This window comes from Musa acuminata, chromosome BXJ3-8 (genome assembly GCF_036884655.1).
Source record: "Musa acuminata AAA Group cultivar baxijiao chromosome BXJ3-8, Cavendish_Baxijiao_AAA, whole genome shotgun sequence".
NCBI classification, from domain to species: Eukaryota; Viridiplantae; Streptophyta; class Magnoliopsida; order Zingiberales; family Musaceae; genus Musa; species Musa acuminata.
This window is the reverse complement of record NC_088356.1, coordinates 12,942,446-13,230,803: the sequence shown is the minus strand read 5'-3', so window position 1 is coordinate 13,230,803 and position 288,358 is coordinate 12,942,446. Positions and strand designations below refer to the sequence as shown.

The 288,358-nt window shown below is 39.3% G+C and overlaps 8 protein-coding genes and 2 pseudogenes across 17 annotated transcripts; 4 read left to right on the top strand and 6 right to left on the bottom strand.

Annotated features, from left to right (window-relative positions):
- Positions 1–10,343: 10,343 nt before the first annotated feature.
- On the bottom strand, positions 10,344–12,244 carry LOC135644358 (benzyl alcohol O-benzoyltransferase-like). The gene is made up of 2 exons (XM_065161862.1): positions 11,693–12,244; positions 10,344–11,509 (listed from the first exon to the last, which is right to left on the bottom strand). Exons 1-2 carry the CDS (start codon positions 12,128–12,130, stop codon positions 10,574–10,576), a joined length of 1,374 nt encoding a protein of 457 aa, XP_065017934.1. The 5' UTR covers positions 12,131–12,244; the 3' UTR covers positions 10,344–10,573.
- Positions 12,245–14,721: 2,477 nt separating this feature from the next.
- LOC135644148 (uncharacterized) lies at positions 14,722–23,986 on the top strand (annotated as a pseudogene).
- Positions 23,987–35,353: 11,367 nt separating this feature from the next.
- Positions 35,354–86,178, top strand: LOC135644147 (rop guanine nucleotide exchange factor 14-like; annotated as a pseudogene).
- A 23,275-nt stretch (positions 86,179–109,453) lies between these two features.
- Positions 109,454–130,577, top strand: LOC135583627 (dual specificity protein kinase YAK1 homolog). 7 transcript variants are annotated; one of them, XM_065162200.1, is made up of 19 exons: positions 109,454–110,053; positions 113,924–114,123; positions 115,057–115,210; positions 115,303–115,412; positions 115,532–115,601; positions 115,706–115,788; positions 115,874–115,952; positions 116,035–116,075; positions 116,382–116,504; positions 116,931–117,081; positions 117,170–117,284; positions 117,399–117,481; positions 117,587–117,661; positions 117,992–118,066; positions 118,156–118,973; positions 122,990–123,169; positions 125,089–125,360; positions 129,807–129,899; positions 130,171–130,577. In XM_065162200.1, exons 1-18 carry the CDS (start codon positions 109,886–109,888, stop codon positions 129,878–129,880), a joined length of 2,871 nt encoding a protein of 956 aa, XP_065018272.1. In that variant the 5' UTR covers positions 109,454–109,885; the 3' UTR covers positions 129,881–129,899; positions 130,171–130,577. The 7 variants fall into 7 exon arrangements, 6 of the variants coding, with proteins under 6 accessions (XP_065018272.1, XP_065018275.1, XP_065018273.1 ...); XM_065162198.1 differs by having other exon boundaries at positions 109,455–110,071; XM_065162199.1 differs by having other exon boundaries at positions 109,455–110,071; positions 130,150–130,577.
- Positions 130,578–135,531: 4,954 nt separating this feature from the next.
- Positions 135,532–138,479, bottom strand: LOC103994564 (pentatricopeptide repeat-containing protein At3g22150, chloroplastic). Its single transcript, XM_009414932.3, has one exon. The coding sequence runs from the start codon at positions 138,413–138,415 to the stop codon at positions 135,752–135,754; it is 2,664 nt and encodes an 887-aa protein (XP_009413207.1). The 5' UTR covers positions 138,416–138,479; the 3' UTR covers positions 135,532–135,751.
- Positions 138,480–138,922: 443 nt separating this feature from the next.
- Positions 138,923–162,440, bottom strand: LOC135644543 (uncharacterized). The gene is made up of 6 exons (XM_065162206.1): positions 162,090–162,440; positions 159,737–160,669; positions 159,466–159,660; positions 158,462–158,616; positions 156,794–156,904; positions 138,923–139,310 (listed from the first exon to the last, which is right to left on the bottom strand). Exons 1-6 carry the CDS (start codon positions 162,225–162,227, stop codon positions 139,244–139,246), a joined length of 1,599 nt encoding a protein of 532 aa, XP_065018278.1. The 5' UTR covers positions 162,228–162,440; the 3' UTR covers positions 138,923–139,243.
- A 10,721-nt stretch (positions 162,441–173,161) lies between these two features.
- Positions 173,162–180,168, bottom strand: LOC103994567 (pectin acetylesterase 8). 2 transcript variants are annotated; one of them, XM_009414936.3, is made up of 13 exons: positions 179,928–180,168; positions 179,121–179,251; positions 178,930–179,012; positions 178,302–178,428; positions 175,773–175,852; positions 175,513–175,599; positions 175,317–175,441; positions 175,142–175,202; positions 174,883–174,936; positions 174,688–174,765; positions 174,141–174,246; positions 173,820–173,965; positions 173,162–173,415 (listed from the first exon to the last, which is right to left on the bottom strand). In XM_009414936.3, the coding sequence occupies exons 1-13, from the start codon at positions 179,933–179,935 to the stop codon at positions 173,308–173,310; spliced, it is 1,194 nt and encodes a 397-aa protein (XP_009413211.1). In that variant the 5' UTR covers positions 179,936–180,168; the 3' UTR covers positions 173,162–173,307. The 2 variants fall into 2 exon arrangements, with proteins under 2 accessions (XP_009413211.1, XP_065018280.1); XM_065162208.1 differs by having other exon boundaries at positions 175,142–175,441; positions 179,928–180,141.
- Positions 180,169–203,754: 23,586 nt separating this feature from the next.
- Positions 203,755–226,586, top strand: LOC135644544 (carbon catabolite repressor protein 4 homolog 4-like). 3 transcript variants are annotated; one of them, XM_065162209.1, is made up of 10 exons: positions 203,755–204,236; positions 205,438–205,532; positions 208,346–208,386; positions 215,130–215,179; positions 216,607–216,676; positions 219,595–219,716; positions 221,515–221,636; positions 222,987–223,119; positions 223,399–223,546; positions 226,189–226,586. In XM_065162209.1, exons 1-10 carry the CDS (start codon positions 204,178–204,180, stop codon positions 226,465–226,467), a joined length of 1,119 nt encoding a protein of 372 aa, XP_065018281.1. In that variant the 5' UTR covers positions 203,755–204,177; the 3' UTR covers positions 226,468–226,586. The 3 variants fall into 3 exon arrangements, with proteins under 3 accessions (XP_065018281.1, XP_065018282.1, XP_065018283.1); XM_065162210.1 differs by lacking the exon at positions 203,755–204,236 and adding an exon at positions 205,176–205,257; XM_065162211.1 differs by lacking the exons at positions 203,755–204,236; positions 208,346–208,386 and having other exon boundaries at positions 205,497–205,532.
- A 4,246-nt stretch (positions 226,587–230,832) lies between these two features.
- LOC135644542 (pentatricopeptide repeat-containing protein OTP51, chloroplastic-like) lies at positions 230,833–233,941 on the bottom strand. Its single transcript, XM_065162205.1, has 2 exons — positions 233,119–233,941; positions 230,833–232,956 (listed from the first exon to the last, which is right to left on the bottom strand). Exons 1-2 carry the CDS (start codon positions 233,620–233,622, stop codon positions 231,094–231,096), a joined length of 2,367 nt encoding a protein of 788 aa, XP_065018277.1. The 5' UTR covers positions 233,623–233,941; the 3' UTR covers positions 230,833–231,093.
- A 686-nt stretch (positions 233,942–234,627) lies between these two features.
- Positions 234,628–237,036, bottom strand: LOC103974513 (3-dehydrosphinganine reductase TSC10A). Its single transcript, XM_009389364.3, has 3 exons — positions 236,420–237,036; positions 235,892–236,039; positions 234,628–235,114 (listed from the first exon to the last, which is right to left on the bottom strand). Exons 1-3 carry the CDS (start codon positions 236,966–236,968, stop codon positions 234,816–234,818), a joined length of 996 nt encoding a protein of 331 aa, XP_009387639.1. The 5' UTR covers positions 236,969–237,036; the 3' UTR covers positions 234,628–234,815.
- Positions 237,037–288,358: the final 51,322 nt, after the last annotated feature.

Below are 288,358 nucleotides of genomic sequence, written 5' to 3'. Positions count from 1 at the left end.
CTCAGTCTTCGAGCAAGACTGGGCGGTGCAACCTCCCTGGCAGAGAGGTGGCACCGCCTGAGCTCAGTCTTCGAGCAAGACTGGGCGGTGCAACCTCCCTGGCAGAGAGGTGGCACCGCCTGAGCTCGGTCTTCGAGCTCTGCCAGGCGATGCAACCTCTCCAGTCAAGAGGTGCAACCGCCTGATCCCAGAATTCCGGGATTTGATTGTTTTGAGCTCCAAATTTGAATTGGGTTGGGGCCTATAAATTCCCAACCCATTCAACACTGAAAAGATACAGACCTACACCGAAATCTTGATCTTTTCTGTGATTCTAAGAGCTCAAAAGTGTTGTAAAGCCTTTAAGTCTCCTCCTTCTGTTCTTCAAGTTTTCAGTTGTAAAGTGAGGAGAGAAAGGTCTGTAAAGGTTGTCTCCTAAGCCTGTCAAAAGGAGAGAAACTGTAAAAGGGAAGTTTGGCCTTCGCCTATTGAAGGAAGGCCCCTAGTTGACGTCGGCGACCTCGTCGGTGGAGGAAGCCAAAAGTGGAGTAGGTCAAGGCTGACCGAACCACTCTAAATCTCTGGTTTGCGTTTAGTTTTGAGCACTTTATCATTACTGCAAACCTCCTTCATTACTACTGCTCTCTGCGCTTTCACGAACAAGTTCTAAGTGCTGTTCTTCCGAATCTGCATTCAGACGTAAATTCGTATTTTCGTACATTACAGTTTACGTTTACGTTTGATTCTGCAGAACTGTCTTCCGTGCTTTTACGAACGAGTTTCTTTGCAGTTTACACTTACATTTTGATCCTAGTGATAACTACAAACTGTCCTCTGTAATTTTACGAACGAGTTTCAACATTTAGACGTAAAACTGCATTTAGATGTAAATCGGCTTTCCTCGCACAATCATCAGATCTCAGTTCTCGTTTACGTCTTGATTTCAACTGCATACTGCCTTCTGCGAGTATACAAACAAGTTTCAAAGTTCAGACGCAAATCTGCGTTTAAGACGTAAATCTGCGTTTAGACGTAAATCTGCGTCTAGACGTAAATCTGCGTTTAGACGTAAATCTGTTTTTTGCAGATTACTTTTTGAGCTATACAACAGCAGCACATTGTCTTTATACTTCTGCTTAAACTGCTCCTAGACGCAAACTGTGTTCAGACGCAATCTGCGGTTAGACGCAATCTGCGTTTAGACGCAATCTGCGCTTAGACGCAATCTGCGCTAAGACGCAAACTGCGCTAAGACGCAAACTGTGCTTAGACGCAATCTGAGTTTAGACGCAATCTGCATTTAGACGCAAACTGCGTTTAGACGCTAACTGTGTTTGAACGTAAACTGCACTTAATCATAAGTAATCTTAGAATCGGCTTTTGCATCAAAATAGTCTTTATCGAACGAACGCAGCTTTTGGTTTTAATCGCTGAAAAATATCCGCTGCACTAATTCACCCCCCCCCTCTTAGTGCTCTCGATCCTAACAATTGGTATCAGAGCCCGGTTAACTCTCAAAAGGATTAAAACCCAAGAGAGATGGCTTACGCCGGAAACCAAGAGGGCCATTCCATTACACGTCCACCCATGTTTAATGGGACGGACTACACCTATTGGAAGACCCGAATGAGAATCTTTCTTATTTCTATGGACATTGATCTTTGGAATCTTGTCGAGAATGGTTTTTCAAAGTCTTCTCTTCCAATGATCGATTGGAATGATTTGGAGAAGAAGGCTTTCGCTCTTAATGCAAAGGCTATGAATTCCTTATTTTGTGCACTTGATAAAAACGAGTTTAACCGTGTTTCAACTTGTGAAACTGCATTTGATATTTGGCACACGCTCGAAGTGACCCATGAGGGCACAAGTAGAGTAAAAGAGTCAAAAATCAATTTGCTGTTACATTTTTTCGAACTTTTTCGGATGAAACCGAGTGAAACCATTGGCGACATGTTTACCCGTTTCACGGATGTCGTCAACGGTCTAAAAGGACTCGGAAAGAGCTTTTCGGATTTTGAGCTTGTTAATAAGATACTAAGATCCCTTCCTAAGAGTTGGGATCCTAAAGTCACCGCTATTCAAGAGGCAAAAGATCTGCGAAATTTCCCTCTTGAAGAACTAATCGGGTCATTAATGACCTACGAAATGACTTGTAAAGCTCATGAAGAGCAAGAAGACATCCTTCCAAAGAACAGGAAGGATATGGCACTCAAAACTTCAGAATGCCACTTGAGAGAAAACTCAAGTGATGAGGACTGTGATGATGACTTGGCACTTCTAACAAGAAAGTTTAAAAAGTTCTTTAAAAGAAACAAGTTTAAGAATGATGCAAAAAATAAACTTGAACCCAAAAAGGACCAAGTAATCTGCTATGAATGCAAAAAGCCGGGACACTACAAGAGTGATTGTCCCCAAGTCAAGAAAAGAACAACAAAGAAGAAGGCGCTCCAAGCAACATGGGATGATTCGAGCGCATCTGAGGAAGAGGAGTCCAACACCGAGCAAGTTGCTCATTACGCCTTAATGGCCATCGAAGATGAGGTAACAAATTCAATAGATGCTGATTTATCTTTCGATGAATTATTAAATGCTTTCAATGACTTATTTGACGAATGCAAAAGTATAAGTAGAAAATATAAATTACTGAAAAAGATGCATGATAGTCTTACGTGTGAGTTTGATAAGTTAAAAGTCGAACATCATGATAGTCTAAATTCATGTATCAAATGTCATGATTTAGAAACTTTGCAAAAAGAAAACCTGCTACTCAAGGACACCTTGAAGAAATTTGAGGTTGGTAGCAAGTCATTAAACATGATCCTTGCAAACAAGGGTCACATTCCAAAAAGGAGCGGAATTGGATTTGTGAGAAGTCCTCACCAAAATCCAACCACCTTCATAAAAGGCTCCATCTTACATGTTCAACACCAAACCAAGTGCAACTTTTGTTGCAAATCTGGACACAAGACACATTGTTGTCCATTCAAGAAAATAAGTCCAAACAAACTAATCTGGGTTCCTAAAGGAACCATGACAAATTCTATGCAACATGATAAGAAATGTAGATCTATTTATGAGGCACCCAAAAGCAAATGGGTTCCTAAAGATCATCCCTTCCTATAAAAACATTAAAATTTTAGGCCGGAGCAAGAAATAATATTCTGCTCCTTGACTCTCGATGGTCATAAATCAAGAATTAAAAAAGGAACTCGCAACGCTTAAGTAACAAATGGGAGTTATGAAATCACAAATACGATTTGGATACAACCTTATTAGAAACATATGATATCCAAATTCACATACCCCCTTGATCTTCAAAACCCGTTAACACTATCATCTACGAATTAATTCTTGTATCATGAAACTAAATATGTCATGATCGTAAAAGGGATACCAAACAAACTATCAACATACGTATGCACGTTAAAAGATCTATCTTGATCGTACAAGAGCTTCTTCCTTAGATAAAAACTCATACGAAATCATGTAACAAACATTATTTGCTCTGAAACTCTCCTCAAGGCAAAGGCTCCCTGATCAAATCATATTAGGTGCTCACTGGCTGCAGGCGGTGGCACCTCTCCAGCTGGCGGTTGCACCTCCAGCTATCACGGGTTGCCAGAGGTTGCACCGCTCCAGCCAGAGGTGCAACCGCCCGCAACTCTGCCTTTTTAAACCCACACTAGGGCCGGCTATGGAACCGACCCCAACTCACTCCCATTTCCTCCTCTACTCTTCCAAGTCTCCTCCATTCCCATTTCACTCCTCTAAGCCTTCCAAATACCTCCCATTTCGGAGCAAAACATCAAGAATCCTTCCTTTTCTTGAAGATCTCACAAAGGTACTCTCTAAGAAGCTCTTAAATTCTGTTTTGTTCTTCATTTACTCTAGCTCATCATCATCCCTCTAAACAGCAGTAGTTATGGGATCTAGAAGATCCTCAAGGGACAAGGGAAAGAGGAGATTAGTAGAAGAGTTTGATTTCACTCTTTTCGATTCGAAATACCATGCTGAAAAATTTCCCTCTTTCGAACTTAGATCTATCAGTAAGGGAAAATACGTAGATCTAAATGAACTAAGAGACTTAGAGACCATCCAATGGTTTGCAAACCTAGGTCTACTTCCAATCTTGCAGATTAACGAACCCATCTATCCTAGGCTTGTTAGATTATTTTACAATAACATACAAATAGATGATGAAGGAAGGATGTCCACCTATCTTTTGGGACAACACATCTCAATCACTGATAGGTTCATTTGTGATATGATAGGCATTCCCATAAAAAGCATAGGACTCTACTTTAGAGGATCATGGGATGATGAAAGTATTGGAACATCCTATGTTGAAGCCTTAGGAACAATCTTTGCCAATCCTAACATAGCATTGGTTCCCAAAAGTTGTGAACATCTATTGCCCTTGAACACTAAGATACTTCATTATATCATGACTAGTATAATTCTTCCTAAACAATACCATCATGATGAAATAAGTCAACTAGAATTAGGAACTATGTACTCAATCATGAAGGGACATGACATCTGTCTTGGCTATCTTATTCAACAAAATATGTTAGAATTATCTAAGAAAGATATGATGCTCCCATATGGTGGTATAATCACAAGAATAATAAAAGCTTACGACATTCTAATATCACCAGAAGAAGAAGTAATGAAAGTAGATCGATTCAGCATAATAAACAAAAATCTACTTCACCGACTAAGATGTTACTATAGAAACGGTAACTGGGTTAGACTCCCTAGAAGGACTGATCACCCTCAATCTGAACCAGAACCGGAAACACCAGTATTTAGGGGTACTCAATCTCCTCCGACCCTTCCCTTTGAGGAAACACATCCAGTTGAGCAAACTCATACATCCATCGAAGAAATTGGGATTCGTATGGATCGATTCGAACAGAGACAAGAACGGATTGAACAAAGACAAGATCAAATCCTATCTGAGCTGCAGCAAATTCATAGTCAATTTGACTCCTTGTTTAGGCACTTTAATTTTCCACCGCATCAATGAACTTATTGAACACCTGTTGTTGTTGTAAACTTCTTATGATACTCACTTCTGATGTACTGGCTGTAAACATCTATTGTGGTAAAAGTTATCTCAGATTTTTGTGGTATCATTACTGTTTGGTATGTGATGTGTCCAAATTAAGAATGTTGTGCTTTGAAACTAAAGTTTTTGAAAATCTTGTGTTTTGATTTCATTCGAAGAGAACTAGGAATGTTGATGTGTCCGAACAGATAAATTTGTTAAAATCATTTTTTTTTTCTCGGACTATATTATCACTTGATTATATGTGAAAATCTGCAACAAAATCTTGTCCGAATGCATCTTATTTATGGAACAGATTTTCTCGTACACCTTCATGAAAATTGAGTTTCTGAAATAGATTTGATGAAGTGATTCATGTGTATGTATTCCATCCTGCAAAATCTTTACAATGGATTATAACACAAAGGGGAAGAAGTATTTAAAGCAATCTATGTAAAATTCCTCTATAAGCTTGCTATTATTATTTTCTGGTATCATGATTACTATGCTTTTTGTTGATGACAAAGGGGGAGATATATATATGAATTGATAAACACTGCCATGATTAGAAATACTATGAATGATGCTATGAACACTGCTATGATTATGCCATCCTTGCATCACCAAGAGATATATGAACATGTGCTAAAGTTTGCATTATGCCCTGAGTTGATATCTTATCATGTGAAGAAAATGCAAAACTTGCTAGAATATTTCAAATGTGTGCATCATGTAATAAGTTTCACAGCTTTATATGATAATGTTCAAACTACATGATGAATAGTTACAAACACAATCATACAAACTTGATGATGTATGTCAAGCCCTGACATCATCTTTGAAGAGATACATCATGATGAGTATCATGATGGGAGTATTGATAAGTTTAACTGATCTAACTTATCAATACGTCACTTGAATTCTTAGGTCTTGAATTCAAGGTTGACTTATCTCAACTATGGCATATAGACAGGGGGAGTTAAGGATAACTCCATTATCAATTGATTGTCATCATCAAAAAGGGGGAGATTGTTGAATCTCGGATTTTGATGATGAAGTCAATTGTCATTTGTTGTCTAATCTATGTGTTGAGATAAGTGTGCAGGATTAACTACGATGAAAGATAGACAAGCAGCAGGAGTTGCGCCGGAGTCAAGTTCATGATCACGTTGGGAGTTCGAGAGTTCGACGGAAGTTCGGACGGTCGTCGGAGGTTCTGCGAGAACAGATCTGAGAAGTCCAGAAGCTTGCCAAGCGAAGCTCGTCAGAACTTGCCAAATGGATCGTCGCAAAGTCCAGGAGTTTGCCGGAAGTCCGCAGGAGCATCACCGAGGGTTCATCGGATGATCGACGGAAGTTCGCCGGAAACTCGCCGGAAGGAGCGATTGACGCACCGAAGCAAAGCTGCAGAAGTTGTCTTAGATTTAATCGTAGTTAGCACATTGATTAAGTTGGAAAATGGGAGGTGATCCCATTGGCTTAATCTTGGGGCAATTGGGCCCCTGAAAGATTGAAATTGGGCCGAATGGAATGAACCATTCGGACCCTGATTGCACCAGGAGGTGCAACCGCCCAGGCCAGGAGGTGGCACCGCCTGGGCTAGGCCTTCCAGCGAGACTGGGCGGTGCAACCTCTCCAGCCGGGAGGTGGTACCGCCTGAGCTCAGTCTTCGAGCAAGACTGGGCGGTGCAACCTCCCTGGCAGAGAGGTGGCACCGCCTGAGCTCAGTCTTCGAGCAAGACTGGGCGGTGCAACCTCCCTGGCAGAGAGGTGGCACCGCCTGAGCTCGGTCTTCGAGCTCTGCCAGGCGGTGCAACCTCTCCAGTCAAGAGGTGCAACCGCCTGATCCCAGAATTCCGGGATTTGATTGTTTTGAGCTCCAAATTTGAATTGGGTTGGGGCCTATAAATTCCCAACCCATTCAACACTGAAAATATACAGACCTACATCGAAGTCTTGATCTTTTCTGTGATTCTAAGAGCTCAAAAGTGTTGTAAAGCCTTTAAGTCTCCTCCTTCTGTTCTTCAAGTTTTCAGTTGTAAAGTAAGGAGAGAAAGGTCTGTAAAGGTTGTCTCCTGAGCCTGTCAAAAGGAGAGAAACTGTAAAAGGGAAGTTTGGCCTTCGCCTATTGAAGGAAGGCCCCTAGTTGACGTCGGCGACCTCGTCGGTGGAGGAAGCCAAAAGTGGAGTAGGTCAAGGCTGACCGAACCACTCTAAATCTCTGGTTTGCGTTTAGTTTTGAGCACTTTATCATTACTGCAAACCTCCTTCATTACTACTGCTCTCTGCGCTTTCACGAACAAGTTCTAAGTGCTGTTCTTCCGAATCTGCATTCAGACGTAAATTCGTATTTTCGTACATTACAGTTTACGTTTACGTTTGATTCTGCAGAACTGTCTTCCGTGCTTTTACGAACGAGTTTCTTTGCAGTTTACACTTACATTTTGATCCTAGTGATAACTGCAAACTGTCCTCTGTAATTTTACGAACGAGTTTCAACATTTAGACGTAAAACTGCATTTAGACGTAAATCGGCTTTCCTCGCACAATCATCAGATCTCAGTTCTCCTTTACGTCTTGATTTCAACTGCATACTGCCTTCTGCGAGTATACAAACAAGTTTCAAAGTTCAGACGCAAATCTGCGTTTAAGACGTAAATCTGCGTTTAGACGTAAATCTGCGTCTAGACGTAAATCTGCGTTTAGACGTAAATCTGTTTTTTGCAGATTACTTTTTGAGCTATACAACAGCAGCACATTGTCTTTATACTTCTGCTTAAACTGCTCCTAGACGCAAACTGTGTTTAGACGCAATCTGCGGTTAGACACAATCTGCGTTTAGACGCAATCTGCGCTTAGACGCAATCTGCGCTAAGACGCAAACTGCGCTAAGACGCAAACTGTGCTTAGACGCAATCTGAGTTTAGACGCAATCTGCATTTAGACGCAAACTGCGTTTAGACGCTAACTGTGTTTGAACGTAAACTGCACTTAATCATAAGTAATCTTAGAATCGGCTTTTGCATCAAAATAGTCTTTATCGAACGAACGCAGCTTTTGGTTTTAATCGCTGAAAAATATCCGCTGCACTAATTCACCCCCCCCTCTTAGTGCTCTCGATCCTAACAGGAGGAACTGCTCTGATACCATGTTAGAAAATAAATAGATAAACAAGTTGTAGAAGAAGTTGATTGTTATTGACATATCCCCCTTCTTTTTATACAGGTTAGAAGGAAGAATTTTCCTCAACAGAGGATTTCCCTCAAAGTAGAGAGATTTCCTCAAACAGTTAGGGAAATCTCATCTACTATCACATATGATAAATTGTTTTATATAAGCTATATTTTCCTAACTTTTTTTAGACAATACATACATATATACATATGTATATGTATATACATATGTATCGTACGGATTGTTGGTATGATAGTGGTCGTGCTTTGACCAGCACACTATCAGTATACAAAAATTTATGAATTTTGGAATATAATAAATAAAAAAGTTATAAAATTATGGCCACAGGAAACACTTTTAACTAACAGGAAAACACCATCATGCAAAGCGGCATGGTGACATGTATTGACTTCTTGGCTACAATATTTGCAGTGGAACATATCTAGTTTCCCATTATCTGTTTCCACTTTCACTAAATTCTTGCGACTTGCGAGGAACGAATTATGAAGACTGTTTTCATTATTATCGGTGAGACATCACTAGGGTAGCACTTGTGGACAAAATTGAAGGTGGCAAGGGTGGACTTCACTCCACACTATCCCTGTGGTTGGTTTCAATCTGGAACTTGGCAAAGCCACCAAAAAGTTGTAAGAGGGACGATGGGGTGTGGTAGGGGAAACAGTAAGAGACACGAGGCATGGAAACAAGTGGAGAAAGGTAGTGAAAGAAGTGTAGATATAAGATGAAGGGACATAGATGCGCCAAAGCAAAGAAGTGCTGGTAGGACGATGGGGGGCATAATGACAAGGGGATCTGAGTGGGATGAATGGGAGAATCGGTTCCATTTGTCGTCTTGAAGAGATTTTAGATTTGAATCCTCAAAGATTTGACCCATGTAACTAAGTGGGAGAAGGCCGTGTTTTCTCCCTGAACTCTCGTAGACAATTTTCTGGATAGAGTAAAATTTGGGTAACCAACAAAATATCTTCTAAACTTAGGTTACGAAAGCATAGGTTCTAGTTGGCTGGTAGTTTGTATATGGGAAGGAAACATTTGACAGAGTTGTACGATTACAGTATTTATGAAGGGAGTCCATGGAAATAAGATCAGAAATATGGGAGATCTGAGTGGAAATAATGCATGAACTTACTAAACGCGTGTGGAATAACAAATGGATCTCATCTATCGTGTGGGTAATGGCCACCAATTGTGTTTGCCACAACGATCTTGGCGATGCTAGTCAGCTAATCGGTGATGTTTGATAGGCTTGGTGTAGTTGGCAAGGTGATATGACTTTTCATGCTAATAGGCTCAATTTGGCATCTCGTACTAATAAGAGTATTTATTGTGGAGTAGGTTTCCATGGCATACTTTTAGGTGATAGGGTCAACTTTCTTTTTTCTTAGTTTTATGTTACCGTAGGATTGTATTTATTGAAGGTCAACCTTAAGCCCTCGCATGTTTATATGGTGATGGACTAACTTACTAGTTATGCTATTTGTTGATAATATTAGTAAGAGTTGCAAGTGATATTGAGGTAAAGGAGCATTTCGCACTGTTCATAAAAGAATTATTGGATATGCCCTATCTATTTGATGTGGATTTGTTTGTGTGTGTGTGAAGGAAACCACGGTGACTCGCGATGGCCTTTAAGTCGCTTGGTGTAGGTAGGGAATATGTCGATCCACCCTGGCCGAAGGTACCACTTGTATCGATCGAAGTCGATCGAGCGGGAAACCACATGCTTTCGTTTTTTATTTATTTTTCTTTTCCTTCCTTTATTGATCGTACCCATCCCATCCTTGTCCTTTTCTGGATTCCCCGTTTGTGTTGCTTGTTTGTTTCCAAGGATTTTGATTTGGTTCGTAAAAGAAAAAAAAGAGTGTTCGTTTCGTTTGGATTCGAGAAAGATGGCCACTTTACCCCTGGCAGAGATGAATGGAACGGATGATCTAAACTCGAGTAACACGCTCGACGACGAAGAAGAAGAAGAAGATGGTGATGATGATGGCTATATCCTGGAATTGGATCCACGGCGCACCTCGGATGATGACTACTGAATGACAATCACACGGTTTTGTATTATATGCAATGGCAGCAACGAGGTATATATGGCCACACAAATAAACACTAGTCCAAGTGAAACGTAGACTCGGCAACTTTTTTTTACTCTCTAAACGGCTAGCTACACAATCTGATAATGACATTGTCGTGGACCAAGCACTGGAAGACCATGACCGGGTGGGGGTATGCAACCAGAAGCGGCAGGGATAGAGTGTAGGGATTGGGTAAATAAATCATCGACTCGACAGATGACCGACACATGACTCCGAAGCCCAACCGAGATTTATCGACTTCACGGAAGACGTTTCAGACTCTGCTCATGATGAGGGTCAAGCTGTGGTGCTGCTCTGCTGCCACCGGCTCCTCGATCAGGCTCTCCATTTCCATTGTGAACTTCTCCATGGCCGGGCCGGGCAAGCAAACAGGAACCACGATCCCGTCCTCCCCCTTGCCGTTCCTGAAAGGAATGTAGAAGCTTGCCACTCCAGGGATGGCCCCTACGCCACCCTTCGCCGGACCACCATAGGCCGCCTTCCCCCACCCGAAGTCCACGTCCCCAAACCCAGCTTTCGTCACGTCGGACACGAGGTAAGACCGGACCACCGTGAAATGCGGACGCCCCCTCAGCACCATCAGATCTGCCACCGACCGTACGTACTCGTCCGTCACGTCCGATTTGGCCTTCCTTACCAAATCAAGTGCGTAGCCCAATGGGTTCGCGCACAATTTGCCGGCTTTCGAGACTGCCACCGGGAACACGAACGCGTTCCCGTAGTAGCCGACCGGCAGTCCCAGGTCGCTCTTACCGCGCGCGTTCACGATGCATATCATGCGGACCTCCTCGTCAGCGTCGGGGGAGATGGCGATGGTGCGGCACTTCCAGAGGCATGCGGTCAGGATTTCGAAGGTGGAGCTGTTGCGGAGGTGAGGGGGCACGCGCCTCCTGAGCGCCGCAACCTCCCTTTTGCCGAAGAAGAAGGAGCGATGAACCATGTCGTCGAGCGGGACGATGGTGCCCCTGGTGTCGGGCACGTCGTCGTACTCCCGGTGCTTACAGGTGGCACGTGGAGGGCTGCGCGCCTCTAGGATCTCGCGCGACCACAGAGGGGGCACGGAAGGGGCAGCCGCCCCGCGTGCGAGTTCGGCGACGGCGTTCATGAACTGGACCAGCCCGGGTGCGTCGGACATCGTATGATTGAGGCGGATGGCGAAGATGAAGCCACCGCATAGCAGTCGGGTCACCTGGATCAGAGTTCGCCGCGATCATGGACATCAGTAAGTGTGCATATGTATTTGGTGTGCTTCTTACTTACTTGCCGTAATATTTTCGATTATTATATAAATAAGACAAAAGGCCATGTCATCTCTCGCTCTCTCTAAAAATGGAAACTGACATGTTCCAAAACTATCCAAGCAAATCATTACCTGAATCAGCAGCAAGGGGCAGTCGAGAACGCCATCGGATCCTGGGACGTTGTAGACGAGCTCCTCCAAACAGGGGAAGGGTGGCTGCAGCTCATCGCCAAATTGCTCGAGACGGACATCTGCGTCGGCCTCGATGAACAAGATCCCCTCGCCGGTGCACTCCACCACCAGCTTTCTTCCGGCAGCTTCCCTGAGCCGACCCGCGAAGGGGTAGTAGAATACGAGGGCCCTCGCCAGGGCCTCGCGGATGACCTTAGCCTGGTCTCGTCCTCCCATCGAGGGGTCGTTCCGGTAGAATTGGATCACGGGGATGTGGAAGCGCAGCCCGTCTTGGTCGTCGATGTCGGAGAGGCGCTTGAACTCGTGGGGCGTGGACCCAGCGGGGGCCACCAGCACAGGCTTCTGCCTGCGGACGGTGAAGGTGAGGGACGGTGCCATGACGCAGAGGAAATGGAAGAATCGAAGGAGGACGGGACGTGCAGGCGCTTCTCTGTCACCGAACAAGTGTGTGTGTGTGGTGTGCGCCTGCCACAGAGCTGAAGGTATTATTATGATGCCTTCCAAGGGAAGCGGGAGCGGTATTTATGGACGGGATGCGGGAGGGAGACTTAGGTGGTTGAGTCAATCATTGTAAATGCGTGGGCCACAGCTGGTGGTAGCGTATTCATACCGGCCGGTGGTTGTGAATTTAAACATCCCTGTGAGAGTGTCTATTTGTCGGAAAGTTCCCGTGAGCTAGTTAGAAGGTGTGTCAGATTTCTCGGCTCCTAAGTTCAAAATGCATTCCGGTCAATATCCTTCTCGACTTACTGGCTTTGTTCTTCGTCCGAGCATTGTTGTTGCGATGCACATCGCTTGACTTGGAAGGAGAAACCCTCTCCTGTAATTCCCGACTTCTGATTGATTTATGTAAGAACCAAAAACTGTATGCTCGCGATAAGAAAGATGATAGTTTCTGGGTGATGACCAACAATATATATATATATATATATATATATATATATATGATGTCATGATCGATGGTACACGGATCTTTACATTACGTATCGTATATATGTATGACGAAATTTTGTTAATGTGACACCCAACAACTCCTTTTATTAAGGGAGAAAAAGCGCTGCACCTGCACATTAACTTCATCTTCTTCGGGTCACAGTCGTTTTTGTCTGCAGAACTGGGGATTTCCCGGGAAACTTGTTAGCCGACGGAGAACGCGGTTGACTTGGAACCCAGCGCGACCAAGCGTTGATGAATGGAAAGATCAAGGTCAGCTGGTTACAATCGTTTAGGAGCATGGAGAGGCATCGACGAAATTACGAGACTCTAAAATAAGACTTGTGAGTCTACAGGTGACCGCCATAATATTGGTAAGTTCAATAAGAAACTGTTATCTCTTGATACCGGTGATGTTACATCTCGATAAAGAATGACCAGCTTGATTTGGCACAAGCGTGACTTATGCGTAGTGAAATTGAGGTGCGGGTGCGCATTCTCAATATTCATGATAACCAACCACATTTAATCAGTCTTCGTTAAAAGATTCGGTCGTTGATAATATGATTGATAAAGGAACACCACAAGTTAGTTGTGTGATATGCGAATCTAAGAAACGTATGCCGTGGATATTCCAAGGTTTCATTGTAACCGGTCATTCATAATTCATTATCATAAATTTTTTTTATTTATTATGGTTTAAATATTTTAATTTTTTATTCATTATAAATAAAATTATTATTATTAAATATTTTATTTAATATCATCAAAATTCTTTATTATTCCAAACGTTACAAATTTGAATTAATTCTTGATGGGAGAACAACTATATAAACGAAGATTTTGGTCGTTTGGGCTCAACTTCTCTTTGAAGTATAAATGATTTCCTACACCATCTAAAGCGAAAGTTCTGAGTCGAAAAGTATTAAAGTTCAAGAAGAAATCGTTGCTTTCATTTCCGCATTAGTTTTCTTGTGTTTCTATTATAATGATTTAGAAATATATTTTGGTATAAAAAATTTCTAACATTTGGTATCAGAGCTCTATAACCTCTGTCTTTATATGAATAAGTTTTTATTTTTATACCATGAATATAGCTTTATTTTGGTTTCTTTTTGAAACTTCTTGATATATGTCATATTGAAAATTATGAGGATATAACATTTTCAATATTTTTAGTAGTAAAATACTCATGTATGAATATTTAGTTATATTAATTCATGCTTATTAGTCAATTTTATATGTTCAAAATGTCTAATGATTTAATAATATTAATTAATTAGGAATTAGTCACATCATTCTTAATTAATTAAAATTATATATAAAGTTAAAAGAAAGATCATATATAGATATCATATTGTGACTGATTATATTTAATATAATAATTATTATCCCATAGGATCTTTTATTATATTTAATATAATTAATCAGGATAAAATATCAAATATTTTCATAATTTACCTACAGGGATTATGAATTAGAATATAATTTGATAGTTTTATCATAAAGATCATTTGAATCTATTTGAATTAAAAATTTAGCCCACAAGTAATTTTTATGTCATGAGATTCATATTTTTAGCATATTTCATATTGGTAAAATATACAATTTAAACTATTAAGCTTCAAATTTTGACATAAACATATTTGATTTTATGTAGTTTCTCAAACTGCTAATTTCTCTGATATTCAATATGACATTCTCGAACTTAGGGGTGATAACTATAAAATATAGAAGGAGAGGGTTCTCCTCCATTTAGGGTGGATGGATATTGATTATGCTATTAGGAAAAACGAACCACCTATAATTACTAATACCAACACTCCAACTGAGATTGCATTATATGAGCGATGAGAGCGATCCAATCGGCTCTACATGATGTTTATCAAAACTAAGATAACTATTGGCATACGTGGTTCTGTTGACCAGCATAAAAAAGTCCGAGACTTACTACAAGCTATCGATGAGCAATTATCATAATAATGAAATTTTCATCCCTTAGACTCACCAACATAAAGGGTATGCATGAGCATATAATGCAAATGCGAGATATTGTAGCTCAACTTAAGAAACTCGAGGTTAATAAGTCAAAATCTTTCTTAGTGCACTATAGTCTGAACACCCTTCCACATCAATAAGGGCATTTTAAGATTTCATACATTACACATAAGGATAAATGGTCAATCAATGAATTAATGACCATGTGTGTTCAAGAAAAAAAGAGGCTAGTGATGGAACTGAGTGAGAGTGCATTGGTAGTAACCACTCGCAAGAAGAACAAAATGTTAGGATCGAGAGCACTAAGAGGGGGGGGTGAATTAGTGCAGCGGATATTTTTCAGCGATTAAAAAACGAAAGCAGCGTTCATTCGATAAAGACTATTTTGATGCAAAAGCCGATTCTAAGATTACTTATGATTAAGTGCAGTTTACGTTTAAACACAGTTAGCGTCTAAACGCAGTTTGCGTCTAAATGCAGATTGCGTCTAAACTCAGATTGCGTCTAAGCGCAGTTTGCGTCTTAGCGCAGATTGCGTCTAAGCGCAGATTGCGTCTAAACGCAGATTGCGTCTAAGCGCAGATTGCGTCTAAACACAGTTTGCGTCTAGGAGCAGTTTAAGCAGAAGTATAAAGACAATGTGCTGCTATTGTACAGCTCAAAAAGTAATCTGCAAAAAACAGATTTACGTCTAAACACAGATTTACGTCTAGACGCAGATTTACGTCTAAACGCAGATTTACGTCTTAAACGCAGATTTACGTTTGAACTTTGAAACTCGTTTGTATACTCGCAGAAGGTAGTATGCAGTTGAAATCAAGACGTAAACGTGAACTGAGATCTGATGATTGTGCGAGGAAAGCCGATTTACGTCTAAATGCAGTTTTACGTCTAAATGTTGAAACTCGTTCGTAAAATTGTAGAGGACAGTTTGCAGTTATCAATAGGATCAAAATGTAAGTGTAAACTGCAAAGAAACTCGTTCGTAAAAGCACGGAAGACAGTTCTGCGGAATCAAACATAAACGTAAACTGTAATGTACGAAAATACGAATTTACGTCTGAATGCAGATTCGGAAGAACAGCACTTAGAACTTGTTCGTGAAAGCGCAGAGAGCAGTAGTAATGAAGGAGGTTAGCAGTAATGATAAAGTGCTAAAAAATAAACGCAAACCAGAGATTTAGAGTGGTTCGGTCAGCCTTGACCTACTCCACTTTTGGCTTCCTCCACCGACGAGGTCGCCGACGTCAACTAGGGGCCTTCCTTTAATAGGCGAAGGCCAAACTGCCCTTTTACAGTTTCTCTCCTTTTGACAGGCTCAGGAGACAACCTTTATAGACCTTTCTCTCCTCACTTTACAACTGAAAACTTGAAGAACAGAAGGAGGAGACTTAAAGGCTTTACAACACTTTTGAGCTCTTAGAATCACAGAAAAGATCAAGATTTCGGTGTAGGTCTCTATCTTTTCAGTGCTGAATGGGTGGGGAATTTATAGGCCCCAACCCAATTCAAATTTGGAGCTCAAAACAATCAAATCCCAGAATTCTGGGATCAGGCGGTTGCACCTCTTGACTGGAGAGGTTGCACCGCCTGGCAGAGCTCGAAGACCGAGCTCAGGCGGTGCCACCTCTCTGCCAGGGAGGTTGCACCGCCCAGTCTTGCTCGAAGACTGAGCTCAGGCGGTGCCACCTCTCTGTCAGGGAGGTCGCACCGCCCAGTCTAGCTCGAAGACTGAGCTCAGGCGGTGCCACCTCTCTGCTGGGGAGGTTGCACCGCCCAGTCTCGCTGGAAGGCCTAGCCCAGGCGGTGCCACCTCCTGGCCTGGGCGGTTGCACCTCCCGGTGTAATCAGGGTCCGAATGGTTCATTCCATTCGGCCCAATTTCAGTCTTTCAGGGGCCCAATTGCCCCAAGATTAAGCCAATGGGATCACCTCCCATTTTCCAACTTAATCAACGTGCTAACTACGATTAAATCTAAGACAACTTCTGCAGCTTTGCTTCGGTGCGTCAATCGCTCCTTCCGGCGAGTTTCCGGCGAACTTCCGTCGATCATCCGATGAACCCTCGGTGATGCTCCTGCGGACTTCCGGCAAACTCCTGGACTTTGCGACGATCCACTTGGCAAGTTCCGACGAGCTTCGCTTGGCAAGCTTCTGGACTTCTCGGATCTGTTCTCGCAGAACCTCCGACGACCGTCCGAACTTCCGTCGAACTCTCGAACTCCTAACGTGATCATGAACTTGACTCCGGCGCAACTCCTGCTGCTTGTCTATCTTTCATCGTAGTTAATCCTGCACACTTATCTCAACACATAGATTAGACAACAAATGACAATTGACTTCATCATCAAAATCCGAGATTCAACAATCTCCCCCTTTTTGATGATGACAATCAATTGATAATGGAGTTATCCTTAACTCCCCCTGTCTATATGCCATAGTTGAGATAAGTCAACCTTGAATTCAAGACCTAAGAATTCAAGTGACGTATTGATAACTTAGATCAGTTAAACTTATCAATACTTCCATCATGATACTCATCATGATGTATCTCTTCAAGGATGATGTCAGGGTTTGACATACATCAATAAGTTTGTATGATTGTGTTTGTAACTATTCATCATGTAGTTTGAACATTATCATATAAAGCTGTGAAACTTATTACATGATGCACACATTTGAAATATTCTAGCAAGTTTTGCATTTTCTTCACATGATAAGATATCAACTCAGGGCATAATGCAAACTTTAGCACATGTTCATATATCTCTTGGTGATGCAAGGATGGCATAATCATAGCAGTGTTTATAGCATCATTCATAGTATTTCTAATCATGGCAGTGTTTATCAATTCATATATATCTCCCCCTTTGTCATCAACAAAAAGCATAGTAACTATGATACCAAAAAATAATAATAGCAAGCTTATAGAGGAATTTTACATAGATTGCTTTAAATACTTCTTCCCCTTTGTGTTATAATCCATTGTAAAGATTTTGCAGGATGGAATACATACACATGAATCACTTCATCAAATCTATTTCAGAAACTCAATTTTCATGAAGGTGTACGAGAAAATCTGTTTCATAAATAAGATGCATTCGGACAAGATTTTGTTACAGATTTTCACATATAATCATGGAAATCAAGTGATTTGATCATACAATATAGTCCGAAAGAAAATTATTTTAACAAATTTATCTGTTCGGACACATCAACATTCCTAGTTCTCTTCGAATGAAATCAAAACACAAGATTTTCAAAACTTTTAGTTTCAAAGCACAACATTCTTAATTTGGACACATCACATACCAAACAGTAATGATACCATAAAAATCTGAGATAACTTTTACCACAATAGATGTTTACAGCCAGTACATCAGAAGTGAGTATCATAAGAAGTTTACAACAACAACAGGTGTTCAATAAGTTCATTGATGCGGTGGAAAATTAAAGTGCCTAAACAAGGAGTCAAATTGACTATGAATTTGCTGCAGCTCAGATAGGATTTGATCTTGTCTTTGTTCAATCCGTTCTTGTCTCTGTTCGAATGGATCCATACGAATCCCAATTTCTTCGATGGATGTATGAGTTTGCTCAACTGGATGTGTTTCCTCAAAGGGAAGGGTCGGAGGAGATTGAGTACCCCTAAATACTGGTGTTTCCGGTTCTGGTTCAGATTGAGGGTGATCAGTCCTTCTAGGGAGTCTAACCCAGTTACCGTTTCTATAGTAACATCTTAGTCGGTGAAGTAGATTTTTGTTTATTATGCTGAATCGATCTACTTTCATTACTTCTTCTTCTGGTGATATTAGAATGTCGTAAGCTTTTATTATTCTAGTGATTATACCACCATATGGGAGCATCATATCTTTCTTAGATAATTCTAACATATTTTGTTGAATAAGATAGCCAAGACAGATGTCATGTCCCTTCATGATTGAGTACATAGTTCCTAATTCTAGTTGACTTATTTCATCATGATGGTATTGTTTAGGAAGAATTATACTAGTCATGATATAATGAAGTATCTTAGTGTTCAAAGGCAATAGATGTTCACAACTTTTGGGAACCAATGCTATGTTGGGATTGGCAAAGATTGTTCCTAAGGCTGCAACATAGGATGTTCCAATACTTTCATCATCCCATGATCCTCTAAAGTAGAGTCCTATGCTTTTTATGGGAATGCCTATCATATCACAAATGAACCTATCAGTGATTGAGATGTGTTGTCCCAAAAGATAGGTGGACATCCTTCCTTCATCATCTATTTGTATGTTATTGTAAAATAATCTAACAAGCCTAGGATAGATGGGTTCGTTAATCTGCAAGATTGGAAGTAGACCTAGGTTTGCAAACCATTGGATGGTCTCTAAGTCTCTTAGTTCATTTAGATCTACGTATTTTCCCTTACTGATACATCTAAGTTCGAAAGAGGGAAATTTTTCAGCATGGTATTTCGAATCGAAAAGAGTGAAATCAAACTCTTTTACTAATCTCCTCTTTCCCTTGTCCCTTGAGGATCTTCTAGATCCCATAACTACTGCTGTTTAGAGGGATGATGATGAGCTAGAGTAAATGAAGAACAAAACAGAATTTAAGAGCTTCTTAGAGAGTACCTTTGTGAGATCTTCAAGAGAAGGAAGGATTCTTGATGTTTTGCTCCGAAATGGGAGGTATTTGGAAGGCTTAGAGGAGTGAAATGGGAATGGAGGAGACTTGGAAGAGTAGAGGAGGAAATGGGAGTGAGTTGGGGTTGGTTCCATAGCCGGCCCTAGTGTGGGTTTAAAAAGGCAGAGTTGCGGGCGGTTGCACCTCTGGCTGGAGCGGTGCAACCTCTGGCAACCCGTGATAGCTGGAGGTGCCACCGCCAGCTGGAGAGGTGCCACCGCCTGCAGCCAGTGAGCACCTAATATGATTTGATCAGGGAGCCTTTGCCTTGAGGAGAGTTTCAGAGCAATTAATGTTTGTTACATGATTTCGTATGAGTTTTTATTTAAGGAAGAAGCTCTTGTACGATCAAGATAGATCTTTTAACGTGCATACGTATGTTGATAGTTTGTTTGGTATCCCTTTTAAGATCATGACATATTTAGTTTCTTCATGATACAAGAATTAATTCGTAGATGATAGTGTTAACGGGTTTTGAAGATCAAGGGGGTATGTGAATTTGGATATCATATGTTTCTAATAAGGTTGTATCCAAATCGTATTTGTGATTTCATAACTTCCACTTATTACTTAAGCGTTGCGAGTTCCTTTTTGATTCTTGGTTTCTGACCATCGAGAGTCAAGGAGCAGAATATTATTTCTTGCTCCGACCTAAAATTTTAATGTTTTTATAGGAAGGGATGATCTTTAGGAACCCATTTGCTTTTGGGTGCCTCATAAATAGATCTACATTTCTTATCATGTTGCATAGAATTTGTCATGGTTCCTTTAGGAACCCAGATTAGTTTGTTTGGACTTATTTTCTTGAATGGACAACAATGTGTCTTGTGTCCAGATTTGCAACAAAAGTTGCACTTGGTTTGGTGTTGAACATGTAAGATGGAGCCTTTTATGAAGGTGGTTGGATTTTGGTGAGGACTTCTCACAAATCCAATTCCGCTCCTTTTTGGAATGTGACCCTTGTTTGCAAGGATCATGTTTAATGACTTGCTACCAACCTCGAATTTCTTCAAGGTGTCCTTGAGTAGCAGGTTTTCTTTTTGCAAAGTTTCTAAATCATGACATTTGATACATGAATTTAAACTATCATGATGTTCGACTTTTAACTTATCAAACTCACACGTAAGACTATCATGCATCTTTTTCAGCAATTTATATTTTCTACTTATACTCTTGCATTCGTCAAATAAGTCATCGAAAGATAAATCAGCATCTATTGAATTTGTTACCTCATCTTCGATGGCCATTAAGGCGTAATGAGCAACTTGCTCGGTGTTGGACTCCTCTTCCTCAGATGCGCTCGAATCATCCCATGTTGCTTGGAGCGCCTTCTTCTTTGTTGTTCTTTTCTTGACTTGGGGACAATCACTCTTGTAGTGTCCCGGCTTTTTGCATTCATAGCAGATTACTTGGTCCTTTTTGGGTTCAAGTTTATTTTTTGCATCATTCGTAAACTTGTTTCTTTTAAAGAACTTTTTAAACTTTCTTGTTAGAAGTGCCAAGTCATCATCACAGTCCTCATCACTTGAGTTTTCTCTCAAGTGGCATTCTGAAGTTTTGAGTGCCATATCCTTCCTGTTCTTTGGAAGGATGTCTTCTTGCTCTTCATGAGCTTTACAAGTCATTTCGTAGGTCATTAATGACCCGATTAGTTCTTCAAGAGGGAAATTTCGCAGATCTTTTGCCTCTTGAATAGCGGTGACTTTAGGATCCCAACTCTTAGGAAGGGATCTTAGTATCTTATTAACAAGCTCAAAATCCGAAAAGCTCTTTCCGAGTCCTTTTAGACCGTTGACGACATCCGTGAAACGGGTAAACATGTCGCCAATGGTTTCACTCGGTTTCATCCGAAAAAGTTCGAAAGAATGTAACAGCAAATTGATTTTTGACTCTTTTACTCTACTTGTGCCCTCATGGGTCACTTCGAGCGTGTGCCAAATATCAAACGCAGTTTCACAAGTTGAAACACGGTTAAACTTGTTTTTATCAAGTGCACAAAATAAGGCATTCATAGCCTTTGCATTAAGAGCGAAAGCCTTCTTCTCCAAATCATTCCAATCGATCATTGGAAGAGAAGACTTTGAAAAACCATTCTCGACAAGATTCCAAAGATCAATGTCCATAGAAATAAGAAAGATTCTTATTCGGGTCTTCCAATAGGTGTAGTCCGTCCCATTAAACATGGGTGGACGTGTAATGGAATGGCCCTCTTGGTTTCCGGCGTAAGCCATCTCTCTTGGGTTTTAATCCTTTTGAGAGTTAACCGGGCTCTGATACCAATTGTTAGGATCGAGAGCACTAAGAGGGGGGGTGAATTAGTGCAGCGGATATTTTTCAGCGATTAAAAAACGAAAGCTGCGTTCGTTCGATAAAGACTATTTTGATGCAAAAGCCGATTCTAAGATTACTTATGATTAAGTGCAGTTTACGTTTAAACACAGTTAGCGTCTAAACGCAGTTTGCGTCTAAATGCAGATTGTGTCTAAACTCAGATTGCGTCTAAGCACAGATTGCGTCTAAACGCAGATTGCGTCTAAGCGCAGATTGCGTCTAAACACAGTTTGCATCTAGGAGCAGTTTAAGCAGAAGTATAAAGACAATGTGCTGCTGTTGTACAGCTCAAAAAGTAATCTGCAAAAAACAGATTTACGTCTAAACGCAGATTTACGTCTAGACGCAGATTTACGTCTAAACGCAGATTTACGTCTTAAACGCAGATTTACGTCTGAACTTTGAAACTCGTTTGTATACTCGCAGAAGGCAGTATGCAGTTGAAATAAAGACGTAAACGTGAACTGAGATCTGATGATTGTGCGAGGAAAGCCGATTTACGTCTAAATGCAGTTTTACGTCTAAATGTTGAAACTCGTTCGTAAAATTGTAGAGGACAGTTTGCAGTTATCAATAGGATCAAAATGTAAGTGTAAACTGCAAAGAAACTCGTTCGTAAAAGCACGGAAGACAGTTCTGCAGAATCAAACGTAAACGTAAACTGTAATGTACAAAAATACGAATTTACGTCTGAATGCAGATTCGGAAGAACAGCACTTAGAACTTGTTCGTGAAAGCGCAGAGAGCAGTAGTAATGAAGGAGGTTAGCAGTAATGATAAAGTGCTCAAAAATAAACGCAAACCAGAGATTTAGAGTGGTTCGGTCAGCCTTGACCTACTCCATTTTGGCTTCCTCCACCGACGAGGTCGCCGACGTCAACTAGGGGCCTTCCTTCAATAGGCGAAGGCCAAACTGCCCTTTTACAGTTTCTCTCCTTTTGACAGGCTCAGGAGACAACCTTTACAGACTTTTCTCTCCTCACTTTACAACTGAAAACTTGAAGAACAGAAGGAGGAGACTTAAAGGCTTTACAACACTTTTGAGCTCTTAGAATCACAGAAAAGATCAAGATTTCGGTGTAGGTCTCTATCTTTTCAGTGCTGAATGGGTGGGGAATTTATAGGCCCCAACCCAATTCAAATTTGGAGTTCAAAACAATCAAATCCCGGAATTCTGGGATCAGGCGGTTGCACCTCTTGACTGGAGAGGTTGCACCGCTTGGCAGAGCTCGAAGACCGAGCTCAAGCGGTGCCACCTCTCTGCCAGGGAGGTTGCACCGCCCAGTCTTGCTCGAAGACTGAGCTCAGGCGGTGCCACCTCTCTGTCAGGGAGGTTGCACCGCCCAGTCTAGCTCGAAGACTGAGCTCAGGCGGTGCCACCTCTCTGTTGGGGAGGTTGCACCGCCCAGTCTCGCTGGAAGGCCTAGCCCAGGCGGTGCCACCTCCTGGCTTGGGCGGTTGCACCTCCTGGTGCAATCAGGGTCCGAATGGTTCATTCCATTCGGCCCAATTTCAGTCTTTCAGGGGCCCAATTGCCCCAAGATTAAGCCAATGGGATCACCTCCCATTTTCCAACTTAATCAACGTGCTAACTACGATTAAATCTAAGACAACTTCTGCAGCTTTGCTTCGGTGCGTCAATCGCTCCTTCCGGCGAGTTTCCGGCGAACTTCCGTCGATCATCCGATGAACCCTCGGTGATGCTCCTGCGGACTTCCGGCAAACACCTGGACTTTGCGACGATCCACTTGGCAAGTTCCGACGAGCTTCGCTTGGCAAGCTTCTGGACTTCTCGGATCTGTTCTCGCAGAACCTCCGACGACCGTCCGAACTTCCGTCGAACTCTCGAACTCCCAACGTGATCATGAACTTGACTCCGGCGCAACTCCTACTGCTTGTCTATCTTTCATCGTAGTTAATCCTGCACACTTATCTCAACACATAGATTAGACAACAAATGACAATTGACTTCATCATCAAAATCCGAGATTCAACACAAAACTGATAAAAATCAAGCCAATCGGAATACTCATCAGTAAGGAAAAGATAAAATATCACCCCAAGCTGATATCAAGAGAAGAAACAAAGTGTTTTTTTTGTAAAAAGAAGAGACACATAAAGAAGGAATGTACGAAATTCCAATAATGGCTTGAAAAAAAAGGTAAACCAACCTCGTTTGTGAGTTATGAATCTAATATAGTTAATGTTAATATTAACACAGTGGATTGACTCTGAATCAATAATCCATATTGCAAACTCTTTGCAGGGAATGCAAAACCTAAGGAAGCTAGTAGGAAGTGAGCAAAGTATCTTATCAAGAAATAAGATGGGCTCACATGTGGAGGCAATTGGAACATGCATTTTAACTTTAAGTAGTGGTTTTATTTTAAAATTGGAAAGGACCTTTAATGTACCAAGTTTCCTACGAAACTTAATTTCTTTTTCCAAACTCATACTAGTTGGATATTCCTTTAATTTTTAAGACACATCATTTCATTTATTATATAAATTTGATTGTGTTGGGAAAGGTATTTTGTTTGATGCTTTTATCGTATTTTCTTAAAAAATGATGACTCTCAAAGTTCAATGCATATTCACGCTGGCACTAAAATATGTAATATTAATGAGGACTCCTCTATGTTATGGCATCAAAGATTAGGATATATCTCCATAGAGAGAATAAATAGATTAGTTAATGATGGGGTACTTAGTATTCTTGATTTTACTAATTTTAAGACTTGCATAGACTGTATTAAGGGAAAGCAAATCAATAAGTCCAAAAAGGGTGCTAATAGGAGTTCAGATATATTAGAGATCATTCATACTGATATATGTTGTCCAAATATGGACACACATGGTCAGAAATATTTCATCTCCTTTATAGATGATTACTCACGATATATGTATATCTATTTGTTTCATAACAAAAATGAAGCATTGGATGTCTTCAAATTCTTTAAGACTGAAGTTAAGAACCAATGTAGTAAGCAAATTAAAATTATGAGATTAGATAGAGGTGGAGAATATTATGGTAAATATACTAAAAATGGACAAGCACATTATCCTTTTGCTAAGTTTCTTCAAGATTATGGGATTGTTGCCCAATACACCATGCCTGGTTCTCCAAACCAGAATGGTGTTACAGAAAGAAGAAATCAAACATTATTAGACATGGTGCAAAGTATGCTTAGCAACTCCAATTTTCCTAAGTTCTTGTGGACTGAAGCACTAAAGACGGCTGTGTATATATTAAACTGAGTTCCAACCAAGACTGTCCAAAATACACCATTTGAATTTTGGAAAAGTTGGAAACCAAGTTTGCGACATATGTGCATTTGGGGATGTCTATATGAGGTTAGGATATATAATCCACAAGAGAAGAAAATAGACCCGAGGACTATTAGTGGGTATTTCATTGCATATGCCGAAAAGTCCAAGGGTTATAGGTTTTATTGTCCATCTCACGCAACTAGGATTATAGAATCAAGAAATGCTAAATTTCTTGAGGATAACATTATCAATGGGATCAATCAGTTCAGGAATATAGTTTCTGCACATGATCATATATAATCTCAATCTTCTATATCAAATGGTAGATTGGTTATAGTTCATAGCACTCATTAAATACAAACTGGTGCTGAACAACCAATTATTAAAATTTCACAAGTTGTTGACAGTATTCTAATAGATTAAGCAGTTTAGGAATTACAACAAGCTCTTGAACAACTAGTTGAATCACAAGTTCATTAGGGAAACATTAGTACAATATTAAGAAGATCTACTAGAAATAAAAGATTAGCAATTCCTAGTGATTATGTTGTATATCTATAAGAATCTAACTATAATATTAGAGCAAAAAATGATCCTAAAACTTTTTCAAAGCCATGAGTTACAAAAAATCAAATTTATGACACGATGTCATGAAAGAAGAGATGAATTCTATGAAGAGCAACAGAATTTGGTATCTTGTAGAGTTGCTTAATAAAGCAAAGGCTATTGGCTGCAAATGGTCTTTAAAACTAAGAAAGATTTTTTAGGCAACATTGAGAGATACAAGGCAAGACTTGTTACAAAGAGATTTACTTAAAAAGAGAATCGATTATACGGAGACGTTTTCTCCTATATCTAAAAAAGATTATCTTCGTATTATTTTGATATTGGTTGCTAATTTTGATCTTGAGTTACAACAAATGGATGTGAAAATGACATTTCTTAATGAAGATCCAGAGGAAAAAGTTTATATGAAACACCCTAAAGGTTTCTCCTCTAGTATTGGTGAACACTTGGTTTATAAGCTTAAGAAGTCTATACACGGTTTAAAATAAGCCTCCCGCCAATGGTATTTTAAATTCTATAAAGTGATTTCTTTATTCAGATTTGTTGAAAATCCCATGGATTAATGCATATACTAGACGGTCAGTCGGAGTAAAATATGTTTTCTTATTTTATATGTAGATGATATTTTGCTTGCAACTAATGATAAGGGTTTGCTGCATGAGGTGAAATAATTCCTTTCTAAAAATTTTGATATGAACGATATGGGTGAAGCATCTTATGTCATTGGTATTAAGATCCATAGAGATAGACCTCGAGGCATTTTATGTCTATCACATGAAACTTATATCGATAAAATTTTAGAAAGATTTCGGATGAAGGATTGTTCACCAAGTGTTGCTCCCATTGTGAAAGGTGATAGGTTCAATTTGAACCAATACCCAAAGAGCAACCTTGAGAGGGAATCAATGAAAAACATCCCATATGCTTCTGTCGTAAGAAGCATTATGTATGTTCAGGTTTGTACTAGACCTGATATTGCATTTATTGTGGGGATGCTAAGTCGATATTAGAGTAATCCAAGTATAGACCATTGGAGAGCTACAAAGAAAGTGATGAGGTATCTACAAGGAACCAAAGATTACATGCTTATGTATAAACATACATACAATCTAGATGTGATTGGTTACTCAGATTCAGACTTCGTCGGTTGTGTTGATTCTCATAAATCAACATCAGGATATATTTTTATGATGGTTGGTGGAGCTATTTCTTGGAGAAGCTCTAAGCAGACCTTGACTGCTACTTCTACCATAGAAACTGAGTTTGTCTCCTGTTTTGATGCAACTTCATATGGTGTATGGTTTAAGAGTTTCATTTTTGGGCTTAGAATCATGGATTCTATTTCTAGGCTATTAAGAAATTTCAGTGATAATTCAGATGTCATCTTTATGGCTAAAAATAATAAAAATGGAAGTCAAAATAAACATATCGATATTAAGTATTTAGCCATAAAAGAACATGTAAAAGAAAAGAAAGTGGTCATTAAGCATATTAGCACTAAATTCATAATTATTGATACTTTGACTAAAGGCATGCCACATCTGAAATTCAAAGATCATGTAGAGAAAATGAGACTTGGTTCCACTTTATAATGATATTGAAACTCTTATTTATATTATGATATTTTCTCATTAATGTGCATATTATTTTAAGAAAATATATTATTATTGGACCAAGAATAAACATAAGATTTATTCATTAAGTAATATTACCACATTAAGATTAAGAAATTAAATACATCGTGATACATGGATGATCATACTTGCTCTTAGAGGACTTATCGCTATGATTCATGTATTTGTTTCTTAAAAAAATTATTCAATAAAGGTTAATTCAAATTATTAAGCTAAACATATGGACCAAGTGGAAGAATATAACCGTTCTCATTAAGATTCATAATTCATTATCATGAATAACTTTATTTATTATGGTTTAAATATTTTAATTTTTTATTCATTATAAATGAAGCCGTTATTATTAAATATTTTATTTAATATCATTAAAAAATTTTATTATGGTCCAAACATTATAAATTTGAATTAATTCTTGAACGTTATTAGTTGGTAATAATAAATATTCTTGATAGGAGAACATCTATATAAATGAGGATTTTGATTTGTGGGCTCAACATCTCTTTGAAGTTTAAAGGATTTCCTACATCATTTAAAGCAAGAGTTCTGAGCCGAGAAGTGCCAAAGTTCAAGAATAAATCATTACTGAAATTATTGACAACAATGGTTGGAGGTACACTATTTCGTTTCCGCATTAGTTTTCTTATATTTCTATTATAATAATTTAGAAACACATTTTGGTATCAAAAATTTCTAACACTTATCTTTTAAAACACAAGAGGTAACATCTTAATCCTGTTAGAATAGTCTTTTGAATTGAAGTTGAGTTGGTTTTATGTGGAGAGTCTGAGTAGTAGATAGAATTTTTCCCAATTTTTTTTCTCTTCTAGTGAGGTCCTAAGTAGATGTTTGTGTTGAAAATAGAGATAAACATTCCAAAATGTATTAAGACAGATATGTAATAGATTGTTATTCAAGGCAAAATGGTGGGAGAGATTAAACATTAAGAGAATAACAAGGAGTTTAGGTTAGTCTCCTCTTTTGTTTTACATGTTTCATTAATGATATATATAATAATAATACTTACTGACTGATCAGGAAAATGCATACGCCAAAGGAAGCTGATCGTCGTCATATCGGGCAATGTACAGAACAGACACGCTATCTAGCAGTGATGCTTCCATTATGTTTCTCGTTGATTCCGTTAGGGTTTCGATCACGGTAGTAACCTCCAGAATCACTTCCAAACGTCAAGGCGCATGCAAAGAGGAGGATAGCGCAATATTACCTGTATAATTTCCTTAAGCAACATGCTAGGATGATTAAAAAAAAAAAATTGCCAGGACGATAGAGTGGAGCAATTGCCGCCGTTTTAGGTTCCAAAGTAACCCTTTTTATATACGACGATACTCTCTAAACATATGGGGGACAAAAGTTTCAAAATACTGAATAAATAAGGTCCAAAAAATACAGTCCGATTCATTAGAAAAATAAAAATCATCGACAAAGTTAAGAAGTAGTTTATGATGATGATAGATCTCTCATAAAAATTAGGTTCAATCCCCCCCATGTTTTCTTTTTTCATGAACGGTGGCTTTTGAAAAACGTTGCCAGCAAATTGAAAGAGAAAATTTAACCTAGAAATATAATTAGGGGTGGGTGTTTAAGAGGGACGTGTTAGACTGTGTCTTATGAAACAATGAATATTTCGTCAACACCTCCGCACATTTTAAACAATAATGAGGTGATCATTCAGTTGTCTTAACTAGAAAGCCTTTGACAGTTTATTACAAGGACCTGAGTTTAAATATCATCTTTATTATTATTTTTTTTTGAAAAAAATGACCGCTTACCTAAATATTATAAGCCGGAGTCGTCGTCAACGTCGTGGTGGTTCTCCTTCTGTGGATGGCACTGCTCCTAGACTGCAACAGCAATCGATCTCTCAAGTTAGTCAAACTGGATCGCATATAAAGCGTTACTATCTATGTATATCCTCAATCGTGCCTCACATGGGAAAGATGGACTCTCAACACAGAAAAGTAGTAGGTGGCTTGACTGACCGTTAAACGTTAATCAAACCTCTTTCTCCATCATATTTTCGTCACTTGGTTATGGGGGAGTGGGGTACTCTTTATTGCCTACCTTCTTTCGCTCCATCCTCCATTAATTACACTGGCGATTTAAGTTCGGTTGGTTCGTGGGAGCACATCGACACGATGAGAACTTCCCTCCTACCTTATCGGCCGACAAAATGGGTGGGTACCCACTAGGATGGTAGACGCACAACGAGCGAGTTGTGTTTTTGGGTTCGATTTAAAATTATGTGTGAAATGGCGAGTCGTGGTCAAAGTCGTAGTCAAAAGTCAATAGCGAGTAGATCGTCCATTCAAAAGGTGCGCATTCCTACTATGGAGTGGTTGGCCGTTGCGGTCAGGGTTGACCGCGAGAAGTCGTGCTGCTATCTCGTTTTCCAATTCTCCAAACACCCATGGCCGCGAATTCCTTCCACCGTTGGTTCCTTGATGGGTGGAATAATACACCATCACACCGTGTCGTCGTCCGCGCTCTCCCATCCATAACGGCCTTGCTTATCACGTTCGCACCGAACCACCTACTTCCCCATTTATTCGCCAACACCCTGACCAGTCATACCACTTAACTATTGGACCTAAAGCGCTCACACTTACTTTGACCGTATATTGAGCACTATCCATATATATTTTTTATTATTAAATAATGATGAGAGAATAAATTATTATTATCTTGATTATAGTTCAAACCCATATGCATAGAATTATTTGAAATATCTCCGAAATGAAAATACTGAGCTTTCGAGGTGTTATCTACACAAATACCAAGGTCGAGAAAGATTTTCCGACTCAATCCCTCTGATGCCCAAGTAATCCGAAGTCTATAAGTATCGACACGATTACTAAAAAAGGTAAGCCCTCTATTTTATTATATTGGAGATGAGCTTTTATATTTGATCACAAAGAGGTAGAATATTTCATGAAATATTCTATAGTGAGGTAGTATTTACCACCTCCAACAATCTCTCATTGGCCTCTTCTCATAGATCGTTTGCTATGGACCCTTGCCATGACCCCCTACCCACATAGCCAAACGGGTGGAGGGTGATCTTGTCTTCTCTTTCCATCTTGGACACCATGTGGTAGTTGCGTATCGAATGACGATTAGCTAACAATATACTCTCTATCATTTGTCCCCCCCTTAAGTGCTTCATGGCTCTTATTAAAGGGATCTGAAGTGCAACGTCTGATTCATCCAGCATGTTGAGCTCATACCTCTTTGATCCATTATCAACCTGGTAACATATTTAGTTTATTTGACACATCTAGTCCATTGTGCACCTCACATCATTTGGAACGAGTTTTTTCGACATATTTGTCTAGGATCCCCTCCAGCATTACTAGTGGTAATCCATTGCCAACCTGATCCTCGTATCATCAAGTGATGTATATTGGTATGATGGGGTCGAGTTTTTCGACCTCCATATCTTGAGCAGAGTTGGGGGTCGGGCTTCCTAACCTCCACGCCTCGAGTAGAGGTGAGGGTGGGACTTCCCAACCCTCATGCCTTAGGCAAAGGTAAGGGTTGCGCTTACCAACCCCCACACCTTGAGCGGAGATGGGCTTGGACTTCCCAAGCCTCGCGTCTCGAGCAAAGGTGGGGGGTCAGGCTTCCCGAGCTCTGTGCTTGGGCGAATATTGAGGTCGGGCTTCCCGGTCTTTGTGCCTCGGTGGAGGTGTGGGTTAGATTTCCTGACCTCCACACCTCGGACATATTTTGTCTTATACCTCCCACCGTGATGAGATTCTTTTAGCATAGATCGAGATTTTTTAACTCATGCATAGCAGATATATTTTGTCTTGTGCCTCCCGCTATGACGAATTTCTTTTGACACGGGTCAAGTTTTTTCGACTCGTGTCTTGAGCATATTTTATCTTATGTCTTATATTGTAGTGTGTTTCTTTTAATACAAGTCAAGTTTTTTTTGACTCGTACACCTCAAGCATATTTTATCTTGCATCTCCCACTATAGCAAGTTTTTTCTGACATAGGTCAGGTTTTTCAACTCATGCGTCTCGGGCATATTTTACCTTATGCCTTCCGTTGTGGTACGTTTCTTTTGATATAGGTCTGGTTTTTTGTACATCGATCACTTTTGTATTTTCCAAGATAGTCTTTGCACCTTAATCATTTTTGCACTTTTCGAGATGATATTCACATATTGTTCACTTTTGTGTTTTTTTGAGATGGTCTTCGGACATCAATTATTTTTATGATTTTTTAGATGCCCCTTTATCAATTAACCTCCTTTCGGAATTGACTCATGCTCTGATACCACCTTTGTCACACCCCCCAAATTAGTATATTCAAGAGGTGTGACCTTATCTTAACTCAAGAATATTATAATTCATCCATAATCCAAACCCAAGATCCAAAAAATTATTTGAGGATATTGAAAAATATTCAAGCATCATTCACATTCATAAAATCCATATAGTTTATAATCATACACCACATCACTCGAAAATTTATTATAAATTATTTAAATATTAAGAAAAAGGATAGTTTTTTTTGTAGTTATTAGATATTTGAAAAGGTAGTTTCTTTTGTAGTTATTTTGATAGTTATTTACAAAGGTTGTCTTTTATAAAAATATCTATAAATAGGTATTTGAGAGTAAATTATAATCAACTTTTTCTCTTTTTGATTCTTCTTCTTTCTTGACTTCAAAAATAACTCTCCAAGTGATTGAAAAAACATTCTCTCTTTCCTGTTTAAAGATTCTTTATTGTATGCTCAATATAGATCTTCTAAAGGCTTATCATTGTTAGGATCAAGAGCGCACTAAGAGGGGAGGTGAATTAGTGCAGTGGAAAACTTTCGCTATTTCAAAAACCTTATTTCGACTAAAGCTGATTCAACGAGAATGATTTCAACTCAATCCGTTTCGGAAGGAATTTGAACTTGAAACCTTAAGTGAAAATGTAAAAGAATACTAAGGTGATTTACAGCAATGTAAGTTGCACAAATGAACAACATCGGTTTCGTAAAGTCTTCGTATGATTAAAACCGATCTCGGAAGATGTTTACATCAAAGCGTATGTAGACGTAGTTAAAGCATAGTAAGGAGGAGAGGCAGTTTGCTATAAAAGAAAGTTGCTCAAAGTAAATGCAAATCGAGTTTTAGAGTGGTTCGGTCAAACATGACCTACATCCACTTTTGGCTTCCTCCTCCGACGAGGTCACCAGCGTCCACTAGAGGCCTTCCTTCAATAGGCGAAGGCCAACCACCCTTTTACAGCTTTTCTCCTTTTGCCGGGTTTAGGAGACAACCCTTACAATTTTCACTCCTTTCTTGAATGATCTCAACAGTTAGAAAGAAAGAGGAGAACTTTAGCTTTTACAACACTTTAAGGCCTCAAAGACTCAAGAGTATTTCAAGATTTCATTGCCTTTCATGCAAGAAAGGGTGGGGTTTTTATAGGCCCCAATGAGTTCAAAGATGGAGCTTAAAAGTGTCCAATCCCGGATTTCCAGGATCCTGGCGGTACCACTGCCATTACTAGGCGGTATTACCACTTGACAGAGCTCGGAGACCGAGCTCTGGCGGTACCACCGCTGGCAGCAATAACTGCCGATAGTACCACCGCCCAGAATTCCTGGGAGACCGAGTCTCCTATGCGGTGCCACCACTGACCAAGAATTCAGGGGCCGAATGGGCTGTTTCATTCGGTCCAATTTAGATATGTTAAGAGCCCAGTTGGCTCCTAATTAAGTTAGTGGGATTACCTCTCAATCCTAACTTAATCTACACTTTAACTATGATAATTAAGACATGATCACTATAATTTATGTTCCGGTGCGTCATTCACACTTCCGGCGAGCTTCCGGCATACTTCCGACGAACATCCGACGAACTCTCGGTAATGCTTCGGCGGACTACCAGCAAGCTCTTGGACTTTGTGACTATCTTCTTGGCGAGTTCTGACGAGCTTCTATGGCAAGCTCTTGGACTTCTCGGTTGGTTCCCGTAGAATTTTCGATGAACGTCCGGACTTCCGTCGAACTTTCGAACTCCCAATGAGATCTCAATCTTGACTCCGGCATAACACCAGCTTTATGTCTTACTCCCATTGTAGTTAATCCTGCAAACTTTTCTTAACATATAGATTAGATCAAACAACTTACAATTGACTTCATCATCGAAATCTAAGATTCAACAAGAACGACACTAAGAGGGGGGGTGAATTAGTGCAGCGATAAAAATCACGTCGAGTCGAAAATTTTCATACGATGAAAATCGATATTAGAAATGCTTAACTTTGAAAGCATACGAATGCATGTAATAAGAAAGTAAAGTAAGTAAGGCAGTTTACAGTAAAAATAAATTGCATAAAAGAAATACAAATTGAGTTTTATAGTGGTTCGGTCATCGTAACCTACATCTACTCCCGATTTCTCTTCCATCGAGGCCACCGGCATCCACTAACGATCTTCTTTTAACGGGTGAAGATCAACTTCCATTTTACACCCATCTTCTCTTTTTCACAGGTTTAGGAGACAACCTTTAACAATCACTCACTCCTCCCTAAACATAATTCTGAATTTAGAACTAGAGGAGGGGATCTCTCAAGTGATTGCTACAGCGTTTTTCCACTTTTAAGTTCTCTGTGCTTGTGTAATCTGAGTAGGGATGGGAGGGGTATTTATAGGCCTCAAGTGAATTCAAACATGGAGCCTAAAAGTATCTCATCCCCCATTTTTAGGGTACTAGCGGTCCCACTACCTGTGCTGGGCGGTACCACCGCCTGTAGCAGTGACATTGGGCGATACCACCGCCCAGTCTAGCAGTACTATCACCTAACACGGTCTTGGAGATTGTGTCTCGGAGACTGAGCCACTGGCTGTGCCATTGCTTGACGTGGCTTTGGGTCACTGAATGAGCCTTTCTTTTGGCCCAAAACAACCCAAACTTGGGCCCAATTGTCCCATAATTGGGTTGGCCCAATTCCAACCCAATTACACCTAAAACCTACTTTGATCGGGACAATTAATATAAAGCTAAATCAAATATTGTCTGGTATATCATTGGTTCATCGACGTCTCGTCCGATTCTTTAGCGCATCGTCTTCTCTTGCGGCCTATTACCCAATCGGTCAGTTGACCTCCGCAACTCCGATTTCCTAGGTGCAATTTTCGCTCTTCTTGGCCCGATGCCTGAACCCATGACCCGAAGCCTTCTATCGATATGTCGACCGATCCTCCGGCTCGACGTCCAATCTTCTAACATGTTTTACTCTGGCCCAAAATGATTCTTCCTGCTTTAATTGTCTCTCCCTAATCGAAGCTTCTTGTATCACTCAAAACGCAGATTAGATCATTAACACATTAATTGATTTCATCATCAAAATCTGAGATTCAACAGCTTGCACTTCTCAAAAGAGAAGAAAGAACTCACTAGCTTGTATGCTCTAAAGTAATAAAAAATTTGCTAAATCGCTTAGCTTGTATATCTCTAAATCTTAAAAGTTTCACTTCTCCTTTTTGTTGATGACAAAGGAGGAGAAATTATGATGTTGATCATGCATGGAATGATGTCTTGATATTTTGATTATGCATAATGATGACATGTCTCTTGGATTCATAATTTATTTCTGAATTTAGTTTCTCTCAATATGGCATATTGATAGGGGGAGTTTGGTTTAAAACTTCATTATCAATTGGTTGTCATCATCAAAAAGGGGAAGATTATTGAATTTTGGATTTTGATGATGAAACCAATTGATAGAGTTTATGATCTAATCTGTATTTTGAGTAACGCAGGACTAGCTTTGATCATGAAAAGACAATTAAAGTAGGAAGAATTAATGTTGGGCTAGAGTGGAACATGTCAAAAGTTTGGTTGTCGAGCTGAAGGATCGGTTGACGTGTCGACAGAAAGCTTCGTGTCATGAGTTCGGGCATCAAGCCTAGAAAAATGGACATTGCGCTAAGGAGATCGAAGTTATAGAGGTCAACGTACCGATTGGGCAAAAGGCCACAAACGAGGACGATGCACCAAAGGATTGGATGAAGCGCCGATGAACTAATGACATGCCGGACAATATATAATTAATGCTTTATAATAATTGTTTAGATCGAAGTAGTTTTAAATTGTAATTGGGTTGGAATTAGGCCAACTTAATTAGGGGCTCATTAGGCCTAAGTTAGGGCTGAGTTGGGCCAGATGGATGGCCCACTCGGCCACTTGGAGCCATGCCAAGCGGTGGCACCACCCACGGTGGAACCGCTTGAGGCTCATCCTCCCAAGAGGTTTGGGCGGTGGTACCGCCCTGTCAAGCAGTGGTATCACCAGAGCCCAGTCTCCGAGGCTCTGTCAAGCGGTAGTACCGCTAAACTGGATGGTGGTATCGCCCAGTATCAAAGTGTCAAGAGGTAGTATCGCCCAATACTAGCAGTAGTACCGCTAGTACCCTAAAGACTCGGGATAAGACTGATTTTGGCTCCAAGTTTGAATCCATTTGGGGCCTATAAATATCCCTCTTATCCCTAATCAGTAAACATAAGAACTGAGAACAAAAACAAGGGAAAACTCTATTGTAATCTTATAAAAATTATCCTCCTCTAGTCTAAATATTGATTTCTGTTTAAGAGAGGAGTGAGTGCGGGTGTAAAGGTTCTCTCCTAAGTCTATCAAAAGGAGAATAGAGTTGTAAGGGTAGTTGGTCCTTACCCATTGAAGGAAAATCGTTAGTAGATGTCGATGGCCTCGATGGAAGAGGAATCGGTAGTGGATGTAGGTCACGAAGACCGAACCACTATAAATTGGTATGCTTTCTTTTTTCACTACTATTTACTTACTTTGCAACTGCTTTATTTCCTTATTACTTTAGCTGCACACTCTTACAAACGTTTTTAAAGTTAAACATTTTTTAATATGGTTTTATCGTACGAAATTTTGAATTATCGATGAAATTTTATATACGTACTAATTCACCCCCCTTCTTAGTGCCGATTCGATCCTAACAAAATCCACTGATTAGGCCTTGGATTCAAGTAGGGTAGAGTGGTGGAGTGGTTTACTGAATTCCATGGTTGATGAGCTAAGTGCCCCCTCAGTCGACGGTTCGATGGGTCTCAGGTGTTCCTAAGATGTTGGTGTTAGGATCAAGAGCGGGACTAACTTTAGAGTAAATAAACTAGCAATTAACTTATAAAGTAATGGCAGTAGTGAAACGAAGAATGGAAATGAGCGCAGTAGAATTTATAGTAGTTCGATCGTTGTGACCTACATCCACTTCTGATTCCTCCTTTGTCGAGGTCACCGGCGCCCACTAATGGTCTTCCTTCAATAGGCGAAGACCAACCACCTCTTTACAGTGCTTTCTCTTTTTTATGGGTTTAGGAGATAACCTTTACAAGCCTCACACCTCTTGGTGGATGATTACAAAGCTAAAGAGAGGGAGGAGGAGGACTCTTATCACTTTTACAATACTTTCAACACCCCAACACTTAGAATTTTTTCACACTTTGATTGCACTTTTGTTGCCCTTTCATGCAGAAAAGGATGGGGTATTTATAGGCCCCAATGGTTTCAAAATTGGAGCCAAAAAGTGTCTTATCCCAGACACTAGGCAGTACCACCGTTTTATAGAGCTCTCGTAGACTGAGCTCTGGTGGTACCACTGCCTAACAGGTGGTACCATCTTCTGATAGTTAATAACTACCAATGGTACCACCGCCTAGAGCACCTGGAAGATTGAGTCCCAAGCGATGCCACCGTCGGTCCTGGCGGTGCCACTGTCGGTCCTGGCGGTGCCACCGTCGGTCGTGACTTCTGGATCTGAATGGGCTATTCAACTAGCCCAATTCAGCCTTATTAAGGGCCTAGTTGGCCCCTAACTGAGTTAGTGGGATTACCTCCCAATTATAACTCAACTTCATGGGATTATTACCTTCCGAGAAGTTCGCCTGAAGATCACTGAAAGAACAATCGACATACCAGACAAAGATTGCTTGTCGAAAGAACAATCGACATTGTTGAATCTCAGATTTTGATGATGAAACTGATTGATACTATTATGATTTGATCTGCATTTTGAGTGATGCAGGAAGCTTCAACCAGGAAGAGACAATTAAAAGTAGGAAGAATCATGTTGGGCTAGAGTGGAACATGTCAAAAGATTGGACGTCGAGCCGGAGGATCGGTCGATGTATCGACAGAAGACCTCCGATCATGGGATTGGGCATCAGGCCAAGAAGAGCGAAAATTATGCCAAGAAAATTAGAGTTTGAAGGTCAACTGGCCGATTGGGCAATAGGCCGCAAGAGAGGACGATGCGCCGAAGAATCAGATGAGACGTCGATGAACCAATGACATGCCGGAAAACATTTGATTAGCTTTGTAATAATTGTCTAGATCGAAGTACGTTTTAGGTGTAATTGGGTTGGAATTGGATCAACTCAATTAGGGGCCAGTTGGGCCCAAGGTTAGGCTGTGTTGGGCCAAGTGAAAGGCCTAAACAATGACCCAACAAGTGGAACCGTCATGGCATAGTCTCATAGACTGTGTTAGGCGGTGGTACCGTCGGTCTGGGCGATGGTACCACCCAGACATAATCTCCGAGAGACTATTAGGCGATGGTACTGCCATACTGGGTGGTGGTACTGCCCAGTGGCAAGGTGCTAGGTGGTGGTATCGTTAGACTGGGCGATGGTACTGCCCAACACAAGCGGTGGTACTGCTAGGACCTAGAAAACTCGGGATGAGACACTTTTAGGCTCCAAGTTTGAATCCACTTAAGGCCTATAAACACCCCTCTCATCCTTGGTTAATGCACACAAGAATTAAGAGCAAAAAGAAACAAAATCGCTGTTGTAATCTTGTGAGAACTCCTCTAAAAACTCTAAGTGTTTGTGCAATTTAAGAGAGGAGCAAGTGGGGGTGTAAAGGTTGTCTCCTAAACCTGTAAAAAAGAGAAAATAGGTGTGAAAAGGTAGTTGATCTTCGCCTATTGAAGGAAGATCATTAGTGGATGCCGGTGGCCTCGGAGAAAGAGGAATCGGTAGAGTGGATGTAGGTCACGATGATCGAACCACTATAAAACAGTTTGCATTTCTGTTTTGCTGTTTATCTTTATTATAAACGGCTTTACTTCCTCATTACTTTTGCTGCACATTCTTATGAATGTGTTTAAATTTAACATCTTTCCGAAATCGGTTTTAATCGAACGAAAGATTTTTGAACCAATATAATTTTATCCGCTGCACTAATTCACCCCCCACCCACACCGCGCCACACCCCCCACCGCCCCCTCCCCCCCCCCTCTCAGTGCCAACTCGATTCTAACAGTTAGTATCAAAGCAAGGTCACTCTCATTTGGTTTAAAACCCAAGATAGATGGCATTTGTCGGCAACCAAGAGGGTCATTCAATTACACGTCCACCCATGTACAATGGGACGGATTACACCTATTGGAGGACTAGAATGAGGATTTTTTTAATTTCTATGGATTTTGAAATATGAAACATTATGAAAAATGGCTTTCAAAAGTCTTTTCTTCCAATGAACGATTGGAATGAGTTGGAGAAGAAGACTTTCGCTTTAAATGCCAAGGCTATGAATGCCTTGTTTTATGCTTTAGATAAAAACGAGTTCAATCGAGTGTCTATTTGTGAAACGACTTTTGATATTTGGCACACACGCGAAATCACTCGCTAATACACTAGTATAGTAAAGGAGTCAAAGATAAATCTTTTAGTTCATACTTATGAATTGTTTCGGATGAAGCCAAGCGAAACTATTGTTGACATGTACACCCGTTTTACGGATGTCGTCAATACTTTAAAAGCTCTAGGCAAATATTTTTCAAACTTTGAACTTGTTAATAAAATCTTAAGATCCCTTCCAATGCATAATTGTCATTCAAGAGGCTAAGGATTTAAATAACTTCCCTCTCGAAGAACTTATCGGGTCACTAATGACCTATAGACTTGCAATGCTTATGAAGAGCTTGAGAACAACCTTCCAAAGAATATGAAGGATATGGCACTAAGAACACATAAAGACCACATTGAAAGAAAGTTCAAGTGATGAGGACTATGATGATGACTTGGCACTCTTGATAAGAAGGTTCAAAAAATTCATAAAAATAAATAAATTTAAAAATGACACTAAAAATAAAATTGAGCCCAAGAAAGAACAAGTTATATTCTACGAATGCAAAAAGCCGGGACATTTTAAAAGTGAATGTCTTTAAGTGCATCCGAAGAAGAGGAGCCAACCAACAAAGAGCAAGTTGCTCACTATGCATTGATGGCATATGGCAACGAGGTAAGTAACTCGATCGAAGCTCATTTATCTTTTGATGAATTATTAAGTGCTTTTCATTATTTATTTGATGAATGTAAATTAGTTAGTAAAAAGTATAAACTATTGAAAAAAGAGCATGCTTCTCTTGTTAGTGATTTTGATAGATTAAAAATTGAGCATGATGATAGTTTAGCTCCTTATACAAAATATGATGAATTAGAAACACTTAAAATGGAGAATTTGCAACTATATGCTATATGAAACCTTAGAAAAATTGAAATAAGTAACAAATCCTTAAACATGATTCTTGCAAGTAAGAATTATATTCATAGAAGAGATGAAATTGGCTTTGTGAGTAATACTGATAAAAATCCAACCATCTTTGTTAAAGGCTCAACTTTGCATGTTTCACCCCGAAACAAATGTGACTTTTGTTGTAAATTTGGACATGTTGCTTATCAATGTCCGTTTAAGAGATGTAGTTCGTACAAATTGATTTGGTTTCCTAGAGGAACCGTAAAAAACTCCATGCAAAATGATAAGTTAAGTCGGTCGATTTTTTAGGCACTCAAGGTCAAATGGGTATCTAAAAATCACCCTTTTTTATAGAAATATTTACCATCACAAGCTAGGAGCAAGAGATGGTATCTTAATAGTGGATGCTCAAGGCATATGACCAGAGATCCATCTCAATTATCTAAGCTCACTAGCCTAGACGAAGGGTATGTCACCGTCGGAGACAACAACAAGGGTAAAATCATTAGCAAAGGAACCATAGGAAACAAATTCAACTTTTAGATTGAAGATGTGTTATTGGTTGAAGGCTTAAAGTACAATCTTTTGAGCATTAGTTAATTGTGTGATAACAGATACATCATTAGATTTGAATCCAATGCTTGCATTATTGAAAAACCACACAAAAATATATCTAGAATTGCCCTAAAACAAAATAATGTATACACTATTGACATTGATGATCTTTGCAATGAAATATGTTTTTCAGTTTTGAATGATGATGCATGGCTTTGGCATAGGAGATTAGGTCATTCTAGCATGAAACCAATCTCTCAAATCTCATCCAAAGAACTTATAAGAGGTATTCCTAATATTAAGTTTGTTAAAGATAATGTGTGTGATGCATGTCAATTAGGAAAACAAATAAAAGGTAGTTTCAAACCAAAGAATCAAATAAACACCTCTAGACCATTGCAATTGATCCATATGGATTTCTTTGGACCAATTGATACATCAAGCTTAGGAGGTAGCAAATACGCTTTTGTAATTATGGACGATTATAGTAGATACACTTGGACATACTTCTTGGCACACAAAAGTGATTGGTTTAGGTATTTTTTTAAGTTTTGTAAACTTGTTCAAAATGAAAAAAACTTTATGATTTTATCAAGTCAGAGTGATCATGGTGGCGAATTTCAAAACCATGATTTATAAATTTTTTGTGAATCTAATGGATACAACCATAATTTCTCTACTCCGAGAAATCCTCAATAAAATGGAGTAGTAGAAAGAAAAAATAAAATTTTATAAGAAATGACAAGAACCATGTTGAACAAATATAGCCAACCCAAATATTTTTGGGCCGAAATCGTTAATATGGCATGCTATATTATGAATAGGATTTTAGTAAGACCAGTACTTTCCAAAACTCCTTATAAATTGTGGAATAACAAAAAACCTAACGTTTCATATTTTAAAGTTTTCAGTTATAAATGTTTTATCTTAAATGAAAAAGATGCTGTAGGAAAGTTTGATGCAAAATCCGATGAAGGGATTTTTCTTGGTTATTCTTTTATTTCTAAAGTCTTTCATATCTTTAAAAGAAGAACTTTGGTTATAGAAGAGTCTATTCATGTTATCTTTAATGAAGTTTTCGAATTTAATAAAAATAAGTTTGATGTTGATCTTAATTTTGATGCTTTGAATTTAAATGAACCCTCTCCTTCAACTAGTAAATTGGATACATCTTCTTCCGAAACATCCTTACCCAAGGAATGGAAGTATGTAGATGCTCATCCTAAGGAGCTAATCATAGGAGACACATCAAAAGTTGTTCAAACTCAATCTTCTCTTAAAAAAATTTGTGTCAATGCCGCTTTTATTTCTCAAATTGAACCTAAATGTATTGACGAGGCCTTAAAAGATGATTCATGGGTTATCGCAATGCAAGAAGAGTTGAACTAATATGAGAGAAACGAGGTGTGGAAGCTTGTTCCGAGACCAAATGACCATTTAGTTATTGGTACTAAATGAGTTTTTGGAAACAAGCAAGATAAATTTGGTATCGTGGTTAGAAATAAGGTTAGATTAGTGGACAAGGGTTTCAACCAAGAAGAAGGTATCAATTATGACAAAACATTCGCTCTTGTGGCACGATTAGAAACCATAAGTATGCTACTTGCCTATCCTAGTAGTAATAATTTTAAGTTATTTCAAATGGATGTTAAAAGTGCTTTTCTTAATGGCTTTATTTCTGAAAAAGTTTATGTTGAACAACCTCCTGGATTTGCGAATGATAATTTTCAGAATCTTATGTTTAAATTAACTAAAACTCTCTATGAATTAAAACAAGCCCCAAGGGCTTAGTATGAGAGACTTAACTCCTTTCTTATCCAAAATAATTTCTCTAAAGGCAAGGTTGATACTGTTAGGATCAAGAGCACTAAGAGGGGGGGGGGTGAATTAGTACAGTGGAAAACTTTTGACGATTAAAACTACGTTCGTACGTTAAAATCTGATTCCGACATAAAAGTCGTTTCATGCAGATAATAACTTTGAAAGCTTATGGAAACGTATTTGAAGTAAAGTAAGGAAGGCAGTTTGCAGTTAAGATAAATAGCACAAAGGAAATGCAAACCAGATTTTAGAGTGGTTCGGTCAAATGTGACCTACATCCACTTTCGGCTTCCTCCTCCGACGAGGTCACCGATGTCTACTAGAGGCCTTCCTTCAATAGGCGAAGGCCAATCACTCTTTTACAGTTTCACTCCTTCTGACGGGCTTAGGAGACAACCCTTACAGAATTTTCACTCGTCTCTTGAATAATCAAAACTTGGAAGAAAAGAGGGAGGAGAACTTTTAGCTTATACAATACTTTTGAGCTCTAAAAATCATAGAGTAAGATTGGATTTTCGGTGCCCTTTCATACAGGAAAGGGTGGGGCTTATATAGGCCCCAAACTAATTTGAATTTGGAGCTAAAAAAGGTCATCTCCCGAATTTTCGGGGTCCTGGCGGTACTACCGCCATAATTGGGCGGTACTACCTCTCGGAGACCGAGCTCAGGCGGTACCATCGCCTGACAGGGGCGGTTGCACCGCCCAGCTTTCTTGGGAGACTGAGCTCCTGGGCGGTGCCACCACCGACCCAGGCGATGCCACCGCCGACCCAAGCGGTGCCACCGCCTGCCAAAAAATTTGGGTCCGAATGGGCTGATCCATTCGGCCCAATTTGGGTCTGTCAAGGGCCCAATTGCCCCTAGATTAAGTTAATGGGATCACCTCCTATTCCTAACTTAATCTACATGCTAACTACGATATTTCTTAAGATATTTATTGCAACTTGCTCTGATGCGTCAATCGCTTCTTCCAGCGAGCTTCCGGCGAACTTTCGGCGAACATCCGACGAACCCTCGACGATGCTCCGGTGGACTTCTGGCCAACTCCTAGACTTACAACGATCCACTTGGTGAGTTCCGACAAGCTTCTTTGGCAAGCTCATGGACTTCTCATATTTGTTCCCGCATAACCTCCGACGACCGTCCAGCCTTCCGACGAACTCTCGAACCCCTAACGTGATCATGGTCTTGACTCCGGCACAACTCCTGGTGCATGTCTTACTTCCATCGTAGTTAATCCTGCACATGTAAAACAAACTTTGATCTAGAAAATTAATACTAAGCATTAATCAAATTGTCCGACATGTCATTGGTCCCTCGACGCTTCGTTTGATTCTTCGGCGCATTGTCCTCTCCTGCGGCAAATTGCCCAATCGGCCAGTTGACTCCGCAACTCCGATATCCTTAGCACAATATCTGCTCTTCTTGGCGCGATGCCCGAATCCACGGCCCGAAGCCTTCTGTCGATACGTTGACCGATCCACCGGCTCGACGTCCAATCTTCTGACATGTTCCTCCGGCCCAATATGATTTTTCCTGCTTTAATTGTCTCATCCTGATCGAAGCATCCTGCGTCACTCAAAACGTAGATTAAAACATTAACATAATTATCAATTGGTTTCATTATCAAAATACGAGATTCAACAATCTCCCCCTTTTTGATGATGACAACCAATTGATGACAGAGTTAAACTTAACTCCCGGAGTTTAAACAATCTCCCCCTATCAATATGGCTTATTGATAGAAACTCTTAAATTAAAAAATCCAAGCAACATGTCTATTAGAACCCTTACAGATTCTAAACTTGGGGTTGATCTCTTTAGGGGATCGGCCTCCTTGGAACTCTATAGGGGTTCCTCCCTCTAAGTTGTTGCTCAAAGGCTGCAGAAAAGATTCATCTATTGCTTATCAAAAGAGGAGGAATACATGGCTATTTATAGGGTTTGTAAACCCTAACTCCTAATAGGACTCCTACTCAAGATTCCTACTTCTAACAAACTCCTAATAGGACTTTTACTCAAGACTCCTATTCCTTTACAACTCCTAATTCATCTCTAAGAAACAACCTCCTAACCCTAGCCAGCCTCTTCACCTCTTTAATAGGGGTCGGCTTAGGTAGGTTTTACATGAATATCCATCTCAATTAGGACTCTCCTAGCTAGAGTCCTAACAGATCCGCCCTCTTCAAATCAGCCTTGTCCTCGAGGCTGACGATTCATGAATTTTGGGACTTTGATCTTCAAGTCGTCATAGTTCTTCCAAGTGGCATCTTCTGTTGGTAGGTTCACCCACTGTATTAGCACTTTAGTAGTGGGTCGTCGTCATCGAGTCCGTCGATCAATAATGGCACTTGGCTGGGTCTGGAGTTCTCCTTGGATAGTCATATTTGGTGGGTGGCTTTGGGCTATCTCCAAGCACCTATTTACAACTTTTGTCTGGCCGTTGATTTGTGGGTGATATGTCATACTCCTTTTCAATTTAGTACCCTGCATATGGAATAACTTTGTCCAAAATCTGCTCGTGAAGATGCAAGTAGAATTTATCATAAGCACAATACGTCCCTTATAGTGTAATTCTTTTGAGTCCCAATTGTAATGAGCCACGGAGCTTGGTGCTTCCTCCAATTTTTTTATAATCTTACTAGTCTCTGAATCTTCCTGCCATTCTATCTTAATATCCTCAAGGAAGTCGCAGGTTGGAAGTGAAATGGCCAAAACTTCAGCTTGCTCGGGTAGCTGCGAAAGCGCATCAGTAAGAATATTCTCATTCCCCTTTTTGTAAGTTATTTCATAATCAAATTCAAGAAGTTTTGTTACCCATTTTTGCTGCTCAGGGGATGATATCTTTCGCTCCAAAAAGTACTTTAGGCTTTTATAGTCAGTTTTAATTTGAAATCGTCGACCAATCAAGTAGGGTCTCCACCTCATTGCTGTGCGCACAATGGCAAGCATCTCCTTATCATATGTTGACTTATTTTGATAGGAGGGAGATAATGCCTTGCTAGTGTATGCGAGTGGTCGACCATCTTGCATGAGAATGGCTCCAATTCTGACTCCAGATGCGTCGCCCTCAATAATGAAGGGTCGGTTGAAATCTGGTAGTGTTAGCACCAGCATCGTCGTCATGGCTGCCTTAAGTTTGTCGAAGGCAGCGGAGGCTCTGTCTAACCATTGGAAGACATCTTTTTCCAGTAAGAAAGTAAGTGGTGCATTGATCTTTCCATAGTTTTTCACGAACTTACGATAGTAGCCTGTTAAACCCAGAAAGCCATGTAGCAATTTTATGTTCCTCAAGGTAGGCCAGTTTTGCATTACTTCAATTTTGAAGGGGTCCACTGCCACACCTTCCTCTGATATGATATGCCCAAGATATTCCACCTTCTATTGAAGAAAGTAAAAATTCGTAGTGGTTGTTGTGTCTTCAAAAGGTGGTTTTCGGTATGTCTTCTTCGCACACTTGTATTTGATGATACCCAGATCAAAGGTCCAGCTTTGTGAAGATTTGTGCTCCCTTTCATCTAGCAATTCATCTGCTATTAGAATAAAGTATTTCTCCTTGATGGTTATGCCATTGAGAGCTCGGTAATCAACGCATATTCGTCATGTTCCATCCTTCTTGCGTACAAGTAGCACCGGTGAAGAGTAGAGGTTGCAACTTGGCCGAATAACTCATGTTTCGAGCATCTCTTTTATAATTCTTTCTATTTCATCCTTTTGGAGATGTAGACATTGATATGGCCGAGTATTTATTGGAGGTTTGCCTGAAAGAATCATTATATAATGATCATGCCGACGGGAAAGAGATAGGTTATGCGATTCGTCAAATATATCTGAAAATTTAGCAAGCAAAGGAAGTAGTTTTGGATCTTCAAATTCTATTGGCTCTCCCTTAGTTTGCTGCTCAAGTTGTACCAAAAAGCCGCTGCATGCTTTATGCAAAATCTTCTTCATTTGTTGTGTGCAAATCGTCGTTACGTCGCCCCCACGTTTCCCATTCAGTATCACCTGTTTCTCCTTACTGTAAAATTTCATAATTAGTTGTATAAAATTCCAAGAAATATCACCTAATGTCATCAACCATTTAATTTTGAGCATGGCCTCATGATCATCAAGAGGAAGAAGGAAGAAATATGTAATTATATCTTGGTAAGGCCTCATAATCAGCAACAGTTTCACTTGCGGGCGCCTACGATCATACTTCAAAATCCATCCATCGGTGACCTTAATGTCAAACCTGCTGCAATTCTCGATAGGTAAAGCCATCTGGATAGCAACCTTACTATTTAGAAAGTTATTAGTACTGCCCGTGTCGATGAGAACAGTGATCGGTTGTTGTTTGAGAAGGCCTCCAACTTTCATCGTTTGCAGGTTTGAGTAGCCGGCTAGTGTATGTACCGTAACTTTGGTCGGTTGTGGCTCTTCTTCTGCATCTTCTTCTTCATGTTCAAGGCTCTCTTTTGGATGTTCAATGACCTCTTCTTCTATTGGTTCAATCATAAGAAGTCTCCTTTTACTACAGCGATGCTCACGGCTCCATGGCTCATCACAATGCCAACATAACCCCTTCGCATATCGCTCCCGAAGCTCTTCTCTTGTTAACCTTTTTGGTGTAGGGACTTGGTCGACAGTAGGGGGGACTGAGGGCTTCAATATTACTGGTTGAGGAGCGACCCTAGTCCTCTGAGCTTCATGGTTCAATTGCTCCTCTTGATATCGTGCGAAAGAGATGGCTGCCATAAGCTTATATGGTTGTCGTGCTTTAACTTCTCCTCGGATCTCCGGCTTCAAGCCCTCAATGAAGGTCCTCAATAGCTGTTTTTGAGACCAATCATGAGTTTGATTAGATAACCTTTCAAACCTGGTTTGGTACTCCTGAATGGTAGAGGTTTGTCGGATCTTTGCTAGTTGTCCGTCAATATTCTCGTAATCGGTTGGTTTGAAGCGGATTAGCAGTCCTTCTTTGAATTGTCGAAATGAAAGGACTCTATAAGTATGTTCAAACCAGTCAAACCACTATATAGCATCCCCTTCAAGATGTATAGCTATAATTTTCACCATAGATGCATCCGCGGTTTTATAGTACCGAAAATATCGCTCTGCGCGCGAGATCCAACCAATCGGGTCTCCTTCTTCCCATCTAGGAAAGTCAACTCTCATGCATGGATAGTTGGGGTTGGTCATAGAGCTTCCCCTCTCTTGGAAGTCATATCTTTGGGCTTGGTGCGATTGGGCAAAGCTCTCTCCTTGATGTGATTTCTTCGGGCTTAGTGGTCGGCCCAATCTGAGTTCGGTAAAGAGCGTCCGAATCTTATCCTCCATTCACGCCTCGAAGGCTTCAAATTTAGCATTGATTACCTCCTCAGATGCCATAGTATATGCCGCCAAATCTATGATGTTAAGATCTCTCTTTTGTTGTCAGGTTAAAGGCATGTATTGGTTGAGAAAGGTGATGGTCGAAAGGGTTGGTAGATTGGTGAATGTAGGCTACGATTTAGGCTTATTTTGTGGCTATTTTGGGTGCAGTTTGAGGGTGTGGTTTGGTGAAGTTTTAGGACTGTAGATGAAAGTTTTGGATCTATGGTAGATGGTAGCAAAGGTTTGATAGAAATAAGTGGAAATTGCAGCAAGTATGTGCTGTCTTGTAAGAGTAGAATTGTCGTCGAAGAAAAAATAGTTTTTCGATGTAATTTCCATCAAAAACTTGAGAGAATTGAGGAGGGAATTGATAGCAAAATCAAAGTTTATATAACAGCAAGGATATATAATTTAATCAAGAAATTTTCAGTAGTATAACAGCAAGGAAATTGGTGCAAGTTGCGATTGCAGAATTCTCGTCGAGAAATTTCAGCGGCTTACAACGAAAATTTACAGCAACACAAAATCATTTTTAGAGATGAATTCCTTAATAGATCAAACTTAAATGGTAGCCAAGATGATCTATGAAGTGTATAAGAAATTTCATTCAAAAAAGATTGAAAATAGATGTGTTAAGGCAACAATATGCGGCTGAAATTTTCTACAGCACAGATTTTTAAGTATAGCAGATTGGACGTAAAAGATCAGTGGTTTATATTGAGAATTTTTTGATGAAACTAAAGGGAAATCTACTGTTAGGAAGTTTCAAAGCTATCATAAAAAAATTGTAGAGATTTGGATAGAAACAACGTAGTATCAAGATCAAACAAACAGTGCTATACGACTGAAATTTTACAGTGTAGATTTTCAAGTATAGCAGATTAGACGTAAAATATCAATGGTTTATATTGAGAATTTTTTTACAAAACCAAAGGAAATATGCTGTTAGGAAATTTCAAAGATGTCATAAAAATTTTGTAGAGATTTGGATAGAAAAAACACAGTAGCAAGATCAAACAGACGGTGCTATACGGTTGGAATTCTGCAACGTATCTTTCGTCATAGAGATGAAAACTTTATGACGAAAAGTTTATGCAGCAATATAGGAATAATTTTTTTTTGGATTTTTAAATAAGGATAACTAAATTGCAGCAGCAGTAAGGTAGAAAACCAGAACCTATTGTAATTCACGGGGAGATCAAAGGATGATCCGTGGTGGTGGAGATGACGACGGAATTTGGCGATGACCTTTTAAGCAATTATGGGAATTGCTTTGGGCAGTTGTAGAGGGTTGATGGATGGCTGTGGAAGGGCAGCGAGACGCCAAGAACGCTGCTCTGATACCAGGTGTTAGAACCCTTACAGATTCCAAACTTGGGGTTGATCTCTTTAGGGGATCGGCCTCCTTGGAACTCTATAGGGGTTCCTCCCTCCAAGTTGCTGCTCAAAGGCTGCAGAAAAGATTTATCTATTGCTTATCAAAAGAGGAGAAATACATGGCTATTTATAGGGTTTCTAAACCCCAACTCCTAATAGGACTCCTACTCAAGACTCCTACTTCTAACAAACTCCTAATAGGACTTCTACTCAAGACTCCTATTCCTTTACAACTCCTAATTCATCTCTAAGAAACAACCTCCTAACCCTAGCTGGCCTCTTCACCTCTTTAATAGGGGTCGACTTAGATAGGTTTTACATGAATGTCCCTCTCAATTAGGACTCTCCTAGCTAGAGTCCTAACAATGTCATGATAAAATCATGACATATAATCTATCAACATACTTCTCCCCTTTTGTCATCAACAAAAAGGAAAAGTACCACAACCAAGTGTTTGGATATATAGATTCAAATCATTGCATGAAAAATATAGTATCAAATTTTATCATCATGCAATTTGTAAGCTTGAAAATTTACCAAGTGCTACATCATGCTTAAAACATTCAAGCTATCAAGTTGTAGATATGTAAGGTAGCCAGATAGCATGTTCTACATCATTCAAGCTAGCAAATTAGAGAAGTTCAAGAAAGCAACTCTTGCTTCTTGAAATATGCAAGTTTGTACATTTTGCTAGGTGTGCAAGTTTGATATATTTTGCTTCTTGAGATAGGCAAGATAGCAATTTTGGTGATGTTCAATATAGCAAGTTCTTTCTTCTCTTTTGAGAAGTGCGATTTTTGCTTTCTTTGCAATACGCAAGTTAGCTATTTTTGCTTTCTTCTTGTATTGTGCAAGCTAGCATCTTTTATTTTGAGATGTGCATATTAGCAACTCTTTCTCCCCCTTTGTCATTGGCAAAAAGAAGGGAAGACCCTTTACGTCAATATCTAAATCATGACAAAGGTAAATAGCATTGATGAAAATTCAAGTCGTGAATGTTAAAATAATTATTTTATCATGAATATTTTATCGTTGCATGCATCATTATCATAAGTTAAAGTATTACACGTATAATGTTAAATCATCATGTATATAAAATATAACATCATCATTACATGCATGATTCCAAATCATCATTCTATCAGAAAATGATAATTATTGATTTTCACATTATTTCAAAAAAAAATCAAAGTGTTGCATGCATTTTTATCTAAGGGAAAAATCATAGTGTTGCATGCATTTTTATCTAAAGGAAAAAATCATAGTGTTGCATGCATTATTCCAAAACATTTCAAGCCATGCAAGCCATAAATACCAAGAAATCATGTCATGAAGGATAAAATCATTTGAATACCAAAAGACATGATTCATATAGTAAATATATTCTTTAAATAAAATATTAAGAAAAATCATAGGAGTACAAAGAAGAGATCTTGTTTTAAAAGAAAATCAAGTAATAAATCCAAGAACTCACAAGGAAAAATCATGATTCATTTAGAAAATCTCATCTTAAGAAAATATCAAGTAGAATCGTAGGAGATTGATTAATGAGAAATTTTGATTCATAATAAAATCTCATGTATTGAATGTCGAGAAATCAAAATGACGATTCATAAAAAAAATCACAAGTTATATTCAAGAGAAAAATCATCATTCATTTTCAATTCGTTCAATTTGTCAAATCAACATTTCTTGGGTATGCATGATATCAAAACATGGTTTCAAATCTTCAACATATAATATATATAAATTCAAAAATCGAAAGGAGAAGGAAAGAATTCAAAGGTACAAACATTTCAACCATCTCATAAACAAATGAAGGATCAAGTCATGAATCCAAAATTTCATGAATCATTTCGACAAATCTCCTTTTAAATAATCGAAATGATCATCAAAGGAAATCTCATATTATTCCAAGAAATCAAGATCATGATTTTGATAAAACTCATCTCAAATTCAAATCATCAAAATCATTTTTATGGTTTACAAAATTCATAACATAAGTAGATTCATGATTTCATTGATAATATATTTTTCCTTTTTATGTATTTTATTTTAAGTGATTGATTTCATGTTAGTATGCTTTTTCATTTATGTTAAATAAAAACATGCATCAACCTTTAGGATCGAAAAATGAATTTCATCATAAAACCATCAAGATTAATAGATTTTCAAAAATAAATTGTTAGGATCAAGAAAATTCAAAAATAAAATTTAACACTTTTATGCATTCAGACATGGTTTTGCTATATATTTTCAAACACAATCATGAAGATAAAACATGCTCATGATCATAAAAATTTTTGTATCCAAAACACATAATTTCCAACATGTTATTAAGGCATGTAATAGTGTAAAGTTCTCATTATAGTAATTAAGTGAATGAATTAAGAACGTCCGAAAAATTATTTTAATAAGTTCATACATTCGGACACATTTTTGCCATATGTTTTTCAAATACATTCATGAAAATAACATATGCTTATCATCATGTATAACTTAAAATCTCATGTATAAAATTGTCAATCATGGTATCAAAATATTTAATATTACATCATTATGCATTTCTTCAAATCAAACATGATTTTATTTAATCAAAATCGAGAAATAATAATGGAAATAAATATGATACACATTATTACTTCTTAACCACATATAGTATAATTTCATATTTTCAATCAAAATCATTTTGTTTGTTTATCATAAAATATATATTTTTTCATGATTATTTTCAAAACTACTAGCATGATCATAGTTTTTACATTTTCATTTTTTTTAACATGCAATTATTAAAAATAATTTTCTAAACAAAATAAGAAAGAAAATGCACCATGGAAAGCATCATGTTATTTCAAAATAAATTAGGGGGATTTTGATTACCTCATCATTGAAAGCGGTTAAGGCGTAGTTTGCCACCTCGCCTTTCTTGATTTTCTCCTCGTCTTCGGAGGAGCTCGATTCATCGCACTTTGTGTTCTTCTTCTTGCGTTCAAAGCAAGTAGTTTCGTTCCTTTTGTTCTTAAATTTTTATTTTTTTTAATTTTTTAAATTTCTTAGTGAGTATTCTTGTTCACCATCACTTGAGCTTATGCTCGAGTGGTCTTCAAATGTTCTATGTCTCAAATTCTTCCTGTTCTTTAGAAAGTGGTTTTGTTTATCACGTGCATTGCACGTCATTTCATAGGTCATCAAAGACCCAATAAGTTCTTCGATCAAAAAGGTATTTAAATTTTTTGATTCTTGAATAGCGTTATTTTTGAATCCCAAGTTTTAGAGAGTGAGCGTAAAACTTTACTAACAAGTTCAAAGTTTGAAAAGGTTTTACCAAATCCTTTTAGACTATTGACGACATCCGTAAAACGGGTGTACATGTCTCCAATAGTCTCTCTTGGTTCCATATGAAACATCTTAAAATCATGCATCAAAAAATTATTTTAGAATCTTTTACACTACTTGTGCCTTCGTGTGTGATTTCAAGAGTGCGCCAAATATCGAAAGCCGTTTTGCACAAAGAAACATGATTAAACTCATTTCTATCTAAGGTATAAAACAAGGCATTCATAGCCTTTGTATTTAGAGAAAACGTCTTCTTTTCCAAATCATTCCAACGGTTCATTGGAAGAAAAGACATTTCAAATCCGTTTTTGACTATATGTCATAAATTCAAATCCAATAAAAGCAAGAAAACTCTCATTTGAGTTTTCTAATAAGTGTAGTCTGTCCCATTGAAAAAGGGAGGACGAATGAGAGAGTGACCCTCTTGGTTGCCAAAAAGAGCCATTTCAATTTGGGTGTTAAACCAAATATGAAAAACGAGGCTCTGATACCAATTGTTAGGATCAAGAGCACTAAGACGGGGGGGGCGGGGTGAATTAGTGCAGCAGAAAACTTTTGACAATTAAAACTGCGTTCGTACGTTGAAATCTGATTCCGATATAAAAGTCATTTCGTGCAGATAATAAATTTGAAAGCTTACAAAAACGTATTTGAAGTAAAGTAAGGAAGGCAGTTTGCAGTTAAGATAAATAGCACAAAGGAAATGCAAACCAGATTTTAGAGTGGTTTGGTCAAACGTGACCTACATCCACTTTTGGCTTCCTCCTTTGACGAGGTCACCGACGTCTACTAGAGGCCTTCCTTCAATAGGCGAAGGCCAATCACCCTTTTACAGTTTCACTCCTTTTGATGGGCTTAGGAGACAACCCTTACAGAATTTTCACTCCTCTCTTGAATGATCAAAATTTGGAAGAAAAGAGAGAGGAGAACTTGTAGCTTATACAACACTTTTGAGCTCTAAAAATCATAGAGTAAGATTGGATTTTCGGTGCCCTTTCATACAGGAAAGGGTGGGGTTTATATAGGCCCCAAACTGATTTGAATTTGGAGCTCAAAAATGTCATCTCCTAGATTTTCGGGGTCCTAGCGGTACTACCACCATAACTGGGCAGTACTACCTCTCGGAGACTGAGCTTAGGCGGTACCACCATCCAGTCTCACTCGGAGACTAAGCCCAAGCGGTACCACCGCCTGACAAGGGCGGTACCGCTACCTAGTCTCGCTCGGAGACTAAGCCCAGGCGGTACCACCGCCTGACCTGGGCGGTTGCACCGCCCAGCTTTCCTGGGAGACTGAGCTCCTGGGCGGTGCCACTATAGGCCAGAAAATCTGGGTCCGAATAGGCTGATCCATTCGGCCCAATTTGGGTCTGTCAATGGCCCAATTGCCCCCAGATTAAGTTAATGGGATCACCTCCCATTCCTAACTTAATCTACATGATAACTACGATATTTCTTAAGACATTTACTGCAACTTGCTCCGGTGCGTCAATCGCTTTTTCTGGCGAGCTTCCGACGAACATCTAACGAACCCTCGGTGATGCTCCGACGGACTTCCGGCCAACTCTTGGACTTGCGATGATCCACTTGGCGAGTTCCGACGAGCTTCTTTGGCAAGCTTCTGGACTTCTCGGATTTGTTCCCGCAGAACCTCCGACGACCGTCCGGACTTCCGTCGAACTCTCGAACCCCCAACGTAATCATGGTCTTGACTCCGGCGCAACTCCTGCTGCATGTCTTACTTCCATCATAGTTAATCCTACACATGTAAAACAAACTTCAATCTAGACAATTAATACTAAGCATTAAACAAGTTGTCCGGCATGTCATTGGTCCTTCGAAGCTTCGTCCGATTCTTCAGCACATCGTCCTCTCCTGCGGCCTATTGCCCAATAGGCCAGTTGATTCCGCAACTCCGATATCCTTGGCGCAATACCCGCTCTTCTTGGCCCGATGCCCGAATCCACAACCCGAAGCCTTCTGTCGATACGTTGACCGATCCACTGGCCCGACGTCCAATCTTCTAACATGTTCCTCTAACCCAACATGATTTTTCCTGCTTTAATTATCTCATCCTGATTGAAGCATCCTACGTCACTCAAAATGCAGATTAAAACATAAACATAATTATCAATTGGTTTCATCATCAAAATACGAGATTCAACAGATACTACATTGTTTATTAAAAATTTTTAAAAATAATTTTCTTGTTGTTCAAATTTATATTGATAATATTATTTTTGGTTCTATAAATGAATCCTTATGCGAATCGTTTACCAAGAGTATGAGCCAAGAGTTTGACATGAGTTTAACGGGTGAACTAACTTTCTTTTTAGGCTTACAAATCAAACAACTTAGTGATGATATTTTTCTTAGTCAAACAAAATATGTGTTACACTTACTAAAATGGTATAATATGGATAGTTCAAAGGCTATTAATACTCCTATGAGTACCTCCACTAAGTTAGACATTGACGAAAGTGTAGAAAGCTTTGATCAAAAAGCTTATAGGGGTATGATAGGTAGTTTACTATACCTCATCGCAACTAGATTGGACATCATGTTTAGTGTAGGACTTTGTGCTAGATTCCAATCTAATCCTAAGCTATCTCATATTAAAGTAGTTAAAAGAATTCTTAAATATCTTAAAAGAACCACTAATATAGGATTATGGTATCCAAAATCCGAAAAAATTAAATTAATTGTTTATGCTAATGCGGATTTTGCTGGATGTAGAATAAATAGAAAAAGTATATCCGGAATATGTCAATTCTTAGGTCTTGCACTTGTCTCTTGGTCTTCCAAAAAACTGCTAGTCATAGGTGCCCAGCAAGCCAATCACGTGAGTGATGGCACGTGTGACTTGATACAGAATCTTTTTGCTTATTATATTTTGACGTATATCACTTTATAACTATTGCATAATATATATATATATATATATATATATATATATATATATATATATATATATATATATATATATATTGTGATGTCCTTGGATTTGTGCAATGGGAATCGGATCGTGATGAGATCACGATAATGAGATCGATTCACCTTTAAACACATATCCTAAATAATCCCGGTCATAGGTTACTCGAGAGGGACATCGTGATAACCGGACAGACTGGTGTGCTGTATACCCGTCAATATGATGGATGCAGTTGGTCTCATAGCTGCTCGTGTAGGCGTGTAGGGACACTAGGGATACAGTACAGGTGCTCATTGGAGAATGAGTTCACTGATTGATCCGCTTACGGGATGCTGGATGGTTGATGATGCCTTATTGTCAGACAGCGATTCCGTAGTCCTAGTGGTGTATCTGGTCCTTAGACTTGAGACACCAAGGATATCCTGTATGAGTGCTCCACTCTTTGATGCTAGTCATAGGTGCCCAGCAAGCCAATCACGTGAGTGATGGCACGTGTGACTTGATACAAAATCTTTTTGCTTATTATATTTTGGCGTATATCACTTTATAACTATTGCATAAATGCATATATATATTGTGATGTCCTTGGATTTGTGCAATGGGAATCGGATCGTGATGAGATCACGATAATGAGATCGATTCACCTTTAAACACATATCCTAAATAATCCCGGTCATAGGTTACTCGAGAGGGACATCGTGATAACCGGATAGACTGGTGTGCTGTATACCCGTCCATATGATGGATGCAGCTGGTCTCATAGCTGCTCGTGTAGGGACACTAGGGATACAGTACAGGTGCTCATTGGAGAATGAGTTCACTGATTGATCCGCTTACGGAATGCTGGATGGTTGATGATGCCTTATTGTCAGACAGCGATTCCGTAGTCCTAGTGGTGTATCTGGTCCTTAGACTTGAGACACCAAGGATGTCCTGTATGAGTGCTCCACTCTTTGATACCAGACTTATAGGTTTGGCTGTCCCCAGATCTAGTACAGCTGGTCATTGGGAGTGGTAGTCGACCTTACGAGGGCTATTGAGTGTCAATAGAGGATCATCCACTCTCGGCGTCATGAGAGGAATATCCCATGTGTTCTTGCTCAGACAAATCCCTGGCCAAGGTCATTCGGGTTGAGAGAGAAAGAGTTCTCCGGGAGAATCCGATTAGAGCGAGACTCGAGTAGAAACCGTATGGGTCTGACAGCACCATGCTCGATATACGGTCTCTGGGATATTAGATGGATGAGGGACTATAGGTACATGGTAACTGAGGACAGACAGGTCCAATGGATTGGATTCCCCTGTATCGTCTGGGGACTACGGCGTAGTGGCCTAGTACGTCCGTAGTCGATGAGTCGAGTGAATTATTACAGAGATAATAATTCATTGAGTTAGGAGTTCTGACAGGTATGACTCACGGCCAGCTCGATATTGGGCCTAGAGGGTCACACACATATGGTAGGCATTGCGATGAGTAGAGGTTTGGATATGAGATATCCGACGGAGCCCTTGTCTTATTAGATGCAGATCCAATACCCACTAGGGAAGGACCCATTAGGGTTTGACACGGGATCTCTATAAATAGGAGGGATTCACAGCCTCATAGGCTAGAGTCTTTGCTTGCCTTTTCTATTCTCCTCTCCCTCTCCACCTCAGAGCAGGCCTGGAGTTTTGAGGAGCGTCGTCGCAACCCTGCTGTGTGGATCACCGCTAGAGAGGAGGACGCTTGACCTCCTTCACCCTCTCCTAAGGATCTGCAAGGAAACAGGGATATACGATCTCCCTAGGTAACACAATCTCTATACGCAGTTTTGTGTTTTGCGGATTTTTACGCACCAATCTTCGCACGACGACGAACATCTTTTTGGGAATCGGGGATTTTTGTTTTCTTGTTCTTCCGTTGCGCATATGATGTCGCCCCCAATGATTTCCCAACATTTGATACCAGACTTATAGGTTTGGCTATCCCAGATCTAGTACAGCTGGTCATTGGGAGTGGTAGTCGACCTTACGAGGGCTATTGAGTGTCGATAGAGGATCATCCACTCTCGACGTCATGAGAGGAATATCCCATGTGTTCTTGCTCAGACAAATCCCTGGCCAGGGTCATTCGGGTTGAGAGAGAAAGAGTTCTCCGGGAGAATCCGATTAGAGCGAGACTCGAGTAGAAACCGTATGGGTCTGACAACACCATGCTCGATATACGGTCTCTGGGATATTAGATGGATGAGGGACTATAGGTACACGGTAACTGAGGACAGACAGGTCCAATGGATTTGATTCCCCTGTATCGTCTGGGGACTACGGCGTAGTGGCCTAGTACGTCCGTAGTCGATGAGTCAAGTGAATTATTACAGAGATAATAATTCACTGAGTTAGAAGGAGTTCTGACAGGTATGACTCACGGCCAGCTCGATATTGGGCCTAGAGGGTCACACACATATGGTAGGCATTGCGATGAGTAGAGGTTCGGATATGAGATATCCGATGGAGCCCTTGTCTTATTGGATGCAGATCCAATACCCACTAGGGGAGGACCCATTAGGGTTTGACAGGGGACCTCTATAAATAGGAGGGATTCAGAGCCTCATAGGCTAGAGTCTTTGTTTGTCTTTCCTATTCTCCTCTCCCTCTCCACCTCAGAGTAGGTATGGAGTTTTGAGGAGTGTCGTCGCAACCGTGCTGTGTGGATCACCGCTAGAGAGGAGGACGATTGACCTCCTTCACCCTCTCCTAAGGATCTGCAAGGAAACAAGGATATACGATCTCCCTAGGTAACATAATCTACTCTATACGCAGTTTTAAGTTTCGCGGATTTTGCGCACCAATCTTCGCACGACGACGAACATCTCTTTGGGAATCGGGGATTTTATTTTCTTGTTCTTTCGCTGCGCATATGATGTCGCCCCTAAGATTTCCCAACAGAAACAAAACTCAGTTGTCCTATCTACAACCGAAGCCGAATACATAGCGGCTAGTGCATATTGTGCACAAGTTGTATGAATGAAAAATACATTAGAAGATTATAAGATTCACCTTAAGAATATTCCCATAAAATATGATAACATGAGTGTAATATGTTTAACAAAAAATTATATTCAACACTTTATAAATAAACATATTGACATTAGGCAACATTTCATAAGAGATCATATTAATAACCATGGAAAATCTTTAGAGTTTATTGATACAAAACATCAATTAGCCGATATCTTTACAAAACCATTAAATGAAGAACAATTTAATTTTATTAAAAGATAGTTAGGGATGTTAAATTGTCCAAATACATGAGTTTGTTGTATTACTTTTCCAGACTATCTTCCTCTTAATTCATCTCGTGAATGGAGCTTTTATGAATTTATTTTGTTTTTATCTTCTTCTTAACTTGGTATCAAATTTGCTTCATACCCTTGCTCCATCACTTAATGATTTTTGATACACTTAATCACTTCACTCATGGAATTCATTGACAAATACATCTCTCATGGATTTCACTCTTGTGAATTTACAATGAGAAACATATTTAATTTATGAAGTTTTATTCGTGATTCTTCTCTCCCATGAATTCTTCCTTACTCTTCTCATGAAAGATGAATTTTATGAATTTTTGGTGTGTGATGATTACTTGCAAGAATGGCGATTTGATTTCATATGGATATCTTGATCCTTTTCATGAATCCCTTCTCTTTGTTAAAATTGAAGCATGATTTAATGAAACTCATTTATTGTTCTGAATTTGACTTGGTTCAAATGATTTCATAAATTTGGTTCTTAATGGATTCTACAAAGGAAGAAAGAAACTTGCACATCTAAAGAAGAACCAAAAAGCCCTTGAGTAATAATATTAGCTTATCCAAAAAGGTTATCATACAAAAGTTTTTGCTTACCTTCTTTTATGGCTTGGATAAATTGGTGTGAAACTTGCTTAATTTTGTTTACCACACTTGCGTTGTTGAATGGTTCTTCTTTTTGTTGATGACAAAGGGGGAGAAATGTGACAAATTGATGACAAATTGGCATTATAAATGTTTGAGAGAAATGTATAAAATATATCTTATCGTAAATGCTTGAATATTTTGCGTATGCTTGGAATATAATTGGAATCGTCAAATACGTCGCAACACATCAATTTAGGATTGAGATGTAATCCCACTAACTTAGTTAGGGGTCAATTCGGCCCTTAATAGGGCTGATATGGGCCGGTTGAACAGCCCATTCAGCACCTGAAGTCACGATCGACGGTGGCACCACCTGCAAACTTAGTCTCCCAAGTGGTCTGGGTGGTGATACCACTGATAGTTAATGCTAATAGACGGTGGTACCGCCGACAGTTAATACTGTCAGGTGGTGGTATTGCCTTGTCAGGTGATGGTACCACCAGAGCTCAGTCTCCAAGCTTTGTCAGGCGATGGTATCGCCTAGTGTCAGAGTATCAGGCGATGATACCAGCCTCCGAGCTTTGTCAGGCGGTGGTATCGCCTAGTGTCAGAGTATCAGGCGGTGGTACCACCCAATAATGCCGGTGGTACCGCCTATACCCCGAAATCCGAGGATATGATATTTTTTCACTCCAATTCTGAAGTCATTGGGGCCTATAAATACCCCACCCTTTTTTTCATAAAAGGGCATGAAAGTTGAACAAAATATTGAAGTCTTGAGGTGTGAAAGTATTGTAAAAGTGCACAGAGTCCTCCTCTTTCCTTTCTAGTGTTATGATCATTCAAGAGAGGTGTGAGGCTTGTAAAGGTTATCTCCTAAACCCATGAAAAGGAGACAGCGCTGTAAAGAGGTGGTTGGTCTTCGCCTATTGAAGGAAGACTATTAGTGGACGCTAGTGACCTCGATAGAGGAGGAATGGGAAGTGGATATAGGTCACAACAACCAAACCACTATAAATTCTGGTATACTCATTTTCATTCTGCTTTTCATTATTGCCATTACTTTCTAAGTTAATTTCTAGTTCATTTACTCTAAAGTCAAGCACTTTTTGAGATTGGTTTTCAATGAACGAATATTTTACAAAACTGATGACTTCTTTTACTGTACTAATTCACCCCCCCTCCCCCCTCTTAGTGTCGATCTTGTTTCAAACAATTGGTATCAGAGCAAGGTCACTTTCGTTTGATTTGAAACCTAAGAGAGATGGCATTTTCTGGCAACCAAGATGGTCATTCAATTACACGTCCACCTATGTTCAATGGAACGGATTACACCTATTGGAAGACTAGAATGAGGATTTTTCTAATTTCATTGGATTTTGAGTTATGGAACATTGTGGAAAATGGCTTCCAAAAGTCTTCTCTTCTAATGAACGATTGGAATGAGTTGGAGAAAAAGACTTTCGCTTTAAATGCCAAGGCTATGAATGCCTTGTTTTGCGCTTTAGATAAAAACGAGTTCAATAAGTATATATTTGTGAAATGAATTTTGATATTTGGCACACACTCGAAATCACTCACAAAGGCACTAGTAGAGTAATGGAGTCGAAGGTCATTTAGTTCATACTTATGAATTGTTTTGGATGAAGCAATGCGAAACTATCGTTGACATGTACACCTATTTTTTGTATGTCATAAATAATTTAAAAGCCCTTGGAAAATATTTTTCGAACTTTAAACTTATTAATAAAATCTTGAGTTCCTTTCCAAAGAGTTGGGACCCTAAAGTAACGGTCATTCAAGAGGTCAAGGATTTAAATAACTTCCCTCTCGAAGAACTTATCGGGTTACTAGTAACCTATGAGATAACTTGCAATGCTTATGAAGAGCTTGAGAATAACCTTCTAAAAAATAGGAAGGATATGACACTAAGAACTCACAAATACCACTTGAAAGAAAGTTCAAGTGATGAGGACTATGATAATGACTTAGCACTCTTGCAAAAAGGTTCAAAAAATTTATAAAAAAGAATAAATTTAAAAATATCACTAAAAATAAAATTGAACCCAAGAAAGAATAAGTTATATGCTATGAATGCAAGAAGCTGGGATATTTAAAAAACAAATGTCCCCAAGTAAAAAAAAAACAACCAAAGAAGAAGAAAGCGCTTAAAGCAACTTGAGATGACTCAAGTGAATCTGAAGAAGAGGAGCCAACCAACAAAGAGCAAGTTGCTCACTACACATTGATGGCATATGGCGACGAGATAAGTAACTCGATCGAAGCTCATTTATCTTTTAATGAATTATTAAGTATTTTTCATGATTTATCTAATAAATATAAATTGGTTAGTAAAAAGCATAAACTATTGAAAAAAGAGCATACTTCTCTTATTAGTGAATTTGATAGATTAAAAATTAAGCATGATGATAGTTTAGCTCCTTGCACAAAATGTGATGAATTAGAAATGCTTAAAATGATAATTTTACAACTACATGAAACCTAAGAAAAAATTGAAATAGGTAACAAATCCTTAAATATGATTCTTGCAAGTAAGAATCATGTTCATAGAAGAGATGAAATTGGCTTTGTGAGTAACACTCATAAAAATCCAACCATCTTTGTTAAATGCCAAACTTTGCATGTTTCACCCCGAAACAAATGCAACTTTTGTTGTAAATTTAGACATGTTGCTTATCAATATCCATTTAAGAGATGTAGTCCACATAAATTGATTTGGGTTCCTAAAAGAACCGTAAAGAACTCCATGCAAAATGATAAATTAAGTTGATCGATTTTTGAGGCACCCGAGATCAAATGGGTACCTAAAAATCACCATTTTGTAGAAATGTTTACCATCACAAGCTAGGAGTAAGAGGAGATACCTTGATAGTGGATGCTCAAGGCACATGACCGGAGATCTATTTCAATTCTCTAAGCTCACTAGCCTAGACGAAGGGTATGTCACATTCGGAGATAACAACAAAGGTAAAATCGTTGGCAAAGGAATCATAGGAAACAAATTCAACTTTTTTATTGAAGACGTATTGTTGGTTGATTGCTTAAAGCATAATCTTTTGAGCATTATTCAATTGTGTGATAAAGGATACATCATTAGATTTGAATCCAATGCTTGCATTATTGACAAACCATACAAAAACACATATATGATTATCTTAAAATAAAATAATATATACACTATTGACATTGATGATCTTTGTAATGAAATATATTTTTCGATTTTGAATGATGATGCTTGGCTTTGACATAGGAGATTAGGTCATGCTAGCATGAAACTAATATCTCAAATCTCATCCAAAGAACTTGAAAGAGATATTCCTAACATTAAGTTTGTTAAAGATAATGTGTATGATGCATATCAATTAGGAAAATAAATAAAAGGTAGTTTCAAACCAAAGAATCAAATAAGCACCTCTAAACCATTGCAATTGATCTATATGGATTTGTTTGGACCAATTGATACATCAAGCCTACGACGTAGCAAATATGCCTTTGTAATTATGGACGATTATAGTAGATACACTTGGACATACTTCTTGACATAGATAAGTGATTGCTTTAGGTATTTTTCTAAGTTTTGTAAACTTATTCAAAATGAAAAAGGCTTTATGATTTCATCAATTCGGAGTGATCACAATAGTGAATTTTAAAATCGTGATTTCTAAAAATTTTACAAATCTAATGGATATAACCATAATTTCTCTATTTCGAGAAATCTTCAACAAAATGTAGTAGAAAGAAAAAATAAAAATTTACAAGAAATGGCAAAAACTATATTGAACCAACATAGCCTACCCAAATTTTTTTGGGTCGAAGCCGTTAATACGATATGTTATGTCATGAATATGATTCTAGTAAGACCGTTACTTTCCTAAACTCCTTATGAATTGTAGAATAACAAAAAACCTAACGTTTCATATTTTAAAGTTTTCGGTTGTAAATATTTTATCTTGAATGAAAAAGATGCCTTAGGAAAGTTTGATGCAAAATCCGATGAAGGGATTTTTCTTGGCTATTCTTTTATTTCTAAAGTCTTTCGTATCTTTAACAAAAAAACTTTGGTTATAGAAGAGTCTATTCATGTTGTCTTTAATGAAGTTTTTAAATTTAAGAAAAATGAGTTTAATGATGATCTTAATTTTGTTGCTTTGAATTTATATGAACCCTCTCCTCTAACTAGCAACTTGGATACATCTTCTTCTGAAACATCATTACCCAAGGAATGGAAGGATATAGATGCTCATCCTAAGGAGCTAATCATAGGAGACACATCAATAGGGGTTCAAACTTGTTCTTCTCTTAAAATATTTGTGCCAACGTCGCTTTTCTTTCTCAAATTGAACCTAAATGCATTGATGAAGCCTTGAAAGATGATTTTTGGGTTATCACAATACAAGAAGAGTTAAACCAATTTGAGAGAAACGAAATATGGAAGCTTGTTTTGAGTCCAACTAACCATTTAATTATTGTTACAAAATGGGTTTTTAGAAACAAGCAAAAAGAATTTGGTATCGTGGTTAGAAACAAAGCTAGATTAGTGGCCAAGGTTTTCAACCAAGAAGAAGGTATCGATTATGACGAAACTTTCACTCTTGTGGCACGATTAGAAGCTATAAGGATGCTCCTTGCCTATGCTAGTGGTAATAATTTTAAGTTATTTCAAATGGATATCAAAAGTACTTTTCTTAATGGTCTTATTTCTAAAGAAGTTTATATTGAACAACCTCCCGGATTTGAGAATGATAATTTTCTGAATCTATGTGTTTAAATTTATAAAAGCTCTCTATGGATTAAAACAAGCCCCAAGGGCTTGGTATGAGAGACTTAGCTCTTTTCTTATCCAAAATAATTTCTCTAAAGGCAAGGTCGATACTATATTATTTATTAAAAATTTTAAAAATAATTTTCTTGTTGTTCAAATTTATATTGATGATATTATTTTTGGTTCTACAAATGAATCCTTATATGAATCGTTTGCCAAGAGTATGAGCCAAGAGTTTGAAATGAGTTTAATGGGTGAACTAACTTTCTTTTTAGGTTTAAAAATTAAACAACCTAGTGATGGTATTTTTTTTAGTCAAACAAAATATGCATTAGACTTATTAAAACAGTTTAATATAAATAGTTCAAAGGATATCAATACTCCAATGAGTACCTCCACTAAGTTAGACATTGACGAAATTGGAGAAAGCTTTGATCAAAAAGCTTATAGGGGTATGATAAGTAGTTTACTATACCTCACCGCAACTAGATCGGACATCATGTTTAGCATAGGACTTTGTGCTAGGTTTCAATCTAATCTTAAGCTATCTCATCTTAAAGTAGTTAAAAGAATTCTTAGATATCTTAAAGGAACCACTAATCTAGGATTATGGTATCCAAAATTTGAAAATTTTGAATTAATTGCTTATGTTGATACGAATTTTGCTGGATGTAAAATAGATAGAAAAAGCACATCTGGAACATGTCAATTCTTAGGTCATGCACTTGTCTCTTGGTCTTCTAAGAAACAAAACTCGGTTGCACTATTTATAACAAAAGCTGAATACATAGCAGCTAGTTCATGTTATGCATAAATTGTATGGATGAAAAATACATTAGAAGATTATAAGATTCACCTTAAGAATATTTTCATAAAATATGATAACACGAGTGCAATATATTTAACAAAAAATCCTATTCAACACTCTAGAACTAAACATATTGACATTAGGCATCATTTCATAAGAGATCATGTTAATAACCATGATATATCTTTAGAGTTTATTGATACGACGCATCAATTAATCGATATCTTTACAAAAATTTTAAATGAAGAACAATTTGATTTTATTAGAAGAGAGTTAGGGATGTTAAATTGTCTGAATCCATGAGTTTGTTGTATTTCTTTTCCTGACTATCTTCCTCTTAATTTATCTCATGAATGGAGCTTTCATAAATTTATTTTGTTTTTATCTTCCTCTTAACTTGGTATCAAATTTGCTTTATACCCTTGCTCCATCACTTAATGATTTTTGATACACTTAATCACTTCACTCATAGAATTCATTGACAAATACATCTCTCACAGATTTCACTCTTGTGAATTTTCAATGAGAAACGAATTTAATTTATGAAGTTTTATTCATGATGCTCCTCTCCCATGAATTCTTCCTTACTTTTCTCATGAAAGATGAATTTTATGAATTTTTAGTATGTGATGATTACTTGCAAGAATGGCGATTTGATTTCACATGGATATCTTGATCCTTTTCATGAATCCCTTCTCTTCATTTTAAAATTGGCTTGGTTCAAATCATTTCATAAATTTGGTTTTAAAATTGGTTAAATTTGGTTTTAAAATTGGCTTGGTTCAAATCATTTCACAAATCATTTCATAAATTTGGTTTTAAAATTTCATAAATTTATTGTTTTAAAATTGGCTTGGTTCAAATCATTTCATAAATTTGGTTCTTAACGGATTCTTTCTTTACCCTTCTTCCTCTTCTTCTTATTTGACAAAGGAAGAAAGAAACTTGCATATCTAAAAAATAACCAAAAAGCTCTTGAGTAAAAATATTAGCTTATCCAAAAAGGTTATCATGTAAAGTTTTTGCTTACCTTCCTTTATAGCTTAGATAAATTGGTGTGAAACTTGCTTAATTTTGTTTACCACACTTGCATTGTTGAATGGTTCTCCTTTTTGTTGATGACAAAGGGGGAGAAATGTGGTAAATTTATGACAAATTGACATTTTGAATGTTTGAGATAAATGTATAAAATGTATCTTGTCGTAAATGCTTAAATATTTTACGAATACTTGAAATATAATTGGAATCATCAAATACGTCATAACACATCGCAAATACTTGAAACATATCAAAATGTATTTTATATGCATTGTAGATACTTGAATGTTTCATGAATGATAATTTTCTATCATTATGATAAGGTATCATGAGCTTAACTTGCTATTTACAATTGATATCATGCCTCGGAATAATGAATTTTTATCTTTTATCAAGAATTGTCATCTTGTTAAATTTCATATTTGAAATTTGTATCATAGTTGAAAATGATGATTGTCTACCATCATTGGACTTGAAAATGGATGTATGATATCATTTTTTATTGATAAATATGTGGTATCATATTTTGAATTGGTAAATCATGATAAGTATCATGATGTGCATGTTGATAAGTTTAAATGAATATAACTTATCGGTTTGGTGCTTGAATTCAATGGCCTTGAATTCAAGAGTATCTTTTCTCAAGTATGGCATATAGATAGGAGGAGTTAAGGTTAACTCCATCATCAATTGATTGTCATCATAAAAAAGAGAGAGATTATTGAATCTTAGATTTTAATGATGAAATCAATTAGTAAATTATTTGATATAATCTATATGTTGAGATAAGTGTGCAGAATTAACTACGATAGTAGTAAGGCATAAAGTAGATGTTGGCCGGAGTCAAAGATCGGACGATATGTCGAAGATTTGGATGATGTGAAGGAAGTTTGCTGGAAGCTCACTGAGAGTTCGTCGGGAGTTCGCTGAGAGTTCATCGGGAGTTCACCGGAAGTTCGCCGAAAGATCACTGGAAGAATAATCGACATACCGAACAGAGATTGCTTGTTTAAATGTCTTAATTATCGTAGTTATACCTACACACTTATCTCAACGTATAGATTAGATCAAATAATTTATCAATTGATTTCAATATCAAAATTCGAGATTCAAAAGTTGGCACTACATGGGCGGGGGAACCTCGATGGGTGTCGGCACTAGTGACAATTGAGCTTGTGGTGTTGCTTGTTGGGCTAATTGGGTAAAAATAGAGTGATGACCTGTATCAAGCCCATTAGTATTTGTACTTGCTGGGTGAAGTTTAAGAACACCTCAATGAGGACAAGAAGGCGACTCAGGGTCATCCCTAAGGGGTGAGAGGCCTGAGTCATTGAATAGACACTAGTACCATATCGACGTTTGCACTAAGATAAATGCGTCAATATGTGAAAAGGGTAGCTGTTATCCCCTTTGAGTGAAAGTATTATAGGTTAGGAATAAAGCCTTCTTGCTCGAAAGTTCATTGAGAGGGTTAGCGGGTGAGCATTCTTACGATATCAAGCCCTCCTTCTAATGCCAAAATGATGAGAGAAGAAGTCGTTAATGTCTTAGTCAACTCGACCCGATCTGGACCCATATGCGTAGGATTATCTAAGGTATCTCTGAGGTGGAAACACTGAGCTCTCGAGGTGCCACTTGTACGAAGACCTAAGTTGGAAGAAGTTTTCCGACTCAATTCCTCTAGCACCCAAATTAGTAGTCCAATGTGTATAAATGTGTACGTGAGTATTAAAAAAGGGAAGCTCCTCTTTTCATAATGTTAGAGATGAGTTTTTATACCTGATCTTAAAAGAATAGAATATTTCATGAAATATTTTACAAGTATGCAGCCTTTAATCATCTTCAGTAGCCTCCCTTCGGTCTCTTGTCTATGTAGGCAACAATGAGAGGAGGATAATCTATAGTTGTTTACCTTGGATCTTATCCCATGTGGGCAAATAGGTGAAGGGTGACATTATCTTCTCCTTTTATCCTGGATATCATGTGATGTTACAGGTTGGATAATAATTAGCTAACGACATAGTTTTTATCAAATAAAAAAATATATTTATTTTTATCACTTCTTGACAGTAACAAATATATTAATCCAAATTCAAAATTATAGGTACAACCAACATCAACCACGAATCACTTCCTTTTGGAGAACCCCCTCACTAATCTCTTCTCTTCTTACCCCTGCAGATATATCTATCTCATCAGCGTCATAGAATTTTTTCCGAAATCACTGTATGCATATGAATGGATGGCATAGAGGAATTCGCATCTGATTTAGATGTGAAGCTACCAAATAAATGTTATCTCTTCATGGCCATACATACTCATTTATCTGGGTAACGAACAGAGGCATCGTTCAGGAGGTTGACCCTTGCAAATCCCAATTGCGTCAGCTATAAAATACCAACATTTGTACAGGATAAAATGTTTACTATGCTTGATGTACCCCTCCACAAAGATCATGAATCGAACCGTACATTGGCATGGCATGGGTGGGTTACCTTCTACTACTCCACATGGAAATCAACACATGTAGGCTTAGCTTGCCTACATGTCTGTTTCTTAGAGTTAGCCCTAGGAAATTTACCAAAGGGTAATTTTGGCAACCCAACAAAGACAATAAAACGAAAAGAATAAAAGCGATAAGAACATCAGATTTACGTGGTTCGGTCAATTGACCTATATCCACGGACGAAGGAGGAGCAAATCACTACTATAAAAGATGGACTATTACAAATGCCTTAAGAAGATGTTCCTAAGCCATAAAACACCTAAATCTATTAAACAAGAAAAACTCAAACTATAAGCCCAAACTGTTTAACTAAGTGTGGACTTAAACCCAAAGCAAACACTTAGGTTTTTCTTGTTGTGCCACTTGTGGTGCATCTGACTTCAAAGCCCAGACCCTTATTTATAGTTCCAATAGGAGATAACAAACCTGATTTTCCCGATGTGGGACTATGGGACTTGTCAAACTAACAAATCTCCACCTTGGTATGTCCAAACAAAGTTTGCTCCACCTTCTTCATAAAAGCCCCAACGGGCAATCATCAATAATGAACACCAACCAAGTCCAAGCATTGCTTGAACTTATAAACTGGAAGAGGTTTCGTAAGCATATCAGCTAGATTGTCCTTCGTATGAATTTTCTAAACAATGACCTTTCCCTCAGCAATAATGTCTCATTTGCATCCAATAATTTTCTTACACAAAGGCGGCTTCACAAGATCCCAAGTTCTATTCTGATAGAGAGATTCAATTTCTCCATTCAGCGCGATCAACCACTTAGCGGAATTATCACAAGAAACTACATCTGAGTAGGAAGTAGGCTCACCAACTTCACTTGTTTCTTCTGCAACAAACAAAGCATATGCAACCAAATTTGCATATCTTTGTGGTGGTTGAATATCTCTCTGTGGTCTATCCTTGGCTATGGAATATTGCTCTTCCTCTGGATCATCTTCGTTAGTAGACTCGGGACCATCTACTGTCATTCTTTGAGTAGAAGAGTTCGACTTAAAAGAATCTGAATTACTAATCTCAAGCTTCACCTACTTCTGCGTACTATCATTTGTACAACTAGTAGATTCCTCTTTAGAAGATAACATAGATAATTCATCAAAAGTAACATCTCTACTGATTACAAATTTTGGGGATTTAGGATCAGAACACCATAATCTGTATCCTTTCACCCCAAAAGCATACCCAAGGAAAATGTATTTTTTAGCTCGAGGCTCTAATTTTCCTTCATTTATATGCATGTATGCTGGACACCTAAAAATTTTTAAATCAGAGTAATCAGTAGGAGTACCTGACCAAACTTCCTCCGGAGTTTTAAAGTTAAGTGCTGCAGACGGAGCGCGGTTGACAATGTAACAAGCCATATTAATTGTCTCTGCCCAAAAGTCCTTTGTCAACCCTGCATTTGAGATCATACACCTTACTCTCTCCAAGAGTGTTCTGTTCATACGTTCAACTACATCATTTTGCTGAGGCGTCATCCTAACAGTGCGATGCCGAACGATTCCTTCATTTTTGCAAAATTCATTAAAGTCATATTCACAAAATTCCATGTCATTATCTGTTCGAAGCCGCTTAATATGTTTACCTGTTTGCTTCTCAATCAAAAGCCTTCCATTGTTTAAAGGTTAGAAAAATATCATTTTTATGCTTCAAAAAATAAACCCAAACTTTCCTGGAATAATCGTCAATGAAAGTCAATATATACCTAGCACCACCCTTAGACTGAACATGAGCTAGACCCCAAAGGTCTGAATGAATATAGTCAAGAGTACCTTTCGTTTTGTGAACTGCCGAAGAATTGAAGCTGACTCTTTTCTGCTTTCAAAAAATGCAATGTTCACAAAAATCCAGTGGCCTAGTACTCTGTCCGCAAAGTAGACCCCTTTTGCTCAACATGTTCAAACCTTTTTCGCTCATATAACCCAAACGCATATGCCATAATTTGGTGATGTCAGAATCAGACAATGATGATGACGAAACTGCAACTGAGCCTGTGACAGTAGTTCCTTGCAAAATATACAAGCTACCAGACCTACAAGCTTTCATAACAACAAGAGCACTTATAGAAACTTTCATAACTCCACCTTCAGTTGCGTATTTACACCCAAGGGCCTCTAGGGTGCCTAAAGAGATGAGATTCTTTTTTAAATCAGGAACATGTCTAACATTAGTGAGCGTCCTCATAATACCTTCATGCATTTTAATTCGGATTGTTCCTCTACCAACAACATCACATGCTGCATTATTGCCCATCAAAACAATTCCACCATTACAAGATTCATATGTGGAAAACAAATCTCTATTAGGACACATGTGATAAGAATAACCTGAATCTAAAATCTATTTATTTTTAGACCTCGACCTATCATCAGTAGCGAAGAAAATATTTCCATCATTCTCATCAGCTGCTACACTAGCTTCAGCAGACTCGGTAGTTTTCTCAACAATTTTTTTCTTTTGCTTTAATTTATTTTTCAATTTAAAGCAATCAGCCTTAATGTGCCCCATTTTATGACAATATCTACATTCCAAATTTCTATGTTTGGATTTAAATCTAGATTTAGATCTACTATCAAATTCCCTTTTATATGTTCTCTCCCTACCAACCAGACCTTCAACCTGATTCTCTCTACTTTCCCTAGTGATATCCTTGTCTATCTGCTCTTTAGATTTTAATGCAGATTTAATTTCTTGATATGAAATTGTTTCTTTTCCATAAATCATAGTATCACGGAAATGCTTAAAAGATTGGAGAAGAGAACACAAAAGTAACATGACCTTATCCTCATCATCAATTTTTGCATCTATATTCTCTAAATACATAACCAAGGAATCAAATTTATAGAGTATAGATGTACCTTCAATCATCCGAAGTATATACAAACTCTGTTTTAAGTAGAGACGATTCTCTACTGTCCTCTTCATATACAAGGCTTTAAGCTTGTCCCACATGCTCTTAGTCGTAGTCTCCGTAGCTACCTCTTGTAAAACCTCGTCACAGAGATTTAGAATAATGCTGGATCGGGCCTTCTTATCCATACCCGCAAGATCTTCCTTTGACATACTATCTGGAATGTTCTAAGCTCCCTGTAGTGCCAAATCAACTCGTCTTGAACCAGAATGGCCTCCATCTTGAGTTGCCACATGCCAAAGTAGACATTTCTATCGAATTTCTCGACAACAATATTTGTTATTGTCATCATTGCCAAAAGATCCCGAAACCAGGTTCTGATATCAGTTTGTTAGAGCTAGCCCCAGGAAATTTACCAAAGAATAATTTTGGCAACCCAACAAAGACAATAAAATGAAAAGAATAAAAGCGATAAGAACACCATATTTACGTGGTTCGACCAATTTACTTACATCCATGGACGGAGGATGAGTAAATCACTACTAAAGAGGGACTATTACAAATGCCTTAGGGGCCATAAAACACCTGAATCTATCGTTTTCTTTTTCCTTCGTGAGTCTGTTGAATCTCGTATTTTGATGATGAAACTCCTTGATATATGTTTATGATTTAATCTGCGTTTTGAGTGACGCAGGGTGCTTCGATTAGGATGAGACAATTAAAGCAGGAACATCATGTTGTGCCGGAGGAACATGTCAGAAGATTGGACGTCGGGCCGGTGGATCGGTCGACGTATCGACAGAAGGCTTCGGGCCGTGGACTCGGGCATCGGGCCAAGAAGAGCGGGTATTGTGCCAAGGATATCGGAGTTGCGGAGTCAACTGGCCGATTGGGCAATAGGCTGCAGGAAAGGACGATGCGCCGAAGAATCGGACGAAGCGTCGAGGGACCAATGACATGCCGGACAACTTGGTTAATTGCTTAGGATTAATTGTCTCGATCGAAGTTTTGTTTTAATTGTGCAGGATTAACTATGATAACGATGAAGACATAAAGCGAAACAAAGTGTCGGAGTCAAGCGCGATGGATTTGTTGCGAGTTCGAGAGTTCGACAGAAGTCCGAAGGTTCGTTGGGAGTTCGCGGAGCTCGCCGAGAAAGATCGGAGCTTGCCGAAGAAGCTCGTTGGAACTCGCTAAGAACAAATCATGAAGTCTAGGAGCTTGCCGGGAGTCCGCAGAATGGTTTCCGAGAGTTCATCGGAAGACCGTCGGAAGTTTGCCGAAAGCTCGCCAGAAGAAGTCTTGACTTGCGGACTTTGTAATAGCTTATAAAATGTCTTTAAAATCATAGTTAGCACGTTAATTAGGGTTAGGATTAGGTGTTAATCCTATAACCCAAGTAGGGGTCAATTAGGCCCAAGTTCGGACTGGTTTGGGCCAAGTTTGGAGCCAAACCAAGTGAGCTGAAATAGTGAAAGAGGTGGCACCGCCCCAGCCAAGAGGTAGCACCGCCCAGGCTATGTCTCCCAGCGAGACTGGGAGATGCAACCGCCCCAGCCAGGAGGTGGCACCGCCTGAGCTCAGTCTTCGAGCTCTGGCAGAGAGGTGCAACCGCCTCTGTCAAGAGGTGGCACCGCCTGGGCTCAGTCTTCGAGCTCTGCCAGGCGGTGCAACCTCTCCAGTCAGGAGGTGCAACCGCCTGATCCCGGAATTCCGGGATTTGATCGTTTTGAGCTCCAAATTTGAATTGGGTTGGGGCCTATAAATACCCCACCCATTCAGCACTGAGAGATCAAGAACTCAAGCCGAAATCTTGATCTTTTCAGTGGTTCTTAGAGCTCAAAACTACTAGTTTTCCTTCTCCTTCTGTTCTTCAAGTTTGAGTTGTAAAGAGAGGAGAGAAAACATTTGTAAGGGTTGTCTCCTAAGCCCATCAAAAGGAGTGAATCTGTAAGAGGGTAGTTGGCCTTCGCCCATTGAAGGAAGGCTCCTAGTTGACGTCGGCAACCTCGTCGGTGGAGGAAGCCAAAAGTGGAGTAGGTCAAGGCTGACCGAACCACTCTAAAATTTCTGGTTTGCGTTTATTTTTGAGCACTTTATCATTACTGCAAACCTCCTTCATTACTACTGCTCTCTGCGCTTTCACGAACAAGTTGTAAGTGCTGTTCTTCCGAATCTGCATTCAGACGTAAATTCGTGTTTTCGTACATTACAGTTTACGTTTACGTTTGATTCTGCAGAACCGTCTTTCGTGCTTTTACGAACGAGTTTCTTTACAGTTTACACTTACATTTTGATTCTATTGATAACTGCAAACTGTCCTCTGCAATTTTACGAACAAGTTTCAACATTTAGACGTAAAACTGCATTTAGGCGTAAAACTGCATTTAGACGTAAATCGGCTTTCCTCGCACAATCATCAGATCTCAGTTCACGTTTACGTCTTGATTTCAACTACATACTGCCTTCTGCGAGTATACAAACGAGTTTCAAAGTTTAGACGTAAAACTGCGTTTAGACGTAAATCTGCGTTTAGACGTAAATCTGCGTTTAGACGTAAAACTGCGTTTAGACGTAAAACTGCGTTTAGACGTAAATCTGAGTTTAGATGTAAATCTGCGTTTAGACGTAAACTGCGCTTAGACGCAAAACTATGCTTAGACGCAAACTGTGTTTAGACGCAAACTGCGCTTAGACGCAAACTGCGCTTAGACGCAAACTGTGTTTAGACGCAAACTGCGCTTAGACGCAATCTGCGCTTAGACGCAAACTGCACTTAGATACAAACTGAGAATTATCTTTTGCATCATAATAGTTTTTATTGAACGAACGCAGCTTTTGGTTTTAATCGCTGTAAGATTTCCGCTGCACTAATTCACCCCCCCCCCTCTTAGTTCTCTCGATCCTAACAATTGGTATCAGAGCGAGGTATTTCTCATTTCGGATTTACACCCGAGAGAAATGGCTCTTCAAGAGGGCTTATCGGTTGTTCGTCCACCGTTCTTTAACGGATTGGACTAAACTTATTGGAAAACTCGAATGAGAGTTTTCTTGATTTCTCTAAATCTGGATTTATGGAATATTGTTGAAAACGGTTTTCAACTTCCCTCCAAACCGATGAACGAATGGTCGGATTTGGAGAAGAAGTATTTTTCTTTAAACGCAAAGGCTATGAATGCCTTATTTTGCGCTTTGGACAAAAATGAGTTCAATCGGGTTTCTTTGTGCGAAACGGCTTTCGATATTTGGCGCACTCTTGAAATCACACATGAGGGAACTAGTAGAGTCAAAGACTCGAAAGTTAATATCTTACTACATGATTTCGAGCTTTTTCATATGAAACCAAGCGAAACCGTTGTTGACATGTACACCCGTTTTACGGATGTCGTCAATGGTTTAAAATCACTTGGTAAAAGCTTTTTGGATTTTGAACTCGTGAACAAAGTTTTGCGCTCACTTTCTAAAACTTGGGATTCAAAAGTAACTGCTATTCAAGAATCGAAAAACTTGAACCAATTTCCACTTGAAGAACTAATTGGTTCATTGATCACATATGAAATGACGTGCAATGCACGTGAAGAACTTGAGAACCACCTTCCAAAGAACAGGAAGGATTTGGGACATAGAACATTTGAAGACCACTCGAGAATAAGCTCAAGTGATGGTGAACTTAAACTACAAATGAAACAAAAATTAAAGAGTAAAAAGAACGGAACTACTTGCTTTGAACGCAAGAAGAAGAACAAAAATTGGGATGAATCGAGCTCCTCTGAAGACGAGGAGAAAATCAACAAAGGCAAGGTGGCAAACTACGCCTTTACGCCTTTCGACGCTGAGGTAATCAAAATGCCTTTAATTTACTTCGAAATTACATGATGTTTTAAATAATGCATTTTTCTTTTTCTTTAAATTTTCTTGAAAATTATATTTTTAATTTAATAATGAAAATGCAAAAATATGATCATGCTTGTAATTTTGAAAATGATAATGAAAATTGCATGTCTTATGTTAATGCAAGATAGAAATCTAATGTTTGTACACCTAGTGAGATTAAATCTTATTTATGTGCTTGAGAAGCAAGAATGTATATTTTGATAATTTTCATATTGCTTTTCAATGACGATACATGGCTTTTGTCTAGAAGGCTTGATATTTTTCATTGTCTTTGTTTGTTAAATATGATGTATGATTTTGACATAAGAATAAAGATTTGAGATTTTAAAGTTATACATGATGATTTTTGTGATTGATGGTTTTATGATGAAATCCATTTCACGATCCTAAACGTTGATGCATGTTTTCATTTGACATAAATGAAAAAGCATGCTAACATGAAATCGATCACTTAAGATGAAACACTTAAAAAAAAAAGGGAGAAATATATGAATTGATGCTATAAACACTATGCTATGATTATCCCATGCTTGCATCACCAAGAAATATATGATTGCTATCATTGCTATATGCCCTGTATCAAGATATCAAACAAAATCTTGCTTCACAGTTTTACGCATTGATATCTTACCATATGATGAAATGCTACAATTGATGAACACTTGAAATATAATCCTCTATCTTATTGATTTTTCAATAAATCTATGCTTGTCATACATGAATTTATTGAATATAATTTTGAGGATGATTTTAGATTTGACAAATGCTTGATTCGTATTTACGACATAAGATACACTTTAAATATGAATCATGCATCAATCATGTTAAATGCTTCAATCATTTTCTATCTCTAGAGTTCTCGATTTTGATAAAATACAAGTGATAAATTCATTTATGATATCTTGTAAATCACTTGAATTATGAATGTGTTTTTTTTTATGATGTGTTAAAAGAATCACTTAAAAAGAAAATGCTTTTCCCATCTTATCGAGATTAATAATTTCATAATATTGTGTGAATCTCGAAATTGATTTTGATGAAATAGTAATAACGTTATTCATGTTATGAATCTCAAAAATGATAATATGCTTCATGTGATAATATGAATACACGAAACACTTATGATATGATTTTTATACAATTCCGTGTATTCATAAAATATTTATCTCCTCATCCAATAACTTTTCTTGATATTCCTTATGAGATGAAATGAAATAATGCATGAAATACAAATGAGGAGTTATTGATCATGCATGGTAGGATATAATTTGACAAAATTGATACCATCATGATATGAAACATTTATGATTTGCAATTATGCATGCAATACTTATGCTTTCTAATTATGATGTGATGTATTGCATATGATGTAAATCATGACGAGTGCTAAGTTACACATTTTGAGAAGAAATTGCTATATTGAAACATTAATGTAATTATGAATGATAATATGATATTATGCATGTAATACTTCAACTTATGATAATGCAATGATAAAATATTCATGATGAAAAATTGTCTTGACATTCATAACTTGATTATTCATCCTTTGTCATGATTTTGAAATCATTGTAAAAGAAAAAAAAGAACTACAAAACTGTATTCTTCCTTTCTTTTTGACAATGACAAAGGGGGAGATAGCTAGCTTGCACAAGTCAAGAAGATACAAAAACTTGATTGCTAGCTTGCCTATCTTAAGTAGCAAAGATTGCTAACTTGCTTATTTCAAGAAGCAAAAGTTGTCTTCTTGAACATCACTATCTTGAATATCTCAAGAAGCAAGACTTGCAACCTGCACATTACAATAGGAAGCAATAATCATGAGCCTACACAAGAAAGTTATCTTGCATTTGCTTTCGAAGTTTTTGCTAACTTGTATATCATAAAAAATTGCTAGCTTGTAGTCTAAAGAGAAGCGAAAAGTTGCTATCTCAAAAGAAGCAAAGGTGCTATCTTGCCTATCTCAAGAAGCAAAACATGCTAACTTGCGCATCTAGCAAAGTGGACAAAATTTTCATATTTCAAGAAGCAAGAGTTGCCTTCTTGAACATCTCTAATTTGCTAGCTTGCATGATGTAGAACTTGCTATCTTGAACATCTCTAATTTTCATACCAAGTGCTATCTTGTATGCTATAAAACTTGCATATCTAAAACTTGATAGCTTGAATATTCTAAGCATGATTCAAAACTTGCTATATTTTCTAGCAAAATTGCATGATGATAAAACTTGATAATATGTTTTTCATGCAATGAGTTGAACCAATATCACAAACACTTGATTGTGATACTTCTCCTTTTTGTTGATGACAAAGGGGGAGAAGTATGTTGATGAAAGTATGTTGATGACATGACATGTGATGCATAAGTTTATGCATATGTTCATGTTGACGTGTTGCAAGTATTCATGATGAATATTGCAATGACTTGAATTCAGTTTGAATTCAAGGTTCTATCAATATGGTATATTGATAGGGGGAGTTTGTTTAAACTCCGGGAGTTAAGTTTAACTCCGTCATCAAGTAGTTGTCATCATCAAAAAGGGGGAGATTGTTGAATCTCGTATTTTGATGATGAAACTCCTTGATATATGTTTATGATTTAATCTGCGTTTTGAGTGACGCAGGGTGCTTCGATCAGGATGAGACAATTAAAGCAGGAACATCATGTTGTGCCGGAGGAACATGTCAGAAGATTGGACGTCGGGCCGGTGGATTGGTCGATGTATCGACAGAAGGCTTCGGGCCGTGGACTCGGGCATCGGGCCAAGAAGAGCGGGTATTGTGCCAAGGATATCGGAGTTGCGGAGTCAACTGGCCGATTGGGCAATAGGCTGCAGGAAAGGACGATACGCCGAAGAATCGGACGAAGCGTCGAGGGACCAATGACATGCCGGACAACTTGGTTAATTGCTTAGGATTAATTGTCTCGATCAAAGTTTTGTTTTAATTGTGCAGGATTAACTATGATAACGATGAAGACATAAAGCGAAACAAAGTGTCGGAGTCAAGCGCGATGGATTTGTTGCGAGTTCGAGAGTTCGACGGAAGTCCGAAGGTTCGTTGGGAGTTCGCGGAGCTCGCCGAGAAAGATCGGAGCTTGCCGAAGAAGCTCGTTGGAACTCGCTAAGAACAAATCATGAAGTCTAGGAGCTTACCCGGAGTCCGCAGAATGGTTTCCGAGAGTTCATCGGAAGACCGTCGGAAGTTTGCCGAAAGCTCGCCAGAAGAAGTCTTGACTTGCGGACTTTGTAATAGCTTATAAAATGTCTTTAAAATCATAGTTAGCACGTTAATTAGGGTTAGGATTAGGTGTTAATCCTATAACCCAAGTAGGGGTCAATTAGGCCCAAGTTCGGACTGGTTTGGGCCAAGTTTGGAGCCAAACCAAGTGAGCTGAAATAGTGAAAGAGGTGGCACCGCCCCAGCCAAGAGGTAGCACCGCCCAGGCTATGTCTCCCAGCGAGACTGGGAGGTGCAACCGCCCCAGCCAGGAGGTGGCACCGCCTGAGCTCAGTCTTCGAGCTCTGGCAGAGAGGTGCAACCGCCTCTGTCAAGAGGTGGCACCGCCTGGGCTCAGTCTTCGAGCTCTGCCAGGCGGTGCAACCTCTCCAGTCAGGAGGTGCAACCGCCTGATCCCGGAATTTCGGGATTTGATCGTTTTGAGCTCCAAATTTGAATTGGGTTGGGGCCTATAAATACCCCACCCATTCAGCACTGAGAGATCAAGAACTCAAGCCGAAATCTTGATCTTTTCAGTGGTTCTTAGAGCTCAAAACTGCTAGTTTTCCTTCTCCTTCTGTTCTTCAAGTTTGAGTTGTAAAGAGAGGAGAGAAAACATTTGTAAGGGTTGTCTCCTAAGCCCATCAAAAGGAGTGAATCTGTAAGAGGGTAGTTGGCCTTCGCCCATTGAAGGAAGGCTCCTAGTTGACGTCGGCAACCTCGTCGGTGGAGGAAGCCAAAAGTGGAGTAGGTCAAGGCTGACCGAACCACTCTAAAATTTCTGGTTTGCGTTTATTTTTGAGCACTTTATCATTACTGCAAACCTCCTTCATTACTATTGCTCTCTGCGCTTTCACGAACAAGTTGTAAGTGCTGTTCTTCCGAATCTGCATTCAGACGTAAATTCGTGTTTTCGTACATTACAGTTTACGTTTACGTTTGATTCTGCAGAACCGTCTTCCGTGCTTTTACGAACGAGTTTCTTTGCAGTTTACACTTACATTTTGATTCTATTGATAACTGCAAACTGTCCTCTGCAATTTTACGAACGAGTTTCAACATTTAGACGTAAAACTGCATTTAGGCGTAAAACTGCATTTAGACGTAAATCGGCTTTCCTCGCACAATCATCAGATCTCAGTTCACGTTTACGTCTTGATTTCAACTGCATACTGCCTTCTGCGAGTATACAAACGAGTTTCAAAGTTTAGACGTAAAACTGCGTTTAGACGTAAATCTGCGTTTAGACGTAAATATGCGTTTAGACGTAAAACTGCGTTTAGACGTAAATCTGAGTTTAGACGTAAATCTGCGTTTAGACGTAAACTGCGCTTAGACGCAAAACTGCGCTTAGACGCAAACTGTGTTTAGACGCAAACTGCGCTTAGACGCAAACTGTGTTTAGACGCAAACTGCGCTTAGACGCAATCTGCGCTTAGACGCAAACTGCACTTAGATACAAACTGAGAATTAGCTTTTGCATCATAATAGTTTTTATTGAACGAACGCAGCTTTTGGTTTTAATCGCTGTAAGATTTCCGCTGCACTAATTCACCCCCCCTCTTAGTGCTCTCGATCCTAACAGAGTCTCCGTAGCACCGATTATAAAAGCGTTCTGTCTTTTCATTTGGAGTTTCAAGCAAGAGGACGGAGGATGGCGATCTCTCTCTTCGTTTTCAAGTGACTAGGACTGCAGCAAAACAGTGAACCCATGGGGGAGTGCAGGATCGGGTGAAGGGAATATAGCAGTACTAGTTTGGTAATTGTGCAGGCACACCCGTCTTCTTTCGTACTCTGATGCGTGCCCGGCGCGTAGCTCTTCTCGTGAAGCAAGTGTCCGGTGCCCCTAGCACCGGAGCCCCCCACGATTATTATTAACAAGAAGAACCAAAGCATGAATGGCAGAAAGAATGGATCGCCCATCGGATCCCCTCTCGTTATTGGAGAGTTGGATATCTCGACTGACCTCCATATATCTATATAGGTAATTGATACCTGCAATCTGGGCACAAGCACCAAGCCCTATGTATCTCGAGCCCCGATTGGTTTGAAACTTGTGAGTTGAAAGCAAACTGACATACGTTATCTGGTAGATCATGATCCGCATTTCTAACCTCCTCGCCCCCATGCTCGGTTCAGGTGTGAATTTAAGCTGGTGTCGCAACCAAAGCTTTTGGCGGTGGGGGGAGAGATTCCTCCGCTTCTGGCGGGACAGTCGTTCACGTGGATGATGTCGTGATGAAAGGAGCGTGTCCGCTACCCGTATCAATTCCATATCAGAAAGACTTTGCAGGCCTCCCTCCTATTGCTAATCCATTGAGGTTACGTGTTCCGTAGTTGCACTCACACTGTACGACAGTGAGACATCTAGTAGACAAAGTCTTCGGTACACACCAATGGTCACGTGATCAGCCTTGTCGGTCCCCAAATGCCCCAGCTATTATTCCGCACCTCTACATGATTGATTCATCTCCGGCTCGCCCAGGCTTCGATCCACTTGCAACCCATCATCGTGTGCCAATAATAATTAACGGCTGTTAATTTTGTCTGCAAACTGTGATGTGGTAGTAGTAGTAGGTTGCGAGTTTCGTTCATTAAAAACCTGCAATTTATAGCCATGTGATGCATCTATTGATGCACCTGATGATTTGCTTAATAGATTTTGTGTCTTAATCCCTACCTTCAGTAAAACAGAAAAAGAGTTTCCTACCAAACACGAAAAACGTGTATCTGAGTCCGTTAGGTTGACATATAATGTGGACAAATATGCCTTTCGGTTGCCTTTCATTTGATTTTTCTATTTTGACTTTGGGGGTGAGTGGTTTGGGATTAAATATGACCCGTCCGTATGTAAGGTGTTTGGACCAAAGCACTTGTGTTTTGTATGATAACGCTATTCACATCAGCAGATCCTACATGCCAAGAGGTTTCCATCATGCAAACACCCTGCCACCCCAAAAGCTTGTATCCTAATAAATACACTTAATTCATATTTAGATATGTCTTATATCCTCATCTACCAATCATACGGCATCCTCACAAGTTATACTGGACTTCTTAGGAGGTCATCTAGTATTCCAACTGCATGTCTTCTCCTTAGGTTAACAAAAGATGGTTATACTCTGTTGCATGTAGAGTCCAGAGTATTTGTCTTAGTTACATGTTTTGCCACCATATAATTAGGATATGATATCATTAAGAGATTAAATAGTTCAACTTTGCAAATGATAAAGAAAAGCAAAAAATGACACGATAAAATTTGCAAATATTTTTTTTTATATCATTGCATAACATTACAAGAATTTAGTAATACAAAAACAATAACAAGCCATGATGCATTGTCTCAATTATCTGGGTTTGACTACATTGGATCTTCTCCAATCATTTAGACCCATGTAGGTCTAGCATTCCTAGTTAAACTAAGACCCATTAGAATTGATCTTTTTATTTCTAGCGAATTCTTTTTTGATCTAATTGTAAGTGAATCTATTAAAAGAAAATATAATTGAACACCTTCTATAGTTATGGTATATATGAGGCTCTTTTATTTGTGTTTTCATTTTGTTCTCTATTGAGGCCACTTAATTATTCATTAAAAGCATTTCCTGTTTTACCTTTTTAGTAAGCACATAGATGTACCTCATGTTCTCATCTTAATTGTACCAATTTTTTTTACTTGCTTTTTCACAACTGCTTAGCATTTTGATCAATAAGACATTATTGACCTTATAATTGTCTTACAATTTTTTTCCTCTAACACAAGAAAGACATCATAACAACAAATCCTCTCTACTTTAATGAACCTGCCTTTACTTCGTGAATAATGTATTTGTTAATATATTCCCTTTTTCAAATAAAAAATCAACATTCCTCAAAACTTTATTTGCTGGAACTTTGTACACTTGTCTTAACTACACCCTCTATTCTTCTCTAACATTGCTACTCCTACTTGAAATTTTAAAAGATGATGCTTTGCTTCATAACACATTAACATCAATTCTGACTACTCTCAACAATCAAAACAATCATCAAACAACATGCACCTTGGAGGTCTATTTGTATAACAGGCAAGTATCTATTAGCAATATTGTAGTATAAGAATCTGAACTTGAACGTAGGTGTAATCCTATGATTACAGAAACTTGCCATAAACACTTCTTGTATTCCTAACTATAAAAATTACTCTAGCATATACAGATGTATATATATCTTTTACTAATCAATATAATTACTAAATACTATATTCTTTAGTTAAGGTTCACTATAAGGGTATCTAAGAAATCTACTATTGGCTTTCTGTAATTCAACAAGAATCATATTTAAACCTTTTTTGTAATTATTTTGTTGAATAAATAATTTTTATGACTGATATTTCCAGTGTAAAACCAAATTGACTTTCAAAAAACTTGTCTTCCATCTTATTCTTTGTTCTATCACTTTCCCAAATTTCCAGTTGCTCATCTACTTAATTCGATATAATTAGTGCAATTTTGGATATCTCTCTTGTACTGATATACAACGACACCAGATTTTTATAGTTTGTTATATAACTAGACATCAAAAATCTTCTAAACTCTTCCAAATTACATGTTCTTAATATCTAACTTTAACTTATTGATTCTAATTTTCTTGTATAGTTTTAAATTTTGCACGTTTTTTTACTCTAAAATTAAATCATTTATAGTTCATCAAATAATTTTGAGAAATAATTTTATAGTGAGGATAGTTAGCCAGTAGCCTATAGGCATTTAAACTTGTTCCGGTAGCAATGGCTTTGCTGGTGTCAACATCATGATGGGCTAGTTATTATAGTGGCAGTCAATGCTGTTGGTCCCTTAAAATTTGGATACTAGATAAAAACCTTTAGATGCCCTGGTAGACGGAAGTAAGTCGATTAGTATTGATTGTGTGGGAAGAGATAGGGAAAACCTAAGAAGATATTACTGAAAAAATAAAAAAAAGAGATTTGAACACTCTTGGTTGGAATTGCAGATATTACCTTACCTAAGCTCAATCGTGGGTAAAAGATTCATGAAACTAATCCAACTTGTTGGAACTTAATGGCTTGTTGTTGTTGTAGTTGTAGATGAAGCCTAGCTCCAATCACATTTTTGGATCTACAGCACGATGGCTCTATTAACCATGCTCTCCAAGAAATTAAAACCATGAAGAAATTGCACTTGTGCAGGGGTGACGACATATAATGGCCTTGAGAGCTGCATCCTCAACAGCTGCTCCTCTGACAATGAGTGTGCTGGAGGTGACATGAGTGGAGCTGATGGATGTGCTGCCACTGACTCCCCCGATGAGGATGCTTCAAGCTGCTCCTCAAGTAAAGATGCCCTTGGCTCTTCCTTCTCACGATGCTTGTCCTCGAGCACCCAGGACGAGCACTTGCTTGATGAGTGGGATACTCTTAACGGCCTTCATCATTTTTGCATCAATGGGAAGGGACCTATCACATACTCGATAGACGTTTCAGATGTGGAGGCTATGAAGGAAAAGTTTGCACAGTTGCTGCTTGGTGAAGATGTCTCAGGAGGCATAAAAGGGATCAGTACTGCTCTCGCATTATCTCATGCCATTACCGGTCTTGCAGGTAATGATGTTTTCTTCACTTATAAGTGAGACGTACCTTGGAATCTTCTGACCACTTCTTGGACTTTATCCAACTCGGTTTGTATACTTATGGATTATGATTGTTGTGAGGTTGTTTTCTGCTAGTAGCCAATAGTGGTTAAAGTGTCACCCATCAGATGTGCAGCATATTAGTTTTTTTTTTTTCTCTCTTTTAAATGCCAAATCTTTGGAATCTGAAGGTTGGAAAGCCTAGCTTTACAATGCAGATATGAATAGCTTGATGATGTTATAAATAAGACCATTAATCTGTTAAATGTTCGATTTTTGCAGTAAAGCAAAGTTCACATTTTGTTTTGAGATAATAGTCGTCCATGAGACTTGTTGAAATTTACATAGAGCAATTTCTCCACTTCAGAAGCTGAATGCCATTGGACAAATCACTAGCTGATGCCACATCGGCTACTGAAGTTTCTTTATGATATCATCAAAAGAGAAAGGTTATGTTAAATTGTCTCCCTTGAGTGAATCTCAAGGTTGAATCTGTGTGATCCAAGAAAGATGGTCATGATGCAGCATTGGCTAAGTAGTTTTAGGCCCTATCAGGAAGAAAAACGGAATATTTTTATGCAATGATCCTGTCTAACGGTTCTGACTTTTTCTCAATTTTTTTCCTTTTTAGCATCTATATTTGGGGAATTTTGGAAATTGGAACCCTTATCTGAGAGAATAAAGAGCAGATGGCTAAGAGAAATGGACTGGTTGCTTTCCCCTATCAACTACATGGTTGAGCTGGTTCCTGCAAAGCAAAATGGTGCTAATGGTCGAATGTTAGAGGTGCAGTGTTGCTTGTAAACTGCATCATGTAGACCTTTTACACTGAAATCAACAGATCTTTATTCTCTCTCTATTTTTTTTTTTTTGCAGATAATGACCCCAAAAGCTCGTTCAGATGTTCATACGACTCTTCCGGCCCTTCGGAAACTAGATTTGATGCTCATAGTATGCTAATTGTTTAGCATTTAACAGAGTAACCCTAAAAATGATGGCTGGCTACATATCTGTCGTTGCAAAATATAAATCTACCTTACCAATGATGCATTACTTGTTTGCAGGAAGTGTTAGATTCAATGGTGGGCACGGAATTTTGGTACACAGAATTAGGTGGCAGAGCTGATGGATGTAACCTGTATAATGGTACGAAACAGGGCAAGAAATGGAGGCTTCCCACTCCTAGGGTTCCAGAGTCTGGACTCTCCCCTTCCCAAAGAAGAAAGCTTGCTTTCCAGGGTAAATTTGTCCATCAAATCCTCAAGGCTGCCAAATCATAAATGAACAGGTCTTGGTTCAAATGCCTATTCCCTCTGTCATCGAGGACACCCTTTCAAAGGCAAGCATCCATATTAGTGTTTGATGATGGGTTGTTTGACATTAAAGTCTAAGTTGCATTTTCATTTTGACTGTAAATTAACATAGACAAGGCATCATTCTGCTTCTGAATACTTTTCTCAAACAGTCAGGAAAGGCTAGCTTGGGTGTAGATACTCACCATGCTATAGCTGCAGAATCAATTCCTGTCGAGGAAGTCTTGCTTTTTCTAAATATGGAAGCTGAACACAGTGTCCTTGATATGGTAAATCGGTTGGAAGGTGCAATCTTTGCCTGGAAACAGAAGATTTCAGACCAGATAATGAAAAAATCACCAATAAGATACCTTTGGTCCTTGGTCAAAGAAAATGGTTCACAAGTTGAGAAGATGGCAGTCTATTCAGAGAGGGCTGAATCACTTGCGCGCCTTGTGAAGATCAGATTCCCAAATCTCCCTCAATCCTTTATTGATGCCACCAAGGTCCAATACAACAAGGTGATCTCCTTCTTCTGCAATCAATTTTAATGACAGGATCTGCTTCCTACTTTTAGTTAATTTAATGCATTGCTTACGTTGAACATGGCATAAGACAACGACGTGGAACATCTTTTGACATTTTTCATTTTGATCATAACCTTGTGTTAGGATAATTAGTTCGATCAAACTAAAAGTTTATTAATTGCGTGTAAGGTCATACGATGTGCATCATCCATGTGAAATGATTCTTTTCCTTTGTTTTCAATCCTTGTATACTGATCGCAGGATGTTGGGGATTCCATTATTGAAGCCTATTCAAGGGTTCTTGTAGGTTTGGCATTCAGTATCTTATCGAGGATAGGAGATATCTTACGGGAGGATGACTTGAAGAAGCCCACCACGCCAATTTCCAATCTCAAATTTTGACTTCTCGTCTAATGTTTATCTTCTTGCTGGAATCACAGGAACACCCCCTGGGCATATAAAGTGGTCTCTAATCGACCAAATGAATATGATACATGTTGGTGCTATGTATGGAAGTGATCGTTTCTGTAACGCATTGACGGAGTGAGATGTGCAGGCTTGCTTCTTATTGTAAGATCTGAAGTGAACAGCGGAAAGGAACAGATAGATGGCCGGGCCAACTGGCGATCCCTTGATAAATATGTACTGAATCCAAATTAATATTTGGGATTAAGTAATGTGTTCGTTAAGATGGCCAGTTCGTTATTATGTATTGTTGGGCAGTAATGTATCTGTCTGGCCCTCCTCTTTAACGTGGCACTTTGTTTTTTTTTGCATTGTCTATTCATTTGTAAAGCTCCTTCTGTACTAGGTCTTGTTTTTTTTTTTTTTTTGTTCTTTTAATCTTCCGGTATTTTCATTGAGTTAAGAAGGTTTATCTGATGGAAATATGGCCGTGATGGACCAACATCGATTGTGTCAAAGATGATCTCTCATAATATCATGCCTGAATCACTTGGCCTCTGATGATTCCGTAATTCGTGTGAATGTCTCTCTCTAATTTACCCAGAGAAGTCTGTATGTCAAACGTACATCAACACAGTTTTGTTGGATTTAATTTTCGCCGAGCTTGGAAAGGATTTATTTTATTTTATTATTATTATTTTGATTCTTTTGGCGATGATGCAAAGTTGGAGATGCAATCTCTGTGGAGGGCGAGGAACGGAGTGGGGGTGAAGATGATCGACGAAGGTTGAGCTTCGTTCCTAAGATGGGAGCACCAGTTTGCGGAGAAAATGTCTCGACAGAGTTCCTTGTGTATTTGGCACGATCAGCCTAGCTAATAATTCATTTGTATTTGGCTTAACAAAGACGTAAACGAGCCGGTCCTGCTCTGTCCCCTGATATTTGACGGCACAAGTCCGCGACTGCAACGTTTCCTTGGACTCACCACCGCAAATAACCGGAACACGAGGGCAACACACGACAATCCCCGAGTCCCAAATTTTCTCTCTTTCTTTCTAACTCACTGCAACTTTTTTCTCTAAACAAATGAAGCACACGATAAACCGGTTACTCAGTATCGGGGGTGAAAATTAGACGGCACAAGTTGACCTGCGTGAATGCGTGCCCCGTCGTTTGTGATCAGTCGATTGCATTATTTCTCATGTAACTAACCGCATGCACGCAGCTAAGCTACGTCTAATTTTGTCCTGATCATGCATGTGTTGAATCATAAATTTAATGATAAAATTATGATCTAATTAGTGTTTGAATGACGTAGGACTAATTTCGATCATGGAAAGACAAATCGATTGAAGCAGGAGAATCATATGTTGGACCAGAGAGCATCATGTCATGAATGTCGAGCCGGAGGATTGGTCAATGTGTTAGAAGATAGATTTTATGTCATGAGTTCGGGCATCGGGTCAGAAAGATCAGACATTACGCCAAAAAGATCAGATATTGCGGGAGGTCAACATGTCGATGGATCGGATAATACGTCGGAAGAGAAGACGATGTGCCGAAGGATCGAACGAAGATCATAGGATTCATGCTTATAATCGTGTGTCTTGATCATCGTAGTTTAGGGCTAATTTGAGTTAGTTTTGGGTATAACTATACTGACTCGATTAGGAGACCATTGGGCTTAATTTGGGGCTGAGTTGGGTGCATTGAGAGGCTCATTCAGTGACTCATAGTTAGGTCAAGTGGTGGCACCACCAGACCAAGTGGTGGAATCGCTTATGAGCTAAAACATACGAAGTATATGTTTTCTAGAAAACCCAGCGATGGTACCGCCAATGTTAAGCAATGGTACCACCCAGATTGGTAGTAGTATCGCTAGTACACAGTCTCCCATGTGTCAAGTGTTGAATTGATGATGAAATCAATTGAGAGTATTTATGATTTGATCTGCATTTTGAGTGACGCAGGAAGCTTCGATTAGGGAAAGACAATTAAAAGTAGGAAGAATTATTTTGGGTCGAAGTAGAATATGTCAGAAGATTGGACATCGAGCCGGAGGATCGATCGACGTATCGACAAAAGGCTTCGGGCCATGAGTTCGGGCATCAGGCCAAGAAGAGCAAAAATTACGCCAAGGAAATCAGAGTTGCGAAGGTCAATTGGCTGATTAGACAATAGACCGCAAGAGAGGACGATGCACCGAAGAATCGAACGTAGCGTCGATGAACCAATGACATGCCAGACAAAATGATTTAAACTTTGTAATAATCTTCTAGATTAAAATAGGTTTTATTTGTGCAGGGTTAACTATGATAGTGATCAAGGTATAAAGCAAAATGAACTCCCGGAGTCAAGAACGAGACTTCGTTGGGAGTTCGAGAGTTCGTCAGAAGTCCGGACGTTCGTCGAAAGTTCTACCAAAACTAATCAAGAAGTCCAGGAGCTTGCCAAAGAAGCTCATCGGAACTCACCAAGAAGATCGTCATGAAGTCCAGGAACTTGCTAGGAGTCTGTTGGAACATTGCCGAGAGATCATCAGAAGTTCATTGGAAGATCGCCGGAAGCTCACCGGAAGAAACCTAGATTAACCTGACCGGATTTGCTTAGTGTATGCCTTAAATTTTGTAGTTAGCACATAATTGGGATTGGAATTGGGCCAACCCAATTAGGGGCCAGTTGGACCCATGTATGGACTATGTTGGGCCAAGTGAAAGGCCCAAACAGTGACCCAACAGGTGACACCGTCATGGCACAGTCTCCGAGACTATGTCAGGCGGTGGTACCGCTCAGACATAATCTCCCAAGCGGTGGTATCACTCAATGTCAGTGATATAGGTGGTGGTACCGCCCAGCATAGACGGTGATACCGCCAGGACCTGAGAAACCTAGGATGAGATCTTTTTAGGCTCCAAGTTTGAATCCACTTGAGGCCTATAAATTCCTTTCTCATCCTTGGTTAACATACACAAAAATAGAGTGAAAAAAAGTAGAAAAACTCTATTGTAATTTTGTGAGAACTAATCTAAAAGCTCTAAGTGTTAGTATAGTTTTAGAGAGGAGTGAAGGGGTGTAAAGGTTGTCTCCTAAACCTGTGAAAAGGAGAAGAGAATTATAAAAGGGTAATTGATCTTTGCCCGTTAAAAGAAGATCGTTAATGGATGCCGATGACCTCGACGGAAGAGGAATCAGTGAAGTGGATGTAGGTCACGACGACCGAACCACTATAAAAATCTAGTTTACATTTCTTTTGAGCAATTTACTTTAACTACAAACTGCCTTCTTATTGCTTTCACTATGCTCCCTTACACTTCCAAGTTAACATCTTCCAAGATCAGTTTTCAATGTACGAAAGATTTTTCGAACCGATGTAATTTTATCTGCTGCACTAATTCACCCACCCCCCCCCCCTCTTAGTACTAACTCATTCCTAACATCAAGCGATGGCACCACCTAAACTGGTCGGTGGTATCGTTAGTGCATAAGGTGGTATCACCTAGTGCAGGTAGTGGTAACGCTAGTACCCTGAAAACTTAGGGATTTAAATTTTAGCTCCAATTTTTGAAGTCATTTGGGGTCTACAAATACTTAAGAAAAAAAAGTGTTGTAAACTCTCTTGAAGTATAGAGTCTCTTCCTTTAGAGTTAAAAGTCTTCTAAAGAGAGGAGTGAGGTCTTTTATAAAAGAGAGGTGTGAAGGTTCTCTCCTAAACCTATGAAAAGGAGAAAGAGTTATAAAGAGAGTAGTTGATCTTCGCTTATTGAAAGAAGATCGTTAGTGAACACCGATGGCCTCGATGGAAGAGGAATCGGAAGTGGACGTAAGTCACGATGACCGAACCACTATAAATTCTATATGTATTTTCTTCATGCTTTCCATTGCTATTACTTATTGATTTAATTGTCTACTACTCTCACTTGCTCTCTAAGTTTAAATGCATATCTGATATTGTTTTATCATATGAAATTTTCAAAATCATAATTTTATTAAAGCACTAATTTACCTCCCCCCCCCCCTCTTAGTGTTGTTTCGATCCTAATAGTTGATATTAGAGTCAAGTTTCTCTTGGTTAGTGTAACAACCAAGAGAGGTTAAATGACTTTTGATGATATTCAAGAGGGTTACTGTATCACTCGTCGTTCTATGTTCAATGGGACGGACTACACATATTAGAAAACATAAATGGGAGTTTTCTTGCGTTCTATAAATTTTAATTTATGAAATGTCATTAAATTTAGTTTTTAAAAACCCTCTAAACCTATGAATGAATGAAAAAATTTTGAGAAAAAATCGTTTTCATTAAATGTTAAAGCTATGAATACTTTATTTTATACTTTGAAAAAAATGAGTTTAATCATATTTTGACTTGTGAAATTGCACACGATATTTGCCACACACTTGAAATTACTCATGAAGGCACAAGTAGAGTAAAAGAATCTAAGATAAATCTCTTATTATATAGTTTTGAATTGTTTCGAATGAAGTCAAGCAAAACCATTGGTAACGTATACACCAATTTTACGGATGTTGTCAATGGTTTAAAAGCTTTTGATAAATATTTTACGAATCTTGAACTTGTTAATAAAATTTTATGATCTCATCCAAAAAATTTGGATCCAAAAGTAACTACTATTTAAGAAGCAAAAGACTTAAATTATTTTCCTCCTGAAGAACTCATAGGGTCATTAATGACCTACGAAATAACTTGTAAGACACATGACGAATATAAGAATAATCTTTCAAAGAACAAGAAGGATATTATACTTAGAACCAAATAAAACTACTCAAGCGAAAGCTCAAAGTGATGATGATGACTTGGAACTACTTATAAAAAATTTAAAAAATTATAAAACAAGAAACTAAGAATAAAAATGAACTTAAAAAGAATACAATAACTTGCTATGAATGCAAAAGGCCAAGATACTTCAAAAATGAATATCCACAATTAAAGAAAAAAATACTCATACTTCAAAAGAAGAAGAAAGCACTCAAGGCAACTTAGGACAAATCAAGTGCATTAAAAGATGAAGAGCAAAACAATAAAAACAAGGTGGCGAACTATGCCTTAATAGCTCTTGATGATGAGGTATGTGACTTACTTGATATGTCTTTACCTTATAATGAATTACTTCATGCTTTTCATGACTTGTATGATAAATTTAAATAAGTTGGTAAAAAATATAAATTATTAAAAAAAGATGTTTCTCTCTCTTATAAATTTAAAAACTTAAAAAAGAGCTTGATAATTATATCTTAACCTCTTGTACTCAATGCAAAGAGTTAGACTCAATCAAAAAGAAAAATATATTATTACAACAAACATTAAAAAAATTTAAAATTGGTAACAAATCATTAGACATGATTCTCATTGATAAAAGTTATATAGAAAGGAAGGACTCAGCTTTATGAGTAATAACACTCAACAAAAACTAACTATCTTTGTTAAAAGATCTGCATTATATGTTTTTCCTAAAGATAAATATAATTTTTGTGGTAGATATCGTCATTAAACTTATAAATATTCATTTAAAAAGTATGGTTTACATAAATTAGTTTGGGTTCCTAAAGGAACCATAAATAATTTTATGCCAATAGTTAAGATATGTATATCTAACCATAAGGAACCCAAAGTTAAATAGATACCTAGAACAAACCCACCTTTATTATAGATATCTCTACGATCAAAAGCTAAAAGCAAAAATAATATATTGATAATGGATACTCAATGCATATGACCAAAGATTCAAAACACTTCATAAAGCTCACTAGCCGAAACAATAATAATAAAGGAATGATCATTAGAATTAGAATTATTGGTGATAAATCCTTTGATGAAAGATGCTTTATTGTATAATATGTTACACTATTGATCTTCATGATTTTTTTTGATGAAACTTGGGTTTTGGTTTTAAACGATGATATATGGATTTGGCATAAAAGAGGAATGCATATTATTGAGTTTTTCTTGAAATCAATCACATAAATTGGAACAAAAAAAGGAATGCATTTTTCTTGAAAATGTCTCTATCCCTAAAGTTTATCGAGTTTTTCATTAAGAGATTGATGAATCTATGTATATTATTTTTTATGAATCTCTTGAACTATAAAAATGATTTTGATGAATTAAATTTGAATGAGTTTTATCCAAATCATGATTTTTTATTTCTCGATATTTATAACTTGAGATTTATTCTATATGAATCAAGATCTTTTATTCACCAATATTTCTTTTTGCTATTTACTAAAGAGAATATTTATTCAAATGAATCATGATTTTTCTTTTGATTTCTTGGAATTCATGACTTAAGATTTCCTTTAAAGATCATTTACTATTTGATCTCCTAAGATTTCTTTTTGTTATTTACTAAAGAGGAAATTTGTCAAAATGAATTATGTCTTTTGGTATTCACGACTTAATCTTTGATATTAATATCTTTCATGTTATGATTTTCATTTGACTCCCTTGTATTCATGAATTGTATTTCTCATCACCAAATTAATTTTTCTTGATATCTTTCAATTGATGATTTGAACATTGATGTAAAAGAAAAAGAATTACTCCATTGTATTATTCTATTCTTTTTAACAATGACAAAGGAGGAGAAAGAGTTTCTAGCTTACACATTTCAAAGAGAAGAAAAGCTTAGCTAGCTTGCACATCTCAAAAGAGAAGCAAAATTTGCTAGCTTGCACATTTCAAGAAGAAGCAAGAATTGCTAGCTTGCAAAGAAAAGCAGAAGTGCTAGCTTGCATGTCTTAAGAGAAGTAAAATTACTAACTTGTACATCTCAAAAACTTACTAGCTTGCATGTTCTAAAGTAAAGTAAAACTTGCTAACTTACTAACTTGCATGTTTCAAAAACTTGCTAGTTGTACTTTTCTCCTTTTATTGATGACAAAGGGGGAGAAGTAATGATGTTTTAAAAATATTAAATGTTTTGGTATCATGTATGTTATGCCCAAAGGAATGATGATTTTATATTAAAATTATGCATGCAATACTTTAACTTATGATATAAGTAATGATTATATTGATATGATGTGTTGTATATGATCACTATGATTCATGATTGAAATCATTCTAAGGTTATCATTTTCTGAAGTTTGCTTTATTTCAATATGACATATAATATGGTATATAGATAAGAGGAGTTTAGTTAAAACTCCATCATTAATTGGTTGTCATCATCAAAAAGGGAGAGATAATTGAATCTTGGATTTTGATGATGAAATCAATTAATAAAGTTATGATCTATTTGTTGCATCTCAGATTTTGATGATGAAATCAATTAATGAATTAATGATCTAATCCATGTGTTAAGATAAGTGATGTAACACTAATTATGATCGTGAAAAGGATAAAACAATTAAAGAAGAATCGAATATTGGGTTGGAAGTCAATGATCGGGCACCGGGCCGGATGAATCGGTAGATACACCGAAGGATCAGATAATGTAGTGAAAGCTCGTCGGAAGTTCACCGGGAGTTCACCAAAAGCTCGTTGGAAGTTCATTAGGAGCTCACCGAAAGCTCGCTGGAAGATCGTCAAGAGTTCGTCGAAAGTTCACCGAGAGTTTGATTGAACAATTGACGTGTCAGACAACTTAGATTGCTTGTATCGTAATTGTTTTAGCCTTAACTATCATAGTTAGGACTTTAATTTGAGTTAGTTTTTGGACAAATCTTACTAACTCAATTAGGGGCCAATTGGGCCCAAAACATGGTTGATTTGGGCCGGTTGGATGGCCCATTCAGTCACTTGGAGCCACATCAGGTGGTGGCATCGCCCAGACTAGGTAGTGGTACCACCCAGTGTTAGTCTACAGGCGGTGGTACCACCTAGTACTAGCGGTGGTACTGCTAGCTCGAAAACCCAAGATGAGACACTTTTTGACTCTATTTTTGAAGCCATTGGAGCCTATAAATACCCCACTCTTTCCTGCATGAAAGGGCAATAAAAGTATGAACAAAAGTCTTGAGATTTTGGGTTATAAAAGTGTTGAAAAAGTGCTAAGTGTCCTCCTCCTTTAGCTTTATAGTCATTCTAAGAGATGTGTAAGGTTTGTAAATGTTGTCTCCTAAACTTGTGAAAAGGAGAAAGAGTTGTAAAATAGTAGTTGTGTTGAATCTCATATTTTGATGATGAAACCAATTGATAGTGTTAATGATTTAATCTGTATTTTGAGTGACGCAGGAAGCTTCGATCAGGGAGCGATAATTAAAGTAGGAAGAATCATATTGGGCCGAAATGGAACATATCAGAAGATTGGACGTTGAACCGGAGGATCGATCGACGTATCGGCAGAAGGCTTTGGGCCATGGGTTCGGGCATCGGGCCTATTGAATCTCAGATTTTTATGATGAAACCAATTAATAGTGTTTATAATTTGATCTGCGTTTTAAGTAATGCAGGAAGCTTCAATCAGGGAGAGCAATTAAAGCAGGAAGAATCATATTGGGCTGGAGAAAAACATGTCAAAAGATTGGACGTCGAGCCGAAGGATAGGTCGACGTATCGGCAGAAGGCTTGGGCCATGGGTTCAAGCATCGGGCCAAGAAGAGCAGAAATTACACCAAGGAAATCGGAGTTGCAGAGGTCAACTGGTCGATTGGGCAATAGGCCGTAAGAGAGGACGATGCGCTGAAAAATCGAACGAAGCATCGATGAACCAATGACATGCCGGATAACATGATTCAAGCTTTGTAATAATTATCTAAGATTGAAGTAAGTTTTAATTATGTAGGATTAACTACGTTAGCGATCAAGGCATAAAGCAAATGAAGTCCCGGAGTCACGAACGAGATATCATTGGGTTTAAGAGTTCGTTGGAAGTCCGGATATTCATCGGAAGTTCTGCCAGAATTGACAGAGAAGTCTAGAAGCTTGCCGAAGAAGCTCATCGGAACTTGTCAAGAAAATCATCGTGAAGTCTAGGAGCTTGTCGGGAGTCCGCTGGAACATTGCCAAGATATTATCGAAAGTTTGCCGAAAGATCGTCGGAAGCTCGTCGGAAAGAAACTTAGACTTACCAACTTATTTAGCTTAGTAAATATCTTAAAATTTGTAGTTAGCATATAATTACAATTAAAATTGGGCCAACCCAATTAGGGGATAATTGGGCCCAAGTTTGGGCTATGTTGGGCCAATAGAAAGGCTCAAACAGTGATTAAATAGGTGAAACCGTCATAGCATAGTCTTCTAGAATATGCCAGGTGGTGGTACTACCAGTCTGGGTGGTGGTACCGTCCACTGTCAGGCTGCAGGCGGTGGTACCGCTCATACCCTGAAATTTCGAGGATTTGAATTTTGGCTCTATTTTTTAAGTCATTTTGGGTTTATAAATATCCTAGTTATTCTTGCATGGAGAAGTAAGAAAAGTAAACAAAAACTCTATGTTTCTAGAGTTGAAAACCCTTGTAAAGTATAGAGTCCCTCATCCTAAAGTTTAGAGACCATTCTAAGGGAGAGTGTGAGGAAAGCTTTATAAAAAGGGGGAGTAAAGGTTCACTCCTGAGCCTACAAAAAGAGAATATAGTTGTAAGAAGGAGGTTGATCTTTGCCTATCAAAGAAAGATCGTTAGTGGATACCGGTGGCCTCGACGGAAGAGGAATTGGTGGAGGATGTAGGTCATGACGACCGAACCACTATAACTCGGTTTGCATTTACTTCTTGCAATTTACATTTACTGCAAACTATCCTTCTTTACTTGCTTTACATCCACTACACTCTTCCATATACTTTCAAGTTAACATCTTCCGAAACGGGTTTAATTGCAATGAGATTTTCAAACCGACATAATTTTTACCGTTGCACTAATTCAACCCCCCCCCTCCCCCTCTTAGTGCCGACTCGTTTCTAATAGAGCCAAGAAGAGCAGAAATTACACCAAGGAAATTGGAGTTGCAAAGATCAACTGGCCGATTGGGCAATAGGCCGCAAGAGAGGATGATGCGTCCAAGAATCGGACGAAGCATCGATGAACCGATGACTTGCCGAACAATATGATTCAAGCTTTATAATAATTGTCTAGATTGAAATAAGTTTTAGTTGTGTGGGAGTAACTACAATAGCAAGGCATAAAGCAAAATGAAATCCCGGAGTCAAGAATGACATTTCATTGGGAGTTCGAGAGTTCGTCGGAAATCCGGACGTTCGTCAAAAGTTCTGTCAGATTTGACCGAAAAGTCTAGGAGCTTGCCAGAGAAGCTCGTCAGAACTTACAAAGAAGATTATCGTGAAGTCCAAGAGCCTGTCGAGAGTTCGCTGGAACATTGCCGAGAGATCATCGGAAGTTCGTTGGAAGATCGTCGGAAGAAACCTAGAATTATAGACTTATTTAGCTTATTAAATATCTTAAAATTCATAGTTAGTAAATAATTGGGTTGAAATTTGGCTAACTCAATTAGGGGTCAATTGGGTTAAGTTTGGTCTATGTTGGGCAAGTGAAAAGGCCCAAACATTGACCCAACAAGTGGAACCGACATGGCACAGTGTCCGAGACTGTGTCAGGTGGTGGCACTACCCAAACTCAGTCTCCGAGACTATCAGGCAGTGGTACCGCTAGTCTAGACGGTGGTACCACCTAGTGTCAGGTTGTAGGCGGTGGTACCGCCCGTACCCTGAAATTTCGAAGATTTAAATTTTGGCTCATATTTTGAAATCATTTAGGGTCTATAAACTCCCCAGCTATTCCTGCATGGAGTAGCAAGAAAAATGAACAAAAACTCTATGTTTCTAGAGTTGAAAATCGTTGTAAAATATAGAGTATCTCCTCCTAAAGTTTAGAGATCATTCTATGGGAGAGTGTGAGGAAATTTGTAAAAAGGGGGTGTAAAGGTTCTCTCTTGAACCTGTTAAAAGGAGAATCAAGTTGTAAGGGTAGTTGATCTTCACCCATTGAAGGAAGATCATTAGTGGATGTCGGTGGCCTCGATGGAAGGGGAATCGACAGAGTGGATGTAGGTCACGACGACCGAACCACTATAAAACTTGGTTTACATTTACTTTAAGCTCTTTACTTACATTGCAAAGTATCTTACTTTCTTTACCTTCTCAATACACTCTTCCATATGCTTTCAAGTTAAATTTATCTTTACGAAATGATTTTCATCAGAATTGATTTTTCATCGTATGAAGAAATTTTAAAATCGGTGATTTTTCCGCTGCACTAATTCATCCCTCCCCCCCCCCTCTTAGTGCCGACTCGTTACTAATAAGTTGGTCTTTGCCGATTGAAGGAAGACCGTTAATGGACGCTAATGGCCTCAATGGAGGAGGAATCAGGAGTGGACATAGGTCACGACGATCGAACCACTATAAAATTGGTGTGCCTTCTCTTCTTTGTTGTTTACTTACTTTACAACTATTTTACATCTTCATCACTCTCCTATAAACATCTTTAAGCTTAAACATCTTTCCGATACAATTTTATCTTATGAATTTTCACGATCGACATAGTTCTCCAAAAGTACTAATTCATCCCCACCCACCCCCCCCCCCCCCCCCCCCCCCTCTCCCCCAATGCTGACTTGATCATAACAATTGGTATCAAAACGAGGTTACTCTCTATTTGGTTTAAAACCCAAGAGAGATATGACTTTTGTCGGCAATCAAGAGGGTCATTCTATCACTCATCCTCCTATATTCAATGGGACAGACTACACATATTAAAAAACTAGAACGAGAATTTTCTTGCTTTCTATGGATTTCAATTTGTGGAACATTGTTGAAAGCAGTTTTGAGAAGTCTTCTAAACCAATGAATGAATGGAATGATTTGGAAAAGAAGACTTTCTCCTTGAATGCTAAAGTGATGAATGCTTTGTTTTGTGCTCTTGATAAAAATGAATTAAACGGGTTTCTATATGCAAAACTGCATATGATATTTGACACACACTCAAAGTCACACACGAAGGCACAAATAGAGTTAAAGAGTCAAAAATTAATCTTTTGGTTCATAGCTATAAGTTATTTCACATGAAACCAAGTGAGACCATTGGAGATATGTACACCCATTTTATGGATGTCGTCAATGGTCTAAAAACACTTGGTAAAAGCTTTTCTAATTTTGAACTTGTTAACAAGATATGAAGATCTATTCCAAAAAGTTAGGATATTAAAGTAATGACAATACAAAAAGCAAAGGATCTAAATAACTTTCCACTTGAAGAACTTATCGGGTCCTTGATGACCTATGAAATGACATATATAGCACATGATAAACTTGAAAATAACCTTCCAAAGAATAGGAAGGACATGACACTTAAAACTAAAAAGGGCCACTTGGGTGAAACCTCAAGTGATGATGATGATGATGATGATGATGATGATGATGACTTAGCACTCCTTACAAGAAAGTTTAAAATTTTTTTAAAAAGGAATGAAATAAAACAAGACATTAAGAATAAAAGTGAACTCAAACGAACCAAATAATATGCTATGAATGTAAGAAGTCGGGGCACTTCAAAAATGAATGTCCCAAAGTGAAGAAGAAACTGTTGAAATCAATTGTAAATTATTTGATCTAATCTATATGTTGAGAAAAGTATGCAGGATTAACTACGATAGCGGTAAGAAATAAAGTAAATATTGTGTCGGAGTCAAGATTGAGACTTCGTTGGGAGTTCGAGAGTTTGTCGGAAGTTTGAACATTCTGTCACAGACTTAGCTGGTTTTTCCTAAGTCATGTGGCACCCTTGCATGTCCGTCCGCAAGGGTCAGCCTCCCCAAAACCTCCTATGGTCCCTTAGGACTTACAAAAGAGAAAATGGGTTAGAGAAAGCGCCTTACTCGGGATACACAAGCAAACATTTCAGGAAACACTTTATAGACAATGCAAATTACAAACAGACTTTACAAGCTCTGAACGGTTGCACAACAAAGGGTCAAAATGGTCTACTACAGATCAAATATATCTCACAAGTGTCCACATGACACAACCTTTATTTACAAGCTTAAGAAGGCCACCAAACCCAACTAAAATAGGGTTGTTAAGCCTTCGACCATCCCTTTATATGTTGTGCAAAGTATGAACAAACCAAAAGACATGGACATACATAAGTATTATATTAAACATCCTGTTTAGAACTTTGTCCGTGACAATTCATTAGAAGTTCTGTTGGAACTGACCGAGAAGTCTAGGAGCTTACCAAAGAAGCTCGTTAAAACTCGCCAAGAAGATCATCATAAAGTCCAGGAGCTTGTTGGGAGTCTGTCGGAACATTGCCGAGAGATCGTCGAAAGTTCGCCGGAAGATCGCCATAAGCTCGTTGGAAGAACAACTGACGTACCAGAATAAGAATGCTTTATTAAATGTCTTAATTATTATAGTTAGAACTTAAGTTGAGTTAGGATTGGGAAGTAATCCCATTAACTCAGTTAGGCCCTTAATAGGGCTGAATTGGGCCGGTTGAAATAGCTCATTCAACACTTGAAGTCATGGCTGACGATGGCACCGCTTGGTGACCCAGTCTCCCAGGTGGTATAGGTGGTGGTACTACTGACAATAAATGCTTCTAGTGGTAGTACCACCAGAGCTCAGTCTTCGAGCTCTATTAGGCGGTTGTACCACTCAGACTGGGTGATGGTACCACCCAATGTCAGACTGCAGGCGGTAGTACCGTCCAAAAATGGCAGTGGTATCGCCAGTACCTTGAAATTCAAGGATATGACACTTTTTGGCTCTAATTCAAAAGCCATTGTGGCCTATAAATACCCTACCCTTTTTTGCATAAAAGGGCATGAAAGTGTTAACATAATCTTGAATTCCTAAGGTGTTAAAGTGTTGTAAAAGTGAGAAGAGACCTCCCCTCCCTCTCTTAGCTTTGTAACCATCGAAGAAAGAGGAGTGAGGCTTGTAAGGATTATCTCCTAAACTCGATAAAAGGAGAAAGAGCTGTAAAAGATGGTTGGTCTTCGCCTATTGAAGGAAGATCATTAGTGGACGCTAATGACCTCGATGGAGGAGGAATCCAAAGTAGATATAGGTCACAACGACCTAACCACTCTAAATTCTGGTATGCGTTTCTATTATCGTCATTTACTTACTTTGCAATTGCTTTACTTTCTCCTTACGTGGCTTTCACTACTCTACAAGCAAACACACCTTTAAGTCATTTTCCGAGATTGCTTTCAATGAACGAAAAATATTCAAAACCAATGAATTTTCCGCTGTACTAATTCACCCACCCCCCCTCTTAGTGCCACTCTTGATTCTAATAATTGGTATTAGAGCAATGTCACTCTCATTTGGTTTGAAACCCAAGAGAGATGGCATTTGTCGGCAACCAAGAGGGCCAATCAATCACATGTTCTCTAATATTCAATGTGACGGATTATACATATTGGAAGACTAGAATGAGGATCTTTCTAATTTCTATGGATTTTGAGCTATGGAACATTGTCGAAAATGGTTTTCAAAAGTCTTCTCTTCCAATGAACAATTGGAATGAGTTGGAGAAGAAGACTTTTGCTTTAAACGCTAAGGCTATGAATGCCTTATTATGTGCTTTAGATAAAAACAAGTTCAATCAAGTGTCTATTTATGAAACAACTTTTGATATTTGGCACACTCTCGAAATAACTCACGAAGGAACTAGTAGAGTAAAAGAGTCAAAGATAAATCTTTTAGTTCATACTTATGAATTGTTTTGGATGAAGCCAAGTGAGACTATTGTCGACATATGCACCAATTTTACGGATGTCGTCAATAGTCTAAAATCTCTTTGAAAATATTTTTTAAATTTTGAACTTGTTAATAAAATCTTGAGATACCTTCCAAAGAGTTGGGACCCTAAAGTAACGGTCATTTAAGAGGTCAAGGATTTAAATAACTTTCCTCTCAAAGAACTAATTGGGTCATTAATAACCTATGAGATGACTTGCAATGCTCATAAAGAGCTTGAAAACAACTTTCCAAAGAACAGGAAGGATATGACACTAAGAACTCATGAAGACCACTTGAAAGAAAATTCAAGTGATAAGGACTATGATGATGACTTGGCACTCTTGACAAGAAAGTTTAAAAAATTTATAAAATGAAATAAATTTAAAAATGACACTAAAAATAAAATTGAACCTAAGAAAGAATAAGTTATATACTATAAATGTAAGAAGCTGAGATATTTCAAAAGCGAATGTCCCCAAGCAAAGAAGAAGCAACCGAAGAAGAAGAAAGCTCTTAAAGCAACTTGTTTACTATGCACTTCCAAGTGCATTCGAAGAAAAGGAGCCAACCAACACAAAGCAAGTTGTTTACTATGCACTAATGGCTATTGGAGATGAGGTAAGTAGTTCATTAGATACAAATTTATCTTTTGATGAACTACTAAGTGCTTTTCATGATTTATTTGATGAATGTGAATTAGTTAGTAAAAAATATAAATTGTTGAAAAAGGAGAATGCTTCTCTTGTTAGCGATTTTGATAGATTAAAAATTAAGCATGATGATAGTTTAATTCCTTACACAAAATGTAATGAATTGAAACGCTTAAAAAGGAAAACTTGCTACTTAAAGAAACCCTAGAAAAGTTTGAGGTTGGTAGCAAGTCCTTGAACATGATCCTTGCTAATAAGGGTCAAGTTCATAGAAGAGGCGGAATCGAATTTGTGAGTAGCTCTCACCAAAATCCAATTACCGTTGTTAAAGGCCCTACCTTACATGTATCACCCCACACCAAATACAACTTTTGTTGCAAACTTAGATATGTTGCCTATAAATATCCACTTAAGAAATATAGTCCACACAAATTGATTTGGATTTTTAAAGGAACCATAAAGGACTCTATGCAAAAAAAATAAGTTGAGTTGATTGATTTTTGAGGTACTCAAGGTCAAATGACTACCTAAAAATCACCCTCTTTTGTAGAAATGTTTACCATCAGAAGCTAGGAGCAAGAGATGGTACCTTGATAGTAGATGCTCAAGGCACATGATCGGAGATCCATCTCAATTCTCTAAGCTCACTAGCCTAGACGAAGGGTATGTCACCTTCGGAGACAACAACAAGGGTAAAATCATTAGCAAAGGAACCATAGATAACAAATCCAACTTTTTGATTGAAGATGTGATGTTGGTTGATGGCTTAAAGCATAATCTTTTGAGCATTAGACAATTGTGTGATAAAGGATACATCATTAGATTTGAATCCAATTTTTGGATTATTTAAAAACTACACAAAAATACGTCTATGATTGTCATAAAATAAAATAATGTATACACTATCGACATTGATGATTTTTGTAATGAAATGTGTTTTTTGATTTTGAATGACGATGCTTGGCTTTGGCATAGAAGATTAGGTCATGCTAGCATGAAACTAATATCTCAAATCTCATCTAAAGAATTTATACGAGGTATTCTTCACATTAAGTTTGTTAAAGACAATGTGTGTGATGCATGTCAACTAGGAAAATAAATAAAAGGTAGTTTCAAACCAAAGAATCAAATAAGTACCTCTAGACCATTGCAATTGAAACATATGGATTTGTTTGGACCAATTGATATATCAAACCTAGGAGGTAGCAAATATGCCTTTGTAATTGTGGACGATTATAGTAAATATACTTGAATATACTTCTTGACACACAAAAGTGATTGCCAAGAGATTGTTGGAAGTTCACCGAAAGATTGTCGGAAGCTCGATGGAAGAAACCTAGACTAACTGGACTTGATTTGCTTAATGTATGCCTCAAAATTCATAGTTAGTACATAATTGGGTTGGAATTGGGCCAACTCAATTAGGGGCCAATTGGGCCCAGGTTTGGACTGTGTTGGGCCAAGTGAAAGGCCTAAACAATGACATAACAAGTGGAAACATCGTGGCACAGTCTCCAAGATAGTGTCAAGCGGTGGTACCACTAGTCTAGGCGGTGGTACCACCCAGACTCAGTCTTTGAGACTATCATGCGATGATACTGCTATTAGGAACGAGTCAACACTGAGAGGGGGAATGAATTAGTGCAGTAAATAATAATGTCGTCGGTTCAAAAATCTTTGTTTCGGTTAAACCCGATTCCGACAAAAACCATTTTGTAAAGATATTAACTTGAAAGTGTGAAAGCAATAAGAAGGTAAAGCAATTTAGAGTAAAGGTAAATTACTCAAAACGAAATACAAATTGCTTTATAGTGGTTCAGTCGTCGTGACTTATATCCACTGCGTCGATTCCCCTTCCGTCGAGGCCACCGGCATCCACTAATGATCTTCTTTCAACGGGCAAAGATCAATTGCCCTTTTACACCCCTCTTCTCCTTTTCATAAGTTTAGGAGACAACCTTTTACAAGCACTCATTCCTCCCTAAACAGAATTCTAAACTTAGAATCTTGAGGAGGGGATCTCTTGAGTGATTGTAACAATATTTTTTTTCACTTTTAAGCTCTTTGTGCTTGTTTGTGTTAACCACAGATGGGATGGGTATTTATAGGCCTCAAGTGAATTCAAACTTGGAGCCTAAAAATGTCTCATCCTAGGCGGTACTACCGCCTAGTCTAGCGGTACCATCGCTTAACAATCTCTTGTAGACTGTGTCTGGGTGGTACCACCACCTAACATAGTCTTGGAGATTGTGCCACAACGGTTCCACTTGTTGGGTCATTGTTTGAGCCTTCCACTTGGCCCAACACAGCCCAATATTGGGCTAAATTGACCCATAATTGAGTTAGCCCAATTCTAACCTAATTATGTGCTAACTATAAATTTTAAGGCATACACTAAGCAAATCAAGTCCGATTAGTCTAGGTTTCTTCTGCCAAGCTTCCGGCGATCTTCCGACGAACTTTCGATGATCTCTCAGCAATGTTCTAGCAGACTCCCGGTAAGCTCTTGGACTTCACAACGATCTTCTTGGTAAGTTCCAATGAGCTTCTCTAGCAAACACCTGGACTTCTCGGTCAATTCTGATAGAACTTCCGACGAATGTTCGGACTTCCAATGAACTCTCGACCTCCCAACGAAATCTCGTTCTTGACTCTGGGACTTCATTTTGCTTTACGCCTTGCTATCATAGTTAATCCTGCACATTTAAAACCTACTTCGATCTAGATCATTATTATAAGGCTTAAATCAAATGTTATCCGACATGTCATTGGTTCATCGACGCTTCGTCCGATTCTTCGGCGCATCATCCTCTCTTGCGACCTATTACCCAATCGGCCAGTTGACCTTTGCAACTCTGATTTTATTAGCGTAATTTCTGCTCTTCTTGGCCCGATGGCCTAAAGTCTTCTGCCGATACGTCGATCGATCCTCCAACTCGTTGTCCAATCTTCTGACATGTTCCATTCCGACCCAACATGATTCTTCTGCCTTAATTGTCTGTACTTGATCAAAGCTTCCTGTGTCATTCAAAATGCTGATCAAATAAGCATTATCAATTAATTTCATCATCAAAATCAGAGATTCAATAATCTTCCCCTTTTTTATGATGACAACCAATTGATGACGGAGTTAACCTTAACTCCCCTTATCAATATGTCATATCGATATAACCTTGAATTCAAGTTGAATTCAAGTCTTCATCATAAATATTTACAACACATTATATGCATATCTTTGCATTACATGCATTATCATCATAAGTTTTGCATGCATCATTCAAATCATCATGATATCAAATTATCAAAGTATATTACATCCCCTACATGATTATCATCTTGACTTCTCCCCCCTTGTCATCAACAAAAAGGAGAAGTGCAACTATCTAGTTTTAGATAGATGATTTCAAATCATTGCATTATAAACATAATCTCAAGTTTTATCGTTATGTAAGCTAGTAATTTTCTTTCTTCTCTTTTGAGAAGTGCAAACTAGTAATTTTGCTTCTCGAATTTTGATGATGAAACCAATTGATAGTGTTTATCTGATCTACATTTTGAGTGACGCAGGAAGCTTCGATCAAGGAGAGACAATTAAAGCAGGAAGAATCACATTGGGCCGGAGTGGAACATGTCAAAAGAGTGAAAATTGCACCAAGGAAATTGGAGTTGCTGAAGTGGAACTCGGGCCATGGGATCGGGCATCGGGCTAAGAAGAGTGAAAATTGCACCAAGGAAATTGGAGTTGCTGAAGTCAACTAGTCGATTGGTTAATAGACCACAAGAGAGGATGATGCACCGAAGAATCGGACGAGACGTCGATGAACCAATGATATGTCGGACAACATTTGATTTAAGCTTTATAATAATTGTCTAGATCGAAGTAGGTTTTAAATATGTAGGATTAACTATGATAGCAAGGCGTAAAGCAAAATGAAGTCCCGAAATCAAGAACGAGATTTCGTTGGGAGGTCGAGAGTTCGTTGGAAGTCCGGACATTCGTCGGAAGTTCTATCAGAATTGACCGAGAAGTCCAGGTGCTTGCTAGAGAAGCTTATTGGAACTTACCAAGAAGATCATCGTGAAGTCCAGTGGATGTCGGTGACCTCATCGGAGGAGGAAGCCAAAAGTGGTGGTTGGCCTTCACCTATTAAAGGAAGGCCTCTAGTGGACGTCGGTGACCTCATCGGAGGAGGAAGCCAAAACTGGATGTAGGTCAAGATTGACCGAACCACTCTAAATCTCGATTTGCATTTACATTCTGCTCTCTATCTTAATTGCAAACTGCCTCCATTGTTTTTCTTCAACTGTACTTCGCTTAATCTTAAGTTGAAGAACTTTTCGAAATGGTTTTTCATCGAAAGTGTTTTTATCGTACGAACGTCGTTTTAAATTGTTGAAAGTTTTCCGCTGCACTGATTCGCTCCCCCTCCCCCCCCCTCTCTCTTAGTGCTCTTGATCCTAACATTAATGTCATAAATAAAAACCTACTAAGAAGATTAAGATATACATTTAGAAATGGGACATGGACTAGATTACCTAGAAGGACTGATCCCCTCCCACCTGATCTAGAACCTAAAACACTAATATTTAGGGGCAATCAATCTCCTCCTACTAGTCCCTTTGAGGCAACACCTCCAGTAGAGCAAGCACCCTCTTCATCTACCGACGACATATAGACTCGAATGGATCAATTTGAACAATGTCAAGATTAAATTTTAAGTGAGTTATAGCAGATTAATCGATAACTTAATACTTTGTTTAGACATTTTGACTTACCTCCACCTGAATAACTAATGTATGACTTTTTGTAGATGACAAAGGGGGAGAAGTTGACGGAATCTCCCTGAATGTTGTAATGTTCACTTTGATATTGTGTTCACTTTGATGTTTTGATGTTGTGTTCATTTTGATGATGTTGTGATCTTTTTAAATGATTGTGATCTCTTAAATATTAAGAACTTTTGATGTTGTAAAATTTTAATGTTACCATGATTCTTAATATTATAAACTTTTGAATGTTATCATGCAATATAATGATGATATTTCATGCTTTGTAAGGCTACTTTATTATGCATGAAGTGATAAAATCATTCCCTTAATATCTTAATGTATCGTGGCATGATTACTTGTAAATGTTTTATCATGCTTGATTTTGTATCAAAATGTTATAATGAGGTATCATGAGCTTAACTTATTATTTATAATTGATACCACGATGAATTGTCATCTTGCTAAATTCCACATTTGTATTATCTTTCGAAATTTGAAAATAGATACGTGGTATCATATTTTGAATTGATAAATCATGATAAGTATCATGTTGTTTATGTTGATCAGTTTAAATGAATATAACTTATCAGTTTGATGCTTGAATTCAAAGGCCTTGAATTCAAGAGTACTTTTCTCAAAGAATGGCATATAGATAGGGGGAGTTAAGGTTAACTCCTTCACCAATTGGTTGCAATCATCAAAAAGAGGGAGATTGTTGAATCACGAATTTTGATGATGAAATCAATTGATAAATTGTTTGACCTAATCTATATGTTGAGATAAGTGTGCCTGATTAACTACGATAGCGGTAAGCCATAAAGCAGATGAAAGGTCGAAGTCGAAGATTTGAACAATGTACCAGAAGTGTGTTGGGAGCTCGTCGAGAGTTTATCTGAAGATAGCCGAGAGTTCATCAGGAGTTCGTCAGAAGCATATAGGAAGATCGCCAAGAGCTCATCGGGAGATCGCCAAGAGTTCATCGGAAGATCGCCGAGAGTTCGTCGGAAGCTCACGCGTAAGACTCGCTGAGAAGTTCGTCGAAAGAAAAATCGACATACCGGACTAATTGCTTGCCTTAATCGTAGTTAGAATATTAGTTGAGTTAGGATCGGGAGGTAATCCCACGAACTCAATCAGGGGCCAACTGGGCCCTTAATAGAGCTGAATTGAGCCGGATTGAATAGCTTATTCAGCACCTGAAACCACGGCCGGCGGTGGCACCACCTAGTGACCCAGTCTCCCAAGTGGTTTGGGCGATGGTACCACCGACAGTTAATGCTACCAGCGATGGTACCACCCCTGTTAGGCGATGGTACCGCCAGAGCTCGGTCTCTGAGCTCTGTTAGGCGGTCATACCGCCTAGATTGGGTGGTAGTATCGCTCAATGTCAGACTGCAGGCGGTAGTACCACCCAATAATGGCGATGGTACCGCTAGTACCCTGAAATCTAGGGATATTACATTTTTTTGCTCCAATTTTGAAGTCATTGGGGCCTATAAATATCCCACTCTTTTCTGCATGAAAGGGCATGAAAGTGTTGACATAATCTTGAATTCTTAAGGTGTTAAAGTGTTGTAAAAGTGTAAGAGTCCTCCTCCTCTCTTTCTAAGTGTTGAGATCATCCAAGAGAGGTGTGAGACTTGTAAGAGTTATCTCCTAAACCCGTGTATAGGAGAAAGCACTGTAAAGAGTTGGTTGGTCTTTGCCTATTAAAGGAGGACCATTAATGGATGCTGGTGACCTCGCCGGAGGAGAAATCATAAGTGGATATAGGTCACAACGACTGAACCACTATAAATTCCGGTGTATTCTTTCCTTACTGTAAATTCTCTTTACTGCATTCAACTTTATTACATTGCAAACTGCCTAACCTTTTCTTCTCTACTTATTCAAAGTGAAACAAATAATTTGAGTCGAAACTGATTTTTATCGTACAAAAATTTCTTGAATCGACGTAATTTTTCACTACACTAATTCACACCCCACCCCCACCCCACCCCCCCCCCCCCCTCTCTTAGTGTCACTTTTGATCCTAATAGGTGGTATCACCCAATGTTAGTGTTGCAAGTGATGGTACTACCAAGACTCGGGAAACTTGGGATAAGACATTTTTTTGCTCTAATTTTGAAGTCATTTGGGGTCTATAAATATCTCAGCTATTCTTGTATGGAGTAGCAAGATTTAAGCATGAAACTGAGTTGAAAAAAAGGGAAAAATACTTGAGAAAAAATTGGGAAACTCTCTTAGGTTTTAGGATCACTTCTTCCTAGTATTTAGAAGTTTGTCTAAATAGAGAAGTGAGATCTAAGAAAGAGACGCTTGTAAGGGTTATCTCCTAAACCCATTGAAGGAAGATCATTAGTAGATACCGATAGCCTCGACGGAAGAGGAACCGACAGTGGATGTAGGTCACGACGACCAAACCACTATAAAATCTAGTTTACATTTTTGCTTTGCAATTTATATTTATTGCAAACTGCCATACTTTCTTATTACTTTAGCTGCACACTCTTACGAACGTATTTCAAGTTAACATCTTTCAGAAATCGATTTTAATTAGAATCGACATAATTTTATCCACTGCACTAATTCACCCCACCCTCCCCCCGCCTCCTCTTCTTTGTGTCGACTCAATCCTAACAGTTTCATCCGAAGACTAAATTTCATTCAAATGATTACTTAAGCTACTGATGGTTGACGCAAATCTAAATCTCGTGAGCCACCACACACGGGTGCACATGACAATCATCTTATCTTTACCAATGCATAAATGTGGGACCTAGCGCTCGCATGTTCCCGAACAAAGGCCTATATCAGGATTTTCATCTAACGCCCACGACAACGATAATGGGTCGCTAACTAACGACATTTTATGGGCGAAGGACAGAGATCGGACCTGATCTATCCGATGTTCCAAAATAGATAACTGTTTATGGAATCAAGATATATATATATATATATATATATATATATATATATATATATATATATATATATATATATATATATATATATATATATATATATATATATATATATGAGACGGATGGTCCGTCGGTGGCTGGCACGCAGTTCAACTCAACCTCAAATCGCACCCTCCAATCACGCTTCCAGCATCACCCACGTCCCTCTCTCTGCCACTAAATTATAGTCCCACTCTCTCCCGGGCCCCCCGCAGCAGATGACTGAGTTTTGTGACGCGGACTCTTTCGCTGAGGTCCACGTTATCGGTGCGGTCGGGCGCTAACATGGCAAATTCAATCCACGATAATTGATATAATAATAATAATAATAATAATAATAATAATAATAATAATAATCCTCATAATATATAAAATTATGGCCATTTGGGCTGGAAAGCTATCGACGGAAGAGAGAAAAGTAATTTCGTTTTATCTTATTTTAAGAGGAGAAAAAAAAGAAAAAGAAAGAAAGAAAAATATTTACCAAATTCAGTCGTGTTTCGTCCCTCGGAGGATTTGGACCTTCTCTCTTCACTTCCTCCCCTCCCGTCTCCCATCCCGTTGCTATTCGCCACCCCTCTCCTATCTTTTAATCATCATCGTCATAGCAATCTTAACCCTCGCCGATTCCGCCTCTCTACGACCTTCTCTTCCTCCTTGTTCTTAACTCAGGCTCCGCTCCGAAAAATTTCTGCTTGCCTTTGAGCTCCCGATCCGGTCATTGGCGGCGTCTCCTCCCCCCTCTCGATGCTTCGTCGGAATTGAGATGATGGGGCCGGAATCATCCGGAGGGATTCGCCGCCCGGTGATCTCGACTTGCGGAATAGCTGACCTGATCCAAGATCTCGGCGGCACTTCCGCTTGGTAAATTTAGGCCGGTGGTGCCGCTGATGGTGGTGGTGTGGTGGGGCTGATCGGTCGGGGGCTATGGCGGACGTTGATGCCAGCAATGTTGTGGTGGATGGATCTCGTGATGAGCTTCCCGTTTCTACCTCGTCATGGAATCCCCTAGGAAGAGCTTTCCGGCCATATGTTTCTTTTTCGCCTTCCACGGTCAACGCACCAGAATCCAGCAGCGCCATCGCTCCCCTTCGGGTGATCGTCAAGAAACCTGTACTTCCCATTCGTCATAACCCTTTTTAATTTTACCACGACCCCTAAAACATCTAAAGAGTTTTTTTTCATTTATTTAACCAAAAATACCAAATGAAGCTTTCTTTCAGTATTGGTAATTTGCATCTGATAAAGAAAAGAAGGATGAAAGATTTCTCCTATATGAAAACAGAAGCTGAAGTCGATGTCTTAATATTTGATATAAGGGCTAGATATTCTACGTCATTGAGAAATGATTCAACTTGATGTTGTGCCTTTCACTGAATAATCAATGAAATAGTTTGTTACCACAATTTAGATTGGTCCTTGAAGTTCTTATTTCTGGATGAATAATGTCAGGTTTCACAAAATAAATGCATATAATGGTTACATCAACTGACAAGGTATATGTCTCAAAAGATTCGGCATGGAAAGAGACTAACTAATGTTACACTATGTGGGAGAAATCTGAAGTGTATCTACATTTGTTGGAAGAATCTTTGAAAAATTTCTGTGCCATAAAGCACGAACTCTGTACTTTAGGCATAGTGATTTACGTATTTGCAGCATAATCAAGCCAAGTTTTATTGTTATTCTAACTAATATATGGCTTTGAAGCCTTTAATTGTTATGATCCTACCATTTCTCCAGTACAACAATGGTGTCATGATCATATCCAATTAAGCTGAACAAGATGCTGTTGTTAACATGCCACGCTGAATATTAGCACATGGTAAGCATGATCTGCGACAAAGGAAAAACCTGACAGACCCAAGGAATGCCAATATAAATACAATTTCTTGTTTCTTTGTAATCATAACGCTTATTTCTCCAATCTTTATAGTAAGTCTTCCATGCTGGAAGCTTTCTGACATTTTCATACATGTGCCATTGCTAGTTTAGTAAGATTTAACTATCTATTGTCAAATACTAACCTTATTAATTATCTATCTTTTGTTATGGCATGTAACAGCCATGTTTTGGAAGAAATCTTTAACGTAATCTAATGCATATTTATGTTGGGCCTCTCAGGTTGTGGTAAGTGATGCTTTTAAGTTTCTCTTTAATTCAAAAGAGACTCTAAGAGAGGTATATCTTTCCCATGGTGCAAAGTGCAAACAAACATGACTGCCTTGATGATTGTATTGAACTTAGGCATCCAGTTAAGGACCCCAAAGTGCTTTGTAAAGAGATCCTAGAATAGCGCAGTCTTATCTTTGTAGAGGCACCAATATTTTAGCTAATCAATTTGTGAATAGGAACAATTAAGGGACAGATCAGTCTTTAAGAAACAGAAAAATGAAACCTTAATAGAAAGGAACAAAAAGAGGCAGGCAATGAAGGGAAATAAGGAACGAAGAGAAAAGAAGCAGAGAAAGGAAGAAGGGGGGTGGATAACGTACCTTAATATTTGTTTGCTGGTCGCTGGCTGTTGGACACCTGCCTCAAGATCAGTGATTTAAAAAGCGCTAGGCGCCAAAAGGCGCCAAGGTCCAAAAACGCCCGAGGCGCTAGGCGCTCGCCCAAGCGCTCGCCCGAGCGAAGCGAGGCGCTAAAATATAAAAATATATAATATAATTAATAAAATAATATAAAAATATATAAAAATATATAATATAATTAATAATATTAATAATATTAAATTAAAAATAATATATTATTAATCTATTAACAATATTGAAAATTAATCATTTCAAATAAACTTAATAATATTAACATTTAACAGTATACAGTATACGTATATTGTTAAAAGGAAGTGTAAAGGGGTGCTGAGCCTGCTAACTGAGAAAAGAGGAAGCGGCGAGCGGCAGCAGCGACAACGGGAGTGGGAGCGGGAGCAGCGAGTATCGGGAGGTGCGAGCGGCGCGAGCAGCGGCAGCGGGAGCAGGAGCAGGAGTGGGAGTAGGAGCGGCGAGCAACGAGAGGCGCGAGCGGCGACAGTGGCAACGTTTGGGAGCAGCGACAGTGGGAGCAGGAGCGGGAGCGGGAGCGGGAGCAGGAGCGACAAGCAGCGAGAGGCACGAGCAGCGACAGCGTTTGCGAGTGGCGATAGCGGCAGCGTTTGCGAGCAACGATAGCGGCGAGCGGCGAGCAGCGGGATCGGGATCGGTAGCGGCGAGGGTTAGGGTTCGTTTGTCACTTATATCAGTTTTAGTTGGTTCGATTGAACCAACTAACCATCATAGATCGAACCAGGACCGAACCAAACCTAAAATCTTGGTTCGGTCGCCTTAGTTAACCCAGGCGCTCACCCAAAGCGCCCAACGCCTGGGCTCGGGCGAGTGCCCAGGCGGCGCCTGTTTGAAGCGCGCCACTTGGGAGATTAGCGAGGCGCTCGGGCCTCGCCTCACCTCGCCCGAGTGCTTAGGAGAGCGTCCGAGCGCCTTTTTAAATCGCTGCTCAAGATTTTGGTTATGGACATCGATTTGGCTGTCGGCAGCCAGCAGTTTAGGGCTAGTCAATGAACTAGACCATGCCTTCCACCTAGATAGGAGTCTATGCATTTTGGTGAAGAGACTGTGAGTGAATCTCATAGCAACTTGACTTATTTGGATTATATCCTTATTTTCATAATAGGGTCAAAACAAACAAAATTAGGAAGTCAGGTTCAACCTAGAAGCAAAAATGGTAAATTTCTTTCTAAAATATGATAAATAGGTTGTTATGTGGCACCTTTAAGATATCTATTGATAATCTTGGCTGGAACTTGTGAAGCACAGGACCCTTTAGAATTCCCTCTGGGTTTTCCAACATGTGCCCAGTTCAAGAGCACCAGAAGCTCTTATTTATTATATTACATATCATATTTAGGACACTGGACAATTAAGTCATTCTTGTATTGGTTTAGGTTGCATCAGAAGTTCACAATATGTATATAATTTGGATTTTTAATGGACATATAATGAGAAAATATTTATGTTTTAAGAGTTTTGACAAATTTTATTTCACATATGACAATTTTAAATTTCTTATACTACACAAAGTATAAATTTAGAATAATATATGAAATTATACATGTATCATGTTCATCCCATGTCATATCTTACATTTTGTAGGATTTGTCATGTCAGCATACTCCATCGTATTATGTCTGTGTGCACCATCCATATTCATCCTTTAGGCTTGAGAACTAATTCTGAAGGATTGACATTAGGCTTGAAGCCAATCATGCAATTTTGCTTTTCAATCGATATTTCCATATAGTCAACACTGTTTTATTGAAGTGGTTTGATGACAATTATATTGTGTTGAACATCAGGGCATGTACTTGGCAATTATCTATAAGGTGATTTTTGTTAGATAATTATAATTTGCAAGAAATGAGGTGCTGCTTGCCATGAACCTTGAGGTTTGTTGCCAGCATAGTGCATACCACGGTACACGCTACCTATGCCACACTGTTCTGTACCTCCAATGTGAATGCCATTGAATTTTTTACTATGGCACAACCACACAAGACATAGTACAACCATGTACTACATACTTGCCAGTGTCTTCAGACTATGCACTGCACTATGGATTGTGGCATGCAGTGTCCTGTTATATAGGTAAATATAAGGTAGCTCTGTAACTGCTGCTTTCTTTCTGAATGTCTATACTGTTATCATTGCAATCACTTTCCTGAATGTGTCAAAAATTTTCTTTGTTATGCCTTTATTTTTTTCTGATGCAAGGGCATTTTACGATTAGCGATTTCATGGACAGATGCAATTTTCTGTTGCAGTTAAATGTAATTTCTCATCCTGTGGTTTCACACACTGATTTTTTGTACTTTTGTGACTTATACAATGATGTTAGTGTATGCTGTCAGCTTGTGATTCTTTTCTTCCACTGTGGATGTATCAAGTGCTGATAAAAAATTTGCTCATGCAGCTGGTGGCAAGACTGACCAAAGGCATAGTTGAAACTTACCAAATTTGTAATCCCTCATTTAAATATTCAGAGGCATTGAATCCAAAGCGCTTCCTAACGAATCCATCAATTGGGGTGCTGAATGATGGCTATGATAATGCAAATTCAGATCTCATCTTGCATGTGAATTTAGAGTTGGTCAATTTAGAAAGAAAGCGAAGGTTTGGCTCCACTATAAGTAATAATCTTTTGTGTTAGTTGCATACTATACCCTACATAAAATTATGCTTCGTAGGTATATCATATTCTAGGTTGTTACCTTTTATTGATTAAAGTTCTGGTTCTTGATACACACTTATAATTGCTAATACATTTGTGTTCCTCTGGTAGTAAAAGGCTGAACAACTTTCATTATGTTTTTGAGTTTCAGCAGGTAGGTCTTGTAGTTCTAATGATTCAGGAAACTTAATAATAGATTTTTTTACAGTGAAAAAGAGGACGCCAGCATCCTGTTTTGACTTTGAAAATTCATATAGTAAATCACTTGTAGGTGAGTGGTTGATGTCATAGTCCATCTTGAAGCAGGTGAAAAAAAATAAGAGCCTTTTTTTTTGTACGGAACAAACTTGTGTAGGGGAGTAATTGGTCTAAAAGTTATTGAGAAAATTTCTTTCAGAACATGATGATGTTTCACTGTTTGGGGAGCAACGCACATTGCTCAGGATGGACTGTAGTTTATGCAACTCTAGCTGAAAAGTTGTCTTTTATTCAATGGCTCTTGGAGTTTGACATTGTAGAAAGCAAAACATTTTGCAATTAAGATCTTCAATATGATTTGTTGATTTATAAGTAATGCATGATGTATGAAGGAACCCAAGGGTAATCAGAATATGGATTCTTTTCAAACAAGCAGCCAACAGCATTCACAGAGCTGAATTTCTGTTACTATTTTTCAACCCTGTCAGTGCTTATTTTAATAAATTATCTGGTTGATATCTTGACTCTTGAGTAATCTCAGTTTCCGCTTTGCCTTGGGATTAGTTGTGCCTTTGATCAGCCTTTCTCTTTATCTGTACCATTAGAGAAAATGGTAACAATTTATTATCAAATGTAGTTGTCATAAACTTAATTATATTTTTCTTATTGGATTCTAGGTACACTGTCAAAGATATCCTTGGCCAAGGGACCTTTGGACAGGTTGCCAAATGCTGGGATTTGGAGACTAACTGTTATGTTGCTGTGAAGATAATTAAGAATCAGCCTGCTTATTATCGGCAGGCAGTTGTTGAGGTCTCTATTCTGCACATGGTAAATGATATTCGGGGCAGTTAATATTGCAAATTGAGTTTGTGCACAGAAAATTATGATAAATATGGTTCTCTGTAATTTTCTCTTTGCAGTTGAATCAGAAGTTTGATCCTGATGCTAAACATCACATTGTTCGTATCCTTGATTATTTTGTATTTCAGCGACACTTGTGCATATCATTTGAAATGCTTGGCTCTAACCTGTAAGCTGTCTCTCTCTGGTTTCTCTGTGCATCAAACAAATTTTGGTGTTAATGATAAATGACTTTTCTATTTGTACAACTCTGATATATGCTGGTGCTAAAACTTATTGGCTTTGCAGGTATGAGCTAATTAAAATGAACCACTTCAAAGGTTTTTCATTGAGCATTGTGCAGATGTTCTCAAAACAGGTGAGATGTGTCTGAGTTAAGCGTACAGACCTTTCCAACTTTGGTTTATAATATTAATTTTTAATTTCTGATCCATGATATCTTTTTAATGTCAATTTTATTAGATTTTGCATGCATTGATTGTCATGAAAGATGCTGGTATAATACATTGTGATATGAAGCCAGAAAACATACTAATATCTACAAGGCGAGGTTCTAACTGTAACTCCAGTGCTGAAATTTTTGTTTTTATTTGTTTGCTGAACTTTGATTTTTGGTTTTGGATTCCGCAGTGTGAAGCCAACAGAAATAAAAGTTATTGATTTTGGATCAGCTTGTATGGAGGGTCGGACGGTGTACTCGTACATTCAGGTCCTAGTACTTTCTCATGATAGTGTTATAAAAGGTTTTCTTTGTGTCCTTATCATGTAAGTCTTGTCACTATGTGTTACAGAGCCGTTATTACAGATCTCCAGAAGTTGTACTTGGTTATCCGTATCCTTGCTGCCATATTATATTTTCATTTTGTTACCATTCTTTCTTTTTTTGATAAAACATTTTTTCTTGCATTTCAATATGCATTTTTGCCTTTCGTGTTGTAGCGCTGATCTCAATTTGCTGCTTTAAGTGCTAGTATCAGATTATGGAATTTGTTTCTTTCATAAAATATTCATGATATGATTGGCAGTATAATTCCACTTGGCAAATTCTTTGTTCAGTCAAGCTTTTCTTCAATACAGTCTTTGGTTGATTGCTTATAATCATTGTGTAAAAAGATATCTTGCTTAACATTTCTCTCAGATACACATCTTCAATTGATATGTGGTCACTCGGATGTATTGTTGCTGAATTATTTCTAGGGTTGCCTTTATTTCCTGGAGCCTCAGAGTATGATCTTCTCAAGCGGATGATACAGATACTAGGGTAGGTGGTGTGCTTTGCATTGCTCAGTATCTAATAGCTAAGCAGTAGGACTCTCTGTAATACATTTTCTCACTGGTAAGAATATCTTTGTAGCTTTTTTTGTTGTTTATTGTGAATTAGTGCATAATTGTGATGATAGATGGGAGCTGAGTTATTGTACGAGTTATAGTAAATCTAAATCTAATGTACGCGATGCTTGTAGTAAATAGGACGCTATAGGAAATCTTTGGAAATAAAAGTTTGTTGAGGAATGATATAGTTAGGGAACATCTAATCAGTTGATTATTTGATTTCCTGAATGAAATGGGTTTGTTAAAAGGTTTGGCTGCTTGGTGTCAGACATTTTTTTGAATAATTATTTTGGCTAACAGCTGAAGTTATTTCAAGTTGCTAATGGTGCATTTGGTACTTTGCTATATTCTGCAGTGGGCAACCACCTGATAATTTGCTTAGGGATTCAAAAAGTACTATCAAGTTTTTTAAGCATGTTGGAAGTATTTATCGTTTGGAGAATGTTGAGACGTCCAAGGAACTTACTAGTGCCTACCGAGTTCTAACTGAGGATGAATATGAAGCAGTGAGTTATGGCAATTTTGTTATAAACAATATTTTCTGCATTTCTTTTTAATCTTATGCTTTCCTTTTGTCTCCTGATATTTCTAAAGAGAGAGTCAAAAAGACCTTCAATAGGGAAAAACTACTTTAATCATGTAAAGCTGGAAGATATCATTGCCAACTATCCTTACAGAAAGAATTTGCCAGAGGAAGAAATCTCAAAAGGTTTGATGTTTCTGTTATGTAGCAGAATGCCAGAAACTATTAGCTTGTACATGACTTTTGTTGATGTTAAGTAGTATTAGCTTCTTATTTCTAAATTAGATAATCATGTTGCAGAAAGTTTGACCCGCTTGGCCTTGGTTGATTTCTTGAGGGGCCTTGTCGAGTTTGATCCAGGAAAACGATGGTCACCTTTACAGGTTGTTTATCTAAATTTAGTTTGTTATTGTTGTTGATAGTAGCTTATGGACTTGAATTGTGTACACAAACTTGAAGCAATATGTATATTGAACGCTCATCCTCAGGCTTCAGGTCATCCATTTGTTACTGGAGAACCATTCAGATGTCCTTATCAACCTTCCCCTGAGACTCCAAGAATTGTAAGTTTAAGTCTTTTATAACCTCATGATTTTTATGTTGGTCAAAATCCCTGCATGTTAACTAAACCCACCTAGTTTACCAATGCTTTATCAAGTGTATTGTGTAAACTGTAAATTGATAGCTACATTGAATTCTTTTGTGTAAGTCATGCATCCGCCGGTGATCATACTGTCTTATTTGTGTAGTAAAGTTATATTAATAAACTTTTCAGGATCTTCACTTATTTACATTGAATCTAGCTTCTCTAACCTAATAGATTCAATGTGAGATATATACTGGAATTATTTGGCAGATATTCAGCCTAAAATATTTTCTTCTTCAAAATTTAGCCTGTCATTCATACTATAACGGTGGATCACAATCCAGGCGGTGGTCATTGGCTAGCTGCTGGTCTTTCTCCTCAGGTCATCATGGAACCTTTCTGTCATTTACTGAGACTCTGTTTGTGTTCATTTAATGTCCTCTCTGAGCTTGCAATCTTTTCACTTTTTAGGTTTCAACTGTTAACAACTATTTATCACTCAGTAGCCCTCACTTTCAGAAGGTTCCTATGTCTTATGGCAGTAGCTATGGCAGCTTGGGAAGCGATGGTAGCTATAATGATAGTACAGGTTTTGGGAGCAGTTACGGAAGCTACAGTGATATTAACAGTATGCATGCCTATAATTCACCAGCAGGTCCATGTGGGTTCAACATTCATGTACAAGTTGGAGGACAATTTCTTGGATCTAGTCCAGATGCTAGATATAGATCTCAGCTGTCTCATGGAACTGGGTTTGGTGCTAGTCCTTTTGGAGGTGTGGGACCAATGTCTCTCGGAGCCAGTCCCTCACAATTTACTCCTCCAAGCTCCCAGATGCATTTTTCTTCTGCTTCTCCTGGAAAGTATGGTCCAACTTCTCCTGTAAGGGGCAGTGGTCGTGGTATCTTGTTGGGTAAAGCAGCTGCCATTGGTCAGTACAATAAAAGTTGGGGCTACCCAACAATGTGCATGCAGCCTTACGGAAGTGCATCTGAGCGTGGACCAGGATTTTGTGCTAATGGCATGAGTTGTATCCACTCTGATGCTCAGTTTCAAGGGCATGGTGCTCATTCTGTGATTTCATCTTCCAGTCATTCTAACTGGAAGCAACAGATGGGTGTAGGGAATGTCTTGTCTCTAAGCCTTACTTCAGCCAATCAGAAGAGTTATCCAGCACAGAGTGTGCATAATTCCTGTGTGGTTTGTGCACACAGCTTGGAAGTTCCATGTGATAAACCAGAAGGCAGTTCATCACTGCCTGATCCTGCAGACTGGGACCCCAATTATAGGTAAATTGAAGCCTGGATGCCTATTTTGTATTGCCAACTTGTAGTGCATTGTGGAATTTGAGTGTTTGCTTTTCTGACCCTCCTTGGGTCATAAACTCTGCATCTGTCAATGGGTAAACATTTTACTAGAAGATAATGCAGTGAACCTTTGGAGGATTACATTTTTATGATGACATGGATACTGGCTGGTATGGCAAAAGAACTAATCAAATTAATATTGTGTTATATAGAATATTCATCTTCAAAAGTTTTAGAGCATCCTACCCATACTATGCATATATTTTCTGTAGAAACTGTTATCTCTTTTCAGTTAAAGACTTTGCCTTTCTTTTTTTGGTTAAAATGCAATTTGTTCGAATGCTTAATATATGATTGCATACCCAGAAGGGCCAGTGTTATGCTTTTTCTTTTACAGTTGAAGTTGGTACTAGATATAGAACTGCAAACCATGTCAATTTTTTTTTTCAAACAAGCAGAATTGTATTAATTAAATTATTAAGATCTAGTTACAAAGTGTGAGACAAAAGGAGCAGATTGAGATCTGCCAAGAAAAGGAGCAGATTGAGATCTGCCAAGAATTTGCCAGGGAATGAATGACATTATTCATATTTCAAAGATCTAGGAAGATAAGAGATGGTGGTGCTTGCAACTCTAAGATCGTGTAACAGATTGAGATCTGCCAAGAAAAGGAGCAGATTGAGATCTGCCAAAATTTGCCAGGGAATGACTAACATTATTCAAAGATCTAGGAAGATAAGAGATGGTGGTGCTTGTAACTCTGAGATTGTCTAACAGGGAGAAGATATCAGAGAACAAGTTCTTCAAAAACCAAGGGATAGTGGGGAGAGTCCTTTGGCTAAGTTGACCACCTCAAGAGAGTTAGATTTGATCCATAAAGTGAAATCTGGAGCTGTGAGGCAGCTTTAAGGCTGTTCATTGGTGCTAGGCTCTGTCATAATTGGGCTTGAGGTGATGCAGTTGCTACCTCCCATCAATAGACATTCATTTGAGACATTCTCTATTACATATCCTATACCTGCAGGTAGAGGTGGAGAAATAAATGATCCATCAATTTCAAATACTCATACCTTACCTGCGGGGCCCCTGGGGTCCTCGTAAAAATCTCGATGGCTCTTCCTATGCATGGGTTACGATTGAAGAAATTGTTCACAGATTTGAGGGCTCTCATGGCAAAGGATTGAAGGCTTGATCGAGTGGTTGTGATGTTTCAAATCATTTCAATTAGACCAAAGAAACCATAAAGGGGTAGCTATGATGCAAAGAAGATGTTTTTGTCCAAATTTGTCCAAATTGTGACCTTCTGAAAGCCAATCCCTAGAGAACCAGGAGGGGAGAAACTGGACTGAAAAGTCGATTTTAGATTGGAGGAAATTCCAAAAAAATCAAGCAAAAGAAAAGTCAAAGAGAATATGTTTAGCAAAATCCAAATGAAAGTGACAAATGTAATGAGGAGTTTGTTGACAGTGGATGATGTTTGAAATGTAGTTAGAGGTTGGGAGTCTGTTCCAGCATAGTTTCCAAATAAAAATCTTGATTTTTGGAGCTACAGTCATATGCCAAATGGTATTCCAACCTGCCCAAGGTGTATTTGAGTGATGACTTCTCGTGGGATGTCTATAAGAACTACTAACCATAGTTTTTCCAGATGGAGTTAACGACCAAATCCAAGTGTCTTCATTGGAATTAAGTAGGATGTGTATGCTCATTACCCTAGCAATAAGGAGAGGGTGAAAAAGAGTCTCCAGGATAGATAGATTCCATTGGGAATTAAGGATGATGTCGGAAACTAAGTTATAATTACCAATCTCACTAACACTCACATAGGTTGGCCATTTATCGATAGGTATATTGTCAAGCCAAGGTGTCTTCCCAAATTGATGTGGTAGAGCTATTAGAAATAAGCTTACAAAAGCCATCTTTCAGATGAGAGGTCATTCTTATTATGGATTTGAAAGAGAAAGAGGCATTGGATTTAGAAGCTGAATTTTAAGGGTGGAAGCTATCGTATTTCGAAAGAAAGATTTTAATCCAAATAGCATGTTCTCTATTCAAGATGAGAATAAGTCGCTTGGTAACTTTTTTTTATAAGGTAAGGTCTCTAATGTCCAAGCCACCTTCATTCTTGGGAAGAATCATGTTATCCCAACTTAAAAGGTGCATTTTTTTATGATCATAGGAGTCGTTCCGAAAGAATCTCGAGTTTGTTTAGTGATCCTAGTCAATATCTTGTCAGAAACCCAAGAACTTAGAAGAATATGGGTTGGAAGGGAGTTGTTGACCGAGTTCATAAGGACAATTTTCTCAGCTTGGGATAGAAGCCCTTTATGCCACCCTTGGATTTTGCTAAAGGCTTTCTCTACTAGGGAATGTTGAAACCTATTATGTAGTTTGCCCTACGAAATATAGGTCCAAGGTACTTGAAAGGCCAACAGCCTTCCTTGATAACAAGGGAGTTGTAGACTAAATGTTTAGAGGAGGGATCACAGTGTTTGGCGAAGTAAACTGTAAAAGTGAGATTTGTCAAGATTTACTCATAAGTGTGTGAGATTTTGAAAAACTCTTAGAATTTGAAGAACGATGGAGCAAGATTTATGATTAGCTCTAAATGCAAGAAGAAGGTCGTCCGCAAACATAAGATGGGAGACCTTCGTGCCTCTTAGGGAAAAGGGGGTGATTTTGTTCGTGTTGATAACTTTAGTAATTAGAGATGAGAGGACCAGGATAAAGAGGTAAGGGGAGAGTGGATCCCCTTGCCTAAGGCACCTTTTACTCTTGAAGCAGTTGGATTGATATCTGTTTATAAGATAGGTAAAGTTAGGAGAAAAGATGCAGGCTATAATCCATTCAATAAATTTGTAAGGAAAGTTCAAAGTAAAGAGTGTTCTTGATGGCATCCCAAGAAATAAAGTCAAAGGCATTTTCTCGGTCGAGCTTAAGAAGAATGTGAGGATGCTTGTTTATAGAGCAAGACATGGTGTGAACGAGCTTATAGATGCTATCTTATATGTTCCTTTGATAAACGCAGATTGCTCTTGGTCGATAAGGTGGGTCATATGAAGTTTAAGTCTATTGGCTAGAGTCTTGGTAAGGATTTTGAACATTACAATGAGCAATGGGTCTAAAGTCTCTGATAAGAACAACATTGGGGGATTTTGAAATGAAAACCAACCAGGTTAGACCCCAACTATGAGGAATGGTAGAGATGGAGTGAAAGTTATTATAGGCATCAATAATACTGATCTTCATGTCATCCCAAAAACTTGAAAGAATTCTACGTTAAAACCATCTAGGTCAAGACTCTTGCCCCTCCCCATTTGAGATAAAGTCATCCATATTTCAGAAAGTTAAAAACGTTGAACAAGATAAGAGTGATCATTGGAAGAAAGTTGAGGTAGAGGAGGGCAACAAGTCCATTCAGGTGGGGAAACGTTGTGAGCAGGCTGCCACAAGTCCATGTCAATTTAGATAGTTATCTTACATTGTGTTTCATTTGCTTCTACACTTGGTTTGTGACACTTGACAATTGATTGATTTTACTTTTGATGGAAACAATCTTTTATCCTTCTAGTTTCAATTTAATATGAAAATTTTTTAAGATTGTTCTTGTCCATTTATTGAGTTTTAAGAAAATCATTTCAGTTTTGCATGAGACGTGTTTTAACTTCTAACTGTACCAACTCTAGATGTTTCATATTATAGATAGATGATTTTCATATAGTTTTAGTAAATTCGTAATACATCATATCATTCATGATCTTGATTATATTAGATTCCATTTTCTGTTACTGGATAAGTTTAGCTTTATGGCATTTTTTATTTTGATTAATTTTAAAGGTCCTTTGATATTTATAACAAACAACGTGTCAACAAATTGTTCCATTGTTGAGTTTATATCTGCTTTATGTATATAAATCCTGGCATGTTGTTGCATATCGAGTTAGCCTATGCCTTATTTGTATAAATGCTCACACTTCAATATCCTTTTTCTTTCCCAGTGATGAATCTCTTTTGCAAGAGGATAATGCAGAATTCAACTCCCTAAATTCAGAATTTACTAGTTGTGTATGTCTTGGTGAACCATCAGATGCTTCCACCCTAACAACTAAAATTGGCCGATATGGCCATGGTCATAACCAAGCTAATCCAAGCTCAAAGTTTCTCTCATCAAATCAAAGGTATGCAACAGAATCTATTTCCCTCATGTAATCGTAGATTTGCATTTTTAGAGGTAAGGAAATTATAACTTGAAAGATGATTGTGTGAAATTTAATATTGGATTTAGGTGATCTTCTCAGTTCACCCACTCTTTTTCTATAAGGCAACATGTGCTGCACACCACCACCTCTACTGCATTGAAACACACTTGACATGCGCTTTCACACTGGTATTATCTAGTAGAATTTGCATGGGGATCCTGTCTGTCTTCTCTGCATCGAAATATGTGTTATTGGGGACAGCATGTAGATATGCACATAAATCATGTTCATGATGGAAGTTCCTAGCAGTGGTATACATAGATTTAATGTATACATTGCCTTATACTAGTATACTTGAATTTTGGCTAGTCAGTTACATATTGTCTTAAATTATTTTAAAATCCTAAATCTATGAAGAAAATGTTTATTGGTTGGAAAATGCTGCTATCAGATGGAAGATTTATGAGGCAGCTCTTTTCTTGTATGTCTCCTCTTGTTTTAGTTCCAGTACCTTTGTTTGATCCATGTTTTCCTTATGTTTCCTCCAGTTATTGTTGGTCAATAAATCTCTTGTATCTTGGTGGGCAAGGAGTTCCTGCCTCAGAAACCAACCAGTTTTGTGACAGTTTTGATGAGATTGAAATTTGCATTGTAGCACATCTACACATGTAACCTTCATTTGTGCTTTATTAAAGACAGAAAAATCGCCTTAATTTCATTCCACGCTTCTACACAATTCATAAATTCAAGAACAAGCCCTCAACAAACATCTAGGGAGGCTAGAAATGAGTCAACCTGGAAATATTTTGGATACTTTGGTATACCCTCTTCGATTAGAGCTCAACAAGTAGTGAGAGTAAATTATGCTACTACCCCTGGCTTGAACCATTAAGGCTTGAACCAACAAGAGGTATAATGGAATAGGTATATCCAATTCGCCATTCACATGATATAGTGGCTTCAACCACATGTTATCGGAAAATATGTTCCACCCCTTAAACCTAACTACACCCTGCCTCTTAGTTAGAAGTCATTAAGTATAATGGAATATGTTGGAAACCTATGCTTGATTTGACTCTTGATTTAACCCCATTTATGAAATTAAGAAGACAATCAATTTACGAATAGCCCCCATACTTCCCGATTCAAATGCCTGCTCTTCCTTTTTTCCTCAAGAGATCACCTCTTGCTCAATTTGCTTATCTCACTTCCACTCCTGAAATACTATCTCTATCTTTCATTTGGCTTTAGCAAGGCATCTTCTTTATTTGGATATATGGGTGTTGCAGATGGAAGGTGCTCATTACAATGTTCGCAAAAAATGTGTCTGATGTAATTTTCACATAAGAAGTACTCAGAAAATATTCTCAGCATTGTCGGTTTATTGAACCCAGTGGTTTGATAAGCTATGTGATAGAAGTTAATGACGAGATCATTTCTGTGTCATTGCTAATTTGATATGTGACTCAAACTGTATTTGAGTCTTTTCCTAGTATAGATTAGTAACCTGGAAGGCTGGAATTTGGAAATGATGAAAATAGAATAGGATTTAAGGGTAGGTTTGACAATTATCAATCTATCTCAGGTTTGTAGTGTCGTTTTGTCATTTGTGTTATACTTTGTAAAAAATTAATGATAAAAATATTTTAGTCAGAGAAAAATGTTAATCTTAAGATACTAAAACTACATATCCTATCATTTATTTGGCTAATTGGTATCCTTGCATGTGGATGTGACAACCGTATCCTGTACCTGTGTGCTGCTCCAGTCTTTTATTTTTGCAAGTGGTGGACTAGTATGAGTTGGTGTGTCTCATCATAACTTTTTATACTCCACTAGCTTCTTTTATTTTTTCCTTGTGCAATTCATTTTTTTTCTGTTTTCCTGTTTGATTACAGAACAGATGGTCTTCATCAGGCATATTCGCTTACTGAGAGTAGTCCATCTACTTCCCATGATGTACGTGCTGGAAATGCCCGTCCAACCCAATTCTTGCAAAACTTCCCAAGCCGTTTTGGACAACAATCTGTTCATCGGTACAATCATGTGAACTCAAATATTATGCAAGGTGAAAGATATAATCAATATGGCCAGCCAGTGCATTCAAATAACAACAGAACAGATTCTCACTCATCTACCAATGCTATGTTTAGCAATAGTATGCCATGGGGTAATCATACAGACTTGGTCTTTTCTATTATCCTCTTTTATCAAGTTGATATGATTACCACAGTTTTCTTGCTTAGTGTATGTTCTTGTTTACAAATGATATATAGGGTGCAATCTGCTAGAAGCTTAGTTGAATGTTCTTAAGGTTGGGCCATATAAAATGCAACAACTACACAATGCTTGGCAGGTAAATGAGTACGTGTGGTCAAAATTTGGTCAGATTGAAGGTAGACCTAAACTTCTCCTGAATGATAGTGCTTCTGCCAAGGAAAGACAGCTGGGAAGATACAACTGTCACAAGAAAACAACAGGGAAGAAAATGGCAGATATTCTGAAAAGTGTAATCCTGAACAGCAGTAGATCTGCTGCTACCAAAGGGGAAAATAAGACTAGGGAAAAAAAATAGAGAGAAAGAAACCAGAAGGGCAGAAATCAGATTGAAGAAATCAGGAAAATAGTCTACAACCAAAACATGTCTATATACGTGCTTAAAAATTCTAACCTACTGATAGGCCTGATCAAACTAGCATTCCGTTGCTTCAAAAAATAGGAATTGTAACCACCAGTTTGTCTTCTCTGCAAAATAATCAATAGAGCCTTTTACCTTTTAAAGCAGGACTCTGACTTACTATGAATAGTAAATATATTGTAGGATAATACTTTGGAATTTAGATAGGATCCAAACCTGCCAAATATAGAGAACAGAATGGATCCACAGGTCTACCTTTTTGTCCATTTGTTATCTTAGCATCAACAGCCATTTGCAATATAATTAAAGAATATCCAGCCAGTTCCATTTTTAACGAAAAGTGAGAGTGAAACAACTTTCTTGATAGCTGTAGACTAGTTGATGCTAACCAACTTGAAAGTTGAATCAACCAATAATCGGTTTGTCACATTTGGTAAGTTGAGTCAGTTAACTGAACATTTGTACAAGATTCAATTGCTTTTCTGCACCAGCCATCATTATCAAATAATAAATTCTACATAGAAAAAAATTACTAAAACTTGTTAACATGATAGTTTATGTTAATTCTGTCCAGTTTACATTTGTAGGAAAATATGCTAAAGCCGACGGAAACCTTTCAATTAGTTGATGTGACTTAGTTCCACCAACTGCTAATCCTTATGGCTTTTGTAAGTTGAATCAAACAATTAAACTGGTAACTTATTATATTCAATTGCATATCTGGACAGGCCATTATATCGGACAAGAGATTCTTCATAGAAAAGAAAATTAATTCTCCTAAATCTTGTCGAGTGACGGTGTTAAGGTTGAATGTGTGGCCTTAAGTTAAAGTCCATTTTAATATTAAGGGAACAAAGAGAAAATGACTTACTCATAGTGGCTTTTTTGTTTGTTGGTCAAAACCATAGATCTGAACTTTCCTAATGCAACATGAATACAAGAGGTTTTCTAGTAAACAGGCTTAATACCTGGCAACGTTGTAGCTCATTGGTTGATGATGATGATAATCCAAAGAAACAGCTAAATGCCTAGGGTAACCACTTTAGACTATGAAACGATCCATCAAGCAGTATTATCCAATCCAACATATTGTATTATGTAAGGTCAACCAATCATAATGAAAGCTCTAAACCAAAGTTTTTTCAATGCTCTAACCCAGATTGACAAAATCATAGGAAGGTGAGTAATGTTTAACCCAAACTTAAGCTGCTTTCAATCAAAACCTAGCCAGATTGGATCAGATAGGTAGGCTTTCATACTTAATCCATGCTTTGTTGTTGTCAAATGAAATGTGGAGATTCTCATTCTTTGGCTGTGCTATGGCATTTTTAATCTGTTGACTGCATCACTGCTAACACAAGCTGTGAAAAACCTCTCAACAAGCCAGTGTATCATGTATGCTTCTAGAATTTTAGTCCACTGTGGAATGAGAAGAAGAGAAACTCATGTCTAATAGAAAGAAAATAACATGAGTAAGTCATTATATCGGACAAGAGATTCTTCATAGAAAAGAAAATTAATTCTCCTAAATCTTGTCGAGTGACGGCGTTAAGGTTGAATGTGTGGCCTTAAGTTAAAGTCCATTTTAATATTAAGGGAACAAAGAGAAAATGACTTACTCATAGTGGCTTTTTTGTTTGTTGGTCAAAACCATAGATCTGAACTTTCCTAATGCAACATGAATACAAGAGGTTTTCTAGTAAACAGGCTTAATACCTGGCAACGTTGTAGCTCATTGGTTGATGATGATGATAATCCAAAGAAACAGCTAAATGCCTAGGGTAACCACTTTAGACTATGAAACGATCCATCAAGCAGTATTATCCAATCCAACATATTGTATTATGTAAGGTCAACCAATCATAATGAAAGCTCTAAACCAAAGTTTTTTCAATGCTCTAACCCAGATTGACAAAATCATAGGAAGGTGAGTAATGTTTAACCCAAACTTAAGCTGCTTTCAATCAAAACCTAGCCAGATTGGATCAGATAGGGAGGCTTTCATACTTAATCCACGCTTTGTTGTTGTCAAATGAAATGTGGAGATTCTCATTCTTTGGCTGTGCTATGGCATTTTTAATCTGTTGACTGCATCACTGCTAACACAAGCTGTGAAAAACCTCTCAACAAGCCAGTGTATCATGTATGCTTCTAGAATTTTAGTCCACTGTGGAATGAGAAGAAGAGAAACTCATGTCTAATAGAAAGAAAATAACATGAGTAATGAACTTGATCTCATGCACTTTTATGGAAGTTGTTATAGGGTTTTAAATTGCATTATCTTGATGCATAAATATTTTGAGCATGAATATTGACCTTCGCTACTCCACCAATATTATTTTATTATGTAAATATTTAATTTAACACTGCATCTTTTGATAAATAGTATTTGGCATCTTAGTTTCTGCTACATATTTATGTGTTATATGGTAAAAATTGTCTTAAGCTTTCGGGTCCATGGTCCTTGATCCTCAGCTGTAAAGTCTATATCAAGGTCAACAATACTGGTAAACGGATACCTACCATCCAGTATCAATAAAATAAAATAATAAAAAAATGAATAATGATTAGTACCAAGCTATTAATCCAGTATCAGTCTTAACCAAGGACCGGTAAGTACCGGTAGTTACATATCAGTTCGACTGGTATTCGAAACCATGGTCACTAGAAACAAAGCTTCTCTTCTTGCCAACTAGCCCTTTGACCATCACTCTGTATGCCTAAATTTGCCTGATACTAATTTTGTAATTAGTTTTATTGGACTTGGAAACAATTGAAAATTCATTAATAATATTTGGAAAAAATTATTAAGTTTTGTTCCATAACCAATCTGTTCCAATGGGAAAAGGCTTTAGGAATGATGGTATCTACATGAAGGGGCAATTCTATGGAATGTCAGACTTTATTCTGATTACTAGGTTTCTCCTTAATGACTGGTAAACGCTTCTTCTTGAAATCATAGTATAATTGGGCATTGTAGTATTTGGAGAAATGTTATAGCTGTTATGTAAAGATGAGATACCAACCTTTTCTTTGGTTTTCTTTTAGTTACCTTATGAGATGCCTTTTGACAACTTTGCAGCTGCAATTAGTCAGTATCAAACTGTTCCTTGGCTTGAAATTGTTATATTTTGTTATAACAGCTTGTGCTTTCCCATCTATGATACCTTGTAGAACATACACATTTGAGCTCTCTGAGTTCTGTAGATGTTCAAAACTTGAATATTTTTTTTCTTCTACATCTCATCTCAGAGTTGAGCATGTTCTATTTTCAGTGTCTTTGACTAACAGATGAGAGTTATATGACATTTGACTTTTGAAGTATGCTCGGTTGAGAAATTTGTGAGTAACAACTCTCACGGGAAATAGTCAATAACATGTGTTAATTGTAATAGGAGTTAGAGGGTGAATCTTGATGTTGGATAAGAATGTTCTTTGTGACGTAGGTGACTAGGGCTCGAGTTGAGAAAATGGATTATGCTCCATATATTGGCCCTCCCTAGACCCCTGGACCTTGCAATTGCTGGAGCTTTGTATATTTGGTTGTGCTTTTTCTATTATTGGATAAAGTTGTTGAAAGAATCTCCTCTTTGTATGTATTATTTTTTAATCTCATCTCACCATTCTTACAGGCTGGGATGTGGGGCAACTCAGCTTGTAAAAATACTGTGTTGCTGGAAATATGCTTCCCATGTGCCTGTTGATGTTATATCAATGCGATCTGGTTTTGTTTTGTTCGGGTGTCACTTAAAGAATATTACTAGAAATGGGGTTTACATATGTAGATATTACAGATGACTAGTAAACAGGCGTTGTTGATGTCATTTTTGTTACCCCTTTTGTATGTCGGTACCTCATTCCTTTAGTCGCCTGTCATTTTAGAAAGTTTGGGTCGGTTCTAAAATTCAACTTATATTGTGCCTGTTGGGGCATAGAACATCATCTCATAGTGTTCTGACTGGTTTGGCTTCGCTGTAGGACGAAGAGTTGGACATTCGATGACAACAACCTTACCAATGCCCCGTTCGAGAAAGGACTATGGGAAGATATAAGGCTGATAACAGGATTGTGGTATTTATTTATTTCTTGAACTGAAATTGGTATTTGAAAATTCCAATTGCCTCGCATGTGCTATTTCTTACGGCCCTCAAGTGGGGTTGTTGTTACATTGTTGTGCTTCACATATATAATGTTATGTTTTTGGGAACTACTGCATTGTTTTTTCACATGTTCTTGATCTTTCAGCTCCTTGAAGTGCGACTTTTGTCATTCAGCACCATCTGTTGCTGCCAAATGCATAGGTGATCGACTGAATATATAGATTTTCTCGATGTACATGCAGTGACAGGTACGAGAGAAGTGTTGACAAGAGATTAGGAGTGTGATCTGCTGTCCTAACGATGAGGCGACTTCCTGAAGCCGAGAAGCAACTCGGTGAGCGAAAGAGTTGGGGAAACCATACATGACAGTGACCTGTGTCAGTATGAACCATAGGGCCCAATCGCAGTTGCTGCTGCTGGTGGTTTGTTGCCCTGGATTAAAGACGGCCATTACCATGGTGAGAAAAGGTAAGACGATAAAAAAAACACCCTTATAATCATTGTTATTGGATGATATGCCTCTATTGAGAATTTTTTGGGTTTTTTTATATAAAATTCAGTTTTGTCCTCTTAATTTTTGTAAATGTTTTTTTTTCCAAACTTTCTTAAATCAGCTGGAGTCAATGAATAAGATTCAGAATTTCTTAAACTCTCATTCTTCATTTGGGTTGCTTCCTTCGTCCTCATGGTAATTGTCTCTCCATCTGAGTCTCTCATCCTCCAACATCCCTTTTTTCAAACAGTTTTCCTCAACTTTCCCTTTGTCCAAACCTTGTCTTGCCATTGTCTCATACACTTCAGTTTGCCCTCCCTCCATCACTCAGGATCATATCTTCAATTACATCATTGGCTTTGACATATCGTTACGAACTTAGTTGGTTTTGCTTATGATGTGTAGTATCCTTGCATGCCTATTCATAAAATTGTAACCTCATAAGATCCCCCCCTAAAGATTTATAAAAAAATATATATATTAGTAGAAATATTTATACGAATATTTAAGCAAACATCTAATAGACAATGTAAAATATAATGATAGATATTGTAATCTTTAAACAGTTATATAACAAGTATTCATATGACACCATTGTGAAATCGAGTGATGGTCAAACTTGGAAATTAAGTGATAGATCAGCTTAAGACACTACTCGTGAGGCCTATCTAATCATGTGTCACCCTTATAATTTTAGGGTGTTGAGATGGTTGATGTTTTTGATAGTTTTTTACTCATAAAAAATATTATAAACTATAGGTTAGAGGTTTTGCATCTAGTAACACAACGATTGCACATACATTATGTTTATAAGTTAGAAATAATCATAAAATCCAATCAAAATAGGGTTATCAACCCTATTACAAGCTCATTACATGTTTAAGGCATCAACAAACTGAAAAACATAAACATTACGTTGAACACTTTCTCTATAAATTATTTATAACATTATCCCTCTCTTATTCTTTCGATGTTTTTGTTGAAGACTTCGTAGATATTGCATATCTTTACCTTTATGGATGTTGAATCTCTTCGCCTTTGTTGTATCTTCGATCGTAAACATTATCCATCACTTGTTCTTTCAATGTCTTTGTCAAAGACTTCATAGACATTGCATATCGTTACCTTTATGGTAGTTGAATCTTTTAGCCTTAGTTGTATCTTCAATTATAAGCATTAGTTGCAACAAACCTCTTGGGTACTCTCTTGATGCTGCTATTAAGTAGTTGAATTTTAATTCATCAATATTACTTAACTCACTAGTGACTCTGACTCTAGTGTGTGCTCGATCGAGTTGTGTTGATCTTCGTTGGTACCAACCAATCTTTCATACGAAGAAATAAAATATTTTTTTGTTGCACATCAATCCCTAGAATGTCTTGTATCGATTGAATTAGATGGATGTCTTTTGTAGCTTTCACGAGCATCGCTCACATAATTTAAAGTTTTGAAGTCGTCTTTCGTAAAATTTGGTCATCAATTTTTTTTATTAATTTAATTGTTGCTTCTAAGTATGTTTGCATTACATCTACTTTTAATTGTCACTTTATTAGGAAATAACATGAATAAACTACCTTCAATGAAACCAATAATCATTTGTGAAGATTTGATAACTATTGTCTATCGGTAATTTCGAATGGTCTTTAAAAGTGTACAGAGCTCCTTTGCTGAATAACTAAAAGAATTGGATAATTTAATCTCATCTATTCTCTCATAAGTTGATAAAACCAAGGTTAATTAACTTCTCTTATCTTCTTGAGGATTGTACTCATGCATCGAGATGTTACTAGCCTTTGTTTATTTTTTGTTCACACTTCTGAATTACTTGAAGTGTTGTACTCTTTGCGCTGAGTTAGTTATTATATTTATCTTATTATTGTCATCAAACTTTTGGAATACAAAAAGTATTATCTGGAAAGTAAAATTTTATCCCTAGGATTATATAACCTTATCCATCGTTTTCGTCGCCTACTCCAAGTGAAAAAAATCACATGCTGCCTTCTCTACTCCCTAATCGAGCATCGCTATATCAACTAAAGTCTACCTATTTCGATTACCTCGATGAAAAGCCCTTCAACATTGGTCTTACGAAGTTTCCTAGTCAGTGACATTCTACATTGGCTTAGTACTTTGTGTTTATAATTGTATTTTCTTCTATCTTCTCGATCCTCTTTCATGATCATGCACTCTCCTTTCATGGAATCAAGGGATTGGTGGCCACCTAGAAGTCCATTCTTTATGGTACCGTGGCACTCTCTCATGCCCATAACATTACTATTTGTCGTCTTATATCCACGTTCCTTTTCTTTGCGAAGCACTCCTCCAAGTCCACCTTTATTCTTCTAGACACTTTTTGAATAGCTAAGTCACTCCAAACATGACATCGCTCATTGCTCTTTTCAATCATCTGTTTTAACACCTTTGTGTTATGTAAACAAGACACTTTAGTTGATGAAAAAACATACTATATCTCATGTACATGGCCTTTACAATCATGGTGCATGACTTATGCTAATTACATTCTCCTTTGTATCCTCGATAGCAATATTTGCTCATTTTGCCTTATCTACTAATTTGTCAAGCTCCCTCAAGCAACTATGAGTTTTGGAGTAGTTCACCCTCTAGTAGCTTTGAGCATATACCTCTTAATGACCAAGTCTCTCGTAAGACTCATTAGTACTTGTACTCGGAAGATCCACCTCTGTGGTATAGCCTTCATCCATCAATGTCGAAGATTTTTATTTGATGCAAAATTCGATGCATGCATAAAAGACTCATCTTTACGGTACCATAACATTTACGTTTTGAATTTATAACCCTTCTTGTCATTGTGTTGCTCACTAAAACGGAGCTCCTAACAATTCCAAACTTTTCTTCGGATTATTAAGTCCCTCACATGACTTGTCATTGTGTTGCATTACCTCAAATTGTTCCACCATGATTTGCTACATTAAATTACCTTTTAGTGATGTTGCCATTGCACTCTGATCTTAGTGTTGTGAACTTGAACTTTGATCTCTCCTTGTGTAGCCGATACCACTTCCAATTGTGTTCACTTCTTTGACAATCGATATTCGTCCATTTGCACTTGAGCCACTAATGAACGAAGTGCAGATTTAGGACGGTTCATCACCTAATAGCCCTTGAAGCCCATTAACTTCATTGAAAATTGGTGTGTCATTATTTAGATCCTAGGCCTTTAGCCTTAACACAATCTTTTCAATGTGCATCACTCCCTTTATAGCAATTAAATAGCAACATTCACATACTTCTCACAAGTGTTTGCCTCCGTAGCCTCTTTCCTATGCCAAGGCTTTCAATTGTAGTTCACTATTATAAGTTGAACTAATCCCTTACCTTAATCCTTTCATCACTCGCTTTATTAAAATAAGGTGCATATGCTTCAAAGTCCCTTTTGACTTTCACACCATGCAAGATGAACTCATTTTATCATAATAAGAAAACTAATGAATAACATGATGCTACTCTTATCTTTACAAGAGTTCATGTCCTCAACCTCTCTCCAAAGAAAGCTTCACAAAGTTTGTGCTTCTGTTCTATGTTTTACCTTCTAAGTCAACTCCCTTCATGCAACTTGGCTACTTATTCAAGTTTCACATAAGTTGCTTTACTCCTCGATTTACATTGAAATCATGATGGCCCTCGCATCTATCATTTCATGGGTTAGCCATCCGTTAAGCTCAATTCACATTAACTCTAGATGTGCCTTTATCTAGTATTGTCTTTGATCGCTCTACTTGATCTAGCAATGCGTCTATCAACGAATTACCTCATGTAAAATCTTATAATAACTCCTTGTCGCTTGCTTGATTGTGGCCCCCTTCAAGCTTTTGCAAAGCTTTTTTATATTGCACATGAATTTTATCTTAAAAAATTTGAGACTTATCCTCTAGATATTTGTTCTATTATAGTAACTTTTTTTTTTTTCGCATTCTTCTTTCTAGAAATTTCTTAGACCACCATCTCCTAAGAATACATTGTCTTATGAAGACGCAGTAGTGTATTGTTTTGCAATTACGAATGCACAAATCATGACTCTTCTCCAAATGTAGCCATCTATTATGCCCTCAAGGCCTAGCAATGTGTTGAATCTACTACATCGTTTAGAGTCTCGTTGACATAACTTTTTCTCTCATTTCAAAGCGAATGTTTTCATGTTTTATATAGCCAAAGTTTAGTCACCTTGGAATGACCACATACAATCCATTGTTTGCATATAAGTTATTGCATTAGTACTGAATTCTTTTGAGTCAATAATTTTTCTCACCTTTACGAGCTTTGTACAAATTCGTTTGGTTGTCGAGTAACTCATCTCTACTTGTATGATTTGATCCTCTGCCAAGCATCATTGTTTGCATTGAGCACCTTCAAGTTATGTTGACAACATCGAGTCGTAGCTCAAATTTAGCCATTCTAATGTTTATTAGTTATGTATTCTTCCTAGCTCATTTGTCCTCGTGGCATCTCTTACGTAAAAGATTAATCATTCTTCTTTATATCAATCATGGATGTTCGCTCCATCGAATGACTCATTTCCCTAGTTTATGATTATTTTTTCCTGCATGGTCATGTGTGTTGCTCTTCATGTAACCATGCTAGGTCCTCATGTTGCATGCTAAGTGTTTCTTAGTACGTTTGTCCTGCTTTGATATCATTTGATACGGACTTAATTAGTTTTGCCTATGTTATGCAACAAGGGATCAGTCTCCCTGTAACCTTATAGGATCCACAAAAGAAAATAAATTAGTAGAAACGTTAACTCAAGATCCCACGAGTAATTTTTTAGTAAGTACTTGATAAATAATACAAAATACAAAGAAGAATTTTATGATCTCTAAATGGATGCATGACGAAAAGCCTTATCATGTTAAATCGGATATACTTTCAAGCTAGAATATTTCGATTCATCCTAGAGTTAATATAAGGACGTGAAGTTTCTCCAAACCGTTGGAAACTTTCATCGTATGAGTTAAATGTGATAATAATACTATTTGTAATTTGTTGTTGAATTTGATGTATTTTTTAAATTAAATATGTAACCAAGTGTAGATGAGATAATACTAACTAAAGTGGCAGGGGGCGTGAAGCATAATGAAACGAGTCTTCTCGTGCCCATACCTCACAACGAAGTCGGGATTATGAAGCTATACATACATACATACATAAGCAATTAGAATTGTTTTGTCTGTCACTCAGTCGGATCAATGTCCTCTGCACAAGCGAATCTGATCGTTCATCTCTCACCCATGGGAGCCAAAAGATCACAGGCAGAAGAATAGAGTAATAGAGGAGATGCGCAGGGTCTACCTTCACGTCGCACTAGCATCCAACAAAGTTGTCATACTGCTGCTTGTGGAATCAGAATCGCAAGGTCGGAGGGTGGTGTCATAACCTGGTGATTTCATCTCCAAAGCTAACCCTCGAAGCATCGCATATATCTGGTCGTTCTCTGGGTGGGTTCGGTCCCGAGACATGAATCGGTGTGACCAATCCCCAACTTGGATCCAACTGGAACCAGGTTCCTTCCTCAGTCCTCTTTCTCTCATCTCCTTTCTCACCCTATCCACATTGTCCCAGTTCCTGTCGGCGGCATACACGTTCGAAAGAAGAACACGATAACCCGCAAGTCCCCTCTCCTTCCCTATCTCAAACAGCCTGTCAGCTACCGACTCCCCCAACTCCAGTTTGCGATGAATCCTACATGCGGCAAGCAAAGAACCCCAGATTCCTGCATAATTTCCATCATCCCCTAATCCTTTAGCCAACTCATATGCTTCCTCCACTCTTCCAGCCCTACCCAATAAATCCACCACGCAACAATGATGTTCCGGAGTTGCCTCTACGCCAAATTCCTCCATTGATTCATATACTGCGACACCTTCGTCTACCAACCCGGAGGAACTACACCCCGATATAAGTGCTACGAAGGTGATGCCATCGGGTCTTACCCCTGCTTCTCTCATGGAGCTAAACAGAGTCAAAGCTTTTTCACCGAGCCCGTGCTGACCAAAGCCTGACAGCATCGTTGTGTAAGTGACAGTGTTCCTGTCCTCCATGCCATCGAACGTTCTTTCCGCAAACGAGATGTGACCGCATCTGGAGTACATGTCGATCAATGCTGTGCCCACGAACACATTCTCGTCTAGATACCGGCGAACGGCAAACCCATGGATCTCTTTACCAGCTCGGATTCCTCCAACCGGGCTACAGGCAGGAAGGATGGACGCCAGCGTCACTGCATTGGGCGTCAGGCGTTCTTTAAGCATCTTTCTCAACACGGCCGTAGCTTCTTCGGTCTGCCCGCTATGGGTGTACCCAGCAATCATCGCATTCCAGGTGACTCTATCTCGCTCATCCGCTTGCTCCCCATCAAACAGTCGCCGTGCGATCTCGACCGAGCCCGACTTTGCATACATGTCTATCAGATAACTAGCGATCCCATCAAACTTGACGCCGTGCCGAAGGAGGTAACCATGCGTCTCTTTTCCCATCATGATATTGCCCGCATCGGATGCTGCCGAAAGCAAAGCCGCCGCAGTCACTGAATCCACCAAAAACCCATCTTTCTGCATCTCGTACACCAGCGATACCCCCTCGAGATTTAAACCGTTCTGCACAAAAGCCGAAATCATGGTGTTCCATGAGACGACATCTCTCTGGGGCATCCGACGGAAAAGCTCGAGCGCAACCTGAACTTTACCACACCGCGAATACATAACTATGAGCGCATTGCACAGCACCAAAGGCAGCAGGGAACAATTCCTCTTGATCAGATATGCATGGACTTGTTTCCCCAGCCCGAGATCCTGCGACTGCGAGACCGCCATTAGGGAGGAGAGAAACGTCACAGCGTCGGGATCAACCATGTTTGACTCCAAAATCTGGACCAAGAGAGCAAGAGCTTCACCGTAACCACCATTCTGAACGTACCCACCAATCATGGTGTTCCACACTTGCGTATTTTTCTCCTTCGCTTGATCAAATATCCGCCTCGCTGATTGGACCTCCGAAAGTTGGGCGTACATCAAAACAGCGGAGCTGATGACAAACTGATCGTCGATATAGTGATGGCCATGCTTAACAATCAACCCATAGAGCACGTCGCCGTACTGGCTACCCTCCTCCGTAGCAGCAACCGCTGGGAAGACGGTGATAAAACTGACAGGAGTTGGCCGAATACCGACCTCCAGCATAAGCCTAAACTGTGCCAACGCACGATCAGGACGGCGGCATCGGACGTACCATCCGATCAATGTATTCCACGCAACGACATTTCTCTTAGGCATTCTATCGAACAAGAAACGGATGGTATCGGCGTGGGACGTCTCAGGCTCAAGAGCGGAAGCGTACATGTTGAGAAGGGAGTTATTGAGGATCTGGCTCTTGGGGGGTGCCCGAGAGCGACGGATGACGTGGCAGTGGATGGATTTGCCGAGCCGAAGCTGGCGGGAGTCAGCGCAGGCCTTTAGCGCGGAGGAGTAAGTGTATGCGTCGGAGCGGGGGCAGCCATGACGAGAGTGGTGGTGGGAGGAGGAAGAGTTCATTAGGGCGTAGAGGCGGAGGGCCTCGTGGGGGAGGGAGTTGCAGACGTAGCCAATGAGGAGGGTGTTCCAGAGAAGCGTGGGGGTGGGGGCAGAGCGGGCGAGGGAATCGGAGAGGAGGCGACGGGCTGCGTCAAGACGGCCCTCCTTGCAGAGCTGGCTCAGCCGGGCTCGAATGGTGAGCTTGGGATAATTATTGTGCTTCTCTCTTCTGGCCTGCGGGTCCTGGGGAGACTCTTGTGGTTGCTCTTGCTGTTGCTCATGTCGGAGGAGGATGCCACGACGGCGGTGATTGGGATGCTTGGCTTCCTGGTTCGCTGCGGGGAGAGTGGCAGGCAAAAGAGAAGATGGTGGTGGAGCAGCAGCAGCAGGAGGAGAGAAAAAGTGGGCGGTGCGGGTAACGTGGTGGAGCGGCAGCGGGGGGAATGCCATGGTCCAATTCGTGAGCTTCCTCGACGCCCCATTTTTCTCTTGTACTTTTTAATTTCTATTTATCCTTACATCAAATCAAATAGGAGGGTGATCTGATGAGGTGCGACCGCCACGTCCTGAGGTCAAGACGGTCTGCACGTCCGTCCACCTAGCGAGGTGGCCGAGAGCATCATGCAGACCTGGCCCACCCGCTGCGTCTTGGAATCCCATCCCATTAGATCCGTCACATATGGCAAATGCCTCGCCTCGCCTCATCCATCAGATAAATCTTCATATAGCTTTACGGATCATCACAAAGACGCTGCTCATTCTGATGATTAAAGGAAAAGAGAGGATGAAGATGAAATTTAAAACTGCGGGTACAAAATGTTTTCTAGGCAAGATAAAACGTTTTCTAGGCAATGCGTTCAGAAAAGTCAGATTTTGATTCACGGTACCTAAGAGGTTCGCTCTTGCCTCAGCAGTTGGGCCCTGAGGCATATGTCAATTTGAGGGAGGCAAATATGATGCTGGTAAGATAAACGTTTTACTGGAAACACTAATCGAGTTAGTTTCTTTTGAACAAATCAATGAATCTCTTGGTGTCCCTTCTACAAAATGTTTCTAAATTTAAACCGTGTTCGTCCGTCTCATGGTTGCATACACAAAGATTTGGCTAGAAAAATGAGCCAACGCAGATCCAAAGCTGATGTTGAGAGGTCCACTAGGAAACCCCATCAAGATGCTGCATAACCTGAAGGTTGGTTCCTCCAAGGGGCCAAGACAGGTCCTGGTAAATTTGTAGCTGAGCAGGGACGCTGTTTGCATTGTACAACATTCGTTAATCCTTTAACTGAGCTTTTGCTTGTTTAATGCATCTGATGAGCAAACATCCCCTCGACAAAGTGGGCAGACCCTACACAGAATACATATATGCCAAGGGTTAGACATGGATGAAAACAACAGTGAGTTACCATGGATAAAGTACAGCTCAAATTTTACCATAAATCATGACATGACATTCTTCATATGCAACAGCAGCATCGAACTTCCTCAAAAATAAAAATAAAAATAAAAACAGCCACATCAAATTACTGATAACTAAACTTTGTTCATTCTTAGTTTTCCTTTTAGCATGTTGTATTGATAACACTGACAAATCTTCTCAGATTTCACAAGTTTGCAACTTACATGCCTTGTAACAAAGAGAGTGTCACCAAATTTGCACAACTCTCTTGAGAAGCTATACCACCAATTTTACCAAAAAAAGGTCAACAAGATGGATGCATGGCAACAATTGCTATTTTGAGGTTAATTTGCCATTACAAGAGCATACAATCTCATCAAGATACAAATTAAGAAGTATTAACATTGGCCACAAAAAGAAAAGGTTTAACAAATGAAAGAACAAGAAACAAACACGAAGGTTGAGTTGCAAACATCTAGTTGACACTGATCCCAAAAGAATGTGTTGTTTACATTCAAATATACAACTATAACACATTATAAGCAAACTTATAATAGACAAACTACTAGAGCAGTGTATCAATCCTTCAAATCACTTTGTGTGCAAGTAGCCTCACGATAACTTCTGAATCCTAAAATGTTTGCAAATCAGTTAGTTTCATATTGCCGATGGATTCTCTTATGTATGGGAGAACTGCTAATGCTGTAGGGAGGCATTTTAGATGTGTAGATACTATCAAGCCTAAAGCTGAGTCATATGTAGAGGCTGAAGCCTTGTGTAGACTGATCCAAGGCTTGCAACTATGAAAGATATTATTAATCAAGAACTTCTGGCCAGACAATAGAATTGATTTCATACTAATAAATGGTTCAAATGTATTTTTGAGAACCTTGACTTTTTCTTTTTCTTGTATTTGGCTGGTTTCCTTATTCATCACTCCTAGCTACGTATTTTTTCTACAATGTCTCAAATACACAATGTTCATCATATCGAGTGCCTCTACAGAGTGCCTTGTACACAAATATTCCACATGATTATTGTATTATAGCAAAAGTATGAGATTATTCCTTTTCATAGAAGTCCACATACTTGGGTTCCTACAAAATCAATCATAACATGACAGACAAAATTGTAGAATCCAATCTTTTCCTTGCAGGCCAAAGATATGCAAGGAACTGCTGGAGTAAATATGCATATAGTTAGAAGCAATATAATGAATTTTTGGACAATCCTGGCCCACGTTTATTTTTGTTCTATCCACTCGATATGAGAAAACATGTATGGTTCTCTCGTGGGGCTGACCCACAGAACCCACATATCAAATACACTGTTTTACAAAACTTATTCAAGTAATTATTTTCTGTCAGATCATCGCAGTCCTAGGATCTAATCCTGCCTTTACTACTTACCTTTCACAATATATATATATATATATATATATATATATATATATACTCAAGTAACTATTCCTTAACTAAGAGTATAAAATTTAAAAGGGAAAGGACCCTTTTTTCCATGCCACTCAGTATGGGACAGCATGTATTAGTTCTGTGATGGGGGATGGTATCTGAAAATCCTCATTATGAAGCTAATATCAATAGGTGAGTGGCATATACTATGAGGTATGTCAGCATAAGGTTTTCAATACCGTTCCATACCGCCCGATATGGGTGGTACGTACCAGTCAGCCAGTTGACCGACACGCAGACCACTACTAAGTTGTCACGCACTTAACTGGTTTTGCCTAAGTCCCGGCACCCTTGCGTGTCCGTCCGCAAAGGTCTGCCTCCCCAAAACCTCCTATGGTCCCTTAGGACCTACAAAAGATAAAACGAGTTAGAGAAAGCGTCTCACTCAGGATCCACAAGCAATCATTTCAGCAAACACTTCATAGCCAATGTAAATTTCAAACAGACTTCACAAGCTATGAACGGTCGCACAACAAAGGGTCTAAAATGATCCATTACAGATCCAAATACTCATAAGTGTCCACATGATACGACATTTATTTACAAGCCTAAGACGACCACCAAAACCAAAGAAAATGAGGCTGCTAAGCCTACTGTTAACCCTTTACATGCTATGAAAAGCATAAACAAAACCGAAAGACACGAACATACATGAGCATTACGTCAAATACCCCATTTACAGTTTTGTCTATGACATTCTCCCTCATTTATTCCTTTGACATCCTCGTCGAAGCCTTTGCAGACGTTGCATCTCCTCACCTTTGCTGAGTTTTCAATTTCTGCTCCAATTGCAATGTACCTCTTGGCTCCCAACTGCACTCTGCCACTATTGTTGAGTAGTCGAACTTTGATCCGCCATGCTGCTTCAACTCACCAATGACTTTGACTCCGATGTGGAGTCGACTGAGTTGTGCTAATCCTTATTGTTTCCTACGGATCTCTCAAATGAAGGAAAAAACTATCCTTAGTATACATCAGTCTCTCAAATGCCTCATGCCGCTTAAACTAGATGGATGCTTATTAGAGCTTTAACGAGTATCGCCTCGTAGACTTTAAAGTTTTTGGATCCTTCATAAAATTTGCCCATCAATTCTTCTTCCACTTAGTCGTCACTTCCAAGTAGGTTCGCATCACTTCCGCTTTCGATTGACATTCTGTTATGAAATAAAACAGATACTCTACTCTCAGTAGCACTGATCACCATTGATGAGGATTTGACAACTATTATCTTCCATTAGGTTTCTTCGAAGGGTCTTTGAACCTGAGCAGAGCTCCTCTGTTGAATAGATAAGAGAATTGGAATACTCGATTACGCCCATTCTCTTAAGAGTTGAGAAGGCAAAGGTTACTTGACTTCACTCCGCCTCCTCAAGGGTTGTACTCCATGCATCGAGCTGGTTACTAGCCTTCGCCCGCTCTTTGCTCACATTTTTGAAACACTCGAAGTGTTTGCACTCCTTACTATCACGGACTTAGCTGGTTTTGCCTAAGTCGTGTGGCACCCTTGCGTGTCCGTCCACAAAGGTCAGCCTCCCCGAAACCTCCCACGGTCCCTTAGGACCCACAAAAGAGAGAACGGGTTAGAGAAAACGCCTCATTCGGGATCCACAAGCAAACATTCCAAAAAACACTTGATAGACAATACAAATTACAAACAGACTTTACAAGCTCTGAACAGTTGCACAACAAAGGGTCAAAATGGTCCATTATAGACCAAAAATCTCTCACAAGTATCCACATGACACAACCTTTATTTACAAGCCTAAAGCGGCCACCAACCCAACTAAAATGAGACTATTAAACCTTCGACCGTCCCTCTATATGCTGTACAAAGCATGAACATACCAAAAGACACGGACATACATAAGCATTACATCAAACATCCTGTTTCGAAGTTTGTCCGTGACATTACGTTGAGTTAGCTACTGTGATTCACCTTCTCAATGCCATCGAACTTCTGGAATACAAAAAGTTTTCACCCCCAACTTAGAGCAAGTCTCTAATAGTTTTAGTCACCTTTGGGATTACACCGTCTTCTCCATCATCTTTGTCGCCTACTCCTCTGAGTCGCAAAGGTACAGCACCGCGTACTGCCTACTTTGTTCCTCGGTCGAGCACTCTTGCGTTGACCTGAAGTCCTCCACTTTTCGCTATCTTGATAAAAAGCTCGTTGACACCGGTCTTACGAAGTTCCCTGGCCTCTGCCCTTCAGCCTTGTCTCGGAACTTAGAGTTTTCCTCGGCATTCTCCACCTCCTTGGCCCCTTTCACGACCAAGCACTCTCCCTCCAGGAGAACAAAGAATCGATGACTTCAAGGATGTCCCACCTCTACGGTACCATAGCATTGCCATGCCCATAGCCCTACTATCTGTCGCCTCGCATCTGCGCCCCTTTCTTTGCGATTGGTAGATCTACCTTTGTGGCACCGTAGCATTCCTCCGAGTCCACCTCAATTCTAACCGATACTTGGTTTTGAATAACTAAGTCCCTTTAGACTCGTCGTCGCTTCCTCGCCCCTTTCAACCCCCTGCTTCAACACCTCTGTGTTCTCCGAGCAGTTCCCCTTGGTCGATGGAAAAACAGACTACAACTCCTATGCATGGCCGTCGCCATCATGTTGTAGGGTTCGTATCGATTATGTTCTTCTTAGCTTCCTTGGTAGTAACGTTCGCTTACTCGGTCTTGTCCTTTGACTTGTCGAGCTCCCTTAAGTGAATATGAGCTCTGGAGCAGTCCAACTCTCTAACCGCTCCGATCATACCTCAACATGATCAAGTCCCCCCCCCCCCATGGGACTCACTAGTATTTGCATTCGAAATTCTCCCTCGGTGGTAAACAGCCCTCATATGCTGATAACCAAGGCTTTTATTCAATGCAAAATTTGATGCACGGACGAAAAACTCGCCTCTACAATACCATGGCATTCACTCCTTGAATCTATAGTCTTTCTTGTCGTCATGTTGTTCACTGAAGTGGCACTCCCAATAGCCCCAGATCATACCTTCGTATGATCTAGTCCCTTGCAGGACTAGTTTCATGTGTATCGTATTGCCATGAACTGTTCCATCACGATCCGCTGCACCATGTCACCTCCTACTGCTATCACCATTGCATTATGATCATTGTGGGATGAACTTAGATTGTGATCCCTTCATATATGGCCTCTGCCAACACATCGCAAGGCCTCTTCCACCTTCGATTGTGTTCGCTCCTTTGGCAATCGACCTTTGTTCACCCGCTCTCGGGTCACACCTAGACGAAGCATAGCTCTAGGACAGTCTATTGCCTAATAGCTCTTGAAGTCCACCGACTTCGCTAAAATTGGTGCACCATCAAGATCCTGGGCCTCTGCCCCCACCAGCACAATCTCCGCTAGCACCGTTTCTTTCATGGCAACTTGAATGACAGCATCATGACGTATTCTTCAAGAGTACCCGCCTTCGCATCCTCTTACCCCGTGCCAAGGCCTTATGAACCCAACTTCGCCTCTGCAAGTTGAGTCGTCTTGGTTCCTTCGTCAAATACTTCTCCGAGATAGGGTGCATGTGCCTCAAAGCTCCTTTCGTCTTTGGCACCATACAGGATAAGTCCGCTCCATTAGAATAAAGGACCCATAGAACGACACGATCCCGCTCTTGCCTCTGCAAAAGTTTATGTCCTTGACCTCTGTCCAAGGAAAGTTTCATGCTTTCACTCCATATTTCATCTTCTATGCTGACTCCCTTCATGCGGCTTAGGTACTTCACTTCTCGATTTGCATTGAGTTGATGGTGGCCCTCGTGCCCATCATTCCACGGGCCAACCCTCCATTGAGTCTGATCTCCATATCAAGTCCAAGTATGCCTTCATTTTGTGTTGCCTTGGGCTGCTCCCCCACTTGATCTCGCAATGCATCTAATAATGCATTACCTCATCCGAGATCATACGATAACTCCTCGCCACTCGCTCGATCCGTTGAGCTTTGTGGGGTTGTTGTCTTGAGGTACTCCTCAACATGTACAGTCCGTTGCACATTATTCTTCCTCTGGAGAACCAGGACTTATCCCTCCAAGGTATTTATCCCGTTGAAGCAACTTCTCTCTTCGCATCCTTCCCTTTGGAAGTTTCGGAGACCATCATTGCCTTAAACTACTCCGCCTTGCTGAACAAACTATGCATTATTCTGCCCCCGCAAATGCACGTGCTAGATTAGGACTTCTCGCCAATAAAGCCCCTACTGCACCCCTCAAGGCCTAGCAACATGCTGAACTCGCTGCACACTTTAGCCTCCTACGGACGTATCCTTCTCATGCCGAAGAGAAAGTTTCAATGCTTCATGGCATTGAGTTTCGATCGTCTTGAGATGGCCACGAACATCCCATCGTCCGCATACAAACTCTTGCATGAGTACTGTTAGTGCAAACACCTTTTTTTCTTAGCCGTGACCCGAGAGGTCGTCTCGGCTCGTTCGGGGGTCCGAATGGCGGGGACCTCCCTGGGGCGGTGCTCGTCTCCTCCGGGGTGGTCGGGGCGGCCTCGGACTCGGGGCGATGCAGCGACTTCCTCCGGGTGGGGACTCCTTGGCTGCGTATCCCGGACGGGAGTCCTCGGCTTGATACCTGCACAAAGGTCGGGTCGGCTTGACCCGACCCCTCCGACGATTAAGTTAGAGAGATGCGGTGGCGATTGTTCGGGGATTTCAGCCTGCCTTCTTCCCTCTGGCTCGAGGGCGTTTATAGGGGGAACTCGGCACTATCGGGCGCGCCCTCCCGTCGGTCGGGGTCGTATCTCTGATGGCGTCCGACATCGCCGAGGACCTTGCGTATGGGAATGGGGAATCGCAGGGTATGGGCGAGCTTCAACCGCTACCTACTCCTGTCTCGTCCTACTGTGCTGGGTCAACTGAGGGACTGTGGGCTCAGTGAAGCTGTCGTCCGGACGCAGACCGTCGCCCTCGTTGCTCTCCCTAGGGCGCCGCGCCTGTCCACATGCGGGGGACGTCGCCGGGAGTGGGGTTTACCATTTTTTGCCATATCATATCCCCCCCCAAAGGAAGCCACGGCTCGGCATCGGACGGTGGGGATTCGAGGCGTGGCTTTGATCGGTAAGCGGCGGTGTTCTTCGAGGCTCACAATTGAGGCACAGGTCCGCGGTAAGTAGGCCGCGCTTCATAGGCGCTTTAGCGCGGCATGAGGCCGGGGGATATGTTTCGGGCGTGTGGGCCGCGCCGAGGAGGTGGTCTCGGGAAACATGCCGCCGCCGAGGAGGTGGTCTCGGGAAACATGCCGCCGAGGAGCGCGTCTCAGGCGGGCTAGCCGCGCCGAGGAGGTGGTCTCGGGAACATGCGGCCGAGGAGTACGTCTTGGGCGGGCTGGCCGCGCCGAGGAGGTGGTCTCGGGAACATACGGCCGAGGAGCACGTCTCGGGCGGGCTGGTCGCGCCGAGGAGGTGGTCTCGGGAACATGCAGCCGAGGAGCACGTCTCGGGCGGGCTGGCCGCGCCGAGGAGGTGGTCTCGGGAACATGCGGCCGAGGAGCACGTCTCGGGCGAGCTGGCCGCGCCGAGGAGGTGGTCTCGGGAACATGCGGCCGAGGAGCACGTCTCGGGCGGGCTGGCCGCGCCGAGGAGGTGGTCTCGGGAACATGCGGCCGAGGAGCACATCTCGGGCGGGCTGGCCGCGCCGAGGAGGTGGTCTCGGGAACATGCGGCCGAGGAGCACGTCTCGGGCGGGCTGGCCGCGCCGAGGTGGTGGTCTCGGGAACATGAGGCAAGATCGTCGTTCTTTTTAGGCGTTGAGAAGTCGTAGTGGCCGTTCTCCACGTCATTTCCTGCAGCGGCTTTGGGTCCGCATTTATGATGGGGTGTTTGTTGGTCTTCCCTGATGCGAGTGGGCGTGCGGATGAGCTGTCGGGCGCTAGGGGGAGACGAAGGGACGTCTCTTTTGGCGGGTTTTTTCTTACATGAATGGCGTACTCTGCCCGTTTTATGATTTCTGCTGCTGAGTCTTGAACCTCGTCGTTTCTTTCTGCCATCGCACCTTCTCCTCTCCTACGCCACCATCCCACAGTCGCTCCCTCGTCGTCTCTCTTGTTCGTTCCAAAAGCCGGTAAGGAATGTCCTTCTCACCTGTCTCTTCGCCTTCGTCCCTCGACAGAGTCCGGGAGAGCATGCCTCCGTCTTCCCCGGACGAGGAGGAGGCGCGAGCCCTTGAGGCTCTAATGTGGCCGCACGACCTCGACTCGGTGGTGAGCGGGTCGTCGCTGGAAAAGCTCCGGGAGCGTTATTACATCCCGGAGGAGTTTGTCCTGGTTGCCCCTGATCCGGGGCAGCGGTCATACGACCCGATTCCCCGAGGTTTTGCGCTGACCCAAGATGCCCTAGAGGCTGGGTTGCGCCTTCCCCTTCACCCCCTCATTGTTTCCTGCCTATCTCTCTGGCGGATTTCGCCTTCCCAGGTGGCGCCTAACTCATGGCGGTACCTGGTAGCGTTCTTTGGGGAGTGTTACTATGCTAACATCACCCCTACCCGAAACCTCTTTCTCTCATGTTTCCGCCTTCTCAAGGGGCCGGGGGGCTATTTCGTGTCAGCCCGGGCTGGCTTTCGCGTCGGGGGAGCCCCTTCGAATAATAAAGGGTGGAAGGGGCGGTTTTTTTACGTTAGCTGGCCGAGGGATTGGGGCTTCGGAGTTCGGTGGGCGGTGAGGGTGATAGACAACACAGTCCCGGACTTGAACGACGAGGAGCGTCGGGATTTGAAGAGGCTTCGGGCAATCCTTCCCGGTTCTCAGGCCATCCAAGCTATGACCGAGGAGTGGCTAGCCGAGGCGGGTCTTAGCCCGGCTTTCGGGGGTATGTTTATAGAGGGTGTTCTCCACGTTTTATTTGTTTTCACAGTTTGTGATGGTTTTGCTTGTCTCCTTCGTAGGAATGAAGCTCCTGTCCCTCCGTGGTGGTCGCTCTTCGTCGGCTTCTTCCCCGCGCCAGTCCGCTGCTTCCCCTCCGCGTTCCTCAGCCGACCCGCTGCCCGGTTCGGCGGGTGCCCCATTGGAGATCCCCGAGGGACGTCCGTCAAAGAAGGCGAGGACGACGGGTCCTGGGAAAACCAAGGCGGGGACCACTCCTTCAGCAATCGCGGGCGCCAAGCGGACCACTCGGGACGAGGGGCCTTCCCGATTTGATGGGCTCAGCCAGGGGGCGGCCGGGAAGAGGGCGAACCTGCCCACGGTGGATGATCTGTGCGGGCTACGCACGGGGGCCGACGAGCCCCTATGGGCAGCGGTGATGGGCGAGCTTCCGACAGGGGAGGCTTCCGACCCGCTGGTCGCCCGATGGAAGGGGCTGTCCCGAGGGGACAAGGTATGGGCCGGGGGAGATCCCTCGGCCGCCTTTCTTCGAGGCGTGCTCCACCCCGACCTGGCTCGGGACCTGTACACCCTGCCCTCGGAGACCATGCTCAACAAGGCGGGGAGGTTTCTGACATTGGTAAGCATTTCGCTAACTCCGGGCATCCCTGCGACTGTGCGCTGACCCTTATTTTCTTGTGACAGGGCCTCCACTATTCGACGGCGCTGATGGACCGAGTGCGCGATGCTGGCCAGATAATCTGGGACTTCAGCGAGCGCAACTCCGAGCTGTGTCGTCAGCTAGAGGAGATCCGGGCTGGGTCGGGCCCCGAGGCGGTAGCGGCTGCGGAAAAACGCGCGACCGATTCCGAGGAAGAGGTGGCGCGCCTACGAGCAGAGCTCGAGCGGTCGGGCGATTCGGTCAAGGAGCTGCAGGAGTTCCTCCGTTTGGATCGGGCCGAGCTCCGCCAGTCGAAGTCAGAGGCGCTTGGTCTCTCCAAGAGGGCGGAGAAGGCCGAGGCTGAAGCCCGCGCTGCTTCCGAGGCGTTGGCTGAGGAGGTTCACCTCCGCCCGTCAAAGGACAAGGAGGCGATCGAAGCCTACAAGAAGTCCGAGAACTTTGAGCTCGGACTGACCCGAATGGGGCGAGTATCCTACGAGTACGGATACAGAATCGCCCTGGGTCGCTTCGGCTCGTGCCCTCCCGGCTCCGAGGTGGAAAGGGATCCGTTCGCCTCTCACCCCGTGGACCTGGAGGTGGACATGCCGGAAGACGTGCCGTTCGACGACCGCCCGAAGACTCCGGGAGAGCAGTGAGGGTCGTTTTTGTATGTCGGGGTCGAGGGTGTGAGGGTTTTGTGTGTATGGGTTTTTTGTATCCCCTCCTTTTTTAATAAGATGATCTTTTCCTCCGATTTTCTGTGTTTGCGTAGTGTCTATGTCTTTAGACGAAGTATTTCCTAAGGTTTTGTATGTTCCAAGTCCGGGGCACGGGGTCGCCACCCATTGTTGCGAGTCGGAACGTCCCCGGTCGGGGTACTCCGATGACCCGATAGGGTCCCTCCCACTTTGGGGCCAGCTTCCCCCTTACTTGGGTTGGGTGGCTGACTTCGATTTTGCGCAGGACCAGGTCCTCTAACTTTATCGATCGGGGTCGTACGCTCCGGTTGTAGACCCTCGCCACGGCTCTTTTGTAAGAAAGAGCTTTCTGGTGTGCGTTGGCCCGTCTTTCCTCGAGCAGGTCCAGGTTGGATCGAAGTCCTTCGCCCGAGGCTTCTCGGCTGTAGTCTGTCGTCCGCGGAGTCGGGACGGCTACTTCGGATGGTAGCACGGCCTCGGTCCCGAACGTGAGGCTATAGGGAGACTCCCCGGTCGGGGTCTTGGGGGTGGTGCGAAGCGCCCACAAGACGCTCGGGAGCTCGTCGATCCAAGCCGATCGGGTAGCGGATACCCGTCTCTTGAGGCCGTCGACGATGGCCCGGTTGGTTACTTCGGCTAGCCCATTTGCTTGGGGGTAAGCCACCGAGCTGAACCTCAGCTGAATTTTGTGTTTGGCGCAGAACTCTTGGAATTTCCTGCCGGCGAACTGAGGTCCATTGTCGGTGATGATGGACTGGGGCAGGCCGAACCGAGTTATGAGGTTTCTCCACACGAACCTTTCCACTTGCGACTCCGTAATGGTTGCTAGGGGCTCGGCTTCGACCCATCTGGTAAAGTAGTCCACTCCCACGATGATGTACTTCCGCTGGCCGGAGGCGGGCGGAAGAGGCCCGAGTATGTCCAGTCCCCACTGCGCGAATGGCCAGGCGCAGTCGACGGGGGTGAATAGGACCGCCGGCCGTCGAGCGGTGCGGGCGTGGTCCTGGCACGAGCTGCACCGCCGCACGAAAGCTTTCGCGTCCTGGCGCATGGTCGGCCAGTAGTACCCCTGTCGAAGTACCTTGTGCGCCAGGGCTCGTTCGCCCATGTGTTCCCCGCAGGCCCCTTCATGCATGTCGGACAGAACCGTCCAGGCTTCGCTCGGCTCCAGGCAGCGCAACAAGGGGCGCGAGAAAGACCGCTTGTACAGCCGTCCTCCTTCCTCGGTGTACCACGCCTGCGTCCGACGCAAGCGTCGAGCTGTAGTTGCATCGTCGGGCAGGGTCCCGTCCCGCTTGAAGCGTAGCATCTCCTGTACCCAAGTTGCCGGCGTGCCGTGAGCGACGGTGGCGACGATCTCTATGGCTCGGCGGGGGAGTTCTTCGGTCTCGGGCCGAGCCCAGGGGGCCGGGCCGGACGCCAGTTTTGCTAGGGTGTCGGCTCGCTGGTTCTCGCTCCTGGGGACATTCGACAATTCAAAACAGGCGAACTTGGCGGCAAGGCTTTTTACCTGTGCCAGATATTTCGCCATAGTCGGGTCCCGGGCCTCGTATTCGCCGTCGAGTTGCCTAGCCACCAGCTGTGAGTCGGTGATGACGCGTATGTCGGTCACCCGCATTTTCAGTGCCAACTGGAGCCCCGCCAGCGCCAGCTTTTCGATCGGCGGGTAGCGTTCTTCTGGCCCGCTCAGCATGTGGCTGACGTAGTAGACCGGCAGTTGATCGCCGGAATTTTCTTTGACCAGAACCGAACTGACCGCGTGCCGGGAGGCGGCGAGGTAAAGACTCAATTTCTCCCCCGGGGAGACCGAAGCGAGTCGAGGGAGGCTGGCCAGGTGTAGCTTCATCTGCTCGAAGGCCCTTTCGCATTCCGCCGTCCATCGGAAGTTCTTCGGATCCTTCAGGGCCTGGAAGAAAGGGTGGCATCGATCTCCCGATCGGGAGAGAAAACGTGATAAAGCGACTAGCCTCCCGTTAAGGCGCTGCAGGTCTCTGATCGTCCGAGGAGGCTGCATGTTAATAATGGCCTGTATCTTTTCCGGGTTGGCGTCAATCCCTCTCTCGTGTATGATGAATCCGAGGAATTTTCCCGAGGTCACGCCGAAGGCGCACTTGGCGGGGTTGAGGCGCAGGCCGAATTTCCGCAGAGTGTCGAATGTTTCAGCCAGGTCGGAAGGATGAGCCTCCGCCGTTCGGCTCTTTACGATCATGTCGTCGACATATACCTCCATGTTTCGTCCAATCTGGTGGGCGAACATCCTGTTCACCGTCTTCTGGTAGGTTGCTCCGGCATTTTTTAACCCGAACGGCATAACCTTGTAAAAATATATCCCTTGCTCGGTGAGGAAGGCGGTGTGTTCTTGGTCTTCGGGTGCCATCCGAATTTGATTGTACCCGGAGAAGGCGTCCATAAACGAGAGCCGGGCATGGCCGGCCGTGGCGTCGACTAGCTGGTCGGTCTTCGGCAGGGGGTAGCAATCTTTTGGGCAAGCATTGTTGAGACTGGTGTAGTCAACGCACATCCGCCAGCTTCCATTAGGTTTTTTGACAAGGACTACATTGGAGAGCCACTGTGGGTACCTTGCCTCTTCTATGAAACCGGCCGCCAGAAGCCGGTTTACTTCTTCTCGGATGGCCAGTTGCCGATCCGGGGCCTGCCGCCTGGGCCTCTGTTTCACCGGGCGGGCGTCGGACGAGATGTTCAGGTGGTGCAGCGCGACCTCCGGGTGGACTCCCGCTAGGTCAGCTGGGGTCCAAGCGAAAATGTCGGCGTTGGCTTGCAGAAGGCCGACGAGCTGCCGTTGTTCTTGTTCGGGCAATCCCGACCCGATTTTGACTGTTTGGTCGGGCCTTCCTTCGATCAGTGGCAGGTCGATGGTGGATTCCTTCGGCTCGGGGCGGGGGGTCGGTTTTTTTCCCTCCCGGGGGTCTTCGAGCGGGGATTGGACCCTCGCTCTCTTGTTTAATGACACAGCGGTCAAGTAGCAGCGCTTGGACTCCCAGGAGTTCCCCGCCACTTCCCCGACCCCATCGTGGGTTGGGAACTTGATGGTTTGGTAGTAAGTTGAGATGACGGCTCGGGTCTTGTTGAGGGTTGGCCGTCCCAGGATGGCGTTGTATGCCGTGGGGAGGTCGACCACCAGAAAGGAGGTCATCACCGTTTTTGCCTTCGGGAAGACTCCCAAAGTTAGGGGCAGGGTGATGACCCCTAGTGATGAGATTGAGGCGCCGGTGAACCCCGTGAGTGTTGAGCATACCGGCTTCATGTTCTCCTTTACCAGGCCGAGCTTTTGGAAGGCGTCCCAATAAAGTATATCGGCCGAGCTTCCAGTGTCGATCATGATCCTCCCCACTTGCGCGTTGGCTATTCTGGCTGATATCACCAACGCGTCATCATGTTCGGGTGGTTCAGGTTCCCCGGTCGGGAAGGTGACTTCGGGGCCTTTTGCGGGTTTGGAAGCTTCAGCTCGGGAGGCCCTGGCGTACGCCCTTCCGCCCGCCATGGAACTTCCTCCGGACGCCGGCCCGCCGGTTATGACCTCTATGTGCCGCTCGATGGGGCCCTCCGGGCGTGGCGAGAGCTCTTTATCTGGTCGGAGGTATGAGCCGAGGTGCCCTCGGCGGATGAGCTCCTCAATTTGCCTTTTTAATTCTCGACATTCCTCGGTGTCGTGACCGGGCTGCCGGTGGAAACGGCAGTATTTAGAGCGGTCCGCGAGTTCGCGCGGGCTCCTCATCGGGTAGGGGTCTTTGAGAAGGCCTTTCTCCTTAATATGGAGAAATATTTCGGTCCGAGAGGAGTTCAGGCCCGGGGGAGGGGACCTAGGTACCGCATCGTTGAAGCCGCCGGCCCTGCGCCGGGAGGTAGCAAGCTGTTGTGGTTGGGACTGCTCTGGCTTGACCCTCTTGCGCTCGTCGCGCTTCCCGACCATCCAGGCCTCGGCCGCAATGTACTGGTTCGCACGCTGCAACATTTCGGGGACCGAAGTGGGGGGTCGTTCCACCAGAGACCAAAAGAATCGGGTAGGGTGCAGGCCCATCATGAATGCCTGCATCATCAAAGAAGGGTGAGCATCAGACAGCCCGCGGATTTGTGCGGTGAAGCGGTTCACAAAGTGAGAGAGGGGCTCATCCTCCCTCTGGTTGAGCCCGAGGAGCATCGCCACCGACGGTTTCGACTTGGCATAAGCCAGGAAGTTAAGCTCAAAGTCCCTGGCCAATTGGTCGAAAGAGGCGATGGTCGCGGTCTTCAGATTGCTGTACCACGCTCGGGCCGGGCCCCGCAGGGTTGTCGGGAACGCCCTGCACATCAGGGCGTCGGAGGTCCCGTATAGCGCCATTTGGGCGCGGAAAGCGGCCACGTGGTCCGCCGGATCAGTGGCCCCCTCATAGGCATCTAACGACGGGAGCCGGAAATGCGGCGGGATTGCTTGCTCTTGAATCTCGGGGGTGAAGGGGGACCCCTGGTGTTGTTCGGCCCCCGGGTCTCCCTTGGTTCGGCGAACCTCACGCTGCACCTCGTCTAGCCGGCGGCCTACGAGGCGTAGCTGGGCCCACAGGCCCTCGGCCGGGTCTGAAAGCGGGGCTGCGGGCGTCGGGTGCGCCGCTGGTTCCTCGGCTCCCGGGTTGGGTCGATTGGACCGGAGGCGAAGCGGGAGACTCGGGGAGCGGCGCGGGGTTTTGAGCGGCGGGCCGTTGCCGTGGTGGAGGTAGAGTCGAGTGTGAAGACGTCGGGGGAGAGACCAGCGGGATGATGGTCTGCATCACTCCCGTAAGAGCCCGGACCTAGTGCGTGAGGTCGTGGAAGGCCTCGGGTGGCACGGGTGACGGGCCACCGGGATTGGCGATGGGCGGCGATAGACCCGGATCGTTGAACAATCGCCAATAGCGCTCCGAGATCGTAGCGGGGCGCTCGTCCCGAACCCCCTCCTGTTGGGGATGTTCTTCCGCCGCGTCGGTCGGGTGCGACCGGACGGCTGGGGGTTCGTCAGAGTGGGCTTGTTGATCGCTTGACATTCGGACCGGCCCTCCTTCTAGCGCCATTATGTTAGTGCAAACACCTTTTTTTCTTAGCCGTGACCCGAGAGGTCGTCTCGGCTCGTTCGGGGGTCCGAATGGCGGGGACCTCCCTGGGGCAGTGCTCGTCTCCTCCGGGGTGGTCGGGGCGGCCTCGGACTCGGGGCGATGCAGCGACTTCCTCCGGGTGGGGACTCCTTGGCTGCGTATCCCGGACGGGAGTCCTCGGCTTGATACCTGCACAAAGGTCGGGTCGGCTTGACCCGACCCCTCCGACGATTAAGTTAGAGAGATGCGGTGGCGATTGTTCGGGGATTTCAGCCTGCCTTCTTCCCTCTGGCTCGAGGGCGTTTATAGGGGGAACTCGGCACTATCGGGCGCGCCCTCCCGTCGGTCGGGGCCGTATCTCTGATGGCGTCCAACATCGCCGAGGACCTTGCGTATGGGAATGGGGAATCGCAGGGTATGGGCGAGCTTCAACCGCTACCTACTCCTATCTCGTCCTACTGTGCTGGGTCAACTGAGGGACTGTGGGCTCAGTGAAGCTGTCGTCCGGACGCAGACCGTCGCCCTCGTTGCTCTCCCTGGGGCGCCGCGCCTGTCCACGTGCGGGGGACGTCGCCGGGAGTGGGGTTTACCATTTTTTGCCATATCAAGTACCGAATTCTTCGAGTTAGCAATTCCCCTCACCTCTGTGAGCTTTGCACAACTCTTTTAGTCAATGAACAACCCATTCCACCTTGTATAGTCTGGTCCTTTACCAAGCGTCTCGCTTGCCTTGAGCACCATCAAGTATGGTTGCCAACATTGAGCCGTAGCTCGAACTCAGCCATCCCAACCTTTGTGCGCTACGCATTCTTCCCAGCTTGCTTGTCCTTGCGATGCCTCTTGCGCGAAAAGTTGGTCATTCCTCTGAATGTCAATCTCAGATACCCGCTTCACTAAGTGACTCCTTTTCCCTACATCTCCATGCTTGTTTCCCCAAACGATATGCGTGCTAGCTACCCTCAACACAGCCTCGCTATGTCCCCCACATTTGCATGCCAAGTATTTCTATGTGTGCTTGTCCTGCTCCAATACCATATATCACGCACTTAGCTAGTTTTGCCTAAGTCGTGCGGTACCCTTGCATGTCCGTCCGCAAAGGTCAGCCTCCCCGAAACTTCCTATGGTCCCTTAGGACCTACAAAAGAGAAAATAGGTTAGAGAAAATGTCTCACGCGGGATACACAAGCAATCATTTCAGCAAACAATTCATATCCAATGTAAATTTCAAACAGATTTCATAAACTCTAAACGGTCGCACAATAAATGGTCCACTATAGACCAAAATACCCACAAGTGTCCATATGACACAACCTTTGTTTGCAAGCCTAAGACGGCCACCAAAACCAAACAAAATGAGACTGCTAAGCCTATTGTCAGCCCTTTACATGCTATGCAAAGCATGAACAAAACCAAAAGACACAGACATACATGAGCATTACATCAAACACCTCGTTTACAATTTTATCTGTGACAAGGCGGTATCAAGTATTTGGCTGCAGCGAGGCGAGGAAGAAGAGGGCATTCGAAGAAGAGGGAGAAGCATCGAAGAAGGGGGAGAATCATCGAAGAAGAGGGAGAAGCATCGAGTGGGGGCAACAAGGCGAGGGGAGGAAGAAGAGGGCGTTCGAAGAAGAGGGAGAAGCATCGAGAAAGAGGACCGCTAAGTCACCGATACGTCGTCACTAGCGTCTTGATGAAACTGAGCCCATAGAACCTCGACGCGAACTTATCTTCCACGCCCTTTCTCGATCCCAAACCGGCGTCGCCCTCCCTCGACGATCCCTGTCGATCAATTAATCGATCGACCAACACGAAAGATTTAATCCCCTATCAAGAACCAGGAGGTAATAGCGATGAGAGTCGTACCTCTTTGTAGGAGGAACTGGAGACGAGGGGATTGGGGGAGGCAACAGCAAGAGAAACGGAAGAGGCGGTCACGAGGAAGGCGGCGAAGACCCCGGAACCTTTGTAACCCTTCCAAAGGTCGTAGCCGAAGGGTTTCTCCTCCCCACCTCCTTGACATCAAAGGCCGCAACCGAGGCGACGAGAAGGCTAAGGGTTTTGAGAGAACAACGAGCATACCTAAAATTATAATTTATATTTTTTCTTTAAGCATACCGCTCGGTACCCCGTACCGAGCAAAGCTCGAAATATTGGTACGATACGAGATTAAAAACCTTGTGTCAGCATTACAATGAGGTACATGATTTTCTGACTATTATAGGTTCTCTCCTTTTTCTTAATCACCTAACTTCCAACTACCATACTTTAGAGTTGGTAACTTGGTATTGGCTTGGCATGTCGGCAAATACTGATACAACAGCCAACTCCCATGGCCCATTTAATTGTACCAAGATCCTTGATAATGATATCCATTGAACTTCACTTTTAAATGTCTAAGTTTGTGATCAAAAGAATAAAAAAAAGCCACTCGCACTTGAATTGGAAAGTGGATCTTCAACAAACATAGCAAGAGATGCTTGAGAACGTTTTTTTATCTAGGAAATGCAGTAACCTTTTTAGATATGCTTTCTTGTTAAAGAAACAATAAAAAATAAGAAAAAATGAAGCTAGTCCAGAATTTTAGAATTTCTTAAGAAAAATAAAAGCAAGATACAAAAACCTAACATGATCTAGAAGTTGTACAATATGAGACTGAGGTAGCTTGAAAAAGATGACCTTGAAATGGCAAACTGAGGAAAATGCACTAGAAGGATACCTGTGAATTTCTTTCAACCACTTGTCTATACATGTTCGATGAAATTCGTGATTGCAAGGCAACATCCGTATGCAATCTCCTTCTTCATACTCCACAAGGCAAATATAGCATCTATCAATCAAATAGCAACCACGGGAATGTGTAATAAGCTTAATTGTTTAAACTTCAAGTGCAAAATTGTTCATTATATACAAAAATAATACCACTGAAAACAATGATATTATAACTTAAAAATACAAACAGCAGCAATCTATGAAAAAAAATGCAACTTTCTGAGTACATAAGTTACACATTTAATTTCAATAAACCAGCATTTGATTGCAAATAGAATGTACATGTTGCTCCCTAACTGCTTAACTATCATACCTCAACATAATTATTATACCCTCGTCAGTGCAGCTGCAACCTATATTCATTTTTTCCCTTCTAATGCAATTTTTGTGTATGACTCAGAAAACAATCCTCTACATTATACAAACAACCTAAAATCATTGTTCATGCGCCCTATAATTTGCACAAAAAATTCTGTTTTTGGCTGGTATAACATGACAAAAATTCTGAACAGCTTGGATAACAAGCTACGGCAGATAATATAAAAGGAACATACTCTGTTGTTCACAGGCTATTGAAAGGGCAAGGCAAAACCAAGGGTCTGCATATCTAAGGTCAATGTTGGACACATGAACTGAAAAACTGTTTGCTGAATTCAGTGGCTATACTTGGGACCACAGATTGATTTCAGAGTATGACGTGAAGGATTTTTCAAGGATGCAATAGAGTTTTCTATTTCACTCACACTTTCCTGTAAACATAGTTATCTGAAAGTCACTGTATCACAGACTAGTCATATCTACAGTGCATAGTTACAGATATACTATTTCCAAACAATGGACAAACAATAAGGGAAAACAATTATTACAAGCTTGCATAAGACCATTTTATGCCTATGTACATTCATATAATAAACATGCACTTCATGCATGTAAAAATATACATAAGATCCTTCGAATTTAAAAAAAAAGGAAATGGAGGGAAGTAAAGTGATAACTTGGCTAGAATGACAGAAAGATTTTCACACCAATGTGGTACTTGGAGAAAAACAATGTGTTCTATACATACACATGTATAAGTTAGTGTACTACATGTAATTATGCAAATGTATTATGCTCCTAAGACATCTTTCCTATGTCCATGCACATTGAACTTGTGACAGAATTTAATTGTAATCATAAGAATCGCAGAAGCATTTCTAACAAAACATGCTTGTGTCTGAGACTACATATTGTACTATCCTAAGATTTATCAGATTGATCTCCTCTACAGCTTAGAATACAGAAAATACCACAGAAGTCTAAACAAAATCATTTACGACAGTCAAATTTAGGCTATATGGATTACAAGAAAGCGACTTTAGTAATTTAAATAAAGTATAACAATGCATCTAAGCATCTAAAAGCTACATGATCAAAAAAACCTTATATTCAACGAGAATATTTAATAATGAAGGTCCAATGTGACATTTAAGCAATTGCCAGCATATTTAATTAGAAGCACTTAATAATTTTCATCAGTAAAAGACAAGGTGTTTTTCATAACTTTTAAACAAGGAGCAGCAGGAAAACTTCACAGATAAGTAAAAGGGCAACCAAGAAAAGGAGTGATTCTTACTGTGCAGCCTCCTCGTTTTGGGTTTTTGATGGCTTGTTATATATTTTTATTGGAATACACTCTACAACCTCCTTTGGTGCAGGAACTGAACCGATGGATGAAAAAGATGGTCGAGAAGATAGAGCTATGGACTGCTGGTGGATTTCATCCAAAACCTAAAAGAGTTGCATAAGAAGTAAATTTGACTGCTCCAAAGAAACCATATGTATGTATGTATGTATGTATGTATGTATGTATGTATATATACATACATATACATATACATATATATACATATATACATATATACACATATATATATACATATATATGTATATATGTATATATATGTATATATGTGTATATATACACATATATATACATATATATGTATATATATATATGTGTATATATGTATATATATGTATATACGTATATATATGCAAGGATTGAAATATCGTACCATACCGAAGTTTAGACATTCGCTTGGTATGGTACGGTACTGTATACCAAGTGATATTTCGTTCGGTATATATATATATATATATATAATTCAGCGACATCGCTTCACCGAAGCGACATCGCCTCTCTCTTCTCCCCAAGCGGGGATACGTTGCCGAGGCGACGTCGCAAAAAAAAGGCGACCCTATATATATATATATATATATATATATATATATATATATATATATATATATATATATATATACCGCTTGGTAGTGGGCGGTCTGTATACCGATCTGCTAACGGACTGATAGGTACCGCCCAATACGAACGATATTATTCGAAATTATAATCCTTGTATATATGTATATATATGTATGTATATATGTATACACATATATATATGTATACACATATATATATGTATACATATACATATACATATACATATACATATATTTTATACATATACATATACATATATATATGTATACATATACATATACATATACATATATATATATGTATATTTTATACAACAAATGTTTTTGTCCAAGTTCATATTCACTGTTCCATCATACCTCAAACAGTGCTTCAGCTAGCATAACAATTCTTGATATGCTTGCCCTAGTGTTTGTGTCATCATCAGGATTGGCAGTTTGTCTACTTGTTCTGCATGTGCACCGGCCTGTTCGATGCTGACCAGATAAAATACATGATCTGTCATGACCTGACAAACTCTCAAACCGGCTACCAAGTCGTTGAAGAGCACGAACCTGCAAATAAAAAACAAATTCTGTGATTATTGCATAAATATGAGAAACCACAAAGAGACAATCCAAATTGTCCTACCTGAGATCTTATTCTTCTTCTCCTTTCAAGGAAAGCTGATCTATGCTCCAACGCATCATGATGCACGGTTCGCCTATTTGAGACACTATCATCGCCGATATCCATAGATCTAGCAATCCGACGAAGGTTACTACTAGAGGAATCAGACAAAAATCCACTAATCCTGTGGGAAGAAGGTGTTCTTCTTGCACCACCCAAGGCTCGTCTTCCACTAGCCTGCGCACTGGACCACACAGACCTATCTTCCAGGAAAGCAGGATAAAATAAACCATCAGAAAATGGAGTTCTCCTGAGAACTCTATCACGGAGCCTTCCAACACTAAGTGTTCTGCTAAACCTTACACTACCTTCCAAAGGTTCTTGGGGTCCAAGCCTTCTATGAGAATGCCTTGTATTCCTGGATTCTACAAAGCTCCTATTAGAATATTGACTAAATGTAGCCTCTCTTTCTGCATTAATTCGACCTGCATTCTGGGATGAGCTCATTTCCAGAGTGCTGCCACTTTGTGTATCATTTCTATCCACAGAACTATCAAGATTTACTAAAACATATTCTCCCATGTCACTTCTTGGAACAGAGAGACCAGTAGAGAGGAGAGAACGGGACCCTGACGAACCCAAACTGACTGCTCTGTTAAGCCTAAAGCTGATTCCATCTGGGATAAAGTTAAAACGAGAATGTAACCTGCCAGAAGTGCCCGATGATCGATCAACTACAGCATTTGAAGAACTGCTGTTGGGACCCAGTTCGGTCTGTGATGTACCCTCATCAGCTTCTCCACTTTGTTCAACATCAGAAGAATGCAGCAAAGGCAACTTGTTATGACAAGCAACTGCAGCTTTATCACAATCATCATCATTTCCTCCACTTGATTTACTGTTTGCTTCATCAGCACAAAAGGTGCCTTTAGGTCTCTCATTCTCTTCTGTCTTCTGCAATCACAGGAGAAAGCTCTTATTCATGCACAAAGGCTCTAGACTAGAAGAAAATAATCATCAAAGAATAATTTAGATTCGAAATTGAATAAGTAATAATTAATTTTGCTTAAAAAAAAAGAATAGTTTGTTTTACAAGATTTGAGGTTAACAAGAAAGCAAGTCTACATAAGATACCATAGGAATTAGCTTTGTGTAGGGTTTTTAATTTGCCCTGCAAAATCCATCACATGATTATGCTTACTGATAGAATGTGTCAGACAAAACCCATTGGCTACGAAGGTCCCTTCTGAAGGAAGCTAAAATGAAAAAAGTTTCTATGCCAATAGAGTGCAGAACAGCTCATAAATGTCCCACCTAATAATCATGGCATAAGTAAAAATGCCACTATGTGGCCAAAGATCCCTCTCCCGACTGCTTCTTTATTCCATAATAAAAGAAAATTAAAAGGGGTGAAAAACATCTATACATACTCAATGTTATGATAGGAATAATCTATCAAAAATTAGAATTTAAATTCTTTTTCAAGTTTCACACATTTCAAAAATCTTTTATCTGTGTTTAACAAATGGCAGCATCAAGCAAAAAGGTGAATCCAGAAATCTGCCAAGTGGAAAAGAGCCACTAGGTATTAACATCTAGACTACCATAGATAACTGACCCATTCTGTCCAGAAAATGTAGGTTTCTGATGGTACAGGCTTCTAAAAAATGTACAGATTTTAGAGGAAATTTGATCAAAATGTGTCAACTCAAAGATCTGCATTCAAAAGGGTAGAAGATCTCCATCATGGGGCATTACCAGAAAGTAACATAACACAGTCAGTACATTAAATGCTTTGCTTTGTTCAGTTAGCTAAAGATCGCAGATCAAAATAAAGAACAATTTTGTAATATATCATTCCCACCAGAAACTGAATGTTGGCATTCTAAAACAACACATAAGTAGCATGGTGTCCGAGAGAAATGGTACAAATATATTGTTGTCAAACTAATTAACATGGCCAGTTGTACACCAACAGAATCAGTCGACACTTCTCTTCTGATATCAGGCAGAAGAAATGAGCGTCTTTATAATTCAAGAGAATCTTTTGTAGCAATGTCTGTCGGCTTTGGCTTTTCATTGACACAGACCGCATAACACTTCTCTTCTGATATCAGGCAGAAGAAATGAGCGTCTTTATGATTCGAGAGCATCTTTTGTGGCAATGTCTCTCGGCTTTGGCATAGGGTTACGAACCCAATAATTTCTGCCCTATCAAAATTATTTAAAATAAATAAATAAAAGCTCCCTATCCATTGGGCTCACCACCAACAAGAAATAGATCCAGGGTTTCACAAGACAGATCAACCGTCATTATTTGAATCAAAACCAGAACAACGTCTAAAGAGACTGAAGAGAAGAAGAGATAGCCCACCTGATGGCCATCTGATAGAATGGAGGAGAGTCCGAAGCAGGAAGAGTCGAATACCCTAATCCTTCTCGGTTTCGGCTTTCGGACCTTAACCGACGAAGACGCCGCCGCCGCCGAGTCCTTGCTACTGCCGGATCCCATCAGTTAGCTCCTCCGCTGCCCGCAATCCTGGGGTAATGCCACCACTCGTATCCGCCGAATGCTAGCTAAACCCCCATCAATCCCACGGCCAAACAAACAAACCCCACGAGAGGAAGAACCAGAGAGAAGAACCGAAGGGGAGGGAGAGGAGGAGGAGCAGAAGACGAGAGACAGCTCGATCCGCAAACGAAGGGGAAACCCTTGCTCCTGCTATTATAGTATTTATTACACACCGGAAATAATATATCTGTCTCGTTCTTATTAATAATTAATCTATTATTATTAATAGAGCTCTCGGGTGTTGAATGGTCAATCAGTCAGTCGACTGACACTACTGCCCCTCCCCCACTTTTTGTCTCATATAATAATAATAACAATTATTATTATTATACTATTATTGTTGATACAATCAATAACATCAATAATAATAATGACGATAAAAATTTTAATATTCGTTTGCTTTATATTAGAAATAGTTAAATCCAGGAATGCATGTGGAAGGGCGGAGCGAGCAGTTTGCGGTGGCTCTACATTGGCAACAAGATGCTATCGTACTTCTTTTTTTATTATTTTAATACTACAAGTGGTCGCAATTTAATTCCAGGGGGGACCTGCTCGTGCCATTATGACAACTCCCCGTAGTTTCCTCGTGATCTAGGGCCTCCCCAATCCCCATTAGGATTAGTATCTATCGGTCATTTCTCCGTCCACCAAACGACTATATTTGCCCTATCGGAATGCGAAATCGTCAATCCGCTTCCTGTAATTACATTTGTCTCTATAATTGCAGACCCGTCCGTGTTCTGCTCGCATGCAAGCTGCAAGAGCTGCACCACGGGGCTCATTCAATGCTGGCCTATTCCCTTTGGTTAGGTCTCGGCTCCAGCTGTGATAATAATAGCCCCCATCCCGGGCTCTGACACTGCTAATTGCATGTTCAATTGTTTATTGTTGGGTCCAGCCCTGAGATCGGACAATTTGGACTATAATTAAAAGCGCACGCATCAAGCGATGCGGGGTAGAGAGAGAAGAACAGAGAGAGAAAAAGGAGCGAGGGCAGTGTTAGTCCATGCAGAGAACGGTGGCAGCACACGGCGAGAGAAAAGAGAGAGAGAGAAAGAAAAAAAAAAAAAAAAAAAAGGATTATGAGTTTTGGGTTAAACTTCGTACCTAAATTTTATATGAAAAATTTTTATAGTAAATTTAACAATCCTAATGGTGTTGATATATAGTTTATCCTCTTTGAGATATTTTCTTATGATATCCACTTTATAAGATCTAAAATTCTCTTATTATGATATTCATTTATATGATGAAGATATGATATTCTTGAGTCAAGATATATGATATTAATGTCATTACGATCCTCTTACTATTTTAGAGAAGACTTATTGTAAATCTGTTATCATTATTATTGATAGTGGAAGTTCGAGGTGGACTACGGTCCCGTGATTTTTCCCATATTGAGTTTTTCACGTTAAAAATTCGGTCTCACTATATGATTGATTTATCACTCTATTGTTTATATTGTTCTGGTTGATATTTGCATTTTGATATCAAGTTGGTATTTTGACGAAGAACCCATTTTGATAGAGGGAAAAAAAATTATTCCGTTTTAACAAGTTTTTCCCAACAAGTGGTATCAAAGCAGTAGATTATTTGGTGCTAGTTTTTCTTATGTGATTAAAATGGAAGAGTCAGATTGTATGATTAAATTGAACCCATCAAATTATTCCACTTGGAGGCGTACGATGGAAGATCTACTTTATTACAAAAATTTGTATAAGCCTATCAAGGTTAAAGATAAACCGACGATGAACAATGGGAAGTTCAACATAGAAAAGCTATTACCTATATTAGAAGATAGATGGATATAAACTTGCATAAGCATATTTTTTATGAAACCAGAGCTGATATTGTTTGGCAAATGTTAGAAAACCTTTTTGTGAAAAAGATAGTGAGAAATAAAATTTCTCTTCTCAAAAGGCTTGTAAATTTGAAGTATAAAGATGGTGATAATACTGTTAAGCACATAAGTCTATTTCAGAGTCTTGCAAACAAGTTAGTTGCTATAAAAATGAATATAAATGATAAGATGCAAGAATTATTACTTCTCAGCTCTTTACCAGAAAGTTGGGAAATGTTTATGATGATAATTTATAACTCCACGCCAGAGGAGACTCTAACTATTGATATGGTTAAAGATAGTTTGCTAAATAAAGATGCTAGAAGGAAAGAACAGGTTGAATCTTCTTCTAGTGCATTTATACTAAAAAACAAGAAAGACATAGAAGAAGTCATAGCACAAATTCACATGATTATAGAGGAATATCTAAGTCTAGAAGAGATATCAAATGTTTCCACTGTAATAGACCACGTCACATTAAGAAAGAGTGTAGGTTTTGGAAGCGAGAACAAAATAAAATGAAGAAAAATGAGAAAGAGACCAATACAGTTGCTACTGAAGGTAATATCATTATTGTTTGTGATGACGGTTGTATCAGTCTTGCTGCTCATGATAGTATCTGGGTAATTGACTCTAGTGCTTCATTTCATGTTACTTCTCATGTTGATTTTTTCAGATCTTACACTGCTGGTGATTTTGGTAATGTCAGAATAGGAAATAATGGTACATCTAAGATTGTGGATATTGGAGATATTTACTTTAAAACCAGTATTGGGAGCAAATTGATATTCAAATATGTCAGACATGTTTCAGATATTTGTCTTAACTTGATATCTACAAGCAGACTAGATAATGAGGGATTTGCATATTATTTTGGTGAAAGCAAATGGAAACTCATTAAAGATTCTCTAATTATAGAAAAAGGAAATAAGCTTAACTCGTTTTATGTCATGGAAGCTAAGCTACACAAATAAGAGATTAATACATTTCAAAATGGTGAAAGTATAGATCTTTGGCATAAAAGACTTGGTCATATCAATGAGAAGGGACTTCAAACTCTTGCTAGAAAGCAATTCTTACCAGAGTTGCAAGGTACATCTCTTAAATCTCGTGATCATTGCTTAACTAGAAAAACACATAGAGTTACATTTTATACATATCCATCATCTAGAAAATCATATATTATTGATTTAGTTCATAATGATGTTTGTACTATACAAAATAGAACTCTTGGATGTGCTCTTTATTTTGTTACTTTTATTGATGACCATTCTAAAAAAGTGTGGGCTTTTGCTTTAAAATCTAAATACCAAGTACTCGATGTTTTCAAATAGTTTCATGTCAATGCTGAAAGAGAAACTGGCAAAAAGCTAAAGTGTGCTCGATCAGATAATGGTGACGAGTACAGGGTCCTTTTAAGAATTATTGCAAGTTTCATGGTATCAGACTTGATAAAATAGTTCCTAAAACTCCTCAGTAGAACGATGTGACAAAAAAGATGAATAGAACTAATGAAGAAAGGATTAGGTGTATGCTTTCCCATGCGAAGTTACCTAAGTCATTTTGGGGGGAGGTTATGAGAACTACAGTTGACCTGATAAATCTTTCTCCATTAGTTCCTCTAAAAGGTGATGTTCCAGAGAGAGTATGGAAATGAAAAGATATATCTTATAATCACTTGATAGTCTTTGGGTGTAAAGCATTTGTTCATATTCTCAAAGATGAAAGGTCCAAGCTTGATAATAAAACAAAAGGATATATCTTCTTGGGATATGGTCATGATAGATTATGTGATCCAGTGAATAAAAAGATTATTAGAAGTAGAGATGTTGTATTTCTTGAAAACCAATTGTTTGATGATGATAATAATATTGAGAAGCCAAAAACCTCTGTTTATATGCCTTAGAGTTTGGGTCCAGTTCCTTCACCTGTAGTTCATGATGATCATGGGGGAGATGAACAAGAAGATTATGGTGAGAATGTAAGTGATGATACTCCTACAGTTGATGATGCTGAACTAACTGAACAATCACCTCCATCACAAGTTGAGATTTCATTAAGAAGATATACTAGAGAGTGATGACCATCTACCAGATATCCTCCACATGAATATGTTATGCTTATTGACGGGGGAGAGCCAGAAACTTACCAAAAAGTTATTTTACATGAGCATAAGAATGAGCGGGTTAAAGTCATGCAAGAAGAAATGAGATCCTTGCTTGAGAACCATATATATGACTTAGTAAAGTTGCTTAAAGAGAAGAAAACTCTTAAGAATAAATGGGTTTATAAATTGAAGACTGAAAATAATAGCTCACAACAAAGATACAAGACACGACTAGTTGTGAAAGGATTCAATCAGAAAAAATGTATTGACTTTGAAGAAATACTTTCTCTTGTGGTGAAAATGTCCTCTATCCAAGTTGTTCTTGATTTGGTTGTCCGTTTGAATTTAGAAGTTGAGCAACTTGATGTGAAAACAATATTTCTTTATGGTGACTTAGAAGAAAAAACTTACATAGAGCAACCAGAAGGTTTCAAAGTTAAGGAAAAAGAAAATATGGTATTTAAGCTTAGGAAAAACTTGTATAGACTCAAATAGGCACTTAGACAGTGGTACAAGAAGTTTGATTCCTTTATGATGAGCCAAGAGTATAATAGAACCACATCGGATCATTGTGTGTTTATGAAAAAAATTTTAGATAATGATTTTATTATTCTACTGCTATATGTTGATGATATGCTAATTGTTGGTCATGATGCTAGTAAAATTGAAAAGCTTAAAAGAGAGCAAAGTAAGTCTTTTGCTATGAAAGATTTGGGATCGGTGAAATAAATACTTATCATTAAGATTTTTCGTGATAGGAAGAAAAAGAAGATTTGACTATCTCATGAGACTTACATTGAAAAGATTCTTGAAAGATTTAATATTAGTAAAGCCAAAGCAGTTTGTTCTCCACTTATAGGACATTTTAATCTTAGTTCGAAACAATATCCTACAAGTGAGAAAGAAAAGGAAGAAATGTCCAGAGTGTCTTACTCATCTGTAGTAGGTAGTTTAATGTATGTTATGATTTGTACTAGGCCAGATATAGCTCATATAGTTAGAGTTGTCAGCCGATTTCTTTCTAATCCTAGAAAGGAACATTGGGCAATAGTGAAATGAATATTAAGATATCTAAGAGGTACTTACAGGTTATGTTTATGTTTTGGTAGTGATGAACCTATGTTAAAATGGTACACAAATGCAGACATGGCAGGTGATACTGATTCCAGGAAGTTCACTTCGGGGTTCTTGATTACATTTATAGGGGGAGCAGTCTCTTGGCAATCTAAGTTATAGAATTGTGTTCATCTATCAACCACAAAAGCAGAATACATAGCAATTACTGAAGCCTGCAAGGAAACTTTATGGATGAAAAGGTTTCTACATGAATTAGGCTTGAAACAAGAAGGATATACTATTTACTGTGACAGTCAGAGCACCATTCACCTCTCCAAGAATTCAATATACCGATCCAAGTATATTGATGTAAAATATCATTGGATTTGTGATGTGCTTGAGTTAAAAGAATTATAGTTGGAAAAGATGCTTACCAATGAGAATGGATCAGATATGTTGACAAAGTCATTGCCTAAGGAGAAGTTTGAAGCATGTAGGCGAAGAGCGGGTTTAGTACAACCCACCATATAAGTAGGAGGGATAGCAGCGAGCACACGTAGCAAGAGATGGCAATGCAAAGAGAGAGAAGAACAGAGAGAGAAAAAGGAGAGAGGGCAACATGCGTGCAGAGAACGGTCACAGCGCACAGCGAGAGAAAAGAGAGAGAGAGAAAGACGAGGAAGAAAAAAAGGATTCTGTGTTTTCTGCTTAACAATTAGGGGTTAAACTTTGTTAGTTTTGACCCAAATTTTATGTGGATAATCCTTATAGCAAGTTCAACAATCCTAATAGTGTTGATCTATAGTTTACTCTCTCTAAGGTACTTTCCTGTGACATCCACTTTGTGAGACCTAAAATTCTCTTATTATGAATCCATTTATATGATGAAGATATGCTATTCTTGAGTCAAGATATATGATTTTGATGTCATTGTGATCCTCTTACTATTTTAGAGAAGACTTATTGTAAATATGTTATCATTACTATTGATAGTAGAAGTTTGAGGTGGACTACGGTCCCGTGGTTTTTCCCGCATTGGGTTTTCCATATTAAAAATTTGGTCTCACTATGTGATTAATTTATCACTCTACTGTTTATGTTGTCCTGGTTGATATTTATATTTTGATATCAAGTTGATATTTTGATGAAGAACCCATTTTTATACACAAAGAGGGAAAAAAATTATTTCGCTTTAATAGATTTTTCCCAACAAGTGGTATCAAAGCAGTAGGCTATTTGGTGCTAGTTTTTCTTGTGTGATTAAAATAAAAGAGTCAGATTGTATGATTAAATTGAACTTATTAAATTATTCTACTTAGAGATGTATGATGGAAGATCTACTTTATTGCAAAGATTTGTATAAACCTATCAAGGTTGAAAATAAACCTTCTACTAAAAACGATAAATAACGAGAAGTTTAACATAGAAAAGCTATTACCTATATTAGAAGATAGATGGATAAAAACTTGCATGAGCATATTTCTGATGAAACCAGAACTGATATTGTTTGGCAAATGTTACAAAACCTTTTTGTAAAAAAGATAGTGGGAAATAGAATTTCTCTCCTCGAAAGGCTTGTAAATTTGAAGTATAAAGATGGTGGTAACATTGTTGAGCATGTAAGCTTATTTTAGTATTTTGGAAACAAGTTGGTTGCTATGAAAATGAATATAGATAATGAGATGCAAGGATTATTACTTCTTAGCTCTTTACTAGAAAGTTGGGAAACGTTTGTAGTGACAATTTGTAACTCCACGCCAGAGGGAACTCTAACTATAGATATGGTTAAAGATAGTTTGTTAAATGAAGATGCCAAAAAGAAAGAACAGGTTGAATCTTCTTCTAGTGCATTTGTTTCTGAAAAATAAGAAAGACATGGAAAAAGTCATAGCAGAAATCTACTTGGTTATAGAGTAAAATCCTAAGTCTAGAAGAGATATCAAATGTTTCCATTGTAATAGGCCAGGTCACATGAAGAAAGAGTATAGGTTTTGGAAGCGAGAACAAAATAAAAGGAAGAAAAATAAAAAAGAGACCAATATAGTTGTTGCTAAAGGTAATATCATTATTTTTTGTGATGACGATTATATTAGTCTTGCAGCTTAGGATAGTAAGTGAGAAATTGACTCTAGTGCTTCATTTCATATATTTCTTATGGTGATTTTTTTCAAATCTTACACTACTGATGATTTTGGTAATGTCAGAATAGGAAACAATGGTACATCTAAAATTATGGGTATTGGAGATATTTGCTTAGAGACCAGTATTGAGAGCAAATTGATACTCAAAAATATCAGAAATATTCCATATATTCGTCTTAACTTGATATCTACAGGCAGACTTGATGATGAAGGATTTGCACATTATTTGGTGAAAGCAAATGGAAACTCACTAAAGGTTTTCTAATTGTGACAAGAGGAAATAAGTTTAACTTTTTTTATGTCATGGAAGCTAAGCTACACAAATGAGAGATTAATGAATTTCAGAAGGGTGAAAGTATAGATCTTTGGCACATAAGGCTTGGTCATATCAGCTAGAAGGGACTTCAAAATCTTGCTAGAAAACAATTCTTACCAGAGTTGCAATGTACATCTTTTAAATCTTATGATTATTGCTTAGTTGAAAAAACACATAGAGTTATATTTCCTACATACCCATCATCTAGAAAATCAAATATTATTGATTTAGTTCATACTGATGTTTGTATTATGCAAACTAGAACTCTTGGAGGTTCTCTTTATTTTGTTACTTTTATTGATAACTATTCTAGAAAAGTGTAGGCTTTTGCTTTGAAATCTGAATACCAGGTATTCGATTTTTTCAAAGAGTTTCATGTCAATATTGAAAGAGAAACTAGCAGAAAGTTAAAGTGTGTTCGATCAGATAATGATGGTGAGTATATGGGTCCTTTTGAAAATTATTACAGGTTTCATAGTATCAGGCTTGAGAAAACAATTCCTAAAACTCCTTAGCAGAATAATGTAACAAAAAGGATGAATAGAACCATTGAAAATGGGATTAGGTGTATGCTTTCTCATGCCAAGTTACCTAAGTCATTTTGGGGGGAGGCTATGAGAACTACAGTTGACCTAATAAATCTTTCGCCATTAGTTCCTCTGAAAAGTAATGTTCCAAAGAGAATATGGAAAGGAAAAGATATATCTTATAATCACTTGAGAGTCTTTGAGTGTAAAGCATTTGTTCATATTCCCAAAGATGAAAGGTCCCAACTTGATAATAAAACAAAAGGATGTATCTTCTTGGGATATGGTCATGCAAAGTTTGGGTATAGATTATGTGATCCAGTGAATAAAAAGATTATTAGAAGTATAAATGTTGTATTTGTTGAAGACCAATTGTTTGATTATGATAATAATGTTGAGAAGGCAAAAACCTCTATTTATATTCCTTGGAGTTTGGGTCCAGTTCCTTCACCTGTAGTTCATGATGATCATGTGGGAGATGAACAAGAAAATTATGGTGAAAATGTAAGTGATGATACTCAAACAGTTGATGATGCTGAACCAACTGAATAATCACCTCCACCACCAGTTGAGATTCCATTGAGAAGATTCACTAGAGAGTGATAACCATCTATCAGATATCCTCCATATGAATATGTTATGCTTACTAATGTGGGAGAGCCAGAAACTTACCAAGAAACTATTCTACATGAGCTTGAGAACCACAGATATGACTTAGTAAAATTGCCTAAAGAGAAGAAAGCTCTCAAGAATAAGTGGGTTTATAAATTAAAGACTGAAAATAATAGCTCACAACAAAGATATAAAGCACAACTAGTTGTGAAATGATTCAATCAAAAGAAAGTTATTGACTTTAAAGAAATATTTTCTCCTGTGGTAAAAATATCCCCTATCCGAGTTCTTCTTGGTTTGGCTGACCGTTTGAATTTAGAAGTTGAGTAACTTGATGTGAAAACAACATTTCTTTATGGTGACTTAGAAGAAGAAATTTACATGGAGCAACCAGAAGGTTTCAAAGTCAAGGGAAAAGAAAATATGGTATGTAAACTTATGAAAAGCTTATATGGACTCCAACAGGCACCTAGATAGTGGTACAAAAAGTTTGATTCCTTTATGATGAGCCAAGGGTATAGTAGAACCATATCTGATTATTGTGTGTTTATGAAAAAATTTTCAAATGATGATGTTATTATTCTACTACTATATGTTGATGATATGTTGATTGTTGGTCATGATGCTAGTAAAATTGAAAAGCTTAAAAGAGATATTAGTAAGTCTTTTGCCATTAAAGATTTCGGATTGGTGAAACAAATACTTGGCATGAAGATTTTTCATGATTGGAAGAAAAGGAAGATTTGTCTATCTTAGGAGACTTACATTGAAAATGTTTTTGAAAGATTCAATATTAGTAAAATCAAAGCAGTTTGTTCTCCACTTGCAGGTTATTTCAAGCTTAGTTCGAAACAATATCCTACAAGTGAGAAAGAAAAAGAAGAAATGTCCAAAGTGCCTTACTCATCTATAGTAGGCAGTTTGATTTATGCTATGGTTTGTACTAGGACAGATATAGCTCAAGCAGTTGGAGTTATCAGTCGATTTCTCTCTAATCCTGGAAAGGAACATTGGACAGTAGTGAAATAGATATTAAGATATCTAAGAGGTACTTCCAGGTTGTGTTTATGTTTTGACAGTGATGAACTTGTGTTAGAAGGGTACACAAATGCAGACATGACAGGTGATACTGATTCCAGGAAGTTCACTTCGGGGTTCTTGATTATATTAACAAGGGGAGCAGTCTCTTGGCAATCTAAGTTATAGAATTATGTTGCTCTATCAACTATAGAAGCAGAATACATAGCAATTACTGTAGCATACAAGAAAACTTTATGGATGAAAAGGTTTCTATAGGAATTGAGCTTGAAACAGGAAGGATATAATGTTTACTATGACAGTCAAAGCACCATTCACTTCTCCAAGAATTCAATATACCATTCTAAATCCAAACATATTGATGTGAGATATCACTGGATTCGTGATGTGCTTGAGTTAAAAGAATTACAATTGGAAAAGGTGCATAGCAATGAGAATGGATTAGATATGTTGATAAAGTCTTTGCCTAAGGAGAAGCTTGAAGTATGTAGGTGAAGAGCGAGCTTAGTACAGCCCACCATATGAGCTGGAGGGAGAGAATTGTTGGGTCTAGCCCATATGTGGGCTATAAGCCTAAATCAGTAATTAAAAGCAAAAGAAAAGGGTTTTGAGCGATGTGCGTTCATGTAGGAGGGGCAGCAGCGAGCGCATGCAACAAGCGATGGCGGCGCAGAGAGAGAAAAAGGAGAGAGGGTAGCGTCCGTGCGTGCAGAGAACGATAGCAGCGCACAGCGAGAGGAAAGAGAGAGAGAGAAAGAGAAGGAAAAAAAAAAGATTCTTAGTTTTCTACTTGACGATCAAGGGTTAAACTTTATCAATTTTGACCCAAATTTTATGTGGAGAATCCTTGCAACAAACTCTACAATCATAATAATGTTGATCTACAGTTTACCCTCTCTGAGGTACTTTCCTGTAATATCTATTTTGTGAGATCTAAAATTATCTTATTATGAGATCCATCTATGTGACGAAGATATGCTATTTTTGAGTCAAGATATATGATCTTGATGTTATTGTGATCCTCTTACTATTTTAGAGAAGACTTATTATAAACATATTATCATTACTATTGATAATGAAAGTTTGAGGTGGACTACGATCCCGTGATTTTTTCTACATTGAGGTTTTCACGTTAAAAATTTGATTTCACTATGTGATTGATTTATCGTTTATGTTGTTCTGATTGATATTTACATTTTTGATATCAAATTGATATTTTGATGATGAACGATGGAGGAAAAAAATTATTCCGTTTTAATATATTTTTTTCAACTTTCATGAATACATGTACTAGTCAAATAACAAGTGCCGCACTTAAAAAGGCCGATTACAATTGTCGCATACGGCTTACAAGACTGAAGAAGAAAGCATGTATTGTCAATCGTAAACACGGTTGCGGCATGATGAGTCACATGGATATGGACAATCAATTTTTCGGAAGGCGCTTCGATCATAAAACCAATCTCCCACTGCTTTGCCAATTGGCTGCAACATGAACAATTAAACAATCAAATAATCAGTCATAACAAGTTGACAAGGGACAGGAGATGGAAGCGATATAGCTCGATGCCAGGCATCCTAGACATACTAGATGCAAGTGTGTGTGTGTGTATAGGCCTTAACTTAATGCAAGTGTATCTGAGGTTATGTGGCAAGAAAAAAGAGCTAATGCTGGCCATCAGCAGAAAAAGTAATGATAATGGATATACTATTTCACCGGTAATCAATTAGAATGGTTGGTGCGGTGTACTAAATAAATGATGCCGCAGTAGTATATATATATGATATATCGAATTGTCAACCATGCATGCATGCATGCAGCTGCTTTCCTACTGTTTGCAGAATCCTCTTCTCTCTAATCCTGGGTTCCAGAATAGTGGAGAGCTTACAATATTATCCAGCGCGGGAGAATCAGCAGCTAACCACGTATCCTGACTTCCGGACTGGCAGTGAGCATAGCATGAGTTGATGAACATGCCTCTTGCAGATGAGTTCCCGAGTGCTGCCAGAGCATTCAGAAATTCTGACCGGAAACCTGTTTAAGCTCCCATCAAATCATCAGTCGATGCTTGATTACACGTATTGTACTTATATCATAATTAATTGTTATGGGTGATCTGACATCCATTTTATGAATATTATAGCTAGCAGATGTTATGCAATATCTCAAGCAGCTCCGCCAAACGTTTGGGGGGAAGGAAAGTTCTAACCTTGCATGATTTGAAGTTGATCCGAAGAACACTGCTTTATGTCGAGCTTGCAGTCATTCCAAGTTTTGTGTGGATCGGCAGCACTCGGTGCTAAAATGTTTTTGATCTGTGATATCGTAGGAGATTTTTTATTCAACAAGCACCAAGCATAAACGATGATATACGCATGTGCTTATGAACGACTAGGAGATTGAAAATAATTGCTGCAAGTCTGAATCTACATCAACTCAAACATGCACGTTATAGCTAACAGCGTCTGAACAATATAGTAAATGGTTAGTTCACTTCCTCGGTGAAAGAAAAAGTTATTATGGAAGTGAAGGTTACTACAGTTTCTGTCCTTTTCCTGTATACATACTGCCAATGGCAATATATTTAAAAACCAAATTAGAACTTCAAAGAAAAACAATACCCTTTTACAAAGAAAATTATCTTTGATGCCGTGAACAAAGAACATGATACTATCATGATATGAAAAAATGAATCATTTTCTATAAAGCATGATATTGGGAAGCAGTACACCAGACTTGTTCTGGGGAAATTTTACCTGCCATGCATCGTATGCTGCATTCAGAATAAAAAGGGATGTACGCATCTGCGGCACCACATATTGCGGGAAAAAGCACTGGTTTGTGTATGTATGAAAAAATGTTAGTGCTATTAGAAAGCAACATCATCTATATGCTCTCCAAAAAAAAGAAAATTCATCTGTCATTGCATCATTAAATGTCATGTTCCTTACCATACTCGGAGTCATTCTTGATGTGCAGGAAGACGGCAAATTCTTTGCAGATCCCTAGAGAACATGATAGCATCAACCAAGCATGAACAGGTTAGTATTACTCAAAACAGGGGATGCGACCAACATTCACAAGGTAATCATGCATAATTTGTCATTTTGGGTTAGACAAATCCATAGTTCTTCATATATCAGATTAAAATAGCTAATGAATTCAAAGGATCCAAATATCTATGGTCAATAGGTGAAAGAAGAGACATACATGGGTGCTGACAACCTCACTATAGTAGGCTTTGATTGATTCTGTCCCAGTTATGTCCTTCCTGTTATTGGTATGCAACCATGGAAAGAACATCTTCCTCGTCAAGTATTTAGCAGTCAAATGGACTAAAGTATATCTTAAGAAAAAAAGGAAATCAAAGCATGGCCTTACGTACGCATTAATAAAATAACCAGCATCGGAGAGGCACTTAACAGTGGCACCTGCTGGTAGAAGATCACCAAATTTGTCACAATGCAGTATGGATGCCAAGCCACCTGCTGAACAACCGGAGAGAAGCGCCTGCAGCCCATTTTTTGTCTTAGAATGTGGAATCATTGTGGAAGGAAAAAAGTGTCAGTACAACAACCTACGTTTTCTGCCTTGTTCATCCCCTTTGCTAGTAGCTCTTCAATAACAGCGAGCCAAATCTTAGCTCCTCGAAAGTAGAGCTTCGTTGCCTAGTAAAACAAAAGCAGAGAAGAAAGGTCATGGACTTCACCAAAAATCCAATCTGTAACTTGCATCATTCCGTTTATGCTAGACAGTGAAACGTGGTATGCATGCAAAGAGCGTGTGGGAATTCAGCCAGCAAAAGCAATGTCTTAATTAATTAAGGAACTTGATCACTTACAGGATCTACTTCATCCACATCTCCTGTAAATGATGAACCATCACAGTAGCGAATCTTGACCTTATTCCAGTTGTAGAAATCTGCATATATACTCCAACCAACATAATTCATGCAAGAAAACTGCTTTAGCTTGCTACAAGGAGTATTTCTCAGTTTTTTTTTTCCTTTTTTTTGTGAAAGAAAAAATTTGTATTTCTTTTAGATAGCCACATGTGATTGAACAGTTTCATGCATCTGAATCATCAAAAGCCACAAACTGCATTTGACAACATGCAGTTGCCAAATGGATGGTGGAAGTTAGATCTATCATAAAGAGAAAGCAAATTTCCTAAGATATACGTAGCTTCCATTAATTCATGGTTTTGGCTAAATCATTTTCCAAATGATAGGAATGAAGTCAAACCTGATATGTCCAAAATGATTTATTTTCACAGCTGTCTTCCATGATTAACTTTTGATAGGTTATTTTAAATGCACTTTCCACGAGTACAGTATAATAATGGGTATGCTTTGAGAAACTTTACGTGGTTACCGGTTCCATGGGCTCACTATTAACAGGTCCAATGACTATTCTCTAATAGGATGCCCTGAAGCCTCCAATTCAGATCCTTGTTCCTGTTGTCTATGCCTAAGATCGTATATTTTAGCAATTTAGTCACAAAAGAAGAAAACAAAAGCCTTGAAAAACGAATTGAAAAGTTGTTCTTTACAAAATTGTGCCCTCTGTTTCTTTATACCTTTTTGGGTTAAGGTCGATTTTAGCCCTTATAGTTTTGGACATGGAACTCTCAGGTCCTTACAGTTTACTTGTGTTTAAAATAATCCTTATATTTTTAAAAACATAGCATATAATCCCCTCCCGTCAAGTCGAAGTTAACAAATGTTAGAGTCTGCTTACATGGCATGCTGACTTACAATAAACTATTAATATAACGACACATGAAAGTTAGGGTTAAGATCCATTTTAGCTCATGTGGTTTTAGCTAGGACGTCTTAAGCCCTTATGGTTTACTCGTATCTAAAATAACTCCTACATTTTCAAAAACGTAGCATATAAGCCCTTCTCGTCAAGTTTGAGTTAACAGACATTAGAGTATGCTTACATAGCATGTTGACTGAAAATAAACCATTAATATGATGTCACATATAATTTAAGTTTAAAAAAAACTAAGACCTTCATTAATGACGAGAGGAGGCATCGTCGTGGAAATGACCACTACCACCAGCACCGAGCCGCTGCTACCTAGTAAGGTGTCATATGCACGCAACGTCTCCCGAGCTAATGACAAGCTCAGGAGCCTTCGATTCTGCCTCAGGTGGATGTGCATCAACCAGTCCGACGCTAGGCATGTAAAGGTCTCTTGGTCCCTCTTCCTCCTCCTAGGCATTGTCTCCACCACCTCCCACTTCTTCCTCTCCTACGCCCCCACCTGTCGCACCCACGATGTGGTGGTTCAACTCTTCCTCACCTCCGCCTCAGGCCTCACCTACCTCTACCTCTCCGCCTTCGTCCGTCGCTATGTCCTCCGTCGCTTTCTCTTCCTTGACAAGTTGGTCGGGGAGAGAGAGCAAGTGTGGGAGGGCTACATGGACCAGCTCAACCACTCCTTCCACCTGCTCTCCGTCTTCGTGATGCTATACTTCGTAAGGGAGGTGGCTTACAAGGTACGGTGGTACTCGTTGGGATTGGAGTGGGTGTTATTCGTGGTGACAAGCAACGCCATGGTGGGCGACGTGGTGCCATGCACCCTAAAGCTGATGAGTGACATCCGGAAGCTCTTGAGCTCGTCGTCAAGGTGGGAGAGGCTACGTGCATATGATGCCCTACTAGGCAACAACGGATCAGTGATGCTGGTGGTGGTTACTTCCACGATGACGCCTCCTCCCGCCATTGATGGAGGTCTTAGTTTTTTTTTTTAAACTTCAATTTTACGTGTCATTATATTAATAATTTATTGTGAGTCTACATACCATGTAAACAGATTCTAACGTATATTAACTAAGATTTGATGGGAGGGGCTTATATGCTTCGTTTTTAACAATGTATGGATTATTTTAAAAATGTACGAGGAAACCATAAGGGCTTAGGAGGTCCATGACCAAAACTATAGGGGCTAAAATAAACTTTAATCTAAATTATACATATCATTATATTAATGATTTATTATGAGTCAGCATGCCACGTAAGCAAACTCTAATGTCTGTTAACTCAGACTTGATGAGGGGGGACTTATATGTTATGTTTTTGAAAATGTATGAGTTATTTTAGACACGAGTAAACCATAAAGACTTGAGAGGTTCATGGCCAAAACCAAAAGAGCTAAAATGGATCTTTCACCCTACCTTTTTTTTTCTGAAGGAATTTCAAAACTTCATTTCACCTAAGCATTAGATGGAAGTTTCTTCTTCTATAGCTTTTAAATTAAAGAAAGATGTTAGAATCTTTAACATCTAATTAAGTTCAAATGTGTTTCAAATACATGGTAAAATCCACAAATTACGAATAGAAATAGTCAAAAGATAGTATACCAGGGTTTGAGTTCTGGCTATTGCCTAGGATCCCAGAGAAGGAAAGAGGCTTCATATACTTGGAGGAGCCTCTAAAAGTGTCTCTCCGAGCTAGACAATCTTGGACATTCGTGCACCAGCCTCCTCCCTGCCAAAGCAAGATAAACCTATCACAGTCCAACTAAGAACAGCTAGAAGCTCTTGGGAGCTTGGCCTTCTCCATGGCCTAGAGCAGTTACAACCCTTCTCTCACCTTTTTCATCGAAAACCTCGACTCTTTTGTTACCATGGATCAACTTTGTGCCTTTAGATTTTACAGTGAAGATAAGCATTACCCAATATACATACGTATATGTGTGTGCGTGCGCGAGCATGCACGAAGTTTGGAGTTTATTAGTTAGTTCTAAGGTGTGTTATCAGTTCTCTAGCAAACCAGTTGATCTGCAAGTCTTTGAAATCACATGTAGTTGTGGCTCCAAATTGCAATCCAGGACAATTTCCAACCTGTGTCCTAGCTAGCAGCTATAAGTACAACAATCACAGTGCAACTCTGATTGGTTTGATATCTGAACAGCAGATAGTGTTTCGATCAGACCGATTCAAAAGAAGGCATTATCTTACACAAGATAAGGCAGAGGAAATAGCTAACCTCCATGTGAACCAACCAGTTGTTCATCCCAGAGCCAAAACCCGGAGAGAAATGATAAGCTGGAGGGCTCCCATCCAAGCAGACTACAAAAGAGTTGAAAAGCCTTTAAATCCTAAAGGACTGCTGGCTGTCTCCTGAACCAGATTACAAGAAACAACAGTACTGCGGCAAGGAGAGAGAGAGAATCTGACCCGCTCCTTCGTCTACTGCACCTTCAAGCAATGTCATGGGTACATCAAATCCGTTTACTACAAGTGCGGCTAGCAGGCAACATACACAAACGAGGGGACAAATCCGTGCTCCTAACTTATCATTGTCCATTCTGCAGAAGCAATTCGAAATATTAAGAACAGAGACACGTCTCACGAAAAGCACTTACCGATCAATCACAAGAGCAAGGCACAGAATATGACGTGATAATTCAAGCAAGAACTTGGAGGTTCTGGTTAGAAGCGGAAAAGCAAGATGGTGTTCTATCGTACGTGCTAGAATCTTCATTTTGGTGATGCGCCAAGTGAGATTTTGGTGATGTAGTCAACACGGCAATCTAATTAAGTAACGTGATCCGAGATAAATGGAGGGCCTCTACAAAATCTGATGTCCTGTGGTAAACATAAACTCCTAGAGTTCAAGATCCAACTGACCACGACGCTAGCTCTTCCCACCCCCCCAACCCAAAAACAAAAAAAATAAACAATAAAATTCTCAAACTCACTAATAATGAAATCGAGAAAAATCTCCGTCCTTCCGATTCATGTGGACTTCCTCGTTATAAAAGTCATAGAATTGCGTAAATTTCCAATGGAGCGAACTGAAAGCGGAGCTAAAAAACCAAAAAAAAGAGGGTGGGGAAGAAAGTATGATTTGCTCCTCATCAAAGCAACAGAACGTCCGAGTAATCTAGCAACAAATTATAGAAACAAAATCTCCAGAAAGGAAAAAATGCACATATTTTTCAAGAAGGGAGAAAAGCATAAAATTTGCAACACCGTGCATACCTGAGCATCTCGAAGAACCAGATTAGGTCTACTTGGTAATCCTCTTCAAAGAGGGAGCGGCAGTGGAAAGCATATAGAAGAGCGAGCCGAGGACTCCCATCGACCGTCGTGGCTTCTGATGTGGCTGAAAGTGATTCCCAAAGACGTGTTCACGCCTTGGTGTCGTGTTGCGTCGGAGTTGCGCTTATCCCACTCCCCGGGGTCCCGACCTTAGCAGAGAGATAGCTGCAGCAGTAGAATGAAGCAATTACCGTGGTCGGGCTTGGCCGCGTCCGGGAATCCAGTCAGTTATTGCGGTCTTGCCGGTCAGGAACCTTTTTTTTTTTCTTTTAGGATATATTTGCGAAACGGCAGGTGGTTGTCGGTGATTGCCATAAAACCACAAGGACTCCTGTTGTCCTCTTCACCTGCTTCGATGTAATGTGTTTCGGTCATACCTGGGTGTCGGCCAAGCTTAAAAGTAACTACATATCTAGAACCGTGCTTTTTCTTGCATATAACGTTGCTCGATTGACGAGCCTAAAGCTAACTTTGCCCGAATTATGTTCGCATTTATTCACTTAGGTTGGTTGTTATCTATCTTTTTTTTGTTTTAATTAATGAATTGAATGAATGATCACAGCAATTAAGAATTGGGTATTTGCATCCCCCAAATTTAGTCCGTCTCGAGTGAGAGTGCGCGGAGTGAAACGGTTTCAGGGGAGAATAATTTTGCTTTCTCCATTTTAGTTTTGAATATGCGATGGATAGGTCGACGTTTGTGCTTGTAGTTTTATCATCGTTAATAAAATGACTACGAATCTCGTTTTTATAGAGCAATCAGTGTGTACCAAATATGCCAGAAAGAAAGCGTTGTCTAAATTTAGTCATCGAGATCGAGGTAGCCGTACCGCAGATTGATTTGGACTAGTGAAACAGGCAGCAAAACCCCGGTGGAGGGTATGCATGCATGCTTGTGAAAGAAAAGTCCAAAACATGATTACTTTCCAAGTTGGAGCCAGGCGTGACAGGACGAAACAACTACTGCCCGTGAAGCAGACGATGCAATAATAAAAGTCGCTTCTCTCACTCCGCATCTGTTATCTTTGTCATCGGTATCATGCCGACCTCGTTAGGCACATCAACGGGACGTAGACCATTTGTGTCGGCAACAACCTTACCGAACAAAGAACAGTGGTTACGATAACAGTTAGAATCTTAGATTTTTTTTTTATAAAATCAATTGATGAGTTTGTGATCTAATCTATATTTTGAGTAACACAGAAGTAGTTTCGATCAATGAGAGGTAAATTGATTGAAGTAGGAGGAATTAGACGTTGAATCGGAGTTGAATATGTTAGGAGATTGGACGTCGGACCGGAGGATCGGTCGACATGTCGGCAGAAGGACTTCGTATCGTGAGTTCGGGCATCGAGTCGAAGGATCATATATTGTGCCAAGGAGATCATATGTTGCGGGAATCAACATGCCGATTGGACAATATGCCAAAAGAGATGACGATGCGCCAAAGGATCGAACGAAGCGCTAGAAGAACCAATGATATGTCGGACAATATATAATTCATGCTTTGTAATAATTTATCTAGATCTAATTAGTTTGGTATACTTGAGTCGGTATTGGGGTAAAACAATACCAACTCAATTAGGGGCCAAGTGAGCCTGAATCATGACTGAATTAGGCCTACTATTTGGCCCATTTAATATCATGTAATAGGGTCTGGCAGTGGTACCGCCCAAACATTGTCTCCTAAACTTGTTGAGTATTTTACCTCATTGTCGAGAGTCACCAAAGCGAAGTTTGTCATTTCGTCTTCATTGGTTTGCTCCTCTTCCTTGGAGATACTTGTTTCATCCCAAAGTGATTTTTTCTTCTTGTGTTCATACCAAGTAGTTACGTTCTTTTTAAGTTTTCTTTTAATTTTTTATTCTTGTTTTAACAACTTTTTAATCTTTAATGTGAGAGGTTCAAATTCACCATCACTTGAACTTTCGCTCGAGTGGTCTTCTTTTATTCTAAGTGTAAAATCCTTTCTATTCTTTGGAAGGTTATTCTCAAGTTCGTCATGTGTCACATTGGTCATTTCGTAGGTCATCAAAGACCCGATAAGTTCTTCGATCGAAAAAGTATTTAAATCTTTGGCTTCTTGAATGGCCGTTACTTTAGGATCCCAAGTTTTAGAAAGAGATCGTAAAATTTTATTCATAAGTTCAAGATTCAAAAAATTTTTACCAAGAGCTTTTAGACTATTGATGACATCCGTAAAATGAGTATATATATCTCCAATAGTCTCGTTTGATTCCATTCGAAACAATTCAAAATCATGCATCAAACTATTAATCTTCGAATCTTTAACTCTACTAGTGCCTTCGTGTGTGATTTCAAGTAGAAACCCGATTGAATTCATTTTTGTCTAAAGCGTAAAATAAGGCATTCATAGCCTTTGCATTTAAAGAGAAAGTCTTCTTCTCCAACTCATTCCAATCGTTCATTGGAAGAGAAGACTTTTGAAAACCAAATTCGACTATATTCCATAAATCGAGATTCAACGAAAGCAAAAAAACTCTCATTCGAGTTTTCCAATATGTGTAGTCCGTCCCATTGAACATGGGAGGACGAATGAGAGAGTAACCCTCTTGAAAGTCGAAAAGAGTAATTTCTCTTTGAATGTTAAACCAATGATAAAAACGTAGTTTTGATACCAACTGTTAGGAACGAGTCTGCACTAAGAGGGGGGGGGGTAAGGTAAATTAGTGCAGCGGTAAAAATTATGTTGGTTTGAAAATCTTGTTGCGATTAAACCCGTTTTGGAAGATGTTAACTTGAAAGCATACAGAAAATTGTAGCGGATGTAAAGCAAGTAAAGAAGGGCAGTTTGCAGTAAATGTAAATTGCAAGAAGTAAATGCAAACCGAGTTATAGTGGTTCGATCGTCGTGACCTACATCCATTCCACTGATTCCTCTTCCGTCGAAGCCTTTGGCATCCACTAATGATCTTCCTTTAATGGACAAAGATCAACCACCCTTACAACTCGATTCTCCTTTTGATTGGTTCAGGAGAGAACCTTTACAACCCCACTTACTCCTCTCTAAACAAAATTCTAAATACTCTCAAGATTACAACAACATTTTTCCCAATTTGTATACTCAGTTGTGTATATGTTAATCGAGGATGAGAGGGGTATTTATAGGCCTCAAGTTGATTCAAACTTAGAGTCTAAAAAGGTCTCATACCGGGTTTCCCGGGTCCTAGTGGTACCACCGCCTGTGCTGGGCGGTAACATCGCTTGCAGCACTAACATTAGGTGGTACCACTATCAATTGGTTTCATCATCAAAATTCGAGATTCAACAATTGACGACTCTGCTGGGGATATCATTGTATTATCATTGGAATACAAAATGAAATCAATCACACAAAATGAAACTCATAAAAAGAAAAATATATTATCATTGGAATCAAAATGATAAACCAAATCACTTGTTTAAAGAGGCCTTATGTTTAATATGTTATATTTTTTACCATGACGTGAAAATTTATATTTTGGTTTAAATGGTGATATATGCTTCAATTTGATATAAATAAAAAAGACATACTTCTATGAAATAAATCACATGAATTAAAACAACTAAAAAGAGGAAAGAATTTTTCTTGAAATTTTTTTTTCTCTATCTTATCGATTTTTTTTCTCTATCTTATTGATAAAGTTACTTATGCCATTTTGAATCTCTTGAAAATGATTTTGAGTTGACGATTTGAATTTGAACGAACTTTTATCTTCATTTTTCAAGAATTATAACTTGAGATTTCTTATGCATGAATCAAGATATTATATCATTTGATCTCTTATGTCTCTTTTTATCATTTACTAAAGAGAATATCTCTTTCGGAATTCATGACTTAACATTTCTTTTGAACATCTTTTACTATTTGATCTCGTATGATTCTACTTGCTATATATTAAAAGGAAGCATTATTGAAATCATGATCTTAAATTCTCGGAATCAAAACTTGATATTTTCCTTATATAAATCAAGATCACTCACTTTTTATTCTCGAATGATTTCTTACATTTTATAAAAGAGAATATTTGTCCAAATGAATTATAATGTTTCCTTGATTATTTTTCTCACAACTTGAGATGATGTGCTTTGATGTTTGGAATATTGTATACATAAATTGATTTTTCTTCCATGTTTCGATACTCCCTTATTTTCATGAAGTATAACTCATCACCAAATTAATATTTCTTGTTATTCTTTATGTGATGATTTGAAAATTAATGGAAAGGGGGAGAAAATAAGTGATAAATATTTAAAAATTTTATTTGGTATCATGTATGATATGTCCATAGTGATAATTGATTTATTTGGTATCATGCATAAGGATGAAATGTAAGGTTTTAAAATTGTGCATATTTTAATTTGAAACTATAATGATGCACAAACATATTGAAAAAGAATTGATACTTTAATCTTGTCATGATTTAAAAATTAAAATAAAGGAAAAAGAATTATAATATTATATTCTTCCCTTCTATTAGACAATGATATATGGGGAGCAAATTTTGCTTGCTTGCTAGATAGTTTGCATACTTAAAGAAGAAGCAAAAAATTTGCTAATTTGTATATCATAAAGAGAAGCAAAAAAATTTGCTCATATCAAAAGATGCAAAATTTTGTCAACTTTCACATGTGTAAAATTTGTTAGCTTGCATGTTCTAAAATTATATTAAACTTACTAATTTGCTAGCTTGCAAATTGAATGAAGAAAGAATTGCTAGAAATACAAAAATGCTAGCTTACATGTTTCAAGTATATGCAAAAACATGCTATCTTGCATATATCAAAAGGTGTAAAAATTTTACAAAAAAAAAAACTCATTAGCTTGCATGATACAAAATTTGTTAGCTTGCTTCATGTAAAACATTGCTATCTTGCATTATTTTTCAGAAACTTGCTAGTTTGAACATTGTAAAGAAAAGCAAACATGCTAACTTACACATCTAGCAAAATTTACAAACTTACAAAACTCAAAATTATTGCTAGTTTGCATGTTATAAAATGATGTAAAATTTTACTAGCTTGGACTTTGCAAAAGAAGCAAAAATTGCTAGCTAAAACATTGCAAAAGAAGCAAAAATTACTAGCTTGCACTTCTTAAAAGAGAAGAAAGAAAATTACTAGCTTGCATGATGATAAAACTTGATATTATGTTTATTATGCAATGATTTGAAATTATGTCTCAAACACTTGAAAGTTGCACTTCTCTTTTTTGTTTATGACAAAGGGGGAGAAATATGATGATGTTATGCATAATTTTATCATAACATGTTGCTTGGATTTTTGAATCCAAAAATTTTATCAATATAGTATATTGATAGGGGGAGTTTATTTAAACTTCATCATAACATGATTTAATGTGCATTTAAGTGACATAGGAAGCTTTGATCAAGGAGAGAATTAAAATAGGAAGACTCATGTTGGGCCAGAGAAAAATATGTCAGAAGATTGGACATCGAGCTGGAGGATCGGTCAACATATCGGCAAAAGGCTTTGGGCTATGAGTTCGGGCATCGGACCAAGAAGAGCAAAAATTATGCCAAGGATATTGAAGTTACGAAGGTCAAATGACCGATTGGGCAATAGGCCGCAAGAGAGGACGATGTGCCGAAGATTCGGACGAAGCACCGATGAACCAATGATATGCCAAACAACATAGTTCAAGCTTTGTAATAATTATCTAGATCGAAGTAGATTTTACTTATGTAGGATTAACTACGATAGCGATCAAGGAATAAAGCAAAATGAAGTCTCGGAGTCAAAAACGAGATTTCGCTGGGAGTTCGAGAGTTCGTCGGAAGTCCGGACGTTCGTTAGAAGTTCTGTGGGATTTGATCGAGAAGTCTAGGAGCTTGCCGAAGAAGTTCATCAGAACTCACCAAGAAGATCGTCATGAAGTCTAGGAGCTTGTCGGGAGTCCACTGGAACATTGTAGAGAGATCATCGGAAGTTCGTTGGAAGATCATTGGAAGCTCGCCGGAAGAAACCAGACTTATTTAGCTTAGTATATGTCTTAAATTTCGTAGTTAGCATATAATTGGATTTAAATTGAACCAACCTAATTAGGGGCCAGTTGGGCCCATGTTGGACTATGTTGGGCTAAGTGAAAAGGCTCAAATAGTAACCTAACAGGTGCCACTATCGTGGCATAGTCTCTGAGACTGTGTCAGGTGGTGGTACCACCCAATGTCAGTGTCAAGCAGTGGTACCACTAAACTAGGCGGTAGTACTGTCCAATGTCAGAGCTGCAGACGGTGGTACTGCCCAGCACAGGCGGTGGTACCGTCAAGACCTAGGAAACCCGGGATGAGACCTTGTTAGGCTCCAAGTTTGAATTAACTTGAGGCTTATAAATACCCCTCTCATCCTTAGTTAACATATACACAACTGAGTATACAAATTGAGAAAAACACTATTGTAATCTTGAGAGTTCTCCTCCTCTAGCCTAAGTGTTTAGAATTCTGTTTAAGGAGGAGTAAGTAGGGTTGTAAAGGTTCTCTCCTGAACCTATCAAAAGGAGAATCGAGTTGTAAGGGTGGTTGATCTTCGCCGATTGAAAAAAGATCATTAGTGGATGTCGATGGCCTCGACAGAAGAGGAATCAGTAGAGTGGATGTAGGTCACAACGACCGAACCACTATAACTTGGTTTGCATTTACTTCTTATAATTTACATTTACTGTAAACTACCCTTCTTTACTTGCTTTACATCCATTACACTCTTCTATATGCTTTCAAGTTAACATCTTTCGAAACGAGTTTAATCACAATGATATTTTCAAACCGACGTAATTTTTACCACTGCACTAAATCAACCCCCCCCCTTAGTACTGACTCGTTCCTAACAAAACTGTGTCAAGAGGTGGTGTTGTCAGACTAGGCAGTGGTACCACCTAAACATAGTCTTCCAGACTGTGTCAGGTAGTGGTACCACCAGACTGGGCAATGGTACTGCTTAGTGTCAGTTGTCAGATTAGCGGTGGTGTCGCCCAGTGTTAGAATGACAAGCAGTGGTATCGACAGTTATTAGTATGACAAGCAGTGGTACTGCCCAATATTGGTGATGGTATTGTCATTACCCAGAAAACCTAGGATGAGACCGTTTTAACTTTAAATTTGAATCCATTTGGGGGTCTATAAAAATCTCACTCATCCCTGCTCGGTTAACACATCAACTGAGAACAAAAATTAGGAAAAATGCTATTGTAATTTTATGAGAATTTCCCTCCTCTAGCTCTAAGTCTTGATTTCAATTTAAGAGAGGGGTGAGTGAGTTAAAAATATTATCTCCTAAACCTATGAAAAGGAGAAAGTGTTGTAAGAGGGTGGTTGGTCTTCGCCCATTGAATAAAGATTGTTAGTGGATGTCGATGGTCTCAATGGAGGAGGAATCGGGAGTGAACATAGGTTATAACAACCGAACCACTATAAAATTGGTGTTCCTTCTCTTCTTTGCTATTTACTTACTTTGCTACTACTTTACATCTTCATCACTCTCCTATGAATATCTTTTAGCTTGAACGTCTTTTCGATATAGTTTTATCGTATGAATTTTCACGATCGACATAATTCTCCAAAAGCACTATTTCACCCTCCCATCTTAGTGCCGACTTATCCTACCAATTGGTATCAAAGCCATGTTTCTCTCTATTTGGTTTAACACCTAAGAGAGATGGCTTTTTTTGACTTTCAAGAGGGTCACTCTATCATTCGTCCTTATATATTCAATGGGATAAACTACACGTATTGAAAAACTCGAATGAGAGTTTTCTTGCTTTCTATGGATTTTAATTTATAGAATATTATTGAAAATAATTTTTAAAAGTATTCTAATCCGATGAATAAATTGAATGATTTGGAGAAGAAAGCTTTTTCTTTGAATGCTAGAGCTATGAACGCTTTATTCTATGCTTTGAACAAAAATGAGTTTAATCATATTTCTTTATGTGAAATTGCATATGAGATTTGGCACACACTAGAAGTAACTCATGAAGGCATGAATGGAACTGAAGAGTCTAAAATAAACCTTTTGATACATGATTTTGAACTATTTCGAATGAAGCCAAACGAAATTATTGTTGACATGTACACCTGTTTTACGAATGTCATTACTAGTTTAAAAGCTCTTAGCAAATATTTTTCTAATCTTGAACTTATAAATAAGATTCTAAGATCCATTCCAAAGAGTTGAGATCTGAAAGTAACTATAATACAAGAGACAAAGTACTTAAGCAAATTTTCATTGGAAAAACTTATTGATTCATTAATGATATATGAAATGATGTGCTAGGTATATGATGAACATGAGGACAATCTTCTAAAAAACAAGAAGGATTTGATACTTAGAACAAAAGAAGACCACTTGAGCGAAAGCTTAAGCAATGATGACCTTGAACTCCTCACAATAAAATTAAAGAAGCTCATAAAACAAGAATCTAAGAATAAAAATAAACTTAAAAAGGATAAAACAACTTGCTATGAATGTAATTGGCCGGGGTACTTCAAAAGTGAATATCCCTAAGTAAAGAAGAAGCTACAAAATAAAAAGAAAACACTTAAAGCGACTTAGGGACGATTTGAGTGCATCCGAAGATAAGAAGTAAACTGACAAAGAAGAGGTGGCAAATTACGCCTTGGTGGCTTTCAACAACGAGGTAAGTGACTTAATTGAAACCTCTTTAATTTACTATAAAATTACTTGATATATTTCATGAGTTATTTTTAAATTAGTAAGAAAAATAAAATATAAAAAAAAGGTATCATGCTTCTCTTTCTAGTGATTTAAAAAAAATAAAAAAAATGAGTATAACAATTACATGTTAACTCATTACACCAAATATGAAGAGTTAGATTCACTTAAAGAAGAAAAATATACTACTATAACTAAAAATAATAAAGGAAAGATCATGATTGAAACTTGATGATTTTTGTTATAATAAATATTTTGATTGAAGATAGTTCATGATTACACAAATAATAATATATTGATCTTGATGATTTTCATATTGCTTTAGGGTTTTAAATGATAATGTAATGCTTTTGTATGTAAGATTAGAGCATGCTAGTATAAAATCAATCACACAAATGAACTCAAAGAATTTTAGCTATTTTTAATCTCATAGGAATCAATATACATTGTTTTCAATGAATTTTTCAAATGTAAGAAAAGTGATTTTGATGATGAGTTTGGAGTTAACAAATTGAATTTGAATGAAAATTTTCCAATCGAATCATGAACTTTCTTTTGATTTCTCTAGAGAATCAAAATCTTTTCTATCTTTGATGATTTCTTCTTACCATTTACCAAAGAAGAGATTTATGCAAACAAACTATGACCTTGATAATGGTTTGAAATTGTGTATGTTATACCTTAATGATTTGAAATCATATTTTAGTATCATGCATACCCAAGTAATAATGATTTAAAAATTTATTATTTTAGTATCATGCTCAAAGTGATGATGATGATGACTTGGCATTTCTTACAAGAAAATTTTATGGATTGAGATTTATTTTTTTATGAATCATGATCTTCATGACTTGATATTTCTTATGCTTGAATCAAGTTCTCCTATGTTTCCTTTTGCCATAGAGAAAATTTTATCATAATCATGATCTTGATTTCTCGATATTTGATAATTAAGATTTATTATAAATCAAGATATTTTCATTAATTGTCCTCCTACGATTCTTCTTGGTATTTTCTAAAGAAGAGATGCATTTAAATTAACCATATGTCACTTAGACTTGAATTTTATGATATACAATTCTCTTGTATTTATGATTTGTATATCTCATGATATGATTGAATCATTGGTGTAAAAAAGAAAAAAATTACACCATTGTATTCTTTCATTCTCTTTAACAATAATAAAGGGGGAGAAAGTCTTGCTAGCTTGCATATCACAAAAGAAATAAAAAATTACTAGTTTACACATTTCAAAGAAAGAAAACTTACTAGCTTATAAAAGGAAGCAAAAATTGCTAGTTTGCACTTTGCAAAGGAAAACAAAATTGCACGGTTGCATATTTCAAAGAAATAAAAAATTACTATCTTGCACATCTCAAGAGAAAAGTGCTAGCTTACTATCTTAAGAGAAGCAAAACTTGCTAACCTTCATACTTTAAAGAGAAGTAACACTTGCCAACTTGTTAGCTTGCATGTTCTAAAGTGATATAAATTTTGCTAAATTACTAGCTTGAAACTTACCAGTTGTACTTCTCCTTTTTGTTGATGACAAAGAGGGAGAATTTATGATGATGATCATGCATGGTATACTTTGATTATGTATGAAATACTCATGATTTTAAGATGTACATGATGTGATTCATTGGTTCCTTCAATATTCATGATGCATGTAATGATGAAATAGTCATGATTTTTTAAATTCAAAGTTTTTATCAATATGATACATTGATGGGTGGAGTTTAGTTTAAACTCCATCATCAATTGATTGTCATTATTAAAAAGGGGGAGATTGTTAAATCTCGGATTTTGATGTTGAAATCAATTGATGAGTTTGTGATCTAATCTGCGTTTTGAGTAACGCAGGACTAGCTTTGATCAAGGAGAGGCAAATTGATTAAAGTAGGAGGAATCAGATGTTGGGCCATAGTTGAATATGTCAGGAGATTGGACGTTGGGTCGAGGGATCGGTCGATGTGCTGGCAGAAGGACTTTGTGTCATGAGTTCGGGCATCGGGCTGAAGGATTAGACATTACGCCAAGGAGATCGGAAGTTGCGGGAGTCAACATACTGATTGAGCAATACGACAAAGGAGAGAACGATGCATCGAAGGATCGGACGAAGCGCTATTAGTATCCCGAAAACCTGGGATGAGACCATTTTGGCACCAAATTTGAATCCATCTGGGGCATATAAAAACTTCACTCATCCATGCTTAGTTAACACATTAACTAAGAACAAAAATTAGAAAAAATACTATTGTAATCTTATGAGAATTTCCCTTCTCTAACTCTAAGTATTGATTTCAGTTTAAGAGAGAGGTGAGTGGGTTGTAAAGGTTATCTCCTAAACAGAAAGTGTTGTAAGAGAGTGGTTGGTCTTCGCCCATTAAAGAAAGACTATCAATGGCCTCAACAGAGGAGGAATCAATAGTGGACATAGGTTATAACGATCGAACCACTATAAAATTGGTATGGCTTCTCTTCTTTGCTATTTACTTACTTTGCAACTATTTTACATCTTCATCACTCTCCTACGAACATCTTTAACCTTGAACGTTTTTCTAATACGATTTTATCGTATGAATTTTTACGATCGACGTAATTCTCTAAAAGCACTAATTCATCCCTCTCTTAGTGTCGACTTGATCCTGACAATAATAATAGCTATTTTGATTCAGCCAAATGTACTTAAAGTAATTGGCTATGAAGCTCTTAATCCATAGGCAATAGTGTTTTAAAATATCATATCTGTCACTTAGTGTTGGGAAAAACCTATTAAAGCAGAATATTCATTTCCCTCTTTGTGTATCAAAATGGGTTCCTCATCAAAATACCAACTTAATATTCAAATGTAAATATCAACTAGCACAACATAAACAATAGAGCAAAAAACCAATCACACAGTGAGACCAAATCTTTTTAACGTGGAAAACCCAATGTGGGAAAAACCACGGGACCGTAGTCCACCTCAAACTTCCACTATCAATAATAATGATAATAGGTGACACGGGAGTGTCTAATTTACTACAATCTGATTATATGAGCCTTGATTATGATCTAGTATCTTTTTCAGTCAATAATGATGCCTCATAATCTTTATCTCAGCACACTAAAAAATGACAGCTCATCAGCATATTCTCTGCACAAAGTTAAAGCTGTTTCAAGGTGCTTTTCTTCAAGACAAAGGAATGCATTAAAGGAGTTGGTTGGCAGCTGTGAACATTTCTTCATTATTAATGAGTGCATTAAAATAGTTGGTTCTAGCTGTAAACACTTAATTTCGAAATTCCCTATGCATGAAGGGTTGTTTCATGCACTAGTATTTATTTTGGTGTTTAGGACTTAGAAAGCACTTTTAGAAAAACTGAGGATATTGGCAGAAGCTCTCTTGGAGTGCTCTTTTGAACTCTGTATCTCTTGGATGCGTCCTTGAGTGGTGAGTCTTTCGCTTTCAGTTCTGTATCCTTGTTTATTATCATTAGGGTGGTGATCTTCTGTATCCCTTTTGATTTTTAAACTTGGTGGTGAGCTATATATCGTTTTATCGAAGTTTCATCAAAAGTGCGTTCCTTGCCTTTTGTGACATTTTCTATCTGAACAACTATTATATCGGTTTTCTATCGACATCCATTCTGCATTTTTCCCTCCCCGGTATCAGTTTGGTATCAGAGCTAAAGGCTAGAGATCATGGCAAGGCGGAATGGAAAAGATGTAGTTGGTGAAGGTAGCGATCACGAAGATGACGCTGAGTCGTTGAGGCTGCAGCTACGAAAATTGCTGCGTAGCCTACAAGAAAAAAAAGAGATAATCGATGAACTTCAGAGTAGACATAACAAATATGAAAATGAAGCTCGAGAGTTTACTTCTGATGATGATACACTTCTTCCAAGGGAGTCGAGAAGATGTCGGAGAAGAAATGAAGTCCAAGACGAGTGGCAGAATAAATATAACCCCAGATTTGATATTCCTGAATTTGAAGGTAAAATAAATGTTGATGACTTTATCGATTGGCTTAATACAGTAGAAAGAATTTTCGATTTTCATGAACCACCGGAACAAAAGAAGGTCAAACTTGTGGCACTCAAACTCAGGCGGAATGCATCTTTTTGGTGGGAAAATCTGAAGAAACTAAGAGAACGTAAGGGGAAGAGTAAGATCGTTACATGGGAGAAAATAAAAAGGGAGCTAAAGAGAAAATATTTACCTCATAATTATAGACAAGAGATCTTTCTCAAAATACATGATTTCAAGCAAAAAGATCTTAGTGTGGAGGAGTACACTGCAGAATTTGATAATTTAATGTTAAAAGGAGAGCTTGTGGAACCGGAAGAGCAAACAATTGCAAGATACTTGGGAGGTCTGAAGTATGAGATTGCTAAAGTTGTTCAGCTACAGCCATATTGGTCTTTAAATGATGTGAGCAAGCTGGCATTAAAAGTTGAAAAGCAACAGAAGTTTGAAAAGAGTTTTCGGTATAGCTCAAAAGAAGGCTACACAAAAGGAGGAAGTTCCAAGCCTACTGTCCAAAGCAAGGTGATATCGAAGGTGCAAGAAAAGGGTGAAGAATCTGCTGGCAGCAAAAAAACACCTAATTCTTCTACCCCAAGTGGCCGAAAATGCTTCAAATGTCATGGTTTTGGGCATATCGCATCAGATTGTCCAAATAGGAGGATTGTAACTTTGGTTGAAGACCATAGTGATGGAGGAGAAGATGAAACTGACAACGAACCAAAATACGATGATGATGAGGAAGAGATTACTTATGCTGATCATGGTTTGTCTATTGTATTGCAACGTAGTTTACAAGTGTCATATATGGCCGATGATGAAAGTTGGGTGAGAAAAAATGTGTTTCACACTAAATGCACTTCTCTTGGCAAGGTGTGCTTGGTGATCATCGACAGTGGCAGTTTTGAGAACGTGGTTTCTTTGGAGATGGTGCAGAAGCTGAAGTTGGATACGATCCCTCATCCACATCCATACCAATTATGTTGGTTGCAAAAAGGAAATGACATCAAGGTAACTAAAAGATGTTTAGTTTCATTTTCTATTGGCAAGTATTATAAAGATAAAGTGTGGTGTAATGTTGCCCCTATGGATGCTTGTCATTTACTATTGGGAAGACCTTGGCATTATGATAGAAGAGTGTTGTATGATGGTTATAAACATACTTATTCTTTTAAAGTGAATGAAAAGAAGATTATCTTAGCTCCATTACAACCTTCCGAAATCAGTGCGCCAAAGAAGGAAGTTAGTGCTTTTATTTCTTATAGAGAATGCAGATATGAATTGGACAAGGGCGGTCATGTTTTGGCCCTAATGGTAGTCGAGGAGAATGAACAACATAAGGAGACACCCGCAATCATGAAACAAATCCTGGAGGAGTTTAAAGATGTTATACCGGAAGAGATTCCACATGGCCTTCCACCTTTGAGAGACATTCAACATCACATTGATCTTATTCCGGGGGCTGTTCTACCTAATAAGGCTGCGTACAGAATGAGTCATAAAGAACATGAAGAACTTCAAAGGCAAGTTGATGAATTAGTGAAAAAGGGGTTAATTCGGGAGAGCATGAGTCCCTGTGCAGTTCCAGCCTTGTTGGTGCCTAAGAAAGATGGTTCTTGGAGAATGTGCGTGGACAGTCGCACCATCAACAAAATCACAGTGGACTATCGCTTTCCTATTCCAAGGTTAGATGACTTACTTGATCAATTGTGTGGTGCTTGTATTTTCTCAAAAATTGATTTGAGGAGTGGCTATCATCAAATAAGAATGAGGCTCGGAGATGAGTGGAAAACAGCGTTTAAAACTAGAGAAGGCTTATATGAATGGTTGGTTATGCCATTTGGACTATCTAATGCTCCTAGCACATTCATGAGATTTATGAATCACATACTTAAGCCATTCATTGGAATATTTGTTGTTGTTTATTTTGACGATATATTGGTGTACAGCAAGAGTGAAGAGGAGCATATGAGTCATCTGAAAGAAATCTTTCTTATTTTGAGGCAGCAAAAACTTTATGCTAATCTAAACAAATGTGATTTCTTTACTTCTAGTGTGGTGTTTTTGGGGTATGTTGTTTCAAAAGATGGAATCATGATGGATCAAAGTAAGGTGTAAGCTATTCTCAATTGGCCAACACCTGCTTCATTACATGATGTGAGGAGTTTCCATGGCTTAACATCTTTTTATAGAAGATTCATCAAGAGTTTCAGCTCTATTGTCGCTCCAATCACCGAATGTCTGAAATGTGACAAATTCAAATGGACTAGTGAGGCTAACGATGCTTTTGAGCTTTTGAAAAGAAAGGTTACTGAGGCTCCTATCTTAGTTCTACCAAATTTTGATAATGTGTTTGAAGTTGAATGTGATGCATCTAATGTGGGAATTGGTGCTGTTTTGAGTCAAGACGGAAGGCCCATTGCATTTTTTAGTGAAAAGCTGAATGATACAAGAAAGAAATACTCTACTTATGCTAAGGAGTTTTATGCGATTTATCGAGCTTTGTCTCATTGGAGTCAATATCTTCTCGCCAAGCCATTCGTTCTATATTCTGATCACGAGGCATTAAAGTTCATTAATCATCAGCACAAGCTAAACAAGAGGCATACAGCTTGGGTGGAGTTCTTACAATCTTACAACTTTACAATCAAGCACAAATCTGATGTTTAAAATGTAGTTGCTGACGCATTGAGCAGAAAGCATTCTTTATTATCAGCAATGGAAGTCAAAGTGGTTGGATTTGAAACATTCAAAGATCTATATGAGAATGATGTGGATTTTGGCTCGATATGGCAGAATTGCAAATCAGGTTCCTTTCAACAATTTTCGATCTTTGATGGTTTTCTTTTTCGAGCTAATGCTTTATGTGTTCCAACTTGTTCTTTGAGGCAAGTAATTCTAGCTGAAGCTCATGGTGGTGTTTTGGGAGGACATTTCGGTAGGGACAAGACTCTAGCTCTTGTTCAATCAAATTTCTACTGGCCTAAAATGTTCAGAGATGTGGATAGACATGTGAAGCAATGCCGATTATGTCATTTGGCAAAAACAAGAAGTCCAAATTCTGGGTTGTACACTCCATTGCCAGTGCCAAATACTCCATGGGAGGATGTGAGTCTTGATTTCGTTTTGGGACTGCCAAGAACTCAAAGGAACAAGGATTCTATCATGGTTGTTGTTGATAGATTTTCAAAAATGTCTCACTTTGTTCCATGCAATAAATCAAATGATGCATCTCATATTGCTGATTTATATTTTAAGGAGATTGTTAAATTGCATGGTATTCCAAGAACTATGGTGTCTGATCGAGATTCAAAATTTGTTAGTCATTTTTGGAGAACTCTTTGGAGGAAGCTGGGTACTTCTTTGAATTTCAGTAGCTCGCATCATCCACAAACCGATGGGCAAACTGAGGTAACAAACCGAAGCTTGGGAAATTTACTTAGAAGCTATGTTGGCAAGAATATTAAGCAATGGGATGTCATTCTTCCACAAATTGAGTTTGCTTACAATCGTTCTATGCATCATAGTATTGGTAAGAGTCCTTTTGAGGTAGTTTATGGTGCTAATCCTGCTGGTCCTTTGGACTTAATCCCTCACTCTATAACAAAGCAATTTAGTGGAGATGCTGATGAAAGAGCTAAGCAGATAAAGAAGCTGCATGAGGGTGTGAAAGCAACCATTGAGAAGCAAAATGAGAGGTACATGCATGCTGCCAACAAACACAGAAAACATGTGGAGTTTAATGTAGGTGATTTGGTCTGGATTCATCTAAGGAAGGAGAGGTTTCCACCGGGCAAATTTGGAAAATTGAAACCAAAGGCTGATGGTCCATTCAAGGTGCTTAAGAGAATTGGCAGAAATGCTTATGAGATAGAGCTACCTGAAGATTACGGAGTATCCCCAACATTTAATGTGGTCGATTTGAGTCCTTTTTATAATCATGTTGATGAATCAAACGAAGACTTGAGGACAAGTCTCATTCAACCGGGGGAGATTGACACGGGAGTGTCTAATTTACTACAATCTGATTATATGAGCCTTGATTATGATCTAGTATCTTTTTCAGTCAATAATGATGCCTCATAATCTTTATCTCAGCACACTAAAAAATGACAGCTCATCAGCATATTCTCTGCACAAAGTTAAAGCTGTTTCAAGGTGTTTTTCTTCAAGACAAAGGAATGCATTAAAGGAGTTGGTTGGCAGTTGTGAACATTTCTTCATTACCAATGAGTGCATTAAAATAGTTGGTTCTAGCTGTAAACACTTAATTTCGAAATTCCCTATGCATGAAGGGTTGTTTCATGCACTAGTATTTATTTTGGTGTTTAGGACTTAGAAAGCACTTTTAGAAAAACTGAGGATATTGGCAGAAGCTCTCTTGGAGTGCTCTTTTGAACTCTGTATCTCTTGGATGCGTCCTTGAGTGGTGAGTCTTTCGCTTTCAGTTCTGTATCCTTGTTTATTATCATTAGGGTGGTGATCTTCTGTATCCCTTTTGATTTTTAAACTTGGTGGTGAGCTATATATCGTTTTATCGAAGTTTCATCAAAAGTGCGTTCCTTGCCTTTTGTGACATTTTCTATCTGAACAACTATTATATCGGTTTTCTATCGACATCCATTCTGCATTTTTCCCTCCCCGGTATCAGTTAATGGGAAAAACCTATTAAAGCATAATATTCATTTCCCTCTTTGTGTATCAAAATGGGTTCCTCATCAAAATACCAACTTAATATTCAAATGTAAATATCAACTAGCACAGCATAAACAATAGAGCAAAAAACCAATCACACAGTGAGACCAAATCTTTTTAACGTGGAAAACCCAATGTGGGAAAAACCACGGGACCGTAGTCCACCTCAAACTTCCACTATCAATAATAATGATAACAGGTTTACAATAGGTCTTCTCTAAAATAACTAGAGGATTAGAATAACATCAAGAACATAGATCTTAGCTCAAGAATAGCCTATCTTCATCACATAGGGTGGATCTCCTCGTAAGAGAATTCTAGGTCTCACAAAGTGAATATAGCAAAAAAGTACCTTAGAGAGGGTAAACTATAGATCAACACCGTTAGGATTGTAGAGTTTGCTACAAGGATTCTCCACATAAAATTTGGACCAAAACTAACAACGTTTGGCCACCGATCGTCAAGCAGAAAACTCAGAAACCTTACTTTCTCTCTCTATTTCTCTCTCCTCTTTTCTCTGCACGCCACCGCACACGTTCACTATGCACACTCTTGCACGTTGCACTGCACTCACACTTCACCAAATCCTATCTCTCTTAATTATTGATTTGGGCTCCAAAGGCCCAATTGTCCAAGCCCACATATGGACTGGACCTAACAATTCTTCCCCTCCAGCTCATATGGTGGGCTGTACCAAGCCCGCTCTTTGCCTACATGCTTCAAGCTTTTCCTTAGGCAAAGACTTTATCAACATATCTGATTCATTCTCATTAGTATGCACTTTTTCCAACTGTAATTCTTTCATCTCAAGCACATCACGAATCCAGTGATATCTCACATCAATATGCTTGGATCTAGAATGATATGTTGAATTCTTGGAGAGGTGAATGACACTCTGACTGTCACAGTAAACAGTATATCCTTCCTATTTCAAGCCCAATTCCTGTAGAAACTTTTTCATCCATAAAGCTTCCTTGCAGGCTTCAGTAATTGCTATATATTCTGCTTCTGTGGTTGATAGAGCAACACACTTCTGTAACTTAGACTGCCAAGAGACTGCTCCTCCTGCAAATGTCATCAAGAATCCCGAAGTGGACTTCCTGGAATCAGTATCACCTGCCATGTCTGCATCTGTGTAACCTTCTAACACAGGTTCATCATTACCAAAACATAAACATAACCTGGAAGTACCTTTTAGATATCTTAATATCCATTTCACTACTGCCCAATGTTCCTTTCCAGGATTAGAGAGAAATCGGCTGATAACTCCAACTGCATGAGCTATATTTGGCCTAGTACAAACCATAACATACATCAAACTGCCTACTGCAGATGAGTAAGGCACTCTGGATATTTCTTCTTTTTCTTTCTCACTTGTAGGACATTGTTTCGAACTAAGCTTGAAATGACCTGCAAGTGGGGAACAAACTGCTTTGGCTTTACTCATGTTGAATCTTTCAAGAACCTTTTCAACGTAAGTCTCCTGAGATAGCCAAATCTTCCTTTTCTTCCTATCACAAAGAATCTTCATGCCAAGTATTTGTTTCACCGATCCTAAGTCTTTCATGGCAAAAGACTTACTTAGCTCTCTTTTAAGCTTTCCAATTTTTCCAACATCATGGCCAACAATCAGCATATCATCAACATATAGCAGTAAAATAATAAAATCATCATCTGAAAATTTCTTCATAAACACACAATGATCAGATGTGGTTTTATCATACCCTTGGCTCATCATAAAGGAATCAAACTTTTTATACTACTGTTTAGGTGCCTGTTTGAGTCCATATAAGCTTTTCCTAAGCTTACATACCATATTTTCTTTTCCCTTGACTTTGAAACCTTCTGGTTGCTCCATGTAAATTTCTTCTTCTAAGTCACCATGAAGAAATGCTGTTTTTACATCAAGTTGCTCGACTTCTAAATTCAAGCGGGCAGCCAAACCAAGAACAACTCGGATAGAGGACATTTTCACAATTGGAGAAAATATTTCTTCAAAGTCAATACCTTTCTTCTGACTGAATCCTTTCACAACTAGTCATGCCTTGTATCTTTGTTGTGAGCTATTATTTTCAGTCTTCAATTTATAAACCCACTTATTCTTGAGAGCTTTCTTCTCTTTAGGCAATTTTACCAAGTCATAAGTGTGGTTCTCAAGCAAGGATCTTATCTCTTCTTACATAGCTTTAACCCACTCATTCTTATTCTCATGTAGAATAGCTTCTTGGTAAGTTTCTGGCTTTCCCCCGTCAGAAAGCATAACATACTCATGTGGAGGATATTTGGTAGATGGTTGTCGCTCTCTAGTGGATCTTCTCAATGGAATCTTAACGGGTGGTAGAGGTACTTGTTCAATTGGTTCAGCATCATCAACTGTAGGTGTATCATCACTGGTATTCTCACCACAATCTTCTTGTTCATCTCCCCCATGATCATCATGAACTACAAGTGAAGGAACTGGACCTAAACTCCAAGGAATATAAGCAAAGGTTTCTGGCTTCTCAATATTATCACCATCATCAAACAATTGGTCTTCAAGAAACACAACATTTCTGCTTCTAATAATCTTCTTGTTCACTGGATCCCATAATCTGTACCCAAACTCTTCATGACCATATCCCAAGAAGATACATGCTTTTGCTTTACTATCAAGCTTGGACTTCTCATCTTTGAGAATATGAACAAAAGCTTTACACCTAAAGACTCTTAAATGATTATAAGATATATCTTTTCCTCTCCATACTCTCTTTGGAACATCACCTTTCAGAGGAACTGATGGAGAAAGATTTATCAGATCAACTGTAGTTCTCATAGCCTCCCCCCAAAATGACTTTGGTAACTTGGCATAGGAAAGCATACACCTAATCCTTTCTTCAATGATTCTGTTCATCCTTTCTGCCACACCGTTCTGTTGAGGAGTTTTAGGAACTGTTTTCTCAAGCCTGATACCATGGAACCTGCAATAATTCTCAAAAGGACCCCTGTACTCGCCATCGTTATCTGATCGAATACACTTTAGTTTTCTACCAGTTTCTCTTTCAACATTGACATGAAACTCTTTAAAAACATCAAGTACCTGGTCTTTAGATTTCAAAGCAAAAGCCCATACTTTTCTAGAATAGTCATCAATAAAAGTAACAAAATAAAGAGCACCTCCAAGAGTTCTAGTTTGCATAGTACAAACATCAGTATGAACTAAATCAATAACATATGATCTTATAGATGATGAATATGTCTAAAATGTAACTCTATGTGTTTTTCCAACTAAGCAATGATCACAAGATTTAAGAGATGTACCTTGCAACTCTAGCAAGAACTGCTTTCTAGCAAGAGTTTGAAGTCCCTTCTCGCTGATATGTCCAAGCCTCTTATGCCAAAGATCTATACTTTCACCTTTTCGAATTGCATTAATCTCTCTTTTGTGTAGCTTAGCTTCTATGACATAAAAGAGTTAATCTTTTTTCCTTTTGCCACAATCAAAGAACCTTTAGTAAGTTTCCATTTGCTTTCACTAAAATAGTGTGCAAAACCCTCATCATCAAGTCTACCTGTAGATATCAAGTTAAGACGAATATCTGGAACATACCTTACATCTTTGAGTATCAATTTACTCCCAATACTGGTCTCCAAGCAAATATCTCCAATACCCACAATCTTGGATGTATCATTGTTTCCCATTCTGACATTACCAAAATCACCAGCAGTGTAAGATCTAAAGAAATCACCATGAGAAGTAACATGAAATGAAGCACCAGAGTCAATTACCCAATTACTATCCTGAGCTACAAGACTAACGCAACCTTCATCACAAACAAGAGTGATATTACCTTCAGCAGCAACTGTATTGGTCTCTTTCTCATTTTTCTTCATTTCATTCTGTTCTCGCTTCCAAAACCTACACTCTTTCTTCATGTGACCTGGCCTATTACAGTGAAAACATTTGATATCTCTTCTAGACTTAGATCTTCCTCTATCCATGTGGATTTCTGTTATGACTTCTTCTACGTCTTTCTTATTTTTCAGTAACAAATGCACCAGAAGAAGATTCACCCTGTTCTTTCCTTCTGGCATCTTTATTTAGCAAACTGTCTTTAACCATATCTATAGTTAGAGTCCCCTCTGGCGTGGAGTTACAAATAGTTACCACATACGTTTTCCAACTTTCTGGTAAAGAGCTGAGAAGTAATAATCCTTGCATCTCATCATCTATATTCATTTTCATAGCAACCAACTTGTTTGCAAGACTCTGAAATAGGTTTATGTGCTCAACAATGTTACCACCATCTTTATACTTCAAATTTACAAGCCTTCTGATGAGAGAAATTCTATTTCCCACTGTCTTTTTCGTAAAGAGATTTTCTAACCTTTGCCAAACAACATCAGCTCTGATTTCATCTAAAATATGCTCATGCAAGTTTATATCCATCCATCTTCTAATATAGGCAATAGCTTTTCTATGTTGAACTTCCCATTCTTCATCGTCCATAGTAGAAGGTTTATCTTTAACCTTGATAGGCTTATACAAATCTTTGCAATATAGCAAATCTTCTATCAGACGCATCCAAGTGGAATAATTTGATGAGTTCAATTTAATCATACCATCTGACTGCTTCATTTCAATCACACAAGAAAAACTAGCACCAAATAACCTGTTGCTCTGATACCACTTGTTGGGAAAAACCTGTTAAAACGGAATATTCTTTTCCCTCTTTGTGTATCAAAATGGGTTCCTCATCAAAATACCAACTTATATCCAAATGTAAATATCAATCAGCACAGTATAAACAATAGAGCAAAAAAACCAATCACATAGTGAGACCAAATCTTTTTAACGTGAAAAACCCAATGTGGGAAAAACCACGGGACCGTAGTCCACCTCAAACTTTCACTATCAATAATAATGATAACAGGTTTACAATATGTCTTCTCTAGAATAACTAGAGGATCAGAATAATATCAAGAACATAGATCTTGACTCAAGAATAGCTTATCTTCATCATATAGGGTGGATCTCCTCGTAAGAGAATTTTAGGTCTCACAAAGTGAATATAGCAGGAAAGTACCTTAGATAGGGTAAACTGTAGATCAACACTGTTAGGATTGTAGAGTTTGCTGTAAGGATTCTCCATATAAAATTTGGACCAAAACTGACAACATTTGGCCACCGATCGTCAAGCAGAAAGTTCAGAAACCTTACTTTCTCTCTCTATTTCTCTTTTCTCTGCATGCCACCGCACACGTTCACTGTGCACACTCTTGCACGCTGCACTGTACTCACACTTCACCAAACCCTATCTCTCTTAATTATTGATTTGGACTTCAAACGTCTAATTGTCGAAGCCCACGTATGGACTGGACCCACACTTAGTTGAGTTCCCTCGCCTCAATCATCGAATGAGTGAAAGGAGAAAGAGATCCTCTCTCGAACTAGGCCTTGAAAGTAAAAAAGTGAAGTTACATTCGAAGAGAAAGTGTGACAAGGAATTACTAAAAAGATGACAAACAAGGCATAGTTTCTGTTGGCCATGAAAGAGTTTTCAAAGAGATCAACAATAGGAAGTCGATTCCAAAGAAGTTTCTAGATATATATTTTGACATTAGATACAACCGAAAGCTGCCACGCCTTCCAACCGATCCATGTTTAATCGTCGTGATGTTTGCTTTCCCTGACATATATGTATGCACAACTAGCAACGAGGGATACTCTCGGGTTGAGAGTTAGGTCCAAGTATCATCAAAGGGGCCTATGACAGATGAATCTCGAGGATGCGATCGATCATTCAGTAAAGGATAGCATGCATCATTGAGCTTTCCTATATCCTAGCAACCTGCAGCAAGTAGAGCAACTATGGTAATAAATTGTTCCACAACATTGATATTAGGGAAGATAGGCCAATGACTAAATGGAAGATTACTAACCCAACCCATGGGTCCGTCCAAATCTTAATGTGAGTGCTCGTACCAACAACTTTGTGAAACCCCCCCTCTCCCCTGATGAGGGCAAAAAGCTTAGCGAAACCCCTTCTAGCATGCGACTGATGCTTAGAAGAGTGGGTGTCTTAAGGTTTTAGATAACGGCATGTTGAATGTTAATCTAAAATTTATCTTCATAATCCAAGAAAGACAGAATACATTAGCATTGATAATATGTTTGACCAGCTTTAAGTCAGAGGCCGGTCGATGGGAGATGTCCAAATCTGCCGAGGGTGCAGAGTTACTCACCGAACAAAACAGCGTTCATAGTAACCATGGAATTACCAGAATGGGAATGACCCGGACTTGTCAGGTTAACCTGACCTGATTCGAACACGGCCGATGGAGTTCGCCAATCGAGTTAAGGTTCGATCCTAGCACAATGCTCGCTCCCACCCACAGCCTAAAGCGCCCAGCGATCTCCCCGCCGCCGCCTCCTCGTTCGCGCTCGCCTTTTCTTCCCCTCCCTTCCCTCGATTGTCCAACAAAGTCGCACTACCAGCACCATCTGCTCCCCCCGCCTGCCTCCTCCCTCCGCTACACGCTGTGGCCGCTTCCACGTCCACCGTCATTTTGCTGCTCACAGCTCCCCGTCTCCTGGGTTGCCATTACGACACCGACCTTGGCGGGTCGGTTCTATGTGATTGCTTGCGGCCCTTCCTTTTACCCGGCCCGGCAGGGCCCCAGCCGACCCGTCCATATCCCTCCTTTTATCTATCTGTAACGGCTGGACTTCCAAATCAAAAGAAACGGCTGCCGACATAGCAGGTTTTGTTGTCGCCTCGGGAGATCTATAAATAGTGTGGGTGGGGGAGAAATAAAAGTGATGCCTCCTGTTTCTCCTCTCCTCCTAAGGCCACCCTTCTCCGCCTCTGCAGTTCCCTGGTAGCTTCTTCTCCTTTTGTTCCCGTCAACTCAGCCCTCCCCCCTCTTTGTTTGCCTTCTTCTTGGCTTTTTGATCAGCCGTGGAGTTTGTAGGATCTGGATCAGAAGAATCTTTCTAGCTATCATGGACTTTAAGTTTCTTGATGTGTTTCTTTTCCCTTCTTCAGAGATATTTAAAAAGTTTAGTTTCTTGATAAGTGTATATTTGATTGTTTCTTTTCTCGCTTCACGAAGGTACAATCTGATGATGAGCTTCCGGTGTGTTATACGCGTGATGCTGTTATATATATATATATATATATATATATATATATATATATATATATATATATATATATATATATATATATATATATATATTAATGACAATAGATGCATCAGATGATGAAGTCTTTGGCTTTTCCTTAATTTCTGCTTTCCAGCATTGTTTTTCGAATAAACTACGCGGACTTGTCTTTCTTTTTCTTCTTCTAAGGTGCTTATTTTTACATGAATAGTTGGCAGAGCGTAAAAGGAAAACGGAACCTTTTGCTTGGATTAAGATAGTTGCTCGCGGATGAGTCGGGATAATGGGGTTTAGATATATCATACCCTCCCAATAAAAACCCGTGTTTAAGGTGCATAATGTTTTTACATAAACCTGTGTTTCAGGTGCATAAGAGTTTAACATGATTTATTGCCACCTAGAGTGCTTTGAGAATTAAATAGTTTTTATCACGCAGATCTAATACTTTCAATTACCACCCTACTTGTTTTAATTTTTAAGGTATCATGGTCATTCGATCTTTACTGGTTTATCCACATGTTCCGTGATATCTAGGCACTTTTTCTTGTACAATGTTGTTACCATGCAATTCTGCCATTTAAAAGATTTACTGTTGATTTTAATTTTAAGCATCAAATAGTGTTCTAGCTCAAGTGTATTTTTCCTGTTTGGTGTGTCAGCATTGTGGCATCTTGAAGCTTGATTCCCATGCCTTCTACAAATCTTTCTTATGTAGAGATTGAAATTTTCTACTTGGTAATTGGTTTGCGCTTTACCTTTACCTGATCCCTTTTTGTAATTACTGCTTGTGTCTTTGAGGAACCAAAAAGCTCTTAATGATTCCACCTAAGAACCTAAGAAATTCATTAGATGCAGTAACTGAAAAAAAAGCAATTCCTACCTTTTCATTGGCTTGATGGTTTGGTCGTTCATCAGGATTAGCAAGAGGAGAATAAATGCAATGGCTAAGCCTATATGCTCAAGGTTTATTCATTTGGAAGATTCTCAAGATGTGGCAAATGCTTCAAATGGTATATGCTACACTCTACCATATTGAGAGTTCTATCTTAGCAATCACTTTTTGTTCCTAAGAACCTTGAGGGTTGAAAACTGTTAGCGAAAGCTGCTTTTGTATGATATTAATACCTGTAGTTTTAGGTGCATAATACTTCTATTACCTTCCAAACTTGGTAATGGTACTGTTAATTCTTTGACAAATTATGCAACCAGGTAAAGAAGTCCAAAGTAACTTCTGTGTAAGACACATCTGAAGAACTTGCCCTGTCACTTGAAGAAGCCTAATGTCTAGGATCTAGAAGCTAGCCCAATAAATTCTGAATTTGACACAAGTCCTCTTTGCTTGCACTTGCTCTTCAAAGGAGGAAAGCAACTCATTTATGGTTTCAGAAACATAATGCTGGACATAAAAAGAGACAAACTTAGTGCACGATTCTTTTGTCAATGCAAGGTCTGGGAAGGATCAATTCACATAGCATTACTCAACAAGTAGAGAGACTTCCATGACTCAACCCTGGTCGCCCAGCTCACAAAGGATCAACTTTACAATTGCCCCAAGGCTAACCTTCAAATGTAATGCTATGTAGAAAATATTATTGGCTATTATTTGTCCTTTGCTCTACTTGGTGTCTTTTTGTTGCCTTTCTTCTCAGTATTTCTTTTTTTACATTTTTCATGGAGAAATTGGGATTTGATTGTATTACCCTAGGAACTTTATCTCTTTCAAACATTTTTGATTATATGTATATCCTCCATCACTTGAGAGTTTTAGGTTGGTATTCTCCCATTTTTCCTCTGGTTGATAAACCTTGAGACCCAAGCCTTACCTCCTGCTGTGGATTTGCTATTGTTATTTGTTATAGCTGTACCAGTAAAAAATCTGTTCCTGTATTGTTCTTAAGAAACTTCAAGTAGCATCCACTCTGTTTGGCTATCAAAGTTCAATGGTCCTTTTGAGATTCATATAAAATTTCCAACTTATTCTTTATGCTCTACCAACTTTTTCCTAAATTCATATCTTGATCAGGATGAAGTGGGCTTTAGAGCACCCATGAAAGCCCACGTTCACACCTTAGGAATTGACACCTTAGGAATTGACTTGATAGTTTAGGTGCTCCTATAATTAGTTATATGCTAGCAGCTGAGTATCTGTCAATTAAATCTTTCAGAGCATTTCTTTTTCATATTCAGATTTCAAGATATGCTCATGCCATAAGAGACTGATTCATAAAACATAGTGCATGCATTTGAAAATGGATCATGAATGCTATAATACTGTTTGGATCTTGCATTTTCTTATGATACTCCATATTCGTTCAATTTCTTGCATTTGGTGGCTGTATGAATTGATTGACACAAAATGGTTGCATGATAATGATGTATCCAGGGATCTCTTTGCCATGGTATGCAGTACCGAATGGTACCGCCCGGTACGGGCGGTACGTACCGGTCCGACGGTATATCGGTACGCGGACCTCCCGGTACCGAACGGAACGTGCTGCAGTGCTACAGTATTATATTGTAGCAGTGCTACAGTTCTACAGTAAAGAAGAAAATGTATAAAACAGTTCGATACACCTTGGTGTACCGCTCAGTATGCTGGTACCGTACCATACCGAGCCAACCTTGAAACACCGGTACGGTACGATATTGCATATCTTGCTCTTTGCAGCTGCTTCTGCTGCATCTTAACTGCATGCAAGATATCAAGGTTCCTAACTGAAAAATATATGTTTTAATGTAGCATGCAAAGGAATCTGGATGTGCCTTTAAGTATTTCTGAAATTTCTTAGGTTAAAAATTTAAATATTTGCCAAAGTTTGACTTGTAATATACAGTATGACAGCATTATTTAACAATTGATATGTCTCTCAGTCTACAATGAACAAAGTAGCTTCCTTAAGGCTTAATTTTTTGTACATATTTGAGATTCCAGTGAGTCTAAATTCATTTGAAAGCTATTTTAAAGATTTTTTTTACTCATATTCATGAACGAAATCTCAAAATTGTGTTCAAGTGATCAAAAATTTTGGTTGGATATCAACAACATGAGCAATAAGGTCCCAAATATTTTGTATACCACCACTGTAGTCAAGTTACATTTAGATTTAATACTAGCCTTGTTTTGGCAAATTTAGTGTTTTGAGATGAATTGACAGTCTTAAGTTATGTCTAGTTAGAATCAAGGTCTGCCATACCGAAGCGTACGGCCCGTACTGGTCCGACAGGTTACCGGTATACGGACCGCCCGGTACCGCTACAATGCTACAGTATTGTACTGTAGCACTGCTACAGTGCTATAGTATTATACTGTAGCACTGCTACAGTATGAAAAAGTATAAAATTGTTCGGTACACCAGGGTGTACCACTCGGTACTTCCTGATGTACCGCCCGGTACACCGTTACCGTACCATATCGAGCCCAGGTTGAAATGCCGGTACGGTATGGTACGGCGAACCTTGGTTAGGATAACCTTTTACCTATGAATAATTAGATTTTTTAAGTTGATTAGGATTCAGAAATTGATCTCGTTTGGCATAGTCCTTTATGACTAGAAATCTAGAGTACATTGCTTTTAAGTTATTTAGTGGTCTGCAAAATGAGGACAAATGGGATGTACGTATTTAATTATTTTTTTATTATTTTGTGTATGCTCTTTTTTTTTTATGGAGGATTCTGTTCCTGCCTATTTTCTTGTGTTTGTGTCATTTATTCTGTCTTCATTACCCCTATTTTTGTTCTATATCCCTGAATGCTACTACAACTGCTTCAACTGATCTAGACTTTTTGCTTCTTTAAATATGTCTGTTTTGATTTATATTGTAGGTTTTAAATTTCGCTTCATCTCCTATAACATTCTGGCACAGGTATGATGTAACAGTGGTACTCTAACTGTGCATTGTCGAGCTGTTTTACTTCAATGTTGGAATATACTCTTATTGCTTTGATGATGATGAAACATGTGGCTAAGTGTCCTTTATTAATTTGTTTTGGTTTCGTTGCTTTCCTTGTTTTACTTCATTTGGTGAGTTACCTTATTGTTTGACGATGATGAAGCATGTGGCTATCTGATTAAGTAGCTATTTTAATTTGTTTTTGGTTTGTTGCTTTCCTTTTAATTTTTATCGTACATTTTTGGATCATTGCCCCGTTATCAAGTGCATTGAGTAAGTGTTGATTCTTTTTCATTTTATGTAGTCTTTGTGAAAGAAAAATATCTGATTGATTTTCCCTGAAGTAAAATAATTGAAGGAAGCCAGCAGCAGATGCCTGTACAGACATATACATAAATTAAAATCTGGAAATTTCAAAGGAAGATTTCACTGAAGTTTTCTATTGGCTGCAACATATCGAAAAAATCCATCAAAATATTGATTTCCAGCAGTATTAAGTTAAACATGCATAGTGCAATCAACTTCCTGTATGTTTGTATTATTTGGACTTCATTAGACACTTTAACCTTGAAAGTCTAGTATTTTGTTTTTTGTACATTGTGTTGGTAGAACACCATAAAGGCCGCATTTTTAGTTTTAGTTCCAATCAAGCATTCATATATTATGTGCTAGAAAAATTTTCAAATGAAGTATCAGATTAGAATAGCAGCATAAATAGAGAAAATTGTTTTCTTTGAAAGATTTTTTTTTTAGTTTCCTAATTTTGTATTAAAAAAAGTAGTTTCCAAATTTTAAAAACCTTAATGATCAGGGACTTACGAATGTGATAGGTATGTTGTGAGGATTTAAGAACAATAACATGCTAAAAAAATTGTTAGAATGTGTGACTTGTATCCTTTCATCCTCTTGTATCCCGATTGCCAGCATGAGCTCCTTATTGACTTCTTGTTAGTTGACTACACGAACCTTTATGTCACCATGTTAGAACCCTTGCAGATTCTAAACTTGGGGTTGATCTCTTTAGGGGATCGACCTCCTTGGAACTCTATAGGGGTTCCTCCCTCCAAGTTGCTGCTCAAAGGCTGCAGAAAAGATTCATCTATTGCTTATCAAAAGAGAAGGAATACATGACTATTTATAGGGCTTCTAAACCCTAACTCCTAATAGGACTCCTACTTAAGACTCTTACTTCTAACCAACTCCTAGTAGGACTCATAGTCAAGACTCCTATTCCCTTACAACTCCTAATTCTTCTCTAAGAAAACACCTCCTACATGAATGCCCCTCTCAATTAGGACTCTCCTAGCTAGAGTCCTAACAGAATGTCCCTCTTAATTAGGACTCTCCTAGTTAGAGTCCTAACAGTTTTACATGAATGTCCCTCTCAATTAGGACTCTCCAAGCTAGAGTCCTAACAGACCCGCCCTCTTCAAATCAGCCTTGTCCTCGAGGCTGATGATTCGTGAATTCTGGGAATTTGATCTTCAAGTCGTCATAGTTCTCCCAAGTGGCATCTTCTATTGGTAGGTTCGCCCACTGTATTAGCACTTCATTAGTGGGTCATCGTCGTCGAGTCACGATCCGTCGATCAATAATAGCACTTGGCTGGGTCTGGAGTTCTCTTTGGGTAGTCATATTTGGTGGGTGGCTTTGGGCTGTCTCCAAGCACCTATTTAAAACTTTCGTCTGGCCGTCGGTTTGTGGGTGATATGCCATACTCCTTTTCAATTTAGTACCCTGCATATGGAATAACTTTGTCAAAAATCTGCTCGTGAAGATGCAAGTAGAATTTATCGTAAGCACAATGCGTCCCTTATAGTGTAATTCTTTTGAGTCCCAATTGTAATGAGCCATGGGGCTTGGTGCTTCCTCCAATTTTTTTATAATCTTACTAGCCTTTGAATCTTCCTGCCATTCCATCTTAATATCCTTAAGAAAGTCGCTGGTCGGAATTGAAACGGTCGAAATTTCAACTTGCTCGGGTAGCTGCGAAAGTGCATCTGCAAGAACATTCTCTTTCCCCTTTTTGTAAGTTATTTCATAATCAAATCCAAGAAGTTTTATTACCCTTTTTTTGCTGCTCAGGGGATGATATTTTTCGCTCCAAAAAGTACTTGAGGCTTTTATGGTCGGTTTTAATTTGAAATCGTCGGCCAATCAAGTAGGGTCTCCACCTCGTTGCTGCGCGCACAATGACGAGCATCTCCTTATCATATGTTGAATTATTTTGATGGGAGGGAGATAATGCCTTGCTAGTGTATATGAGTGGTCGACCATCTTGCATGAGAATGGCTCTAATTTTGACTCCAGATGCGTCGGCCTCAATAATGAAGGGTCGGTTAAAATCTGGTAGTGTTAGCACCGGCGTCGTCGTCATGGCTGCCTTAAGTTTGTCGAAGGCAGCGGAGGCTCTGTCCGACCATTGGAAGACATCTTTTTTCAGTAAGAAAGTAAGTGGTGCATTGATCTCGCCATAGTTTTTCACGAACTTGCAGTAGTAGCCTGTTAAACCCAGAAAGCCATGTAGCAATTTTACGTTCCTCGGGGTAGGCCAGTTTTGCATTGCTTCAATTTTGAAGGGGTCTACTGTCACACCTTCCTTTGATATGATATGCCCAAGATATTCCACCTTCTGTTGAAGAAAGCAAAAATTCGTAATGGTTGTTGTGTGTTCAAAAGGTGGGTTTCGGTATGTCTTCTTCGCACACTCATATTTGATGATATCCGGATCAAAGGTCTAGCTTTGTAAAGATTTGTGCTCCCTTTCATCTAGTAATTCATCTGCTATTGGAATAAGGTATTTGTCCTTGATGGTTATGCCATTGAGAGCTCGATAATCAACGCATATTCGCCATGTTCCGTCCTTCTTACGTATAAGTAGCACCGGTGAAGAATAGAGGTTGCAACTTGGCCGAGTAACTCCTATTTCGAGCATTTCTTTTACAATCCTTTCTATTTCATCCTTCTGGAGATATATATATTGATATGGCCGAGTATTTGCTGCAGGTTTGCCTGAAAGAATCATTATATAATGAACATGCCGACGGGTAAGAGGTAGGTTGTACGGTTCGTCAAATATATCTGAAAATTCAGCAAGCAAAGGAAGTAGGTTTGGATCTTCAAATTGTATTGGCTCTCCCTTAGTTTGCTGCTCAAGTTGTATAAAAAATCTGCTGCATGCTTTATGCAAAACCTTCTCAATTTGTTGTGTGCAAATCGTCGTTATGTCGCCCCCACGTTTCCCGTTCAGTATCACCTGTTTCTCTTTACTGTAAAATTTCATAATTAGTTGCATAAAATTCTAAGAAATATCACCTAATGTCGTCAACCATTTAATTATGAACATGGCCTTATGATCATCAGGAGGGAGAAGGAAGAAATCTGCAATTATCTCTTGGTACTGCAGCAATAGTTTCTCCTGCGGGCGCCTACGATCACAATTCAAAATCCGTCCGTTGACGACCTTAACGTCAAACCTACTGTAATTCTCAATAGGTAAGGCCATCTGGATAGTAACCTTACTGTTTATAAAGTTATTAGAACTACCCGTGTCGATGAGAACAGTGATCGGTTGTTGTTTGAGAAGGTCTCCAACTTTCATCGTTTCCGGGTTTGAGTAGCTGGCTAGTGTATGTACCGTAACTTCAGTCGGTTGTGGCTCTTCTTCTGCATCTTCTTCTTCATGTTCAAGGCTCTCTTCTGGATGTTCAATGACCTCTTTTTCTATTGGTTCAATCATAAGAAATCTCCCTTTACTACAGCGATGCTCACGGCTCCACGGCTCGTCACAATGCCAACATAACCCCTTCGCATATCGCTCCCGAAGCTCTTCTCTTGTTAACCTCTTTGGTGTAGGGACTTGGTCAATAGTAGGGGGGGCTGAGGGCTTCAATATTACTGGTTGAGGAGCGACCCTAGTCCTCCGAGCTTCATGGTTCAATTGCTCCTCTTGATGTCGTGCGAAAGAGATGGCTGCCATAAGCGTATACGGTTGTCGCGCTTTAACTTCTCTTCGGATCTCCGGCTTCAAGCCCTCAATGAAGGTCTTCAATAGCTGTTTTTGAGACCAATCATGAGTTTGATTAGATAACCTTTCAAACCTGGTTTGGTACTCCTGAATGGTGGAAGTTTGTCGGATCTTTGCTAGTTGTCCATCAATATTCTCGTAATCGGTTGGTCTGAAGCGGATCAGCAGTCCTTCTTTGAATTGTTGCCATGAAAGGACTCCATAAGTATGTTCAAACCAGTCAAACCACTGTATAGCATCCCCTTCAAGATGTATAGCTGCAATTTTCACCATAGATGCATCCGCGATTTTGTGGTACTGAAAATATCGCTCCGCGCGCGAGATCCAACCAATCGGATCTCCTTCTTCCCATCTAGGGAAGTCCACTCTCATGCATGGATAGTTGGGTTCAGTCATAGAGCCTCCCCTCCCTTGGAACTCATCTCTTCGAGCCTGGTGCGATTGGGCAAAGCTCTCTCCGTGATATGATTTTTTCGGGCTTAGTGGTCGACCCAATCTGAGTTCAGTAAAGAGCGTCCGAATCTTATCCTCCATTCGTGCCTCCAAGGCTTCGAATTTAGCATTGATTGCCTCCTTAGATGCCATATTATATGCCTCCAAATCTATGATATTAAGATCTCTCTTTTGTTGTCAGGTTAAAGGCATGTATAGTTGAGAGAAGTGATGGTCGAAAGGATTAGTGGATCGATGGATGTAGGCTTGTTTTGTGGCTGTTTTGGGTGTAGTTTGAGGGTGTGGTTTAGTGGAGTTTTAGGGCTATGGATGAATGTTTTGGATCTGTGGTAGATGGTAGCAAAGGTTTGATAGAAATCAATGGAAGTTGCAGCAAGTATGTGCTGTCTTGTAAGAGTAGAATTGTCGTCGAAGAAACAACGGTTTCTCGACGTAATTTCCACCAAAAACTTGAGATAATTGAAGAGGGAATTGATAGCAAAATCACAGTTTATATAACAGCAAGGATATCTAATTTAATCAAGAAAATTTCGGCAGTATAACAGCAAGGAAATTGGTGCAAGTTGAGATTGCAGAATTCTCGTTGAAAAATTTCAACGGGTTACGACGAAAATTTGCAGCAACATAAAATCGTTTTTAGAGATGAATTTCTTAATAGATCAATCTTAGATGGAAGCCAAGATGATCTATGAAATGTATAAGAAATTTCATTCAAAAAAGATTGCAAATAGATGGGTTAAGGCAACAATATGCGGCTGAAATTTTCTGCAGCACAGATTTTTAGGTATAGTAGATTGGACGTAAAAGATCAGTGGTTTATATTGAGAATTTTTTGATGAAACCAAAAGGAAATCCACTGTTAGGAAGTGTTAAAGCTATCATAAAAATTTCGTAGAGATTTGGATAGAAACAATGTAGTATCAAGATCAAACAAACAGTGCTATGCGGCTGAAATTTTACAGTACAGATTTTCAAGTATAGCAGATTTGACGTAAAAGATCAATGGTTTATATTGAGAATTTTTTGAAAAAACCAAAGGGAAATCTGCTGTTAGGAAGTGTCAAAGATGTTATAAAAATTTCATAGAAATTTGGATAGAAAAAGCACAGTAACAAGATCAAATAGATGGTGCTATGCGGCTGGAATTCTGCAATGTATCTTTCGTCGTAGAGATGAAAACTTTGTGACGAAAGGTTTATGCAGCAATATAGGAACAGTTTTTTTTTTTTTTGGATTTTTGAATAAGGATAACTAAATTGCAGCAGCAGTAAGGTAGGAAACCAGAACCTGTTGCAATTCACGGGGAGATCAAAGGATGATCCGCGGTGGTGGAGATGATGGCGGAATTCGGCGACGATCTTTTAAGCAATTGTGGGAATTGCTTTGGGCAGTTGTGGAGGGCTGATGGATGGCAGTGGAAGGGTAGCGAGATGCCAAGAACGCTGCTCTGATACCAGGTGTTAGAACCCTTGCAGATTCTAAACTTGGGGTTGATCTCTTTAGGGGATCGGCCTCCTTGGAAATCTATAGGGGTTTCTCCCTCCAAGTTGCTGCTCAAAGGCTGCAGAAAAGATTCATCTATTGCTTATCAAAAGAGAAGGAATACATGGCTATTTATAGGGCTTCTAAACCCTAACTCCTAATAGGACTCCTAGGTAAGACTCTTACTTCTAACCAACTCCTAGTAGGACTCATAGTCAAGACTCCTATTCCCTTACAACTCCTAATTCTTCTCTAAGAAAACACCTCCTACATGAATGCCCCTCTCAATTAGGACTCTCCTAGCTAGAGTCATAACAGTTTTACATGAATGTCCCTCTCAATTAGGACTCTCCAAGCTAGAGTCCTAACACACCATCCACAAACAACGCAAACATCTTTTGTGATCTACTGAGATAAAATAAAAAAAACATTGAAATATTGGAATATACTAAACCAAGGATTCTAAGTTTGTAATGGGTGCTGCACCATGATGGCCCATCAGATAGTTTTACTGCCATACAAGGCAGTAAAGGGCCAACTGTTTGAGAAATGGATCTAGTTCTACTTATTCTCTAAAATGTTTCTGCTACTTGTTGCATCTAAACTGTTAATGTAAGTGTTATTTTTTGGAAGAATTATATTTTTTCCATGAGTGCATGCCTAGCATAGATGTATTAGACTATTAGTGATATACTAATTAATGTTCAAGGTGTTCTAATTATATATGCATTGGACTCGTGATCTTGATTTGCAGGTTTATGTGAAGAGTTCTTATTTTCAGCATTCTCCATCTTCCTGTCTCAAGTAAGTTTAACATTCTTTGTTTACAGTTAATTGAGTAACGTTAATTAGTTTCATACTGGAGCTGGACTGACTTAGTATTGGTATATACAAATAGGGAAGCTAGTCGCTGTTATGCATATTAACACGCACTGTATCCCTAAGTGACTGGATTTTGATTTGAAGCACAAACAAAAGTTGAATTAAGTATCGAACCATAGATCTAGAATCAGAATGAACCATGAATAGAATTGTCATCCTTGTGATCTTTGCTATACACAAAGAACTGTATATGTCTTATGTCTAGCAGTCAATATACTTGAGAATGCTATCTTCTTCTTATTCGTTTAGCCAACAGCTCAATCATGAACCTTTTCAGGCCATACTACTTCACATTAGTCAAACTTATGATGCTGATATGTCATTTAGCATGCTTCTGTTAAGCTAGTTTCTCCTTGGAAGGTTCCTTTAGGATCTAGAAAATTTGTCCATGCCATCTGCTGAACAGAAAATTTTGTTTCAACATTTTGTTGCTGGTCACTTTGATATATTAGACTAAAATAGTCTTGGTACCGTGGAAACATAATGTAGCAACAAAATCAACTTTCTGGTCATGCAACTACATCGATGCTGGCCATGCAGCATGGCACATGTTCCTAAACACGTACTTATATTCTTACTGTGCTTTGCATTAATCGTTTGTTGTTCTTCATGTGACTTGGTTCTTGTGTCTATTTTTTGTGTGCTTTCATCAAAATGGTGCCATAACTCATACTTGGTTAGTTAATAATAATTAACAATTCATGCTGAAGTTGAAGTAATTAAATTGATATTGTGTATATAATTCCTACTTTAATTTTCTTTAGAAGATTGATACTATTGAGTCTGTTCTTCATGCTTTAATTAAAGATACATGGTTTCATATATCATGTTGTAATGTGTGTACTATATTGGTCCAACCATATACTGCTAGACTAATGTACTGATTGTACCAGTCAATGCATATTAACCAAAATATTAGTAATTTTTTATTGGTTTAACGATGTCTACAGTGCCTTACTGACTGTTATATACCAGTTATTGAGATTTCGATATGGTTTTTGGTATCAATTTTCAAAACCTTGATATACATATATACATGTGCCATGTGTCGGTACATCCTGTTCTTTGTTCTGATAAAAAGAACATATAATACAATTTATCATTATGGAGAAACTCTTTACACTATTTAACAGGAGACACCCTTCTTTTCATGCATACGTCTTAACACTGTTTTAGCTCATATGTGAGTTTGCATACATATCTCTATGCATACATATCTCTATCATATGATATTGGTTTTCGACATGGTTCTGTATTAAATAGGAAGCTGAGGGTGGTAATTATTACTAATTGTTGTATTGTACCCTATTTCTCACCGATGATTGTGTAACAAGTACATAATGTTGTAGGTGGAAAGCTCGTTCACAAGCTATTCTAATGGATTTCAAGAACTTTGATGCTGATTTTCTTTGTATACAGGTTTGAATCTATTCATGCCTTTTATATTGTTCTCTAACAAATAACTAAGGTAGCATTGATGTATCTTGTTGTGCTTTCTTTTAATTGATTACCAGATTCTGTTTTTTAATCATTGTTTCACCAGCCACTACATTCAGGGATCCCACTTTATTTACTACTGTGTGTTGCAAAACAATATCCTGCTAGAATCATTGAAGGACTCTGAAGTGATTTTCTGACCTTCAGCTCTGCAGCATGTCATCAAGATATTATCATTATTTAGATGATTTGAAAGAGATGTTGAAGTATTCTGTTTAACTTCGAGGAGTTCAGTATCAAAATGTCTGGAGCTTCATGGTGGAACTATTGCTCCATTGTTTTCCCATGGCATTTGACCTTATTTGTGCTTCCTGACTTAGCCGACCCCTTGATTATAGTCCATGCCATTTTCCTTTGTTTTTGTTTGTGTGCATTGGTGGTCATTTCTTTCTGAACTGATTTGTGTCCCAGAAACAATTGTGGGTATCCACCTGCATGGTAATCAAGGTGGTTTGCACATTGAAGATTTGGGTTCTTCTAGAGAACCATTGGATATAATGTTAGTCGAGTCATGAATTATTGTCTGGTTTTATATGCATGTAGTAAATTCCCCCCCCTTTCACCCACCACCATGGATTCGGGTTAGAGCGTCGACATATCTGAGTGAATTATGAGTTTGAGCTTGAATCTTTCTGAGCGTAACTAGGATTAGATCAAGTCTTATAACATGGCATTTAGATTTTTTAATCTTTCCCTGTAAAATTGGAATAACTAGTTTTTGTCGGTGGATGTTAAGGTTAATTTTAGGTTAAATCAATTGATTTTTTGTTTGGAGTTTGATTTTATCAACAAAATTTGTATTTTACATATGACTTGAGGATCACTTGTTGACATCATTTATCTTAAAAAAAGATCAACTTCATTTATGACTTATGGTTGCTTGTTGGCATGTTTATCTTTGATGTTAACTAAGGGACAACAACCTGTGACCAGAGCTCCATTGGAAACTAGCCAATTTTGGTATTTCTCTTGCTCTCTCTCCTCCATATTAGTCTCTTCCTCTATCCGTCTCTCTATCTGAATGTGTGCTAGCTGTGAGTTCAATGTGTTATTGTTCCTTTGTCAACAGAACTTTGAACAAGACATTGCCACAGATGAATTTGTCTGTTCAGCAACACCATCATCATCACAGTCACTCATGTGTGACTCCACTTGTTACGTGACTCGTCTCTCCAAGCCACCAAAACACCTTCCATGATCTGTACTCTCCCGGACTACTATTGCCTTCTACATCTCAGAGGCTTGCAAGCAAGGGAACCTTATATATGCCCTTCTCTTCTTAGCTAACTTACCATTTCATGTATGGAAAATGTAGCCAAGTGCTTCAGGTTGGAAAAAATGTAGCGTGAAAAATGCCTGATAGATCCATCTTTTAATTGTTTAATTAGTGATGAAAAACTGTTTCATAGTTTTGTTTATTGTTCAATTAGTATTACTTTTCTATATTCATTAATACTTGTTATTTATTATGTCATCATGGTTCAGCCTTCTGTTTGGTCCCTGTTGTATCTCTAAACCTTGAACTTGTCTGTTTTTGGTTATATGTTCAGTCCAGTTATCTAAATATCAATGTAAACTTGGATTTTCTTGAGGCCAGTGACCTTGATATCTCCATCATCATCTATCAGATTTTCTCTATCCCATAATCTTCTAGCTCCCTTGCCTGATATGTTTTTGGACTATTTTGCTGTATTTTCTCTGAAACTCTAATGGCAGATGATAGTCCCTACACCAACTGGTGAAATTTCTTGTTGCATTAACTGCAATGTTTTTAGCAAATTTATTTAGATCATCAATTGTGATTTTGCTGAGAAATTTTTTGTTCATTGTGTGACTTCATTTTGTTATCACGATCTGTATGTAAATATCATTTTTTATTATATTTATTATTTTCTAATATTGTTCTTTGTCTATTGAAGTCTACAGCATTCTTTTCAAACATTTTTCGTAAGACTTGTTTTTTATTTTTTTATTTCTGTCATTTTATATGTTGTGGATCATGGTTAAGCATACATGTCATGACAACCAACCGGTGTTTATAATGTACTAATCTCAATAAACCTTGTCAGTAGAATGTAGAAATGATAAATGATTGCTTTAGGCACTTGAAGAAAGCATTAAACTGTACTGAAATTAATATGATCATTTTATACTAGGGCACGACTGTTGGATTGAGAGAACTGAAGCTTATCCAAAAAACGAGTAAAAGTTTAGTATCTGGTTGTAATGTCATAATCTTTGCACAGGTGGCTTTTAGCCTTTTAGAACGATGAAATGGACCTATTTCTTGAAACTCATGAAATGGGCATAAACAAGTGCAGAACAATCAGAATCAATGTCAATTTCAAATGTGAGACATCACCATCTGGTAGGAGACTGGAAACCAATCCAAAAAATGACATAAATGTCTAGCTCTGGCTACCTATGGTTCAGATGAATGTGTACCATCTATATGGCTTTTAAGATTGTGGATGGTGAGTTACAGTTTCGATTAGTTGAGGCCAAGTTTAGATTGGGTAACTAAAGGAGTTTTTAATCATCTATTAAATGTTAGATGTAATACATTGAAATTCTTGAAGTCCACAAATAATGGTGATGGGCGGGCAATATTTCCTTGGCATGCTGGGTTAGGTGTGTTCTAAATGTTTTTTGCTTATAAAACTTGCAAATTCAGAGCGGAATTTTCCTTGTGCAACTGCCAAATGCAGAAAAATTCTTTATAAATATATTCTGGCTCATTCAATCTTTTCTTCTGATATGATAATTTTAAGAGTCTCATCCTTCGAGCACAGCTTAGATACTTATTTTTTGCTAATTCATGACATTGTTTGTGCTCGTAGGAGTTGGATGAGTACAGTACCTTTTACAAAAGTAACATGGAGAACCTTGGATATTTAAGCCTTTATATTAAAAGAAGTGGACAGAAACGTGATGGTTGCGGGATCTTTTACAAACCTAGCAGGTATTGACAACTCTTTTACTGTGTTGTGCATAGATCTTTCCTACCTCATGTTCTGAAGACGTGGAAGTGGTGTTTCTGATATATTTACTTGTTTCCTTTTTTAAGAATTCAAGGGTTAGATTCTTTGCTTCTCAAAATTATTGTGTGTGTTGAAACTAAAAGTAAGGCAGTTTAGAATTTAGACTTCTTTAGTTTCAACTGGCATGTTCTTTCTGCTATGAGTAATTTTGCTTCAAATTTTACTATCAAGGATAAAAACTCAACTTAAATCTGGAATATAAAAGTTTGAAATAATAGTTGCACCAAAGAACATCAATTTACTTTCTGGATATAATTGTTTGTTCGGATGTCCAATTTTCTAAAGTTCGTTGCATAGTAATGAATTCCTAAATCAGGAATATCAGGCGAACAAGACTTTACATCTTGGTCCACCCACACTTGGGATCTGGACCAGGTATACCACTTTGAGACCCTGAAAATTTTCTTTTGTTTTTCTTTTTGCATCAAACCAGTTCATTTATTGAATTAACGTGCTCATGACTTATTATGAAATGGTATTCTAGCATATTAGTGCTTAAAAATTGAGTCTTCAATCCATCATTGATGAGGACTCTGCCCACTGCAAGAAAAGGATGAATAAGAAAATATATTCTCCCTTTATTCATCATGTTTGTTTTTCCTACCTTATTATTCTTTTTTCTTTTCTCTCTCTTCATTCGGGTGGCCATTTATGCTGGTCCTTTGATTTTATGGTCCATATTTGTGTACCATATCAATCTGCTGGCTTATCAGAACTCAGCATGTGTCAGTTTTGTAATCCTTAACACTAGTAATATCATCTCCACAATTTTTTGCATACCATGAAAGATAATGACCCAGATAGAGGATTGTTTTCCCTTTAGTTGTTTGAGATTCAGTAACTACAATAGCCAGCTTGTTTTCCTATCTTCAAACTAATTTATGTACATCTATGATTTATACCTTTATTGGTTCAGTTCATTGTTGTTTTTTATAGTTTTTCTCGATGAAAATTTTATAAAATTTTCGGACTCTAGATTAGTATGACTTGTAAAGAGGATTGCAAATATTGCTTGTTGATAGTTTTTTTTGTTAAAGGAAAGGTACTTCTTATTTTACTTGATTAACATGTTAGTATATCATGTAACATGCTCTTATGTGATGGATATATGGAGTCCAATGCACTTATAATGCACATATCACATGAGTCAATGTGTTTATTTGAAAACTATGAGAAACATATTTCATAATTAAACTGTATTTTCAAAGATATGTGTGTATATCAAATCAGCTACATTGTTTATGCAACTCTCTATATAATTAGTAATATTAGAATGTAGTGCCTCTATCTGAGTGCATTTAGGAATTTGCAGGAAGGCTATACCATTCGAAAGGTTAAATAGAAGTTATCAGCAAGCAGTACTTGGAAATTAGCATAATTTTCTTATTTTTAAACTTGATGGTTTAATGAAGGTCAGTACTCTTTTTGGCAGTGTGTTACACACGATTCATATTGAAAAGAAAGCAAGAAAATGTAATACAAGAATTCTTGTAGATGGTGACAGGAACGAGGAAATACGTAGTCTAAAACTCCTCTATGGTTATATAAATACTGGAGAAATTTTTTTGCTGGTGCAGCTTTTTATTTGGTTTCCTAACTGGTTGGAGGAATAATTCATTTAGCCTATGTAAAATTAATGACACCTCTTTCTTCTTAAACTCCTATTCTTTTATCCTATATTATGGTCTGAACTAGTGCAACCATTTGCTTTTTTTGCAGTGCACAGTTGCTCCAAATGGAGGAAATTGATTATAATGATCTTGTTAATTGTGCGAGTGCCCTAAATGAGATAGGGAACAACAAAGTATTGGATCTTGAAACTAGGGATGCACCAATAGAAGGTTCTCTGATTCTTTAAAGTCATTTTAATTGATTTGAAGCTTTAGTTTGTTTTAAAAACTGTTGCATTAAATTTATCTCATGCTGTTATCTCTTTGCGTTCTTTTTGATGAACATGGACTCATTCTCACACACACAGAGATTACACATATATATACGTATTGTCTTTAATTCTTTGAAATTTTGGAATCTGCATGATTGAGTATAATCATAATAGAAAATTTATGAATATTGAGCTCCTATGAAACTTCATGCAATGACCATGGAAGTGTCTGTACTAGATTGCATGAGTTTCTGTGTCGGTCCATCCGAGTACCTGTAGATGTACTGTCATGCTGTGGGTGTGCCACTGGACCCTTGTTAATATGATTGGCTTAAATACCAGTTGGTAGGAGATTTGTGCTGTTTGTCATGGTTGGAACATCAGTTTCATTCAACACCCAATACAGTACAAGTACATGAAATGAACCACCAATGTGGTACGTAGTACACTAAACAACAATTCTTGTTAGATTGCATTTCAGTGTCCAATTATGCTGCCCTGTGTGCCTTGCTTGGGGCATTACCTGGTATTTGTAGTCAACCAGTGACTGGCATTCTTTAGCTACGCATCGTGCCTTTCATGTCGGCACTCTTTTTTTTTTGCTTGTCAGGCTTTAGAATCCAGAAGCACATCTGAGAACTAGAAGCACCTTTAAAGTATTTGGTCCTCGAGTCTTCTAATTCTAAGACCGGGACTGGGCTGTTGACTTTGTCCTTTAGATAGCCCCTAGTTTGCAAAGAGACCTCTTCATGTCATCATTTACATTTACAATACGCAGCCAACCGTGAGTACAAGATTGTTTATTTGGTCTTTTTCCTCTTCTGGCACTAACACTCATTGACTAACTTCATCATTAGCATTCTTGTTCATATAGCTTCTTGGATCGTAATTGTTAACTTGTTTTCATTGTATTCTTGGTTTGCTATGAACTTGAGGCAGAATTGGCTAGAGCAAACCATTTCAAAGTTGATGCATCTCGTCACTTGTAGAGAAGTATCGATTGCTCTAAGATCTAGTGATTCTCTGTTGTGCAGTGAGTTGTAACTATGTTATAGTCTTTCACTTAAACGAGCTCTCATACAAATGAGCATGATTGAGATTCTGGTACTAGATGATTGTTCATTTGCTACTAGCTTGCAAACTTTGCTAATTTGTCATTCATTGATCTGTTTTTCATCTTATATTTATGCTCTTGATTTGTTATGCTAGCTTATTTGACTGACTAGTTCAACATAAAATCTCTCATGGGTATTAAATCCCTTTCGGACTTAATTACGTGACGGCCTAATTTTGTTGTAATTGTTTTCAGAGTTATCAAGGAAGCACCAATCTGACGATCCACATGTGAGATTAAAACGTGACTGTGTGGGTTTACTAGCAGCATTTCAGCTAAATGATTCATCAAATCACATTATTGTTGTGGCAAATACTCACATTTATTGGTGAACAAACTTTACTTTTATCGCCAGTTGTTCATGAAATTATGGGCTGTCTTATGATTCTTACCAGTACCTCATCTTGTTTGTCTGATTTTATTGACTTTTGATGTAGAAATTCTATTTTGGACAAATTTTTGTACATTTTTTTGTTGTAATTATTTTCTGAAAAGTAAGAACTTTTTTATTGTTGTCATTATTTTCTGGAAAGTAAGAACCACTTGCTTGAATTTGTTTTATGGTACTCGGAATTTCGATTAACATGTTCAAGTCCTGGTTTTGCAGGGATCCAAATTGGGCTGATATAAAGCTTGCACAAGTGAAGTACCTTCTATCCCGGCTTTCGCAGTTTAAAGAACTTGTTTCAAATAAGTTCACTTGTATACCTTCAGTGCTTGTTGCAGGTGATTTTAATTCTACTCCTGGAGACGAGGTTAGTTTGCATTACCTTTTATTTCTTGTTTAGACTATATAGCTTAATGTAACTACTTTCCCATCCTGATAGTGAAGTCTGGTAAGAGTCTCTGCGGTATAATTTAGTTATAGTCTCTCTGTTTTGCCTTGCTATTGTATTTGCTTAATCTGCAAAATGATGATTTAGAACTATGAGAAAAGGTTTTCCATTAAAATTGTAATATGTAGATGGGTTCCGTGAGTTCTTTATTTTATCAGGCTACCATTGATCATAACAACTTGTGAATTAAGCTGATTAGTTTCAGTGTATTTTTGGTTATTATGCTTCTGCTCATTTCACTTTTTGAAGTTCTCGTCGATCCACATTGACTGCTATTTGCAAGTCAAGTAAAACCAGAAAATGACAATTCTTATTGTATGTTTTTCTTTCCTCATCCCTCTATGCTAACAAGGATATGTTGGTTTTTTAGAAAAATAGATGGAAATAGAGAAGCGAGGAGTGCTGGACAAGTACAGCAGCAATTCTGTCCAATTTTGGAATAAAAATTCTAATTTTATATGAATCATATCTACAGTTGACTGATATCCAGATGCATAATATTTAGGAGATCTAAGCCGATTACACACTGAAATAGAGATTCTATGGGCCTTGGCCTTTTGCTTCAAAGAAAGCTCACTAGTATAAAAAGGAAAACCAGGACTAAATATTAGCTTTCGTTTTTCATTTACTAAACTACAGCTCCTCTAGCAGGATTGCTGTATTCAAACTTCAAACTTGGTTTTCTAAGTTCAATTTGTCAGGCAGGATTATCAGATTCAACATCATTGATACTTATTTTGCCGTCACACTCTTCCAAGTTAAATATGTTGTAGCCAACAAAAATATAGCTAGATTAACAACGGTTCTTTTTTGTTAGGTGGTCTATCTACTATCTTACAATGGTCTTATGATCTGGTTGCTTTTTTTTGTTTGCCTCAAGTTGTCATTGGATTGTGACCTTTTAATGTCTTTCAATACTTTACCAAGGTGTTAGCTTAGTGTTTGTCTAATTAGTCACGCAAGAAGAACCTTCCTGATACTAAATTGAATAATAATTAACCTTTTTCCTGAAAAGATCATTTAATTTTGGTCATAGAAAGTTTCTGAGGGGAAGAAAAGTGGATCATGAAAGGACATTGATCTATAAGAAATAACACAAGATTTATGCAAAAACGAAGTGGAAGTATGGGGAAGAAAAAGTGAAGAAAGAAGAACACTGGGACACTGGTCAACAATGAAAACACAGACTTCTGTGGATCTGATTAATATTGTAGAGATTGCCCTTAAAAAGAGCGTATGAAGCCAAAGAACTAAGAAGAATAAACCAGGGGAAAGATAGACAGGCTTTAGATGGAGTGATGTACTCTAACAACCTTCTTAATTCATATTATACAAACATTGCGGAACTATGACAATGACAACAATGATGATGACGATGAAAACATAATGTTTTGTACAAAGTTTTGGTAGCATTTAAACTTTGTGTCTGCAGATTTTGATAACCACAGATGCAGTTTCTCAATTTTTCTGGAAGTGGAGGCCTCAAGGCACTATGATAATAGGTTTACAAACATTCTTCCCACCTCTCAATAGAGTGAAAAACTTGGAATTTAATATTTGATGAAAGAGATTTCTATTCGCAACCCCCTTTTTACTATTTACAATCCTTTTAAAAAATTTTAATGTTCCTAAAATATCCCTATGCAAATGGATATTTATGGACATAAATGCCTTCTTCTTCCTGTTCGATCTGGCCGACACTGATCCGAGTTAGCACGGGGGCTGGCCATGGGGGTGGACGACCCTCACGAGGGCTGTTGGCGGAAGCAGCAACAGTTGGTGGGCCTAATTGTTTGGGTGGTCGTCGGAGTCTGACTACCTAGACACCCCCGCAACGTTGGAGGCTTCTTTGGAAGGGGCTGCAGAGGAGACGAAGGAGAAGAGCAGGCGGCCGGCACGACGGAGGATCACAGTGTTCATAGAAAAGTTGAGGGATCTATGGATGTAGACACTGGAGGGGGCATTGACAGCAAGTGGAGAGGCGCCGGGTCATCGGAGAGTGACGTTGGAGGGGGCGGCAAGCGATGTCGACAACTAGCGGAGAGACAACAAGTGGTGCCGCTTCTGACTACACCTACGGCAAGCATCGGGGGGGCATTGACGACATTAGCAGCGAGCAAAGAGGGGTTGAAGGGGGTGGCGAGCAGCGTCGGTAGCGAGTGGCATTGACAGCGAGCAAATGAAATAAATGGTTGTGGGGAAAGAAAAAAAGGTTGGATTAGTAAAAATGGGGTTGTAAATAGTAAAATAGTATATATATTTTTTTAAGGGACTGTCAATAATAACGGGATTGCCAATAGTAAAAAAGGTTTGTGAATGATGAAAACCCTATGAAGCCATGTTCACATATTTCATATGTGCTTTTACTGTTGCCAGTCTACTATGATGAATAAATTAGATATGTGTTAGTACCTGCTTTTCAGAAACATGTCATTGTATGTTTGGTGGATGAATCACAGTATCAACTGTTAGTAGTTTATTTCTATAGTGGTATTCATATAATCGATGATCTTTTGTGTTTCAAATATCTATAAAATCACATGTTTCACGCTTCCCTTCAGGTCTATCGGTACCTTGTATCAGCTTCAGAAGTTGCACCTATCCAATTGCGTAGTCTTTACGCGGCACATGGAGGGGAGCCAACATTCACAAACTGTACCCCTGACTTTACGGGAACACTGGATTATATTTTTTTGTCAGGTAGCCGCCTGAGAGCAGTGAGCCTGCTAGAAGTGCCTGGGCCTGAATCTGCTGATGTAATTGGTGGACTGCCCAATCACCACCATCCTAGCGATCATCTACCAATTGGTGCCGATTTTTCGGTCCTTCAAAGTCCATGACAAAAATATGTACTTCATTGAGTTGAAATGGATGGTAGAGAACAACATTTGGCATATGCTGTCTCCACCTAATGTAATTTCACTGGTAATATATGCGCATCCAAATGGTGTTGTCTGGACGTAGTTGATTTATTTGTCAGCCATTTGTTTTGGCAGACAGCATCCCCCCATCCTTGTGTGAGGCATGATTTACAGATGATGCATGGACTTTTGCAAGTCGAAGTAACGCATGCTTGCTGATGTTTTCTTGAAGGACATGGGCCAAGTTGTCCAACCTGGTTTCGGCTGAAATCGGTCGAGTCAGCCTGCAGTGCATCTGAGCTCATTGCCATGGACAGTTCACGTAGGCTTGCAGCTCATGAAGTTTTATCTGTGCAGCTGTTCATCATTTTGATTTATTCATATCTTAGGTAGCATGTCTGGGCCTTGCAGTAGGCTTGATACCAAACATTCCCAAGTAAAATGTATCCATTTTAGTTCTCAAATAAAGTATTTTATTGAGATATGCTTGTGCAATTTTGAATTACGCTTTGATGAGCAATGATAATATTTTGTTCGTACATTTTAGTGTTTTAGTTTTAGGGAGGTTGACCGTTTGCAAGTGGTTGTCGCAGGGGTGTCATACAAGCTAGACATGACACCCCTCCAAAGACAAAATCAATTAAACACGTGATGGTTGGTTACATAGTAGGGCAAGCACAAAACAACAAACACTCTGTAAACATGGTGAGGGACCACAAAACCATAGGATGAGTATGATGAAAGAACACGGATATGGACGGCGGTTGGAATGGTTGAGTTTGAGCTATGATTTGATGTCATTATAGTGTGATGTTATCATCATTATAGTGTGATGTTATCAACTTAGCTTAAGGATGCGACTAGTACTATGGTTTGATGTCATTATAGTGTGATGTTATCAACTTAGCTTAAGGATGCGACTGTACTAGTCAGAGAAGAATTATTTGGTGTCATCCAAATAATTCATGCAAGTACTTAGAAGGTGAAGAGAATTGACAACTTAACATCGGATGTGAGTTAAGGGCTAGGTGATCATCCCAAGATGATTAAAACTTAAGATTATGGAGAAAAGGATACGAGATCCAAAATCATACAACAATATTTTGCTGAGCATTATTGGCATAACAGAGGACTGCATTGATGAACTGTTGCAATATAGTAAATATATTCACAAAGGCAAAACAACACAGTTGTTCTCAGATTAGAGTGACATGGTCTTTAAGATTTTCAAAGAAAAATATATTAAGAGAAGGGGACAAGTTTCCAAATGATAAGTCTAAAACTATATGGATGCTTTTTTTTGCAACAAGTTGCATATTCTAAGAAATACCTCAAGTGGAGGCACACTTAACTCTTGTTGTGGTCTTCCAAGACAAAGAGAAGGGAAGCAAAGATAAAGCATGAAAAAGTTTGAAGACTGTCGTAGTCGATAAGCAATAAGGGGTCATCGTATAGCACATTGTGATGCTTTTGGTGGATACTTCGTAAAACTAAATGGATGTTTGGGTGAATGTTTTACGAGACTATGTGGGAGAGTGACCGAACATAATGTCAAAGACCTAAGCACAACAAACCAACAAAGGTGTATATTAGGTTCGATGGAGGAATGACTTATGGACTTAATTATTATCTCAATAAAAATTAAGGAGTGGAGCAATTCGTGTTGGACTTAGTGAAGGGTTCGATCTCTATAGAGTCTACTTAAAAAGATGGAACATAGATCGAAAGCACTAACCTAGTGGCATTTTTTTTTTTGATAATGATAGAGGACATGAATATTTATAGAGACAAGAGCAAATCATATTGTTTCTTAGTTTTCTCATTCCGAAGAAGAATGAGTCAGCATATGTCATATCTAAAAGACCTTCAAGGCAATGTGCATATTATCTCAATAATGTAATTAATATAGGAACTAAGATAAGGAGATCCGACTTAACTCATTATAATAAAGTTAGATTTAGATTTGGAAGGCATTCGTATAAGGCAAGAGACCATAAAGACAAAAACTTTCAAAGAATATATCAAACTATTGATATTCTAATTACAACAAGAGGATTCAATGAGAAGTAACATGCAATAAAGATTATACTTGTGCACATTTCTAGGGTCCTATTGGGGGTACCATAACTTCAGCAAAGTTAAGAAAAAACTTTAAATTTGTTAGGCAATAGATTAGCTAAGAGATAAACTTCATTTGTGGGTGGCATGATATTGTGAGGTCAAATTGGATGGATGAAAGTTGATCACCAAAGGAGCAAATATAATCAAAATAATATAGGCACGATAATATGTTAGCAAAGGCCATATAAGAAAGGTTCTAGTTCAAATTTCTAACACCAGATTATGAAGATGTCACCAAGAGACGATGCAAAGATAGTAAATCATAGTGGAATAGTTCAAGATAATGCAATGCATCAATAAGTCTCATGATGGGCTTGATCATCTTAAAGGATGGTTAGAGTTGGGAGTAACATTACGAGAAGAAGGGCAATAAGTGCATTCCATAATATCGAAAAGACAACCTGATATTCATCGGATGAAAGTTGCAAATATTAGTCGATGAGGTATGGTACTATAAAGGTGGCTCTTCTAAGTACATGCTAATAAATCCCATAAGAGACGATCATATAGAGGTATGATTAGAGTTACTAGATGGTGGATTTTTCAATAGCTCATATTTTGCTTAATAGAGCCTCAAATTTAGTGGACAAGGTAACATGAGCAAATATTGCTACAAATGATGCAAATAGAGAATAGAATCAGCATAAACCCTACAATATAATAGTGGAGGTCATGAAAATCATTTTAGTCTATTTTCTTTCATTAACTAAAATGAATTACTCAAAGAGCATAGAAGTATTGAAGCAATTAGTCAAAATGAGTGACGAGGCAATAATATGGCAAGAGTGGCTTAGGTGGATTTAGGAGGGACTGTTATGATGTCATAATGGCAGGTTTGTCGATCATGAAGGGAAAATAAAGGAATATGAATATAACATAACAGGTAATAGATTTATCGGTATGAAAAAGCTCTATAGTACCACACGAGTAAGACTTTGGTTAAGAACGGGGGGTCAAGGTAATGAAAAATGCAATGACAAACTTCAAATATTAAAGGCATGGTTGAAGGGCGATTATTAGAGAGCTTCATTAGGCCTTTTTTTTTAAGGCTCCTTATTGAGTTAGTCGAAAATAATGAACTTTGGATTGATGTGATAGTAGTTGACTTGGGTAATATATATAATAGGTAACATATAGTAGTGTACCGAGTAGACAATAGAACTAATAAAAAAGGGGTATAACATAAGAAGGACAACCAAATCTTCAAAAGATTTACTCAAAAGATAATACTTTTTTTATAGAATTGTGAGGTAGAGAGGAGGTGAAATAAAGTAGCCAACTTGATATAAGGAGTATATCTCAAGCAGGTGAACGAAACTGAGTAATTTTATTCTCTTCAACCACTGGGAGAACGAATGAAATCAAATACTCTATTTCTCCTAGTAATCAAGTAGAGAAGCTCTACATACTTCTGAAGTCTCTCTAAAGAACACTTAAAAAATACAACAATCATCAATCCTCACTGGTGATTAATTGTTGCAGGATGAAGCTCGTGAAACTCTAACAAACATTTATCTCATTTAAGGGGACACAAGACATTTGCGAAATAAAAGACTATTTTCTTTTATTTGTTGTCAGCGAATGGGCGAATGCAGCAGAGCGATATTCTCCCCCTAAAACTTCTCATCGGAATTGTTGTCCTCCGTCGCCCACGGATATGCCACACGCTCGCACCTTAAACAAACAGACTCACAAGAAGAAAAAGGCACTTGGGGTTATAACGGATGAAGAGAGTGAGAAAAACAATCAGCCGACCACAGTTGCTATGTATAATGGATGAAGGAATAAGGAAAAAAATGTATATATATGTATTTTCAACTCCAGTCAAATTCTTTGTCGGCCTCAATTCAAGGTTTTTTCTTTATTAATTTTTATTTCCAACCATCTCATCCGCTTTACAGTTTGATTTTTTTTTCATAAGAAAATATATGTATATATATATGTATGTATTGAACCAACATACAAGTGAATTTTTTTTCAAAAGACATGTATGCATATATTGGAATATTTACGGTTTATGATCAGTGCATGTAAAACCAACGCTACATGATCGTAAGCTATCAATCTCACCAAAATGATATGCCAACCAAAGAGAATAAAAGATAAAACGAGCTTTGCGGTACAAACCAGCCAGCCAGCAAATGGTAGTGAAAGCAGGAAACATTCAGTATGAAACTTTTGCGGCAAAAATGACGATCGGCTAAAGGCAACAAGCAAACATCATTTTGGGAAAAGAGAATTTCATTTGAAAGAGTAAATGAATCCACACAAACGGGCAAAGAAGACTCTTACATCAACTTAAACTGGTTTGCTTTTGCCTTTTCCTATTCAGCTTTATCATCTTTTCATATTCAGATAGCGTAATGGGCCTTGCTGCAAACCTAAATAGAGTGAAAGGATATTTTACAAAATCTACATTTAGTGTGTTGGGCATTTATTTCTACCAGTCTTTCATATTTGATCTCTGGATATCTCATTGATTTCTCAATGGGGACTCCGCTCATCGGTCTCGAATTTGCTATCAGAGTCATCAGGTTGACTTTCTTCCTTGCCGTTTACCGAGAGACAACCATCTGGTACCAGAAGGCTTTTAACACTCTCCAAAATATATGGTTCTACAAGCTCCCAGAACATATCAGCATTGGTTCCTTGAAAACCCATCCAAAACACTCTTCCTTTCCTCTTGACTCTGCATCCCAAGGACTTTGCCTGAAATGCCCTGATGATCCTTTCGGTGTCTTCACGGCTGCCACCTTTCAGCCTGAGCAATATATCACCTGAGGATGATCTCAAGCCTCCATACATGTACCAATATGCCAGAACACGTGCTGACAGCCATCTATGAACAAGCTTTGGAATCATCAGTCGTCCTTTCAGCCAGAACTGATCGGCAAAGAAACCAAAATAGGAATGTGCAATGGTGGAAAATCGGTACGGCATCTCATTATCATCATCGTTAGACCTACTTGATAATGTTAACCACTCATAAAACCGTTCATGAATGTGCACTCTCAGAACCGAGTGAATGTTGGAGTTCTCACTGAATTCAAAAAGGATTATGTGGTTCCTCCGCTCCTCATCTGATTCTATTCTCACACCTCCTAGCAGCAAGCCAACTAAAATCTCACGCTGTTCTTCATCAAGCTTCATGCTTACTTTTCTCTTAACTATCTTCCTGTTCAAGCTTAGAACTTCTTGGAGCCTTTCCACAGAGCGGGGTTCTATTTCATATTTCTTCTGGCGCATTATGTCGTAGACCTTTTCAGCTTTAGCACACTCTCCTGAAGCAAGATAGCTGTCTAAAATGGCGTTACATGACCGAGCATTAGTACCGATCATCCCATTTGTGTGTATTTCATTAAATATGTCCTCTGCCTTCTCAAGGTAACCAACCCTTACCAAGGATTCCAGGTAAAGGTTATAGATGCTCCGATTGGGACAGCATCCAGTGGCACACCGTGAGAAGGCTGTTTCCAACTTGTCGTGCAAGTGCAAATTAAAGTACATAGACATCAAACTGAGGAAAGCAGGCATAACAGGTTTCATTCCGCTTCCAATGTACTCATCAAAAATTGTTTCTGTTATTTCAGTCTCCTCAGCTTTTGACATGACCTCAATGATCTTAAGATATGCAGCAGAACTGACAGGTTCATTTTGCCTCTTCATCCCTTCAAATATCTCCAACGATTTCATCGGTTCCCCGACCTTTGCATAAACCTCCATGCGATAAACAAAGGCTTTAGGAGGGATTCTACAATCACTCTCAAGAAGCATGAGCCATGTCTTTTCAGTTTCCTCTACATTGCCTGCCTTGGAACAAGCTCTCATGATGGAAATGAGCACATCAGTGCTCTCCTTGAAACCGGCATTCTTCATCTCCTGCCTTAGATCTGCAATTCTTTCCCAGTCGATAATGTCTTGATAGCTATGGAGCCAGATCAACCCCGCATAGATATCCTGATGCACCTCGAATTCAGAAGTCACTATATTGTGGAAGATGAACTCAGCCTGTTTGAGATAGTACTTTCCCCGGCCATCGGACCGGCTCACGAGGGCTCGGAAGAGAGAGTTATGCAAGCTAAGGCGGGGCCTGTAACCACCCAGCTGAATCATCTTATTGTAAACACTGCATGCCTCGTCAAGGCAGCCTTCGACGGGAGCACTCAGATAAGCTACCGTCAAGATGTGAAAAGTGGACTCGCTGGGCACACGACCTTGATTAATTATAGCATCAAAGATCTCCCGGCATTTTGCGAATTTCCGGTCCTTCCCCAAATAATCAGCCAGCTTTGTCGCGAGAGAGAAATCGAAGTGGAACCAGTGCTGCTGGGACATCCATTTGTACACCTGGACGCAGCCATCAACAGTTTCAGACGGAAGAAGGACCATCTACAGAATCGATTCTTGAGGACAATAAAGAGTACAGAGAGTCCAAGCAAGCGATTTATTTGCTTTAGGCATACAAACGAACACGTCGTGAGCAAGGTGAAGATCGATGCTACCACTAACCCGGAAGCTGGCTTCGTTCTCCCGGATTCTCATGCAGTGGACGGTAACGTACGTGGCGTCGTCCTGTGTGATCCACTTGCGCTGGGCGTTGAGTATTCTGACGAAAGTAGAGTGCTTGTAGGAAGGCAGTTCCTTGCAGAGCCATGCGATCTTGGACCGCCTCCACTGCTCGGGGAGCTCCTCCAGCTCCTTCACCTCGAGTTCAGGGGAGGGAAAGGACCTCATCTCCCTCTCCGCGGCCACATCATGGAAAGGCTCCACGGAAGGCCGCACAGTTTCCGTCAACTCCTCCTCGTCCGATGCTTCCTCCTGCTGAAGCGGCTGCGCGGTCGCCAGGGTGGAGCTTCTAGGCGGTCCGAGAAGAGTGGGCGAAGAACACGTCTGCAAGGAGCGAACAGGAAGGGAGGAGGGGGCGTGACGGAGGCGGAGAGGAGGGGAGGGGAAGGCGAGGGCGAGGGAGCTTTTGAGAACGGCGAAGGAGGCGGAATAGACAGAGGCGTTCATTGCAGGCAGAGGAGGAGGAGGAGAGAGTGGTGGCGTCCGGGGGGAAGAAGAACAGCTCTGGCCTCTTGAGTTTGATAGCGTCGGTTCGTCGTCGGCCGCCCAGGCTTACAACAGAAGACCACTGAATAACTGGGCCGGATCACTGACCCGGTTCCTTAAGGGTGGTTGGGCTGTGGCGACTGACGAGCAATCTGTTCGATGGCCGTTGAGCATTCCACTATCAGAAAAAGAGATTTCGGAGGTTCCAAGCTCATCGTCTCTGCAGACCGCTGGGTGATCCCCAGAAGTTGCATGGAAAGACCAAGCCCAGTAAATATTGTTTCTGCAACCTCACTAATTTTGGGTACTTGGAACTTATCCGAGTTTGTAAGATGCGTATCACCCGTGATAGAGTAAACGGTGACCTTTTATTCTCATCTTATCTTCTTCCCTGGAGCGAGCCGGACTCTTTCTACTGCTCTTCCAAGTGCCGTAGATCAAGTGAATCACAATCCGATGAAGCGCATTACCATCGTGTCGTCTCCCTCGACAACGTCGTCTCCGGTAGAACACACCGGTTTCCGGGCGCCACGATTGTCCAAGAAAAGTAATCCCCAAGGCAACCAACCACGATATCTCACCAGGCGATGTTACTCCACGACATAAAGGTTTCCGCACAATGTAACTCGCACACTGCCCGAACTTGGAATCGTCCAAATGCAGCAGCAGCAGCAGCAGCCCCAACAAGTTCGATTTAAGATACTCCTGCTCCTTAGTACGCCCATTGCCACATTTCAGAAAATTTACAGAATCAGCCCATCGTTTCTGAAATATATTTCAGCTGGACCTCATCATGGCTTCCAACATGTGTGGATGAATATAATAAGACACGTTATGGGCACCCATCCAACAGCAACTTCTACTTCATCAGGGAAACGAAGTACCAAGCGAACTCAAAAACATGAGCGGATTGCCACATGAACCGAGCTAGTAAGTAAAGAAGCAACCGAGATGGGTGATAGAGCCTGAAACCAAACATGAATGATAGCTTTACCAGCAGTAATCCATAAGTGGATTTGATCATGATTAACACATGAGATGTAATCCTAAAAGCATTTTCTAATGGGCATCACAACTCGAAAGGAGTCAGCTTATTTGTGTAGAATAATACTGACTGAAAATGAAATTTGTCCTGCCAAAAAGGAACCACATTATTACATGTTTTTCTTTTTGGAGTGCCACTTCTCTATGAGGCTGAACCAATTCCATTGGAAACATAATCCCATGAAGCGCATGAATCCAGCACCAAGCACCTCAGCTAATGCCGTGAAAAATGAGCTCTGCGGGGACAAACCGGCCGTAGCTATAGACAGCATACTTCCCTCGAAGTTACAGGGAACGATAAACATTGAAGATTTGATGCCATTCAATGCTTTTTTAGCGACATCATCAGCCTTCATACCACCCGAAGATCCTGCTATGATATTGGTGAGGTCCGGCCTCCTCTTGTGCTCTGTACTCAGCAACAAAGTGTTGGTGATCATGACAGTTTGCTTTAGGAAAATGATTGAGAGCAAATATGTATGTTCTATATGATGTTGTCGCGATGGTAACAGACGGTAAAATGAGTTAAATCAGAAGGACGACGCACGTGCATGCATTAAGACATAAGATCACTAAAAAGCCAAGAATAGCTCAAACCATACATACGCAGTAGAAAAGCAAAACCAAACAGGTAAAGATTTATAAATCTCGAGCAGAACCTGGAAACTTGTTCTTCCCGTGCATTTTGCTGCTACTTTTATCTGAACATAATTTTGCTCATGGACGTCTCTCTATAAATCAAACTTAGGTGAAACTGAAACTGAGATTACCTCGAAAATTGCAAACATGATTTCTTCTTCTGCACCAGGATGGAAAGACTTTCTATGAGATGAACAGCGGCTGACAGTAGGGATTGATTGCTTTTACAACCAAGAAAGGGGATGAAGCCAGCTAGCTAGCTAGCTAGCTAGCGAGCCCCTTGCTTGAAATGACCAGAAACGAAGGACATAGGGAACCGGTAAGTCGTGCAGGGAAGGTTTGATGGCCCGAAAAACCAATTAATTAATACTCTTTCGAATTTGTTAAGTGGATTGCCAGCCTTGTTGTTCAGATTCAAACCTAGCAAAGCCAGGAAATCATTGAAGGAGACTTTGTGGTTTCGTTAGTTAGACAGACCTCTCTTTTAACAGCCAAGAAACAAAGAGTAAAAGAAAGATTACAAGAGACACAAGGCACGTTTGCTTACCTTCAGCAAAACCTGGAGTATCCGTGTCTGGAGGAAATATCATTGACACATGAATGTTGTGGGCGATGACCTCATGCTGCAGAGCCTCTGCCAACCCACGAAGTGCGAATTTACTAGCAGAGTAGGCGGTGTAACCATATACCCCCACCTAGAACACGGAAGCCACCACTTGTAATAAGCAATGAGGTCTCATAATGCGGAGATCACGACGGCTATAAGCTAAAGGCACTTGTCCATTTTGGTCGGGAATAAAGTCACAGTCGGGCTTCTCGAGAGCATGTTCAAGAACCCGACTGCCGGATGAAGGAACGCTTTCTTAATCAAACATGAAGTAGTTTAGTAAACAAATTCAACAAAACTTGGATTTTTGAACCCTGCCAGCCAAGGAATGGAGGTGGCAAAAGATTGAACAATTAGCATATCGGTAGGATTGGTGAAAAAAGCGACTGGTATATAATAGGAAAAGGGCCACCTAAAAAAGCACGTTCTTTAGGAAAGGTCAAGGGTCGAACAATTTCAAGGCGGTACCTGACCGGCCTGGGAGGACATTATGGCGATGGAGGCAGGGAGTCCCGTGGCCTTGGCCCTCTGTTTCATGGCGGGTAGTGCAGCCTTGATGAGGTGGAAGATACCCATGAGATTGATCTCCACCATGAACCGCACCTCCTCGAGGTCCTGCTTCTCGAGCTCCTGCGGCGTGAATACCCCGTGGTTGCACACCAGCACGTCGACGGGCCCGGCCTCCTCCACCGCGTTCGCGACGGCGTCGGCGTCCCGGACGTCGGCGCTAAATATTGCGACGTCAACGCCGGTAGCCAGGCGGATTGCGTCGCGGGCTTCCTGGAGGCGGACGGCGCTACGGGCGAGGATGGAAACGCGGGCGCCTTCGGTGGCGGCGAGACGGGCGAGAGCGAGGCCGATGCCGCTGGAGCCGCCGGAAATGAAGACGTGGCGGCCTTTGATGGGGATGCGCACGGAGCGTGGGCGGACGATGAAGGCTAGGACGGCGGCAAAGGCGACGGGAGCCATCAAGAGGGGAAGGAGAGGAGACGCAATAGGGAGCGGGGACGGAGCCATCGAAAATGTTTGCCTTGGGCGTTGGGTCTCTCCGATCTGATGGAGAGAGCGAGGGCGAATAGGGCGCTCACTATGTACAGATGTATATATAAGTATAAATACTATAGTGGACTGCGAATATGTTTGTTGAAATATTCAAAATCGTTTGTACTCCTCTCGGTTCCATTTTCGCCCACACCATCAGTTAGAATCGGGGAGCCGTTGTTGGTTGACCAATGGGAGATGACCGAGGAGCCGTATGGGTCCTAATCAAAACGTTCGACTCGAACCCATCCATAGGACAAGACGGTGCTTTCTTTTCATAACGTGACGCATCCGCCACTCTCTGACCATGACAAGGTCGCCGCACGAACCCACCCCTCCGTCATGCTAACTCGGGACGTTGGACCCCACCCGGTGAGCAAGATGGGTCCCGAATGGCGTCTCCCGATTCAACAGCGGAGACTTGACCTTTTATGTGCATATATTCCTACTGCGTTGGACGGAATGCGTTCATTGTTCCATTTGAATCTTCTCCATTTCGCACTTGATCGATCGTCAATAGATGGTCTTTCGCATCCAATCTGGCCTGACCCACCAAAACAATACGGCCATTGTCGACCGATCAATCCGGCTCCTTCATGTGGGCTCGTCTTCTTCGTTCTGCTGCTACCACGCAAAGACACATACGAAGCTTTCCCTAGAGCTCAGTTAACGCCTTTGCAGACCCACGACTTTGTTTGCTTATTTGTCTGTGCATCCGTCGCGGATGCACCATGCACGACGAGTCTGAGGCTGTTCATTGATTTCCTGACGGAACTGCAAGCTCAGACCATCACTGGGGGCAGCTGCTTCTTCGTCCGATCAACGTTTCAACCCAATAAAACAGAAATAAGCGACAGAACATGACTCGCTCTTATTCGCATGTGAAGAAGAGAAGCAGCATCACGCTTTCATGTCCAATTTACTCACATTCCCCCCCCTTTTCTCGCGTTGTGCATTTGCTTCTTCTCCTCACTCGCCACGCCGAAGCCAGAGAAAGTCATCGTCGCTTGGTCGCCTCTCCAGATCAGGCGATCATCTTAAAGCGAGAGATCCCTCGTCACATGGCCCTTCCTTAAGGAGAGTCAAATAATTGTTCCTTTGTCCCGGTATCGCCTCGGTTTTAGACGGGTATATGGGCCTCGGACGGTGCCGAGTGCGGCAAAAGGATGAGCCCACAACGACGAGTGGCGGAAGTCTTCTGCATCGACCAGCGTTATTTCATTCATTTCACTTATTTCATATCCACAGGGAAAAGAAGAAAAGCAGCAGCCGTCGGAGGAATGAGTTGGCTAGCATCCTCGCACGGTCGATGCTTGGAAATAATGCATGCTCCTCCAAGGTACATCGACATCTCTCTGATGGATGAGATGTATGTCTATGGTCTGTCTGATGTCTCGTTTGCTCGTGTTCCTGTTGCACTTGCTGTTTCTCCATCAGTAGACGTCTGTCTTTTTATGACAAGTTTATGCACAGGCATCTCCACATTTTCAATCTCATCGCGTTGCATGGATCCAAAGGTTGGGTTTCTGTGGCAGGCCGATCATGTACGTAGCTGGGCGCTTCCAAACTGCCGGTTGGGCTGTTGCACGGGTGCCCATCACACGTGAATCTAAAGGCCCAAACCATTTACACCATCATCATGCTGGCGGATTGAGATATTCAACCACCGGCCTGTCAGATCACTCTGATATTTGCCTTTGATTAATCCAAATAAATTCGAAGGCAGCAGCTGCCAGCTGTATCATTAGCGACCTTCATCGCAAACAACTCAAACCCGCTTCAGCTTATTCCTATAGCGAGATATTATTTGACATGAGATAGCGATGATTAAGACTGGTCGAAGCTACTACACTTCCCTCTGTCTCTCTCTACGTTCTTCCGATGCCAATTGTTAGAACACGTGTTTGGATGAAAGCAACCGTAGGTAAGTAAGCGGGTGTGGCGTACTCTGCCTATATCGCGGAAGGATCAAACGCAGGAAGGGTACGTAGGTGGAGCGTAGCGGACACTCGGAGGTTTGATGTTATTGTTAGTATAAAATTATGCTAATGCGAAAAAAATTTTATATTAAGATTAAAATTAAATAATATTAAATTAGATTTACGATACGTATCTTTCGATGCTATCTGAAAATAGATATTCTTTTCTTCCTATCTTTTCACAAGACCACTATGAATTCGTAATCTCTCAACTGATTCTCTATGACAAAAAATTCAATTAATTCTATTATATATCTTGTCTAATCATAAATGACTACATAATCTAACATTTTACTGCTTGACCCATTAATTGATAAGATATAAAATATATTTAAAATTAAAATAAATAAAATAAAATTTGTTTAAAAATAATTTTACCTAATTGGATTCCAAAAAAAAAAATTGAAAAGCATTTTATACATGACTATGAATTTTAAAATAAGTCAATAAATTTAATAAGCATAATAATAATATATTAAGTTCAACTATCAATACGAATCATAGTTCTTGTATATCATCAATTTTATACTTCCTTCTATATACCATAATATTATTAATCTTTCCTTATATAGTTCATAGTGACCCATGTAATTTATCTTGTCAAGATAATCTACTTATTACATTTAACTATAATATGCATAAATATAAATATAAATAGGATAGCAGAAACAAATAACTTTAATTATGCAAGAGAAATGTCAATAATAGCATCCATTTAAACATACATCATTGTATCTTTTATTGCCTGCTCACAAGTCTCATTCTAAGAACATATTCTTTGAATCTTTTATATAGTAAAGACTTAGTAAATAGATCAACAATGATCATAGTGGTGCTCAGATTCTCAATTGACACTTTTTGTAGTTGAATTTCGAATTTTGATAATAAAATCAATTAATAAATTAATGATCTAATTCATGTGTTGAAAAAAATGATGCTGGACTAATTACGATCGTGAAAAGGCAAAATAATTAAAGAAGAATCGAATGTTAGGCTGGAGTCAAAGATCAAGCATCAAGCCGAAAGAATCATGGGATATGCCAAAGGTTCAGATGATACATCGGAAGCTCATCGGGAGTTCATTGAAAGCTTGCCGAAAGATCATCGGGAGTACGTCGGAAGTTTCATCAGGAGTTTGGATGAACAATTGATGTGTCGAATAACTTAAATTACTTGTATCATAATTATTTATGCCTTAACTATCGTAGTTATGACCTTAATTTGAGTTAGTTTTGGGAGAAATTCCACTAACTTAATTATGGGCCAACTAGGCTTATAACCGGGCTGAATTGGGCTGGTTAGATGGCCCATTCAGCCACTTTGAGCCACATCAAGTAGTGGCACCACCTAAACTGGGTAGTGGAATCGCTTGAGGCTCGACCTCCGAGGGGGTCTGGGCGGTGGTGTTGAATCTTGGATTTTGATAATAAAATAAATTGATGAGTTTGTGATCTAATCTGTGTTTTGAGTGATGTCGGACTAGCTTCGATTAAGGAGTAGTAAATTGATTAAAGCATAAGGAATCAAATGTTGGGCTAGAGTGAACATGTCAGAAGATTGGACATCGGGCTAGTAGATTAGTCGATTTGTCAACAGAAGGCTTTGTGTCGTGAATTTGAGCATCGTGCCGAAGGATCAGACATTGCGCTAAGGAGATCGAAAGTTGCGGGAGTCAATATGCCAATTGGGCAATATGCCGAAGGAGAGGACGATGCGTTGAAAGATCGAACGAAGCACTGGATGAACCAATGACATGCCAGATAAAAGATTCATGCCTTGTAGTTATTTATCTAAGATCTGTTGAATCTCGTATTTTGATGATGAAACCACTTGATATGTGTTTATGATTTAAACTGCATTTTGAGCGATGCAGGTCTACTCGATCAGGTTTAGACAGTTGACGCAGGAGGAATTGACATTACGCCGGAAGAGATCACGTCAGGATATTGGATGGCTGAATGCTTCGAACGTCGGGCATCGGGCCAAGGAGAGCGAAATTGCGCCAAGGATATCGGGGTTGCGGAGGTCAATCGCCGATTGGACAACAAGCCGCAAGAGAGGACGATGCACTGAAGAATCGGACGAAGCGCCAACCAATGACGTGCCGGGCAACAGAATGTCAATTCGCGTTGTAATAATTGTCTAGATCGGAGTAGAGTTTTAGCTTGTGTGTGCAGGATTAACTACGATAACGATGAAGACATAAAGCAAAACAAAGTGTCGGAGTCAAGCGCGAAGGATTCGTTGGGAGTTCGAGAGTTCGACGGAAGTCCGAAGGTTCGTCGGGAATGTTGCCGGAACTAGCCGAGAATGAGTAGGGAGCTTGCCGAAGGGTTTTTCGGAAGCTCGTCGGAAGGTTCGTTGGAAGTTCGCGGAGCTCACCGAGAAAGATCGGAGCTTGCCGAAGAAGCTCGTTGGAACTCGCCAAGATCAAATCGTGAAGTCTAGGAGCTTGTTGGGAGTCCGCAGAATGGTTTTCGAGAGTTTATCGGAAGACCATCGGAAGTTCGCCGGAAGCTCGCCGGAAGAAGTCTTGACTTACGGACTTTGTAATAGCTTAGAAAATGTCTTTAAATTCGTAGTTAGCACGTTAATTAGGGTTAGGATGAGGTGTTAAACCTATAACCCAAGTAGGGGCCAATTGGGCCCGAGTTCGGACTGGTTTGGGCCAAGTTTGGAGCCCAACCAGTGAGATGATTTGGCTTAGGCGGTGGCACCGCCTAGGCTAGGCGGTGGCACCGCCCAGCACCCGAGAGCTGGGCGGTGACACCTCCTGGGCTGGGCGGTTGCACCGTCCAGCACCCGAGCGCTGGGCGGTGGCACCGCCAGCATCGGGAACATAAGAGAATTCAAATTTTTGGAGCCCAAATTTGAATCCTCTTGAGGCCTATAAATACCCCTCAAGTCTCAGCTGAGAATACAACTTTTGTGCAGCAAGTGATTGAGAGAAAAGTCTTAGAAGAGTCTTTGCCTTTCTTGTTTTCAATTTGCTAGAGTTCTCCTCATTCTTTCTTGCTGAAAATTTGTAAGAGGTTGAACTGCTTGTAAAAGGTTGTAAGAGGGGTATTTGCCCTTCCATTTCAAGAGATTTGCTAGTGGAAGGTGGGAGCCTCATCAAAGAGGGGCCTCGCAAGTGGATGTAGGTCATTTGACCGAACCACTCTAAAATCGACGTAATCTCTGGTTTGCATTTCATTATTGCTATTTACATTACTGCAAACCTTCTTACATGCTTTAGTTCCTTATTACCTTTGCTGCACAACTTTAAGAATACGCTTTCAAGTTTAGCTTTTCAAGTTCCATTCTTATCGTACGAAAGATTTGTCGAAACCGAAGTTTTAATCCGCTGCACTAATTCACCCCCCCCCTCTTAGTGCCGCTCCGATCCTAACAATTGGTATCAGAGCCACGTTTTTCTACCTTGGTTTAACACCCAAATAGAAATGGTTCTTTACGGCTTTCAAGAGGGTCACTCTCTCATTTGTCCTCCCTTTTTCAATGGGACGGACTACACTTATTGGAAAACTCGAATGAGAGTTTTCTTACTTTCTTTGGATTTGAATTTATGACACATAGTTGAAAATGGATTTGAAATGTCTTCTCTTCCAATGAACCATTGGAATGATTTGGAGAAGAAGATGTTTTCTTTAAACGCAAAGGCTATGAATGCCTTATTTTGTGCTTTGGATAAAAATGAGTTCAATCGGATTTCAACGTGCGAAACGGCTTTTGATATTTAGCGAATACTTGAAATCACGCACGAGGGAACTAGTAGAGTCAAAGACTCGAAAGTTAACATTTTAATACATGATTTCGAGCTTTTTCGAATGAAGCCGAGCGAAACCATTGTTGACATGTACACCCGTTTTACGGATGTCGTCAACGGTTTACAAGCTCTTGGCAAATGTTTCTCAAATTTTGAACTTGTTAGTAAAGTTTTACGATCACTTTCTAAAGCTTGGGAATCAAAAGTAACGACAATATAAGAAACAAAAGATTTAAATATTTTTCCACTTGAAGAACTTATCGGCTCATTGATGACATATGAAATTGTGCGCAATGCACATGATGAACACAATGAACACTTGAACCACCTTCCAAAGAATAGGAAGGATTTGGAACTCCGGACAAATGAATACCACTTGAGCGATGACTCAAGTGATGAGGACAATGATGAACTTGAACTTCGAACACTAAATATTAATAAGTTTATTAAACAAAAATCTAAAATAAATAATGAACTTGAATGGAGGAAGAGGCCAAAGAAAAGGAAGGCACCCAAGGATGAATCAAGAACTTCCAAAGGTGAAACGACGAATTGGGCTTTGACGGGCTTCGACTACAAGGTAAGTAACTCAACTCTCTTGAATTATTTTGAAATTACTTGAAGTTTTTCATGAGTTCTTAATTTAGATAGTAGGAATAGGAAATAAAAAAAAATTATTTTTCAAAAATTATATCATGTTTTTCTTTTTTAGCATCTTTGAAAAAATTAAAATTTTGATCAATGAAAAGTATATTGCTAAGGTTTCATGCATGTTATGTTTTGAAATGTTGAATGATGTATGCAACATTATGGATTATAGTTATATGATATGTGATAATGCTTAGGATTACTCCATGTGTACTTTGATGATTTTATGTCATGCATGAGTTTTTGAAGTAAATGTTGATTTGATACTCTCATTTTGGATTAACATATTTTTGGTTTAATCATTTTTATGACGAATTCAGATGATATTCTCATGACATATTAAGATGACATAGTGCATGTACATCTATGTATGAATTTCTTGAAAGTCTTTTGATGATAGATGTGATATCATGATGTTTTATTTTTGATGTGTTTGGTCTTGACGGCTTTATGACGAAACTTATGTTTTGACTTTAAATGATGATACAATGTTTTCAAAAAAAGACTTGAACACTCTCACATGAAATCAATTGTATGAAATGGAAATGAATTTTCTATTCTATTGAGATTAATGAATTTATTTTACCAATCTTATGAATCTCATGAAAATAAACATGATGAATATGTTATAAATGAGTTGTCTTATAAGATTTTGCCTTTACATCTTGAACTTTAATGCTTATATTGATTTGGTATATAAAGACTAAGGCATGCTCATAAGAAGCAAATCACATGAATAGAAATTTATAAAAATGAAATGTAATCCTCTATCTTATTGATTTCTACCTAAGAGACCAATAAAACTATCTATGCCATTTTGAATCTCTTGAAAGAAATGTTGAGATTTTGATGATTTGGATGATTTGAATTTGAATGAGTTTTATTCAAAATCATGATCTTGATTCCGTGATATTTACAAATTAAGATTTATTATGAATCAAGATTTTTTCATTAATCGAACTTCTAAGATTTTCTTTTGATTATTTATGAGTAAGTTTTTCAAAAAGAAATCATGCATTTTGGTATTCATATGTTCTAATATTTCATGATATGATTTTTATACAATTCCTTGCATTCATGAAATGTTTATCACATCACCCAATTACTTTCCTCTTGATATTCCTTATGTGGTGATTAAAATTATGCATGAAATACTCTTGATATTATTTTAATGTATACAAATGAAAAGTTATAATCATGAATGATCGGATGAAATTTGACAAGTTAATATCTTCATGATTTGAAATATTTATAATTTGAAATTATGCATGCAATTGCTTTGTATTGTGATGATATATGTATCATGAATACTTTATTATCATATATGAAAATAGTGATAAACATTTTGAAAATAAATGTTTATATCATGGTAGATGATTTTACATTTTGTGCATGATGAGTTATAGTGATGAGTGAAACAATGATTGAAATGTTTTAAATGATGAATGTTTGGTATCATGATCAACATGTTGATAAATGCTTGAAAATTTTAATGTTTGAGTATCATGTATGATATGCTTATTAATGATGATTGATTTATTTTTCGGTATCGTGCATGAAAAATAAGGTTATTGAAATTGTGTATGTTTTAATTTGAATATATAATGATGCACAAATAAGAATGATACTTACCTTTGTCATAATATGAAAATTGATATAAGGGTCTTTTCCTTCTTTTTGACAATGACAAAGGGGAGCAAGAATTTCTAGCGTGGACATCATGAAAAGAGGCAAACTAACTAGCTTGCACAATTCAAGATGAAAGCAAAAATTGTACTTCTCAAAAGAGAAGATGCAAATGTAACATTTGCCAAATTGTTTGCTTGCCTCATGTAAAACATTATCTCTTGCTAGTTTGACATTTTTGCTAGCTTGTATGTTGCAAAACTTGATCACTTTTTCAAATATTTTGCTAGCTTGCATGATGTAGAACTTGCTATCTTGAACATTACCAAAAGTGCTATCTTGTATGCTATAAAACTTGCATATCTAAAACTTGATAGCTTGAATGTCCTAAGCATGATGCAATACTTGCTAAATTTTCTAGCTTCAAAACTGCATGATGATAAAACTTGATATTATGTTTTTCATGCAATGAGTTGAACTTATATTAAAAACACAAAGAATAATTGTACTTCTCCTTTTTGTTGATGACAAAGGGGGAGAAGTATGTTGATGACATGATATGCATAAGTTTATGCATATGTTCATGATGATGTGTTGCAAGTATTCATGATGAATATTGCAATGACTTGAATTCAGTTTGAATTCAAGGTTCTATCAATATGGCATATTGATAGGGGGAGTTTGTTTAAACTCCCGGAGTTAAGGTTAACTCCGTCATCAAGTGGTTGTCATCATCAAAAAGGGGGAGATCGTTGAATCTCGTATTTTGATGATGAAACCACTTGATATATGTTAATGATTTAAACTGCATTTTGAGCGATACAGGTCTACTCGATCAGGTTTAGACAGTTGACGCAGGAGGAATTGACATTACGCCGGAAGAGATCACGTTAGGATATTGGATGGCTGAATGCTTCGAACGTCGGGCATCGGGCCAAGGAGAGCGAAATTGCGCCAAGGATATTGGGGTTGCGGAGATCAATCGCCGATTGGACAACAAGCCGCAAGAGAGGACGATGCACCGAAGAATCGGACGAAGCGCCAACCAATGACGTGCCGGGCAACAGAATGTCAATTCGCGTTGTAATAATTGTCTAGATCGGAGTAGAGTTTTAGCTTGTGTGTGCAGGATTAACTACGATAACGACGAAGACATAAAGCAAAACAAAGTGTCAGAGTCAAGCGCGAAGGATTCGTTGGGAGTTCGAGAGTTCGACGGAAGTCCGAAGGTTCGTCGGGAATGTTGCCGGAACTAGCCGAGAATGAGTAGGGAGCTTGCCGAAGGGTTTTTCGGAAGCTCACCGGAAGGTTCGTTGGAAGTTCGCGGAGCTCACCGAGAAAGATCGGAGCTTGCCGAAGAAGCTCGTTGGAACTCGCCAAGATCAAATCGTGAAGTCTAGGAGCTTGTTGGGAGTCCGCAGAATTGTTTTCGAGAGTTTATCGGAAGACCGTCGGAAGTTCACCGAAAGCTCGCCGGAAGAAGTCTTGACTTACGGACTTTGTAATAGCTTAGAAAATGTCTTTAAATTCGTAGTTAGCACATTAATTAGGGTTAGGATTAGGTGTTAATCCTATAACCCAAGTAGGGGCCAATTGGGCCCGAGTTCGGACTAGTTTGGGCCAAGTTTGGAGCCCAACCAGTGAGCTTATTTGGCTTAGGCGGTGGCACCGCCCAGCACCCGAGAGCTAGGCGGTGACACCTCCTGGGCTGGGCGGTTGCACCGTCCAGCACCCGAGCGCTGGGCGGTGGCACCGCTTGGTTGGGCGGTGGCACCGCCAGCATCGGGAACATAAGAGAATTCAAATTTTTGGAGCCCAAATTTGAATCCTATTGAGGCCTATAAATACCCCTCAAGTCTCAGCTGAGAATACAACTTTTGTGCGGCAAGTGATTGAGAGAAAAGTCTTAGAAGAGTCTTTGCCTTTCTTGTTTTCAATTTGCTAGAGTTCTCCTCATTCTTTCTTGCTGAAAATTTGTAAGAGGTTGAACTGCTTGTAAAAGGTTGTAAGAGGGGTATTTGCCCTTCCATTTCAAGAGATTTACTAGTGGAAGGTGGGAGCCTCATCGAAGAGGGGCCTCGCAAGTGGATGTAGGTCATTTGACCGAACCACTCTAAAATCGACGTAATCTCTGGTTTGCATTTCATTATTGCTATTTACATTACTGCAAACCTTCTTACATGCTTTAGTTCCTTATTACCTTTGCTGCACAACTTTAAGAATACGCTTTCAAGTTTAGCTTTTCAAGTTCCATTCTTATCGTACGAAAGATTTGTCGAAACCGAAGTTTTAATCCGCTGCACTAATTCACCACCCCCCCTCTTAGTGCCGCTCCGATCCTAACAATTGGTATCAGAGCCACGTTTTTCTACCTTGGTTTAACACCCAAATAGAAATGGTTCTTTACGGCTTTCAAGAGGGTCACTCTCTCATTTGTCCTCCCTTTTTCAATGGGACGGACTACACTTATTGGAAAACTCGAATGAGAGTTTTCTTACTTTCTTTGGATTTGAATTTATGGCACATAGTTGAAAATGGATTTGAAATGTCTTCTCTTCCAATGAACCATTGGAATGATTTGGAGAAGAAGATGTTTTCTTTAAACGCAAAGGCTATGAATGCCTTATTTTGTGCTTTGGACAAAAATGAGTTCAATCGGATTTGTAAATGTTGCCTCCAAAACCTGTGAAAAGGAGAAGAGTGTTGTAAAATGGTAGTTGATCTTCGCTCGTTGAAAAAAGATCATTAGTGGATGTCGATAACCTTGACGGAAGGGGAATCGGTGGAGTGGATCTAGGTCACGACGACCGAACTACTATAAATTAGTTTACATCTTTGTTCTGCTTTTAATTCTCATATTGCAAATTGATTTACTTACTTTATTTGCTCATGACATTCTTGCAAATGTTTAAAAGTTAAGCATCTTTCTGAGATCGTTTTTAATCGTATGAAGGTTTTCAAAATCGATGTTTTTATCGCTACACTAATTCACCCCCTCCTCTTAGTGCCGACTCGTTCCTAACAGTTGGTATCAGAGCTATATTATTTCTCATTTGGTTTAACACCCAAGAAAAATGGCCTTTTCGGATTTCAAGATGGTTTTTCAATTGTTTATCCGCCTATGTTCAATGGGATGAACTACACTTATTGAAAAACTCGAATGAGAGTTTTCTTGCTTTCTATGGATTTAAACTTATTGAATATTATTGAAAATAGATTTCAAAATTCTTCCACTCGAATGAATGAATGAAATAATTTGGAGAAGAAAACTTTTTCTTTAAATGCTAGAGCTATGAATGCTCTATTTTGTGCCTTAGACAAAAATGAAGTCAATCGAATTTCTATATGTGAAACGACTTTCGATATTTGACACTCTTGAAATCACACACGAAGGCACTAGTAGAGTAAAATATTCTAAGATAAATTTTTTAATGCATGATTTTAAACTTTTTCGAATAAAGCCAAGCGAGACTATTGGGGGCATGTACACTGGTTTTACGGATATCATCAATAGTCTAAAAGCACTTGACAAATGTTTTTCGAATTTTGAACTTGTTGATAAAGTTTTACGATCTCTTTCAAAAAATTGGTACTCTAAAGTAATGGTCATTTAAGAGGCCAAAGATTTGAATACTTTTTCGATCGAAGAACTTATTGGGTCTTTGATGACTTATGAAATGACCAATGTGGCACATGATGAACTTAAGAACTGTTGAATCTCAGATTTTGATGATGAAATCAAATGATGGATTAATTGATCTAATCCATATTATTGAGTTAAGTGTGCAGGATTAACTACGATAGCCTGAAAACATAAAGCAAAGATACCGGAGTCAAGTTCTATGGGTGTTTGAGAGTCCGAAGATTCATCGAAGATGTTGCCGGAACCAACTAAGAAGAAATCGGGGACTTGTTGGAGTTTTCGGAAGTCCATCAAAGAAATCGTTGGAGGTTCACAGAGATCACCGAGAAGGCTCGTCTACTCGCTGAACTTGCCACAAGATCGGGAGCCTGCTGAGAGTCCGCTGGAAGAAATTCGAGGGTGTATCGGAAGTCCACCGGAAGATCACCGGAAAGATCGCCGGAAGGAGACTCGACATATGCCGGTTGAAAACTTACGTAGGACTATATTTTCAGTTGCGTAGTTTACATGTAATTAGGGTTAGGATTAAAGGATAATCCTATATCCTGGTTAGGGGCCAACTGGGCCTAATATTATCTAGTTTGGGCCAGATTTGAAGCTCATCTAGTGACCTATAGGATCGGGCGGTGGCACCGCCCAGAACCCGAGGATCGGGTGGTGGTACCGTCGGACTGGGCAGTGGCATCGCCTAGCACCCGAGAGGTCCGGCGGTGGTACCGCCAGACTGGGCGGTGGCACCGCCCAGCACCCGAGAGGTCCGGTGGTGGCACCGCCAGTACACTATCCGTGTCAAACACTAACAGGCGGTGGCACCGCCAGTATCGGGAACCCAAGAGAATTCAAAATTTGGAGCCCAAATTTGAATCCTCTTAGGGTCTTTAAATACTCCTCAATTCTCAGTAGAGAATACAACTTTTGAGTAGCAATAGATTGAGAAAAAAGGCCTTAGCAAAGTAGTGTTCACCTCCTTCTTTCTTGTTGAAAATTTGTAAGAGTGTGAACCACTATAAAAGGTTGTAAGAGGGGTATTTGTTCTTCCCCTTCAAAGTGATTTGCCAGTGGAAGTTGGGAGCCTCTTCGAAGAAGGCTTCACAAGTGGATGTAGATCATTTTAACCGAATTACTTTAAATTGGTGTGTTCCTTGAATGTGTGAGTTCTTACCTTCCTGAAATTATTATTTACACTACTGCTAGCTTTCGGTTTTCATCTACTCAAGTTACTATCGAAACAAAATCTCCTCGTATTTACGAATTCGTTTTTAAACTTACAAGTTTTAATCTGCGCACTAATTCAACCCCCCTCCCCTCTTAGTGCCACTCCGATCCTAATAATTGGTATCAGAGCAAGGCTTACTCTCATATTTGGTTTAATACCTAAGAGAGATGACTTACTCCAGCATGCAAGTGGGTCACTCTATTACACGTCCGCCTATGTTCAATGGGTCGGATTACATATATTGGAAGACTCGTATGAGGATCTTCCTTATTTCTATGGATTTTGAGCTTTGGACTATTATCGAAAATAGATTTAAAAAATCTTCTCTTCCGATGAGCAAATGGGATGAATCGGAGAAGAAGGTTTTTGCTTTAAACGCAAAGGCTATGAATACCTTGTTTTGTACATTAGACAAAAATAAATTTAATCACGTTTCAATTTATGATTCGGCTTTTGATATTTGGAGAACTCTTGAGGCCACTTATAAAGGCACTAGCCGAGTGAAAGAGTCCAAAATCAACATTCTTGTGCACTCTTACGAACTTTTTCGAATGAAACCAAGTGAGTCCATCGTAGACATGTATACCCGTTTCACTGATGTCATCAATGGACTCAAAGCTCTTAGTAAATAATTTTCTAACTTTGAACTAATAACTAAAATCTTAAGATCCCTTCCAAAAAGTTTGGATCCAAAAGTTATGGCCATTCAAGAGGCCAAGGACCTTAAAACATTTCCTCTTGAAGAACTTATTGGGTCTCTAATGACCCAGAAATGATATGCCATGCTTATGAAGAGCTCAAGAACCCCCTTCCAAAGAACAAGAAGGATATGACGCTTACATCACAAGAAGACCACTTGAAAGGAACATCAAGTGATGAGGACAGTGAAGATGATATTGCACTTTTAACTCAAAAATTTTAAAAATTTATAAGAAAGAACAAATTTAAAAATAACACCAAAAACAAACTTGAACATAAAAAGGACCAAGTAATATGCTACGAGTGCAAGAAGCTGGGGCACTTCAAAAATGAATGCCCCCAAGCCAAGAAGAAGCAACCGAAGAAGAAAAAAGCTTTAAAAGCGACTTGAGATGATTTAAGTGATTCAGAAAGTGAAGAAGCTAGCAACAAAGAGGAGACAAACTTTACGCTAATGGCTTTAGGAGAAGAGACAAACCTATAAGTTAGGAGCAAGAGATGATATCTTGATAGTGGATACTTAAGACACATGACTGGAGATTCATCTCATTTTTCTATGCTCACTAGCAAAGAAGAAGGGTGCGTCACCTTCGGAGACAATAACAAAGGCAAAATCATTGGCAAGGGAACCATAGGTAACAAATTATATTTTTCAATTGATGATGTATTACTAGTTGATGGATTAAAATATAATCTCTTAAGTATTAGTCAATTATGCGATAAAGGTTACATCGTTAGATTTGAATCTAATGCGTGCATTATTGAAAAACCAAACAATAACTTATCAATGATTGATTTAAAACAAAATAATGTCTACACCTTCAACCTTGATGAACTAAGTAATGAAATGTGCTTCTCTGCTTTAAATGATGATGCTTGGCTTTGGCATAGGAGATTAGGCCATGCAAATATAAACCTAATATCTAAGATCTCATCTAGAGAATTAGTACGAGGGATTCCCAATATGAAGTTTGTTAAGGACAAAGTATGTGATGTATGCCAACTAGGTAAATAAATAAAAACTAGTTTCAAACCAAAAAATCAAATTAGCACCACTAGACCATTACAATTGATCCATTTGGTGTAATCACATCAAATATTTAAGTTAGGAATTGATTTTATTTTCTTACTTGTTATTATAATTTAAGAAAATCTTAATCTACTTCCTTGTTTTTTTATATGAATTAAAGAAATAACTGTTAAGTATTCCAAATATGATGATATCATATTTGTTAGTATATTAAATAGAAATAATTTATATTAAATAAATATAAAAATTAAAATGAATTTCCCTTAATAGAGGCTCACCTCCTCCTATTTAAGGGGAGGGATTTCTCTCCTTCGTTCCTCACCTAGTCGAGCCTAGCAGTAGGAGGAACGAGGAGTTACACCCTGTTGACAAGATGTAGGTTTTCCTACATTTCTTAAATTTAAAAGTTTTAGCTTCTATTTTGATTCTTTAAATGTTGAAAGTTTTATAGTTTAAAAAATATGTATCCATTCTTTAAATGTCAAAATTTTTTGCATTAAAGTAATTAGTTAAAGTTTTCATAATATTCTTTGACCCATGATTAAGGTTTTTATTGTAGAGTTAAATATGTTAAAAATATATTTATTTTATATGATATTTTCTATATTACAGTTTATCTTTAATATTATTTGGATTAAAATATTGTTAGATTAGAATATGTTATCTAAAATCTTTTTTGATATTCTTTGATCTGAAATTTAAAATATATTATTCTGAATGATTTAAAATATGACTAGAATATGTTGAAAACATGATTTTTATTTGAATTTAGAAGGCTATTTCCTTGTATTAAAACTTATCTCCCAGTCCCTCTTTTAATATCTTATGATTTCTAGTCAAATTTAGAATGTTATTTCCTTGTATTAAAGCTTTTCTCCTCATCTATCTTTTAATGCATTATTATGTTTTTATTTATATTGTTAATGGGTATATGCTATGATATGAAATTGAATATTAATTGGAATGAAATTTCTTACTGGCCAGGCCCAACCCACGGTTCAGGCCTTGGCCTGTAAGCTACCTCAGTCCAACCATTATGGGCGGTCACATGCGACGCACATGACTAGTCCATGGGCCAGGGCTGAGCTAGTTTTTATTTATATCTAGATGGATTGGCTCAATCTAGCCCAATATTATTGTTGAACTTGAGCCCAAATATTGATTGAACTAAACTAGACTTGATTAGTCTAGATCAATTCAGGGTGATTCCGAATTGATTGACTTATTCAAGTTAGTTTAACCCAAATTGAACTTAATCTAGTTTAAATTATACTAGTCTAGGGTGGTTCCAGACCAGTTAAATAAGGATTAGAGATCAGTTCAGTTCAGCTCTAGTAAATCGAGTTCAATTGAATCGATTAAACTAGAGTTCAAGTCAATTGAGGGCTAATTTATATTATTTGATATTGATGATATTTGAAAGAGACGTTTTAAATATGTTATTTGATCCCGAAATGGACATGACCAGTGTGAGATTATATTATTTTCCTGTCGAGAGCAGGTAGAGCGATTCCCTTCGGGGATTAGCGGGTTGTCAGACGTGGCGATTGGACGGTTCCTCCATCTACTGTTAGGAGGAACGTGTCCCCACTTTGGCGGGGGTGGGACACCACTCTATCCATTGTTGGGAGTGTGATATGAGTTTGCCTCCATCCGCTGTTGGGAGAACACAAACTTATCCCATAGGATAAAGCCTCTCCATCCGCTGTTGGGGGAGTGCTCCTTCGGGTATTTGATATACGCCAATGGGATGATTGATTGAATTTTGATTACGTATACATTTTGAGTTGACTTTTGGGGTTCCTACTCAGCGTTGCTGAATTTTCTTTGTTTTGATTTTCAGAGCAACCTCCCTCTAGTACTAAATCGGATTCCAGTGGAGAGTGGACCTTCCTCTACCGCTAGGTAGAGCCACTTGGATGATTTTTGAAGTTAACATCACTATGTTTACTTTTCTATTTATGATTTGATGAATAAATGGATTGTAATAAATGAATTGTAATAAAGTTTATGAATGATGAATAAAGTGATGTTTATCTATTTGGCCTAAATATGTGGGAAGATAAAAAAAAAAAAAAAATCCAGGATGTGACATCTTTTATGGTATCAGAGCCGACCTAGCATTTGGGCAGGGTGAGAGGGCTCGAGTAGGAAAGGGCTACCCGTGGATGGAGTCAGAGAACTCATCACGGCATGGAGCCACCACTGGGTTAATCCTCACATGCACTATGCTAGGGTTCGATCTAGGATATATTGGACCTTAATGAGGACGTCAAGCTAATTGAGTTGGGGATATTATAACATCTCATTAGTCCCACATCGAAATAGGCCAATAACTCCATTTTGGTCCTTCAACCACAGACCAAAATGCTTAAGCGAGAGTTAACGTAGTTAACTCATCAGACTCAGGTCGTGACATTTGGTATCAGAGCCGATCTAGTATTTGGGCAGGGTGACAAGGCTCGAGTAGGAAAGGGCTACCCGTGGATGGAGTCAAAGAACTCATCACGGCGTGGAGCCACCACTGGGTTAATCCTCACATTCACTATGCTAGAGTTCGATCTAGGATATGTTGGACCTTAACGAGGACGTCAAGCTAATTGAGTTGGGGATATTGTAACATCCCATTAGTCCTACATCAGAAGTGGGCAATGTGTATGATTAGCTTATATGGGCCTGATGAGTGTACTACGTTAACTCGCGCTTAAGTATTTTGGTTCGTGGTTGAAGGACCAAAATGAAGTTATTGGCTGGCTTATCAGACTCGGGTCGTGACATTTGGACTTATTTGGACCAATTGACACGACAAGTCTAGGAGGAAGCAAATATGCTTTTGTAATTGTAAATGACTATACTAGATACACTTGGACCTATTTCTTGGCTCACAAAAGTGATTGTTTCAAATGTTTCTCTAAATTTTATAAATTCACTCAAAACGAAAAAGGCTTCATGATTTCATCAATTCGGAGTAATCATGGTGGCGAATTTCAAAACCGTGACTTCCAAAGTTTTTGTGAAGTTAATGGATATAACCACAACTTCTCTACTCCAAGAAATCCTCAACAAAATGGAGTAGTTAAAAGAAAAAATAGAAACCTACAAGAAATGGCAAGAACTTTGTGAATACGGCTTGCTACATCATGAATAGGGTTTTAATAAGACCGTCTCTATCAAAAACTCCCTATGAATTATGGAATAATAAAAAACCAAATGTTTCTTATTTTAAAGTTTTCGATTGCAAATGCTTTATTTTAAAGGATGCTTTAGAAAAATTTGATGCCAAATCTGATGAAGGCACCTTTCTTGGTTACTCTTTTGTTTCTAAGGTTTTTCGTGTTTTTAACAAAAGAACCTTAGTTATAGAAAAGTCTATTCATGTAGTTTTCAATGAAAATTTTGAGTTAAATAAAAATGATTTTGATGATGATATTGATTTTGAAATTTTAAATTTAAATAAACCCCCTCCTCAAAATAGAAACTTGGATGCATCTTCTTCTTTACCTAAGGAATGGAAATATGTAGATGCTCATGCAAAAGAGCTAATTCTAGGAGGTACATCAAAAGGGGTTCAAACTCATTCTTCCTTCAAGAATTTTTGTGCTAATGCCACCTTCCTTTCTCAAATCGAACCTAAATGCATTGACGAGGCCTTGAAAGATGATTCTTGGGTTATTGCAATGCAAGAGGAATTGAACCAATTTGAGAGGAATGAGGTATGTAAGCTTATTCCTAGACCTAGTGACCATTTAGTCATTGGTACTAAATGGGTCTTTTGAAACAAGCAAGACGAATGCGGTATCGTGGTTAGAAATAAGGCTAGATTCGTGGCCAAAGGTTTCAACCAAAAAAAAGGTATCGACTACAAAGAAACCTTCGCTCCTGTGACAAGATTAGAAGCCATTAGGATGCTCCTTGCCTATGCTAGTAGTAATAATTTTAAACTATTTCAAATGGATGTCAAAAATGTCTTCTTGAATGGTTTTATTTCCGAAGAAGTATATGTCGAACAACCTCCCGGATTTAAAAATTCTCTTCTTCCTAATCATGTATTCAAACTGACTAAGGCTCTCTATGGCTTGAAATAAGCTCCAAGAGCTTGGTATGAAAGACTTAGTTCCTTTCTTATTTTAAATAATTTTACCAAGGCAAGGTTGATACTATATTGTTTATCAAACACTTTGAAAATAATTTTCATATTGTGCAAATTTATGTTGACGATATTATTTTTGGTTCTTCGGATAAATCATTATGTGAATCATTTGCTAAGTGTATGAGTCATGAATTTAAAATGAGTCTAATGGGTGAATTAACTTTCTTTTTAGGATTATAAATTAAATAACTTAGTGATGGTATATTTCTTAATCAATCTAAATATACATTAGAATTGTTAAAACGATTTAACATGGATGGTTCAAAAGCGATAAACACTCCTATGAGTACTTCGACGAAGTTAGATATGGATGAAAATGGTGAGAATTTCGATCGAAAAACGTATAGGGGAATGATATGTAGTATACTTTATCTCACCTCGACTAGACCGGATATCATGTTTAGTATAGGACTTTGCACTATGTTTCAATCTAATCCTAAATTATCTCATCTTAAGAGTGTTAAAAGAATATTTAGATATATTAAAGGAACTCCTAATTTAGGATTGTGGTATCCGAAATCCGATAAATTTGATTTAATAGCTTATGCAGATGTCGATTTGGCAGATGTAGGATAGATAGAAAATGTACATATGGAACATGTCAATTTTTAGGACATGCACTTATTTCTTGGACTTCCAAGAAACAAAACTCAGTTGCACTATCTACGGTGGAAGCCGAATACATTGCTGCAAGTGCATGTTGTGCACAAGTTGTTTGGATGAAGAATACATTAGAAGACTATAAAATTTACATGAAAAACATTTCCATAAAATGTGATAATACAAGTGCCATATGTCTTACTAAAAATCTAATTCAACACTCTAGAACTAAGCATATCGACGTTAGGCATCATTTCATATGCGATCATGTCCTTAACAATAATGTCATTCTAGAGTTTATTGATACAAAGTATTAATTAGCAAACATTTTTACAAAAGCCTTAAATGAAGACCTATTTGAATTCATTAGAAGGGAACTAGGCATGTTAAATTGTCCCTGAGAATAAGCTTGTTTGAATGTATTTTTCGAAAAGTTTTTCATCCTCTTTCCATTTTTTCGTGGATTTGATTTCTTCCTTCTCTTTCGATTTCAAATGACATATTAAAGTGCAATCCAAGATCCTATCCTATCTTGAGCCAAACACCTCTGAAAAACAAAAGGAGGGAGGAAAGAAATTTTTTCTTTCTCTTTCTTGGCATGCCAGTAGTGGCACCGCCAGAACCGACGGTAGCATCGCCTGAGCGCTCGGTCGCCAAGTGGTTGTTGGGAAATCTTGGGGGCGACATCACATACGTAGCGGAAGAACAAGAAAACAAAATCCCCGATTCCCAAAGAGATGTTCGTTGTCGTGCGAAGATTGGTGCGCAAAATCCGTGAAACTTAAAACTATGTATAGAGTAGATTGTGTTACCTAGGAAGATCGTATATCCCTGTTTCCTCGCAGATCTTTAGGAGAGGGTAAAGGAGGTCAAGCGTCCTCCTCTCTAGCGGTGATCCACACAGCAGGGTTGCGACGATGCTCCTCAAAACTCCAAGCCTACTCTGAGGTGGAGAGGGGGAGGAGAATAGGAGAGGCAAGCAAAGACTCTAGCCTATGAGACTCTGAATCCCTCCTATTTATAGAGGTCCCCTGTCAAACCCTAATGGGTCCTCCCCTAGTGGGTATTGGATCTGCATCCAATAAGACAAGGGCTCCGTCGGATATCTCATATCCGAACCTCTACTCATCGCAATGCCTACCATATGTGTGTGACCCTCTAGGCCTAAAATCGAGCTGGCCGTGAGTCATACCTGTCAGAACTCTTTTTAACTCAGTGAATTATTATCTCTGTAATAATTCACTTGACTCATCGACTACGGACGTACTAGGCCACTACGCCGTAGTCCCCAGACGATACAAGGGAATCCAATCCATTGGACCTGTATGTCCTCAGTTACCGTGTACCTATAGTCCCTCATCCATCTAATATCCCTGAGACCGTATATCGAGCATGGTGCTATCAGACTCATACGGTTTCTAATCGAGTCTCGCTCTAATCGGATTCTCCCGGAGAACTCTTTCTCTCTCAACCCGAATGACATTGGCCAGAGATTTGTCTGAGCAAGAACATATGGGATATTCCTCTCATGACGCCGAGAGTGGATGATCCTCTATCGACACTCAATAGCCCTCGTAAGGTCGACTACCACTCCCAATGACCAACTGTTCTAGATCTGGGACAGCCAAACCTATAAGTCTGGTATCAAAGAGTGGAGCACTCATACAGGACATCCTTGGTGTCTCAAGTCTAAGGATCAGATATACCACTAGGACTACGGAATCACTGTCTGACAATAAGGCATCATTAACCATCCAGCATTCTGTAAGCGGATCAATCAGTGAACTCATTCTCCAATGAGCACCTGTACTATATCCCTAGTGTCCGTACACGAGCAGCTATGAGACCAGATGCATCCATCATATGGATGGGTATACAGCACACTAGTCTGTCCGGTTATCACGATGTCCCTATCGAGTAACCTATAACCGGGATTATTTAGGATATGTGTTTAAAGGTGAATCGATCTCATTATCGTGATCTCATCACGATCCGATTCCCATTGAACAAATCTAAGGACATCAATATATATATATATATATATATATATATATATATATATATATATATATATATATATATATATATATATATATATATATATATATATATATATATATATATATATATATATATATATATGCAATAGTTATAAAGTGATATACGCCAAAATATAATAAGCAAAAAGATTTTGTATCAAGTCACATGTGCCATCACTCACGTGATTGGCTTGCTGGGCACCTATAAGTAATAATCTCCCACTTGACCTAAAGTCAATCACCTATGTGTCTGATCCCCATCAGACCCCTATGACGCTCAAAGTCAATATGAGACAACAGCTTTGTCAGTGGACCTGCAATATTATCTTCGGATGGAACTCTTTCCACTGCTACATCTCCTCGGGTTACGATCTCTTTGATAAGGTGGAACCTCCTCAGAGCACTTCTGATGAGACCCGGGTTCTCTTATTTGAGTAATTGCCCCCTAGTTGTCGCAATATAAAGAAGTCGGCATCTCGCTATCCGGCACAACTCCCAAATCTGTGATGAACTTCTTCATCCAGACTCCCTCCTTTGCTGCATCTGATACAACAATATACTCCACCTCTGTGATTGAGTCAGCAGTAGTATCTTGCTTGGAACTCTTCAAGCACACTACTCCTCCATTCAAGGTGTACACGTACCCCAAATTTGACTTGCTATTATCGACATCAGACTGAAAACTTGAGTCTGTGTAGCCTTCAACCTTAAGGATACTACCTTCATATAGTTGTAAAAGATCCTTAGTCCTTCTCAAGTACTTAAGGATACACTTTACTGCTTTCCAATGTTCCAAGCCTAGATCCGCCTAATACCTACTCGTGACACTCAGAGCATGTGCTATATCAGGCATAGTACCTAGCATGACATACATGATAGACCCTATTGCTGAGGCATAAGGTATCATATCTATGTTCGCCCTTTCTTTTGGAGTCTTTAGGTGTTGAATCTCGTATTTTGATGATGAAACTACTTGATATATGTTTATGATTTAATATGCGTTTTAAGTGACGCAGGATGCTTTGATCAGGATGAGACAATTAAAGCAGGAACATCATGTTGTACCGGAGGAACATGTCAGAAGATTGGACGTCGGGCCGGTGGATCGGTCGACGTATCGACAGAAGGCTTCGGGCCGTGGACTCGGGCATCGGGCCAAGAAGAGCGGTTATTATGCCAAGGATATCGGAGTTGCGGAGTCAACTGGCCGATTGGGCAATAGGCCGCAGGAGAGGACGATGCGCCGAAGAATCAGACGAAGCGTCGAGGGACCAATGACATGCCGGACAACTTGGTTAATTGCTTAGGATTAATTGTCTCGATCGAAGTTTTGTTTTAATTGTGCAGGATTAACTATGATAACGATGAAGACATAAAGCGAAACAAAGTGTCGGAGTCAAGCGCGAAGGATTTGTTGCGAGTTCGAGAGTTCGACGGAAGTCCGAAGGTTCGTCGGGAATGCTACCGGAACTAGCCGAGAATGAGTTGGGAGCTTGCCGAAGGGTTTTTCGGAAGCTCGCCGGAAGGTTCGTTGGGAGTTCGCGGAGCTCGCCGAGAAAGATCGGAGCTTGCCGAAGAAGCTCGTTGGAACTCACTAAGAACAAATCGTGAAGTCTAGGAGCTTGGCGGGAGTCCGCAGAATGGTTTCCGAGAGTTCATCGGAAGACCGCCGGAAGTTTGCCGGAAGCTCGCCAGAAGAAGTCTTGACTTGCGGACTTTGTAATAGCTTAGAAAATGTCTTTAAAATCATAGTTAGCACATTAATTAGGGTTAGGATTAGGTGTTAATCCTATAACCCAAGTAGGGGCCAATTAGGCCCAAGTTCGGACTGGTTTGGGCCAAGTTTGGAGCCAAACCAAGTGAGCTGAAATAGTGAAAGAGGTGGCACCGCCCCAGCCAGGAGGTGGCACCGCCTGGGCTAAGCCTCCCAGCGAGACTGGGCGGTGCAACCTCCCCAGCCAGGAGGTGGCACCGCCTGAGCTCAGTCTTCGAGCAAGACTGGGCGGTGCAACCTCCCTGACAGAGAGGTGGCACCGCCTGAGCTCGGTCTTCGAGCTCTGGCAGAGAGGTGCAACCGCCTCAGTCAAGAGGTGGCACCGCCTGGGCTCAGTCTTCGAGCTCTGCCAGGCGGTGCAACCTCTCCAGTCAGGAGGTGCAACCGCCTGATCCCGGAATTCCGGGATTTGATCGTTTTGAGCTCCAAATTTGAACTGGGTTGGGGCCTATAAATACCCCACCCATTCAGCACTGAAAGCAGAGAACACACACTCGAAATCTTGCTATCTTTCTGTGTTTCTTAGAGCTCAAAACTGCTAGTTCTCCTCTTTCTATTCTTCAAGTTTGAGTTGTAAAGAGAGGAGAGAAAACTTCTGTAAGGGTTGTCTCCTAAGCCCGTCAAAAGGAGTGAATCTGTAAGAGGGTAGTTGGCCTTCGCCTATTGAAGGAAGGCTTCTAGTTGACGTCGGTGACCTCGTCGGTGGAGGAAGCCAAAAGTGGAGTAGGTCAAGACTGACCGAACCACTATAAATCTCTGGTTTGCTTTCATTTTGAGCACTTTATCATTACTGCAAACCTCCTACATAGCTACTGCTCTCTGCGCTTTTACGAACAAGTTTCTAAGTTCTGTTCTTTTCAAATCTGCATCCAGACGTAAATCGGTGTTTTCGTACGATCTCTACATTACGGTTTACACTTACGTTTTGATTCTATTTATAACTGTAAACTGTCTTCTGCGCTTTTACGAACGAGTTTCTTTGCAGTTTACGTTTACGTCTTGATTCTGTTTATAACTGCAAACTGATTTCTGCGAACGAGTTTCTTTGCAGTTTACGTTTACGTCTTGATTCTGTTTATAACTGCAAACTGATTTCTGCGAACAAGTTTCTTTGCAGTTTACGTTTACGTCTTGATTCTGCTTAGACGTAAAACTGTGTTTTAGACGTAAACTACTTTTAAACATAAAACTACGTTTAGACGTAAAACTGCGTTTAGACGTAAACTGCGTTTAGACGTAAAACTACGTTTAGACGTAAAACTGCGTTTAGACGCAAACTGCGTTTAGACGTAAAACTACGTTTAGACGTAAAACTATGTTTAGACGTAAAACTGCGTTTAGACGTAAACTGCACTACGCTCAGACGCAATCTGATCTTAGACGTAAACTGCGCTCAGACGCAAACTGCGCTTAAACGCAATCTGCGCTTAGACGCAAACTGCGCTTAGACGCAATCTGAGTTTAGACGTAAACTGCGCTTAGACGCAAACTGCGCTTAAACGCAATCTGAGCTTAGACGCAAACTGCGCTTAGATGCAAACTGCGCTTAGACGCAATCTGCATTTAGACGCAAACTGCAAACTGCATAAATTGCGCTTAGACGCAAACTGTGTTTAGACATAAACTGCACTTAATCATAAGTAATCTTAGAATTGGCTTTTGCATTAAAATAGTTTTTATCGAACGAACGCAGCTTTCGTTTTTAATCGCTGAAAGATTTCCGCTGCACTAATTCACCCCCTCCCCCCCTCTTAGTGCTCTCGATCCTAACAATTGGTATCAGAGCGGGGTATTTCTCATTTCGGATTTACACCCGAGAGAAATGGCTCTTCAAGAGGGCTTTTCGATCTTTCGTCCACCGTTCTTTAACGGATTGGACTACACTTATTGGAAAACTCGAATGAGAGTTTTCTTGATTTCTCTAAATCTGGATTTATGGAATATCGTTGAAAACGGTTTTCAACTTCCCTCTAAACCGATGAACGAATGGTCGGATTTAGAGAAGAAGTATTTTTCTTTAAACGCAAAGGCTATGAATGCCTTATTTTGCGCTTTGGACAAAAATGAGTTCAATCGGGTTTCTTTGTGCGAAACGGCTTTCGATATTTGGCGTGCTCTTGAAATCACGCACGAGGGAACTAGTAGAGTCAAAGACTCGAAAGTTAATATTTTACTGCATGATTTCGAGCTTTTTCATATGAAACCAAGTGAAACCGTTGTTGACATGTACACCCGTTTTACGGATGTCGTCAATGGTTTAAAATCACTTGGTAAAAGCTTTTCGGATTTTGAACTCGTTAACAAAGTTTTGCGCTCACTTTCTAAAACTTGGGATTCAAAAGTAACTGCTATTCAAGAATCGAAAAACTTGAACCAATTTCCACTTGAAGAACTAATTGGTTCATTGATCACATATGAAATGACGTGCAATGCACGTGAAGAACTTGAGAACCACCTTCCAAAGAACAGGAAGGATTTGGGACATAAAACATTTGAAGACCACTCGAGCATAAGCTCAAGTGATGGTGAACTTAAACTACAAATGAAACAAAAATTAAAAAGTAAAAAGAACGGAACTACTTGCTTTGAACGCAAGAAGAAGAACAAAAACTGGGATGAATCGAGCTCCTCCGAAGACGAGGAGAAAATCAACAAAGGCGAGGTGGCAAACTACGCCTTTATGCCTTTCGACGCTAAGGTAATCAAAATGCCTTTAATTTACTTTGAAATTACATGATGTTCTTCATGATGCATTTTTCTTTTTCTTTAAATTTTCTTGAAAATTATATTTTTAATAATTTAATAATGTAAATGCAAAAATATGAAATGATATGGTTGCTATTACTGATAATGATATGGTGGTTGCTATTACTGATGTTGATATGGTTGCTATCACTGATGCTATGATTAGGCCGTACTTGCATCACCAAGAAATATATGATTGCTATCATTGCTATATGCCCTGTATCAAGATATCAAACAAAATCTTGCTTCACACTTTTACGCATTGATATCTTACCATATGATGAAATGCTACAATTGATGAACACTTGAAATGTAATCCTCTATCTTATTGATCTTTCAATAAATCTATGCTTGTCATACATGAATTTATTGAATGTAATTTTGAGGATGATTTCAGATTTGTCAAATGCTTGATTCGTATTTACGACATAAGATACACTTTAAATATGAAACATGCTTCAATCATTTTCTATCTCTAGAGTTCTCGATTTTGATGAAATACAAGTGATAAATTCATTTATGATATCTTGTAAATCACTTGAATTATGAATGAGTTTTTTATGATGTGTTAAAAGAATCACTTAAAAAGAAAATGCTTTTCCCATCTTATCGAGATTAATGATTTCATGATATTGTGTGAATCTCGAAATTGATTTTGATGAAATAGTAATAACGTTATTCATGTTATGAATCTCAAAAATGATAATATGCTTCATGTGATAATATGAATACACGAAACACTTATGATATGATTTTTATACAATTCCGTGTATTCATAAAATATTTATCTCCTCATCCAATAACTTTTCTTGATATTCCTTATGAGATGAAATGAAATAATGCATGAAATACAAATGAGGAGTTATTGATCATGCATGGTAGGATATAATTTGACAAATTTGATACCATCATGATATGAAACATTTATGATTTGCAATTATGCATGCAATACTTGTGCTTTCTAATTATGATGTGATGTATTGCATATGATGTAAATCATGATGAGTGCTAAGTTACACATTTTGAGAAGAAATTGCTATATTGAAACATTAATGTAATTATGAATGATGATATGATATTATGCATGTAATACTTCAACTTATGATAATGCAATGATAAAATATCCATGATGAAAAATTGTCTTGACATTCATAACTTGATTATTCATCCTTTGTCATGATTTTGAAATCGTTGTAAAAGGAAAAAGAACTACAAAACTGTATTCTTCCTTTCTTTTTGACAATGACAAAGGGGGAGATAGCTAGCTTGCACAAGTCAAGAAGATGCAAAAACTTGATTGCTAGCTTGCCTATCTTAAGTAGCAAAGATTGCTAACTTGCTTATTTCAAGAAGCAAAAGTTGTCTTCTTGAACATCACCATCTTGAATATCTCAAGAAGCAAGACTTGCAACCTGCACATTACAATAGGAAGCAATAATCATGAGCCTACACAAGAAAGTTATCTTGCATTTGCTTTCGAAGTTTTTGCTAACTTGTATATCGTAAAAAAATTGCTAGCTTGTAGTCTAAAGAGAAGCGAAAAGTTGCTATCTCAAAAGAAGCAAATGTGCTATCTTGCCTATCTCAAGAGGCAAAAATGCTAACTTGCACATCTAGCAAAACTTGACAAATTTGCATATCTCAAGAAGCAAGAGTTGCTTTCTTGAACATCTCTAAATTGCTAGCTTGCATGTTCTAAAAGTGCTATCTTGTATACTGTAGAACTTGCATATCTGAAACTTGATAGCCTGAATATTCTAAGCATAATGTAACATTTGCTAAATTTTTTGGCTTCAAAACTGCATGATGATAAAACTTGATAATATGTTTTTTATGCAATAAGTTAAACCAATATCACAAACACTCGATTGTGATACTTCTCCTTTTTGTTGATGACAAAGGGGGAGAAGTATGTTGATGAAAGTATGTTGATGACATGACATGTTATGCATAAGTTTATGCATATGTTCATGTTGACGTGTTGCAAGTATTCATGATGAATATTGCAATGACTTGAATTCAGTTTGAATTCAAGGTTCTATCAATATGGCATATTGATAGGGGGAGTTTGTTTAAACTCCGGGAGTTAAGTTTAACTCCGTCATCAAGTGGTTGTCATCATCAAAAAGGGGGAGATTGTTGAATCTCGTATTTTGATGATGAAACTACTTGATATATGTTTATGATTTAATATGCGTTTTGAGTGACGCAGGATGCTTTGATCAGGATAAGACAATTAAAGCAGGAACATCATGTTGTACCGGAGGAACATGTCAGAAGATTGGACGTCGGGCCGGTGGATCGGTCGACGTATCGACAGAAGGCTTCGGGCCGTGGACTCGGGCATCGGGCCAAGAAGAGCGGTTATTGTGCCAAGGATATCGGAGTTGCGGAGTCAACTGGCCGATTGGGCAATAGGCCGCAGGAGAGGACGATGCGCCGAAGAATCAGACGAAGCGTCGAGGGACCAATGACATGCCGGACAACTTGGTTAATTGCTTAGGATTAATTGTCTCGATCGAAGATTTGTTTTAATTGTGCAGGATTAACTATGATAACGATGAAGACATAAAGCGAAACAAAGTGTCGGAGTCAAGTGCGAAGGATTTGTTGCGAGTTCGAGAGTTCGACGGAAGTCCGAAGGTTCGTCGGGAATGCTACCGGAACTAGCCGAGAATGAGTTGGGAGCTTGCCGAAGGGTTTTTTGGAAGCTCGCCGGAAGGTTCATTGGGAGTTTGCGGAGCTCGCCGAGAAAGATCGGAGCTTGCCGAAGAAGCTCGTTGGAACTCGCTAAGAACAAATCGTGAAGTCTAGGAGCTTGCCGGGAGTCCGCAGAATGGTTTCCGAGAGTTCATCGGAAGACCGCCGGAAGTTTGCCGGAAGCTCGCCAGAAGAAGTCTTGACTTGCGGACTTTGTAATAGCTTAGAAAATGTCTTTAAAATCATAGTTAGCACATTAATTAGGGTTAGGATTAGGTGTTAATCCTATAACCCAAGTAGGGGCCAATTAGGCTCAAGTTTGGACTGGTTTCGGCCAAGTTTGGAGCCAAACCAAGTGAGCTGAAATAGTGAAAGAGGTGGCACCGCCCCAGCCAGGAGGTGGCACCGCCTGGGCTAAGCCTCCCAGCGAGACTAGGCGGTGCAACTTCCCCAGCCAGGAGATGGCACCGCCTGAGCTCAGTCTTCGAGCAAGACTGGGCGGTGCAACCTCCCTGACAGAGAGGTGGCACCGCCTGAGCTCGGTCTTCGAGCTCTGGCAGAGAGGTGCAACCGCCTCAGTCAAGAGGTGGCACCGCCTGGGCTCAGTCTTCGAGCTCTGCCAGGCAGTGCAACCTCTCCAGTCAGGAGGTGCAACCGCCTGATCCCGAAATTCCGGGATTTGATCGTTTTGAGCTCCAAATTTGAACTAGGTTAGGGCCTATAAATATCCCACCCATTCAGCACTGAAAGCAGAGAACACACACTCGAAATCTTGCTATCTTTCTGTGTTTCTTAGAGCTCAAAACTGCTAGTTCTCCTCTTTCTATTCTTCAAGTTTGAGTTGTAAAGAGAGGAGAGAAAACTTCTGTAAGGGTTGTCTCCTAAGCCCGTCAAAAGGAGTGAATCTGTAAGAGGGTAGTTGGCCTTCGCCTATTGAAGGAAGGCTTCTAGTTGACGTCGGTGACCTCGTCGGTGGAGGAAGCCAAAAGTGGAGTAGGTCAAGACTGACCGAACCACTATAAATCTCTGGTTTGCTTTCATTTTGAGCACTTTATCATTACTGCAAACCTCCTACATAGCTACTGCTCTCTGCGCTTTTACGAACAAGTTTCTAAGTTCTGTTCTTTTCAAATCTGCATCCAGACGTAAATCGGTGTTTTCGTACGATCTCTACATTACGGTTTACACTTACGTTTTGATTCTATTTATAACTGTAAACTGTCTTCTGCGCTTTTACGAACGAGTTTCTTTGCAGTTTACATTTACGTCTTGATTCTGTTTATAACTGCAAACTGATTTCTGCGAACGAGTTTCTTTGCAGTTTACGTTTACGTCTTGATTCTGTTTATAACTGCAAACTGATTTCTGCGAACAAGTTTCTTTGCAGTTTACGTTTACGTCTTGATTCTGCTTAGACGTAAAACTGTGTTTTAGACGTAAACTACTTTTAAACGTAAAACTACGTTTAGACGTAAAACTGCGTTTAGACGTAAACTGCGTTTAGACGTAAAACTACGTTTAGACGTAAAACTGCGTTTAGACGCAAACTGCATTTAGACGTAAAACTACGTTTAGACGTAAAATTGTGTTTAGATGTAAAACTGTGTTTAGACGCAAACTGCACTGCGCTCAGACGCAATCTGATCTTAGACGTAAACTGCGCTCAGATGCAAACTGCGCTTAAACGCAATCTGCGCTTAGACGCAAACTGCGCTTAGACGCAATCTGAGTTTAGACGTAAACTGCGCTTAGACGCAAACTGCGCTTAAACGCAATCTGAGCTTAGACGCAAACTACGCTTAGATGCAAACTGCGCTTAGACGCAATCTGCATTTAGACGCAAACTGCAAACTGCATAAATTGCGCTTAGACGCAAACTGTGTTTAGACATAAACTGCACTTAATCATAAGTAATCTTAGAATTGGCTTTTGCATTAAAATAGTTTTTATCGAACGAACGCGGCTTTTGTTTTTAATCGTTGAAAGATTTCCGCTGCACTAATTCACCCCCCCCCCCCCCCCTCTTAGTGCTCTCGATCCTAACATTAGGGACATACTCGTAGAAAGCGATATCCCATGTCTCATCGGTATGAGACCTCTCTTGGAATTTTTCATGCCAAACCTTTTGACAATGGTTTCTATGTACCTAGATTGGGACAAGCCAAGCATCCTCTTGGATCTATCTCTATATATTCTAATCCCCAAGATATAGGATGCTTCCCCTAAGTTCTTCATGGAGAAGTGTCTAAATAACCAAGCCTTTACTGTGGATAGCATTCCTATGTCATTCCCAATGATCAGGATGTCATCCATATATAACACCAAAAAGGTGATAGCGCTCCCACTTACCTTCCTGTACACACAAGGCTCATCTTCGTTCTTAACGAAGTCATAAGATCCGATTGCCTCATCAAATCTTATGTTCCAACTTCGAAAAGCTTGCTTTAGTCCATAAATGGATCTAAGCAACCTACACATCTTATCTGGGCAGTTCTTGGACACGAATCCCTCAGGTTGCATCATATATACCTCCTCCTCGAGGTTCCCATTGAGAAATGCGGTTTCACATCCATTTGCTAGATCTCATAATCATAGTGTGCTGCAATAGCCAATAGAATTCTGATAGAATTTAGCATTACTACGGGTGAGAAGGTTTCGTCGTAGTCAACACCTTGCCTTTGACGATACCCCTTAGCCACTAGCCTTGTTTTATAGGTCTCTACCTTTTCATCTACTCCGATCTTTTTCTTAAAGATCCACTTGCAATCGATGGGTACAATACCTTCGGGCGTATCAACTAGGTTCCAAACCTTGTTGGAGTATATAGAATCCATCTCAGAATTCATGGCTTCTTGCCACTTCCCGGAGTCTATACTCATAATAGCCTCCTCGTAGGTCTGAGGATCAATATCCTCAGCATCCTCTCCTCTAATATGTGCCACATATCTCTCAGGAGGATGAGATACTCTATCAGACCTACGTAAAGTTGAAACATGTGTATTAGGTACCTGAACAGACTCGGGCTGTAGAGTGGTGCTTGAGCTTGGTTCTCCAACCTCGCTCAACTATATCATTCTCCCACTATCTCCACCAAGAATGTGTTCCTTCTCAAGGAACACTGCTCTCTTAGCTACAAAGTCCTTTTGGTCCTCGAGATGATAGAAATAATACCCACAAGTTTTCTTGGGGTATCCCACAAATTTGCATCGCTCTGTCCTTGATTCTAACTTATCGGGGTTGTGTCTTTTAACGTGGGCAGGGCAGCCCCAAATCTTAACAACCTTAAGATCAGGCTTCTTCCCTTTCCATATCTCATATGGTGTAAACACTACCGACTTAGTTGGAACTCTGTTCAGAAGGTAAGCTACGGTCTCTAGGGCATATCCCTAGAATAAGATGGGTAGGTTAGCGAAACTCATCATGGATCGTACCATATCTAATAGCGTACGATTCCTCCTTCTAGAGACACCATTGAGCTGAGGTGTATAAGGAGGTGTCCATTGGGATAATATCCCATGGTCCTTGAGGAACTGAGTAAACTCTGTACTTAATTACTCACCTCTTCGATTTGATCGAAGAGTTTTAATACTCTTTCCAGTCTGGTTCTCCACCTTATTCTTATACTCTCTGAATTTCTCAAAAGCCTCAGACTTGTACTTCATTAAGTACACATATCTATACCTTGAGAAATCATCAGTAAAGGTAATGAAGTAGGAGTAACCACCAATGACATGAGTTAACATGGGTCCACATACATCACTATGTATGAGTTCCAACAGCTCAGTGGTTCTCTCTCCAGTTCCACTAAACGGAGAGTTGGTCAGTTTTCCACGAAGGCATGGCTCGCAAGTTGCATATGACACATAGTCGAATGGATCTAGATATCCATCATTTAGCAACTTTTGAATCCTTCTTTCATGGATGTGTCTTATCCTACAATGCCACAGGTATGCACTGTTCATCTCATCTCGTTTCCTCTTAGACACTTACATTTATGATACGTGGAGTAGTGTCTAGCATAAACAAACCTTTATGCAATATTCCTCTCGTCAATCTCCCCTCGGCTTTGTTAGAATTTACAATAAATTATAGATGTGATAAGCAATACTGGTATCCAATACCAATGCACTATCACAAAAATCTGATAATTGGAGATTGATCATGAATGTACCTGAAGCTTCTTCAGGCTTCTAATTCGCCCTTTTTGTAAGGTACTCTTTGCAGTTCCTCTTCCAGTGCCCATCTTTACTATAGTGGAAGCACTGGGATTTGTCCTTTGCTGGGTCTTTCTTAGTAACCTTTGCTTTACCTGGTCTGCCCTTGCCTTTTCCCTTCTTAAGGGACCTTTCTGCTTTCCTTTTCTTTCTGGTCTCACCAGTGTAGAGAACTGGTTTCTCTTTCTTAATAGTACTCTCTACCTCCCTCAACATATTGAGGAGCTTTGGGAGAGTCACCTCAAGCTTGTTCATATTAAAATTCATTATGAACTGTGAAAAGGAATCTGGTAGGGACTGAAGCATAATATTCACACACAAGTTATCCTCTAGGACCATTCCTAGACCTGTGAGTTTCTCTATCCACTCAATTATCTTTAGGACATGGTTCTGAACTGGTGTCCCCTCAGTTATCCTAGCGCGGAAGAGGCTCTTAGATATCTCATATCGCTGAGTCCTTCCCTGTTCCTCATACAATTTACGGACATGTAGGAGAATGGATCTGGCATCCATCTTTTCATGTTGTCTCTGTAACTCAGGAGTCATAGAGCCCAACATATAGCACTGAGCAAGAGTGAAGTCATCAATGTACTTCACGTAGCGAGCGATCTCATCCTTGCTTGCCCCTTCTTCGGGCATAGGCATCACTGTATCAAGGACGTACACAATTTTCTCCGCCATGAGAATAATTCTCAAGTTACAGAGCCAATCCTTATAATTTGGACCAGTGAGGCGGTTGATATCAAGTATGCCACGTAAGGGATTTGAAAGCGACATTTTCCAAAAAATAAAGATGCAGTAGAAATGAATAACATGCAGATTTTACAAAAAATAAACTATCAAGATATGGACTCCTATTTTAATATGCTCCCACTATTTTACTAACGAGTCACGCGACACCCTCAGCACGTGAAACGGAAGTCTCCGACAGACTTCTAGTGGGGATCAGGATCCAATCAGCGTCTTAGTGTAACCTCGAGGAACTCGATCAATAACACTAGGCCTAAAAGGTAGGCAACTCTTGCCGATCACAACTCCTTGTGATTCCCGTCCTGTTCGGCCTCCGAATTACCATGGCCTCGAGAGACTCGACCAACCATGATGCTCGGTTAAGTCAATACCTTCGTTACAAGATGAGTCTGATTTGATGATATACCCTCAAGGGACTCGACCAAGCATACCATGCCCTCAGGTTACCGGTGACATCTCTATGTCGTAAGCAAGATAGCGAATCACGATATAGGTGAGTCTCGAGGGACTCAACCAACTCAACCTACACCGGGAATCGGTTCCTAATTATAACGATGGAAGGCCACGTGGGTCAATCTAATTGTCTCACGTTTACCGACTTAATATTATCGAGAGAGATGTTTCTATGATTTGGTCTCCTAATATGATATATCACACATATACATATTTAATATATATCTACATCGCATGTAAATAAATAAATAAATAAATATATATATATATATATATATATATATATATATATATATATATATATATATATATATATATATATATATATATATATATATATATATATATATATCTAGTATGTGTATAAGCAACCACACCAGATGATCATGGACCACAACCTAATGTGATTATGCTCGAGCCAATAGGCTTAATCACTCACATCAAGATCTATATGTGTAACGGTGCATCTTCATGCCCTGTGATCATCCATCTCGTCCTCGTCGATTCCGTCAACATCTGGATGCATCTTCATGCATCGCGATCGTCCGTCTCGTGGGTCCCGCTACCGCATCCACGCTCCCGCTATGCCTCCTCATGTGATTACAACTTAATCATAGGCACACAGGCCCGACAATAAACGAGAAAATATAATGGAGGCTCGCAGACCTCAATAATAATAATCATAAGTACACACATCATACGGTCCATGATCGTCCATCCACACATCATACATCACATGTATAATTAATCATCATTATGTAGGATTACTAGATAATGATAAAAATAATAATCAACTAAACCTTTTAATTAATTAATATTTTTTAAAAATCAAGGACATGTAGGGAATTTTTAAACTCATAGGAGTATTTTCGTAATTTATATAAAAGGATAGAATTTGAATTTCTGAAATTCACATGGATAAAACTATCTTTTTACCCAAGAATGCACTAATGCCCTACTCCCCTACTGTTGCCGCCGCCTCCGCGAGGTTCTACCGGCGAGGCAACGCTAGTAAGCGGTGTTGCCCCTACAGGTTGGCGCCCCTACGGGCGTCGCCGCCTCCATGGGTGGTTCTGCCTACGGGGCAACGCCCGCAAGCGGTGCTGTCCCATCGGGCTGCCGCCCCTAGGGGTGTTTGCCCGCGGGACCAGCGACAGCAAGCGTCGCTGCCCGGCGATGCCTCACCCCGCGGGAGAAGCGGTCGCAGGCGCCTCTGCCCGCGGGCTGCCAGCCCCGTCGGACGCAAGCCTACTGCAAGCAGGCCGCCAGCCGGCTGCTACAGACGCAGCCCCTGTGCTGCCTACCTACGGCTGCGCTGCACACACGTAGATCGAGGGAAGCAACTGTTGCTGCCCTTTCTTTTGCGTCAACGATTTTGACGTCAAAAGTTTCTTCAAAACACAACACACGCAGTTCAAAACCAATCTGTCACATGAACAACCTGGCTATGATACCACTGTTGGGAAATCTTGGGTGCGACGTCACATGCGCAGCGGAAGAACAAGAAAACAAAATCCCCGATTCCGAAAGAGATGTTCGTCGTCGTGCGAAGATTGGTGCGCAAAATCCGCGAAACTTAAAACTGCGTATAGAGTAGATTGTGTTACCTAGGGAGATCATATATCTCTGTTTCCTTGCAGATTCTTAGGAGAGGGTGAAGGAGGTCAAGCATCCTCCTCTCTAGCGGTGATCCACACAGCAGGGCTGCGACAACGCTCCTCAAAACTCCAAGCCTACTCTGAGGTGGAGAGGGGAAGGAGAATAGGAGAGGCAAGCAAAGACTCTAGCCTATGAGGCTCTGAATCCCTCCAATTTATAGAGGCCCCCTGTCAAACCCTAATAAATCCTCTCCTAGTGGGTATTGGATCTGCATCCAATAACCCAAGCCTTTTAGAATAGTGGATCTCTATCCAATAATCTCTTAAGGGCTCTTATTGGATCTCGTCCATAGGATCCAATAACTCAAGAGCTTGTTGGATATCCAATAAGACAAGGGCTCCGTCGGATATCTCATATCTAAACCTCTACTCATCGTAATACCTACCATATGTGTGTGACCCTCTAGGCCCAATATCGAGCTGGCCGTAAGTCATACCTGTCAGAACTCCTTCTAACTCAGTGAATTATTATCTCTGTAATAATTCACTCGACTTATCGACTACGTGTTGGGAAATCATTGGGGGGCGACATCATATGCGCAGCGGAAGAACAAGAAAAACAAAATCCCCAATTCCCAAAAAGATGTTCGTCGTCGTGTGAAGATTGGTACGCAAAAATCCGCAAAACACAAAACTGCGTATAGAGATTGTGTTACCTAGGGAGATCATATATCCCTGTTTCCTTGCAGATCCTTAGGAGAGGGTGAAGGAGGTCAAGCGTCCTCCTCTCTAGCGGTGATCCACACAGCAGGGTTGCGACGACGCTCCTCAAATCTCCAGGCCTACTCTGAGGTGGAGAGAGAGAGGAGAATAGGAAAGGCAAGCAAAGACTCTAGCCTATGAGGCTGTGAATCCCTCCTATTTATAGAGATCCCGTGTCAAACCCTAATGGGTCCTTCCTTAGTGGGTATTGGATCTGCATCCAATAAGATAAGGGCTCCGTCAGATATCTCATATCCGAACCTCTACTTATCGCAATGCCTACCATATGTGTGTGACCCTCTAGGCCCAATATCGAGCTGGCCATGAGTCATACCTGTCAGAACTCCTTCTAACTCAGTGAATTATTATCTCTGTAATAATTCACTCGACTCATCGACTACGGACGTACTAGGCCACTACGTCGTAGTCCCTAGATGATACAGGGGAATCCAATCCATTGGACCTGTCTGTCCTCAGTTACCATGTACCTATAGTCCCTCATCCATCTAATATCCCAGAGACCGTATATCGAGCATGGTGCTGTCAGACCCATACGGTTTCTACTCGAGTCTCGCTCTAATCGGATTCTCCCGGAGAACTCTTTCTCTCTCAACCCGAATGACCCTGGCCAGGGATTTGTCTGAGCAAGAACACATGGGGTATTCCTCTCATGACGCCGAGAGTGGATGATCCTTTGTCGACACTCAATAGCCCTCGTAAGGTCGACTACCACTCCCAATGACCAGCTGTACTAGATCTAGGACAGCCAAACCTATAAGTCTGGTATCAAAGAGTGGAGCACTCATACAGGACATCCTTGGTGTCTCAAGTCTAAGGACCAGATACACCACTAGGACTACGGAATCGTTGTCTGACAATAAGACATCATCAACCATCCAGCATTCCGTAAGTGGATCAATCAGTGAACTCATTCTCCAATGAGCACCTGTACTGTATCCCTAGTGCCCCTACACGAGCAGCTATGAGACCAGCTGCATCCATCATATGGACGGGTATACAGCACACCAGTCTATCCGGTTATCACGATGTCCCTCTCGAGTAACCTATGACCGGGATTATTTAGGATATGTGTTTAAAGGTGAATCGATCTCATTATCGTGATCTAATCACGATCCGATTCCCATTGCACAAATCCAAGGACATCACAATATATATATGCATTTATGCAATAATTATAAAGTGATATACGCCAAAATATAATAAGCAAAAAGATTATGTATCAAGTCACACGTGCCATCACCGTGATTGGCTTGCTGGGCACCTATAACTAGCAATCTCCCACTTGACCTAAAGCCAATCACCTATGTGTCTGATCCCCATCAGACCCCTGTGACGCTCAAAGACAATCTGAGACAATGGCTTTGTCAGTGGATCTGCAATGTTATCTTCAGATGGAACTCTTTCCACTGCTACATCTCCTCGGGTTATGATCTCTCTTATAAGCTGGAACCTCCTCAGAACACTTCTGATGAGACCCGGGTTCCCTTATTTGAGTAATCACCCCATAGTTGTCGCAATATAAGGAAGTCGACTTGTCGCTATCTGTATCGACTCCCAAATCTGTGATGAACTTCTTCACCCAGACTCCCTCCTTTGCTGCATCCGATGCAGCAATGTACTCCGCCTCTGTGGTCGAGTCAGCAGTGGTATCTTGCTTGGAACTCTTCCAGCACACTACTCCTCCATTCAAGGTGTTCACATACCCTGAATTCGACTTGCTATCATCGACATCAGACTGAAAACTTGAGTCAGTGTAGCCTTCAACCTTAAGGCTATTAACTCCATATATTAGTAAAAGATCCTTAGTCCTTCTCAAGTACTTAAGGATACACTTTACTGCTTTCCAGTGCTCCAAGCCTGGATCCGCCTGATACCTGCTCGTGACACTCAGAGCATGCGCTATATCAGGCCTAGTACATAGCATAGCATACATGATAGACCCTATTGCTGAGGCATAAGGTATCATATTCATGTTTGCCCTTTGGAATTTTTCATGCCAAACCTTTTGACAATGGTTTCTATGTACCTGGACTGGGACAAGCCAAGCATCCTCTTGGATCTATCTCTATAGATTCTAATCCCCAAGATATAGGATGCTTCCCCTAAGTCCTTCATGGAGAAGTGTCTAGATAACTAAGCCTTTACTATGGATAGCATTCCTACGTCATTCCCAATGATGAGGATGTCATCCACATATAACACCAAAAAGGTGATAGCGCTCCCACTTACCTTCCTGTACACACAATGCTCATCTTCGTTCTTAACGAAGTCATAAGATTTGATTGCCTCATCAAATCTTATGTTCCAACTTCGGGAAGCTTGCTTTAGTCCATAAATGGATCTAAGCAACCTACACACCTTATCTGGGCAATTCTTGGACACGAATCCCTCATGTTGCATCATATACACCTCCTCCTCGAGGTTCCTGTTGAGGAATGCGGTTTTCACATCCATCTGCCAGATCTCATAATCATAGTGTGCTGCAATAGCCAATAGAATTCTGATGGATTTTAGCATTGCTACGGGTGAGAAAGTTTCGTCGTAGTCAACACCTTGCCTTTGACGATACCCCTTAGCCACTAGCCTTGCTTTATAGGTCTCTACCTTTCCATCTACTCCGATCTTTTTCTTAAAGATCCACTTGCAACCGATGGGTACAATACCTTCGGGCGCATCAACTAGGTTCCAAACCTTATTGGAGTACATAGAATCCATCTCAGAATTCATGGCTTCTTGCCACTTCCCGGAGTCTATACTCATAATAGCCTCCTTGTAGGTCTGAGGATCAATATCCTCAGCATCCTCTCCTCTAATATGTCCCACATATCTCTCAGGAGGATGAGATACTCTATCAGACCTGCGTAAAGTTGAAACTTGTGTATTAGGTACCTGAACAGACTCGGGCTGTAGAGTGGTGCTTGAGCTTGGTTCTCTAACTTCGCTCAACTCTATCATTCTCCCACTATCTCCGCCAAGAATGTGTTCCTTCTCAAGGAACACTGCTCTCTTAGCTACAAAGACCTTTTGGTCCTCGAGATGATAGAAGTAATACCCACAAGTTTCCTTGCGGTATCCCACAAATATGCATCGCTCTGTCCTTGATTCTAACTTATCGGGGTTGTGTCTTTTAACGTGGGCAGGGTAGCCCCAAATCTTAACAACCTTAAGATCAGGCTTCTTCCCTTTCCATATCTCATATGGTGTAGACACTACCGACTTAGTTGGAACTCTGTTCAGAAGGTAAGCTACGGTTTCTAGGGCATATCCCCAGAATGAGATGGGTAGGTCAACGAAACTCATCATGGACCGTACCATATCTAATAATGTACGATTTCTCCTTTCAGAGACACCATTGAGCTGAGGTGTATAAGGAGGTGTCCATTGGGATAATATCCCATGGTCCTTGAGGAACTGAGTAAACTCTGTACTTAAGTACTCACCTCCTCGATCTGATCGAAGAGTTTTGATACTCTTTCCAGTCTGGTTCTCCACCTCATTCTTATACTCTCTGAATTTCTCAAAGGCCTCGGAGTTGTACTTCATTAAGTACACATATCCATAACTTGAGAAATCATCAGTAAATTTAATGAAGTAGGAGTAACCTCCAATGGCATGAGTTGACATGGGTCCACATACATCACTATGTATGAGTTCCAACAACTCAGTGGCTCTCTCTCCAGTTCCACTAAATGGAGATTTGGTCAGTTTTCCACGAATGCAAGGCTCACAAGTTGCATATGACACATAGTCGAATGGATCTAGATATCCATCATTTAGCAACTTTTGAATCCTTCTTTCATGGATGTGACCTAGCCTACAATGCCACAGGTATGCACTGTTCAACTCATCTCGTTTCCTTTTGGACACATTTACATTCATGATATGTGGAGTGGTGTCTAACATAAATAAACCATTATGCAATGTTCCTTTCGTGATGATCTTATCATCTAATAATATCGAACAACCATTGTTCTCAAAAACAAATTTATATCCACTAACTGTTAAACATGAAATGGAGATAATGTTTTTGATAATAAAAGGAACAAAATAACATGCATCTAATGCAATAAAAGCTCCACTAGGCAGATGTAGGGCGACCTCGCCAACAGCTAATACAGCAACTTTTGCTCCATTACCCATCTTGAGGTCCATCTTGCCTCTCTCTAGTCTCCTAGGCCTTGCCAGAACCTGTAACGAATTGCATATATGATAAGCACTATCGATATCCAATACCCATGTGTTATCATAAGAGTCTGACAAATGGAGACTGATCATGAATGTACCTGAAGCTTCATCAAGCTTTTGTTTCGCCCTTTCTGCAAGGTACTCTTTGCAGTTTCTCTTCTAGTGCCCATCTTTACCATAGTGGAAGCACTAGCCTTTGTCCTTTGTTGGGTCTTTCTTAGCAACCTTTGCTTTACCTTGTTTGCCCTTGCCCTTTCCCTTCTTAAGGGACCTTTCTACTTTCCTTTTCTTTCTGGTCTCACTAGTGTAGAGAACTGGCTTCTCTTTCTTAATAATACTCTCTGCCTCCCTCAACATATTGAGGAGCTCTGGGAGAGTCACCTCAAGCTTGTTCATATTAAAATTCATTATGAACTGTGAAAAGGAATCTGGTAGGGACTGAAGCACAATGTCCACACACAAGTTATCCTCTAGGACCATTCCTAGACCTGTGAGTTTCTCTATCCACTCAATCATCTTTAGGACATGGTTCTGAACCGGCGTCCACTCAGTCATCCTAGCGCGAAAAAGGCTCTTGGATATCTCATATCGTTGAGTCCTTCCCTGTTCCTCAAACAATTTACGGACATGTAGGAGAATGGATATGGCATCCATCTTTTCATGTTGTCTCTGTAACTCTGGAGTCATAGAGCCCAACATATAGCACTGAGCAAGAGTAGAGTCATCAATGTACTTCACGTAGCGAGCGATCTCATCCTCGCTTGCCCCTTCTTCGGGCGTAGGCATCACTGTATCAAGGACGTACACGATTTTCTCCGTTGTGAGAACAATTCTCAAGTTACGGAGCCAATCCGTATAATTTGGACCAGTGAGGCGGTTGACATCAAGTATGCCACGTAAAGGATTTGAAAGCGACATTTTCTGAAAATAAAGATGTAGCAGAAATGAATAACATGAAGATTTTGCAAGAAATAAACTATCAAGATATGGACTTCTATCTTAATATGCTCCCACTATTTTACTATCGAGTCACGCGACACCCTCAGCACGTAAAACGGAAGTCTCCGGCAGACTTCTAGTGGGGATCAGGATCCAATCAGCGTCTTAGTGTAACCTCGAGGGACTCGACCAATCAACTAAGCCTAAAAGGTAGGCAACTCTTGCCGATCACAACTCCTTGTGATTCCCATCCTGTTCGGCCTCCGAATCACCATGGCCTCGAGGGACTCGACCAACCATGATGCACGGTTAAGACAACACCTTCGTTACAAGATAAGTCTGATTTGATGATATACCCTCGAGGGACTCGACCAAGCATACCATGCCCTCAGGTCACCGGTGACATCTCTATGTCGTAAGCAAGATAGCGAATCGCGATATAGGCGAGTCTCGAGGGACTCGACCAACTCAACCTACACCGGGAATCGGTTCCTACTCATAACGATGGAAGGCCACGTGGGTCAATCTAATTGCCTCACGTTTACCGACTTAATATTATCGAGAGATGTTTCTATAATTTGGTCTCCTAATATGACATGTCATACATATACATATTTAATATATATCTACATCGCATGCAAATATATATACATATCTAGTATGTGTATAAGCAATCACACCAGATGATCATGGACCACAACCTAATATGATTAGGCCCGAGCCAGTAGGCCTAATCACTCACATCAAGATCTATGTGTGCAACGGTGCATCTCCATGCCCTGTGATCGTCCATCTCGTCCTCGTCGGTTTCGTCGACATCTTGATGCATCTCCATACATCACGATCGTCCGTCTCGTGGGTCCCGCTATCGCATCCACGCTCCCGCTGCGCCTCCTCATGTGATTACAACTTAATCATAGGCACGCAGGCCCGACAATAAACGAGAAATATAATGGAGGTTCGCAGACCTCAATAATAATAATCACAAGTACACACATCACACGGTCCATGATCATCCGTCCACACATCATACATCACATGTATAAATAATCATCATCATGTAGGACTACTAGATAATAATAAAAATAATAATCAACTAAACCTTTTAATTAATTAATATTTTCTGAAATCAGGGATATATAGGGAATTTCTCAATTCCTAAGGGTATTTTCGTAATTTTGACAAAAGACAGAAACTGGAATTTCTCAAATTCACAGGGGCAAAACTATATTTTTGCCCAAAACCCTAATTCCCTCTTACTGCTGCCGCTGCCGCCGCTGCCACCCTGCTGGCGGCGGCCTGTGCGGCGGGGCGAGGGCGCTGCCCTCGCCTACAGGCGGCACGCCCGCTGGCGGCGCTGCCGCTGCAGGTGGGCTCCCCCTTCGGGCGTTGCTGCCTCCGTAGGCAGTGCTGTCCCGCCGGGCGGCCGCCCCTGTGGGGGGGGTTCGCCCGCGGGAGCAGCGGCGGTAGGCGCCGCTGCCCTGCGGCGCCTCTGCCCGTGGGCTGCCAGCCCCGCCAGCAGCAAGCCTGCTGCAAGCAGACCATCGGCCGGCTGCTGCAGGCACAGCGCTTGCGCATGAGCCGGCGCTGTGCTGCCTGGCTGCGGCTGCCGCTGCAGGTGGCTGCAGGCATGCAGATCGAGGGCAGCAACTGTTGCTGCCCTTTCTCGCTTTTGCGTCAACGATTTTGACGTCAATATTCTTCCTAAACACAACACACGCAGTTCAAAATCAATCATTCGCACGAACAACCTAGCTCTGATACCACTGTTGGGAAATCATTGGGGGGCGACATCATATGCGCAGCGGAAGAACAAGAAAAACAAGATCCCCGATTCCCAAAAAGATGTTCGTCGTCGTGTGAAGATTAGTGCGCAAAAATCCGCAAAACACAAAATTGCATATAGAGATTGTGTTACCTAGGGAGATCGTATATCCCTATTTCCTTGCAGATCCTTAGGAGAGGGTGAAGGAGGTCAAGCGTCCTCCTCTCTAGCGGTGATCCACACAGCAAGGTTGCGACGACGCTCCTCAAATCTCCAGGCCTACTCTGAGGTGGAGAGGGAGAGGAGAATAGGAAAGGCAAGCAAAGACTCTAGCCTATAAGGCTGTGAATCCCTCCTATTTATAGAGATCCCGTGTCAAACCCTAATGGGTCCTTCCTTAGTGGGTATTGGATCTGCATCCAATAAGACAAGGGCTCCGTCGGATATCTCATATCCGAACCTCTACTCATCGCAATGCCTACCATATGTGTGTGACCCTCTAGGCCCAATATTGAGCTGGCCGTGAGTCATACCTGTCAGAACTCCTTCTAACTCAGTGAATTATTATCTCTGTAATAATTCACTCGACTCATCGACTACGGACGTACTAGGCCACTACGCCGTAGTCCCCAGACGATACAGGGGAATCCAATCCATTGGACCTGTCTGTCCTCAGTTACCATGTACCTATAGTCCCTCATCCATCTAATATCCCAGAGATCGTATATCGAGCATGGTGCTGTCAGACCCATACGGTTTCTACTTGAGTCTCACTCTAATCGGATTCTCCCGGAGAACTCTTTCTCTCTCAACCCGAATGACCCTGGCCAGGGATTTGTCTGAGCAAGAACACATGGGATATTCCTCTCATGACGCCGAGAGTGGATGATCCTCTGTCGACACTCAATAGCCCTCGTAAGGTCGACTACCACTCCCAATGACCAGCTGTACTAGATCTGGGACAGCCAAACCTATAAGTCTGGTATCAAAGAGTGGAGCACTCATATAGGACATCCTTGGTGTCTCAAGTCTAAGGACCAGATACACCACTAGGACTACGGAATCGCTGTCTGACAATAAGGCATCATCAACCATCCAGCATTCCGTAAGCGGATCAATCAGTGAACTCATTCTCCAATGAGCACCTATACTGTATCCCTAGTGTCCCTACACGAGCAGCTATGAGACCAGCTGCATCCATCATATGGACGGGTATACAGCACACCAGTCTATCCGGTTATCACGATATCCCTCTCGAGTAACCTATGACCGGGATTATTTAGGATATGTGTTTAAAGGTGAATCGATCTCATTATCGTGATCTCATCACGATCCGATTCCCATTGCACAAATCCAAGGACATCACAATATATATATGCATTTATGCAATAATTATAAAGTGATATACGCCAAAATATAATAAGCAAAAAGATTCTGTATCAAGTCACACGTGCAATCACTCACGTGATTGGCTTGTTGGGCACCTTTGACTAGCACTACGGACGTACTAGGCCACTACGTCGTAGTCCCCAAACGATACAGGAGAATCCAATCCATTGGACCTGTCTGTCCTCAGTTACCGTGTACCTATAGTCCCTCATTCATCTAATATCCCAGATATCGTATATCGAGTATGGTGTTGTTAGACCCATACAGTTTCTACTCGAGTCTCGCTCTAATCGGATTCTCCCGGAGGACTCTTTTTCTCTCAACCTGAATGACCCTGGCCAAGGATTTGTTTGAGCAAGAACACATGGGATATTCCTCTCATGACGCCGAGAGTGGATGATCCTCTATCGACACTCAATAGCCCTAGTAAGGTCGACTACCACTCCCAATGACCAGCTGTACTAGATTTGGGACAGCCAAACCTATAAGTCTGGTATCAAAGAGTGGAGTACTCATATAGGACATCCTTGGTGTCTCAAGTCCAAGGACCAGATACATCACTAGGACTACAAAATCGTTGTCTGACAATAAGGCATCATCAACCATCCAGCATTCCGTAAGCGGATCAATCGGTGAACTCATTCTCCAATGAGCACTTGTACTGTATCCCTAGTGTCCCTACACGAGTAGCTATGAGACTAACTGCATCCATGATATGGACGGGTATACAGCACACCAGTCTGTTCAGTTATCACGATATCCCTCTCGAGTAACCTATGACGAGGATTATTTAGGATATGTGTTTAAAGGTGAATCGATCTCATTATCAATATGCCATGTTGAAATAAGGCATCATTCAAATAAATGATGATCTTTTAGGCAAAGTTGAAACTATTTTAATCACATCATATGCAATACATCATATATATCATTATAATAAAATCATGAGTATTGCATACATCATTCCAAAACATAATATATATTTTCAAAATCATTATTACATGCATGATCATCATACATAATTTTAAATTATCATTTTTGGCATAATATGCATGATTATCATCATACCTTCTCCCTTTTTATCATCAACAAAAAGGAGAAGTACAACAAGCAAATTTTTAAATATGCAAGCTAATAAGATGGTAAGTTAGAACATGCAAGCTAGTAAGTTATGGAGATGTGCAAATTTAGCAATTTTTGCTTCTTGAGATTGGACAAATTTAAAGATAGGCAAGATAGCATATTTTGCTTCTTTTTTGAGATATGCAAGCTAGCAATTTTTGCTTCATTTGCAATATTGAAGCTAGCAAATTCAGCAAGTTTTATACCATTTTTGAACATACAAGCTAGCAATTTTACTTTTTTTTTGCGATGTACAAGCTAGAGTGATTTGCTTCTTATTGAATTATGCAAGCTAACAAATTTCGGTTCTCTTTTGAGATGTGCAAACTAGCAATTCTTTCTCCCTCCTTGTCATTGGCAAAAAGAAGGGAATAACACAAAGGTGCAATTCATTTTCCTTTACATCAATTCTTTAAGTATCACATAAGGTATACAACCATAAATACAAAAAAAATATACATAATAAAAATCATGACATGAAAGATATCAATATCAAAGATCATGAAGGATCAAGTCATGATTCATTTTAATAAGTCTTTTCTTTTGTAAATAGTAAAAAGAAATCTTAAGAGATCAATTACAAGGCAATCTTCAAAGGAATTCTAAAGTCATCAATTTTGAGAAATCAAGAGAAAAATCATTATTCATAACTATTCCCTTTAACAAAAGGAAACATAGGAAAATAAGGATCTTGATTCATCAAGTATCAAATTTCAAAAAATCAAGAATTTAACATGCCTAAGTTTAACATTCAAGGCCAGCACTTTTTGCTTTCTTTTGTAATAATATTCTAATCATAAAATAAATACAAAGGAGTCATATGAAAGACATGAAAGTTATTAATATGAAAGGTCAAGAAGGATCAATTCATGAATACCAAAAGTCATAATTCATTTTAACAAATGTCCTTTTAAATAATCAAAACAAAATCTTAGGAGATCAAATAGTAATGATTCCAAGAAAAAAAATCATAGGAGTACAAAGAAGAGATCTTGATTCATCAAAACTCTCAAGAAATTCCAAGAAATCAAGATTATGATTTAGATAAAACTCATTCAAATTCAAATCATCAAATCATCAAAATTACTTTCAAAAGATTCAAAATGGCATAAATAACTTTATCAATCTCTTAGTGAAAAAAAAAAATCGATAAGATAGAGAAAAAAAAAATTCAAGAAAAATGCTTTCCTCTTTTTAGTTGTTTCAATTTAAGTGATTTGATTTCTTACAAGTATGCCAAAGTTTTTATGCCAAATCAAAACATACATCATGTTTAAAACTAAAAAAACAACTTTTATTACGACAAAGATCAATAAGCCATAAATCACAAAAAATCATCATGGATAATTTTGAAATATAAACTCATTAAGCATGATTTCAAATCATCATTACATTATTTCATCAAGCATGATTTCATAAAGTATTTTTAATCAAAATCATTTTGTTTGTTGTAGTAATGCATTTTCCTTCTTTGCATCAATGATTCAATCATATCATGAGATATACAAATCATAAATACAAAGGAATAATGTCATGAAAGATATAAGATCAAAAGTATAGCACATAATTCCTAAACATAAGATTTCAAATCATTATGCATCATTAAATCATCAAGTATGATTTCATTAATCTTAAAATATTTTTAAATAAAATCAAAAATCAATATGGAAATCATTAAGATATACATTATTGCTTCTTAAAAACATACATAAAATTAATCTTATTAGATGTAGAAGCATTAGATCTAACATTTTGTTCCTTTATCTTAAAACATGTAATTTTCATGATCATTTTCATAATCACTAGAAAGATAAGCATGGTCTCAATTTTTTTACATATTTTTTTAATAATTTATATATAATTTTTTAAACTAATTTAAAAATAACTCATGAAATGCATCAAGTAATTTCAAAGTAAACTAAGGGGGTTTTGGTTACCTCGTCGTCGAAAGCCATTAAGGTATAGTTCACCACCTTATCTTCGTTACTTTGCTTCCCATCTTTGGATGAGCTCGTTCTATCTATAGTCGTCTTACGTGTCTTCTTCTTCTTTGGCAACCTCTTCTTTTTAAGTTTATTTTTATTCTTCGATTCTTGTTTTAAGTACTTTTTAAGTTTTATTGTGAGAAGTTCAAAGTCATCATCACTTGAGCTTTCGCTCGAGTGGTCATCTTAGTTCTAAGTGTCAAATCCTTCCTGTTCTTTGGAAGATTGTTCTCAAGTTCTTCATGTGCATTGCATGTCATTTCATAGGTCATCAAAGACCTAATAAGTTCTTCAATCAAAAAATGGTTCAAGTTCTTTGATTCTTGTATTGTTGTTACTTTCGAATCCTAATTTTTAGAAAGTGATCGTAAAAATTTATTTACAAGTTCAGGATTCGAAAAACTATTACCAAGAGCTTTTAGACTATTAACGATATCTGTAAAACGGATGTACATGTCTCCAATAGTCTCACTTGGTTCCATACGAAATAATTCAAAATCACGCATCAAAATATTTATTTTAGAGTCTTTAACTCTACTAGTGCCTTTGTGTGTGATTTCGAATATGTCAAATGTCAAAAGTTATTTCGCAAGTAGAAACCCGATTGAATTCATTTTTGTCTAAGGCACAAAATAGAGCGTTCATAGCTCTAGCATTTAAAGAAAAAGTCTTATTCTCCAAATCATTCCAATCATTCATTAGAAGAGAAGATCTTTGAAATCTATTTTCAATGATATTTCAAATATTAAAATCTAAAGAAAATCAAGAAAACTCTCATTTGAGTTTTCCAATATGTGTAGTCTATTCCATTAAACATAGGAAGACGTATGATAGAGTAACCCTCTTGAAATTTGAAAAGAGTCATTTCTCTTAGGTGTTAGGAACCGTGGCTCTGATACCAACTATTAGGAACGAGTCGGCACTAAGAGGGGGCGGGTGGGTGAATTAGTGCAGCGGATAAAATCACCGGTTTGAAAAATTCTTCGTTCGATAAAATCAATATAAGAAAAATAACTTCAAATCTAATTTGAAAGTGTAGTGAAAGTAGTAAATAGGTAAGGCAGTTTGTAGTAAAGATAAATTGCAAGAATAGAAATGCAAACCCAGTTTTATAGTGGTTCGGTCATCGTGACCTATATCCACTCCACTTATTCCTCTTTTGTCGAGACCACCAACATCTACTAACTATCTTCTTTCAATGGACGAAGATCAACTACCCTTATAACTCGATTCTCCTTTTTACAGGTTCAGGAGAGAACCTTTATACCCCCTTTTTACAAAGTTTCCCTTACACTCTCCCTTAGAATGATCTCTAAACTTTAGGAGGAGGGACTCTACACTTTACAAGGGTTTTCAACTCTAGAAATACGGAGTTTTTGTTCACTTTCTTGCTACTCCATGTAGGAATAGTTGGGGTATTTATAGACCGAATGACTTCAAAACTTGGAGCCAAAATTTAAATCCCTGATATTTCAAGGTATGGGCGATACCACCGCCTACACTAGGCGGTACAACTGCTTGTAGCCTGACACTAGGTAATACCACCACCTAATAAACTATCACTAGGTGGTACTGCCACCTGATAGCCTCGGAGACTGACTTTTGAGTTTTCCAACTCACAAGCGGTTCCACCGCCTGTTCTAACGGTGCCATTGCTTGCCCCAACTTTTGGGTCACTGAATGGGCCTCCCAATGAAATCAGCCTTAATTAAGGCCTAATTGGCCCCTAATTTAGTTAGCATGATTACACTAAAATCTAATTCAATTAACCCCCTCAACTACTTCGATCTTAGACAAATGATTATAAAGCATGAATCCTTTGTTCGGCGTATCGTCCTCTCCTTCGATGTATTGCCTAATCGACATATTAACTCCCGTAACTTTCGATCTCCTTGGCGCAATATCCGATCCTTCGGGATGATGCCCAAATTCATGGCACGAGCCTTCTGCCGACACGTCGACCGATCCTCAACGTCCAATCTTCTGACATGTTCACTCTAGCCCAATGTTCGATTCCTCCTGCTTTAATCAATTTGCCTCTCCTTGATCAAAGCTAATCCTGCGTTGCTCAAAATATAGATTAGATCACAAACTCATCAATTGATTTTATCATCAAAATCCGAGATTCAATAAATATACTATATAATCATTAGAAATGACATATTTTCTTTTCCTTTCAGATCTTCTCAAAGCTACCAATTGTGATTGTTCTACATGATCATCAACGGTGACATCAACATCATGTGAGAGTTCATCGATTTATTTTGTTGTTCACCCTCATTAATCCTCTCATTAATTTGAGAAACAATAATTTCTCAATTAAGAGATGATACGAGAGAATTAACCTGAATCTCCTCAATATTAAAATTGATCCTTTGAGATTTTTTACTCCCACTAATTTCACCATTTTCTAGGAATCTTACATTACCAGTTTCTACTATCCTCGTACTATGATTAGAGCAATAAAATATGTTTCCCTTGAATTTTTCTGGATAACCAATAAAATATCCAGAAATAGTTCTTGGATCCAATTTCTTTTCATGTGGATTGAATACTCTTATCTCTATAGAACACCCCCAAATATGTAAATATCTCAAACTAGGCTTCCTACCAGTCCATAACTCAAATGGAGTTGATGAACCGACTTACTATGAGCCATGTTCAAGATGTACATAGTTGTCCTAAGAGCTTCACCCCACATTGACTCATGTATAGAGAAATAACTCATCATGCTCATAACCATATCCATAAGAGTACGATTTCATATTTCAGCAATATCATTCTACTATGGCACACCTAGTAATGCATACTGAGCACAAATATCTCGTTATTCTAGGAATCTTGCAAAAGGACTAACACTCTAACAGTATCTGTCATAAAATTCACCACCCTTATCAGATATGATAATTTTAACTTTTCTATCTAATTATCTCTCGGCCTCATTTATGTACACTTCAAGAGTACAATGGCCTAAAATTTTTCATGTATTAGATAAACATAGTCATATCTGGATATGTTATCTATAAATGTGATAAAATACCTTTCTCCACTAAAATAAGGAATATCGAATGGTCCGTAGATCTCTGCTAGTCATAGGTGCTCTACAAGCCAATCACGTGAGTGATGACACATGTGACTTGACGTAGTCTTTTTGCTTATTATTATTATTTGATATTTTATTAATTTATATTAATACACACACACACACACACACACATATATATATATAGTGATGTTCTTGGATCTGTGCAATGGGAATCGGATCGTGATGAGATCACGGTAATGAGATTGATTCACCTTTAAACATAGATCCTAAATAATCTCAGTCATAGGTTACTCGAAAGGGACATCTAGATAACCAGACAGACTAGTATGCTGTATACCCATCCATATGATGGATGTAGTTGGTCTAATAACTACTCTTGTGGGGACACCAAGGATAAAATACATGTGCTCATTGGGGAATGAGTTTACTGATTGATTCGCTTACGAAATGTTGGATGGTTGATGATACCTTATTATCAGACAATGATTCTGTGGTCCTAATGGTGTATTTGGTCCTTAGACT

Bases quoted from the DNA above. Each gene is read 5' to 3' on its own strand.
- LOC135644358 (XM_065161862.1), bottom strand. From the start codon at position 12,130: ATGGCACCGTCCCTCACCTTCACCGTCCGCAGGCAGAAGCCTGTGCTG. The intron at 11,510-11,692 runs GTAATGATTTGC...ACTCTGATCCAG, and splicing joins GCCCCTTGCTGCTGATTCAG to GTGACCCGACTGCTATGCGG.
- LOC103994567 (XM_065162208.1), bottom strand. The intron at 175,853-178,301 runs GTATACTATCTT...GTATATATGCAG, and splicing joins TAGCCAGAACTCAAACCCTG to ATTTCTACAACTGGAATAAG. The intron at 174,937-175,141 runs GTATGTCTCTTC...CATGTTCTCTAG, and splicing joins GTGAGGTTGTCAGCACCCAT to GGATCTGCAAAGAATTTGCC.
- LOC135644544 (XM_065162209.1), top strand. From the start codon at position 204,178: ATGCCTCCTGTTTCTCCTCTCCTCCTAAGGCCACCCTTCTCCGCCTCT. The intron at 215,180-216,606 runs GTAAGTTTAACA...ATAATGTTGTAG, and splicing joins TCTCCATCTTCCTGTCTCAA to GTGGAAAGCTCGTTCACAAG. The intron at 223,120-223,398 runs GTGAACAAACTT...CTGGTTTTGCAG, and splicing joins GCAAATACTCACATTTATTG to GGATCCAAATTGGGCTGATA.
- LOC103974513 (XM_009389364.3), bottom strand. From the start codon at position 236,968: ATGGCTCCGTCCCCGCTCCCTATTGCGTCTCCTCTCCTTCCCCTCTTG. The intron at 236,040-236,419 runs GTACCGCCTTGA...TCCGTGTTCTAG, and splicing joins TGTCCTCCCAGGCCGGTCAG to GTGGGGGTATATGGTTACAC. The intron at 235,115-235,891 runs GTAAGCAAACGT...TGCTGAGTACAG, and splicing joins TACTCCAGGTTTTGCTGAAG to AGCACAAGAGGAGGCCGGAC.
- LOC103994564 (XM_009414932.3), bottom strand. From the start codon at position 138,415: ATGGCATTCCCCCCGCTGCCGCTCCACCACGTTACCCGCACCGCCCAC.
- LOC135644542 (XM_065162205.1), bottom strand. From the start codon at position 233,622: ATGAACGCCTCTGTCTATTCCGCCTCCTTCGCCGTTCTCAAAAGCTCC. The intron at 232,957-233,118 runs GTTAGTGGTAGC...GGCTGCGTCCAG, and splicing joins AGAACGAAGCCAGCTTCCGG to GTGTACAAATGGATGTCCCA.
- LOC135583627 (XM_065162198.1), top strand. From the start codon at position 109,886: ATGGCGGACGTTGATGCCAGCAATGTTGTGGTGGATGGATCTCGTGAT. The intron at 115,413-115,531 runs GTAAGCTGTCTC...TTGGCTTTGCAG, and splicing joins GAAATGCTTGGCTCTAACCT to GTATGAGCTAATTAAAATGA. The intron at 117,082-117,169 runs GTGAGTTATGGC...ATATTTCTAAAG, and splicing joins CTGAGGATGAATATGAAGCA to AGAGAGTCAAAAAGACCTTC.
- LOC135644543 (XM_065162206.1), bottom strand. From the start codon at position 162,227: ATGGGATCCGGCAGTAGCAAGGACTCGGCGGCGGCGGCGTCTTCGTCG. The intron at 158,617-159,465 runs GTATGATGGAAC...CAACTCTTTTAG, and splicing joins TAGCTGAAGCACTGTTTGAG to GTTTTGGATGAAATCCACCA. The intron at 139,311-156,793 runs GTATCCTTCTAG...TATTCTGTGTAG, and splicing joins TGGTTGAAAGAAATTCACAG to GGTCTGCCCACTTTGTCGAG.